This window comes from Tyto alba, unplaced genomic scaffold, assembly GCF_018691265.1.
Source record: "Tyto alba isolate M040663 unplaced genomic scaffold, T.alba_DEE_v4.0 Super-Scaffold_42, whole genome shotgun sequence".
Taxonomy (NCBI): domain Eukaryota; kingdom Metazoa; phylum Chordata; class Aves; order Strigiformes; family Tytonidae; genus Tyto; species Tyto alba.
The window spans coordinates 18,068,013-18,356,370 of NW_024881318.1; the positions used below are offsets into that span (position 1 = coordinate 18,068,013).

At 38.3% G+C, this 288,358-nt stretch overlaps 5 protein-coding genes across 11 annotated transcripts; 1 reads left to right on the forward strand and 4 right to left on the reverse strand.

Moving 5' to 3' along the window:
• The first annotated feature begins 2,507 nt into the window (after positions 1–2,507).
• On the forward strand, positions 2,508–38,253 carry LOC104365979 (oncostatin-M-specific receptor subunit beta). Of its 2 annotated transcripts, none has more exons than XM_042804416.1 (20): positions 2,508–2,645; positions 3,074–3,133; positions 5,252–5,346; positions 9,673–9,769; positions 14,127–14,290; positions 16,924–17,083; positions 20,719–21,000; positions 21,603–21,735; positions 23,099–23,256; positions 25,355–25,491; positions 26,703–26,862; positions 27,386–27,462; positions 27,889–28,105; positions 28,735–28,917; positions 30,115–30,216; positions 30,663–30,842; positions 32,577–32,741; positions 34,306–34,384; positions 34,633–34,705; positions 35,704–38,253. In XM_042804416.1, exons 4-20 carry the CDS (start codon positions 9,697–9,699, stop codon positions 36,151–36,153), a joined length of 2,793 nt encoding a protein of 930 aa, XP_042660350.1. In that variant the 5' UTR covers positions 2,508–2,645; positions 3,074–3,133; positions 5,252–5,346; positions 9,673–9,696; the 3' UTR covers positions 36,154–38,253. The 2 variants fall into 2 exon arrangements, with proteins under 2 accessions (XP_042660350.1, XP_042660349.1); XM_042804415.1 differs by having other exon boundaries at positions 21,606–21,735; positions 27,889–28,111.
• A 1,006-nt stretch (positions 38,254–39,259) lies between these two features.
• On the reverse strand, positions 39,260–128,018 carry RICTOR (RPTOR independent companion of MTOR complex 2). Its single transcript, XM_042804414.1, has 38 exons — positions 127,927–128,018; positions 127,697–127,744; positions 109,728–109,825; positions 101,045–101,109; positions 95,255–95,386; positions 94,180–94,243; positions 89,954–90,080; positions 88,838–89,007; positions 88,541–88,608; positions 87,531–87,598; positions 84,966–85,048; positions 84,224–84,311; positions 79,700–79,790; positions 79,500–79,566; positions 79,318–79,398; positions 77,433–77,533; positions 74,762–74,924; positions 74,263–74,364; positions 71,786–71,832; positions 69,577–69,712; positions 68,798–68,997; positions 67,718–67,844; positions 63,010–63,174; positions 62,475–62,551; positions 62,284–62,362; positions 61,306–61,415; positions 58,317–58,404; positions 57,449–57,541; positions 57,051–57,157; positions 56,148–56,377; positions 54,309–55,338; positions 50,621–50,798; positions 49,274–49,358; positions 47,674–47,907; positions 46,071–46,223; positions 45,222–45,345; positions 44,168–44,306; positions 39,260–44,007 (listed from the first exon to the last, which is right to left on the reverse strand). The coding sequence occupies exons 1-38, from the start codon at positions 127,973–127,975 to the stop codon at positions 43,933–43,935; spliced, it is 5,142 nt and encodes a 1,713-aa protein (XP_042660348.1). The 5' UTR covers positions 127,976–128,018; the 3' UTR covers positions 39,260–43,932.
• Positions 128,019–138,947: 10,929 nt separating this feature from the next.
• Positions 138,948–206,621, reverse strand: FYB1 (FYN binding protein 1). The gene is given in 20 exon segments (XM_032992287.2): positions 138,948–140,730; positions 140,847–140,878; positions 142,000–142,033; positions 146,474–146,620; positions 146,623–146,635; positions 146,947–147,052; positions 148,385–148,493; positions 149,568–149,599; positions 150,277–150,414; positions 150,972–151,041; positions 152,230–152,258; positions 155,191–155,335; positions 157,493–157,649; positions 159,363–159,480; positions 160,945–160,991; positions 161,777–161,796; positions 162,831–162,880; positions 164,728–164,908; positions 181,605–182,739; positions 206,549–206,621. Coding segments are annotated over 20 exon segments (2,589 nt in total). The 5' UTR covers positions 206,552–206,621; the 3' UTR covers positions 138,948–140,707.
• A 4,114-nt stretch (positions 206,622–210,735) lies between these two features.
• C9 (complement C9) lies at positions 210,736–230,866 on the reverse strand. The gene is made up of 12 exons (XM_032992265.1): positions 230,781–230,866; positions 225,449–225,566; positions 224,695–224,842; positions 223,335–223,482; positions 221,530–221,668; positions 220,139–220,357; positions 217,560–217,800; positions 216,050–216,178; positions 213,827–214,005; positions 213,391–213,619; positions 212,691–212,870; positions 210,736–210,829 (listed from the first exon to the last, which is right to left on the reverse strand). The coding sequence occupies exons 1-11, from the start codon at positions 230,864–230,866 to the stop codon at positions 212,710–212,712; spliced, it is 1,797 nt and encodes a 598-aa protein (XP_032848156.1). The 3' UTR covers positions 210,736–210,829; positions 212,691–212,709.
• Positions 230,867–232,892: 2,026 nt separating this feature from the next.
• Positions 232,893–262,999, reverse strand: DAB2 (DAB adaptor protein 2). Of its 6 annotated transcripts, XM_032992242.2 has the most exons (17): positions 258,179–260,369; positions 256,358–256,475; positions 253,710–253,777; positions 248,216–248,341; positions 246,909–247,048; positions 246,114–246,212; positions 245,681–245,812; positions 243,574–243,657; positions 243,303–243,326; positions 242,981–243,028; positions 242,739–242,801; positions 238,726–239,361; positions 237,734–237,884; positions 236,613–237,140; positions 236,002–236,093; positions 235,080–235,147; positions 232,893–234,353 (listed from the first exon to the last, which is right to left on the reverse strand). In XM_032992242.2, the coding sequence occupies exons 4-16, from the start codon at positions 248,307–248,309 to the stop codon at positions 235,085–235,087; spliced, it is 2,154 nt and encodes a 717-aa protein (XP_032848133.1). In that variant the 5' UTR covers positions 248,310–248,341; positions 253,710–253,777; positions 256,358–256,475; positions 258,179–260,369; the 3' UTR covers positions 232,893–234,353; positions 235,080–235,084. The 6 variants fall into 6 exon arrangements, with proteins under 6 accessions (XP_032848133.1, XP_032848131.1, XP_032848130.1 ...); XM_032992240.2 differs by having other exon boundaries at positions 256,358–260,369; XM_032992239.2 differs by lacking the exons at positions 253,710–253,777; positions 256,358–256,475; positions 258,179–260,369 and adding an exon at positions 262,823–262,999.
• Positions 263,000–288,358: the final 25,359 nt, after the last annotated feature.

The following is a 288,358-nucleotide window of genomic DNA, read 5'->3' on the forward strand; positions in this document are numbered from 1 at the left end:
AGTATGTAAGGAGCTTTGGCACCTAGCTTGGGACTTTAAATTCTGTGGACACTAAGACACTCAACACATTGCAGTGTCAATTCTTCTGTGGATTTACCTTTGTTCTCTTCTTCCTGTTTCCGTTTTCTAGCCTCAAATATAAGAAATCTGATAACTTGGTTTTTGAAATGCTTTCTGATCCGGCATGAAAATTACTTATGTACATTATTCAATAACTTGTTAGGATTTTGAGTACTAATTAGTACCTTGAACATTATTTCTAGATAGCAGTGAATTCATATGTTTGTAAGGCCAGAGCATTCAAAGGATGATCCATTACATTGTTCATTCTGGAACTCCTGAATTATGTGGATCAGTATGCAAAAACAGCACCAGAAATTATTGCTGCTACCCAAATGGAGATGCAAGAGAGGGCCAAACACCTATAATCCACAGCAGAGTTGAAATTACTCAGAAAATGTTAAATAGATCAACTGATTTCAACAAGTATCTCCAGTAAAGGCCTAAAAGAAGAAACATTTTTGAACACAGATGAGGGGGCTCAAAGCAGAAAAATTACTTAATATATTATCTTTAAAATAGTATGTGCAAAAATTTTCCACCCCTACACTAAAAGACAAAAAGGAGTGCAATAACACCCACTCAAAATTTAAAAACTGCTAGAACTAAACTCTCTTAATTTATTACCTTTAGTTTTCATTGCATGATGATATGCCATTTTTCCTATCAGATCCCTTAATGTACAACCCCCCTGTTTTATTTCTTGCATATTATTCAAATCCTACTTTCAAATATAGAATTGATAAATTAGTGGCTTTTCTAAGTATACTGTCTAAAAACATTAGAGAAAAAAACTTACTAGTGTATTACAGAGAGTTGTTAATAAGCATAAATTAAAAAAAAAAAGCCAAAATTTTGACATCCAATTTTAGACACCTGTGAATTGAATTTTCAGTAAAACTAAGCAGTTAGATGGCCTCTCTTGTATGTACTCCTCTGAGTTCTGACACAACAGTAAATGTCTGGTTCTAGTGGCTCCAGTGGGCAGAGAAAAATGAGTAAATAGCGACCCTCTGAACAGTCCAGTTTATGTGACTCACACAACATGCACAGGAACTCTGTGAAGGAAATAGATGTAATTCTCTTGAATGAGGTTCTGAATTATAAACTATCCTTTGACTAGAAATAATTTGCAAAAGTATGATGAGAAAATGGAAAAGGTGACTAAAGAAGCAGGGTGTTACTGAACAGAGGGAAGCACAAGCTATCATGGCAATACAGAGACAGGGAACAACTGGCTAGACAACAGTTCAGAAGAAAATGAACAAGGTGCTAAAGTGGATCACAAGAAAAGTGTAAGTCAGCAACACTATGCTGTTACAAAAAAAGACAAACTATACATCAGGAGGTATAAAAAGCAATATAGCCTGAAAGGCAAAACACTTCCAAGTCCACACCCATCCAAGGAAAAGCAACCAACCTTTGAGAATCTGAGACCATCCAAAGGAGAGCAAGAACAGCGTCTTAACAGGTACGTTGCCTTTAACCTACAACTGTAGCTTAGGAAAAAGAAGAGACAGAAGACCTTTTTTACATAAAAGCGCTACAAACTGGAAAAACATTCAACCATGAACACCCTGAAAACGGTTGGTAACAGGTTTAAACAAAACTTTCTCATGGGTACATCTGATGGAAGCAGAGACCCAAGCAGCTTGGGGCACGCTGCAGGTCTCTGAATGCCTTACCCCCCTTACCCAGGCCTGTCAGAACGGACCCACGGCCTAGGGCCAGGGCAACAGACCCGCTGAACTCCTGATCTCCCTTCCTGCCTTGTGGTCCGACGGTTTTGGGAGTGGAGAGTTTGACTCTGTGAGCCATAGCCTTCCCCAGTATGGCTTCTGAGTGGAATTTCATCGGACAGGAGGCGGTGGTGCAGCACCAGGCCGGCTATGGCCTCAGCCCCCCCAGCCCTGCTGCGAGCACCAGGCCACCTCCTCACCCCGCCCGTCCTGGTGGCGAGTGACCTGACCAAGGAGGCACAGGCGCCCTGGGGCCATGGCGCCAGGGGCACAGGCGGCTTGGAGACATCGCTCCCGGGTGCGGTTTCTGACCAGCTCGCCACTGGGAGGGAGTGGGAAGTGTCCGTTTGAGAGAAGTGCCCGTTCTCTGCTCCTCACGCCCCTCTCACGCTAACGCTGCCTGTCCTCCTCTCCCTGCTTGGCCACTCAAGGGTCGGCCCCTGGCCCCGGCCGACCCCAGGCCCTGCAGACCCTCCTCGGTTGGGGGAGCACCGGAGCGGCCCCACTTCCACCGCCTACTCCCTCGACGAGGGGGCAGATGGCGGCGGGCGCCGCGGGGGGAGGGAGGGGAGAGGGGGCAGGGCGGCCCGCGCCCTGCCGTCGGGAGGGCAGCCAAGGGAACGCTCCTTCCCGGAGCGGTGGGGGGGGGGAAATTCCCGAGGCACGGCTCACTCGTCCTCCGCGGGGTGGGAGGAGGCGCCGCCCTGCCCGGGGGAGGGACGGCCGAGCGCGGCCGCGCCGTAGCTTTTCCCGGCACTGACCGAGGCCGGCCGGCGCGTCCCGCAGGTCGCCGGGCGGGAACGTGCCTCCCGCCCCGTCACGGCGGGAGCTGTTCGGCGGCTGCAGGTGAGTTGTGCCGGCCTCTGCCAGCCGCGGGAAGCCCCTTGTTCCCTCAGTAATGCCCCCTTCCCCTCTCCTCCCGCCGGGGGACCCCGGCCGCCCTCGCTGAGAGGAGCCCAGCCTGCTCCGCTGAGCAAAATCCACCGTCTCCACTCCGGCGCCTTGTTTGAAGCGCTTTGCGGAGTCTTTCCTTTGGAGTTTAGTCTTTCTGATCCCTCTTCACCCTTTGCCGGCTCTTTACGCCCCGTTTTCCCGGGCGTCCCTCGGCACGGCGGGTGCGGGAGGGCTGCGGGAGGGAGGGGAGCCGGCGCCTCGGCACCGCCGCCCGCGAACTGCTCCTTCGTCCTCCAGAGACAGATTGCCCTGGCAGCACCATCGCTGTACCGTTGGATTTAAGCTGTTTTATGACCCTTCCAACCTTCTTTGTTTTCAAGATGTCACTGCTTAACTGCAGCGGGGAAGTTGCGGATTTGACCTGAGCAAAAATTACTGAGGTGAGGTGCGTGGCGGGATGAGGATACTGTTCGTGCTAGGTGATTAGGTTTGGTTTTAACATCTGCTGTCCCTACTATTTAGAGAAGGTGTTGACTTGCTTAGAAATGCAAGCCCAAAGCTTTAAATCCATCATTGTAGAGAAAAAAATGTGTTGTTCCTGCTTTCTTTTAAGCAGCTGAAATCTGTTGTTTCATCTCAAATCCGTCAGGGTAAATGAGAAAACATCATAAATTCCAGTGTGGTTTTTGCATTCTTTGGAGTTTGACTGTTTTTTTGGCATAACCTTTTTAGCTCTCTTTTTATCTAAATATTGCATGTCTAAACCAGTTCCTACTCCAGCAGAGTAAACGAGATCCTAGCAGTGTTACAAATAGGTCATGCCTCAAAAACTTGGTAAAATTATTTTTCCTGTTAGTATGAGTCATGCCACAACATTATGTGATTCCTTCCCTACAATTGTTAGCATTTGCTTTCTGATGTGACAGGAGTAGTCTTACACGGTTTGTTCAGTGCTTTATGTTTTTAGACCCCATTTTTTTTCATCATTTAATTGCTTTTTTGTTTGAATTCCAGCCTTCATGGGACCATGAAGTACATAATGTTTTCCTGTTTTGGCAGAGCTCTTTAGAAAATCAACAGCATGCCTCAAAGAGCTTTCTGTTTATCAAAAAATAGGTGATAAAGCTATCCCAAAGTGATTAAATGAGACATGCCTATCGGACCTTAATTATAGAAATGTCTTTCTTCCGCATGTGGCTTCTTAAACTTGTTGCTCACCCATTAGATCACAGAGGCTTATTAGGAGCTTTCAGGGTCTTATGCACAGATGTATTTTGTGTGCTAAGTGCAATTTAAATTATATTTCAAATTGCTTGGCAGAAGAAAGCCTGACTACAAGCACTGAAGAAACAGTTCATCCACTTTGGTATTCAGAATTTTTCAGAATTTAGAATTGTTGCAGATTAAATTTTCTGTAAACATTGTAATGTTTATTTTGAAATGGGATCTATTTAGCTGTAGGGTGCTTTGGCAGATGCTACTTTACCAACACTCAATAGGTTTCTGATGACTTGAAACTGCTCCCTGTTTCAACTAAAGCTGCCTCAGTTGGATGTCAGTTCTACACTGTTGATTTTGCAAGGGGTATACTGGGAATTGCAGGGATCAGGAGAGCATAGGCACACTTTGGTGCAGAGTGTTTGTACAAATCATTGACTTAGGGCATTGTAGCTCATTTTGGCACTTACCTAGTTATCTGCTAACTTAAGCGGGAGAAAAAACACCTCTGGAGGATGACTTAGTCTACCTATGGTCTGGCTTATTTCCTATCAGTGTCTCTTTCTCTTTGGTGTCTATGGAAGGAGTTTTTTAAGTTTTGGTGCTAAACATATCAGTTATCTTAGTGACCTTGTACTACATGGTATGAACTTGAATTATGATTCGTATCCTCGGTCTGTCTGTCTATGAAGTAGAGGGAATTAGAACATAGGATGAAAGATGTGATATAAATCCAAAGTAGTAGTATTACTGCATTTGCCTTGATGATAGTCCTCTCCCATGTCTGGTTTGGGAAAATCTGTTTGATCGATAGTGTCTATGATTTGGTGTCCCTATCTAATATTCTCCTTTAAATGGATAAAGTTTTCTGGATCCTAGCAGCTGAAAATATTTCTTTTCCCATGCCCTGGTTCATTTGAGGATGTGGGTTGTGACTGGCAGCTGTTTTAAATAAGCAAATCAAATGGCACTGGGAAAGGAAAGTTGTATGAAGTATGATTAGAAATATGTGGCTTTAGGAAGATGGATACAAAACAGATTGACTCTGCGGTTGACCATGACTAGATGTTTATAGCAGGGGCTTCCTTTTCTTACATACATGAATATTTCAGGTACTGCAGCAATGTTTGTACCATATAGTTCTAGCTCCCAGCCAATGACTCCTGAATACTATAAGCCTGAACTTGGAAAAGGTTTCAGTTGAGTTTTGGTGCTTTAATACCTCTGAAGAGAAGTTTGATGAAAAGTTTATCTTAGGTATGTTTACCAGATGAATAATGGGAATTTCTTTTTCCTCTCATCCCTACCATCAAAAAATCATTGGCTGGATGGGACTTCAGGGATCATCTAAGCCAAACTTTTGCTTTGAAGGAGAAGCAGTTTATTTAGACTATTCACGAACTACCTACTGAAGGAGATATCATCTCTTCCCAAGGTAATTCTCTTATGTGCTATCTCCATTCCTTGAGCAATTACTCTTTAATTGTCAGGTCTGTAAACAAGTTCTGTTGCTGTCAGCAATTATTGGAATTGCTGCCGGGTCTCCAGAATGGTTCTGTTCTGTTGATGTATTCATCAGTACTGATTAATTTCAAGTTAGGCTGGGGAGTCCTGAATCCATCTGTATCCATTTTGTCACACCGCAGGTTATATTTTTTCCATGAGAAGATTTACAGGTAGGCTATATATTAATGAGTTAAATAAATCTATCAGTGGTTCAGGCTGCAGACTGCCAAGACTAAACAAGTCTGCTATATTTCCCTCACAGATGTTGAATTTTTAAAAGAGGGAAGAATACAGGGTAAAATGAAAAATTTCTTGCTCGGCTAACCTCTATAGCTCTGACAGATAATTTTGTGCCCAAACATCCTCAGCTTATGGCTTATTATCCCCCATTTTGTAGATCATTTCCCAGCATGTCCCAATAACCAGATTCATCACAGAAATTAGAACTGTAACTACTGTTGTAAATGATGGCAAAGAATTAAAGCTTACAGAAGTGATTATTTCCTTCTGTTTGGCACTTAGGGGGCAATATCTAAATTACTGTGTCCAGAACAAAGAAGACTGACAGACTGGACTGAGTCCAGCAGAGGGACACAGGAGGCTTTGGATACTGAAGCATATGTAGAAGTTACTGAAGGAGCTCAGTTTGCTTAGACTTGAGAAAGGTAAGGGCAGCTCTACCTGCAGTCTTCACCTAACTAATGGAAAGTTACTGAGAGGTGTACAGAAAAAGGGCAAGAGGAAATGACTGCAAACTGTAGTAATAAAAATATAAGGAGAAAAATAAGTAGATTAATATAAGGAGGATAAAAGAAGGTATTCTCCTTGTATGAATATAAGGAGAAAAATTAATATATAAATATAAGGAGAAAAAAATCTTCACTGTGAAGGTGGTTAAGCACTGGAACAAGTTGCCCAGAGAAGTTGTAGAATCTCCGTCCTTGCAGTTCTTCAAAACTCAGTTGAACAAACTGCTCTATGATTCTGTGATAGGCTGGAAAAATGCCATTTGCAAAATTATCTTAATGACAAAAGTAACTAGAAAGGAAAAGGTGTTCAAATTATGTTTCTGCAGCCCATATTCAACATCACTGGCATGAGAGCCTCTTTTTCTTCTCTGTATTTCATGGAAACAAAGTACACAGGCATGCCAGGTTAGAGCATGGTGACAAAGTATGACTTCTCTTAAGCTTAAAGAAAAAAGTCAGAAGTGATTCACTCTCATATGAAGAATGGTGGCATACTAGTGTGGTTTTCATATCTTTTCAGACTGGCAAATCTGAATTAAGCTGTTCACTGGAACAGCTTAATTGTCACTTTTCTTGTTGCGTTTGATAGTTGCTCACTATTTTTCAGAGGTAACACTTTGCCTCTTTCAGAGTGATGAACTATTTAGATACTTAAAAACCTTCCCTGGCTTCCCTTTGTTGTCCAATTATTTTCACTTTTGGCAAGGTTGTAGTTAATCTATTATCATAATGGGTTTTTTTAAATGAAATTGATAATGTATTTTGTACAAATGCTTTGATTCTCTTTTAATCTTTGTAACCAAGACACAGATTTTTAAAGTATGATTTTGTAGAAGTACTTAATTATTGATAATGCAGAATAAGTGCTTAACATTAATTGGTAGTAATTACTGTATGTGATTAATTTATTAGTCCTAGACAGAATTTTCCATATAAAGATGATTTAAGTAAAAATATTACTCATATATTAAGGACTGTATTTATTTTTTTCTCAAATAGTAGTTAATTTATTTAAATTCATATTCTATTTTGTTAGAGAATTTCAAAACTTTCCTATGAAAACTGGTTTGATACAGTTGTGATACATATTATCACAATTTATTATACAGTATTAAACTAGATTATTAACTTACTGAATAGTGGAAAACATTGTATCTTTCCAAAATATATTTATATTTGATGGTCATTTGTTATATTACACTGCCCTGTAGTAGTATAGGGTGTTTGTACTCTGCATTAATAAAAGTGATCTAGGCTCTCTAATGAGTGAACTGACAGTGGAACTGAGTGGAGAGAGATAGTTACATTAGTCATTTATTTCAATACAATAGTTGAGAATGGCTCTTACGAGCAGAAGAGAATTTGGATTTGTTTTCCAAAATTTTATTTAATTTAAATTACTTTCTAAAGGAAGTAATTTAAACAAATAGTTTAATATGTCATGACTTCCACAGTACTTTTCCACTGTATTTAGTATTGGATTTAAGTGATACATGACAAATAGGGCAAATAGCTTTGTGTCCAACCCCAAAGGTGTTAACAAAATCAGGAGTCCTGTGGGGCCAGGTTTTCATCATGCTGATGTAATTAAGGCAGAAGTTATGACACTGAACCCGACTGACTATCCTTGTATTGAATTGATCTTAAAGCAGAGTCAACTCCCTTGACTTTAAAGGCAGTTTTATTTTCACTTTTTTTTCTGAAAAAGGGCATGCAAGATTTGGCTTTGTCTCTCCATATTAATTTTGTGTAATTCAAAAGAATAACAATCTACTGAAGAGTTACCAGCAGTTTTAACATAATCTGCCTTGAAAAGGCTTATTTTCGTTTCACTTACCACTCACTGCACTGTAACAGAGCCATTCTGTCGTGTTTATTCCAGACAAAACATGTCAAATTATTTTCCCTTTTAGATATTAAATTTGATCAGGTGATTAAAAAAAAAAAAAAAGTCTAAACGTAAATCTGTAGAGAAGCAGTTTTGCTTAAGTCAGTTCTCAGAACAGTCTGTTAGTTGCATATGAATTAGGTCTAGGTTCTCAAAAATATTTAGATGTTTTATTCATGTTGATTTTTATGTTGTCCAAATACTTTTGAGGATATTGGTATAATGGCAAAAAAGACTGCAGATGCTTTTACAACAGGCAAGACAATGCTCACCTTTTAAATATGGGGATCTCCAAGTGAAATATTTGTGTTCACAAGGAAAAAGTTGGGACACACTGCAGCAATGGTGCTTGTTGTGAGTGTGGAGCCCTGGCTTGCAGTGCTGCATGCAGGACTCTTCTACATTTTCCATGTGATGCTTAGAAACATGAAAAGAAAAAAAGTTGAAACATTTTCTTTTGATCCTTTGGAGAAATTCAGAGCTTCTCAAAACCAATTAGTCTAAGGCAGTGTCATTAAACTTAAGTGACTGTAGCACAGAGTTATTAAATAGGAGGTTTTCTGTTAGGAGGAAATTCTGCAGTGAGTTCCTGGCTCTTCTAGAATCAGTAAATGTTCTGTCCTTGGCTTTAGTGGGGACAGAAGGTCATCATGGTTATCTGTCATGCTAAGCAGTTTCAACTCCTGTTGTGGAAGTAGTGGTAGAAGACTCTCTTTATCAGTACTCTGCACAGCTTCAGAAATGTAAAAAGTGGAAATTAAAAGTTAAAGATAGTGGTATCCATAGTCCTGTTCCTGCTCGAGCTCCTCTACCCTCTGTGCCTGAGTACTTTTAACCATACTGCTGCTGAATGTTTACCTCTGCCTTCTACATGGGGGAATTTGCAGATAATTCATGTCTTCTGAGATGTGACATATGATCAGTCCCTCAGGACTGGGCTGTTCCAGTCAGACAAAGTTTCATCTTGTCACAAGGCGAGTGTAAAAGCTGTAGAAGGAGTCCTAGGTAGTGCTATGTGGTGCTTGAGATGACAGTCCTTCTAGGAATGGAACTTTCTAACACTTCGATATGTGTATTTTAACTCCAGTTGAACTAAAGCCCTCTGTATAGTACCCTGGTGCTGGCAAAGGGCAAGACCATGCTTGCCAATGTCTGCTGGATTCATCAGTCGGGCTCTAGGAGGAGTAGAAACCACAAGGCTTTTTGCACCTTTGATGTTTGCTTTTTTGTTCCTTATTAGCGTGGATATCTTGCTACTTATGCAGGAGGAAAGTCAAAATATATCAGGACAAACATTTGTTTTAATATTCCATAGAAATAAGTAGAGGGAAAACTTTAAAGATGTTGTGCATTTTATTTGTTTAGATTAATTTGAACTTTCTGAGTGTGGTATATTTTCCCATGTGCTGCAGTTAGATCAAAAAAACAAGAGGAGTGGTTCTTGCATTCCTTATCTTCCTTTGTACATTCTTCATGCATTTATCCTAAACTGCCTGGAGTCTGTGTGGTTAGGTTTTTATTTATTCATTATTAAATACAGTAATATTATCTGGACTGTTGTCTGGTATGTGTTTCTTGTAAAGGAAACATAAACAGAAATGTCTTCTTCCCTGCTAAGTTTTGTGCAGGAACAGGTGGATGAATGATGAATTACTTCATGGTTCTGGCAGTACTGCTTCCCCTGAGGATTTGCTATACTACGCACTCACAGCAAGGTAAATGCCTGAACATCTGCTTTTTTATTTGGATGAAATCTACAACAACGGAAGCTTTGGACTTGCTCATTTGTAAGTCTCCTGTTAGTAAGCAACATGTTATATGCTTTTTCAAGTGCTTCTCCTTGGTAAGGTGATAAAGCACCTTGTATAATTACTTTTTGTAACCTCATCATCCAAAATTGCCTGTTGAATTAATAACTTGCAATGATGTGAAACCAGAGTGAATTTGTTTATCTGCTCCCCCCTCTCTCTCATATGTTTTTGATATGTACTCTGTCATCTTCAAATTATTTATTTCCTCTTTGATAACTTCTATGCATTTCTACCTCTTCCTTTCACATTCTGTTTTATGTTTGTCTCGTCTATGAAAACTTTAGCACTTCTGTTGGCTCTTTTTTGATTATGCCACAAGATTCCAGGACCAGATCTTTATTGCTTACACTTCACATATATATCCAATAGAAAGAAAAAGCAAATACTCATATTCAGAGGGAACAAAGTTTAATATAAAGGTAACTTTCCACAAGGCTGTGTGTTTTAAGGTAAAAGTGCAGCTTGCACACTTGCTGCTGGCAGTAGCATTGGGCATGAGTCCATTAAAAGAAAAAAAAGGAATTAATATTTTTTTAACTGACTTTTCTGTGACCACCATTAAGGAGGCAGAATTTACCAGATTCTAGTCTGCATTATAGAAATTGTATTGCCTTAATTCAGTTGGTGAAGGAGGGAGAGGGGTGTTTTTTTTTGTATAAATGTAGCTGTTGTTATACTGAAGGGGGTAATATATCTGTTTCAGACTTCTTTGCCTCTCTTCAATCTTGAAATTCATGTGTTCACGCTCCATTCCCCCAAGGTGCCAGTTCCTCATTTTTGAGACTGGAGTGGCAAAACTTTGTAATGTAGGCAAGTCCAAACAATTACTGCGTTACAGTAACTTGGATACTTGTTTTCACATGCAGTTGTTCAGGAATAAAATTAGTCTCTGTTGTTAATCATAAAGTCTGGAGTTAGCTTTCAAGTTAAAAGAAGTCTTAAGATGCCTTGATTATTTAACTTTGGTAGGAGGGGAAGTTTATAACTGTGAATACTACAAATATTTCTACATGTGTAAATTATACTAAAAAGTCTTTTAAGTCCCACATTGTAACTCAATGGTCTTCAAGATCTTGGGTATATTATTAGCTACATTGTTTCTTCTGTTTGTTGGTACTGTGTATAAGCCCTGACTGGTGATCTAGACCATCTTATGCCAGGCTCTGAGGAAAATAAAATTGTGTGAGGTCTGAAGTGATACATCATCTAACTAAAAGGAGATACAGATGGAGAAAAACCAGAAAGTAATGAGACCTTTGTTTTTTCCTCATATTGATTAAATGTGGCAGGTGAAAATATTCTCCATGGTGAGAGAAGGGATGAGATTTTAGCTTGGACAAAGGAGACATATGTAGAGAAGAGAGGTAAGCTCATAGTAAATGCCATAGACATAGTAGTGACACTTGCAATTAGAATTGGCTAGAGAAGGAGCAGAAGAAAGAAGATATTCAAGGGTTTTTTTTACTGGTGCACCCTGAAAAAGAAAGGGGTTTCTGCCAACTGCCTGGCTTTTCTTTCAGACTTTTTTTTTTTTCCTTTCCCTGGGAGTCTTACTTTGTGCCTGTGAATTTCCTTGAGAGTGTAGCTTGCTCCCTTCCTTTAGGTTTGTTTATTTGTGCTGGGCCTGTCTGTCTCCCCCAGTTGTTTCAGTACTGCAAAAGGAAAACACAAGAATGTCAAGGGCCAGAGCTTTAGATCAGCCACCTATTTACATATGTGAACTGAGGTCCTCTCAGAGGCTTGGTACGTGGTGCTTCAGGTAAAAGAATGATGAACATACAGTTAAGCTTGACCTAAAAATGAGCAGCTGAGATTCCATACTGGAGAGGAACAACATTACAGTCAATTCCTTACCATAAGTGGGATTTTAACAGCCTTTATCTTGTTTTGATGGTGAAAGTCTGTAGAATGTGGGGAAAGGAAGTGTGTCTTGTCTTACCTTCCCAAAATAATGTGAGATACTCTGCTTCCTTCCACAGTTATTTTTATGGCTCACTTTGTTGCTTTGGTTGTTCTGGCTCCTTACTTGGTCAGTCCTTGACAGTGAAGCTAACAATATTTTTGTTTTCCCATAAAATAAGTGATATTTATCCCCAGGCCTTCTACCTTGTTTATTCAGTTACAGACATCTACTAGTTGTCATAGGGGCTCGGATTCCTTATGGTAGTATAGAACTGATGGCCATTATTTTTTCCAAAAACAACCATCAAGCAGCAGGTATGTTTTTTTAAGGACCATGGCGTAGCCATAGCCAAAAATGAAATTTTACTTCACTTGAAAAATTTTTGCATCTACCTTACAGAAGACACTAATACTGTCAGATTCTGTCATCCTTTTCCAGTAATTATATGTTAAGGGTGCAGTGAGAATTGATAGAAGGTACATGTGCATGAGTGTGTGTGTATGTATACTTCTTCCTTAAAACCTTTTTTAGGATACCACAATCCTGGTTCTGAGACTGTGTTTGAACAATGAAACCTTGATTTCTCCCTCCAAGCATATCTGAAGAAGTCTATGCCAGTAGTTTTCTCTAGATTGAAAGCATATGGTTTTCATTTTGCTTTGACTTGCAGTGCCTTTCAAAACGGAATGGATTAAAAATGTACCAACAATTTGTAAAGGATTTGCTAAAAGAGAAACAATCCTCTCAGGAGTTTTTCATAAGTTGTTACTAATGGTACAATATATACTTTCCTTCATTTATTCCTTAATTATAGGCTGGACTTGTATAAACAACTAAGCTGTGTCAGTGTATGTATTCTAATAATTAATAAATATGCTTATAAAGTATTGTTTCCTTTGAGTAGGGATTGTTACAGCTGCTGCTTCTCTTGAGCCTTTAATTTCCTGTAGTTAATGTAAAGTTCTGTATGTAAGGAAACTGCTGCAGAGAAGTTAGTGCAGAACAGGTACTACAGGATAAATTGCAAAACAGTTTGAATATCTGATTACTGCCAGATACCTCTATCAAAATGTAGGTTCTCAAACTAAATTTCCTAAATGCTTGCATTTCTTCCAGTAATTTTGTGTAGAATTCTCATATAATCATTGGGGTCAGTGGGTGAAGCACATCAGAGAGACATGACTGGTGGTGGCAGTTCTGTGAGAAGGAGCTGCTAACGTCTCACAATCCAGCATGTCCCTGAGGACTGTGGCTGTTAGTGGACAGGAATGCCCAGAATGAGTTCTGTTGTATTAAAACACATAGTTATTTCTGTGATGTCTTTTCTGTGTCCTGGTCAGTATAAGCATTCTGACCCTGTTGTTTGTAACAGGCAGAAGCATCTTGGAAAGCAACTGTGGAAAAAAAAAGCCTGGTTACTTGGCCATTTCAATTCCATGGCTTCATTAACAACCAGATCAAGTTTTTTGGTTTTGGTTTGTTTATTCTTCAGGAAGGTGGGAAGATACGGATCAGTGAGCGCCATATTTTGTCTCTTCCAAGAGTTAGGATTTTTGGGAGTGGTGACAGAGCAAACATTGAAAAAGAGGGACCACTTATAAGGTGGTCTGTAGTTTTCAGCAGGCTAGTCATCTTAAGGGGCCTTTCCTTTCCTGACAGCAGAAGAGACTTCAGTCTGACTTTTAAACTTTGTTTTATTTGGGGAATTAACTCCAGACCCACAAAAGGATGGAAATGCCATATTAACTAGGTGTCTAATTCCAGTAGAAGAATCTGCAGCCCTAACTGAAGTACCTAAGCTCTGTGTAGAGCAACCAGGAATGTGCCTAATACTAGACTATCGTCTGAGCTAGCTAGCGGAGGGAAACGCTAAACCTAAGCGGTTCAAATACTTGATTTACATTAACTAATTTAATTTTGATTAGGTCAGAGAGCAAAATTGAACCTAGATTTTCTGCTTTAATGATGACTCAGTGGGGGTTGGGATTTCTTGGAATTCAGTCCCTGTTAATACATTATGTTGTTCTTCTTTATAAGACTATAAAGGGATGGATCAATATTCCCATACAGTAGCTAGAAAATTGAGGGCATAAAGAAGTTAAGTAGCATACCCAATGTCATGATGAGGGACTATTGAGTAGATTCAGGAACCTTATTCTAGTGTGATAATGCCTTAAAATGAAAGATTATCTTTGCTTTTGGTATTAACAGCATGGGTCTTGATTGCTTTTTTTTTTTTTTTTTTTCCTTCAGAACTGTCTGGTATGGAACCTGTCTTACCTCTAACCACTGTAGTTTTGGATCTTCTTTGTAACTTAGCTAAATATTAATATTTTTGTGTCCTTTTTCTGCTCCTAGAGTCCATCGTGTTTCCAGTAACATACCTTAACATTTCCAAGGATTTGGCTCTTCAGCGGCTGCTGGTGGAATGGGATGTTGGCAGATCAGCACATGATGCTGAGCTGGCAATGTCTTTTGAAATACAAGTCCGTCGAACAGATGAAACTACTTCTGTGTGGACGGTAAGTGTATTTTGAAAAGGTATATTAATTATTTACAATATAAAGGAAGCTAAAGGAAAACCAAATGTTCAGATCATATGCAAATAGTTTTGCTATATAAGTTTATGATTTTCAATGTAGTATTTACAAAACTGTACTAGAAATACCTCCGTATTTCACTAGGTGCCAGACTTGATCTAATCTTATGCTGGCTTTGTGCAAGAAAAATATTGGCTCAGATAAAGAAGTCATTTTCCACCTGCGCAGAATGTAGATATGCCTTCCATACCCTTACTGAGGAATTGTGGTGGGCAGACTTAGAAGATCTGATTTTGAAGGCTTCTGTTTCCCTTTCAGTGTGCAGGTTCCCTAAGCAGCCTCCCAGAAACATCCCTACCATTGCTCCTAAAGGCAGTCTTTTTTGTAGCAGGATAACTACCCTTCACTGGGGACTAGCTGAGCATGAGTCATGTTGCTGCAATTCCTTTCACCTTATGAACTAAATGATAGTCTCAGTGTGAGGGAAGTGTTTTAAGCCCCATGCTTGGCCCTGTTGGCAGTTACTTTACATCCATCTTTTCCAGTTAAGGAAGAAGGAGTGCTCTCTCTTTCAGAGTCCCTATCCTGCTAGTTTTCCTTAACACCTAAGCCAGTCAAATTTTGTGAAGAGGTTGAGATCACCCGAGTTATAGGTTTAGGCATGGTCCCAGTGTTTTCCCCAGTTTGTGACTTCAGAATGAGAACTTTTGTCTAAAGAAAATTTCCTCTCCCTTGCATTTGGCAGACTCTTTTGGGAACTAAATGCATGTGTTAGGGATATTATGAGACTGATCTGAGTCAATCTGCCAGTTGAACTATGGAAGAATATGAAATTCACATGTTAATACTTAGTAAAACTGGAAAACTGCTCTAGCTCATTTAAAACTATTTGTGAGAAAGCACATAAAGCAGAGAAGGACTTACTTTTCTGAAAGCAGAAGTCAATAAAATAAGATGGGCACTGTTGAGAATCATAACTTACTCTGATAAGCCAAGCTGGTAGTATTTTTTCTCTGAGTTTGAAGAACCACACCTTCACTGCAGATGATATCTAGGCAGTTCAGAAGATTTTGACCACTTTGATAGGTGGAATAGGGTTTTTAACACCCCATGAATAGATCTAACCTTGAAATAAAGAACTGGGGCCATGTAGCTACAAACAATTAAGTGTTTTCTTGCAGTGTCCTTCCAACAAACTCTTACTAACTTGCTGGAAGAAAGAGTTTTTCGAATCCAAGGATGTAGTCTGTCCTGTTACTCATAATAAACATGACAAGGAAAATAAACAGGGTATTTTGGATGTCATTACCACGCAGGAATGCATTTGCCTCCGTGTTTTTCTGAATAATGTGTACCAGTAAAGAAACTCTGTGAGTCTGCTTATATCAAAGTACAGTCAGTCTATATAACTTTCAAAGTAGTGACTATATTCCTCAGTGCTATATCTAGGAAATTAAATTGTAAACTGATAGCAGAGTTTTTCTCAGAGTGGTGGTGCTGCTGATGGAAAGCAGTAATGGAGAGCAGTTTTCTAGTTGTCAGTGTGAGCCAGGGCTCTGGTACAGCTCATCCTAGCAGAGCAGATCCATATGCTGACCATCTGGTACAGTTGCTTTAAGAAGTGCTGAAATATATGTTCTGTTCTAAAATGTATTCATGATTACAGGTGATTGATAGAATTTCTGAGCCCTTTTTTTCCTGCTTCTTATGGGCTTTCATGCCAGGAGGGATTCACACTTGGGCTACTTTTTTGTCTGTCTGTGTGACTACATGGTGCCCTGGTTAGTTTGAGTTGCTGGCCTGTATAGTGGTGCAGCTTATTTAGTGCCCAGGTGGGCCTTAGTAGGTGCATGCTGAGAGATATTTGTAGGATATCTTGTCTTACAGAGCAGCAGAACATTTTCTATTATTTCCTATTTGTCTTCATAATTCAATATAAAAATGTTTGCCAAATTGCAGAGCATTTGACTCTCATGATTTTTTTAAGTCCTTTTTATATTTTAGGCTGTCCTGTCACCTTCATGAAGCTCTAACAGTTTTTGTTGTATTTTTTCATGTTTCTAGCATGTATATATTACAGCAATCAAACTTTTGGGGGAAATCAGCAGATATTTTCCTATTCTGCCTGTCACTGATGGTAGTACTGTTCTCAGAACTACAATGAGTCATCTACATAAATTGTTACTGGCCAGTGCAGATTCCTGCTACAATTCAGAGCCAGGGATATGTAACCCAGAGAATTAGACAAGGTGTACTTGCAGGCAGCAGCATCTGTGTGTGCTGTTATTCATGAATTAGCAGGCACAAATAACACACTGAAAGTCTCTGAGAGGACATCCATTTAATGAGAAGCAGGGCCTGACTCACAACTATGCTGTCAGAATCAAGTAGTCTTGCCAGCACATCAGTCACTCCACGGCTGCTAGTACAGATTTGTAAGCAGTTACTTAGCTTACTAGTGTGAGATCATGTGTAGCAAGTAGGGATTTCAGAGATTCACTTTTCAAAAGCATTTTCCTCCTCTGAGCTTTTTCTCTCACTGCTTTTGATTGTACTTCCAAAGTGTCTACACATCACTGTTTTCAATACTTTGCCTTACTGACCTTTGTTTGTAGGAGTTTCATAATGTTACACTTGATAAATCAGGAAAGCCTCTTCATTGGATATGGGATTCAGACTTACCTTTGGAGTGTATGGCACATTCAGTGAGGATCAGAAGCAAAGCAGAAGCATCAAAAATCTGGAGTCGATGGAGTCTGTGGGAGACTGTTCTGGGTAAGCAAAAAAAGACTGCAAGATTGGTTTTATTTTTTCCACTACAAAGCTAGATTGTAGTTCACCAGTGACTGTAACAGTGAAGTCCAGTTCAGGAGAGATGGCATCAAATCAAGAATCTATTTTTAATTCTTTCATCTCCAGGCACTAACTAACTCTTTTTTTTTCTGACAATAATAGCAGTGCTTTAGCCATTCTTTTAATTTGCAGACTATCCTCCTAAGCTAGTAGAGCAAAAGTTTTAGAGCTTTTATTGCTCACGCGTTAAAATAATGCAGCGCAGAGTGGCGTAGGATTTTGGCTAGGCCCTGGTGTAGCCTGTCACCAGGTCAGACACAGCCTCAGCCCAGACCTGGGGAGGGGAGAGGAAACCCATAGCTATAGCTACACCATCTGATACATGTGGTGCTTTTGCCTGGGGTTCATAGCTTTGCTTAGTATTGAAGAAGCAGAGAGAGAAGACCAAGTCAGCTCCTTCTGTCACTTGGAATGAACTGCTGTGAATTATATGAGCGTAATCAGGGAGTGAACCAATCATGTAATTAATGATATCACAAAAACCATTACTTTTTTTTTTGGGGGGGGGGGGGGAGGGGGATTACAATTTCTTACTATAACAGTTTGTTTTCCAGAGAATTTGGTTTAAACAAAATATGTAACTGCTTTATTAAAAATGTCTACAATGATTTTTTTAAAGAAACACTATCCTAGTTTGGAAGAGCAAGGGCTTTTAGTTATGGGAGACATCAAAGTTAGTAGAAGCATCACAGGTCTATATACCTGGATTGTGGCACATAAATTGCCTATCTCCCTCACCTTACGTAATGAAAAGTACAATGCAAGGCTCCTTTTATTTTTCACTAACCTCATCTTAGAGATTTTATTTTTTCAATTGAAATTGAATAAGGATCAAAAATACTATTTCTTTTTCACACACTGATCCTGAATTACAGACCTGATTTAGAGCTGTCTGAAAGATAGTGACTCGAGACTTCCTCAGATATTTGGATCAGATTCTTGGGAGTAAATTTTATCTGCAACCTATGCAAAAGCCTGTGAGTGACTTAAGTCCCACTAATTTTTGCATCCAGTGCAACATTGAAAGCCATAGGACTGTCATTCCAACTTGAGTATCCCCTTACTGATTTGATTCATTCAGACTTTAATCCTCTTAGCTGACTTCTGCATGAGCTTCGGAACACGGCAGTTGTCGTGGTTTAACCCCAGACAGCAACTAAGCACCATGCAGCCGCTTGCTCATTCTCCCCTGGTGGGATGGGGAAGAGAATCCGAAGAGTAACATTGAGAAAACTCGTGGGTTGGGATAAAGACAGTTTAATAGGCAAAGCAAAAGCAAGCAATCCAAGCAAAGAAAACCAAGGAATTGATTCACTACTTCCCATCAGCAGGCAGGTGCTCAGCCACCTCCAGGACAGCCAGGCTCAATCATGCATAACAATTACTTAGGAAGACAAATGCCATCACTCCGAATGTTCCCCTCCTTCTTATTATTCCCCCAACTTTTTATGCTGAGCACGATGTCACATGGTATGGAGTATCCCTTTGGTCAGCTGGGGTCAGCTGTCCCAGCTGTGGCCCCTTCCAAATTCTTGTGCACCCCCAGCCTACTCACTGCTGGGGTGGTGTGAGAGGCAGAAAAGGCTTTGGCTCTGTGTAGGCACTGCTCAGCAGCAACTAAACCATCCCTGTGTCATCCAGAATGTTTTCAGCAGAAATCCAAGCCATAGCCCCATGCTAGCTACTATGAAAAAAATTAACTCTACCCCAGCCAAAATAAAAATGTTTGCCACCCTGTATTCCATACAATTTGTGTCATGCTCATGTCCCACACTATCCAATACATTCTCACTACCCACCAGCTGCCTTCCCATCCTTTGATAAAATACACAGCTATTATTCCCTTAGTTTGTGGATCACCCCTGTGAAATGCGTGTAAAATGTCCACAAATATCTACCAAATGTCCATTGAGCTCATTTAGTCCGTGACTTTGGGCTCCATCTGTTATGGTGGTCACTCAGGACAGGAGAGGTGGTGGGTTGTGTGAAGTTATGGGGCACTAAAGCCAGCTCAGGTCGAGTCACTGCTGCGCTTGCACTGCTTTTTATAAGGTTTGTTCTCCACTGATTCAGGTGGTTCCTGCTATAGTAATTCCCATAACATACAACCCAAATAATGCGGAACAACAATTTAAAGGTTTTTCCATTACAGTTTCCACCCCTGGTCCCTTTGGGCCAGGTTATAGGGTTAAAATTGCGGTGAACTTCTCCCCTTGTTCCTAGCCTGGCTAGCAACGAGAGGTTTCTCCTATAGTAATTCCCATAACACACAACTCAAATCCCAGATTGCAACAGTTTAAAGGTATTTCCATTACCATCTCTGCCCTGGGTCCCTTTGGACCAGCCCATGGTGGGGGTTTAACATTGCAGTGAACTCCTCCCTTTGCCCCTGCTCTGGCTTAGACTTATCCCCACGCTGCAGTCCCTTAGGTGTGTACCCAAGTGGAGCCTTATTCATGAGCCCCAGGATCTCCAGGGGCATACCTGCTGTGGCACAGAGTTAGCCACTATCACACTGAGGTACCCCTGTTCCAGCCTGGCCTTCTCCTTGGGCCACGATGCCTCCAGATACGCCTGCTCCAGCGTGGCCTCACCCACAGCCCTGCTCCCTTCAGAAGTAAACCTGCTCCAGCATGGCCTTACCCAAGGCTGCAGTCCCTCCAGGGAGGTACCTGCTGTGTCTTGGGCTCTTATCCATGACCACGCGCTTTGAGGTGCTCCAGCATGACCTCAGGCACAGTCCCTGATGCTTCAGGGTGGGCTTACTGCAGCGTGGACTTAGCCACAGCCACAGATACTTTAAGGTGTACTTTCTCCAGTGCGGACTTATCCCGGGGCCACACTCCCTTCAGAGGTATGCCTGCTGCAGCACGGACATAACCACAGCCACAGATGCTTAGAGATGTGCCTGCTCCGGTGTGCACTTATCCATGGCCACAGGCACTTAGGGGTGTCCTGCTCCCATGTGGACTCATCCACAGGTCACAGTCTTGAGTTCACAGTGGGGCTCCAGCCTGTCCAGTGCAGCAGCACAGAAACAGCAGCGGTGCCCTGGCCGTCTGCCAGCCCAGGCACGTCGCCAGTGCTGCTATCAGGATGCCCCCAGGCACAGCAGAGTAAACCCAAAACACAGCATTGTACCAGCTACTAGGAAGAAGATTACCTCTGTCCCAGCTGAAACAAGGACAACGTTTTTCTAGGCCCCTGTTCATAATCTTCAAGAGCAGGCATTGTGGCTGTAAGAGGCAGGAAGTAGTGTTCATCTTTAAAGGCAGTTCTTGAGTGCACACTACTTCCCCTAAGTGAAAAGCAGTGAGATGGATTTAGTCTCTTGGGTAGTTTGTTGGACTACGTTATATGTTTATGGATTTAAGAGAAATATAGTTATGATTACATGTGAATTTTATCTTTGTATGGGGAAAAACATTAAATAAAAGTCCATGAATGGATAATATAACATTAGAAGATTCTTGTATAAATGCTACAGTTGTGTGTTCTGGTTGAAGGCTGCTGCCATGAGCGAATTTTGAAATGGTTTATTATGTATTAATTTGCAGGCCTGGACACTTCAAATAACAGTAGACCACAAATCTTTCCAAATGAAAAAATTGTAGAGGAAGGCTCTGACATCACTCTTTGTTGCATTGGAAGGAAAGGTCAAGTCATTAAGGAATTCTTTCTAGACCCAGCTGTTCATGGTTTCAACCGCACAAATGGTCAAGTTGGACTTCTCACTGTGAAAAATGTGGCACATCAAAAAGTGCCTCACATCTCTGTCTATTGTAAAGAGTCTTGCAATGATGATCATTGCTATGATGAGGCCGTTTTCATTGTTGGTAGTAAGTTAATGCTTTATTACAGTTCTATTTTCCTGTTGTTTTAAAGTCAAGAATGGCTGGGAGAATAGGGGGAGGAAAAAAGCTTGCTGTAAGTTGTCATTGTCCTGTCATTTCCAGCTGAACTCTGTTTAGTGTCTGACTTCAGATCTGTACACTTGCATATAGAAAGCATTAATGAATAGCATTAAATGTGTTCAGATTAATCTCATTAATTGATCCTAGGACAGGTGACTGCTTTTTAAATATACCTCTCCATTTAGGAGTTCAGCTTCATTGGCTGTGTGCATCTGGTAAAAACTCAGGACAGTATGCGTTTCAAAGGCTAGTCACAATTTTTACAGGTATAAAACAATTCAGATTAAATTAATGTATGAATATAACAAAAAATAATAATATATGGAAGTGTTTGGATTGCAGTTAACTGATGGTGTTACCCTAATTTTCTTTGCAGAGTGGTAATTGAATTATTATAGTTGAAATAGTAACATCTGTAGTGAACCAGACTTTGTACATATCCATTATTTTTAGTTTGTTAATATAGTAAAAATAATGATGACCTTGACTACCATGCTGTTGATGTTTTTTTGTCCATTCTCTCTGAGAAGAACCACCTGATACACCTAGTGATTTTTCCTGCCAAACCCAAGACATGAGAATAGTAACATGTACTTGGAGCCAAGGAAGAGACACCAATCTTTACGGACGTCATTCACCAAAATACACCTTGTCTGAAGAGTAAGTCTCCTTATAGTGACATAAGTCAGGCCTGTGCTGTACTAAACAGTCACATTCTTTCCTTTAAAATTTGTGGAAATGCTTTTTATCCTTGTTGGAATTAGCTGTCTGCCTCTTTCCAGCTCACTGGTTTTCTTATTTAAGGAGGTTTGAGCAGTGCAGAACTGCTCTGAATTAGACTACGTGTAACAAAGTTGCAGGTACATCACACCAGGTTCTGCTCCATAAAGCTTGTTCCAATCATTCCTTTGGGTTAATTTGTTTGGATATCTTTCAGCAGGTCTGAAGACAGCCTGCAATCAGGATATATAGTACCTTAAAAGTATAAAGTAGTTATTGGGTAGCACACACAACAAATAGCTAGGATTTAATCAGCCGGTAGGCTGAGTATTAGTGTGTTCACAATCCGTTGGTGCAGATGCTGAGTCAAACTGATGATTCCCAGCTAAGCGCCAGTTAGCGTGATTAGCGTCCCAAGTTCTTTTTTTTCTGTAGGATTTTATAACTTTACATGCTGGTGTTTTCCTTCTAGAGCGCTTGACCTACTGACAGTCTGATCTCAAAACTCCTACTTCTGTCTATAATTTCAGATTTATTTATTTATTTACTTATTTTGTAAAATCTCTCTGCGGACTTTCTCGCAGCTCTTAGCAGTTCAAGTCAAGGTTACACAGCTGTGTCATATCAGACCTGACCCTTGGTTCCTTGCTAGAGAGGCATTTAAATGGAGAGGAGAGGGGCTTTACAGTAAGGTCTGCAGAGAAAGGGGAACTCATAAAACAGGACAGATATGTCATCATCACAGCAAACTTCAATCAAAATATCTCAGCAGAAGGCAGGTCATCATTGCATATACATTCATGGTCACTGCATCATTCACTTTCATTAAGACACTGTGATTGTGATTTAAAAGGATGCCATGGAAGGTTAGAAGATGCACTTGAAATTTCTGCTTTATTTAAAAGCATAATGGTAGACATGTTAATAGATTAATTCTTGGCAAATAAGCCCCTAGTTTAGAATTTCCATGAGGAAATCGCTAAAAGCAATTTAGCTGTATCTTAAAAGTATAGAGTAAACTTAGCTGTATATTAAAAGCATAAAGTAAACTTTGCTGTATCTTAAAAGGATAAAGTAAACTTAGACTTTGGAGAAAATTTTATCCTAGTTGTAAGAATATCTGTATTCATCCTACTTCATGGTAAGAGAGAGAACTGGGTGGCTTCTTCACTGTCCCCCTCAGCCTTATTTTTTATGACATATTCTAGTTGAGCAACAAAAATTTCAACATCTATGTTGGTTGTACGTTATGGAAAAATGTCTTTTTCTTTTTTTTCCACTTCTCGCCCCTCCTCTTTGATAGGTTTTCCCAAAAACCAGTTCCATGCACAGTAAGTTGTTCTGAGCAGTGTTCATGTTCTTGGGATATAGACCAGCAGAGGATCTGTAATATTACAGTGACTGTGGAAAACCCACTGGGAAAGAAAACTGCCACGGATGTTTTTGATGTAACTCACAGAAGTAAGGCCTTTTCTATGTCTTTGTCGAGGGTTTTTTGTTGCAGGCCTTGTCCTCGTTCTAATCTTAATACTTGAGTGCCCCAGTTTAATCTATGAAGTCCTTGATTTTTATCTTCCCAGTTTTTATTAATTATCTGTCCCTGTACTATAGTTATCTGCTGTCTCTTCAGTTTCAGCTTTGCAAAGCTGTGATAGTGATAGAAAACAGCTTCACTCCAGAGGTCAGATCTGGTTATTGAAATGAACCCTTAATGCTTCAAAATCTGCTGCTTTGCTGAAGCTGGTTCATAGCATAGGGAGCAACATGATACAAGGATATAAAATGGGGAGTTAATGAAAAATACCTGTGTAGGTTACTTGGAAATTAGTCCTTTCTTCAGAATATTATTGCTGATGTTATTGTCTTTCCAAAATAAAGTGGAGATGCACATTTTGAAAAGCCAGTAATTAAAATTACTAAAACTTCTCCAAATAAGATGTGATACAGGTGTAAGAAACTATTGCCAGGAAAGAGATACTAGTGCAAACCTGTCTTGGTGCTACTACGGGGCAGTAACATCTGCTGTGCTACTGTAAGGGAGGAAGAGTAGTTCATCATCAGTGAAATAAAACAGGTTATTCTGTGAGCAGTAACTGATGGCTGTGGTTCATTTTTCCCTATTAGTTGTTGTCCTTTATCACAGTGTGCCCCAGGTCCCATAAGTTCCTACCTACTCCTGCCTCAAAATAGCTGAGTAATTCCTGTGTCTCTAGCAGTATTTCCAGTTCTCCTTCTGTCTTCTAGCCCCACCACATCCACCTCAGTGTTCCCTATGCCCTGTGGCCGTCTCACCTCTTTGAAGAAGCAGGAGGCAGTGTGTGCTTTGCTTAGCTCTGAAGCTGGCAGGCTGATGGTCCCGGAGGCTGTAGGTGCAACTGCAGCATTCTGACAGCACTTCTCTCCTCAGAGGCACCGATTACAGTTTTGCTAGACATGCTTTTTCATACGACATGTAGGAATATATGTTAAATGCTTGTCTGTTAAATTTGTCTCAGGGAAGCATGAGAGTTCTAAAAGTTGATTATTTGATTGTTTGGGGGTAGTAGAAATAGAGCAGAAAGAAAGTGGAGGAGGAAGCTGACAGGTTGTAGTGAAACAACACAGTATTACAAACTAAGTTTTCATAGGAAATCAGGCTGAAATAACTTACATTCAGTGTGCTAAGTACATTAAAATTTTATGACAGATTTCTTTTTCTAGTTCTAATGATTGTTACAAGTTAAAGAAATGGCATAAAATATTTATGATGAGTTAACCTTTTAAATAGTGATTGCTGTAAAGACCTTCATATTTTCTCTGATCCTGGATATATTTTCAGTAGAATTTTCCTTAATTAAAGGATGCCAGCAAGTAGAGGAAAACTGAAGTCCATTGTTTCCAATTCTGCATGTGGTAGCTGAGACTTTCTGTATCAAACACAAGCTCCTTTGAGTCTGGAAGTCCTCAAATTGTAATGCTTGATTCATGAAGTTCTAGGACAATGGCCAAAGCTGTAAACATACCACTCGCATTGCTGTGTCTTATTCCTTACAACTGGACTGATATGAGAGAGTTTGATACCTGCTGCTCTCGCTGAATACTTCTTGCATATCAGTAAAGGATATTCAGAAATCTTTTGAAAGAAGTAGCATAGGCACTGTTAACCAGAGAGTAACTACTGTCAGGATTCAATGTAAGAGTTGTGAATAAAATTTCTGGTGAAGACACTAGATTCTGGAGTGTAGAAATGTAGCAAATGTTACTCACCATGCTGTATCAGGAGCCTCCACCAGGCCCCAGATTAAAGATTTTTACTGCATTTGCAGTAAAAGTCTCTGACTTTTTCTTTTGTTCATGGTGTTCCAAAATATTTCCAAGTCAGGACAAGGTTTTTTTTTTTTTAAATCCTGTGTAGCATTTACATTCTGAAATTAATTTTTACTAATTTGTATCTTTACTTCTAGACTGGCTGAAAAATCTGTATCTCTTCTTTGCTTTTATTGCTCAGCTAAAATACTTTAAAATACTTTTGTATATATTTTCTGTTTTACAAGACCTAACTCAAGTTTTCCATTGGCAGTTTATCCTGCTGCACCTTTCCAGCTGTGGGAAGAATGCACAGATACAGAAATCACATTACATTGGAAACATCGAAACAAAGGAATTGAACTCTTTTGTCAGACTGAAGTGCACCAGCCTGATGGGAAAGTAGAACTGGTACGAAACCCAAATTTCATACTCAAAAACATAGCAAGTATCTCTCTGATGTAAGATTAAAAAATAATTCCCCAGCAACATGAATACACTCTAAAACCATGAGCATGCTGGTATGTCTGTTTGCTGGATTTGTTTGCTCCCAAGCTCTACACTGATGTGGTTCATGTGAGCAGCCATTGCTGGCACTAATTGATACTCTCAACACTTCCTATACTGCTGGTCGAAGTGTACGGTGTGAATGGTCTGCATATGTGGCTCTGTCCTCTGCTGGGTGGGTTCTGAGATTTGTTGAATTACGTGAAAATACTTGTGGGCCTTATCATCTTACACACAAATGGTGGAGAGGTGTGTTGAAGACTTTTTTTGTATTAGTCCAAGAGCTTTCTGTGTAATATTGTCTGTACTTGGTGATAATGTGTCTGGTTTCTAGTGATGGAGCCCCAGAACAGTTTTTCTTCTCATCCTCTTCCATCACTTTGAAGATTATTGGAGTAGACTCCTTGTCTTGTTCCACCTCTTTCACAAGCAGTGCAGCTAACTGACTCTTTGAATGTGTACTGTGGTTTCTCTGAAGCCCTTTTCTTAGGAAGGGAGCTTGCCTTTACCATATTAAAAAGGCATTATGAAGATCAGGATCAAGCTGCATTCTGCCTTAAATATTGCTCAAGAGCTGTTGGATCAAATGGCTGCCCCAGCTGACCATTTCAGGAGACAATTTAGAGGAGAAGCTTAAAAGCATGCTCACTTTTTGACTCCTACCAGAACTTCACCCTGTCTCTTAGGAGGGAGTGGGAGAAAAGGTTGGGGAAAAAATTGAAAGAAAATGTAGCTGTAGATGCTGTGCATAGATCTGGAACAGCATCCTACTTACATGAACTGAGTGAGAGACTCAGACTCTGGATAAGATCTCAGTAGATTCCCTTCTGGATGTAGAGAGTAGTCATTTGACAGATTGTGAGTGACTCCTACTCAGACAGTTACACAGAGATGGCTTTCAGACCTCTTTTTTGATCTTTTGCTCTTGTGCATATATTTTTTTTTCTTTTTTTTCTTTTTTTTTTTACTTGTTACTATTGTTCCGTGATTATCTTTTCCAAGTCAAGCTTAACTGGCTACTGTAGGATCTAGAGGAAGAACTACTCTTTCAGAAAAAAATCTCTTGCTAATGAAGCTGAACTAAGCTCTGACTGTTCTGTTTTTCTGTCTTGCAGCATAATGGCTCACACACGCATCACCATTATGGCAGCATCACCCTGGGTGGACTGCAGCCATACACTGCATACACAGCTAGAGTACACTGCGGGGCAGCTAAGCATTTCTGGAGGTGGAGTGAGTGGAGCGAAGCCCGAACCATCAGAACAAAGGAAGCAAGTATGTCCAGACTATTGAGAAAGGAAGATTGAAGGATGTTCTTCACTTGCCACCTCTGTTTGCTATTTGTTGCTATTCTTCTGCTGTGTAGCTAAAGCAGGCCTGTTGCATGCATAAAAGTACAAGCACACTAAGTGAACCTTAAGAAGGTGGCTTCTTAAACAACTCTTATCCGACCTGCCAGTCTCTGCCATTTCAACCAGTGCAGGCAGTGGGAAATCCAGTGGGAGGACAGACAGACTTAGTTACAGTGTTCAGTGGGGACTGGAGGAACAGTGCAGAGGGGGGAACAAGCACCTGGGAAATGTAAGGAGAGAAAAATTTTCTAGAGAAATGAACCAGACATTCATTCAGAAAAAAGAATGAAGGGAGGAAGAAATTAAAGGATGGTGTTTTGGCAAGATCTGGGAGCGATAGGGAAAAAGAGAGTTTGAGGGTGGAATTTCTTCAAATGGGAGGAAGCAAGTAAACAGTTTACCCTTTCTGCACCGAGAGCATCTTTGTTTTGCTGTATTTAATGCAGCTCCATCAGGGAAACTGGACATCTGGAGAGAAATTACACCTGTTCTGGGAGGGCGGAATGTAACCTTGTTCTGGAAGGTAAGACATCAGTACAAAAAATGAAACAAAACCCTTCATAATGGACTTAGAAACTTCTCCCATGAACTTTAACAAGTTTGTATGCACTTAATAACAATTTGGTATGAATATGTCTTTTAAGAATCTAAGACATATACTGTACATAACATATTTCAGATCATATGTAGCTGTATGATGGTGTGCTGTCCTGGCATTTCAGGCATATTTTTCTGTTTTTCTAAGTATTATAACAAGATAATTCCCATTACTGAGATTTCCACATTTCCATTTCAACCAATGTATGTATGCATGTATGGAAACAAGTGTTTATATTCTTACAGAAATAATATATTCAATTAGTTAGTTAAAGTTCTAAATGCTCCTCTCATATTTTTTTGGCAACATTTACTAAGTAATTGGTGTCTACCCCCATAACTTTTTCCCCAGCAAGCACCAGGTTTTCAAGCAAATGGAAGAAGTATTTCATATGAAGTAACTTGGGAAAAAGTAGAAGGTGGCTCTAAGCCTGAAAGCATCTCCTTTTCATCAGCCTACAATAGCACAAGGATTTCAATTGATAACCATTCCTACAGAATCAGTATCATGGCAAAGAACAATGTTAATTATTCACTTCCTTCAGTATTGATCATCCCTAGAGCTACAGGTAACAATAAGAGTATTTTCAGTTAGATTTCCATTAAGAGAGTTTTGTTTTTATCTATTTAAAGTGAAGTGATAATTTATCATCTTGGAGGAACAAATTAACCTGTCCTGTTAACTCACATGACTGTGTGATAATATCTGGAAATTACTGGGTTTTTGCCTACAGGGTGGTAACTGTATATATACTAAGCTTAAGTGCCTTGATCCATCCCTTACAACAGAAAGTCTGTCTTACACAGAGAGTCTCCTCAGAGCAAAACACATTTAGCCTTAAGCTAGGGCCTCAGACTCGTGGCAGGTGCCATGAAGGTGCTGCCACTGCCTTGCAGGGAATTCTTGTGTGTGATTTAGCCTCTTGTGACTTTCTGTTTATGACTCCAGGTTTCTGCAGTTGAGATCTTTTTATGAATATATAGTAATAATTACTGGATGTTTTTTGAGATGTCAACTTTCAGCATACAAAGAGATCAGCTTTCGGGATGTGAAAGATCCCATTTGCCTGTTAGCGAAGAAACACAACTATTGTATTACAGTTTTAACAGCTTAACACAGAAACTATATTGATCTTCATTTATGAATCTGAGGTCTCATGCAGGAAAATAATAGAGACTCTGTTTTGTTTGTTCCTAGGCACCAAAGAGCTTAAAGAAGAACAGGTTAATGGCACAGATGATGGCATATTTATTTCCTGGGAGCCCAGACATATATATGACAGTTATATTATCGACTGGTGTAACTTTCCGAAACTGCAGCCTTGTGATTTGCAGTGGAAGAGATTTGGGCCCAACACTTCCAGTGCTTTGATCAACTCAGGTGAAAGCCGAACAATTTTTCTTTCTGATGTCTGTGCAGCAATCATTCATGCTGTGGGCATTATTTGAATTTAGAAAACAAATCCTGTGGAATATTGAAGTCTGTGTAGTGCAAGTGTAATTCTTCAAACTCACATGGCATCGTGTTTTGCCTAGCAAATGAATTAGACACCACAAATGTGCCATCACCATTAAGCCTTGGAAGTCAGCATAGCATTTTAGAAAACTCAGCACAGTTTTTTAGAAAAAAACTCTTCTGAGTAGCTTGTAGTAACATCTTGAAGGAGGATGGTGAGGTTAATGAAGGAGTTAAAAATCTTTTAGCAGGAAAGATGCAAAATGGAGCTTTTCCTTATCTGTAACATGGGTCAGAAATTTAGACATGGGCAATTTAACACCCACTGGGCAGTGAGAGGTTTAGTGCTGTAAGTGTGCCACAAATAATGTATCTCAGCACCAGTCCTTGCTTAGGACCAGTTGTATGCTTTTTATCCCAGTGGTGGCTATTAGACCTAAACCCTTTCTGGCTGTGTGAAAGTTGCTCTGATATACTTCCACAGCTGCAAGAATATAGCCTTCCTGGAGTCTCTTGAGCTGGGAGTTTAGTTTGGAATGAAATATGTTTGAACAAAGTTTGACTGAACGCCTTTCAGTATGCAGTAAAGGAACTGCACTTCAATTCATACAAACACATGGGAGCCAGTGTCCTTACTGAAGGAGAGTGTGGTAACACATGGAAAAAATGTTGTCATGTTCTTCAGTGGGTGGTACTTGGTTAATCCGAATGGGAGTGGATGTTAGTGAGGATAACATGGAATCCTGATGCATGGGTATGTGTCCACATTAAACAGTCCAAAGCATGACCTTTGCCTGTGTCAGAATCAGATACTAAAATTATGTTGCTCTTTGATGCGTTCAGAGTCTATTGTACACTCATCTTGAATACTCTTGGGCAACAAAAATATATTACCACCCCCCCACCCCAAATTCTTCTTTCAGACGAATAAATGTGTTAAATTCACAGTATGCACACTAAGAATTGGTTTACCCCGTGTCTGTTTCAGTTGCTTTAATATCACAGCAGCACACAAAGAAGATTTCTAGTGGATTATAGATCTCTGTAGAAAGCAGTTAAATAAAAGCAAAACCAAAAGACAAATCATAACCTATTTTTGTAATCAGTTTCACTGTTTTCTAGCTGCTTTTGTTCCGGGGGTGAGGTACAAATTCCACATCTATGGATCTGTTGTTAATAGAGCCTTCTTACTGGAGAAGAAGACTGGTTATCTCAGGGAGCTACGTAAGTTGGCAACATGTTAAGGGTTTGTGTATTTGTTAAATTCAGCTGTCATGAACAGAAGAATTCCACAGCCTTCCTCCTGCAACCAGCTAAAAATTTATTTACTGTGTTGTTTCTGCATTAGTAGTGAAGCATTTAAAAGTTGTACAACAATGTACATGGCCCTACATTGAGGATATTTGACTAGTGCAGTGACCAGGTAGAGTCCATGTTAATAAGAATAGCTAAACAAAGCTGTGATTAGCAGTCACTGCTTTGTGTATAACATGGACTGCATGAAGGCTTTGTGAAGTTGACAGATTTTGTGGAGTACTTTGCCTTTGTTCAGCTTTTAAATACAAGATACAAACAGAAACAGTACATGGGGATTTAGATATTTTTCAAGTGACAAGATAAAAGTTGTTGAGGAATAATGGCAAGCTTAATGTAAATTTTCTTTCTTACAGCTCCTCTGCTTGACCCTATTGTGGAAAAAGTTGAACTGACTTTCAATGCAGTAACAATATCTTGGGATTCTTATTCCACAAATGAGTTACAGCCTGGTTTTGTAAGAGGCTACCATGTTTATATTTCACCTATACAAGAGGACTGCAGTTTGAAAGGATCCAAAAAACATGTTCTTCCAGGTATCTAAGCTCTGGGATTTAGGAAGCTGTGTTGTTAATATGGGTGAAAGACTTCATGGCTTTTGCTGATATTGCAGTCTCGAAGAAAGTTCAGATTAGGCAGGCAGATTGGTTCATTAGGCAACATATGGATTTCAACACCAGCTACTTTTTATTCTTCTCTAATGCTTGAGATGCTAATGGGTGGAAGCGTGTCCTGGTTTTATACAGATTTATGGCACCCATCCTGTTGTCTGTAGCTCCTTTTAACTCCAGTGTGAGCTTCAGAAAAGATTTTTGCAGTACTATAGGAGAAGTCAAGTTTCTGCCTCTTGTGATCTGAGTTCTGGTTGAATTTCAAAAACATCTGTTTGTGGTCTACTTGGATGAGAATCATAGGAAGCATGTTAGTTTTACTAGGATTTGAGGTATTTTAGAAATAGATGGGATATAATTTATTTCCTTCAGAAATGGAGCACTGTGTAAATTCCCCATTTAAATTCTTTTATAGTGAAAATATTTGTGGTTGTGCTCTACAGTGGAGTTTCTTCAGCAGAACTGAGCTGTGGGGCGGCACAAAGCCACGTTTAAACTTTTATATCTGATCTTCCTACTCTGCACTCAAAACTGCTCCAGATGACTTTGCTCCAATATAATTTTCAGATGTTCCCAACATGTTCAAGGATTTTTTTTTTTTTTTTTTTTTTTTAGCTTGCCTCTTCTTTCAGCTGGGTCATGTCCTGTATGAGATCTTTCTGCTGATTAGACTAGTACCAGGCTGAAAAGCTCAGTTTGAACTGAAGGGTGTATATGTAGAAGTTCCTATCATAACTAAACCTAAAACTAAACTAACCGTAGAAGTACCATAATTCTGCAAGTAATCTCAAGTAGACTTTTAAATGTTTAAATTGATGATTTCCTGCTTCCCTGTCTGAGCTAGCAGACAAAGGGTATGACTAGGAACAGTGGGTCTGGGAGTTGCACAATAGAGAGGCAAAGGAGTTTTTTGAAGGCAGAGATTCCTTGCTTTGGATTATCTTCAGAGAACTTGACCTAAGCTTAAGGGCTACAGAATTCTGGTGAAAAGGAAATGGCAAAACCCAAATAATTCTGTTAAAAAACTTTAGTAAAATGAAATTAAAATAAACAGCTGCAGCTTTTGACAGCAAGTTTTTAGGTGGTCTGCCAGAAGATGGTCAATGCTGTGGACAGTCCAGTTAGAAAGGATGTGAGTTCAGCCCAGTGGCAATGAGTCAGGATGCATCATCCTTCTCAGCAGAAAGTGTGCAAATTACAAAGCAGGCGAGCTGCCCATATTCTGTTATTTCAGTGGTCTAGCAGTCTCAGTTAAGCTGATTTGTAACATTTTGTGGAGACCTTATTGCAGCCTTTCAATACTTAAAGGGGTTTCATAAGAATGATGGAGAGACTATCAGGGAGTGTAGTGATAGGATGAGGGAGGTAGTGGTTTTAAACTGAAAGAGGGGAGATTTAGATTAAAGGAAGAAATTCTCCACTGTGAGGGTGGTGAGGCCCTGGCCCAGGGTGCCCAGAGCAGCTGTGGCTGCCCCCTCCCTGGAAGGGTTCCAGGCCAGGTTGGACGGGGCTTTGAGTGACCTGGGCTGGGGGAAGGTGTCCCTGCCCGTGGCAGGGGGGGTGGAACTGGATGATCTCTCAGGTCCCTTCCAACCCAGACTGTTCTGTGATTCTGTGATTCCATGATTCTGTGATTCTATTTTATCTGTTTCATTTTAGATGATTCAGTGCTATGTAAATACACAATTGAAAACCCAGAAGAAAAGAGATACACTGTGAAACACCTATTGTCAAACACAAAATACAGACTGGTGGTTAAAGCATATACAGGTGGAGGAGAAACTCCCATTGTTAACTTTAGATACATAGATACACCATTTAACTGTGAGTATTTGCTGTGGGAAATTTGTCTTCTAGCAGAGGGATGGATGATTTAAAAGGTTGGGTAATCTTCCTTTCTCAATGGAAAACATTTAATTCAACATAACATGCACTTGAGAAAGAATCCAACTGAGAAACAAAATGCACATACTGACAAGGTGTTTTGATACTTTTAAGTAGCTATGATTTTTTACTTTAGAATTAAAATAATTTTACATCCTTATTTAAGTCTGATATCTTTCTGGGGAATAGCTTGATATATACACATTTACATGACTAGTGAGCCCTGTTTGCTAGAATGCATTGAAGAATTGCATTTGAATTGTACTAGTTTTCTAATACAGAAAAAGCTACAGACTTGTGTGCAAACGGGTAATTTTGGTATGGATTCTTGAACTTCTAATGTTGATTCTTATTCTCATCAGTCTTTAAATCCATTGCCATGTTAACTCCTTCATAATTCAATAAATGTTTGTTGACTTGAGCATTGTAGTTTGCTAACTGGGCAGATTTGATCATCAAAACAGAACAGGAAATCACTTGCCTGTAGTTCTGTTCCCTTGAAAATACCACTCAGCAGTCGTGGTTGTGAAACTTATGATCCAAATCAGAGATGCCTGGTTTTGAAAAACTTGTTGGGGGTGGAGGTGAAGGGGGAGGGCTAGGAAAGGGTGGAGCATTGGCTTATGCAAGGAGACTGCATGCTTTAGGCTAACTAGCAGAACAGTGTCTAACCCCCCACGGTACCCTCACAGAGGCAGTTCTGCCTCTTACACCCATGTTCCAGCCTCCTGTAGCCAGCCTTATCTTCTGCAAGCACAGACATTTGTACAGCCACGCAGAGAGTCAAAATGGGGGCTTAATTAACCCAGAATTGATAAAAGGAGAATGTAACACAGGTCGATTTCCTGCTGTGGTGTGTGGTAGGGACACACAAACTCGCTGGCACAGGGCAAGAGCGCACTGGCCAGGGCAGAGGGAGAGCAAGCACTAACTAGTGCTCCCCCCCATCGTGCTTATTATAGCCTCAACTGTTTGTGAAAAACATAGCCCAAGGCTGCGTATTCTGACTAGAAGGAAATCCTGAGATTCATGTGTCAGCATAAATTCTAGGAGAACATGAACACTTGTGTGATGTCTGTCTTGCTACAGTCCATCCACACTGGAGGTACAGATGTTCTGACAATGTCTTGTGGTAAAAATCTGTTGTCTTTAGGGATTTGAGAGAAAACCTAAAAAAACCCAACCAAACAAACAATTAAGTGAGGTTATTGTTGTCTCAGCTTTTGGAAATTTACCTTGATAGTTAAGATGCCAACATGTGGACAAATTAAAAGCAATCCAGTAGTAATTCAGTTTTGGTAAAGGAAATCAAAGTTCAAAGCTGTATCCCAGAACTTCCAGCCAAACTATCTTGCAACTACAGGCCACACAGTTTTACTACTGAGTGGCAGGTATCCCATGTGGTCTTGATGTTATTTTTTGTTCCTGAAAAGGAACTCAGGCTATATTGACTTAACAGGTGAGAAGATGAAAAACAGATTTTTAATGTATTTTTCTTTCATAGCAAACACGCTGTACCTTCTAATCCTGCTAGTGATAATTCCATCACTAGTAGCTGCTATATGCCTCTGGAAGATGAAGTGGTAAGTTATAATGCATTTTTCTGTTGTAGACAGAGAACGTAACTAGTGTAATTCACAAACCACAGCTGCAGCTTGATGCTTCCAACTTCATTCGTTTTTTCCTTTGGCTGTCCAACTGTGTGAATGTTGTAAATATTTGGCTTGTGGCATTTCTGAGACACCCATCATCTGCTGCTGTGGGTTCTGCTGGTAGAATATGCTTTGATGAGAGAACAAAAACATCATTTGTTTTGCTGTCTTATTTCTAGGGTGAAGGAGTGCTGCTGTCCTGTAATACCTAGTCCTAACAAGAGCAAAGTGCTGTCATTTGGAGAGTTTAAGGTAAGATCTCTGGAAATCCAGTATTTTTGATTTTTCCATTCCTTGATTAGTAAAGTTTTAGAAAAGCATTTTTCTTGTATAGACTGCATTTAAAAATGAGTGACACCCATTGTAAAGAAATTAACATAATTTAATACCATAATTTAGTGGAAGATTCTCCTTTTGATTTTAACGTGACTCTGCAGTGATCAGTTTATATTCTGCAGTCTGTTATTGCAAAAAGCGAAAGTGTAATTGGAGAATAAAGGAAATCTTTAGAATCAGTAGGTGATTCTTCCAGTATTAGTGTTCAAAGCCCATCACTGCCCGGACTTTGCTGCAGTCTGTGGACTGTGTCTGCCCTCTCCTCCTGCCCCACACATCCCTCTGCAGTAGGGCACAGAAGAGATGCACCTGCTGACCCTTGGGAGGATGCAGGGCTCTCTTCCAGGCACTGCTAAGTCTGACTGGGAGCGAAGGATTGGCAAAAGGCCTTCAACTTCTTCTGTAGGCCCTTCAAACAGGGAGCTGCTGCTTCCATGCAGCGTGCAAGATCGTTGCAACACCACAAGCATGTCTTTCCCCTGGCACATGTGGGGCTGCTGCTGTTTTTGCTGCTGGTGTTCACTGAACACTAATGCCAGAGCGAGGAGTCTGTGGAACTGAACAGCTCATGCTGCTGCCTTCCAGCTGCTGGTTGTTCAGACTAAAAACTGCATGCATCAAAAGCCTGGCAAAGTCTCTGAAGTAGAGGGACATGGTTCCATCTTCAAATGTAGTCATACTGAACTTACTTAAAAAACAAATCTCTAAATAAATACTCTGATAAATTCCACATAAAATACAGCTTCTGCTGAACATTCTGTACATATATTTTCTTTCAAATTCTGTTACATTTTTTTTGTTTGGATTTTTCAAATAAATTAAGACAATATTAGAGGTCCTTGAAGTAATCACTCCATTTCCTTTACGCTGGGCTTCTTCCATTGAGTAATTTTTTTGCTTTATGGCTCTTGTAGATCAATTCTGAGAAAGTATTGAAAATAAGTGACTGCATTCCCGACATGCTAGCAGTGGACAGTAATGTTGAAGACCAGAAATTATGTCCATGGAGCCAGCTGTCTTCAGCACCAACAGAAGATAGGACTGATGGTCACAACTCTTCCTGGATTTACCCTAATGGAAATGAAGAGAGAGGCTTTACACTCACACCTACACCTCAGACTCATACTTGGTTTGAAAATTTTGCTTATTCTTCTCATCTTGCAGTTGAATCTGACCCTTATCAAATACCGGAGACACTAGTAGCAAGCAAGCCAGAACTGTCAGTAGTGCTGTATCAGCCACACTACTACTTTGATATTTTTAATGAAGTTGCTGCCTCAACACCCAAAGAAACAGCTGGCAGAAAGACCAGTCCGAGATATGTTTCACAAACAGATGTGCACTGCCAAGGGAGGAGACCTTGATGTACTCTCTGTAAGTCCATCCAGTGTTTGGTTACACAATATAAATAAGAATTTCTGAAACCCTAACAACTTTTTTTGATGAGGGCTTTCACAAGCTCAACCGCCCAACTTCTGTTAACATTACAAAGCTCTTGCTTCAGGACTAGTTTAAAAATACTGACTTGTGCAGAGGAATGATGCATGCTATGGTTTCATCACAAGTTACAGGCATTATGTAAGATTTACAGGCTGTTTTGTGGCCTGTATTATGTAGTAGGTTAGATCACAGCAGTTTCTCATAGCCTGATGTAAAGAACTACTATATTTTGCAGAGATTGAAAATTTATTCAGAAAGTAGAGGAGCAAGTTAAACAAGCAGGTAGGCTATTGTGCTCAAGAAGTGTATTAATGCACTTGAAGTATTCTGTGTGTGCTTACTATGTCCTCTGGCCATCCCTAGCCAGTGTGCATTGTGCATGGACCAGCTTTGGTGTCCGCCTCAGCCCAGTAACACTGGGGAGGGGTGGGGTGGTGTGGCAGGAAGGTTGTATTTTCTCTCTCTCAAAGGATGTAAGGAATCAGAATGGAAGGGTTACCTGCATTCAGTGTGGTGCATTACTGAAAGATTAGGGTAACTTTGGCTTCTCTAGGAATGCTATCCTCTGCACCAAAATCCAGTAATTGTCCTGCTTTTACTTCACCTGCCTTCTAACTACACTTGGTGGGTGAAAGAGCATGGAAAATAGATTTTTATAGTACAGGCCCCTGTTAGTGGGCTGATGCTCCCGTATCTGGTAGCTGGGGGTCCTCACACTTCTGCCTTCTCTGCCTAGAAGAGTGACCCTTTAAAATCCTAAACAAAATCCTTGTAACTAAACAATGAAACCGGGAGAGTTGAGTGGAAAGTAACAGTTATCCCAGGAGGACAAGTGTTTGCAGAGGTGTCATCACAGCACTGTCTCTCCACTTGTGCACATGAACTTGGCTCATTTTGGCATTAACCCCTACACTTATGTAACAAGCCCCGAACAACCAGGTAAGCAGAGACAGTAGTCAGATGTATAGGTGTAAGAATCCTGTTTGTGAAGAACATTACATTCAGGCTGCATATTTAGCTAGACTTTCCAACACTGCTTTTGCATGTATTTTAAAAAAAGTAAATTACAGTAGGCAGCAGCAAATTTGGTCTTCCATTTCGACTTAAAAAAATCGTATATTTGTCATGAAGCAGAATAGGTGGAATTGTATCTGAAAGTCTCACCAGATTAGCCTCCTTAGTCTACAAGGAACCCTTTGGTTTTGCCAAATGATGAAGCTGTCAGGAATCTTTCACAAATAAAAGAACTCTACATAAGAGCACAGAACAGGAAGTTCTCAAAAGGGGAAAAAAATGAAGTGTTTTTTACAATTTCATCTTCAGCTAATTTGTTAAAATGCAGTTACTTGTCTTCCCTCTGTTTAACTAGGTAATCACACTTCCTAAAAACTAGACAGCTGCAGATAGAATGAGTTTTGAAACTGGACCACATCTAGGTTTTGCAGTGTTGCTTGTAGACAGTGTTGTAATGTCCATGAGCTGTGTTGCAACAGGAAAAGCAGTAAGACCTTAGCTGTGACAAGCACTGACTGCAGAGGGAGAAGTCTTCAGGCAGGCCCAAGGTGAGGTACAACCACACAGGTGCCTAATGGTGGTTAGAGGTATCTGGTCAACATACACCGTGGTGTCCATGTGTAGGCTGCACACAGATTTACTTGAGACATAGAAAAACTAATGCAGTATAGTCCTTCGTTTCAGCCATCAGAGAGTGGAGTAAGAAAGCGTGGCTGGTCACATTTAGTTGAACTGCAGTTTGACAGAGAACAGGAGGCTGATTTGATGGAGACATCCCAGAAAAACTCCTTCTCCCTTTACATTATTCTCCTTCGAGTTACAATAAATTTGAAAGTTTGACACCATACATAGCATCTGTACAAATTAGAACATGTCCTTCTCCAAGTGTTTCATCACATTGTATGTACTTGAGTAGTTTAAACATTTTACTGTTGGTAAAAAGGCCAACAAACAGAAGGGAGGTCTTCTGCCACTACTGAAATAAAACCCCCTAGTTGTGCATTTCAAAAGCTTGTCTATTTATTTAAAAGGGTTTGAAAGGTGTCCTAAATGGAGTTACATGTCTAACAAATTCCAATACAGAGGTCAGTGGAAAGCGTCAGGCTACTCTATGAAGCATTTTACATTTCAATGTGCTGCAGTTCCTTATGCTGCAGGACAGCTGTAACGGAAGTGCCAACTCCTGCTTTTGAGAAAGGTGCTGTCACTGGGGCTTGGCTGCAGTAATTCAGCCCAGGGAGCAAAGAGGGGTGGTGTGGGGGCAGTGTAACCAGTTGTGCCTTCCCGATGGTGGGGGGAGACACATGGGTCTGTTGAGAGTTCCTACTTCAGCTACCTTGGTCTTCCCTGGGGAGATCCTCCACTGATGAAACTTCATTATCTAGAAGCAAGGAAACACTTCACCAGGTATCTGATTGCTTGGCAAGGTGATGAGAAGCTACCTCTATCTATAGACCCTTCTGCTTGCTAGCCCTAATGGGTGATGTTTTATCATATCACCTGTGTTTAAAAGCACGCAAACAGAGGATTCCAAGGAGGATAATGCCTTTGTGCCAGTTGAAGGGTACAGTCTGGGCACTAGAACTGAAGATTAGAAAGGTATTTTTGCATAGATGGAAAGGCATGTATAGTTTTTATATATATATTTTTAAGACATCTGTCTTGCATCAGTAGTTGAATGCATTCAAAACTGTAAACTTCTGTCATTTTTCTTGTTGATAATTCAACTTTCACAGCTGCTGTTGAAATGCTAATACTTAAAGCATCTCATAATGGAAAATTATTAATTCTATCAGTATGCTAAATTTTAAAAATAAAAATAGTGTACAACCTATCAAAGAGTCCCCTTCTATGTTCATAAGACATCTTACAAAGCTGTAACGTAAAATATATTTTTGACAAGTGCTTATTTGGAAAGCTTCAGGTTGATACAGTTAATTAGTAACTTACAAATATAAATAAAATTCCAACCCATTTCTAGTGCTGAGAGATACATATGAGACCAGAACAACTATAAGAACTTTAAGTACAGTTTATTAACAATGCATCCCTTTGATAAGATTATGCTTCAGGAGGCTTTTAATGCCCATTGACATGAACTGTACACACTATACAAAAAAACAGGAAAAAACACAAAAAAATCAAGGTGGGCAATACCATTTTGAGACAAGCCTCTGTTTAAATTATACACAGCTCAATGCAATATTCTTACGGAAAATATATAAATACTTTTTCTTTCTATGTTACAGGTATACAATATAAATCAGATTTCAATGTCTGTTCAGTGACCTACAAACACTAGAACCTCCAAATATGTAGCAGCGTATTACTAAAAAAAAGACCACACAGGACAGGAAGAATAAATCTTGAAATTTTCCTTGATCCCCTCCCTCCTCAGAATGATTAATTTAGATAATCTCTTGTAATGCAGTTTCAGGGGTGCTGACAGCCCAGTATTGGAAAAATTTTTCAAATAAATCTACAAAGTGTCTACCCTTTCTCCCCTCAGACATTGCACCTTGTGCTAAAACACCCTATTCAGTGGCAAAATAGCATGTTACACTTTTTGGCATAAATTACATTTCTCAAATAAAATAGTGTATTTTACAAAGCAACTCAAGCAAAATGTGCAATTTCTGCATGCTGTGGCATTGATGTCCACCTACGTTACAAAAATAGTCCAAAGAAAACTGACATTCTTTTCTGAACATACACATCTGTTGAAAATAAAACTATCCAAGAAACCAAAATCAGGAGTTAAAAACCAAGGAGTTGAGGGTTTCTAGCATGTTCCTAGCACGTCTTCTACAGTTCTCATATTTTACTCTCCTCTATTATACCTTTAGTAAGCACATGATAATAGAAGTGTAACTTAAAAAAAAAAAAATTACACGGCCTTCTTTCAAGTGGCTCCGGTGAAGCTCTGAGGTAACAGGACTTCTGCACAGCCCTGCCAGGAAGTGAGCAGGAACCTCAGAGATGTGCCGGAGCCTGGCAAGAATTCTTCCACCGTGACTTCTCAGCTTGAGCTCGCGTTCACTTACAAGGCAACACCAGCTTCCTGCAGTCCAAACAGACTAATACCAAGACCACAACACAGACTAAGAAGCAGCAACAACTCTTTCATCTCTGACTACCCTTTGATTATTCCCATTTCTCCAACAGTGACCTTTCTCTGGCCAGTAAAGGTGCTATAGTTTTTTTCAGTCTCTCACTGCAAATTACAACTCTCATTCAAGACCACTACGTAAATTTCAAAATAAAATGACAAAAAGATGAGCAGAATTCTCACTCCTGTCTTTTTAAATGTTTATAAGGGCAGCTAACCTCACTGGGCCAAGCCACTGTGCTCTAAACTACTGAATACTTTAGCACTTCATTCTGTCTTAGGAAAAAACAAAACCCAGTGAAAGCACATTTAAGGTACGTGTCAGGTCAAATAAGAACTGTCAGATGAGGAAAAGTGACTGTTTCAAGCACAGTGTGCCAGAGGTCCAACACAGAAGTTAGGCACCTCAAAGCCTGACCATCTCTAGCTCCAAGTGATGTCCATGACAACTGGAAGCATTCAGCATCTCTGAATTTCAGACAGCTGAAAAGGTCCCTCTCCAAAAGGACACTCACAGCACCTAGCTTTGTTATCCTTCTCACTCAGTGGAGAGAAACAGGCCTTCAGGAAAGTAACTGGGAGACCTTTAGTTAGGTCTTTGCCCTCTGGAAAGGACTATCCCCTTTCCACTGACTTGTAAAAGGAGACAAAATTAGCCAGCTAAGGTAGTAGACTAAATGCAATGGGTTTCACAGCCAGCCTCTCCTTCCCACAAAGGCTTTCACCCCAGAGCTGAGTATTTTGTGTTAGCATGTTGAATCATTCAGGAGTTTTCTTTGCCACAGCAACCAAACTCTATTCGCATACAGTGTAAGTAAACACTATACGTTTTACCATTCATTCGACAGAACTGCCAATCATTTAGATTGGAAAAATGCAAAATGGGTGGTCTGTCAGCTTCCCTTGTAAACCCTTCCAGGGGAAGTGGAAGGATTATTTATTAAGGGTAATATAAGCACAATTATTTCCTACTGTTTTCTTCTGAAGTTTTATCATGAAGCAAATAAAACCCCAAAATAAGAACTTTGAAAGGGATATTTTTTTTTTAAAAAAAGAGATCTACAGAATTAGAAATTCACAGTTTATAACTAGGCCAATACAAAATTCCTTCAGTAACAGTATCCCTTCATTTGCCAATTAAAATGAAACATTAATGTGAGCATCATGTAAATACGTAAATTAATTCTAGAAATGTTGTATGTTATGTACAGTACAGACTTTACATCTTTAAATCTCTGACACTCATACACTTTAGGAAAAAAAAAATTACTTTGTACAACTGAATTTGCAGCCATAATTTGTACATCAAGTTTCTGTTGTTACGGATCCCCACACAAGCGAGTACTTCAGAACACAAAAGCATTTCAGGATGGAGATTTTTTCAAAAGTATATTGACATTGCTTTTGCTTACCTTTTTATAACTAGAGGCCTTCCTATGGCGCTTTCTACATTAAGTGCTATGGGTTAAGCTGGTAACAAATGAACAAAGGTGGTTTTTTAAATACAGGTGATAAAACTTACTTTAACTGCAGAAAAATAATACGGAGTTGTTTGATGTAACCCCATCTAGTTATTAAAACAAATCTCTTATACTCTAGCCTAACTGAGGTAGTGTTTGAAACTACTGTATAACATATGTTAGCCCCATTTTTGGGAAAACTACATTATTTCCTTTGGAGTTTATACTGCTGTTTGGACTACTGTGATTGACATTTTGGTTTTACAGAAACATTTCTTATGACCAGAGAAGTCCAATAGTTACTGGTGTGGTATGTTTTCAGAGCATTTCAAACATGTCTTGACATATAGATATATTACTTGTGTCACTGACCATAGCTGAATCAGATTCTTTTTGCTCTTTCTTTCAATGGGAACTCATGAAAATATAATCTTAGGAACTAAATTTGACTATGAGCAGCAATTTATAATCTGCTTCACCAGAACCTGATGGTATGCAGTGCACATAACTCAGTGAAGTGACAGCTGCAAAGCAGTGCTTATGTGGCAAGATGAAATTTCCAGTAAGAACAAACAAATTCTGCATTTCACTAGGAATTGTGTTTTACTGTTCACAGGACTACTTACTGAAATCTCCAGTAGCATAGCTAGCAAGAACAGAGTTATGAGCATGAGGATAAATGTCATTTATCTTCACTTAAGTATTAATCTGACAATTATAAAAAATGGCAAAAGTGAATGGATAAAAATATGTTCTACTTAGTACAGTCCAGCTGAATTACCTATATCAAAATCAAAGTGTAATCCCTTCTATTATAGGCATTCTAACAAAGGTGACCATGCTACTGTATATACACATTTGCATATATTTATATTACCTTTGTAAAAAGGCTTCTGAATCTTTAGATTCACGACAAAAGTGACAGGGTTTCTTACTTTAAGCTTGCACTCACTAATTTAGAAACCTCACTAGTAATGTGATTGAGGCAACTATTTCAGTCATTAACAGTCACTGTATCATTTAACATTTGCAACAAGTCTTAAACACCAGTATAAAATTATAAGTACTGCTGCTCCAAAATTTGGTACTTAAGGCTTTTCACTACAGTTATGAGTACTATCTGATGCTTGATCATTCATCCATGGAAAATTCAAAAAAACCTTTGTTTTTATAAAAGGGTGTTTCCATGGAACTTGGAAAAAACTCCTATTATGTCTTCTCACAAAAGCAGCAATGACTAAATGACTTCAAGTTTACTTTACGCAATATTAGTTTACCTGATACAAATCATGCTCTTTGAAGAGTTTTAGTTAAGAGTAAGACCAGCATTCATACTACATGAGCATGAGTTTAGAAACTGCAAACACATGCATATCATTCAGGGAAAACAATCTAATTTCAGCATCTTAAGTTTAAATGATTTATTATTCTTAAAATCAAACTGTAGTGAAAACCCTTAAACTGGTTCAGAAAAGGAACATGTGCGTAAATGTAATGAAATTGGAGAGACTGCTACTAACATGACTTACAACTACAGCAATATTAAAATAACTTAAAGGAAACCTCAGATTCACAGAGGCTTTTCTTTCTGTCTGAAGTTACAAACCCCCAAAGTAGTGTTATAAACAGTACAAAAACCAACACAGAAAGGCTAACATTAATCCCCTGGTGTCCATGATTACAGCATGGCTCCCCATTGCTGGCAATGGAATGCACCCTCATCTCTGATTCCTGGTATCCAGGTTTTAAAAAGCAAGGCATTGTTCTGCTTCTCTGGAACAGACTCAGAAGTCAATCAAAAAAGATGTCTCTGCATGTTGTCCTCTTTTTTAATTTATGGTAGAAAATGAAATGAAAACTTGTGGAGGTGTTCAGTGCTCGGCTCTTGCATATACTGGTAATTACTATTATTAAAACTATGGTAATGTTTAATAACTCCCCAAAGGGCTCAAAAGACTGGGGCAGTAATTTGTTGAGGAAGAAAAAGGTTTCAGTTCAGTCTTCAGGTACCAATAGCTTCTGGAACAGTCTAGAAGATGATGCTCCAAGCTTTTTATCCAGTCAGAGGTTGTCTGAACACTTCAGGAAGTCTATATGCAATGCACTGTGTGAGACAGAGGTCAGGATTCTGCTGATGTATTGATTACTGGCTGTTTTGATGGTGTTGCTAAAATAGCCTCTGCTTCTTCATGCATCTAGAAGACAGATGAAGCATTAATGTTGTTAGAGATTTTACTAGCGAAATAAAATGGTTTCCTTTAAGACGTATCTGAAAGCACCTTTTATTCAGAACATGCAACTTGCACCCAGCTGGCACATTTTGGTGCACTCATCGCCTCTGAACGCTCCACTTACTTGTAAGAACTGTACGTCTTGAAATAGCTCCTGAATGAACCTTCGAGATGGAAGTCGAAATGTACAATGTGCTAACAAGTAGGATACCTCAGAGTAAAGGCATATGTCATCAAACGCTTGGGGATACTTCTCCTTAATTCTGAATAACAGGAAAAAGAAATTTTGTGTCTTGAACAGATTTCCCTCATATTTTTAAAAAACTGTTCAATTAGATTTTGATTGTCATCATTAACAAAGTACGACTCTTCAGTAAGAGACATTATAAATTCTGGATCTGATGAAGCAAGAAAATCAGAACAGACAGCATTATTTTTTACCAAACTAGAAGAAATCTGTATAACGAGATGAAACAGAATATATTACATATACACACACACACACACGGAGAATATACAGAAATTGAAAGTTGTACAGAATTGCAGACACAACCTAGTCTTAAAATAATAACTGTAGAAAAAGAACAGCGTATCAGATAATTGGCATCCACATGTACTACAGTAATAAAAAAATATGGAGAAGCAAACTTAATTACCTGTAAGCATTTCTGAAACTAAATGAGTATTTCTGCATTTTCTATTAGCAGTTTTATGTCAGTTTCCAGTATCAGCAGCCCAGAAACCTACAGGTTTTATTATAACATGGTCCCTAACATGATTTTTTCTATAAATCAATTCCAGTAGTTGTACTCTTGCTCAGAGCAGATTTGTTTGTCAAAAGGCTACTGTCATTTTATTATTCCGCTTATCTGCTATATATTATTTGGCGTAAATAGCAAAAAAGAATTACAATTTATTTTCTAAAGACACATGACATACTGGGTATGTAATGAAGTATCACTGCAGTTGAACTACTGATTTTAGAAAGACTGGGGAAGAGTAAAAAATTAAAGTCAGCAAAAATATTGAAAGAAAAATTCTTTGCTTAACTTTTGTGTTACAGTCAATCGTATCTGACTATGCTTTAAGTCAAAAATAAGGTTAATCACTATCCCAGAGATCTTAGAGAGTACATACAACCAGACATTGCTAAAACATCTGAAATGAATTGAACTTACGTCAGGAGTCCAGTCTCATGGCCCTTAGTTCCTACTGAACTACTCAAATTGATTACTAAGCGTAAGACTTCTTTACGCAGAAGTATTCTGCACACTGGTGTATCATCTGGGATTGATTTTACTCCTGGAAGAACAAATTAGAACAGTATAAACAGAATAGTCTTTGACTGTGCTAATCTTATGCTATGTAAATCTTGTTTTACCATTTCATGAACAAACACACACACACACACACACACATTCATATATATCCATTCTGAACTATCAACAGATATTTCCATTGAAATTAGAACTTTAAAAAAAAGATACTGTTTTCAAGAATTAACATAGAAATATTTTAAAAAGGTAAACCATCATTTCATAAGTGGAAAAACTTGTGCTGTCTTGACCACTAAATCATGTTTCAAACGGGGCGAGTGATTACTTGCTCTGTTTCTATAAGGTGCTGGAGAAGTTATCAACCAGCTACTTCATAAGAAATTATAACTCAAAATGTAAAACTCAAGCCTAAAAAACCCCGTCTTTCTATGTACAGAAATTCATTAATTTTTATATATATTTTTTTAAAAACTAACACCAGTGTGGAAAAAAAGGCAATCAATTTGCCTGTAATGTCAGATACAGAGCTATTTAATAACCTGCACAAATGCTGTATAGCAAAAGGAGAAGAGTTTAAAAATGTTCTCCCATCCGAACATAGCTGCTGTTTTCTCTCTTGGTCTCTGTTTTTTTTAAATAATAACCACTACTTTGTTGCAGTATGTATAAATGAAGTACTGTTTTTCCACAATACCGAAGAAATACTTTAACAGTTATAGTCTCTAATAATCATAAGGTTTTCAAACTTACCTAGTACAAGCTCTGTACTCTTGGTGCTGCTAGCTGAACCATGGGACACTGCATCACTACAGCCTGAAATTCCAGAAAATTTGGAGGAATGCACATCTAAGTGATTGTGTATGGTCTGCCCACACCAGTCAGTATAAGGAATGTCTGAAAAATCTGACATAAACAAGATGTCGCATCTTTGTTATTCACACTTTTCCTCACCTCAGATGCTTATTTCTCAACAATGGTAAGCATGCAAGCACTGATACACTACATATTGTGCATATAAACCAGCTAGAAACTAATGTTGGATTTTGGACAAATAATACTCAAAATGTCTAGAAAAACCACTTTTTTTTTGAATCTTAAAATACTCGGGTGAAAATAACCAACTCTTAAACACTGATTAAAACCTAAAAACTGTCATATCACATGGAGCTCTTATTGATATATCCACACTCTATTTTATGTAACATAATAAAGATGCTTTTGCAGATGCATAGTTTTTTTTTTTGGTTCATACAAATATCACAGGTGTTGCAGAAAGGGCTCTCACTTCATCTGCAGAATGATGTGGCAAGTAGGATTCTTCTGGGAGGTTTCACTATCCACAGCCTTTGCCATTTTGGATTGAAAGAGATGAATATAAAACCCAAGCTTTTAATTGTCGCATAGTTAACAGAACCACAGAAAAACAGGTCTGAAAGGACTCCTGGAGATCACTTTGGTTCAACCCCTTGCTCAAAGAAGGGTACACCTCAAAATGTGATTAGTTAACACTGCAAAGAGTAACTAACGTACAACTGGAATTTCTATTCCTACAGCACATGCTCGTGGCCGTCCATCGTTTGGCTGTGTGTCTCTGACAAGAGCCTGGCTCTGCCATACCTATAATCCTGTTATCCTATTTGAAGTCTACAGTTGGTATTTTAGTTGCTATCCCTTCTCAATACTGAACTCGAGCTTAAACTCAGTGCTCTGGGCCATTCCACCCATTTTGTAGATCATCTCCTCTGCTAACAGTACGGTATGTGCTACTAGCTGAATGTGTAACACTGTTGTAAAACAGTGAGGATTCCTAAGCAGCATCCATTACTGGATTATCTTTTTATTGCAGACATTGCAAAAAGGCATGCAACTGCAAGCTCTGCCGAGCAGGTTAGGTAAAAATAATTATGCATCTCACCTGAATCTCAAAATATGAAGGAAAATTACTAAACCCCAGAAATTACAGTTCAACTTCAACTGGATCCTCTGATTTCTTTGTCTTGTTTTATGGTACAGACTTGCTTTGAAGTCAGAGTCTTCATTCATTTGACAGCAAGCGTCAGTTTTCAGGACATGAATTTTAAGTACTAAAGATTTCAAATTTTGAATTTTGATAAGCTCTTAGAAATATTTGAAAAAACACGCAGGTACCCAGTCATAATAACACCACTAGAAATCAAAAAAGCTGGAAATGACCACAAAAATACCATTGGTTGCACAGTGAGCTTATTGCAGAGAATTAATTTCAAGGTCGATAGTAAGAAAAAAAGACCTTACAGATTAATCATTTTTAAAGGTGAACATAATCCAGCATCTTCATCCTGTTTTATCATACTTCCCCACAAGGAACACTAACCTGTACGACTATATGAAGAGTTTACTTTGTTGTTAGGCTGGTAACCCAGTATTTGAATGCAGACACAGTAAAGGCAGTTCTCATCTGTGTGCTCCTGTAATCCTGTATCCTCTGTATTTTCTAAAAACTGAGAAGCATCTGAACGGCTAGTATTCATTATTTCTGTGAGACTGATCTGCTGTCGAAGCATCTGAAAAGGGCTTTTGACAACATCACTTGGACCTGATGGGAGACCTGTAGATAGAGCAATTAGACATCAGAAAAAGCAAAACCAAGGAACCAATATTATTTCAATTAAATTTCCCCTTTTAAGCATTTTAAGGCTGGGGAAGATGTGTGCATAAAGATGTAGAAACTTTTTTTTAAGTGGTTAAGCTCCCAATATTGTTAGTATTTGGGAAACAGACATCATATTTTAGTCCTGATTTATTATACATAACAAAACATTGCAAAGGACAGAATTCAAGCTCTAAACACACATACTTTACACACATACTGTAAGAAGATATAATGTCAGGATTTAGCACATATCAACACTAGTAACAACGATACCCATGTAATATTAGTATGTTACCGATTTTCACACTAACAAGATTCGTATACCATAGTATATGTCTGAATAACACATGCATCAATGAACACAGAAACACATTTTAAAAAACTGTAACTCAGTGCCTGCAATAGGAAAAAACTAGACTCAACAGTGCAGAAACAAGCTGAAGACACTTTAGTGACATGCTCTATCCTGGGTGGAAAATACCAACAAATTCAATGTAAAGTAACTTTTGTTCAAAATTGTAACTTAGTAAACTAAAGAAACGTCCAGGAAAATCAGCTTTATGTATTACATTAACAACACAAAAGAAAAAAAAAAAAATCAGTAAGGTGTGGTATCTCTTTGGATGTTCCAAGTGCCTGTAATAAAGTTCCAGTTAACTAGAAGGCAAGACAATAGCTATCCATTGACCAGTTTCAATGGTTCTTTTTCAGTTGTCCTACTGGAGAGACATATCAACACCTACAGATTCCTGACTACTCTGGAGTAAGAAGAAACTACATTCCAAAACAAGCCAGGCGTTACAGACCACCTGTAAGTCTCTTGTACCATGTCCCATCACCTCCACTGATCGGCTGTCATGGAAACATTACAGAAAGACAAAATTTACTTTCTAAAATACACACCTAACAACCTTAACTGGTTCCTATAAATTCACATGTAATTAAAGTCAAAATGTAACAGCTCAATATGTGGCATATATGTTTTATGTTAGCTTAGATTTTGTTACTTTCTTTAATGAAATCTCATTACCTGTCTTCAATTAGCATTATCTCAAATCAGAATCAAAGATACAGAGACTTTCCTCCGTCATTTATTACACCAGAATCAAGCTTATGTTGCTTTGAAGAAATACCACATTCACTCAAACTAAGTAAAAACAGTGAATTAATGGCCTGCTATCCTGAATCCAGAACACAGCTCAAAACTTAACAGCCTTAAAATAACCTTTTCTGTAAAGAAAAAAAATCAACAAATAAACCTCACGCCACTCAATGTACAACTAAACAACAGGAAGGTATAGGAGAGGAACAAACACAGTACCGCCTGCATCAGGTGCAAAGACCCTAGCTCCACGGTCATCAAATGGAGGTGTGGTTTTCTTCTGGAAATATGGAGTTTCCTTTACCTGAAACATTCAAGTGAAAATTAAAATCAGCACAGCTGCTAATAATATACAAGGGAAAAAAAGATTCATGAGGAAACAAAATGTTGTCCATTTTTTCTTCAGGAAAAGATCTAACTAGAAGGGGAAATTAGGAATGGGGTCCTGAGTACTAAAGCAAAGCCAATGAGGAAAGCATACAATTGTGAATGAACACTTATTAAGCAAGGCTTATGAACAGAGACTAGATGTTAAAACAGGGGTGACAGGCTGCAAGGAAACCAGGGACTCAGAGGTGGCTATTAATGAGCTGTCCATGATCACTCTACACCACTGGAGATCTTGGGAAGGCAGTGCAAAACCACCCAGGACATCTGAAGAGTTGCCTGTAAGATTCTGTGGAGTCGAGACATGTCTCAACTCTACAAGAAGAGTTGAGAGAGAAGAAATGAGACAACATAAATATGCCACAAAGACTGCAAAGGAGAAATAAAAAGCAGTTATTTGATAAGGAGGAACAGAGGTAGGTAGTTATGATGGAAAATAATGCCTTTGCTCTTGCTTTAGTAATTTTTTGAGATTAGTAAAAAAGTAATTTAGGTTTGAAAGGTAAAGACTAAACAAAAGATAAGGAAGCCCACTGATTTACCTTTGACATAGACCATGTCCTGTTTTTGATAATTAAGTAACAGAATATTAAACCTTGTGATGCATCAGTTTGTTGGATAGGAATGTGTTTTAACCAAGTAGAAAGAGCAAGGCAATTGAGCACTTAAAATAGCTTGTTTTAACTTAAATATGTATTTTTTGTGAGGTTAAGAAAGACAATTTAATTTAATTCTATGACGATATATATACAAATAAACTAATAGTTAATCAAGATCACGGTAGCAGGAAGTTAACTGTGTTATACACATCATTTACAGTTGACCAATGAACACATCAATTAGTTGGCTAAAGAGGTACTAACAAGTGTCAACAGACTATGCTAGTTTTAGTATAAAAGTTAGCTGTCAGCTAAAAATCTTATGACAGCATATTTATTCTACCATTGCTTAACACTCTTCTAATCCAGTCTGTGTCATTATTTGCCTAATAATATGAAACAGACCAGTTATTTTCTGTAAACAGGGTTAGAAAAGAAACTCGTTCTCCAAAATTCCTTGTTTGAAAGTACCACATAAGTTTTTCCTCACTTCTCTAAATCTATTCTGATGAAAATGCAACAGTTGACTACCTTTCAGCATAAAAATGCAAATGAATGCACTAAGTTACTACATACATACCTGAAATATTTCATTGATATCCACTGGGAGAGCAAGGCCAATGTAATCGTCAGAGCTACCATATGTAGCATTAGAAACCATGGAGCGGACTGAAGATGAACGCTGAAGTGTGTTTTGGTTAATAGGACTTAATAAATCTTCTTTATCTAATGAAGCATAACTTAAAGCTTTCATGAACCTGGAACATTGGAATAATAAATCACAATCTTGGTAAATGTCTCATTCTGGCACATTAAAAGAAGGACTGCTGACACAAAGACTATCCTCATCTTCCCACTGTAGAACCAAGAGCTTGTTAGTCTGTCAAATTACAGCTATAGACTCGTTGCTTTTTTCTGTCTCATATTGGATCGGGTGGTTTGGCTGCTCCTCAGGTAAAAATTTTTTCTTTGAAAGTCCTGGGACAGGGACTTGAAAGACAGCAGGATGGAACTTCTGCTGGAGGGTCTGCCAACCCTGCAAACCCACAAATTTTATCCAGTTTACCAGGCTTCTAAGACATACAGCACAGATGTGGTCAGTAAAGATTTAGGCTTTTGAACTGCTAACTGCTTGTTTTGAAATGTACCTATAAACTGAATATAGCTTCACTGGATATTCACAAACTTTGAACTGACCAGGCACATCCCTGCAAATGCAAAGCTTGAGGCTACTAGGTACCAGCAATGCAAGCAAGGAGCATTTTTTTCCTGTACTGTGAAGGAGCCATTTATTTGGTCACCCAAGCATGGAGGAAGAATTTATTCAACATGAATACACAAAGAACAAACCTGAACCTGGGCAATGAGCAGAGCTGTGACAAGCAGTGCAAGGAACAAAGGAATAGGTTGGGACAATGAGTCAAGAGAGAGGAGGCTGTAGGACAAGTTCTCAGTGCTAATCAGAGTCCTGATGATGGAAATTTCATATTTGGCCATCTGTCATTTTACTTATCATTGAAGATAAAAACCTATAAATGTTTTCTGCTAATCAACTTACGTAGGTGGTCTGCTTTCTAGTAAAAAGAAGAGACATAACTCAGGAGCAGTAAATTTTAATTCTATTACTGCAAATTATTATACACTGGGGGGTAAACATTTGTTTTCTTGACTTTCTGCCTTAGAAATAATTTTATATCTTTTTGTTTGTTTGTTTTAGGTGGGCAATTAAAATGTCTTCTTATCCATAACAGTTAACAGATTTATACTGAGATAAAATTAAATTATCAAGGCTTGACCATGTAAGGTTCAAGACATTATGAGAGGGAACATGCAGAACAAGTTATATGACATCAGTAGTTTTCTTGCTACTAATTCTGGCCAATGCTAATGACAGTAGCAGTGGATGTAAAAGAGAAGTCAAGCCATACTTCAAAAAGGATGAAAGGAAATGGCCTCAAGTTGGACCAGGGGAGGTTTAGATTGGGTATTAGGACAAAGTTCTTCACTGAAAGGGTTGTCAAGCACTGGAACAGGCTGCCCAGGGAAGTGGCTGAGTCACCATCCCTGGAGGTATTTAGAAGATGTGTAGACGTGGTGCTTCGGGACATGATTTAGTGGTGGACTTGGCAGTGTTGGGTTAATGGTTGGACTCTATCTTGAAGTTCTCTTCTAACTTAAATGATTCTATGATTCTAAACCATCCATTTGCATTAGTTATTTCAAAATGAAGCATTCTACAATTACTCTCAACGTAAAATTAAAGATAGAAGTATTAATCCAAAACATTTGTCCCTGCTTTTCCTGGAAAAGCTAACAGATATATCATTAGTAGTAATGAAAAACAGTAAGTTTTCATGAAAGTGTGTCTGCAAGTGATAACGCGAGAGCCACAATCAGGATTTGAGACACACACGTTAACATTTTTGGTCTTTAAAGATAAGGGTGGGAAATTTAGCCTCGCAAAGTAATTTATGCAAGGAAATAAGCTTTTCAGCCTTTTGAACGAAAGCAACTAGAAACATCACAAAGATCAGTTGAAAACTGATAGTAACTATGAACACATGTATTTAACAATGAAGCATGAGTCAAATTTTTCTGAAGACTGACAGAAAAATAGACTTCACAGAAAAAAAGGACAGAATATTTATTTCCAATTTATTACTTAGCAGTTAAGGACAATATTTAGCTGGAAGTAGCAACATACTCTGAAATTTAAAGGACCGCAATTATTCAGTGCAGACAACTCAGCTGTAATCAGAAAGAGAAAGACATTCTAGTTACATCATAGTCTTTCCAATCAATTATATTAGTAATGACCACAATCTGACAATCTCTTTTAATATGTACATCCGCAACTTTTTAACTTTCTCAGAGATACAAGCACTCCAGTCATTTCAGTTCAATGTTAAACAGGTCAGCTCAAATCACTAAGCCTAACCAGTAATATAAGAGATCACAAACAGCTTAAAAACAGCAATAGTTAGTACTACACCGCATACAAAGTCTCAGGAGGAAAGTCCACTGCAGCAATGATGCTTTGCACATCAAGAACATGACTGCACGGAACAGTGTGTTAGTACAGCCACAACAGAACCTGTACTGCCATTGAAATGACACTGATTTTTTCCTGCATTAGCACAGGAAGTCAGTGACAGAGCAAGGAAGAGCACTTCTGATTTCCAGGACTGCACTTTAACTACTGAATCATTTTTAATTTAACGATTTCACTCAGTCTAGTTCTAACTTAATTGAACAAAAGGAACAAAACTTTTTTTATGGCATCTTTGCAGAATCATGTGAAAGTATCAACAAATGCATGGACAAAAATGCACAGTAATAAACAGGAACCATATATACACTCAACTGGGTATGAGGAGTACAATTCAGGGACTGGGCATTTATTACTGTTCTGCGCAGTAAGCAGATGACTAATGTACTGGTAGCTTCTCCCCTTTTTCTCATCTGAGAGAGGATATTTATGTAAGAACAGCAATAGAAAGTGTCTTTTCTCTTGCAATAGTAATGGGAAAATACAATGCACTAGCTAAAAGATGATCTGAAAAGAAAAGTTTGGTAGAAGATCTTATAAGAGAGAGTTGTTAAGCACTGACTGTAGATGCTGGAAACAGTGTCAATGTCATGAGCTAGATATCTTATGTAACTATCCAATTAGTCTTCAGAACATCTAATATTATTCAAAAATAAAGAGGTGACTCTGCCATCTAAAAATAAATGCTATGAGTAAAATCTTTGCTCTGTTGTAGTGAAGAAGCCAAAATGACATTCCTATCAGTGGTACCAGTATCTCATCACTGGCCTTAATACCACAGTGAACACGAATATAGCATACTGGCAGGAGTCCCTGTCCTAAAACCTCACCAAGTGACATCAAGAAAATCTTCTGAAATATAGTTCTGACTACATGGGCAGTTGGGTGTCACTGCAACTTTAGTAATGTTAGCAGTGTAATTGCATTTAAATATTAAAAAAGTTGAACAGGAAAGGAAACATTCTCCTTTGACACCAGCAACACTAAAGGCACTAAGCACAACTATGGAAGCTGGACTTCCCTGACAGCACTTACAAAGTTGAGAATTCTATTATTATATTCTCCCAATATTGATACTGCTTTCAGTGAAGTTATGAATCATCATGCAACAACCATCACTTTTAGGTGAAGTTGGAAAATAAAAATTAGAAATACACTTTTCTTATTTAATTGCCCTTACAGCTTTGAAGTAAGAAATAAGCACACAATAATCTCTTACCGGCTTGGGGTTAGCCGAGAATCCAGGCTGCCAGACTTCATGGTGATAGTGTCAGTAAACAGCACGTCCTTTGCCGGTGATGCTAGGGCTTCTGAGTGAGACAGTGAAGGATGCATCCTCTGCTGTTGTAAGCGTTTTAGTGTAGCATAGCCAAAGGCATCCCGAGAACTTGTGTAGCTAAAATTATAGTCAGCAAGACTTTTTATCATAGCAAGAGAAGGAGCTTTAAGAGACTGGGCTCTTCGGGGAAGTGTATGAGAAGACCCTGGCGGTACCAGGGATACAGAGTTAGATTTTGAGAGAGGCAGGTGGTTAGACTGTGGTGTTGAACAGTGACTTGGTTTAACAGTTTTTGTGCTTACCACAGTACTCAAACTTCCGCAGTCAGTATCTACATTTGTAGCATCCACACCTACAGTGTCCCTTGAAGGGCTAGAGCTCATTGAGCTTATGCCGCTTGTTGTGGTATCTGTATTGAAACTTAAGCTACGACTCTTGAAATGTGTTTGTGTAGTACCATCTCCTATCAGCTTTTCTCTGCTTGTGTTTTCCCGGTGAATTTCGTTTCCAAGACATTTTGGCAGCTTCAGATCATTTTCTCCAATACTTGGGGTACTATCTGTATCTTCCATGTGCTTACTTCCAACAAAAGAAGTTTCTAATCGTAAAGTCTGGATTTTAGGAACTCTGAAAACAGGGTTGTATTCTTCCACAGCAGGAAAGTCTATGCTACTGGAAGGTTCTGTTACTGTACGATTTCGCCTCAGTCCTGATTTACTGTCAGATGATGTCAGCTTTCCTCCTTTTGGATCACTGCTACTTCTGTGTTTTTTATTAGGCAGAGTAAGAGAGTTTAGAATGCGATTTTTCACAAGTCTGCTAGAGGAAAAGAAAGGAAAGGGACTACGGTCTTTGTCCTTTGAAGGCCCAGGTCTGTCATAAAATATTTGTTCTGCTTCTTCAGTGATATTTAAGAAGAATGCACTAGTGGAAGTACTACCAAAACGGTCATCCTCCATGATGAACATACCTGAAATTATATGAGACTTTGTCACTGGAAATGGACATTGCTTCGAAGTGTATAAACTATGTTGCAAAAAAGTAAACAATTCTATACAAGTCAAAGTAGGACACCATGTGATTTACTGCAATTTTAATTCAAGGTTTTCTCTGCAGAACTTAGTGTAAATTAAGAATCTGAGCTGAAGGTTTCATTGCTTCAACAGAAAAGCCACACTATCTTATTTCAGTGCAAATATCCAGCTGTAAGGATTACAACTTCTTTCATGAGATCTAAATATCATGTATTTCTGAATTTAAATTCCAAATATCCATAGCAAAATTAAAATTTACCGGATTCTCAAAACATACAAGAATGTAAGTACAGCAATATTCTGTGTGTGTGTGTATACACACAGAATGTATGTATTTATATTCTAGAATATTCCTTTGAGGACAACCAAGTACATGTATCTTTATAGCCAAAGCATGAAGATTTCTGCAGGGTATTGCAGCAAGCTGCCATGACTTGACATAAAAACTAGTAACTTACCCTGATGTTAAAACTTCTTACTTCTACACCAAATGCAAACATAAGACACTGTTCTCTTCCTTCTCACTTGTCTACATTTCTCTGAATGCATGTAATTGTCCCCTTGCTTGCGCTCTTTCTTGCAATAACACCTTTACAACATTTGCCTGAACCTCATCCTGCCAAAAGGTTGGCAAGAAAAACAAAATGCTGTTTTGTGGTATTTTTCTTTCCTTTTATTTTTTCTTTTTCTTTTTTTTTTTTTTCTTTTTCCTGTTGTTGCTTTTTGTTTGTTTGTTGTTACTTACTTGAAGGAGCAGATTCACTTTCACTGTTATGCCTAGAACTGGTAGACTCAGAGTTCAAGCTAAGAGTGCTGGGTATGGAAGAAAGTTCATTGCAGAGCTGCTCCATGTCATCAGGGACCACTGGCCAAGGCTGTCTACGACTGTGTCTCACTGCATCCCAGTTGTGATGCTTCAAAATGTCACACCCTTGTTTAGTTTTGGCTATTAGACCAAGCACGTAGACACAGGTTCTGTATTTAATATATAAATGGAAAAAAAAAGCAACAATAGCATCTAATTTAACTAAATTTATTTACCTTTTAAAAGGAAACAGTTTCAAAACAATTCAACAGAAACTTCACAAAACTGCCAAGTAGCTTTTTGTTCATTTTTATTTGTCAATCAATGAACGCTTAAGTAATAAGAACAATACACTATGCAAAAATAAAACCTAACTACTAAAAGTGCCTAATTACATAAAATAGAAAGTTACCCTTTTTAAAAAAATAATAAAACGACAAACATTAATGCAGTAGCAGTATTAGGCAAAAAGACCATCTATTTATGCTTTTCCAGATTCAAAAAAGATACTGAATGAAAATGATGGAATAATAATTTGATTCCAACAGAGATAAGTAGCAAATATTTTAACTGTTTTTGTTTTGGTTTGTTTTGTTTTGTTTTTTTTTTTAAAGGAGAAAATTAGTACGTCTTTTTTCATAGGTTTCATTTGCTTACTGCATGTTCTTTCAGAATTCCTACACAATTCTGTGATTGTCACCACTTAGTGACAGTCACCGATGATCTTTAATAACTGACTTCCAAGTAAGTGCAAAACTATATTCATGTAAATTAGGTAAGGCTATTTGAAAACCTCTGGCAACTACCATCTGTAAATTCTACGTATAAATCAGTTACACATACCCTCTAACAGAGAGAACCTCACAATGTTGGGCAAGTGCCATTATATCAGGAATTACATTCTCCTCTTGCAGCAAGTTAAGACCCCAATTTGACGATCCAATATTGCCCTGGAATAAAAGTTTGTCAAGTAAGTTTTGATTTTGATGTGATCTGCAGCACTGTCAGTATAAAGCTTTCAACATTTTCAAGCCACATCTCAAAGCAGAGGTTTGGGTGCAGTCAACCATTTTCAACTGGAAGTCTAGTTAAGGTACAGAATACCAAACTGGAAAAAACATACACTTTCTATAACAAAACCTCTAATTAATGATCTTATAGAATTTTGCTCAGTTATTTAAGAATCAAGAGTCATAACAGAACTCAAACAATTGCAGAAAGTTTGTAAATCTATTACTAACCAAGGCCCAAAGGGCTGCTTTCAGCTGCTTAATTCCTTCCCACTTATCCAGCATTGGGGAGCGAACTGTGTAACTTAGATCTGTAACAATACTCTGAAGGAGAAGAAGAAGAAAAAAAAACAAACCCTCAGTTGAAAATTAAAGAGACCTCAGTCAAACAGGTTGTCTTGCGTTATTAAGAAAAGGTAAAGCACTAAAGTGCGCACCCTAAAATGAACAGTGATGGTTCTAGAATAATAAGCATAAATTAACAGCAATGGTAATGCAAGCAGAAAATTTTAATGTAAACACTGATTACATCAAGTTGATTCACATTTTGTAAAGATAACAAATTAATTAGACCAACACACTACAATATATCAACTTTCCCTTGAACTTTTCAACTATTTTATTCAATTCATTATATCATCTTGCAAACCCACGTTAAAAGTGAATTCATTCAAGCAACTATGAACTGGCTTAGGGTTTGTGTTATTAGCTTTTCAAGATATTAAAAGATTTTATTCCCTCATCTCCACATTTTTGTATGCTTAAAAGGATAGGCACAGTTTTATTTATCAATATACAATTCACTTATATACAGACTGAAAAATTATTTCTATTGGTGAGTTGTTTTCCATTGTGAGATTTTGTTAGTCATTTTAAGAAAAATGTTGCAAGGTATTTCTCTCACATTTCAACGTTGAGAAGAAATTTTATGAGACTAAATGGCAAAGACAATATTAACTTTTTGGCCCCATACAACTTAAGACGTTCATAATCAAATTATTTAGCAATGACAATTTAAAAGCCATCTCTTTTAAAATGTGTTTAAAAAGGCTTACAGTATTCTAAAATCTTTCAAGCTATAAACAGTTATTATCCTCACCTGAGACTCCAATAAATGGCAGCCTGTTTTATGGTGCACCAGTTGGCCATAAAGATGAACGGGCAGGTAGACATGTGGTCGCTGTAATCTGGCAGAAAGAGAAATCGTATGCTTTCTCAGAAATTCTGACATTTTCTTTTAAAATAACTTACACTACAGTAAAATGCAATGAGTAACTCTTGAGTTTTTGCAGACAAAGGGTTCTTCGGGAGAATTTAGAAAAGAATAGAATAGTTCAGTCAGAAGGAACCTACAACAATCATGTAGTCCAACTGCCTCACCAACTCAGGGCTGAACAAAAGTTAAAACACTGTTATTAAGGGCACTGTCCAAATCCAAACACATTACAGGCCTGGGTCAACCACCGCCTCTCTAGGAAGCCTGTGCCAGTGTTTGACCACCCTCTCGGTAAAGAAATGCTTCTTGATGTCCAGTCTGAACCTCCTGCAGCTTTGAACAATTCCCACATGTCCTACAACTGGGTACCAGGGAGAAGAGCTCAGCACCTCCCTCTCTACAACCCCTCCCCCCAGGAAGCTGTGGGGAGCAATGAGGTCACCCCCCAGCCTCCTTTTCTCCAAACAGCTGGTGATGCACCAGGTGTCTGATGCACCCCGGGGTGGGCTTTGCCCCCTGGGCTGCCAGGGCACGTGGCTGGCTCACACTGAGCCTGCTGCCCACCAGCACCCCCGGGGCCCCTTTCTGCAGGGCTGCTCTCCAGACACTCCTCTCCCAATTTATACTGGCACCCTGTGTTACTCCATCCCAGGTGCAGAATCCAGCATTTGGACTTCTTAAATTTCATCCCATTAATCACTGTCCAGTGCTCTAATCTATCTAGATCCCTCTGCAAGGCCTCCTGTCCCTCAAGAGAGTCAACAGCACCTCCTAGTTTGGCATCATCAGCAAACTTGCTAATGGTGAATTCAACTCCTGCATCTAGATCGTTGATAAATTTAGTGAACAGAACTGCCCCTAGAATGGAGCCCTGAGGAACACCTCTAGTGACTGGTCCCCAGCCAGATGTAGCCCCATTCACCACAACCCTTTGAGCTCTGCTCTTCAGCCAGTTTTTCACCCAGCACACCGTGAACCTGCTCATCCCACAGCTGGACAACTTGTCCAGAAGGATGCTGTGAGAGACAGTATCAAAAGCCCTACTAAAATTCAGAAGAACTACATTCACCATCTTCCTTCAGCCACTAGGTAGGTGACCTTATCATATAAGGATAGCAAATTAGTTAAATGGGACTTTCAATTTGTGAACCCCTGTTGACTCAGCCTGATGATTGCATTGTTCTTTAAATGCCTTTCAAAAGTACACAGTATGAGCTTTGTAATTTTTCCAGAAACTGAGGTTAGACTAACAGGTCTGTAGTTTCCTGGGTCTTCCCTTGTGCCCTTCTTGTAGATGGGAATAACACTGGCTATCTTCCAGTCAGCAGGCACCTTCGCAGACTCCCAGGACCTTTGGTAGATGATTGAGAGGGGTCCTCCCATAACATCCAATAGCTCCTTCAGTACTCTGGAATGAATCCCATCAGGCCCCAAGGATTTGTGAACATTCAGCTGATACAGCTGGTCCCTTACAATTTCAGTATCCACAGATGGAAAGTCACTGTTCCCACACTTGTGGTCCTCTGACTCAGGGCACTGAGCAGCCCAAAGTCTATCAGTATTATTAAAGACTGAGGCAAAAAAAGCACTGAATGCCTCTGCTTTTTCTTCATCCCCCTTAGTCAGGTGATTATCTGCAACAAGTATTGGTCCAATGCTTTGTTTAACCTCTTCCTGCTATTAACACACCTAAAGCCCTTCTTGTTATCTGACACAACACTGGCCAGTTTCAAATCTAATTGAGTTCTGGCTTTTCGTGTCTTCTCCCTGCATATATGGACCACAGGTCTGTAGTCTTCCTGTGAAGCCTGATCTTGCTTCCAGAGATCACACAATTTCTTTTTCCTCTTGAGCTCCACAAGGAGTTCCCTGTTCAGCCAAGCTGGTCTTCTGCCCCACTTGCTTGACTTATGACACAATGGGATTGACTCCTCCTGTGCTTTTAAAAGGTGATTCTTAAAAACTGATCAGCACTCATGGTCTCCTAAGCCCTCAAAAGCAGATTCCCAGGCCACTCTGCTAAACAGCTCCCTGAAGTCCAGGGTAGCAACTCCCCCATCTTTTTTCTCATTACTCTGAAAATTTAAACTCAACCTTTTCATGGTCACTGTGGCTGAGATAGGCACCTACAATCACACCTCTCATGAGTCCTTCTCTATTCACAAATAGCAAGTCTAGGAGGGCATCTGCCCTAGCTGACTCACTGAGTAATTGTGACAAGAAGTTACCTCCTACAAACTTCAACAATTTCCAAGACCTGCTTGTCAGAGCAATATAGTATTGGCAGTTGATGTCCAGGAAGTTGAAGTCTCCCGTAAGGACAAAGGATACTGATCCAGAAATTTATCCTAATTGTCCACAGAATAACTCATCAGTGCTAACATTCTGGCTGAGCCATCAGTAGTAGATGCTGACTACAACATCTCCTTTGTTTCCCATCCCTAGTCCTCACCCAGAGGCTCTCAAACACACCACCATTAACTGTAAAGGCTGTACAATCAAACCTCTCCTTTACATACAGGGTGACATCTCTACCTCGCCTGCCCTGACTATTCCTCCCCAACTGCCTGTAGCCCTCCATGCCAACAGTCTGATTGTGGGACTCATTCCACCAGGTCTTGCCAATACCAAAGACATAGCTCTGGGAACTGACCAACGCTTCCAGTTCAACCTGTTTGTTTTTCATATTGCATGTGTTGGTATACAAGCGGTGTAGATATACTCCTGAGCTCTCTATGCTCCCAGGAGCACTGTAAATGTTCCTATTAGCATTGCCATCCTGAGGTGATGCCATACTCTCCTTGGCTTAGTTTAAAGTGCTCTCGATCAGTCTCATCAGCTTACTCCCAAAGACACATTTTCCCAAATTTACCTTTGGTTGCTCCGACGAACATAGTTATCACCATCAACAGGTTTGCGGTATGTTGTAAGTGCTTCATTAAGTTGTTCTTCAATCAATTCAACATACTTTAAGTTGTATTCCTAAAAGAAGACAGACAAAGGTTGAGACAATATATTTAGTTATTTATTTTTATAGTACGGTAGTTTATAAAGAAGGTGTAATTGAAATGCTCCTTAAGGGAGACTGAATTTCTTTATGATCTGACGGTGGGGCTCAGCAAAATTACTGTACTTCATGCATACAATGAGTCTGCAGAGTCAATGATTCATTCCATAATTATTTCAGTAAATTTATTAAAAAAAGGAAAACACAAATGTTTCACATCTGACTTTAACCCAAACATGAGATCACCATGCATTTCTGTATTTCTAGGGAAGTGACAGCTTATGAGTTAGTAAAAAAAAAAATGACAATAGGAATGAGACCAAGCATGTAACAATAATGAAAACAAAGTAATGTATGAAGAATTTCATTCTAGTCATGACAACGATGAATTTTTCTTAATGGTCTTATGTTCCCATTTCCTTTCTAATAGCATAAACTACTTCTATCTTCATGAGCTCTAGATTTAACCTGAATTAGCAACACCCAGACATAACAGGTATCTTGAAAAGTAGTATTCCTTATACGCTTCTCTAGCTAAGACCTTACACAACAACCTATTTTAGAAAGCCACTACACTCCTGAAATATTTGCTGAAAGATCAGAATTATATAAAAGGCCTGGGTAAATCAAAAGCATGCACATACAGAGGAGCTATGGAACTCCTAAGTCCCTGTCAACTTTTTTCGGCAAAATCATTAAGTCACTGAGGCAATAAATTTATTTGCATTAGGAACACATGTATATGAATATGCAATACTTTTAAGAATCTTAAACCTTCTAAACCTGCATATTCACACCCTTCTTCATCCTAATATCTAGCACACTTTTTATTCTTTGCATTACCTTTTGCCACTTTTCCATTTGTTTTGTTACATAGCCTCTTTCATTTAGGTATGAAAACCCTTTTGGGATGGACAGAAATCTGTAAAGTAACATCAGACAGTTAGTACTCCACTTAAATCATATAATTTGAATAAAAACAAACACTTATTTTTTCCCACAGAGTAAGGGCAAACAGCATACTCAACAGTTACCTTAGAAGCAGAAGTAAACCCTTGTCTCCAAGATGAGAAAGAGCTGGTTTCATTTGTATAAGGGCATGAAGATTGGCCTAAAATAATTGAAAATGTATAAAGGAGTATCTGAGCACTGTATAATTCTGAAAACTACAACAAGCACAACAGTCCTCCAGTACTGAAGCAACAAGTTTTTCACAAAAGGAAGTATCAAACAACAATAACCTCATCCTAGTATTATCTGTTTTAGGTACCTTCTGTCATCAAATATCTTTTATTTCACAAAAAAGCATAATGTTCAAAATAGCTGAATTAGTCTGAATTAATATTTAAAAGTAGGCATAATCCAGAAGCCTACATTTTCTTAGCATTGATACTGCAGTGTTTTCAGCAAGCGGGTCCATAAACTATTATGAAGTCCATCAGTGAGAATCAAGGAACGAAACCACCAGTAGTTTCCTGCATACTTTTACTTTGCTACTGGAGGAGAGGGTGAGGAACAGGTTTCAGAGTAACATACCAAAAAGAGGTTGAAAATGGAAAGGATGCTCACCTTGTCTTCACATGCCTCATCCAGAATATCAAGTGCCTCTGAAGAAATAGTTTTATTTTTATCATGTAACTGGGTCACCAGTAACTCAATCCCCCAGTTGCTGAAGAACTCTACATTCGCTCTCAATAATACTCGTAAGTGTTTTGTTGCATACAACCTGCAGCTCTGCAAAAGGAAAATGCTTTTTAGAATCAATGAAAAACATCTGTATAGTTAATGATTTATCACTTCTAAAAATACATTTCAACTACCATATTTTACAGCAACTAGCTGTGATGCACACTGTATTAAAACTACAGACTATTAGAGAGCTATTTCTATCTTATCAAATGGGAAATTTGAGTCTGAGTTCACAAGTGATCTGGTCACTGCAAGTCCCCTCGGAAAGCCCTCATCAATTCACTGCAACAGCACCACACAAAGTCATTGGGATTAGGAGGAAAAATACCTTGTAAATGGCCAGTGCAATTTCATATACTTTCACGTATGCAATATTTTGCAAAAAAACCCTTAACAAGCAAATATTAGAACCTCTGAGGAAATTTTAATAACTCTTAAAGTGTTTCCCAAAAGTAACTGATCTTCAAAGCTTCTCAGTAAAGCTTCTAAATAGAAAAATGTTATTTCCTGTAATAAGACAGTTTCCCAACACTTAGTTTACTACTACGGATTTCTCCAAGTGACAACAAAATGAAATAAGTACCCCATCAGTTTCTGTACTGCTGTTCAAAACTTCCTGAATAAACAGCATAAACTGATTAACACCATTTTCTATTAGAAAAAGTACACATCAACTAGAAGCATAGGTTTATTCTATAAGAATTAGCAGTGTTCTGGAGTTAGCACAGAACAACCCTGACAATGTATGCTTAGTAGGGAAGGTATTATCTATATTTCAACAAGCATAACTGGAAAAGACAAAATCAGGTGTCCAAATCTTTCTTCAGGTCTTCAGTCCCTACACCTTCAAGGCTGTGATCGCTGTAACCAAATATGTTGTCTACATGTCAAAATGTAAGTGATCTATGTTGGGATGCATGTGAATATCTGCACTCGAAGAGATAGGTGAACTAGTCCAGGCTGGACAGCGCTAACTAGGTTAAGAATATCTTTTGGATTTTTTTTTTTTCCTCCTGAAATACTTGGTGAGCAGGATGTGAAAGAAAATGAGAGTAGGAAATGTGAATGTGCACAGTTCACTTCAAAAACGTTGTCTCATTTTTTCAACTCATTATGTGCACATTTCTACTTATTCAATATACAGAGGCTTATTTTTTGAAGGTGAAGCAGGAATGACATAACACACGTACCAAGAAAGACTGTGGAACAGTGATTCACAACTCTGGCGTAGGCTGCACAACCATTTTGAAATGGCTTGCATCCTGTTAATGGTATGTCTTGTATGCGTCATAAACAAGTAAAAAATTAAAAAGTTGCCTATTAAAGATGAGAACAAGAGCTATTATGCCAAAATGATCACTTGATCTAGATGTTAAACCTACAGAATAACACAATAATATGAAACCAGAATTCCGTGTCATGTAGTTCAAGTGTCAAAATCTGTCTATAAACAATCATTGTCACTGCTGTAACTACACTGAGTGTGATAGAGGGAACAAAAGATAACAATGTTTGCTTCCTGAAATACTTCCTGAACATGAATTAATCTATCAAGATAGCTAATACAGAATTAGAACAAGTTTTATTTTCTGTTTGGAGAAGGAAAAGATAACAAGGAGCTCATGACTCTCATAGGACAATAAAATGGCAAATAAATTTCACTGTTCATAAATTTGAATCAATAAGCTAAAGTGAAAAAATAATCCCAGCTTTACACACACCAACAGGTTCTGAGGCAGCTCTTTCCACCCAGGGAAAGATCTTGGGGGCTAATACTAATTAGTTCTGTGGAAGCACTAGACAGAAGTTCAGTGGTGACCAAAAGCACTGGAAGTCAACAGAACAAAATGCGTCAGCGTTGTTACTAGGTAAGTCCACTGGGTGTTGACATCTTGGACACTGTACAGTTCTGGTTTCCTTACCATCATCAGAAGGAAAAAAAACAATTAAAAAGGTGTAAAGACAGCAGAACAGAGTTTTAAGTATCTGAAAGCATAGAAAAGGGTCTTTACAACAAGGAATGATTCAACAGACTAAGATGTTGAAACCTCAGACCTGGGGCTGCAATATCATTGCATGCATTTCCAACAGTCCTAACGTCTTCAGGCAGGACGATAACCTTTGTGCAGCAAGGTCACCTGTATGCATTTCCCAGATCAGAGGGCAAATCCTAGCATTCCCTTTGCAGATGAAGCAAAATCCTGGAATCTTTTTACTTTTGATGAGAACCAATTGGAAGGCCGGTGTAGAGGATATCAGAGGAAACAGACATTCCCCTCTTTCCCACAGACATGAACTACATCTAAAACACAGATAAAGCCCTGCACTAAATTTGTCATTAAGGGGCTTTGAGACCCTTTGAAGTGAGGAAGCAAGTCAGAGGTCAGCATGCTCAGCTGATTACATACAGTTCAGCACAGATGCCAGGAGGTATACGGTAAATCTAATCCTTAGCCACCTATGAAGTTAAAACTTTAGGTTATAAACTGCAGAACTTGAGGACACACTGGCTACTCTGCTGGTTCCTCCATGAACTGTCAGAAAGGCAGCTGAGGCAGTATTAATTTGCTTTAGCATGAATGACCAAAGCACAGATGGAAGTAGGGTGAGATGTGCTTTTGCTTCACTGACCTGCAAGGATATTGCTCTGTAAATGTTTTTATTGTATACGGTCACCCCAAAATGCTACTTTCCCGTTCTAATGCTAAGCTGGCTACAGAAATTACTTTTCTTTATTCAGAGACGCTCATTAGCAAATGGCAGAAAAATCTGCTTCACAGCTCTGGGTAGCTTTAAAGGGCATATGAGGCTACAACATCAGTTAAACCAAGGAAAAGAGCATCTTCCGCTTTTGAAATAAACAGAAAAAGCATTTCATTAACAAATGTCTCAAGGAATTAAAAATTCTGAAAGGAAGAAGCCTTATTGGAGATGTTTTTTCTCCCTTACAAAACACAGCTTTTCAGAAATTATGTCCGGTTTCATACATTTTTATTGCTTTTAAGCAGAACTTAGAAGCCAGAGGCAGCATACAGACCCAAAACCACATTTTGTTTTCTGGATTATGAATTAATACAAACCCTTCCAGAGACTTAATATACAGGCTCCACTCATCCTACAAGGTCCTCATGAGAAGTCCTTGAAAAGGGAAGGTGGAAGGGCTTTTAAGTGCCTCACTTGAATTGAACTGCATGTTCATTTCTAACCTTAGGATTCACTTGTCCAAGATAACAGAATGTCATTTCTGGTAATATTTAAAAGTACATTCTCCTTATTGGACAGAAGAGTGACTGGTATAAACTGTGTCAGGTTTCATTTTTTTTCCTACCATGCTTGCTAAATACAAAGGAGTAAATTCTCTTTTGCTGTTGACAATGCTGCTGTTTCAGAATTCCAGAGTGTAAAACAGAAAATGGCAGATACCTTCCCCTAACGTCTAAACAAAGGTACTCCCAAATTACTCCTCAGTCAGTGAAACTGTCCATGCAAAATACCTGTCAGTTCCACAGTCTAAATTGCTCTTAAATGTCAGTTATCTAACAGGAGCTTAGAAGTCTAATAAAGACACAGGCATGTGTTCTCACAGCATATTCATTTGTTTTCTTTCTCAGACTAGGCATACACCAACTTTGGAAAAAGGGTCTCGAAGTCATTATTTCATTGAAAGTTTACTTAAAAATTATTCAGTAAGGAGCTTCACTGTCTTCCTTCAATGAGTCATTCCTTCAACATCAACTATCTTAATTACTTTCAGATTCTACTCTTTACCCTAAAACTCATGATATCTTTGACGGTCTCAGAGAAATATCCTCAATTAATTTCTTTCCCTCTCCTCTTCCAAAATGCAATGAGACATCCAAAGCCAGCATCTACCTTATTCCCTCTTGTATCCACTATTAGAATATATTCTGCCTTGTCCAGGTGACAGAGGAATAGCTCTCCTTGAAGTAATGAAAGTTCTTGTTTGGTTAAATTTCAGCTTACTAACTGTCATTTTTCTGACATTAATGATTGTTACATCTGATTGATTTAAGAAAAACAGCTTCCTCTCTCAAGTCTGTGTAAGCCTGTGTTTTATTTCCACTCACCTTCTGTGATTCAGAAGTACAAATCCCAATGCCCATTTCTGAACCAGACCCTTGTTCCAAGAGCTACAGCTTCTACACAGTTCTACCACAGTAACCTCATTAAGTATCAAAACAGTATCTACCGCTGCAAGGTTAACCTGTTTATTACTGTTAGAAATACACATTTCTGTTTGTGAAAACAATGCCCTCATGATTGATTTAGCATGTCCACTGACCTAGACAATAACATTACACTTGGTTTATGCATTTACAGACTTTAAACCCCCTTCATACATGAAAGAAACCTCATTGAATGACTTAATTTCTTGACAAATGCATCAGAGAGCATGAAGTTTGCAGCATATTCAAAAGCTACATGAGTAGGAGTTTAATTTCTCTGAATACAAAAATAAAAATCTTTCTGGATATAGAATAGCTTAAAAATAAAGTCATACATCTTAAATAACAAAATAAATGCCTACCAGCACAAAACAATGGAAGGTAAATTAAATCAAACTTACATCAGTAGCTGCTGTCAGGATTTTAGAAAGTATGACTCTTGCTAACCCATCTCTGCTGTAATCCAAACTAGAAACAGTCAATTTTAACAAGTGATCCTGGTTCTTTAGAGAACAAAGATTAAGAAGACTGGGGGGACAAGGGGAGGGAAAAGAAAGTAAAAATCAGTATTTGAACCCAAACCCATTTATTTATTCAATGAATAATTTAAACAAGTACTCTGAATTAGACTTTCACTTCTATAAATGCAGATTACAAAGTAAATTCTCATATGAAATGAAGTAACTTTAAACTGTTAGAACTGTTAAAGAGTTAAATGTGGACCAAATAATGCACTAAACTGCACGGGGAAAAAACCCCGAACTATCATTGTTTATAATTGCTCTGTAATATTTTTGTCAGTATACATTAATTAGTGATTATGAGTACAAAAACTGATGTTCATGAAGCTCTGTGCACAATTCCTCATTGTAAAACATTCAGTATATAAAGCTTGCCATAAGGTTAGTCCTACTAACTGTCTAGATTTTATTGTAAATGAAGTTCTCTGAGGCTAGCAAAAAAAGCTGCATTCCAACAATCAATTAAAACAACTTAAATCCAGAATACATCAAAACACCTGAAATTTAACTTCAAGTTTACTACATTTTAAATAAACTGCTATTAGCCACTAGCCAATTTACTCCCAGAGGGAATTACTTGTACATGAACAAAATTTTGAACTTTTTTTTTTGTTTTTGTTTGGATTTTATTTTCTTTTTCTCTTCTTCCCCCCCACTCCTCCCATGTTTTCAGTACAGTGTCATCCTCCCTGATACTGACTTCTGTCAGATAGGTGTGGGAAGGAAAAAGTAAGCTACTTTGTGACACAATCACCCATATCTGTTCAACAATAACAGACTAAAAGACTCCTTCTTAAAAAAAAATACTGAAAATCCCCACAAATAGGGATTTTTACTTGCAAGTAAATCAAAAGAACTTTAAAGTTTTCAGCTTTACAGACGGTGGTCCTCATGAACAGTTAACAATTTCCGTAACTATTATATCCGTAAGTGCAATTCAAACAGAATAAAAATACTCACCACTGAAACACATTACATTTTTCAAGCATTTTCACTCCATGAGGGTGACAAGAGAGAGTACCAAAAAACAGAAAGTAGTGCTGGCTAAGGGTATTTAGTAATCCATTATTTTGAAGACTACGTTCAGGTTTCATTCCTGATGAACAGTTGAGCCAATGTACAATATCTTTAACCAATTCCTCCAGGTAACCTTGTCCATCCTAATAAAACAAAGAGTAATAGCATTTACCAGGAGAACTGGGTCTCTCCTCTTTACTGAAACCCGTCATTTTAATTTCTTAAAATGTACAAACACAATATAGATACAAAATAGAAATGCTGGCTGGCAAGCACAATTCAGACTAAAGAAAGGTTCTTCAAGGCAAATAAAAAGGAATTTAGCTTTTAGACATCTTGGGACCAATACTATCCTTTCCAGGAAAATGATTGTGCAATGACATTTTCCTCTGGCCTAAGGCCTAGAAGTCTTTAGCACACAAGAAGAAAGGAGGTAGAGAAAGGAAAGATACACATAGCAAAAAATTAAAAACTTCCAAACTGTAAGTTGCATTTAATAAAGATGTATTTAATAAAACTTCTACTTAAACAGTCATCTTCTCCTCAGTGTCTCATCTGGACAATTCAAGATTTTAAGTTGTATTTCTGAATTACAGTGATCATTTTAGATTTAACACCCAAAGTCTACACAAGTCTTTGCTTAAAATGAAGGTTTTTCCTCTAAGTGGCATACAGAAGCACTACTCATTCTACTTCCAGTCCTTTAGTTGCAAATTTCTTACCTCTTCTGATTCAAGAAGAAACTCAGTAAACTGACAGCCCACCACAGTGAGCTGCTTAGCCTTGGCATAATCCAGATCCAGGTTGGCATATAGCTTACTGCTAGGCTTGTAAAAATACAGTAATCTCCTTACAAATCTATGGAAGGTAAAAGAGAATTTGGTATTTTTCAGTATGAGAATGGTAGTCTCACAGAACAAAATGATGCTGGTAGGAAAGATGTGTTATCACTAAATTAGCCTATTGGCAATACCTTTTCAGAGGTAATTAAAGGAGTAGCAGGTAGCAGTAATGAGTCTATCCAAACACGATTTCAGAGATGCAGCTGTACTTTGTGTTATAAAAGGTTTTCTATGCCGTAACCTAAAATAAGCCAAGGAACTTAAAAATCTCTGTGTTCTTAAAAGCCATAGCTTCCTTCTCATTCTTGTTTTATTCTGCTGTAATTTATCTTGTGGCAAGTTTCAAAGACTATACTACCTAGACTTACAAAGAGTTAAAAAAGAACCTGTCACATAAGTTCTCTTCAGCTATAATAGTTAACATTACTGTGAAAAATACATTTTTGTGTTGTGCCAGGAAAAGGCCATATTTATTCAGCAACAATATTTTCATTCACCTCACTCAACCACTTCTGAAGCATAATAGTGATTGCAAACACAGACTCTCACTCAGACTTTTCAAAATACGGTGAGCAATATAGCTTGACTTTTGCATTGCAGGAAAAAATCTTCAAAGAGCTTCCCCTTGCCAATTCTTAGTCAAAAAATAAAAACATACTTGTGCTTTAAAATAATACAGAATGTTCTGTCTGAAGGTAGGTATGTCAAACATTAAGAAAACTTCACTAAAGCACTGTGCATTTAGGTAAACAAGTGAGAGTAAGCCACTACCCCCAACTCCAAACAGAGGACCAATTATAAAGGAAATCTGAGGGCTTCTTTAAATTTTGTCATATAAAATGTATTTTATTCTGGGTTATTAGCAATAAATGTATTACAGGTATTAACACACACATTTATGTTTGTGTATATATGTGTATACACACATACAAGTATATACATACATTGCATTAACTGTATCTCTATGAAATGAAGGAATCTGTCAAAAATATCTGGAATTTCACTTTAGCAGTTGTAAGATTATCACAAGAACACTAACAGTAAAAAAATTCAACTGATGGAAGGACAAATAAATGTATTTTACAATTAAAAACCAAAGTGGCTGAAAATTTTTTGTGATCAGCAGTAAAACTAGAGAGATTTGAGGCTTAATTAGTTATAATTAAACAAGAGTAACAGCATTTTAAAGGCATTAAAGCATCTAACCTGCAATCCTACAGAAAGGATCAAACTGTAGAAGTTTTATACTAAGTCAACCCTAGATTTTCTCAGTTTATTTGGAACTGGATTATATAGGCACTGAACAATGCCTGAGTGCAGCACAAAACCAGGAAACAGGAACATTGTCCCAGATAGGTAGGTAGAGGGGTGGGGATGGGTGTCAGAGCAGGACTGCAGAAAAGCAGTTGCTTTTAGAAAAAAAATGTTATAAATCACCAGATTTGGAAAATAATCCTTTACCACAAAATACAGATTGGCAATTAATGATTAGGGTAAGAAAAACAAACAGAAAAATACAAATGCAAAATTAAATTATGGGCATGATTGCAATGGGACTACCTCTTATGCTGGGAACACTATGTAAAAGTAGCCTGACTGCTTTTTAATAAAAACTTAAAAGGGAGCAGCGTGAGCCTTTCAGCATATGTTTTAGCTTTAGGTTTTTGCTCAAACTCATGTAGAAGTAGCTTTCCATGCCTCCAAATACAAAACTACTCTGTAACTACTGAACTGTACAACTGTAGTCAAAATTTGTAAGTACTGACAACAAATACTAATGTATGAAATATCAAAGAGGTAATACGTTAAGGTTTAAAACAAAATAGGGTGTTTACAAAGCTGGTATGGGTCTTGTTAAGGGAATAAATACATATAGTATCTGCGTATAGGAAAGAAACCACTAAAGCTTAAAGACCTGTTTATTTAAAGCAAATATTGCAACCTAATTATCTAAATTTTCATTTTTGCTGCTTATCTATAGATTAAGTTTTAGAAATGTTACATATCCAAGGAATAGTTTATTGCGATATTAAAAACCAGTTTTTCCAAATTTCTTTCTTCAAAGGAAGTCTACATAATTTTTACATACCTGTGCAACTGTTCATCTTTATAGTTCCTTAGATTTACATTTGGCCACTAGAAAAACAGCAAATATAGCATTATATGAAACTTGTACATCAGTCCTTGATTAGTCACTAAAATTTACTCATTTCTATTATAGTTATATTTACCTAATAATTAGAAGTGTTCTTGCATCTAATGTTACCTATAAAACCACCTTATTTTATTGAAAAGCCCACACTTCTTGCTCCAAGAACTGTTCGATTTTTTTCTAGAGCAGGACCGGGAATGTCAGTCAGATGCTGTGTGTACAAGGCCATAATTCTAATGAAAATAGCGAACTATGAAAAGCTAATGAAAAATAAACAATTTTGCTCAGTTTCTTCTCTGAAAATAACAAAAAATGTTGATATGCATAAATAGGGAAATATTTTTTTTGTTGTTTTCACTATTAATCAGATTTCCTTTAAAAATAATAATTATTCTGTTATAGCTCACAAATACTGCTTATTAAAACGGTATTTAAACTCTTCTGTTGATACTTTATAAGATGTTTTAAGAAGGATCGCATGAAGTCGTAATACTTTCTTCTGGACCTATCCTTTCTTCCTATTATATCTTCCTCTGCTCTTACAGCCATCTGTGGCCTCTGTGGTTTGAAATTTATTTTTGTTGCTACTAGTATGTTCTTGGCATGGATGGAAAAAAGCATATCATTCTTCTTTTTTACCTAAGCAATACAATTCTACATTTCCAATCGGTATACTAGTATTAAGATATATCGTACACTAGTTAATGATTAGTAAAACTGACTACACTAGTAACAGCACCAGATAAAGTATTAAGTTCTACTGTCAATGACAAAGTGACAATTCCTCCATCCTAACCACTGCCACTTTTGCTGCTCTTTTAGCAGCTCAGCAAGTGAAAAAGGCAGTAAAGGACCACATGAGAGGCAAATAGTGAGGTAGTTAGAAAGCTGATGTTCCACAGCCGTAAGGGTGTAACAGAGACAAGAGGGATGTGAGTAGCCACATGAGATAGCAAAGCTCAAACACTGGAATCTGGATCCCGTTCATTCCAGAACTGAAGATGGACCACTGATAACATTATCTTAGTTCATGCTTGTGTTGTGCAGTTTAACAGGAATGGAAGTGGTTAGAATTAAACCAGAAAACACACAAACTTCTAATTCTGAAAGACATAAGTCCCTGATTTTGAGACATCAGCAACTGTTTGACAGGACACTAGAAAGTATACTGCTGGGGAGGTCTGAAGTAGCAGGAAAACTGTTCGGTTTGACCTAAATTTCAGGTTAAAACCACCATACACCTTGGCAGTTAACTGCATAAAACTTCCATTGTCAAAGTACTACACAGACTACTTAACAGTAAGATTATGAAATACAGTTTCTTGCTAATATCTTTAATATTAAATCAAAGGTAAAAATATCTATGATTAACAATCATCGTTTTCTATTAATCCAGCATGTTTAGTAAATTTAGTACATTGCAGTAAAAAGCCTGTAAACAGGGAAGTGTGGTGGAGCAAAGCTACTGTCAGATATTTATCTAGGTCTTTAAACCAGACAGATTCTTGCTGTCTCAAGTTTATTAGTCCCTGAAAAAATGCACAGAAATATTTAGTTTCTTTTTTTTTAAAATATGATCTTGATTATGACTGTCACCATTAATAGTTTTTTTTACTTTCATCATCTTTGTAACAACACACTAAAGAAGACAGTAAGAAAATGTTACTTGGGGGTAACAGAAGGATGGCCTTTTTGTACAGAATGAAGGGAGCCATTTTGGTTCAAAGACTATACTGAGTACTCAGCAAGTTTTTTTACTCAAAGTAAGTTTTCTGCTTTAAAAAACAGATAGTCTCTTAAAAGCAGTGCATTAAATATATTTAAGATAATGCCCTCCCTGTCAGAGAGATTTCCTTCGTTTTGTAAAAATAATTTTTTTAATAGTTTTCATGCTAGAGGAGTGTTTGTATTAGTTCAAAACATACAGTGAGACTGCATACTACTGAAGTCCTCATGTGTAGCTCACTCTAAGCATGTGAAGTTTGATCTATAACCTACCTCCAGCCTTAACCTTCAGGTCACGTTATATAAAAAGAAATTTGCTATGAAACTGAATGAGGCAGTAACCCTGTATTGTTTGGACTGAAGTCTAAAATATTAGCAGCTTTAAAGTCATTATAACTAATTCTGTAAAGTCCATTTCTATACAAATAAAGTTGTATAAAATTTAATAAATGCTTCCTGAAAAATTTCTGAATTTAACTGTAGTGTACTTCTAAATATAGTTTAAGGGTTGTATACAAAAAGACTACAGCAGCATTGATTAAACCCATAAAATCCTCATTGTCTGAAATAAAACAGATTATGGGATGTACTATAGAATTAATTAATATTAGTCAAAAGCTCACATGTGAAATAGAGACTTCCTCCCAAACGATTTAATAGAAAGAATATCATGCCCTTTTTAAGCTCACCTTCAGTATGGTCCCTATTAGATTCCAATTCCAGTCAAGGTTCTCTTTATGATTGAGAACTTGACTGTCTCGAAGATTCATTACAAGTGCTTCTTCTGTATCCTGGAACACAGACATGAAAAACTACAGTAAGTTTCCTCACATCTTTTTTTTCAGTCTTGTCACAATATACTTACTGTTCATATAACAATCATTAAAAGGGCTATGCTCCACAGTAATCTGCATTTGAAATTAAATTGCATGATTATAGTACTGCATTAAGAATCCAGTAGTAAGAGATCACAGCTGGTCCTAAAAAGCATTAAAAATTATTGTCATTTCACTCCTCAATTTCTAGGAATGCAATATAGTATCCACAAGTACCTCCAAGGCAAATTAAATTTAAAAAAATACTACGAAGAAATTACATAAATGTTTCTGAATTAGATGAGAGAGTGAAGCTTGGGGGGCAGGATCTAAGTCTCCAATTTGGTTTTGAAAAATCAGTAATGGTTAATACCTTTAAAATAAAGATGTCTTTCTGCACACGGTACTGATCCCTTCTTTGGTGCGTTGAGATTGCTTTTTGAATAATATGATCTAAATGGAGGCTGTAAGGTTTAGGTCCTCTTTTCTTCATCTCATGAAAACGTTTTAAGCAGTTGAGTGCAGCACTTGCTCGTCTAGTAGAAAAAAACCCTCTAATCAGTATTTGGATAACATTTGGCAACTGAAGAGTGCCACTGCTGTATCTTGAGTAAATAAACATAGCTCAAGAGAGAGCTGACCAACAATTACAAAGCAGATAAAAAGAAAATAATTTTCTTGATACAATTTTTCATACATCCATAGGCCTCAGGCTTGTATTGACATTATACAGCAAATTAATCTTTCAGAATTTCTAGTACTGAAGAATGAGCCTTATTGGTATCTTTTCTTCTTCTCTGTAATTGGTGGTGTCTATCGTAGCTCACAGAAGATACTGTAAAGTTGATAAAAGTGTTGTGAGATGTCACAGTAAATCAACATTCTGCGGTGAAGTTGAGAGGGCTAGCCTCACCTTTGGCCAACAAAGTATTTCTTGTATATTTTGTATTTACTTATTTACTTCCCCCAGACAGTGGCAGGAATATCGGTAGCATGTTTCCTGATCTTTATTTCTAAACAGCTCAGCAAAAGCATGTAAGAAATTTTCCAGGAAAAGATACAAAGTAATAGAAATGACAGTTGACAAGGGTAGAAAAAGTTAATTACAAAATAGTGGTAGCAGAAAAAAAAAAAAACAAAAAAAAAAAAAAAAAAAACAAAAAAACCACAACTATCTCCTGAGCAAATAAAACAAGGAAATCTAAAAATGAGGAGGTAAGTCCTCCTTTCTTTCCCATTAACAAAAATTCTCACAGGGTAGAGAAGTGTCTTCATTTTGTATTATCTTCAAACAAACAAATACCTTTGAATTTGGCCACTTCATCTAAATTATGCAAATTTAATCTGTAATAGGGCCTACAGTTTTTCAGAGTATAAAACAATGCAGAGTGTTGACCAAAACAAAGATCCCCAATTATAAAAATACTACTTCCACAAAATTACTTTATTTCAACAAAAATGGGAGTTCTTACTACTCTATCAGTTATGCCCACAAATGCCAAAAAGCAAAAAAACTGCAGATAATCCACAAATGTATCCCTTCTGCTCTTCATCTTTCCTCTCAATCCACAGCTTTGACCAAGTTAAATATCCTGTAATAGCGTTTCAGATATGCCTTTTTTTGAAAAATAACTTTTCAAATAGCAGAATCTTCTATTGACATGTAAGAAACCTTCAAAACTAAAAAGCAGAAGAGCACTACGTTACTTGGAAACACTCTACTAACAGCATTTATCATTTCACAGTAGCAGTCTGGACAGATTCTGTAATTTATCACTGACAACAAAATGAAAGACAAAATAGAAAGTTATAATTATCAGAATACTGATCTGACAAAGCAGATGACGAATGGGCAGAGTAATTAACAAAAACATTTCCTATAATTTACTACTAGAAAAAAACCCCAACACACTCAATTTAAATGATCTTCTACAAAGAAACACATGTAAGAACACTCATTTACTGGAACATAATTTAAAGACAAATCAATCTATCAAATTATTCGACTTCTTCCCTTGGAGGTTTAAGTTGTGTAAAGTACCCAGGGCATGGTATTTTATGAAAGAGCACTTCAGAGTAGTAGATTAGTAGATGTACAGAGAAATTTAAAAAAAAATAATAAAATTAAAAAGCCTATGTTTTTAAAATCTCAAAATTCACGTATATCTAGTTCAAAGAGAAATTAAGAGGCTCTATAAACATTTTCTGAGTCAGATGCCCAAATATACTTCATCAGATTGGCACTATGACTGCCAAACAATTCCGTAGTACTGCTTAATTACATGCCACTGCAGAATGCTGCACTAAATTTAAAGTTTCTGTTCATACATTTTTATACTCAAATGGAACTAAAAGGAAGAGAAAAAATTATCAGTGCAAGCTTTGAACAAAAGCATCAGAAAGTTTTAACATAATCACTAATGTTACAACCACTATTTTCTTCTGAAGAAGAAAATGGTTTAAAAAGAAGCAAACCAAAAAAACTAAAAACCAAAAAAACAGCCCCATGCCAATATTACATTTCTGGCTCTTGCTCATACTAATGATTCACTGATTCGGTATATTACTGTAATGACCTATACATAAACAACAATAGAAGAAAAAATTGGTACAGTCTTTTTTAGTTTTGAAAGCTTAGTTGTATCAAAATGCCAAAAAAGTGTTAAATAATGGAGAGGTCAAACACAAAGAACACATCTCAGATGTTGCTTGTTCAAAGAACGCCTTAGAGATGATTTACGAAAAATTCTGTTCAACAGTACTGCAATATATGCAAAAGTGTTCTGAGATCTACTATCAAACCTTTCTTTCCAAATTTCAAAATTTCTGAACTGTTACTGTAAACACTTTTGGAATGATTCATGGGAAACTATTTCCCTAGTAAGTGTGACAGACATTTCTATATGCATGTGTATGTTTGCTTTCAAATAAAGACAGCAGTGGTTTCAGCCACCAGAAAACTTGCAATGTAGGGTTTCACTCGAATGTAGGGGGAAAAGGAGATGTAAATACTTTTGCCTCTAAGTGTAATTTAGAATTCTTACAGTCTTTTCTCTTTCATGATGTCAAAAGATGCTGCCATATTCATTAGCGTTGGTAAGCAGTGCAGGTGATGGCTGTGAGAATGAGGAAGAATTGTGTTTGCCTAAAAAAAAACAAAAGACCAGTTGGAGTAACTTATTACAACATTTTCAGCCATCTCTTTAGGATCAACATTTGAAGAATCTATCACTTTTCACAAGACTTTCACAAATGCATGAAAACAAAACTACTTTTTGCATAATGTCAGAGTAATAATTACACCTATCATTCTAAATATTTGATCTAACCAATCAATCTGAAATACAACTGAAAATAACTTAATTTTAGATTGTAGAGCCTTCTAATATTTGTTGTTTGGACTGGTGATTTCTAAAGTGGTAATATGAAAAAACATCAAAGCATCAGATATCCTTATGTCATGTGTATAAATATCTAGAATCAGAAATACAAATTAAGCTGATGATTTCTATTAAAAACTTTCTGCACACATAAAAAATCTCATTAATTAACATAACTTCCTAAGTTACTAGACATTTCATTGCTTTTATTTTGGGCAATGTAAGGAGTTCTGCAAATATTTTTGGAAACTAAAGAATAATGAAGATAAACTGCTGCAATCTCTTAAAACTAAGTAAAAATACAAGTATTTGTTCAGTGCTTTGATAAACAGTCACCTTAGACTAATGAGTCATCTCTTTAGAAAAACAGAAAATACCTATGCTTTGCAGCATACTCATGTCAGTAACAGTCACTCCCATTCAAAATTATTCCAGAAACCAGAAAAATAGCATATGTTACTACAGATTCCTCTTTTTAAACTACATAGTTGATTGAACACCCAAGAAGTTCTACCAATTATTTAAAGAAAAATCACTGAAGAGACTAAAGAACAGATTTGTTGTGGTTGTGACCCATGCTGATGATCTGAGAAGCTGTAAATCGCTGTAGTAATAAGAAATCCTGTATCTGAAGACTGTGATCTTGTTTTTTGGAGCGTTAAGCACCACTGAAATGAGTTGATAGTTGAAGATGCAGACTATGTCCGACAACTCACATTCAAATTTTGTAAAACCAAGTTGTACTTCCCAATCTTACAATCTCTTATAGTTTATTTGGAAAAAGACTAAAAAAAAAAAAAAAAAAAAAAAAAACCAAGAAAAATGGTCAAAAAGTGCTCTGCTGCATATGCTATTCTCGTAATCTGGAGAGGTTGTGAAAAATATAAAGAACTTCTTTGCAAGGAAGGTAAATCATATCACTTCATATATGACTAACAGCTCCTCAGGAGGCTGAAAGTTAACACTGGAGTGTATATGAAAACAGTAATATATCTGTAATAAAATAGTTTAAGTTAAGATAGAGAAGCTCTCATAAAAGTTATGTTAGGTGAGGCAAGCAGAATAAAGTTAGGTCCCTTCAGCTTCTCTGTAGCAGGGGCCACGCACAGCAGTGCTGAAAGAACACTCCACCAAGTTGGAGTTGCCTGAATGAGTAACACCAGGTGCTCCAGCCACACCAAGCTGAACATAAAAAAAGTTTCAGCAACAGTCCTCTTCCCAAACACAGTAATTGATGGGTGAGTTTGCAAGACTCCAGCTTAAAAATACAACTGGTTACTGAGGCAAAGAAGTGTACTGGTGAGAGTTTGAGAGCTGAGGATTATCTTTGAAGCAGTGTCCCTAGCACTTTCAGTGATTTCCAAATGGCCTTGCTATTAATTCATACTGTTTTTAATATATGAAGTGCCAAAAGATGTAAATTAACCCATTATTCAGATGAAAAGTTACATGTGCCAAGCTCGTAACACAAATTCAAAGCTGTAATAGGAAATACCTATTTGCAGCTAGCTACTAATACTACTTATACTCAGCAAGAAGTTTTACTTACCATGTGCAAAAGTTCTCCTAAAAGGATAGTTGCTCTAACTGACACATGGTCATCACTACTTGTGATCACTTCAACCAGACCCTTCAAAAAATTGAAATATTAAAACATTTAATGTATAACATTTTAATATTTAGAAGAAAAACAGTACTAAGCATCTATTCAAATGTAACATCATTTGTTACCTCTAGAAGTCCATTGGTAATAAAAGCTGAAAGCACTAAAGCCAAATAATTATCCATGAGGTCAGGCCTAAGGAGAAAAAAGTATGGAAACAGTTTAGAAAGTTAATTTCTTACTGTGTCTGCAATAAAACAACAAATATTTTGTCAACATCACCACAAAACAAAACCAAAAGTTTAAACTAAGTTCATTAAATGTTCACCTTGATCTGGCTCGATGGGGTAATATAGTTTTAGCTTCAGCAGCTACAAAGCCATCAGAAAGTCTCCAGCAGTCCTGAAACCTGCTTGGATCTAAAACAAGAAAATATAGACAGTGGTAATTACTAATATTGTATTTCATAGAGTTATTTTAATAGTTGTCAGTAGGTAAACAGTAGTTCTTGCCAACAAATGTTATTTCAGGTTTCAAATTACAGAAAATTTTGTCAGAAGGAAATTCTAACGAGTCATCTAATCCACACTGCTGAACAACATATGTCCAACTTCAAAGCTAGGACAAAGATTCTATCTAAGTATCAACAAAAACAATGACATTTCTAACTCATAAACACATTAAACTTGTTTAACAGAAAATATCGTAACACCTAAAATTTTAAAATATACATCCATATGTTGCAAAGTATCAAGTATGCAACAAATAATTATTTATTTATAAACATGGAACAAGGATTAAGCTTATATAATCAACTGCATAACAAAACATTTATAATCAGAGTTTAGAGAAGAGAATTGCTGGAACATTAAAGGCTTAAACTTGCTCCTTCTGGGATCATACTTTTTCACTGTGAGACAAAACAGAGGATACTCTTGAGTTTACAAAGGAATAATTCTGAAGACAGAAGACTAACTCTGCTAAATGTAACAACATGAAAAAGCATACGATTGTCATGGGGAAATTTAGCAGTGGAAATAGCTAGCAGATACACAATATATAGAAAATACTCCGTTTAACAACTTTTCTGTAACATTCACCAACACTTTACAGATGCTTAGAATTGTTGGAAAATGGGTAATAAAATTTGAGGACAATCTTAAAGAATTTAAGCAATTGGCTAAATGCCTGCAATATGTCCACTGTACAATGGTCCTTGAGCTAGGTAAGTGTGATAACCACCTCCTGGAGAAGGTGCAAATTGAGAGACTCCCAATCAGAAGCCCCTGTCGCTGAAGATTAAGGCCCTCTGAAAATGATGAACTAGCTGAAGCTAGGCAAGAGATAAGAAAGTGCAGACATAAACCAAAGACAGACCAAGTCCTTACCATATAAAGAAGAAAGATTCCAAAGTGCAAAGTTCAAGAAAGATTCCTCTCCCAAAGACCACCAGAGACTGCTACAGACCACCATCACGCCCTATGGAAGCCACTCAGAGACCCAAACTGCATGTGTAATAACTATGTAAATATGATAATGAGTTATACGAAATCAAATTAATATGTATAATCATTCCAGGAAATCTGATGCACATATACGTAAGAGTGATATAAGCTTTGGCTATTTTAATATACAGTGGACATGTTAGGTGGAATGACTCCCTCATGTACCCAGTTGAATGAAGTAATGCTGCTCATTAATGCTAAATCTGGCATTAAGGAATTTTCATTCCTTATTTCATTGACAAAATCATAGAATACCAGATTGGAAGGGACTTCAAGGACCATCTGGTCCAACCTTTCTTGGCAAAAGCATGGTCTAGACAAGATGGCCCAGCGCCCTGTCCAGTGGAATCCTAAATGTGTCCAATGTTGGGAAATCCACCACTTCCCTGGGGGCTTTATTCCAGCTACTGATTGTTCTCACTGTGAAAAATTTTCCACTTGTGTCCAGTCGGAATCTTCCCAGGAGTAACTTGTACCCACTACTCCTTACCTTTTCCATGTGACTCCTTGTCAAAAGGAGAGTCTTCATCTTTTGTAGCGACCCTTTAAATACTGGAACATGGTGATAAGACCATCCCGAAGCCTTCTCTTCTCAAGGCTGAACAAATCCAACTCTCAGCCTTTCCCCATACGGCAGGCTTCCCAGTCCCTTGATCAGCTTTTTGTGTCCCTCCTCTGGACCCTCCCCAGCCTGTCCACAACATTTTACATATCAGGGACCCAACCTGAACACAGTATTGCAGGTGTGGCCTGACAAGCACCGAGTAGAGTGGGATAATGACTTCTTTATCTCTACTGATAATGCTCTTATTGATGCACCCTAGCATCCTGCTGGCCTCCTTTGCAGCAGCAGCACGCTGGTCACTCCCACTGACCTGTTTGTTCATCAGGACCTCCAGGGCCCTTTCCACAGAGCTGTTCTTCAGCTGGGTAGATCCTAGTCTGTGCTGCACTACTGGATTACGTTTTCCCAGATGCAAGACCTTATACTCGTCCTTGTTAAACCTCATAAGGTTCTTGTTAGTCACTCTTCTAGCCTAGCCAGGTCTTCCTGCAGGGTGGCTCTCCCTTCCAAAGTGACCACTCAGTCTGGTATCATCATCAAACTTCATCAGGATACACTTGATCCCATCATCCAGATCACTCATGATTAAACAGCACTGGGCCCAATATCGATCCCTGGGGGACACCACTAGTGACAGGTTTCCAATTTTAAAAAGAGGTATTTACCACCACCCCCTGGTTCCAGCCTGTCAGCCAGTTCCCCACCCTCTGCACAGACCACTTGTCTAGACCATAATGCATCAGTTTCTCTAAGAGGAGGCTACGGGCAACCATATCAAATGCCCTGGAGAAATCCAGGTAGAAATTGTCCACCACTCATCCCACATCAACTTAGCAGGTTACTTTGTCATAGAAGGCAATCAATTTTGTCAAGAACTATTTGCTCTTAGTGAATCTGCGCTAGCTTTTTCCAAATATTTGCTTCATTTGATTTGTCACAGCTCCCAGGAGGAATGGTTCCATAACATTTCCAGGAATTGAAGTAAGACTGATTTACCTACAATTTCCTGGATCCTTCTTTAAGCCCCTCTTGTAGATGGGGGTGACATCATCCTTCTCTTCTAGTCTTCTGGGATGTCCCCTGACCTCCACAACTTCTCAAAGATTATGGACAGTGGCCTCAGAGTGGGGTCAGCTCTTAACACCCTTGGGTGAATAATGTCAAGGCTCATTTGTAGGGGTTAAGCTCCTGTAATACTTTGCACAACAATTTTTTCTTCATTGACAGCGTTTGCATCAACCTGGATTTTTGTTCCCACGGCCTGGGGTCCAACAGTGCTCGTAAAGATTGAGGTGAAGCAAGTGTTGAGAACCTCTGTCTTTTCAGCGCTGTTGGTGACAGATTCACCTCTCCTGTTTAACAGTGGGCCAATAGTTTCCTGCTGTTTCTGCTTGTTTACGTACCTGAAAAACCCTTTCGCATAGTTTTTGACATCTCTGGTCAATCTCAATTCAAGCTGAGCTTTTGGTTTTCAAACTGCATCTCTCTGTGCCCTGGCAAGGCCCTTGTAGTTGTCAACAGGTATTTGTCCACTTTTCCATCTCTGGTATGCTCCTCTTCTGGTTTTGAGCAGACTCAGAAGTTTATAGTTAAGACAAGGGGTGGGAGGGGTGTCTCTTGATCTGACTACTTACCCTATCTTTAAAGGGAATGAACATCTTTGTGCTTCCAAGAGAGTGTTCTTGAAAAGCTCCCAGCACTCGCTACCTCCTTTATCCTCCAAGGTAGCTTCCCATGGAGTCTCCCAACTGACCTTTGAGCAAGCTGAAGTTTGCTCTTCTAAAATCTAAAACCTTTGTCTTAGTACTAGCCTTCAGTGTTCTCAGCAGGATTGCAAACTCCAGAATACTGTGATCACTGCAGCCAAGACTATCACTAACGAAGATATTACAAAGCAGGTTTTCTTGGTTTGTGAGTAGCAAGTCTAGCAGTGCCTCATTCCTGGTTGGCACATCTAATGTTTCTATGAGGAAGCAGCCCTCTACAGATTCCAGGAACCTGATGGATGACATGTAAGCTGCTGTCTTGTTCTTCCAACAAATGTCTGGGTAGTTGAAGTCACCCATAAGAACCTGGTTCTGTTGACCCGAAGCTTGCTTGTCACCCAAATATTGCTTCGTTGGCCTTACTGTCTTGGTTTGGAGGTTACTAGCAGATGCCTACTCTAAGATCCCTCCTTGGATACGACCCCTCTGATCTTGACCCAGAGGCATATGATAGGGCTTTCACAATTGCCAGAGCTGAATTCCATATATTCAAGGCTCTCCTTAACATATAGCATGACTCCTCCACCTCTTCTTCCCTACCTGTTTTTATGAAACAGCCTCCAGTCATGTGAGTTGTCCCAGCGTGTTTCAGTTATTGCTATGATATTATAACTTTCTGATTAGGCATGGAGCTCCAGTTCCTTCTGTTTGTTCCAAAGGCTGCATGCATCGGTATACATACACAAGAGGTGGTTGGTCTTCCGGTTCACATCTTGGGAGGCAGCTAAGGAACATTTATTCTTCTACATTACTACTGCTTCTAACACTTCAAAGTCTAATCTGTAGTAATGTGCTTACAGAGTCTTTTGTATAAATGCTCCTTTATGCTCCACTGCTATCTCTCATCAAACTTACAACATGTAACACTTGATAGAGAATTTTAAATGGGACTTCAAAGCACTCAATGAATTCAGTGATGAAACAGTTAATATTGACATAATTTTGACAGTGAAGGGTTCAAATTGTAAAGAGTTTAACAGACAGAATTCTTATGTGAACTGGTTTTAAATACTTACCTACACTGAGAAGTGCCTCAATAAATTCTTCTGCAGTAACAGGGAGAGGAAGGCGAAATATATCATATAGAACTTCAAGCAGACCTCGCTACCAAAAAAGAAAACACAACAGGAATTTTATAGATTTACAAAAATTGTCCTTTTGTTCACTATTAATATTGAACTTAAGATTTGTATAGAGTGCTAAAATTGTTGTATTTGTTTCAGTGTTTCTTTTTTTGATACCATGCTTATTTTCACAAACTGAAATAATCTGGAGAAGAGAAGGGAAGGGACTTGTTTAGTTTAGAACTGTGCCTTACTGTCACTGAATTCTACAGAAGCTCAGGCTACTTGGAATACAGTTTTTTAGAATAGTTTCTGCTGCCACCATCAACTTCTTGTTTTAATAGGTAATTGGGAAGAAACATCTTTATTTATGTTGGATTCAACTCTGATTATTATGCTTTAAAATTGTAACTGCAGCTACTGTGAACTTGCTTTGACTTGTGACCAGAGTAAAAATTAATTTATGTACTTTTCTCACCTCTATTCCCTCCTCTCAGACATACAGGGTGTGCTTCATTCTCACAGGAGTTTTATAATGGAATTACAGACATGAACATGGGAGTCAAATAAACTCGAGGGTAGTGGTCTCATAACTGGAGTCTGTTTAAGCCACTAAATTGTTAAAATGTTAAGAATATGTTAATTAAAATATTCAATCTTATTCCTACATCAGTACTAAATATTTACCACCTACCCGTATTTCCATATTTGGTATACAGAGTACCCCAATAAGAGACTGAATCCCAGAATTTCCAGGTTTGCACAGGCTGATAATACCTAGAAAACATTAAATACAAATTAATATCCCTTCATCAAACCAAAAAAAAAAGCATTAGACACACTGTTAAACCTGACTTCCAGTTTGAGTACAAGCACAGATGGCAAAAATTACTAACCATAAACATTTTCATCTTTATAGTGTCAGTTCCTTTCCAGTCAATAATATTTAACAAAATTTTCTAAATACAAAATTGTTTCCTCATTAACAACTATAGTTACTTTTGCCCCTTCTACTGTGAGCAGTATTTTCCAATTATCTGCAAAACCCACATTTACATGGAAGAAATGGCAGAAAGAACAGACAAAATTGTCAATTAATAACGAATCTTAAACCCAAAAGATTTGCATCATCTTGGCATATCTGAGAATTTTCTCCATCAAAAGCTGTATCTTAACACATTATTTAGTTTCTTTTAATCTCAGATCAATTCTAAACAGCAAGTTTAAACATACTTGGAATAACATTCTCTGTGCACTGCTTCAGACCACCTTTTCCCAAATAACCAGTGTTCATCTCCAGAAGTTTCAACATAGTAGATTTAACTTTGCATAAAATCTCTCTTATAATTTGTTCCTTTCACACTGTGGTTTTACTCAGTTTAATATTTCAACACTAACAGGGAAAGTCTTCAAATTGTTCCTACATGTTACAGAATACCACCTAAAGCTTACACTGATTTTTCAGCCTCAATTTGTATACAGTCTATTCATTAAAAGTGTGGCTGCAAAGACAGTAACCTTGCTTATTTCTTTGACCTCTTCTCTTCATAGTTCACATAATAAATTAAAACTTACATAAACATGCTATCCAGAAAACCAACAAGTTTCTCCAAAATGCAACTTTAAATTACAAAAAGAATCCAGGTTCGCATACCTTTTTGTCTTACGTATCATAAACCCGAACTGTTATTCTTTAAAAACTACTAACAAATGAGAAATATCACCTACATATCTATTTATTTTAACTAATACAAATTCAGCTTTAATGACATGTGCTTTATACAAACTTGAAGGAAGTCTTCAATTTCAAAACTTCCATGTCACCAAAACTTAAGACACACATGTGGTCACAGCCACAGTAGAGGCATTTAAATATGTTTCACAGTGCACCTCAGAGGCCTTTTCCAATAGCGGCCACATCCCAGTTGCAATGCAGGAATAGATTTGGGTGCACACAGTCATTGCTGCACGCCCCTATTTTATCTCTAATGACATGATCACACATGAGAATAAAGGACATAGTAACCATCAGCTCTGAAGAATAACCCAGTCTGGAAAATAAGGATAGCAGAACAGTAGAACACAGCAGATAGTACAAGACAGACAAAAAAAAAACACCCCAAAAGCCAAAAGAAAAGCCAGGAACACCCTCAAGCCTAGTTCAGCTACATGTACTTTGGAAAGACTGACAGTGTAAAGACATTTTTGTAACAGAAAAATCTAGTGTGTTAGTCTCCAACATAACAAGTAATATAAAAAAGGATGAACGTGTAACAGTGATAGTGCCATAGCCAGTAACATATTCCAAGACAACTGCTTCTTCAGTCACTTGACCTTTTAGGCGTATGCTATTAGTTCTAAGTGAGTAAAGGAAGATGAAGCAACACTCTTATCAGAAACTGCTTCCTAGAAGCTTCAAAGTTGTCACAGACTTCCCAAGCTTCCTCCCCTAACAAGTGAGAACACGTGAGAAACTTTTGAAGGATACCTTGATATTAAATTAAGCTTAGCAATCTTTTTCAGAACATTAAAAATAAACCAGATAGTGTCACAATGAAAAAGACTTTCGACATAGTCTAAATCTTTCAATACAGACTGTCAAAATCCTACTCAGAATTTTGGTACATGGTCATATCACCTCATTTCGTTTATTTGCAAGACGCTGTCTTGACTGAAAGAATGAGCAGTCCCTGAGGCAGTATCTTCATGTTAGATCTTATAATATTGCAGAGAAATGATTTATAAAAATTTAAAAAGCCTGCTTTTTGATTTAGAAGTGTCTTCTACATGAAAAGTCACAAATTATGTCCATCTGCAATTTCTCTTCAGCTATGGCACCTGGTGAAATTAAGTGCTAGTGAAACTATTCTGTTGGTATCTCTTCACATAGACAAAAACATTTCTTATTTACAGTGCCAGAACCATCTCAAAGGCAAATTCTTATGATCTGATATTATTATCAATATCCTCTCACCAATCAAACGTCAATAAGTGCCATCAAGGTACAACTTATATGGTATTCTATTGGGGGGGGGAGGGGAAGCAGTGTGTCTTGTTAGTAGTTTGTCAAAAATCTATGTATGCATCCTCCAATTTTATGATATCAAAACACATCGTAGTAACACTGTAGGAAGAAGTACTGATAGAAATTAGACACAAACAAGACCAATTCTGTGTTTAAACAAACCACTCCTACACTATTAAGTAAATTTCCCCTTCCAATCATCCAGCTTCAAAAAAACAAACAAAAAAATCTTACCTGCCCATGATCGAAATGCTGCCACTATTCCCATTTTACTAGCTAGGAAACGTGCTTCTCTGTCCTCTCTGTCATTAAAACAACAAATGTCACAATACAGTTAATAACTATAAGATGGGCAGTGTTACTAACATAGCAAGTAAAAAGTAGTTAACTGAGATTTTAGATGGGGGGACAAAATCCAGAGCAAGAGAAATCTTTTACGTATGCATACATGTATTTATGCAATGTGTAAACACACACAAAGATCAGAATTTTTAAGTATTGTTACTTTTCCTTTTTCAGGGGAATTTCCATGGTAGGAAGATAATATCACAAAGTAAACACCTATATGTGGTCAGATGAATCACTCTGCGCCTCAACTGACAGTAAGTCTACAGCAGCAACCTAAAGACTTGGACCTTATTCAGTTACCCAAACCCAAGTATCTCATGCCATTTGGTAATGAAAAACCCAAGTAATTCAAGTTGGAAGCAATCTCAGGAGGTGTCTAGTCCAAACTCCTGCACAAAACAGTTGTCAGCTATGAGACCAGACCCAAGTTATACTCAAAGCTTTATCCAGTTGGGTCTTAGAAACTCTCAAGGATGAAGGCTGCAGGATCTCTTCAGACAGCCTGTTCCAACATTTGACTGACACTTGAATCACAGGAAATTTCATCCCCCTCCCACCCTTATATCAAGTTGGAACCTCTCTTGTTTCAATTTTTCTCTGTTGCTTCTTGTCCTCCCACCTTTCACCACCATGACGGGTCCTGACAGTAACTTCTTGATAACATCTTCATAGGTATTAGAAAAGCTGCTATTTGGGGGAGGATGTCTCCCAACCTTCTCTTCTCCAAACTAAACAAGCCCTTTCAAAATCTTAAACGCTTAACAGTATTCTAGGAAGTTGCATTCAAACCTACTATATTCAAGTAGTTGGTACTAGAGCATTGCTTTTATTTTCACTTTGGAAAGAGAAATACCATGAACACAACTGGTAGCACAAGTAGCAGCACTAACACTTACTTGAGTTGTCCTTCTGCTGTGTCTGGATTATGCCTGTAGTGAAAATCTGTGTAAGGAGCTAAAATTCGCTAAACAAAAGAAAGACATGCATTACTTTCACATGAGAATACAGTTAAATGGGTCTTGCCCTTTTCTCAGTCCCACTCCAACCTGTCATGTTATTCCTGCTTTACAAATCATTATGCTCTTGGCCTAAATTTTTGTATTTTAAACATTTTGTTTTTGATGAAAATTAAACAGTTTCATTAGTAATACAATGTTTGATTTCTATCACTGAACAAGTAAAACTGAACCCACCTCTAATTCTACATCTGCTCGCACATACTGTCGGGTCTTTGGATGATTAATTAGGTGCAAAACTGTAGTTATCAGAGCCTCATTTATTCGGCTTAGCTGACAATCAATCACGTTTTTCAAGATGGTACTTAAACCACCCCGAAGAGCCACCACCTCTGGATTCTGCAGTGCTAAATAAAGAAAAAACATGTCACTCTGGCCAGTGATCGGAAAGGAAATATTTAACAGCTTCCAATATGACAAACTTGTGATCTCTTTAGTACTTATATCTTCTTTCTGAACACTGCCGAAGTACACATAAAGCTTTTAATGGAACTGACTGACATTAGCAATTGATTAAGATTTTGAATTAATTTATTATGACTGGTCATTCACCATTGTGCAGCAATTTCCCAACTTATTTCCAACCAAGTTTTCATCTAGTAGTTTCTGGATTTCCCCACAAAAATGTTTTGTGCTTCACCGGACTGACAAGGATGAAGCATTTATACTCCAATATAAAGATAACTTATTACTCTAAACCAGAAGGTTGGATCTTGAGAACATTGCTTAAGTTATTTCTCATTGATTTTGAAAAAAACTTTAAAAATCAGCACCCACATATAAGTATAGGGAGTTAGTATAAACCACTCTCCAGATACCCTTCACACAGACACAAATACTGACTTTCGGAAACCAGCTAACCACAGTACCCACTGTAGAAATTTTTAAAGGAATATGTCTTGTAGTTCTCTGAACTCCTGTACATTCATCAGCATCTCATGTATCGAATCCTCCCTACTCCCAATTCATTAGTCTTAGCAACTTCAGCAGGGAAACGTTTTTAAGGTAAATCAAAAATTGGCAAGTCTTAAGGGAAAGAATAGCACCTGAAATGCTCAGGTACTTCATTTAAGAGATTTTGATTTGAAATTAAAGTAATTTTGTTTGATATGAAACACATGACTAAAATCCATGAAACTGACATTAAGAACATTGAACATCTAATTCATTATTAAACAAATACCATTAATTATTTTAATACAATCTATTTACTACAAACCCACAGAAGAGAATCTCTTAGAAAACTGATGACAAGAATGTCAAGTTTCCTTAATTAGATTTCAGTTATCTTACCTAGTTCACAGATAATGGCTATACACGCTCGAACCATTCTGTCTCTTTCTTGAAGACCATCGTTTCCAACTGCTATCAAAGAATTAGTAATAGAACTGGGGAACAATGAGGCATTCACAGTGATCATCTGCCAAAAATGAAAGAAAAAGGCCTCTGGTTTCTTCATATTATTTCTCTAAATATATTCACAGATTCACCAGTATTCTGTTTCCTAGATCCAACCAGACAGACCACTCCATCTATTACTTGGTTGTATCTGGCAAATCCTCAGAACTATTTCTTTTGTTCTTGAAATTCTTCATTTGTTAATTTATGTTGCCATTCTCTTCCTGCTTCAGTTTTTTTATTTTTATATTACTTTATAACAACAAAAAGGTTAAAAAACCCCATGAGTGTTGCAGAGAGAACTATGGATACCTTTTTCATACATTTTTCAAATAATTTTTTTATCAACAAAGAATGCTGTCCAATGACAGAGTAGATTATAAACTCTTCTAGAAGATTCATTCATACTACAGCAGATTCTTCAATACCCATTCAACTGTTTAATTAGCCAAGACTAAAATCTCCTGATTTGTAGAGAGATTGCCGACTACAAGAAAGGACAGTCAGACAAAGCTGCTATAGTATTTGGAAGGCAACTGTCAGTAACACCCCCATATCCTCTTGCACTGTACTTAATTTTCCTAGAACTGCAGTGTAATTCAAGTTCACCAGAAGTTATATAGCTATGGAACAAAAACCACCCCCCACACCTTAAACAAATTAAACTGAAAAGTAAAGATGAAAACAAGACCTGTGCCCATTAATCAAGTCATTCTTCAATTAAAAGAAAAGAGTTTGCAATAAATTTGAGACAGACTAGAACAGATTTTAATAGCTAATGTTTATTTACACTACTGAAAAGGTCCTGTACTATGGAAATCCTCTGCTGCTAGTTTAGGACAATCAGAATTTACGCCAGATTAAGGAGCAAGACCCTATGCACACATTAAAGGCAAAAAATCCCACTGCAAAACAACTACGAGGACTCTTTGCCCTACATCAAATGAGGCTTTGGACTACAAAGGCCAAGCAGCTTTTTGTTCACATTTTCTCGTATTTTGTGAAAATTAATTATATATATCCTCTGTACTATGGAACATCACTAAATAGATGTATTACTAAGGAGGAAGTAGGTTTTTTGTCTGTCTGCTTAAAAGGGAACAATGTAATATGTTACAGCCAACTCAACCATGTCACATTTTTTTCTGCTAATAAATAAAAGTGACATCTAAAAATACTCAATAGTGAAACACCTAAAAAGTCAAGGCCAGTTTTCCAAGCTTTTGTTTAATATCCTTCTTGTTTCCAACAAAAGCAGGCTTATCTTCATTATTTTTCCAAAACTGTTTTGTCCTATATTAATTTTACAACTCACTTAGACATCTTATAGATATTTGTTCAAAAAGGATTAATTGTTTTACCAAAGTATGTTAATATGAGAAAACAATAACCATTATGATAAATATATTGGAACACTTTAACAAGTTTATTTTTAAGACATGTTTTTGAGAAACTTCTTGTCATATATAATGTTGTCACCCACAAAACAGGAAGCTTTCAGATAGGACCTTAAAGAAAAAACAAACTCTTCCCCACCCACATGGTCTTTCACTTTTACAATGTCATGAAGTAACAAGAATTAGCAATAGGATGGGTGTACCAATCCACTCTACAAAATTGTAAGCATTTTTCCTACCAATATTGACATGGACTTAGTGAGAAGACACAAACAGGCTCCTAAAACTGTTTTGTTTCATTGTTTTCTTCGGTTTCAAGACATGAGAAGGAGAGGTTTCTTCCTTTTAATATTACATTCCAAGTACATTAGTAGAATAAATACAAACTTTTGCATTTGCTTTCATTCTACTCTAGGTATTAAAATGCAGTTCTAAAGACCAAGGGCAGGTAATGCAAGGCTACTTATAGGCAGCTATGATGAAATAAGTACCAAAGACTCTGAATTTGTTCTTTAAAAAAGAGGAAGAAAGAAGGTGGTTCATGTTGCACCTAACCCAACTTCTGCTTTGCAAATAAAACATTCTGCCTATTACATTATAAAAAACTGGTCTTAACTGATTTGTATTAGATGGAAAAACACTTTCTGAAGAAACTTTATGCCATCCTTTTCATGACTGAAGACACTACTAAATTGCAAAGCTTACTAGGAAATGTAGAGCTGATTCTGGTCAAAAGAGAGAGTAAGCACACAAAGCCTTTAAACTTTTAAAACTTGGTTTCTGTTTTTTTTTTTAAAGTTGTTTTTCTTTTCCCTTACTATACTACTTTAGCCTGCACATTTTTAAAAATAAGTTTATCATTAAGTGCTTTTTATAAATTCATGTAAGACAGGATTCATATTTTATGTTTTATTCTTCTACTCTATGAAAAGGAAGACAGGAAAGCGAGACAATGTTTTTAAAGTTATGTATCTATGCTATGCTTACATAGGCATTTTTCTATCAAAGATCAGGTTAAAGACCTGCATCCAGACTTTGAAACTGAAAACAGTAATTCTGTTGTGATGTTGAAACCTAGTTCAGCTCTTGCATGGCTCACAGTAAATATCTCCTGCACAAATGAATTAACTCAGTTTTATCTGACATTCATTCTCCTCTTCTAGACTTTTACAGAATCTTTCAGGAATCTTGGTATCAAACCACTGAGTCAGATATTGAGGGACATGAAAAGAGATGGGAAAAGGGCAAGAGCAGGGTAACAAATAGTGTGAAAAGACAGAATGTGCCATTCAGGACATTTGTGTCAGTATTCCTTGCAAGAGAGTTTCTCAAGTACTGACTGCTCTGTGCCAATGCACACTTAACTGATGTAGCCCAGAGGGGACGTGAAAAAAGTGTTAACTTTACTGGTAGCCAGGCTGGGTGGCTTTTTGTCTGACATTGTCTTTTAAAATAATAGGATGTTATAGGTAGCAAAAGAAGTTAGGAAACATTTTTCATCGAGACAGTTCTCAGCATCAAAGAACCATCTGTACCCCTGTACAGTGTGTACACTTCACGCATGTATATCCCATGCACAGAACCCTTGTAGAATGATGGGAAGAAAAAAAAGCACTGGTGGTCACCTGTACACTGAGGCCCTTTTTTTTAAAGTAGGTTAGCAAAGAAGTTTTATAAATTGCAACTTCCTCAAGGAACCATTCCTTTACTGTTCTCTGTGTGTGTTTGGGTTTGGGGGTTGTAATGGCGTTGAAGCTTTACAATTCTTTTTGATGCAATTGTTAATCAAGCATATTGTCTATTCTGTAAGACAGAAACCAAGTGAGCTCATTATAAGAAAACAACTTGCCTATCAAACTTTCCTATTTTCAACCTAAATATGTATGTATATATAAAATTACATGTTAACACGATACAGATTAAACACACACAGTGCTCCCACATCATCATTCTTCCAAATACTTCAAACTCTACTTGAATCTTTGGTAGTTCTTCCTACGATGCTCAATAGAAGAATATAAGCACAATAAAGAGTACTGAAGACCATTACAAAAGCAGAATACTATGTTGCCTGAAAAAAAAATATCTTCAGTAGCTGTATATGCCAATTTCTCTATGATGAACTTGAAAATGCAGCTACCACAGCTTCAAACATCTCATATCCATAGATATACAGTACAGTAACCATCACAGACTAGCTATGTTTTTTGTGTATCTGAGAAAAGAACTATGGATACCATCACTCTCTATGGATAAAATAATAAGGCCAGAAGCATTCGTTCAACTGATTATTCCAGCCATGACATGACAATTTGCCTCATTTCTCAAATGGCAGAAAATCTCCCATCCTGGATTCGCAGATGCTTAAACACACTATACAATGAAGTTAAATCATTAAATGAAACTTAATAATATGGTTCTTACACCCTTGCACTCATCATTTGATTAAGATTTTCCCAAATCTTGTCCAGTATCTCTGTCAAAGGAAAATTAGCAGGATTTTTCTAGCCCACTTGAGATTTTCAATGATAAGAGATTAAAATCAATGCAAAAGAGAGAAGGCAGGATAGTGCTAATACTTATTTTATCACCTATAATTTCTTCTCACATGGTAAAGCAAGGTAAGGTATTAGAGACTCTGAAAAAAGATGCTGATGGAGAAAACTAGGAGTCAGTACAACTGACTGGCATAGCTGAGAAGACCATATATAGTTAGATTTTTACCTTTCTGACTAATCGAAGTGCTTGTGTTCTTTCTACTTCATTACTCTGCTGTATGTCAATGCACCTAAAAAAGTTCACACATATTTTGTTTATAAAAACACTTTCAGCTTAACTGTTAACATCTCATGTTAATAATTATGCAACTGAATAAACAGAAGAATATTATGACATTGTTTAAAAATTCTGCCTTTCAGCAAGCATACTCATGATTGGCCGATTAGCTTCAGTTTATATTTTTTCTGTTATCTTCATTACAGTTAAATCGCTAGAATGTTCTCAAATATACAATGGCAAGGCATAACAGATTCAACAAGTATTTTCTGAGCTAGATGAATCTGTCATTTTGAATGAGACTAAACACAGCATTTGTAATGTTTCACATCAACATGCTTTGTTTGTGTTCTAGATCAGAAAAGTCCTTTTGTTCCAACAAAGCTGAACAGCACACTAAAACTATGTGTCCATATTTATAAACAGAAACACACACATCTATATTAGTATATTAAATCCAACAAGATTCCAACAAAGGAAGCACTATAAATGCTAATATTTACATCAACTCATCATGCTGATCTTATTATCTCATTGTTAGTTTGCCCTCTGGTATCCTTTTGTTGTGTCATGGGTTATACTTGGATTACAAATCCTTGGGCATGAACTACTTTTTAGTCCTGATGTTGTACTAGAGGCTCTGAAGCACTATGAAAATACAAGGAATCAGAACAACTCCCATAAAAGATCTTCGGACATGAAAATTACTGATGCTTCAACCTTCTAATAACATCACATATTAATTTATGATTAACAGCATTTATAACCAAGAAACACAGATGGTTTTTAGATTTTTCATAGTAAATCATATATTAGGACAGCATTTTAGTTGGATTAGTTGGCGTTGTGTAGTATCCCTCTATTTTTAAAGGACATTATTCATATTGAAGAAAATGGCTTTTGTAAAACTACATATCAAGAATGTAAGAAGGTATGAAAATACCTTTTCTCACCTGCCTCAACCATGAAAATGCAAGTGATCTAAAACTGTACAATTTACAACAAGAAGGAAGAGAAAAATTACCTGGCTATTAAGTAATCCACTTTCAACTTGAGCACCTTCTGGAGAATACCGGAGTCTCGAATGAGATAGCGAAGGGCTCTCAATCCTGCTGCTCGCACCTCTTTTGCTTCATTTAGTAAAGCTAACCTCAGACTACAGTGAAGAAAACAAGGAGGACAAACAATTATTTAGCAGCAGGTAGTCTTCACCATCTGACATGACCTACTTATTTAAAATACAAAGTTACAAAGTCTGATTTCTAAAACGTTCTGCAGTAGTTTTTTGTCTTTGAGACAGGCATCTGTACAGCCTAGAAGGCAAACCTTAACACTGCCAAGAGATGTAGACAATACATTAATCTGAAAAAGCCACAAACCAATTTCCTCCACCCCCCCAAGAAGAACTTGTGCATCTGTGAAATGATACATAACCAAGACCTGGATATGACTTGTTATTTGACAAAGCAACTGAGCACCACATTAGTCCAAGGAAATTAACAGGTAGAAAGCATTTCCTTCTCTGCTAGACTGCCAACCCTTAAGCATTAAGTCCTCAAAACAATGTCTTAACATCTAACAGACAAATTCACGCCTTAAGTAATTACATGAACCACTCGCTAAAGTTTTTATGGCACTACAGTATGTTTACATGAAATATGATGGAGTCATAACTTAAGCAGCCCCCCACAGGACAGACTACTACAGATTTAATTTTAACATATACCAAACATTATTTCTCTTTAGATACAGTTTGAATGGATTCTGCTCACACCGAGGTGAGCTTTCCTAAACACAACCATCATCATAATGTAATTACCTAAATTTGCTATCTACATAAAAATAAATAAGATACTGAAGGCCTCCAGAGATGGAGTTTTAAAGTATTAAATGACACGCTTTCTTTCTGAAGGCCCTTAAAAGATTTGCCCCTTTTCCTTGACTACACAGGGGGAGAAAACCCCTCAACCTTCCACAGACATAGTTAAGAAGGATTCTTTCAGTGGACACTTAAGAACGTAAATACTTCAGCCAGCAAGACTAAATTTCTACCTATACAAATGGCTTATTTTTTCCGTATATTCTAGGGTCATGATGCATGATAATTAGCTACTCTAAGGCCAAAAATCTTCTGAATCTTTCTGGAGATTAATCGGCCTGTGTAAAAGTCACTATAACAGAAGCCTACTTCCAGATGATATCTAGACAAAGTAAAAAGGCTGCAATAGTATATGCAAGTAAAGATGAACTGATTATTACTTTCAGCACCAAGTAGGGAATTCCTTTACGAAGATCATCTCTGTTGTAATATGAAATATCATTCTTCACATAAAACAAGTGCCATTAATTGACTTTATTTAAGCTGATTTAAGCAAATAAGAAAGATTCTCAATACTGTGAGGCTAAGAAAAAGATCTTCTAAAAAAATCTGTATTAGAAGAGATACTTATTTCTGAAGTCATTCAAGAAAAGCAGACAAGTAACTCTTCAATTGTGCTGAGTAGATAATAGCTGTTCTTTAGATCATGAATCATGTTTTGTTTCTAGTTTTGCAGCTTTTCAGAGTTTGAAGACTGAGGGATGAGCACACAAGACTCAGTTCTATTCAATCATACTTTTCTGTTTGGACTTTTATCTCAATTTACAATTGGTTTGGATATGCCAGTTTAAGACTCATCAGCAAAGTTTCCTTTTAGGGCAGAAGTTTACTCATGCAAACAGTGTTACTACCTATGACATTTCTTACTAAGACATCCAGATTCAGTATTTGGCTTTTTTTTTTTTCCCCTCATCAAGTAAGGTACATTAACTTTATATTTGAGAGGAAAATGTTTTTTGAATGGCAGACCAAAACAATCTTTAGACAATAGTTTCTCAAAAGTGATCAGTGCTTTGAAAGCTTGTTGTACAACTCGCAATAGGAGGACATTCTTAATTTGCAGACAGAAGTTAATTTAAGAATTGGCAACAGTGAAACCACTACAAAGGACAACATTATCATGAGATTCAACATCCAAAAGCAGAAGGTACCAAAAAGGGATGTGTCACCACATTTATATGCCAAGAATGTAATGAAAATATATAGCTAGCCAGACAGATACAGACCTAAAATAAAGGCCATGAAAATCCATAAAGGTCCCATGAAAGCAATGGCATATAGAAGTGTTCAAAGCTGAATGAAAAAATATCTCTATTAAGAACAAAAACTGAAAAAAAAAAAAAAAAACAAAACACCAAAAAACCCTCAACAGTCAATGACTGAAGATATGCTACAGCAAGCAGATAAAAAATAATGTAGGAAAACCTACATGCGTACATCTGTATGTGTCTACATGCTTTGACTTCAGCTGTACCACAAGGAGAAAACTTGAAAAATTACATCGGACCTACTGGATAACCCCAAAGGGGAAGGAATGAGGCAAATAAGAGACCAACAGAGGTATGACAGAAACAAGCATTTTCTTCATACTATGTCAATGCTTTAAAGATTTGTGTGAAGATTCCTATCCTAAAGCCTTTCTTATACAAAATATGAGTTAGACTAATATGTTATAATGACGGAAGAACTGGAGGAAGCCTATTGTAAGTATTGTCAGCGGCTCACCAAGCTTCACATCTAAATGTTTGGAAAGAACTTTAACATGAACCACCTGCATATGCTTGCTAGGGCCGTATAAAACAGCAGTGGGCAAGATGGAGAAAAGGTGATAAACAGGTCTATACAAAAAGTGTTCCAAAGAGCATCCAGAGGAGTGTTCATGATCTTAAAGGAAAATTACCTTAAAATAAACCAGGTTACCCACGTGAAGAATCCAGTAGAGTTTACACAAACCATATTGGACTTACCTTTTGAAAGACTTGAAAGGAGTTATTACAATAGTGTACAAAAAAGCATAAAGCGTTGCTGAAGATTGTATTAAGGGATGTGAAGAGATTATAGTGATGAAAAGCAGTTTCACAAATTAAACTCTGAAAAGATTAATTCAAAGAGCACAGGTGAATGGAAGCTTTTTATCCTGACAATTTTTTGTCCTGATTTATATTCGGGTTCACTTTCTCCTTTTGTAGGCAGTATTTAGTATACAATTCTTTATTTAGAGGAAGCAGGGAAGAGATGGAAGGGCACAGAGGACAATGTAGTTTATATTAATAAGAATAGGATGGGGTTGTGAGAAACTTAAAGGGAACTTAAGAATTCTCTATATGAATAGTTAAAAAGATGGTGAAGAAAATTCTACATTATCAGATGTGACTTCATGCATATCAAGACAAAAACTGTGTAATAAGACCATACCACATGATTCTAAAATAGCCATCAGATCAAGAAAAATATTTTGATATGCACATTCCATGTGCATCTGTGGCTGAAAGTGCCAAAAAGACATCATGATTGTGTAAGAGAAAAAGTAAGAGCAATACTACTTGACCCAGGATTTAAGTCTTATTGCAGAAATGAAAATAACTTCCTAAGACAGTACAATACTAAGGCTGATAAACATGAAGACTGGTAAAAAGTCTGGAAGAACTAACAAAGGATGGAATAAGAAAGGATATTCATTATCTATCACAGGATCATTCTCGTACCTTTTTCTAAAGCATCGCATTGACTCACTACAGAAAGATAACCATAGTTTTGACAAAATATGTTTGATCCAGCCAGGAAATTATGACTATTATGAATCTTACTTTACGGCCAAAGCCTCTGAGCACATTACTAAAAGACCACAAAAGTTTGAGGCCCACCAACATTCCCTCTTCATGGCTCAAGCTTTCCTCTCATCTGTCAATGGTATGGTGCCCTGGGAAATGTAAAGATGCATCTACACTGGAAATGACAACAAAATCTGTCACTATTACCTCCATCTGGTGGCAGGAATAAACTATGATCAGGCGCCTGGAATAACAAAATTCTAAAAAGTGAATGAGTTCTAAATAACCAGATCTCTAACTTGAGAATAATTACAATTATTGCAGACTGGAACTGTCTTTGCTTTGGGTGAATATTCTATCAAGGTTACTGACCCTACAACCTAGATCTTTATAGGAAATCTGTAGTTTTTCTTGAAATCATTGATTCCCTTAGTTTAAGGCTTTAAGGTTAGCCATTCATGCTTCACAAATGCAGAAAACTCAAAGTATTTCTTGTATACAAATAACTTTTTATGTTTTTGAAGTTAACCAAGCTTGTTCTGTAGAACAAAAAGGTTTCCCTATGGAAATCTACAATAACATTGGGAATATCAGCAGAGCAAATTGGAAATAACATGCAAGTTCTACAAAGGAATATGTGTGCTTAGCCTACATGAAGGTTATTTCCAAAATTAAAGCGTTCAGTATTAGCAAATTACTCAGAATAGATGTATGCTGTCTAGCAAAATAATCTGCAAACATATATACTACCACAGAAAGGCTATAATTCAGTAGAGCAAAATTTTTAGGTTTGCCTGAAAAATCTGTATTTTCTGAAAACAATCCAGCCTATAGATATTTTTGAGGAACCACCAAACAGCACGATTATGGTTGTTAAAATGTGAGTATTTGAGTGGTATCCCTGAGTTTGAAAATTATCAGAATAACATCAGAATAACATACATATATGCATAAAAAGAATTGCTTCTCCTGTACATACACAAAAGAACCACTGGACTGACGAAAGTAACAACACTAATCAAGACAGTATTCCTGATGTATGTCTTTTTATTTTTTTGAGAAGTCATTTTTGGAATTTTTTCTAACAAAGGGGCTGGTTTTTTTCATATGTCTGCTGAGAACACCATTTTTCTCTCTTCCTTATCCATATCCATAATTGTGTTTGGATTAGCAAATCCTTCTGCAAACTTCTTCCTATAAAACCACAACTTAGTATCTGCGTAACGTTTTAAGACTTGTATTTAAAAATAATTGGTAAGGGACTCTGAATTTTTAAATTCTACTCTGATGCTTAGTCCCATCAGGAAGAACTATAATAGATTACATAAATAAAATCAAAAGATGATAACTTATTAAAGCTTACAGAAAAATAGGCATTCACAGAAATACACTGATTTTTTTTATTTTCTTTTAGTTCTAGCAAGGAAAATCAGTTCTATTTAAGAAAGCAACTTAGAATATTTCCACAAGAAACTACAAAAGTTTTCCCAACATTTTACTTGAAGAGTGACTAGCTCTTCTAAGCCTGTTTTCTTACATCAGATAACTAAACTGAAAGAACACAAAATCATATTAAATACTAGATCTTAGTTGTTTCTGCCACCAATGTTGAGCCTCAGGACAAATTTACCAATGTCTGTATAAAAAACCACAGAAGCTCTGGAAATAGAATGTAGTTACTTTTGGCTCCGAGAAATGGTAACAAAATGCAGGAAAATTCCACTAGAAAATATATACACAGGACATTTTAGTAGCAGGGAAAACAATGTTACAAAGATATACACACACCAAATTGACATAAAATGTTTATCTGTAAACCCTGATTCTACATCAAGTGTATGCTCTAAATTCTGTAGGTGCACATTTTTACTAAAAGTGATTTCTGAAAGTACTGAGATATTTAAAGGTATTTTTACATCTAGGAGGAAAATAATAAGGAAATTCATACTTCTAACTTGAAGGTTTTTCCCCTTCTCTTTGCCTGAGAGTGAATAATGTCTTTCTGATTTCATTCATTAAAGTATTTGTAAGGTGTATGTTTGCATTATGAAATTTCAAACACATTAAAAATACAAAATACTACTTCAAAAGTACAAATAAAGTTTATTTAATTGCACCTAGAACAAAGTACCCTAGTATTGCTCTAGTGCTCCTTATTACTTACCATATTATGATGCTGTCATATGTAAATCCTAGCTTTTCTTCAGCATGACCAGCATTACAAAGAAGCTGAAAATAAAAGAAAACATCTATTATTTATAACTCTTTAAAATGACTATGTAAAACTAGATTTCTGGAAATGCTTTCAAAGAAACCTGAGGAATTTAATTCACAGCAAGGAGAACTGTACCAACTTCAGACTTCTCTGAGAATTTCTGCTGTCAGTATTCTGTTCCTATATACTGCCAGACACACACAAATCTGTGGCCTCTCAGAAAGCTTGAACAATTGTGTAAGCTGCCTACTGGTCAGTTTTTAAACTCCATATTGCTAGTTGGGCAATTCGTAGCCCAAGCAGAGATGAAAAAGACTGAAGTCGAAGCACATCTGCATTCAAAAAAGAGGGCTCAGGTGAGGGTTTTGAAGCACAGATTGACACTTGGTCCACTGTCACGTTTTGCCACAGCAGCACAGCTGTAGGAAAAAAATAATAAAATCAGTAGGCATTGCCAGTGGTCCATCTCCCATCACTGACATTTGGCCTGGCCTGCCATTGATTCCATAGAACTTGTACCTCTGAAAAATCAGTGCAAGGGTTGAATGTATGCACACAAAAATACACCTATAAACTGTAGCAAATTCTGAACATTTCAGCCATATCTAACCACTTTGAACACAAGACTGAAGATTTACAAATATAGTTTTTATGTCCAAAAACAACTTCAAAAGGACCGGTCTAGTGTGTGCAAATGTTTTAGCCACCTGAGGAAAGGAAAAATTCTGCAGAGAACAGGATAAGTTCTTCTTACAAGAGCAGCAAAGAAATTCCCAGTAATCTCATTTACTACTCCTAGCTAAAATAAAACACTTTTTTATCACGTCCAAATCCCAAAGCGCTTCTCCAAGCACTTCCAAAAACTCAAGTGACTAATACTGATTGCAACAGCTTTGCACTTTGTCCTCTGTTTTCAAAACAGGCATGTGTTCAGTTCTAAGCCAGCACAGTATTAACAGTTTCTTCTCAGTGAGGAATTCAGGAAGTGTTTGTGCTAACTAGTCAGTACCCCTACTCTGAAAGTATTGAAATATATCAAACCCTGTGCCATGTTCTTTATATGTATTTACTGCTAACAGCAAGAAGTATATAATAAACTAAATGAATAGTTAAATTAACACCACTGTAAATTGAAATATTTAACATGTTCCATGCTCCAGTTCTACTGCTTACCTCCACCTGAAAAACCAACATACTGCACATAAACTTGGCTTTGAAGTAAATCCATTTTATTAACACAGCAGTTTAAATTCAAACAATACTTAGATTTATGCTCAACAAGTACATATTCTTCCAAACATCACATTACATTTTAAGAAATTATTTTTCATATTGTGAGAAATATGCATAGTGGTAATATTGAAATCTAATGTTGTTAATGAGACAGATTATTAAATTGGCCTGGCTCAACACCACGTTGGATTTTGCATTTTTTTTAAACGTGGCTATAACCAAATATAATTATAAAACATAAGGAAATTATATAACCTTTCCCCCCCCACCTTTCCAATTTAAGCGATAAAACTAGACAATTGGTGCGTTAACTGGTTATGACAGTATGTCACTTCCTAGCATCAATCTATTTTTATGCCATGTCGCTGAACTGCCTAAGGCCTCCACTGCTGCTTTAGCATTTCCATTGACATCTTATGAACTGTAAAAATTGGCTGGCAGAGTGTAAGCAAAACAGTGTGAGAAGATAGCGAGTGAAAATAGCTCACTGTTCAGTTTCAGACCAGTACATCAATAGTTGTTTAGGCTAATCATTTACGTATCTAAACCTCTGCCCATCATTCCACCCCAGCCACAAATGAGAAATCCTAATTTAACATGCCAGCTTATCCTCAACAGTTTTTTTTTCCTACCTTAAAAAAACACAGAATTATAACTGATGTGGGGAAAAAACATTTTTGAGAAAACTGCTATTGTGTGCACCAGTGCATTTCTGAAGCAAGACTCCTATCATTGCACATACCACTGGTTTGCATCAGTCCCAAGATGAAACTAAAGCAGGTAACATCTTCCACCACCTAACCTGCTGCAATTACTAAAGAGCATTCAGTTCACTGGACCAGCTCTGATCTAGTTGTCAGTAACCACTCTTACCAAATACTTTTGTGGTTATTAGCTCCTCAACACCATTTCCCTCTGTGTATGTGCCCCCACTGCGTACACTCTTACTGATGTAGAAAGAAACCTGACCTTATCCTGAAACTCAAACATAGTCATGTAACCTGACGATAGTTCTAACTTTCATAAAGTTTAAACTGCTGTGTGGATATAAATTTCTGAACGAGATGATAATTAATGAAGTGTTTGATGGTGTCAGTGTGTATGTGAAATATTTCTCACATAGAATGAACAGATAAAATTGGCTAAGAAAAGTAAAGTACAAAACTAGCTACTTTAGCTATTAGTTTACCCTCATTCTAGTGGGCCATCACTATTCATGTATTTGTTTTCTTTGTAATTTACACATGGTACTGTGCTTACAAGGATTTTCAGCTAGAAAAGAATTTAAAAGATGGACAGCAAGACTGGAATTCAAAATGTTTCAGTGATTTGAAAGAAGTGCCCAAACTCAATAAGAACATTAAATAAAAGGAACAGCGTATCATATCCTTCAGGATATCACACATTGGAGACAAAAACTGAACGAGTCCAGCAGAGAAATACAGGATGTCCAAAAAACATCCAGAATGTTAAATATAAAAACAAATTTTGAAAGGAAAGTAAGATCTGTACCTTAGAGCAAAATACAAACTAAATGAGTTAATGTGATGTCATTTCAGGAAAAAAAAAAAAAAAAAAAAGGAAATTTTACTTTTGGAAATACTAATAGGACTGCATTATGTTTGAGATTAAGAGACCTTTTTTTCCACTTCATAGGCTGCTCAAAAACTGCACGAAGGGCAAAATTTTGGCCATCACATTTTAAGAGCAAACTGGAAAAAATGTAGCAGAAAAATGTACAAAGCAGCTAGAAAATACATACACGAAGGCTGAAACATTAGGTTTATTTAGTCCAAGAAAAATAAACCTGGCAAAATTAAGGTTGGACTGATACATGTTTCAAAAGAGAAAAAAAAGTCATGGAAGCTGCTATAAAGATGATGCTGTTCAGCTGGTCTCAATGCTTTAGGTATTTGCTCAGTTATAAATGTCTGGTCTTAAATACGCCATAGGTAGAACTGTCACTTCCTTAGCATTTCACCTTCAAACAACATTGAGCAGGTCAGTGATTCTGGCCCAAAGGCAGTGATTTTTGTAGATGGCTAAATTCCTAACAAAGCCAAGTAACTGTCATATGTTTGACTGTAACATTTAACAATTAACACGTATATTATTTAGTATAAGTTTGTAGGCAAGCAGTACCAAAAACCTAAGATCTGCTTTTGGTTATACATCGCTATATTCCACTAAAATGGCAATGGATTATCATGTCATGTAAATGCCTGGAATCATGCAAATACACTTTATATTTTTCATTCTTATATATATCTTCTATATAAAATGTATATGTGTTTATATATACACAATTTTATTATTTTATATATACACACACACACACATACAAACACAGAGTACACTTTGCTTGTTAAGACTGACAAGTCAACTATAAAATCCTGAATTTTTTATATAATGGTCAAAGAATGGGAATAGCATAGACTCTCTGAGGGTATGACTTAATATTTGGACAAAATGGCACTTAGAGTAGGCCAGACAGTGACTAACTTAAAGTGAAGGGTTTTTTCATGTTTACTGTCAGCTATGAGTTTTTCATGCTACTTAGATGAGTCACAGAAATATGAGTAACACATGAACATGTCTTGGAAACAGTAGCTCAAAACAACAAAACCACAGGAGGTCAACAGCATACACAAGCTGAATGCATACTGAGACCATTCAAACTTACATTGAACAGAACAGACACAGCAATTACTAGGTAAAAATACGGTATTATTGTAGGCATCCAAAATTTAATTGTTATACTGTAATTTTGGAAATACAGTTTGAAACATCACCGGTAATATTTACGAGGAGACTACTTCGTAGATCCTAGTCTTAAGAGAAGCCCCTACTGAAATTGTGAACTCTGGATTTAGACCCATTAGCTCTCCAGGTTTGTTCCACAGCTGAATGTCCCTAAGTATATGTTCTGTTCCTGTCTGCTATGCACTTCATCATCAGATTTCAAGTGTTGCTGACAGTGGTTTAACTACTTGGATGAATGTTACAGCCAGTCAATAATACACTCATATTCTAAGATACTTGGGTTTTGCAAGGACAGCTGAGACTCTAAAATGATGGACTATGAATCAGAGGTGGAATCTGTGAAAGTCCCTGTAGCCTCAAACACAATTAATATCCTAGTGAAATTCAGCAGCATGGTCAAAAGGTAACAGATATATATAGAGCAGAATAGTAAAACCTCATTAAATAATGACAGAATTAACTTTGAGAAGATTGAAAATACAGTTTTCTGTATCACTGATGCTATTTAACTGTTAATTTTAAGCTAAAATTAATTTTCATTCTGTCCTTAAAGAAGCACCTTTCATTCTGAATGAAAAATAGAAATCCCTATAACAACATCTGTGGATCTTTTTTCTTCTCACTATTTAAAAACACTTTTAGGTTTAAAAAAAGTATAAAAGATCTCTCAGAAGCTAACGGTGGGATAAACCTTCTATAAGAAAGGATTCTAAATAAATACTTCAAAGCCAGAAGATATTTTCCACTAGGTAAATGCAATCATACAGTTCCTTCTGGTTTTCAGTGATTTATCACTTATTGCTTCTTGCAGGGGTGGGGAAAACCCCAAAGAAATAATCATAATGTCTTGGTATTAATCAGCAGAAGTTAGGAAACTTCAAGGTGCTTGCCTTATGTGTTTGGCCATATAAATCAAAGATGGGTAATACTACTCAGCTTACTAAAGCCAAAGGCACATAAGGAACTTGTGAACAACCGGCTGTGACAACCGGAAGTGTCACTGACCACTTACTAGAGGCCAAATCCAAAACCAGTTTTCAGGAGTCAACTTCAAGCTATCTTAAGTAGTGATACAGGTGGTTTGAAAGGAACAAGATTCCTTTTGTTTAATACAGATTAGGCAGTACTTCATAAACACTTCTGCCCACAAAACTGCAGCTTCACTTATTAGATGATGAGTAGCTGATGAGGAGAAAAGTTTCTGAACTGCTGCAGTTCAGAACTGCACATACCTTTCCATAGCCTGAGTATCACTAGACTGGGAATGCTGATTTCTTGGAGTAGAAAACTTACAGCACCTGTTGGGCAAGAACAATCCATGTTCTGCAGCCAAAGAACCAAGAACATAAACATGCAGGTTTTTACTAAGTACTAGCTAAAACCTGATAAATGAAATCTAAGTTTTTGTAAAATATCGTGTATACAGCATACTTTGCACAGTAAGTATGGATGTTGTAGGGGCTTGAACATCACAAGTAAACACATCTCTTGAAGGGAGAGAAATTATAGAGGGAGTTACCTCTGTCAGGCATGTAAGCTTCATACAAAATATCTGCCTTACAGTATCATTCTTGCAGATGAAGTAACAAATTGTGTTGACTGCTGACCATCATTATTTTAAATACTTTAAATAAAATTTAACTTCTGCATAAAATCCTGGAGTCTATTTCACTACTTTTTAAAGGGTGATTCCTTCTCCTGAAATAAAGGGCGTGGGGGGAACAAACCCCACTTTAAAAATCTAGTCCTCTTTCAAGGAAAGAAACCTGAACCTAACATACCTCAGATATCCTTAAATTAAGACAAAACTCAATGTCCACCATGACCTCTGTCAGGAAAGTCTATATAAAATCACTTGTTTCCACATGAACACAAACATTTAGCTTTCCCGGAACAAAAAAATTGAACAGTGTTTCTTCCAAGTGTGAGATTTGAGCAGTGTCTGATGAAAAAAATCTGGGGCAGTGGGGAGCAACTGCTTAGACTGATGCTGACATTTTCTTTTAAGTATAACAACATTCCTAGCAGGGGAGTTAAAATAATACAGAAAAACTTTAAAATTTATCAGAAATATGCTATAAAAAGATTTTCAAAAGTCTTTTCCCTGTTCATAGGGCAAATATCCTAAATAAGTAGCAGCCTTTCAAAAATGGACTATAAAATGCAAGAGTTTACAATCATCTTCAATATAATTCCAAAACAGGATACAAACATCCTCAGCTCTCAGCATATCCCCACGTTCCTATCTCACAAAGGGGACACTGAAACTGTATCAATTCACGGTAGAAGACCAGAGTGCAGAAAAGAAAGAAAACCATCTCTCCCAGGCTCCAGGCTTTCACTCTTAACTACTAGAACAGAAAAACACAGAATTGTTCCAACTACAAGGCAAACAATTCAATACAGTTTGCAGTTTTAACTCGATTTCCATAACTACACTTAAAGTTCACACAAAAATAGGAAGAGTTTTCAAAACCAAATGTACAAGTTATATATTTATAATGTAGATATTCCAGGGAGATGAAAAGACCAAGTGCTACGGATTAAATACAGTAGGATGATTCCCTTATACAGCGTCACTGACTCAAGATCAAAACCAGGTTATGAACTAGTCTGTCTTCAAAAGGCATATTTAGGAAGTTGCTTTTCAGAAATTCATAATTTCTTGCCAATCTTAAATCCAATTTATTAAATCCTTCCTTGTGTCTTTGTAAGTATTTCCCATTTTTAACACCAGGTTAAGTATAAAGAACAAATTCTTCAAATGTTCAATTATGCAATCATCCAATTTCTCAAAACGATCTTTTAAAAAGATTTTTCTATTCAACCTGTAAATACAGTATGCATAGTTACTAATTAACTACATTTAGAGTTGCTTAACATCTGATTTTCAGTAGCATAATCAACACTGGTTTAAAACCTACAGTTTCAAATATTGACTTTTCACTAGGAATCAGGCATCCGTAAACCTAATCCAGTTCTTTAATCTTAAAGCAACTAGAGAATTTGAAAGCACTCACATTTAAAAATTTTCAGATTACCACAAAAAGGAAACACAGCTACACATCGGCCTTTTCTATCAGAATAAAGGGCTTTCTTACAACACAGTTTGGAATTTCAGTAAGAACAGCAGCATTTTTTCAGTGGTGGATGCCTGTCGGACACAATAAGGCAATGACCCAAAGAAAAGATTTCAGTACAATTAAGTTCACTTCCTCAGTGAATACTACATCTCTAGATGTGCTCCGAACCAATTGAGAAAATGAAGCATTTATAGATTTGTTATTAATACACGAGAAGATAAATTTATTTGCTGTTGTGATTTTGTTCCCAGCACTCACCCTTCTGCTAGCTGAATTTCATACACTACCACTGAAGCGCTGTTCAATACTACAAGGTGTGCTTGTAGCTGCCAAGATGCTTGATTACTTCAAAGACTATGATGTATGTTTGTCCTCCTCATATCAACTGGTCCCCCAGACCTGCCCTTGAGCATTCATTCTTTCACTTGACATTGTCTCAAAACTGTCAAGTAGCCTACTGGTTATCTTACTCACTGATTTGTTATCAGCTCATCTGCAAGAACAATAATTTAAACTTAACTTTACCTACAAAATTCTCCACTACCACCTCGACTCTTGGCTGCTGCTGACTGCAGGATCCATCCTCTGTCACAGAAACTTGGTTTTCATCTTCAGGCATGCTGCCCTATCCGTGGCACTCTATCAGAAAGGTGTACAACTTACCAGCTCCCTCTGAGTCTCAGTCCATCCATTCATGTAACACTCACACTGAAGGTCCAATGTCTCCTAGCTCACTGACTGCAATGCACTTTTCCCTTCCCTTGACAAATGGAACACTAGTCCAACCACAAGCATTCAGCATGCTATAACACCCTTTTCCTAACTTCCTGCCCACATCTCATTAGTCCTCTCTGCTCCTCTCCATACGGTCCTCATCTACGCCAAAAATCGTACCTGATCTCCTTCTGAAGGCCTTTCATGGTCTCTTTCTTCAGCCTATACTCTCACTCTGCTGTAAGTTTTTGCTTCTTGACTCCTGTCAGCTCACAGTGATAGCTTCCAACATATCAGTCATACTTTCAGGCAGTAAACTGTAACATTCCCATTATTTGAAAGCATAGATTTGGAAAAAGCACCTCAACAACCAGCAATACAGACCATTTCTAGAAAACACCCCTTTATATCTTTTCACTATGAAAACTACAGTGAAAGTTGACCATTGCTATTCTATTAGTGTCCAAACCACTGCATATCATGCTCACTGATACAGTCCTCCCCCTCCCCACACTTTGTCAGCTGACATATAGAATGACAGTTTACATACAGGAAGCAATCTTTAGCTCTATTTGTGCAATTTAACCCATTAATTGGGAGATATTTCAGGCTTCTAAGCACTAAAATACTACAAAAATTCAGCCAGCAGAACATGTAGACAAACTTCAGCATAATTCTGCATTCACATATTTGCTTACCCATATTTGCTCCTTTCCTCTCCCACAGCATGTAGATTTCAAGTACTGTTCCATGAATCTCCTAGGTAATGTCTGATAGAGTACATACAAAATATTCCGTCTGTATGATCACTTGTTCTATGACATCATTTGAGCTCTTACCTTAGTAAAATTATTCAAGTGACCTAGTTTTCTCATATTTGAAACACCTTGTAATTTGGCCACATTTTGGAGAATCTCTCTCATATTATCACAGGGTTCTGCAAAAGAAAACATGTTATTAGCAGATACAGTTAAAAAAAAAAATCAAAAATCTAAACATACATTCAACATGCAGTTTCCTAAACATAACAGGTACTCTCCTGGTCTTAACTAAGGATGCACATCATTTTTACCTCAAGCAGTATCAATCTGATTTATGCTTAGAACCAAAACCAGACATACCCAAGTTATCTAGAACAAATGCTAAAGCCCAGGGAGGAGAGAGACTCCTATTTTAAAGCAGGTTTTAATCACTATCTTAGGTTTACAATTGCCAAAGAAATCCATTTAGTGTCTGAAACTCCGACCCTAACATCGCATAATTGAACAGCTTTATTCTTAATCCCCTCGTAATTTAAAGACAAGAATTAAACTTGGAGACTGAAGTAAAAAGACACCATGTTACTGCCATACACATGACTTCTTTTTTCCCCCTATAGACAAAGGGTCAGTGGGATTTTGGGAAGACAGGAATCTTTTCTTACCTCTGTATTAATTGCTGTCCAAAATCACCCTAAACTTACTAGAAGGTGAGGACCTTCCAGTGACATGGGAAGTGAACTACAAGGTAAACAGAGGGACTAGGAACCTTATCTCCTTTCTTCCTACATACCTACCATCCCAACAAAAAACCCTGAAAACCCCACAAACCAGGATTCAGACACTGATGACGCTGAATTCTGCTGGCAAATGGAAAAGAACTACCAAACACTGTAAGAAGAGACAATACTGCCCTCCCTTTGGGAATAAGGTTGGAAGCTGAGACAGAGTAGGACAAGCAGCACAGAGTGGGGCTGGACACAGCTCTGCATGCAGAGCTACTGTAACAGAAACTGCAGTAAGCTCTGTACATAGTGGTATTGCGGCAGGACAGTTTTCCAAGGGAGATGTTTGACTGCAGGATTCTTGTGCTGTCTTGGATTAGACACTCTGTGATAGACACTACAACAATACTATCAACAGCACTGTAGTTTGAAATAAATGAAATACCGAGGCTATGCTGGAGATGTCAACTGTTAGAAAGTATTACGTTGCCAAAAAGGGAAAAACTGCATTACATAAAATGAAGCCTTCAGAAAAAGCCTGAGGAGTCCAAACACCAGACATCTGGAAGGCAGCAAAGAAAAGGGTTTCATGTGTGGTGCCCCACACTAACTTAGTAAAAGAAACTTGCTTCCTGCCACAATATTAACATCTACAGATGAATTTTGGGCCTATATACACTTTTACTTCCCTGTTCAGCCTGAAAGGATATTTGTATATTTTGTTATATAAAGGAAATTGAAAGTGTCAGACATGCAAAGAAAGCACCTTCTTCAGCACCTCTCTACATACTAAACTGAGTTTTTTATCACCAACTGTAGTTTAAAAACTTAAAGCAACAAATTTGAAAAAGCAGAACTAGCAATCTCATCAGGATATATCTAGAATTTACCTGGAAAGACAAGACCCTGCACCTGCACTACCAAGACTACACAAGACTGTATTTAAAGATTAAGACACATACAGGTAGGCACCTGAATTAAGGTGTGTAAACCTGTAAGCCCACTGTTGTCAATGGAGATCTCATCCATCTGGTAATGAAGTCAAAAACAATTAACCTGACTAGCTGCAAAATGCCTACTCACCGGTAAGGCGAATCAACTGTACTGTCTACAGTGCTTATAATGAAACTTTAACATGTGTACAGACATGCCACACCACCTAATTGTGATTTTTTACAGACAAAGGATCAGTGTGATTTTAGGTAGACAAGACAGGCTCCTAAATGTGGGCATCAATTTCAATCATCACCAGCTTGATGTGAAATATCCATTTCCACAAACCTAAGTCGCAGCAATAAGCAAAGTCAGCTGTTGGATATGCAGCCACAAGTACAGTTACCTTGCCTTGCAGAACAGTATGCATAGTGAAACCAAAGGTCCAATAAGTTCCAATTTAAATTCAAAGTAGTGCATTCATCTCTGAACCCACCTTCAACCCAGCCACAAAAAAGATAAATAGTCTTTGATACGACCACAGAAAATCTTACTAGATCTATCTCAAGTTTAGGATTTCTCTGTAGTTTACTTTTCCAGGGCTTAACTCAGTTTGAGAGGTTTGAAACAGCACAAGCCCTAGAAACAAGAGAAACACTGAAAACAAGTAGGTTGGGATAGTTATGGCACTACAAATAGTTTTCATCATAGCCCCTAATTTCAAGGGAACATAATACGAGCGGAAAATAACTTCCTTATTTTGGCTTCTCTGAAAATACAGTTTGGCCAATTTCTGTGCTTTGGCCTGCCCTGGGTAACGGGTGGGAATTTCCCTGGCTCACACCACTTTTAGACCTGCAACATACCCCCATTACGCCACATGAAAGATCGCAGGAAAGCAGCCTTACAGCTCTCCATAATGTTCTACTTTAATTCCCTGGAGAACAAGCAGCAATAATAATTTTCCAAAATGACTGGAAATATGCTTGTAAGTTTTAATTTTGAAAGTGCACATGGCTACATACTCAAGGTAAACCTCTATCAAAACTAAGCTCACCATATGGACAGGAAAAACCGCAAGACTAGCCGAGGAAAACTCTTGTACATCACTGACAATGAACATTTCTATTCAGTTACTTGACAGAGTGGGCACTAACTCAGAAGTGAGCTAGGTGTGCTGTGCAGAAAGGCAAACAATTTGGATGTGAAGAAATGAGGACATGATGATGCTACAACTTCCCATGTTAACAATTCTGTAACAATGGCAGGCCTTTGTAATGAGACTGCCTAATTAAACTGTGCATGAAACTCAGCTTACTCTGTGTGTGTATGAAAACCAGCAACTTTTCCTCACATTGTCTTTTTTCCACTGAGAAAAACTCTATATAAAGACAGAAAAGTTTGAGGAAAAACACCTTTCTAGTGCCTAGCAGAGCAGCCATGTATTTCCCAAAAGCTTCACTAGCAGATAAGTAAATTGAAGCAAAGTACGGACTCCAGTATAAGACCTACAACACCGTAAGAAAACTGAGAACATCTTGATAATATGAATACAGCAAGTGAGCTGGCTCACACTTCGATTATATCAACAACACTACTGTTGTAGAAAAAAACAAGATAGTAAAGAACTAAATATCTTCTAATAGCATACTACCTCAGAAGCAACTAAGATTACAGAAGCCTTATCAGTTCAAGTCTTCTTTTAAGCTTCCAAAAACCACCTTCTTGCAAAAAAATAACTTCCAAAAAAAATAAAAAAATAATTGTGAGATATTAACTTAAAGCAAAGACTGGATATCCTGTTCTTCCTCTTCTGGAAATGCATCATATATTAGAAAGTAGTAAGAAAATTACTCAAGCGTGAATCATTTTCATTACAACTACAGACAGTAGGGAAGGTAGGCAGGCCTAACAGAACTTCACATGCAGCAGATGTAAAAGAATTTAAACAAAGTAACATGACTTCACAAATAGAAACATAGTCTCTTGGTAGTCTGTCCCTTACATTAAAATGGGCTCAAAAACAGACTAAATACATTCTGGAGTCTACTGACTAAGCCATGCGGCTTTCCTGTAATCAAAGATCAGATCTAGCACTGCATACCTTCCTGTCACAAAATCTCATGCAACAGCTCTGAAGAACATGGATTAATGCAGAAATAGAAAAAACACGGCACAAAATCAGAGACTGATCTCCCAGAAGAAAAAGACAGCCTTAACATTTCATTGTCAAGCTTAACAGCTTATGTTGGTATTGACAATGACTTCTGTTTTTTGTGGTTTTTTAAAAGACCCCAGTTCAGACCACTGCTGCAGACATTTCTTAGCTGTGATTAACCATTACTCTAGCTCTTATCAAGTTCTTGCATTTCTATCTGAAAAAAAAAAAAAAAGAGAAGCTACTTGTTATAGTTTTAAGACTCCTCAGAAGTCTATTTTTTCCTGACTTACCTCATTTATTACTGAGATGTTGACTCATATTAGGAAAAATTTCTTTACCAAAAGGGTTGTCAAGCATTGAAACAGGCTGCCCAGGGAAGTGGTTAAATCACTATCCCTGGAGATATTTAAAAGATGTGTAGATGTGGCACTTAGTGACATGGTTTAGTGGGGGACTTGGTAATATTATGTTTACAGGTGGACTTGACGATCTTAAGGGTCTTCTCCAACATAAATGATTTTATGATCTCGAGCTGGCCCATAGCAACAACCAAGTATTTTCACATTCTTTCCCATGGGGCTTCTGAGGGTGGAGTTGTGCAAAATTACTAAGCTGATCTTACAATTTTCTTCTGCCAAAAGATGCACAACCCCTTCTCTTCCTTTCCTTCCCTCCACCTTGTCCCACTATATGATACACCCTATCCTTTACACTGTTCCAGCACCCATCAACTTCACATTAAAATAATTCTTCTAACTCTGCAGAAAATACTTGTCATTCTTTTCGTTATGTTCGTTTTCTGCTGACTTACTGAGTCAAACTAAATACTGAAGTCTCAGAAAAATCCATACAGAGGTGTCTGTGACACTGTGCCATTCACAGGTACAGTGGTAGAAGTAGGATTTAGCCTTTCCAGAAGAGACCATTAGAAAAAAGTCAGACTACCTTTTTTTTTTTACCTGCACTTTTCTGTGTATCTGTCTTCTTTCAGACAGCAAGTATCTTGAAGTAGCAGATATCTTTGTTCTGTGTACTTCTGTTACACCAGTTTCTCACCCACAACTGTGTGCACTGAGTAACACTGAGTACATACAAAGATAGTATTCAGCACAGAGTGAAAATGGTGTGTTTAAAACCCTAGCCTCAAGAATTCCGCTGTTCTCTATGCCTTAAAGTAATTCACAAATGCAGGTATATTAAAAATCTTCAAAGTTGTGTTGTTGTTTGTTTTTTAAACGCTCATGACCTTTTAGGCTTGACTCATTTTTTCACTCCTTCAAGACTACGGCATTGCTTTTCCCCAGTGAGAATCATGATGCATTCTGACAGATCCCATTCTCCAGAGAGAAAGAATACCACAGCACTCCAGCTATACAAAACAGCTAGCACTCCATCTAATGCAGAGACGAAACACAACCTGCAACAGCTATATTAGCACAAGTGATGACTTCTTTCCCCTGACAGATTTGTCAGTATTGTTTGACCACATTCAGTACCTAGCAGCATGCCAGTTCACTATCCTGTTATGCACATGTGAATAAAGAGCAAACAAAAAGAATGGTATGTGTCAACAGACAAATAATTCAGAAACTTGGAAGTCAGGCATAATGAGTTAAACTGAGGAGTATATATTTTATATGCATCACTTGGTAGATACTAGGACAGCAGCTGTACATAGTAACCAATGTATGTACAGTAAGTAAATTCTCACGAGAGACTGCACTAGCAACTGCTACACACCTACTAGAATCATAGTGCCAAAAAGTGAAATAAGAGATTAAATATGCTTAAGACTTCTCTTAAAGAAGGAAGTTGTACTTCACTACAGTTAAGCATTTCATCTTTGACTTAGAACACAGGAGATACCTTTCTCTTAATGAAGGAAAGAATCACAATACAAATGGGTGATCCTGGTGAACTTACTATACATCTCTACATTTATTACAGATTTTCAAATTTTAAGTGTTATGCAACTTTATACTGCAAATCTGTTCTTAGTGGCTTGTTAAACTACATGCTGCCAAAATGAAGGAAGTTGAGTGAAACACAAGACAACCAGAAACATTAGTGCACAGTTCTTCATTTCCACTGAAATAGTCACGAGTTATCAGATATTAAAAGTAACGAGACATCACAAATCAGTTACCTAAAGATGTCTATGTAAGCCTAGATGACAGGTAATCAGTCTGCTAAAGCACTTTGTATCAATACTTTTAATAATGAAATGAAACACCAATGAGAAGGTGTCCTGCCATTATCAACTTGCTGGAATAAAAAAAATCAGGACAATTACGTAATCGCTCGCAACATGAAGTATTCTTCATTTACATCTAATTCAAAAAGTGGAAACTGCACAGAAGAAAAACAACCACATTCCGAGAACAATGGAAGAAGAGAAAGTTACATAAAAAAAGCAAACTGCAAAACAGAGATCGCTCCTGAATAATTTATACTGACACATCAACTCCACTTTGTCAGATTTGAAAAAAGCGCATGAACAGTTTACATTCAGCCTATGATTTTCAAAACATAGTTATATATGTTTAGACTGAAAATATGTCTCCATTTATAAGGTAAAAATTTAGATATAATTGTTTGTACTATTAAGTTTATGTACTTTTATGTTGAAAAATGTACTGAATACTAAGCCAGACACAATTGTAACAGTGATCATAGAGGATGTCTACCACACTAGAATCAGTAAGGTGCAAAATACTTTATACTAGTATAGTGTCATATGCAAGTTTTGCCAAATCTCAAATTTTACATGAAAAAACTCACAATGTGTAACAAATCTTAACAATTAAGAGCATCCCCTTGAAAACTACAGGTGACCAAAACCAGTGATTTCTGTAGAACACACCCAGAGATTTTAGTTTGATTCCTATAGCTTCCATAGGTGAATGACACAAAGTACTTTGTTTTGAATACAACAAAGAAGTTCCAGTAACTCATGTTCATGAAAACAGAAATAAAATTAAAACTAAGAACTCCGATTATTTTCAGTCTTGCTGCTTAAGAAAGCTATGAATAGATAAAAGTGCTCACCACCTCCTTCATGGTAATCAGCAAAGAAAGTAAAAGAACTGTTCTTCCTAATCAATCAGGTAGAAATTTACCTTCATATTTATAAAAATGTGTGTTAACTAGAAAGCAGGGGAAAAAACAACATATCCAAGGTAGGACCCAGAAATCACTAGAAACTCAGATAGAAAGGAAGTAGTATACCAGGTTTACACTTAGGAGACTAATCCTTCTTATTTAGCTCTATACATCTAGACTTGGACATACATACTTCTGTAAGTAAACAGGAAACTAAAAGTTTAAATGCCTACTGTGACTGTATAGATTTCTCTTTTGCAGATGTGCATAAAATATTGTAAATCAAACTTTTTTTTTTTAATATTCCTAAATCTGGATAAAGGCGGCAGGAAATACACATTCTGGTATTGCAGTCAGTATGAAGCAGTGACAGAAGTTCAAAAATGGACCACTTTCTAAATTACTGTCTTATAATATTATTTCTAACCAAGGCAATGAGGTCATCTCTGAAGCCATCCTTACATCCTCATCCTTTGAATTTTATTCATTATTCCCATTGTGTGACCTTGTATGACAAATTTGTAGACAGTGTTGTTTTACTGCTAAAACTTCACAGCTGAAATGTTAACAGCTTTTCTAGCATCTAAAGCTACAGTATTACTACTTAGAAGCACAGAACAAAGCTGAAGACTGGCCACATAAATGATTTTGGATAGCTAGAAACAAACTTAAAATACCTTTAAACTTCGAACACAGAAAGGGAAAACTGAAGGACCATTCCAAAGGATAGCTAGTTACACTACTGTTCTGAAAATTAATTACATAAATCTTTTAATAAACAGACTATTCTTTAAATGCTTTACAGCAGTACACAGACTACTGTCCTGCATAAGTTTCCTCCAGAATCAATTATGAAAATATTAAAGTTACAACTACATAAGGTACCAAGGCAGGTTTAAAAAACTGTTGTTCTATAAATAACTTGTCTATTCATAGAGACCAAACACTTGATTTAGTCCTCCATTTAAATTTACAGTTAGGTCCTCAGCTCTCAGAAAGATAATGCCAAGCATCTTAGCAATCATTCTTGGTATATACTGTCTTTGTGTATTACATATTTATCATTCCCCCCTCCTCTCCCCTCCCCATGAAAAACACAATGCCATCCTTCTACAATATTAGATATACAACTGTAACGATTGCACACCATGATGACTATGAAACCAAACTGAGATTATACCTAATCTCCTAACAATACTTCTCTCATGGCCACTTCACAGTAAAACAGAAACATAAATTATTCCAGAACACAGTTAAACTCTAGAACTTGCTTTAAAACTTTCAAAAGTTTACATGTTTAAAAAAAAAAAAAAAAGGGAAAGAAAAAAAGAAGACAAAAAGAACACAAATGTAGGCACAAAACACTGGGGGCTGGGGAATACTCTACAGCCACGTGACTGCGTTTGTTTGCCTTGTTCTACTCTCCCCTCTGCACCAACCAGCAGCTACTGTCAAAGACAGGATACAAGGTTGGAGTGACACAAAATAACTGTTCTTATGCTCAAAAGCCACTAAAAGACTGGAGGATAAGCCTTCCTCAGATTCATTACATTGGCTGTGTTGGTATACAGATTATATTAATACTTTCCAGAACATCAACTATGAATTTGAATGGTGAATGAGTTTACTGTAATGGTTTAGAAAATTATCTTAAATTCCTCCAACTCCTTTTCTTCTCTTCTGCCATCAATTCTAGAAACAGGAAATTCAGGACAGTCACAAATTTTAGTTGCTTTAACAAAAGATATACTATGGCTGCTTCACATCACGCAGCTACTGTTTGTTGAGTGTATCAGGCAAATATCCTTTCAAACTACTCAAAAGAATTCTGTCCATGTACTTCTCTGAATATTATCAAACTGACAAACAAGTTTAATAATATCATCACTGCCATTAGAAGAAAATTTGTGAAAGGGAGAAATACGATCACATCTAAGAATATCTTACCAATTAACATTCTGATTCTTCTCTGCATCATTTTAATTTGTTCAAGAACGCAAAACTGTAAATGTTTTCCAGTTACATGACCCTTTATTAATAAACTCCAAGCTGTCAGGAGGTAGCCACTCTCTCCCAAAATACTCTGTTATATAGGGTGTCACGTAAGAAGAAAAGGCCTAGCAACGTTAGCAGATGTAGGATCACCTAGTTTGCCAATGAAGACATGAAGGGCAATTTAGCAAGACACGGAAAGAGCAAAGTAATGACATCCTCAAATTAATTCACAAGCAGCACTAACTACAGCAAGAAACCTTTAAACTGTGGCAAATATACCCTTAAAACACTATAACCAGAACACTTCAAAATAGCGTAGACACTGACGATGCTTGGGAACTCCAGTCCCTTTGATGAGGGACAGGACAGATCTCATCCATCATAGCCATGACTGTTCAAGATTTTTACTCTTTTTCCTGATAAGGTAATTTTCAGAGAAGGGACAGGAAGCATCATATATACAAATTTCACAAGATCTAAGTACAATTCTTTAAACAACAAAGACACCTAATTCATTGGTCAATTTCAACTTAGAAAAAGATCTATCCCACTGAAGTAACAGGCTAACCTAAAAAACCCACCGCATTTATCAAACTAGCAGATTTTTTTTCCATTTCTTTTTTCGTATTTCATGAAAAAACTCTAGTAAGTCTACCCATAAGAATCACATATGGTTTGCATAAAGAAGATGAACACATTCTAAATTCTCTAGATATGAGGTTGCTAAAGTTGAATTCTGACTTCACTGATGCTCAGAAGGTAACAAAGGAAAAAGATTACTTACAGATTTAATCAATTTTTTTAAAAAAACAGCAGTTTTCAGGCAACAGGTATTCTTGATAGTCCTCTATTTTTATGAGGGAATTATTTTTAAAAACAGATTTTTTTTTTATTTATAGTCTGTGTGCACTTCAAACAGGAAACCAATCTTTTATGCAGCTGAAAAAAATCAAAATCCCCCCATATAGTTTTACATGAAAAATTAATGAAATGTTCTGTTACTCTTTTATAATTATGTATTTCTCCATAAATCAAGGTCATATTATTTTGCTTTAAATACCTTACCTCCAGTATCAAACAAGTACCTCCTACTAATCATTCCGTAGTCTTAAATCAAGAGCTCTAGTTCATTTCACAACAAATAAAATTTAAGCAAATGAGGCATAGACATGTACCTTTCACTTTAATCCAGCAAGTGCTAATTGACAGTAGACATTTCAAATACAGGTGAATAACTGTCCTAGTTGATTTTACCATTTTGCCAGCCTTTTGGTCTTAGACTCACAAGGTTACTCAAAGTATCAATGAAACAGCATGGAATTTTGTTAACTACCCATTTCTCCAACATAAACGAAATTCAAAGTCTTTGTGCTTTTCATTTTACATCTCAGGCAATTAAGCATACTTAATTTCTACTAAATAAATAAAGAACTTTGAAAGTGGCTACCTGAAATGTCTGAGGATCTGCTAGCTGAATAAATGGTCAGATGTAGCCATAACCATAGCAATAAGTAGCACCTCGACTAAAACGAACTTAGAGAAGTCTAGATAGTGAAGAACAAAACCAGTAGATTTAGAAAGAAAATCTCCCCTTTAGGAAAACTTTCATAAAGGCTCTATTGCTCGGACTAATTTGTTAATGAACATAGTTGATTCCAGGGATAATGCTGTTCAGGTAGAACTTGGGAGAAAAGACTTCCTCATAACATTTAGTTACTCAAACCCATTCAGGCCACTGTTGAGATGCAGCATGCTACACTGACAAATATAACAGAAGTCTAGGAACATGAGTTCTACAGAGCTATCAGGTATGTGCTAAGAACAAAATCCAGTCACATGACTAAGAAATTACAACAGCAAGTAGTACAGTTCTTTTTTGTAGCTTTTGCTCTTTGCAGAGTTTTTTATTGAGTTTTGGGGGGGGGGGGGGGGGGGGGGGGTTTTTACTCCATTTTCTCACTTTTGCATCTTTCCCAGTATTCCTCCTCTTCATCAGATATGAGGATTTGGTGAATATACTCTTCACTAATCATGCTCTGAAGTTTTGCAAACTCCTGCTTTTTTTTCCCGATGCATTCAACTCAAATTTTGCACCACAACACATAGTTGGCAAATGAAAAAAATAACTTCCGCAGTATACAAGAATATATTAATACTACAGATTTATAAACTAGGAGAAAGCAAAACACATTTATTGTGAGAGTGAAAGTTACAAGTGCTCCAATTCAAACAATTTGTGAAATATCAGTCAAAACTTGTGTAGCAGTGTTATGGCACCTTCCCTTCTGTATCAGAACTCATCACAGGAGTGCTGCTAAGTATGCAAATTCACCTGCATAATGGTATAAGCATCTGCCTACCTGCATGCAGTTAAAAACACTTCCAATGAAAAGCAAACCTCATTTTATCTAATCTTTCGTGTAGTTATCAAAGCCTCAAGTCACATGGTTATGTTTTACTGAGAAGCTAACTGGTTTTAAGGTAGATGACTCATGTCATTTATTATTTTGAAGAAGTCTCAGGCAGAAGTCTCAATTAGTACGAAAGTTAAAAAGCTTATCAGATTTTTCAGTATATTCTCCAAAACTAGTGAGCATCAATTGTCAGGTTATCCCTTAGTCCTCCTGTATATCACTCTTTTCTGAAGTGTTTGGGTTTATATAGATATAAACAGTTGGAAAACAGAAGTATTTCACTATGACTATTTTACTTCTTCCCACTTTAAAAAAGAAAACTCTACCTGATGCAGAGCATCTCTATGTTATCAGGGGAAAACTTACAAGACTGCTAGGTAATCAGTAAACTATGCATGAAGGTCACGTGATTGGGCAAGTGATGTATTTCTTTCTGTGAAGGCTATCCTCAACAGAGCTTCCTTATTTACTGTAATTATGATGAGGGGTGTGTTTCTTTACACAGCATCTACACTGGATAGGCTCTGATTAAAAAAAGAAAAAAAAAAAAAAAAACAAAAAAAAACAACAAAACTGAAACTAAGCACTGCATTTATCTCAAATGGGAGTGGGGTGGAGAGGAGATAGAGGGGAAGTAAGGAAAAAACCTGAAGAATCTTTCTGACAGACTAAAACATTTGTATCAAGAAGGCAGAAACCAGAGATTTTGGTACCTCAGCAGTTTCTAAGATTGAAATGATGGAGAGGAGGGGAAGGCAGAATAGTATAATGTTGTGGAAACACAGTATTGCTTAAAGATGCAAGAAGTTAGCTGTATCAATCCAAATCACAGAACAATCTCTTTTGTCAAATATAAACAGAAACCACAAGATATTACAGCAATCATTTTATTCTCTGCCCTTCGGAAGAAGTGCTGATGTTTGTTGACCAATCTGAATCACATCAGCAAAAACATAAAAAAAACACTCAGAAAAACAAATTTAGAGATGCTGTGCACAAAAACTTTAAAGACAGATGTGAATGCAGATCTTCAAAGATATGGTAGTGCCCAGCTCCTACAGATACCTGAATAAGCAAATCATAAGGTTTTAATGTTGCCTTTTGTTACTATTTTTCCTTCATTAAAAATGTTGTTACAGTTTTCAAGAAATCGAAAGTGAAAATACTGTAAGCACACACCATTTTAGTAGTTCTGAAATGTCTTAAGACTGTAAAAGCAATAATACCTTAGGAAGCAAAGCCAAAGGTACACAAGTGTTATTAATCTAACCAGGACAGTGCACTGTACAATTCCAAAACAACGGTCAACTAAAACACAAGTGCAGACAGGAAAGCTAAATGTATGCCTTAATTTTGGAGTGCATATAGTTAGCACCTCTCTCATTTTTAAAACCTGCCAGAAGGTTACATGCTGACCAAAAAGTTAGCAAGCCACTATCTTTGATCACATCCCCTTTCATCTCCCTACATAAGAAAACCCCATTATGCAAGAATAATGCAGCAGGAAATCTCTCAGACAGCAAGACAAGTAAGATCTCTTTCCAGCTGCTTTTCAAGTTGCCCCTTTGTATCTCACAAGAACTGGGGAAAAAAAAGTTACTAATTACCTTCTTGCTCCTATTATGGCTTCTGTTACAGATTCACAAACAAGGGAAGAAAAAAAAACAGGTAATGCTCTCTGTGACTTGCCCTTACACAAGCATCTTGCTGTAGTTACCCACTGCAACAATGGCATATTGCAAAGTGAGGGTGAAAGGTGCCCACATGTTTTGTTTATTTGGGTATTTGTAAAATACCATTTCTGTGGTGCAGTGGAACCCCACTTCTCCATGTTTTCAAGCCATGTATTGAAAGAGTATGCAAAGAACTTGAAAGGCCTTCCGTAACAGTCTTGCCATTAGTGTAGAAGAACTGCCTTTGAGCCACTGAGAAATACACACCAGCTACCACCTCTGTTGTGCTGCAAGCACTCCAAAAGGGTTTTTTCTCTCACCCACTACCCAAGTTCTTGGTATCAGACAGGTGTGCAGCATCCCTCCCTGCTTCTTTCACACTAACGAAAGAAGCTGGAAACAAACCTCAAGCTGAATTTGGAAACAAAATTCATCCAGCCTTCTTCTGACTATCCCGCAAATAACCGTTAAAAATGCCCAACATTTTTGTGGGCTGTAAACTGCAAATAACATCCCAAGACGTTTGCCCAGCATACGATGCATTACAATTTGCCACGTGGGCACATGGAATCAAATATAAACATGGCCTAAAGTGATGCAAGCACAGTAAGAAAAGTAATACAGTTCAGATCTCGTGAAGTTAAATGGAACTTCCGTATCTTTTATTTTTACTTACATGATAGAAGAAAATGATAGATAATGGAGGTAAAAAAGGAAAAGAGTGTTTCTTCAGATAACCATAGAAAATTTTGTGAAACTCACTCACAGGGAGAAAAAAAAGCCAGTTTTCTCAGCTATTTTAGTCATATCTGTCTCATGTTGGAGGTAGAAGATTCAACATTTACAAAACAGAACTGGCTGTACAAGAAAAGCTGATAAATCAAAGTAGTATCTCATAATGCACATTTATGAATAATAAATAAAAGTACTGCTGTTGGAGATAGCTATATTTCAGTTAATTAAAGAGTACAGTATCAGAAAGTGAAGACTGTTAGCCTCAGAGGAGGAAATGAAAACATACAGACAGGAACAGCACTCGACCATCAGCAGCTGGCACACTTCTATCTCTCCAAAGCTTCAGTAAGCAAACAAGCTCCACAAAGCTCCTAATAGTCACTGCAAGCTCAGAGCTACAGGAAGCCAACAAAATTGGGATCCCTTGAAGGAAGGACATTTAAAGGTGCCTGACTAACAGATAAGGCACTGTGAGACATGGCTCTCAATTCGGCAAGTTCTAAACTACTTGGGCCTTCACAACCCAAAAGCAACAGGTGAAACGCCAACAAACGAAGAGGTGTTGGTCACCCAACAGGATAAGGCAATTCAGTTACAGAGGTGAGCAAAGAACTTAACAGCAAACAAAGCGTGGATTATACAAGCCTTTTACAGTGCTCAGAGCTTTGGGAGGTATATAAGCTTCTGCAATTCGGTGTGGAATACCTGTAAAACAGTCAGAAACAGAGATTACTTATGCTAAAAGCATATAATATTTGTATTGCAGCTACACACCCAACCATGACCGGACTCAATGCGTTAATTCCTACCAAATGCACTAACCTGTTTGATAACTTCTTAAGGCCAGAAAAGACAGTTGGAGTTATAAGCTTGATTTCAGTAGTCTAATTAAACCAATATGCCTCATCCCTTTGCTAATTTCTTCGAGATGACTGCAGTGGGAATTGCACTGGTGGCAATTCTGTCCATATTTTCTTTTTATGTTCTGTGCTGAGCAGGTAGCATAACACTAGTCCAGAACCTGAGCATCTCGAATCCCAATTATTAATTGCAATTTTGTAATCAACAGAAGACATGACATATGATCTTAAGTAGACAAAAGCAATGAGTCTAACCTGTGTCTGCACAGTGTTTTCTTACTATACCAACATTACGCCCAACAATACTTGTTCTGGGGACAATTTTTCCAGAGTTGATCATCTTTTCAGCAAACTGATTTCCTTAAGAAAATTACTGTCCCAAAAGAAGACTTATCAGAATTCTTTTAAAAGATGGGGTACAGCCAGGACTGAGTGGCCCAGAAATTTAAAGGAACAAAACAACCAAAAAAAACCCCCAGAAACAGCAAACCACAGACTTTACATCATCATCTATAACCAGGCTAATCTTGTACAAAGAGAATTCACACAAACACACGAAATGCACCATCATATAAAATGCCTTTCATAAACATTATTATATATAATTTTTAAAAAGGCACAGAACCAAGATGCTCCAAAGAGTAAAACCCTGCTCTACCAGCCATGGCAAAAATACTGAGAGAACATAGTGTGTTCTGGGAAAATATGGGCAACCCTCAAACTACAGCAGCAGAGAAAAGAGCAAACAAAAAGCATGCAGAGAAAGGTAGATCAGTCCTACAAGCAGCAAAGTACTCCCTGAGCCTTACTGCACAGAAAGTGAGGAAGCAGGAGGACCCAAAACAGCACAAACACAGCTAGCCCTCCCCACATCTATTATTAGTTCTGAAATACTTAATAACAGCACTGGCCTCTTGCACGGCAACAGTATGTTAGTATATGGTCCACAGGTATGGACCAGTGAAGGTCTGACTTGTATGCTAAGTCATGTTCATCCAGACATCACTAATAGGAACCTGTTTAAAACAATGAAAAACCAATATAATTTCACATGTTTGTAATAAAGAGTCCACTGTAACTAGAAGCATATGACTGAGGCACTGTTTACAGTAATTCTCTACTTTGTCCAAATCAGATATTTCACATTATTCAACACAAAGTTCAGTTGTCCAGGGAAACAAAAAACATTTGAATATTTTTTTAAGTTACTGAAAACGTGAGCCCTGTGGAAAACTATGTGATCCACCCAACAGATCAAATCAAAACAGTGTATTATTAGTACAGAATTAGGGTAACAATTTAAAATATTTAAACTAATTGCTTATATAACTATTGTAACAGCTGGAAAAACAAACATTCATTGTGTTCAGTGTGGAAATCAAGTTATCACCTAGCTTAGCCAGTATCTTGTTGAGATTTTTTACTTTTATTTTCTCTTTAAAATGAAGTTAATACCTACTATGGATAGCTACATGATTACTGATATGTCCACTGTAATTTTTCTGGCAAAAAAACAAAACTCCCTTTTTTTATTTATAAGGGGTTTACAATTAAATTTAAAGCAGCTTCTTATTCAACTGCTACCACCACAATGCTTTTTGGTTTGTTTTGTCTATTTTTTTTTTTAAACAGGGGCTATATAGAGTCACAGAGCAAAATATATTTTTTTCATTGTATTAAAAATTGCTTTTGCATCTTACCAGAGAGTCTCTTTTACAATATGATACATGTGTAGTAGTTGTACTGCTACTGCTACAGATCTCATGGAATCAGCAGGTGGCTGAAATCACCTCATGGCAAAAAACAGTGTCATGATAGTCACCTATCAAATTTTCAGTAAAAGATTTCAAACAGAGCACATCTAAAAATTACCACTTCAGCATTTAAATTCTGTGTATTGTTCTTTCACGTGAAAACACTTTGGCATGCTACACAACATAAAATAGTCCCCAAACCCCTTCAATAAAACACTGATTCTGTGAATTTCATAAACAGGTAACACTACTTATAGTAATAATTGTGTCATGTGTTTGAACTGTTAAGGCTTTTGTCCCAACATAGCGTTGGCTTGTTTTAATTTTAAAGACAGCGTCTCACTAAAGCAGTCATGTCCATTTGGAGATAGGGCAGGAGGAGACATAAGATCCTGTTTCTTTAAACTGAAAAAACCTCAGTGCTTTTCCCAGGAACTAAAATACATTTGTAAATACGGTATGTATACACAGAGATAACTTCCAGCCCATGATAAAACTGCTTAATAAAAAATTCTAAACACAGACCATACTAGGGGAAAAAAGAATTAGAGGTGGAATTGTTGATACAGTCTCTTACTACGCTGAAAACTTTATTGATGCTGCTAATACTTGTACTTCCTCTACATTTCAGAGTCCACTTTTATCTCATTGATTCTGTCATTTCCCTGCCTACCTCCTCATAAAATTAATCTATTCAGGATAGCAGCAGTCCTGGATCTCCCAAAGCAGAACAGTTATACCACAAGCATCAATTTTATTCTCTCATTCAGACCAAGATCTTATGCCCCAGGGAAGATCACTGCTTCTAGTGGGCCAGTTTGCTTTCTGCATTTTATCTGGCTCTTTGAGAGAATTTAATCCTCACCTTACCCCTCAGCAATACAAGATGAAGTACACATTTGCGTAGGGAACAAGTACGTATTTGTCTGAGACAAAAGTAGTTAGAGTGTAGCAGATGTTATTGTTGCTTCCTTCCTCTTATCCTCCCACTCTGCGCCCCCCATACATCTGAGAGCAGTAGAGGACGTTTGGATCAATTTAGCAAGCAAACGGGAGACGAGTGCCTTCTGGTCCGCAGCGAGAGGCTCACGGCAAGCACCGTGGCCGGCCGGCCTGGGGCAGGCAGGGCAAGGGATGGAGGCAGGACCGGCCGCCACCGCCGCGCTGCTCCCCTGAAGCGCCCGGCCCGACCCGACCCGCCCGAGCGGAGCCCCGGCCGGAGGGAGCCCCGGCGGCCGCTGGGCGGGCAGCCCCACCGCCGGCCGAGCGCTGCGAACAGTCCCGCCGACAAGCAGCGACCTCCTCCAAAAAGATCCCAGAAGAGGCCGAAGAGCCTCTGCCCATCCGCAGTGCCCCCCCTCAGCCCTGCGGCGGGAGAGGCCGTCCAGCCCCGCGGCCCCGGCACGACAGCGCCGTGCCCAAGCTGGCCCGCAGCCGGCGGGGCTGAGGAGAGGCTTCCACCTACGGGCAGCTCCGCTCACTACAGGACGCCGAGCAGCCCACCGGCGGCGGGCACCAGCACCCCGCTCCCTCTTCGCCTCCCACCTCTCCCCACCCGCCACACGCCGCCCACCGAGCCCCCGCGCCCGCCCCGGAGCATCAGGCCGCTCGCCGCCGGCCGCTTCCCCCCCGCCTCCGCCGCGGGCGAGCAGCGAGGGACGGGCGGCGACCCCCGCCCCGCCGGCCCCCGGCCCGTACCTCGGCTGAGATCGAGGGGGACGTTCTCCTCGCCGCTGTCGTTGCGACCTGCGGGGACGGGGGAAGGGGTGGGGGGGGGAGGGGGAGAGAAGCGCGTTAGGCTGGCGGGGAGGAAGGAGCCGGAGGAGAAGAAAGGGAGGACAGGCACGGAGAGGGCGTCCGGGCACCGGCGTGGTGCGAGAGCCGGCACGGGAACAGCCTGCCGCCGCGGCCTGCCCGGGGCCCCTTACCTCGGATGCGGAGGTGCCTCAACGAGCGGGCACGGAGGCTCACCGCCATGTTTACGGCCCCGCAGTCACAACACCGGAAACCTCGCCCGCTCTCGCGAGGAGAAGCCCGCGGAGCCGCCGCCGCGGACAGCCCCTCCCTCCGCCGGCGGGAGGAGACCGCAGCGGCTGGGGCGGGGCGGGGCGGCGCTGGGGCCTGGCTCCGTCACGGTGGCTCCGAGGGGGAGCGGGAGGGATGCAGCTCCCCGAGCTTCCCCGGGGCGGTGGCGGAGGGCTCCGGCGGCTGGGGGCGGAGGGGTGAGCGCCCGCCATACCGCCCCCCCGTACCGCCCCGAGCCGCTGGAAGCTGCGGCTGAGGGAGGAGCCGCAGTTCCCTCAGAGCCGCGCGGTCCCGAGGGCCGCGCCCGCCGCCGCGCTTCGCTGCGGGGCTTCTCCGCAGGCGGCTCGGCCCCGAGGGGACAAAGCTGAGGGGAAAAGAGGGTGGCGGGAACGAAGGGGGCGGCTGAGGGGCTTCCTCGCCGCGCCGGGGAGCGCAGCAGAATGCCTCCTTTTCCTGAAGAGCGAGGCTGCCCTGCTGGGAACTGCCTTCCTACTTAACTGCTCTGTCACCACATCTGAAGGTTTTAGTCTGTCAAGTGGTTTTGTATTTTATGAGGCTTGACTGCTTAGTTTTCCTTTTTCAAGCTGCACTTGCGTTGTGATGAGATGGTAATTCACGTGGATGCGGAATGACCACTGGCTTTGCACACCGGAAGTTTTCTGCATTTTGCTTTTTAATAAGGAATTGAAAAACAGGGAAAAATAGCATTTCATTGCTTTCTTGACATACACTCAGTGGGTTCCTGCAGTCTCGAGTATTAATCTATGTCTTACCTTGATATTTGTTAAACTTACCTAATAAGTGTATATATAAAAACAAAACCTTTGAAGTCCCAATACAAGAAGCAATATGCTTTTATGTACTTCATCTTGTCCTTTTTAGGCAAAAGTTTAAATAAGCAGGCAACACCTTGCATTGTTCTGACACCAGGCAGCTGTATACAAGGCAAGTTATTGCACCCAGACTTCCCAAATTCTCGGGTACAAGACCCCAAATAGTAACCGATCTGAAGTGAGAAGTGAAAAATGTCTTCACAAACTCAGCTGTTTTCCAGCTTTGTAGTCCACCGTTTTCCACTCAGTTTTCCCTCTTGTCTCTTGAGGTCTTTCAGTTCAGATCCTGTATTACTCATAAAAGTCTGGTTTTACTAAGTATTCATGAACATTACGTTTCATCTCAAAAATTGTAAATTAGTTTTTACACTGATTAGTGCACTTCTAAAACATTAATACTGATTTTGGAGGTTAAAAATAATTACTTGTAAGGACAGTACACAAAAACTTTCTGGCATACCAGTTCATGACATACATATAAGAATCTCGGTTTAACTGGATTATGTCAAATATATTTAACTTATAATACCATTTTCAACAACTTCCCTATTTCAATTTTTGCTTATTAAATATGAAGCTAATGTTATTGAGGAACCCCAGGTTCTCAAAATTAGAGTATAAACAATAAAATCTCATCCATGCATAACACACTATCAAAGCATATCAAACTTCCTTAAGTAGTGTCATCAGTATGCCTCAGGGCTCTCCTTTACAATTTCATGTCCAGGGAACCCTTGACTTCCTGAAGATGCCAAATTAATTGCTGCTTGTGGTAGTAATAATGCATCCTGTTTACTACAAGTTCTGCTAGGAATAATTCATTTCACATAAGCTTTGAAGCACCAGTAAGTGTTGGTCCCTTAGTAAATTTCTTATTGGATTTGAACTTGTCATCTACATTTAAAATGCTTTGGACCATCATGCTAAATGCTACTGCCATACAGCACTTCTTTCCTTACAGATACAAACTCAAGAGAGACATGACACAGTTTTAAAAAAAACAGAATATCATCTTCCAACAAGGCAGAGTAAGAAAGAAGTAATGTTTAAACTTCAGTGTGCTCTTCTTCATCTTTGTACCTGCAGACGCCCTTTAATAATCAAAATAATTCACTTAACTCACTGGGTTCCAGTTTTTTCTTTTTTTTTTCCCCCCTAGATGAATTATGCAGACATAATTGAGGTTGTCTCTGATAATGACACACAAAATAATGCCATATTGTCAGTTATAAGTGGTAACCCGCAAGGCTATGTTGAAGGTAGTTTGGAATATAATTAGTATTTGCCACAACTTGGGAAAACAAAACAATACAAAACAAAACATTAGATTTTTAAGTTTTTGGTATGGTGAAATGGAAAACACCAAGTATGCATTAGCCTTAACTACCACTTAGATACATGTGAGCTCCCCAGGGGAAAAACAAATCAAAAAAAGTTAAAAATGCTGCAAAGTGAGTCTGGCCCTTAAAATGTCATGGTCATCACTGGTATGAAAAGTCCTCACCCTGTGAGAGTAGAGTACATTTTTGATCTATTTTTGGACCTTTTCCCATGTTTTTCCATTAAATGTTGGGAAAGAATCACAAAAGTTTGATTAAAAAGTTTTAAAGGTTCCTTACCTGCCAAATTTTCTACACATTTTTATCAGTCACTATTGCTTCTGAGTATGCAGGAAGGGAGAAAAGTGGAGGGGGGGGAAGAGAAAAAAAGCTCTTTTGTCCATTTGGAGAGGGGAAATTAATAGCAAAGAGAAAATTAATTTCAGTGGTCTCATGGCTTGTCTGTGTCACAAATTACAGTTGATCCTGCATAAGGTAGCTTCTTCAGTTTATTATTTTTGTCTGTCAGTGTCTAAATTACAATAAATCAAACCACTATAAATCAAATTAAAGATGTTTTAATGGCCAAATGGGGAATCAGACTAGTTCAATTTTACTTCTTAGTTTATAATTTTATATGAATATAACTTGTATATATAAATAAGTAAATCTCCTGAAGCCAGGGACACAGTGTGAAAACAGAGTTTCCTGGGAGCTGCTGGCGTGCTTCCTTTCCCACCTGAAAAGCACAACATATGAGAAGATAACAACAAATCTCCAGTGTCACCTGGAGGTTTGCAGAGGCAGGTTAATCTTGAAACCATGTTAAAATGTTTGTACATGCTCGGTGGTGGATAGGGGCTTCTAAAGCTAGAGCTATATTTTTGCACATACATGTAAGGGCTCATGAAGAAACTGCTTTGTTCCATCATTTTCCAATCAGAAAGCTGTCCCTTTTGCCTCCTTACATGTGGGATTTTGCCAGTGACAGCTTTTTGATATGCCAAGTAGGATTTTGCAATATGCTGTAGAGGATACTACTATGTGAATTAGAAATCCTGAAGATTTAAAATCTAGTATGAAGATCAAGGAGAAGAGCTTTCCAATTGTTTGGAGTGAAATGAAGAAATATAGGTATGAGGGACAAGCTAGAGGCAGAGACTAAATTGTTTAAACTCCGTGGAAATGAATAAGGATGTGCAATTTACACCATTTGCAGCCTGCCCTCCATTTCCATGTAGGAGAAAAAACATAAACTTGAATGAGGCTATGCAGATACGAGCTTAACCTACTCGGTTCAACTGAGCTATAGTGATTTGTAGTTGTTGAGCATCTGTAACACTCCTCCTTAATCTGCCATATCATAAAATTGCCTTTAAACAGAATGACAGTAGGACAAACAGGAAGAAGAGAAAATACGGTGAATGAGATCAAAAGGTTACAAAAAAAAAATCATTCCTTCTTTTGATATTGCTATACTGTTAGAAAGAATTTTTGTAATCACTCTGTTTAAACTTTTTCTTCACACGAAGCCCATCAAACTGCTTAGGAACAGATAATACAGGAGCTCTATTTTCTGCAGCCAAGAAATATTGGCAGTGGAGGTATAAAAAAGGAAGGTATAAAGAAACCTTCACTGATTGAATGAAGTATCTCAGAAGTTGGTCAGTGGCCAAATACGACAGATGAACAGGTCTGCACCAAAGATGACCAGATATTGGTTTGTCCATTTGATATTGCAAGAATCACTTGACCTGGTTTTTCTTATGTAAAAAAATCTCAGACTGTAAAAATATCTGGTTCAGCAGCAGCTCGGAGTCAGGTCAAGAATAAGTGCTGATGGGAATTTGGTTTAGAAGTTCTACAGTTTGAGACATTCAAATCCAGCTCATCAGCACATTTTTAGCAGCTGGACAAATGCATAGTATCGAGTTATTGGCAGCTCTGTCCTACCAGCGGTCACTCTGAAGTAACACCCAGGTACTGGGGCAGACCTGCACACTGCGTGGCCCATGGGCAGCCACACACTGATATTCTCAGACCTCCGAGTGCTACACAGTGGGTGTAAAGTGGTAAGAGCCTGCGCAATGCATCTCCATCCAGTGATACAGAGCAGTCTGTGGGAGGGTGCAGCTGCAGCTCTGGGCTTGTGTGCCTGTTTTGCAATAGAAGGTGCTAGGACCTGCAAGGGGGAGGGTGGTGCTGCAGGATTTAAAAGTGGAATGAGTCTTCAGAGGATGTGGGAATGGAAACGAGGGGGAAAAGGTGACCCGACTAGCTGCAGCTTAATTTGCATAAATCGAAGTCCTTCAATGAGATGTTCTTGAGAATTGTGCTCTGTGTCTCTATAATACAGCAACAAGCAGAAATAGGAAAGCTCCTTCTTCCAGCATATAAAATCAGCTGCCACCTGGGAACAGTGTCTCTTTGCCCTGGACCCTACCAGGGGATCTGAGAAAATGTGAATGTGACCAGAGCTCTGTTGAAAACCTAGCAGAATTTCAGATATCAGGACAGAGAGAGGGTTTGAAACACAAGGGCAATATATAAGCACGGGTATTGCATTTTACACACATCTGCTCCCTTGGGATTCCAGCTGACTGATGAGATCGGTTTGGGGATGGCACTGGTGTCATGGAGGTCCTGTAAATATACACTGGGCTGTCTTTGGAGAGCCTTGCACTGGTCCTAAGCCAAAACTGTCTAGTTCATCCAATGTGACCATCAAGGTGCAGTGCCCAGGGATGTTCCTGGCACTGTTTTAAGTGACTAGTATGGATGCAGAATAGTGCTTAGGCTGAGTTTGGTTGTAGGTGGGTTGACAAGCTGCTCAGACTGGGACAGTGCAGAGAGTAAGTCAAGCAAAGAGGACCCTAGTGTGTAAACACTAGGTTTAGGTGGATGCTGAGTATTTTTTTGTTGAACTTTTGAGCCACGTGTTAGTGTTTTGGTTTGTCCCTTTTGATCTCGTGCTCACCAAGCGGCATGGAGAAAAAGCAAGGGGCAATTTGCAGTTTGCTTCCCAGGGAGGCTATTTGCACTTGGTTTGCTTTTTGGGGTGTAATTTCTCTCCTGGCTGATGTGGTATATCCAAATACATTCCAATGCTAGCATTTTCAAATGCAATCCAATAGGTCTATTTATATATATATATATAAATATATATATATTTATGGAAAATTAGTTATATAGGTAATATTTTAAGTAACAGTAATACAGTTTGCAAAAGCAACATGATTTGGGTAAAGAAAAATAATTTCGTAACAGAAATTTTAACTCAGCAAATATTTTTTTCTGGAATTGCTGATTTTGGAAAACAGCATAATCTAAGATAATTCATTAATATAGTATCCTTAAATCCAACTAGGAATAAGAACTATTAATAAAAATCCCAACTGATTGCAACTGGGTAAAATGTTAGTATTTCTTCACTATCCAGTGATGGAAGAAATTAAAAAATGAACATAGAGTGCATGGCAGAAAATTATGCAAGAACAGCAGTAAGTGCCATACTAAAACAACAACCAGCTGCAAAATAACAGAATGTCAAGTGATGCAACAAGTCTTCCTGATGAACTGGGCAGGTTGCTAACTAGATTGTAATTAGTGCAACCTCATATTTAGGCACCCATTCATGTAAGATTTTTCACATCATTCTGCACTGCATATCCTATTGAGGCTGTGAAAAGCAATAGGTGTTAAGTTTGGGTATGGTTGGCACATTAATCAGACCTCAGGAAAAAAACCTTAGAAAGATAGAGCTGTTAAGTGTTTCAATTCAAAATTCAAATAAACCCCAGTAATAGTGCTTAAGTTGTACTTAAGGGTAATTTATCATCTGTATGGCAACACAAACTGTTTTTTGTAAGTATTCCTGTTTTTTTAAAAAAACTGAAGAAGCCCATTAACATTTTCTTTGAGCACTGGCTGACAAAAACTGGCTAACGTTTTAGTAGTTATGCTGTTATACATCACAGTATTCATACTGAAATATTTGGTTATCTGAGATGCTCATCAGTCAGTGGATATCATCAGAACAGGCTTCAGTCTCTTATATGGCCATTAGCAAGTAGTTTGCTATGAATATAGGAGCAGAAAAAAGGATGGGATAGAAAAGATTTTTTTTTTTTATGTAAACTTGAAATAGTAAGATTTACTTATATATAGCATCCTAACTTAAGTTCTGAAACACACCTCCCCCCACCCCCCAAATACTGAGGTCAGAAGGACGGTATGTTTGGCCTGATTTTAAATGCTATGGGATAAGCAGAATAGAGCACAAAATACAATAATTGTAAGTCTTCTCAGTGGTTAGTGAGTCATAAAACCTCTTCTGGTGTCACCCACAGAATTAGGAGTCTTGCACAAAAGATGAACATTTAAACAGAGCAGCTTTTAAAAATGGGATAAAAATGAAAGTGCCAGGAGCAAGAATGCAGAAGTAGGGGAACAGTTTAAAAGGATGAAAAGAAAAAGGAACAAGAAAGCAGAAAACCAAAGGACAGAAAGCCATGGTCAGAGGATCAAGGAAAAGAGGAATAATTATAGGGAACAGGAAGTAATCGAGAAAGAAAGCAGAACGTCTCAGGTGGTAAAAAGAGGTAATGACAAAAAAATAAAGATGTTTTTGGAGCAACACAGAAGAAGAAACTGGGCGTACCTGTGTGAGCTGGAAGGTGTGTGATGGCATCATTCCAGGCAGGAGAACATGAAAGAAGGGAAGATGTGGGAGAAGGGAAGAGAGCTTGGCAGGGTATCCCTTCTGTCAGTGAGAATAGGGAACAGGAGCCCGGGATTCTGTGTCTATGTTTTGTGTACATTTTCCACCCAAAGTACACCCACAGGCAAATGAAGGATCAGGCAGCTTTTTGTTCTAAGAACTTGAAAATCAGGAATTAGGCCAAAAAAGAATTAAAAGGCAGGAAAAAAATCCAGTGCTGATTTTTCTCCGTCTGTCTCATAATGATTGAGCTGTAGGATTTGGCAATATTACTGCAGTAATGCAAATTGTATAATGTTCCTTAAAACCCTTGGTATCCATCTAGTTCACATTTTATTTACATTCATGTTGGCAGTTTGCATGCTTCTTTTCTGCCTAACTGAACATTGTAAGTTTAAGCAATATTTGTATGTGTGTTAAGAAAGAAACATACTGTTTCCCATATTCTTTTCAACAAGGCCCACAACATAAAAAGCCTTGAGCAAGAAACTCTATACATTTAATAAGAGCTTAATCTTCTCTCTCAAAGTGCTTTAGAAGGATGTGAATAAAGATAATTTAACAAATTCTACATAAGTTCAGGAACTAGCTAGCTAGAATGAAACACAGAGAAAAAAGGCTTTGTGAGATTATTGGAATTTTGCCCCACCCAGCCAAAGAAGGGGACCTGGGACTACCATGCTGCTGCTCTGTACAAGGCTATCACAACTTGCAGTGGCATTCTGCAGTACTGTGGCTAACTGGTGTGGCACAGCGATCTCTTCCAGCTGGCTAGGGTGTTGGAAACTGCTTAGGGTGACCCTTTATGCTGCACTACTACCTTCTTTTTTAGCCAGGCTGAGTAGTCAAGCTGGAGGGCTATGCTGCTATCCGGGATGAATGGCTTGTGACAAATAAGTTAATTCTTTCTGAACTGGTTTGGGTGGCTCAGACTGGCATATCCCAGACCATATACACATAAGGGTTTAATTCTGGTAAAAGCCATAGACCTGACTCAAAACGATGCCAACAAACTTGCTGTCAACATGGGAGTTGGGAGACAGCAAATGATGTAAATGGAGGTAATAGTGTAGACCATTCAATTCTAGAATCTGTCCCCAGTTTTTATCGTTTCAGAATATAATATGAACTCTTATTTAAATTAAATTTTAATCTGTATCACCTATCTGCCCCCTTTTCATTACTGTAAACATGGTATATTTAAAATACACATTTTGGATGCTAATACTTTTTAAACACAACGTGTTTTCTCTCTTCTCTTTGTGTTTAACCACAAGTATAGGCAAAGAAGAGGGAGAGAAAATAGTGAGAGTCCTAATCTAGGGAAGTCCTAAAAATACAATTAATTTAGCTTTAGCAGTTTGGGTTTATATCCAGGATTAATGGATATGTGCCACAAATTGTTCTCTGTTTTTGCTTTCCTTTCATACATTAAAAATAGGGATAAAATATTTTCCTGTCTCACAAGATAAATCCATTACTATTCATGGGAATCTGAGATATTGTGATGAATGCCATGAGAAACTAATAGTTCTGTGCACAGCACAGGCTTGGGAAGATTTGCAATAAATCAAGGAGTGCCCAGAAACTGAATGAACAGGGCTGAACAACTGCCTTTTCAGTTAACTCTCATCCAGCCTATGCACTAAATGAGGCAGGGATCCTGTTGAAAAAAATACTGAGCCATCAGGTAATTATAGACTGTGCACGCACTTAAAGATGCATTCACACAAGGAGACAGAACCGAGGCTGTGCAAATACAAACTCATTTCTTGCACTTCCCAGCACTTGAGTGCTTCACTCTGTAGTGAAGCTACATGCAAAAGCCTTTCCATGTAGGATGATCTGGGACTGCTGTACAGAGTACATAAGGTGTGGGGGACCTCAGCTGGACTGAGGCCCTGGGAAGGAATGGCTTCGACCTTGAAAGGATTCCAGTCTACCCCTGAGAGAGCAAACAAGAACAAGAGGAGCTGCAAGATAAGCAAGCTTATTGACCGCAGTAAGAAAGCATAACAACTCTGAACCAGTAAGAAAAGAGACACATCGGAAGAACTGATAACCCTGTACTTGGAACTAGTTCTAGGTGGATAGAGACACTAGAAAACTTGGGAGGCTGAACTTTTGAACTTTTCATCTTACTACACTTGCGTGATTAGCTTATGCATATTAACTTCTCCGCCCTGGCAAGAGCCAGGGTTCATTTCCATGAACATGCGATGTATGAACACATACATGAAGGGGTGTGTTGGTAGGCGGTCCAGAAAGTCTGTACACCCTGTAGTAAAACTATAAAGGAACAAAGGAGGAAAGCAATAAAGGCTTTTTGGAGGATTTTTTGCTTTTGGCTTTTAGGTTTTTGTGTTAACTTGCTTTAAAGAAGAATCTGTCTTGTAGTTTTGTCCGTCTCGACTGCGACAATAAGCATATCCTTTTATGGGTCCACTGGTTTCCTCAGAAGTTACCTTACTTGACATAAAAGATAGACAGACACACACGTGTCCACACACACATGCTTACAACTGGAGGTGTCATGAAGTAATGTAGCGGGTAAGGGCTAATCTAATTCACACAGTGAGTCTTGGCTCCTCCACTGAATTTCCTTCCCCTTCCTAAAACACTGATCTTCAAAGTTGAGGTAGATTATGTAACAAGATGGCACATAGAGGAGGGTTTTGTTACCACCATGGGAGGAGTAGCCAAGGAATCTGCAATTATGTGGATCGAGAATATAAACCTCTTACACAGGAATGCACAGGAGATCAGCTGCATTCCTGCAGTCCAGAGCCTGTGGTAACCGCAGAGAAATGCTCTAAAGCTCTAGGATTAGAGTAGTCTTTTTTGCCCTCACAGTTTTGGTTTTGCTTAGCTTGTTTACTGGGAGTATAAAAGTACAACATATATAGAAATCAGCTCTATTTACCTTAACTGGAGTGTTCATGATGAAGTCTAATTTTTCTGTCAATATTTTGATGTTTTCACTGCTGAATATTTTAGCAGGCACAGCCAAATACTCCAGGATTATAGATTGAGTTTGGAGAGGGAAAAGTATCAAGAGAACAGCTTTCCTTTTCTTTCATTATGACTTTTAAAAGATAATAGAATAAATTACAGGTGAGAAACCCTTAAAATACAGACTTTCTGAAACTTCCTAAGTGTAGATTTTCCTGTCTGGAAGATTTTCTGCTTACATTTCACTTTCTGGTTAGTAATTACTGACAAACAAATGCCTCATTGTAGTTGTGCTGCCTTTGCAGCAATAATAAAGTTGATTTTCTCTCTGTCAGCTGCTCAGTGATTATTTTGATAAGTTTTTATTCAGCTACTTCTGTTTCACATTGTCAGAAGATGATGTACCCACAGTTCTTGTCGGAAAGCACACTTTTATTCAGAAGAAAGGAAAATAAAGCATCCTGTGAACAGTATTGGTAAAGTAATTAAAAGAAAAAGCATACAATACCACTAATTTTTCAGTGTCTAGTACCTTGTAAATACATTTCAAAATCACATTATAGTTGATCTGTCCAAACAAGGGACAGATTTTTAGCTTAAAGTATCTTATGATTATTTCTTTTGGTGATTTAATGTATAATAAAACCAATTCAGCCAGTATCATCAGTAAGGAAGCACAGTACCTACAACAGATCAGGGCTAAGAACATGGAAAACATATGACCGAAAAATCTCACAAAGAATAAAATTCTCTTCTTTTTCTGCGGGAGGAAAGAGGTTTGTGTTCTACCGAAGTCCTTTAATACAAGATAAACTATATTCAAAAGGAAAGTTCCTTTGTTGGTCTTACTGCAACACATGAAGTTCTACTATCAGTTAAAACTAAAACAAAATTGGGCATATATGTTAGAATTTGACACAAATTCTTTCTGAGAAAACCTACTGTGTAAAACTTGAAACTATTTATCCTATTGTTAACTGACAAGTGGTTGTGCATTTCTAAACGTTTGCATTCCCTCTCATTTCTTTGGCATATCACTAATTTGATGCAGATACCCTCTCGAATGCCCCTGAAAAATAAGTAAACCACCAGCAGCAACATAGCCAAATAGCCAGACACATTTATTGTGTTTAATATACAAGGTCATGTCTTAAATTTGGGTGTTGGTGTTGATGTTTAGACATAAAATTGGTATTTGTATGCCTGGATGCTGGCTGAATAGCAAATATAGAACAGGAAACTCAAGTTTGCATATAGCATATACTTTTCAGTGTATTATCAGTGATTTTAAATATAGTATAAAATAGCTTATAGGCTATCATCTCTACAGTTAATTTTATGTTTGATATCCCCATAACATTATACCTCCTTAAAGATTTACTGTATTTTGAACCATCAGTGAAAGGCACTTGTGTAAGATGAAATCTCAGCTCTGCCGAAGGTAAGACCAAAAATTAGTGACTTCAACAGAGTCAAAATGTTTTCATGTTCATAAGCTAAACTTGCCAGCTTGTTGCATTGCTCTGGTTTGTACAGTGTACCTTACTTCCCTTGAGGATTATAGGAGACTTGATAATCAAGAGGAGTTGCTCACACTGGTCCAGCCACATTGGTTGTTGCAGGTTTTTGATTATCTTGTACTATAGCAAAAGCATCACACATTACAAATACGTGTTTCATTTTCTGCACATGCTCACCCTCTTTACTGGGAGCTTGCTGTAAATGTTATTTAGTTTACAGTAAGTTCTGATATGTAAGTGCAAAGTGATATTATTACGATTCATGTGTTCATTTTACTTTGATTTGCTACTTGCTCATTCAAAGAACAGCACTACCAATGATCTTTTGGAATAAACGTTGTTTCTACAATGGATAGGAATGGAAATGTTTAATTCCTATACTCTCATTTAGCCAAGTCTAGTTCAAAATACAGTACTTAGAAGGAAAATATATTATCGAAACGGTGTAATAAATCTACATGTATATTTAGTCTAGAAGTGATTTCCAACCAGTTTATCATCAGTTTATAAGTCCATTCTAATGCCTAAATTACTATAGTGACAACAACATATCTTCAAAATAAACAGAAATTAATTCTTAACCTAAATGTTCTGAATATATTTTCAGCAACACAATACTATAAAATAGATTCATCTTGTATCTCAGAGTGCTGTATGTAATACATATAACATTGTTACTATTTTACTATTAATGTTTTTCAAAAAGTACATGCAAAATGGTCAAATAAATTTTAGAAAACAGTATTCTATCGGTACAATATAGAAAAAGAAATTTCAGCGATAACGGTACATGGCTGTACATGTCAGTGTAGCTAATGCTATTGCAGTTGGAATGGCAGGTCAGCAATATATTGTCTTCTCTGATGCCCACTTTTGATTTCCTGTTTTCACAACAGGATGTTATCACTAAAGGAAGCATTTCTTTTCAGGCTACTGTCCTCCCCAGAGTGGCAGTCTCTGGTATTTAAAAGAGCAGAGCCAGAGTAAAACCTGTTCCCAGGGTTTGTTGTCCTCTGTATAGACCTGAACTGGCCTCTTTGAGTGTAACTAATTGGACTGTGACAAATGTGGAAAGGAAGTGGAAAATTATAATTTTAACTTTAGCTCATATTCTCTGAAATTTAATTGCTCAGATAAATGGTAATAGGAATGTTATACAAAGCAAGCCGTGACAAAATCCTGAAATCTTAAAAAAGGTTAATTGTACATTTAGAAGAGTGTAACCAATTAACTTGTAATCAGCTTTAGTGACTTTTCTTGCTTTCACAATTAGGAAATCCGAAAAAGATTTTGATCTTCAATGAAGCTCTTACTTGCTCTTACTTGCATAGAATTCTGTATCAGTCATTATCATAGATGCAATCTGAAATGGAAATAAAATGCAAAAATACTACTATCGTGTAGTACTTTGACTTAAGGTTAAAAGTTATTTGGTGTAATTAAATATAGTCGTTGTATTGTTTTAAATGCTCAACATACCGTCGCCGATATCATCATAAATCTCTCCATCACTGTAAGTTAAAAAAAAAAAAAGTATTAAAAAATTGAGACATCAGATATATATAACTATTTGCATGCAGATACAAAATAGTATAGCAGTATGGTACAGACATGCTATCACATCATTAGTTTGCTAATTAGGAAAGTGCAACCTTTCTGGTAACAAGAAAGTGTTGAGCAAGACAGTTTGGTCAAAGGATTTTCAGTGGAGGGTTGAGCTGAATACATTTCTTTCTGACACGAAAGGCTTGATTTATTAAAAGACTGGTTTTTTTGAATAAGTTTTTAAATAACTATTCTAACAGACTCATAGGGATATTTCCATAAAAACAAAATACCTACTGATTTTTTTAAATGAAAACCAGAAAAGATGGGAAAAAAAAATCAGTATGCATTTGAACTCCTTATTTGTTTCTGTACCTGGCAATGCCATAATGGTTTTGGAGAAGCAGCTTTTTAGATAATGAATTTAGGTAATGTCTATAAATGATACATGTTCCATGAATAGGAATTTTCAAAATCATTCAGTTACATGAACAGGCCCATGGAAGCCAATAAAACTATAAGTTAAACATGTAAAAGTGTTTGCAGGCCTTAATTCTAAAAGCGACATCTGATTTGATATTTTAAGGGTCTAACATAAAGCCCATTGAAGGAAATGGAAAGGCTTTGTCTGAGGAGGGTTTTGGTTTAGAACCTAAATGCTGAACTCCATGCAATTATTTGGAGCAGTGCTGAGCCAAATCTGCTCAGTCCTAGTAAAACAGAAATAAAAATAAACGCAAAAAAAAATGGGTCCATTTTAGTTAAACATTTGAAAATGGCATCAATACACTTAATCACATTAATGTGCAGTTCAGTAAGATTCTAGTACCGATACTGCTTAATTTATGTGAATTTTCATGATTTAAAACAGAGTTTATTGTGAAGCAATGAGGAATGGGGCGCTGGGAAATTTCCAGTATGGATGTATGTGACTAATTCTTGAGAAATCTAAACTCCATAAAAATAACTCAATTTGCAGGCCTAGAATGACATACTAAAATAATTACATTTCACTTTTATTTAACAAACAGTTTAAACCAAAAATGAGCGTTGTAACAAATTTTTCAAAAGATCACTTTGTACTTACTTCTCAACTAAATTGCTTCTCAGAACATAGCCATCTGTGAAATTGAAAGATATCCGTATTTCAGTTAAATTTAAATATTCATGTTATTTCTTCTGTTGCTAGCACTAGTGAAATGCAGTTTTTCTGTTTTAAATATTTCAGATGGAAAGACATAATAGATGGATAATGATGTACAATTAATATATGCTTGAGGAAAATTTTGCTATGTCAGGTTTTAGTTTTAATTATTCTTAGTTGCTTGTTTAGTATAACGTGATGCCTTAGATATGGAATCAGAATACTGCAGTAACTCCAGGACCAGTTAGATGTGTACTGTGCCCAGTACTTTCCATAATCATAAAATGTAATTTGTCTTGTTTCGTTGCAGTAGTTTCAGTTGCGTACAAAACTAGTGCAGAAAGGAGAAAACAGTAATACAGGTTATGCAAGATTAGGTTTTCATCTTGTATTTTAGTTCCCTGGTTGCATGAGAGGGGTGTAAAACAATATCTGTTAACACAAAATACAGTACAGTTCACAAACTGCAACACAAAAACGTGCTATAATAATAACCATATAATAATATCTATAATAATAAAAAACAGAAATATGTATAGTTTCCTACAAGGACAAAAATGTTGTTCAAGATGTATGCACCAATTAATTTACATTAATTGAAATGGTTTAAAATTTTTTAACTGTATCATATTGATAAGAACTCTTTATATAGATAATGGAAATACCTGAGAAACACTACTCACTGGTGAATTATTGTGTTACTCTGTTGTATTACTAATGAAATCAGATAAAACCACACATGTTCATCAATATATTCAATCTCTTGAAAAAATTGTTTTCTTTGGTGAAAGATATCTACTGAAATACTTGTCAATTGGTATGACATATAAAAGCAAAAAGAAAGCTGTAACAATAATTACATATTTATAGGTAAACATTAGCATGGTGATACAAAGTTAGGACAATTCTAAAGGAGAAATGTGGTCTTGTGGTATATTTGAAATTACTATATAAGTTTCCTTCTTTTATTCATTAAGAGGTTTAAGTGGTCACACTAAAATGACAGGTTTTTAGTAATTAATACACAAATCATGGGTTTTAGAATCAATTTATTAGCTTGACTTACAAAGTTCCTTGAATTCTTGAAGCTGCTACTGCACCATGTACTTAGGGGAACCATTATATAGTACAGAAAGTACCTGTTTTCTGCTAGTATTTCTGGTGGCAATCCTTCAGGTCAGTCTAGCTGAATCCCCAGATCTTACTGTTTTACCTTAAGGAATTATTTCCTCCTTCACATTAATTTTTCTTTTCTGATACACAAGACATGAAAGTATCTTTCCTTTTTTTAAATACACAGTAATGTCCAGCTAAAGAATCTCATATTTTGTGTTAAGCCTTTTTCACATCCAAGCCCTAATTTTATTGCGTTTTTCAGGATCTGTAACTTTGCTAGTAGGGGGAAACCTTCCCTTGTAATCTGGCATTAGACACAATGAGCTACTACTGTTCCAAAAAGCTGCTGAATTATCACAGTCTTCAACTGGCCAAAGATTTGATATATAAAAATGTCCTGTGATTCCTGTATGGAATATTGGAAAAGTCGTCTGACAAGACTCATGTTGCAAATAGTCCTGCAAATAGTAATAAGTAACTAATGCTCATATGCAACATTTCTTCATAAAGAAACATCTACATAATTCATTTTAACTCGGTGTATTTCCATCTTAAAATAGGTAGATACCAGATATTGCTACTAATCTCAAATGTAAATAAGTTTTTTTCTAGAATATACTGTATATAAATTAGCGATTTGCTCTGTGAAGTCCATAGTACATTAAAAACACTGCATTTTTAAAGAAAACTTCTGTCTTGTTCTAGAGCTCAATGTTGCCTCAAAAGACATTAATTTCGTGTGATAATATTTTATTTGACACTAATCTGCTTTAGCTTCTGTGTGAGACTTAACAGTTACATAAATTAAAAAATAGTTCTATGCATTTAATATTTGATTGCATCTATGTATGATAAAATTTGCTTAATTTGCCTGGTTTTATATCTTCAGGGTCATAAAGATTGGATACTTACATAAATTCTATTATAACTTTTGCCTACTAAAAATGTTAAACTGCAGGTAATCTTCAAGAGTCAAAGAACCCAGTGCTGCAGATTTTCAGTCACCTGTGCATTCTTTCAGGCTGATTGCAAGTTGTTACACAGAGGGAAAACTCTGTCTCTTCAGGATAATCTTAGTCTGGTTGTCTTTCATATAAAGGCATGGAAGTTGATTTTTTTTTTAAGACATCTTTACATCTTTTTTATATTCTTTTTAAGCAGACTCCAGTAATTTCCAGGACTCCTGAAGTCTCCTGGGCATAATTTAAAATCATTTGTTTGATCTAATCTTCTCTGTTTCTTCTTTTAATTTTTTCATGTGAAATACATGAAAGCAAAATTTATTTGCTTACAGTCATGGTGTACAAACACAGTGTGCTTGCAAGCCAGACATGCATGTGATGGTCTTTCTACCCCAGCAAAGCATAATCTAGGTTCTTCTGACAGTCCCTAGCCCCTAAATATATGGAAGATACAGCCCTTGCTGATCTCATGCTCTTTAAAATTTACTAATCCAAAGTTTCAGTTTCTAACTAATATATTCATTTTTTTGTGGCTTCTATAATAGGAAACAAGGCAGCAGGTCAGCACACTCCAGCTCGATTACTTAGCACCACTGATAGCTATGACACGTCAGGCCAGCTGCTCTCTGACAGTGTGAAGGAAGCTTGGAGGGGACACAAAGTTTCAGGCACTGAGGTCCATTTATATCCTAATATTTAAGCAAAATACATGATAGTGAATTGAAGGTTTTTGTGTATTTCCAAAGGTACATGGGTCAGACCAAGGCAACAGTAAGAAGGAATTTGAGAAGGTAAGTGAGAATTAATTCCTTGATTCACTTTTGAAATTTCAAATAATTTCATAACAATTAAAATACATTCCTAAGATCATCAGGTCTTGCTTAAAAAGGTGGGAAGACAGTATAACATTGCAGTTTTGTTTAACTGCTGGTAGAGGCATTAAGCAATGGAAGTACTTGATAAATCAATGATCAAATGAAAGAATTAATGTGCAAGAAAGTAACAAATACATCTTTAATTGTTGATTTTCAGTCTATCTGGTCTTCTAAAGGTAAAATCATAGCTGTAAAATATGAAGAACTAGAGCAACTAGAGCAAACAACCAAAACTGTCATGCATTTAAGTAAAGTTAGATTCAAACTTCACTAATTAATGTGAAAATTGACAGATATCTATTCAGAGGTTTTCAGGGAGGATATTTTTATTTGTTTTGCTCTTTTATGCATAGCAAAGCAGTATCTCCTGTCACTATTTGAAAGGCTTTGAAGACTATGTGAGGAGAACAGCCAACATGAGCTACTTTCTACTTTGTTATTAGCTTGATTCAAAAAATGCAGCCTTGAAGGCTGCTCTTTGGGAAGTGGCTGAACTAGTGCAATCTATATTTTGAAAAACATGTGTTATGCAAGAAGTTCTTCCTCACCCTGCAGGTCTGCCAGGAAGAAGGCTATACTCCAGACTGTAACAGTTGAGTACAGAGGGGAAAAAAATAGAGGGAAAGTGACTGAAACCCCATCAGAGGTTTATGGCATTGGACTGTCTTCTACATAGGTCAGAGGTAAAAAGTAGAGGTGAGTGGAAGGATGCTGCTACTTTGAGCATAGTCTGTTCTTACACAAAGGGAGTTTTCATTAGGAGATTTGAAAAGAATTGTAACAGAAGCACATTAAAAAATTGAAACCAAGAGTAGATTGTCCAGACTTCTCAAAAAATTTAGAAACTTCTGCCAATGCATACACTAGCCAAGGGTTTCAAAGAAACACTGAAAGGCCTCACACACAAGCAGGCGTGCCAACGAGGACATATGCCTTGAGTCAGCTAGGGGCTGGGGGGAAAACTCCCAAGCAGTTTACCCACCCCCCAGCCTACTGAAAAAATTAAACGCCATCTCTGGCAATCCAAAATAAGAATACTGTTATTGATTTTCCCTTGGCTGCAAACAGTGGGCAAGTGCTTCCCAGAGGTGCAGCAAGGATTTTACTTTCACTGGATTCTGTGGGGTATCAATAGCTATACTCTTTTGGCAAATAGAGGGAGACAGAAGCAACAAAAACATCTGCTAATCTTAGTTGATGCAAAGCAAGATTTACATAACTAACTTGTCCCTCTTCTCACATTTGGTAACTCTTGTCTATTGGAGTTTTAATTTTTTAAGGCATGCTGCTTTTAAAACACAGTAATAAAATAGCAACAATCTACCTCTTGTCAACCGTGAGGCAAGGAAAAAGACAAGTACAAGGCTCTGCTTTAATATGACAGGGAAGAGGGTTTTTTACATGTCTTGACTTAATCATTCTCTGTCAATCTGCTTTGTACTACAGATTTTTAATAAAACTTACATTTTCCTTCTTCATTCCTGCACAGGACCTTGGTATCATTTGTACTTTCTATAATTTCGAGACACTCCCCTGGTTTAATTTGTAAATCTTTAGATCCCCATCTTCTCTGGGGCAAATCCTTGACTGTGGTGGTAGAATAAAGAACTTAATTTCACCTTCAAACTGCAAACATAAAATAAAGAGATGCTGGTTAAAACCCAACAATGTAAAGCGTATGATCATGCATTTTTAAAACCAACATATTCCCATTTATTGCTAGATTTTTGAAAATCAGGCAAATAATAGTTTATGCTACGTCGTATGTACCCATGCTTGCCATTTGGACTTACAAATGCTCAGTTTACTGTTTTTACAACTAGTAATACTTTACCTTTCAAGGGTAAAATAATGGATTATTTAGAAATTAGGGGATACAAATCAGAGGACACCATACAGATATTTTAGTCTTTGTATTTTATGTGAACAAAACTTACTTTAAACTTTTTTCTGAACTCTTTCTCTTCTCTTTCCATCTTTTTAAGCTTTTGTGCATTTTTTTCATCTGATACATGTTTTCCGTGGCTTGCTGATTTTGATGAACTAAAACAAGGAGTTACAGATAAAAATAAAATTAGCAATACATCTGAGGTATTGACAACCTTTTGATAATTTTAGTGAAAATGCATTTGCCTTCATGTGTCTTTAGTATGTTTTATTGATCTGCAAAACTAATATGGATAATACAATACAGATTTGATTCAAAAAGTTGAGGTTTTCTTTCTTGCTTTTCTCTTGTAATGATTTCTGGTATTAATATATCTATCACATAAGTGAATATGGAAAATCATTCGAAGTATCTAGCTGCTACAGCAATGAGAACTTTACATCTACCAAAATACTGTAGGTAAATGATACCCATCACTTTAGAATCTCTAGGCAAGGAGCAATTTTTGTGAAGTCTGATCTTTGGGCAACAGGCTGAATAACACATGTCCCACCATGGAGGCAGCTGGAATTTCTTAGCCTTTCGTACAGTATCTGTGTTAGTCCTATGTGCCATGCATATGCATTACATGACCCATGTCAAGTTCTGTTGTTTTTTCCACATCCCTGATACTGTTGACTCGTGCCAATGAGCGCAGAAGGGTTTCGTGCACTAATTGTCCTTCCTGATGCTGTAGCTGGGAATTTAAATTCTGACTCTACTTTTTGATTCTTTCCCAATCTCTAGGAGTTGCAGATTACAGTTTCACTTTTAATGGATGTATGTGCATATGTGAACTAACCTAGATTTATGCTAGGAGGGGCATGTCTTTTCCTTTGGATACACAGTTCAAAGAGCTCTCTCTGTTTTAATGCCTCCAGACTAGATTGTTGTAGTGCACTCTGTAGCTCCACCTGAGTGGAGTTAGTAACAACAGAATGTGACATGTTGCAGTAATCTTCACAGATGCATCTGTGCACATAGCACATCTGTGCTCCAGAGATGGCCTTAACTTCCTGGCCCAGGGTTAAAAGGTTTCCAGGTTGAACTTGACACCTCCAGATCTGTTTCATACTTATAACACAGAGCACTATCTCCTTTTCTCTTAAAATACTGCAGGAGCTGCGATCAAGTACTTATACTAACAGTCCCCAAATTTTGACAGGAAGAGGACTGCATGCAGAGAATCTACAGTGAAATACCTTTAGGCCATGCATTAGTTTCTACCTCTTGTCCGTTGGGGACTGAATTTGTGGAAATTCAAAGCATGCTTATTTATGCTATAGTCTAATTATTATTTCAATCTGAAATGGGGACAGGAAGCATTCAACTGCCTTTGTCAACAGTAAGGTTACGAGAACTACAAAACCTGACAACACCAAATAAAGCATACATTAGTAGAAATCTGCCTCTAGTATATGCTTTGAAAATGTTTTACAGTGTATTACACATTTCTAATCAGGGGAGTAATTCCCATTTTCACTTGCTTGAGTTCAGACGGTGGTGGAGGGAAGTCTGAAGAATCTACGTCGTCATAAACATCATTGTCTTCACAATCTGAAAAAAAATACCGTTTAAAAGAATTGAAAATTATTATGTGATCCTTGAGTAGTGAATACATTGTGTTACAATCTATAGTAGTGTAGCTAAGTTGGCAAGAATTTATGGCAAGTACTGTAGCTGTTTGCTGTCTGCCCTAACTGTGGACTCTCTGTTTTGCACAATCTACTGTGCAAAAACAAACACCACCCAACCTTTTCAGAATAAGACTCTTTATTAATATTAATAGGTATTCACTAATATTTTAATCTTCTTAAGCTGAAGCAAGTTTTAGCACATGTTGGCTAATGCAATAGCCTTTAATCTTCACTTTAATTAGTCCATTCCCACTGTGTTGCATCAAAGTATAATTTTGGAGTTTGATTTTAATGTACATTCAGGCACTTCTATAGAACTCTGGTCAATGCAATGTTGCTTAGAAGTGGATGTGAATCACATGTCTGTTAGTTTTTAGGCCATCTTGCAATGCCAAAGCAGTGAAAAAAATTCTTACCCCAAGAATATACTTTGAATCACATTCAGCATATTTGTAGAGAGGAAGCAATTGTTCAACTTGTCAATCAATGGCTAGAAATGTCACAGTAGGAGTTAAAAGGTTTAGAACGCAGTTCAGGCAATGGCCTCAAAAGTTGTAAGAACTTCCTTTTTATTCCATGGCTGAGCTGATATTTATGAGTATACATTATCTTACAAAGACACTGCAAGTGATAAAAATGACAACAAGCATCTTTTTATACTTTTGAAGTTTTGCATTAAGTACTTCTTTCCAAGTGTGTCTGTTTATACTTAATGTCAAGTAAAATGAACTAGTGGAAATTTCACATAGAAAAATAATGACTTAAAAAATACATTAAATTATTTTCTAGAGAGCTTGCAATGTATCTGTATCTCCTTGTCTGTAGCCAAATCAGTCACAATATTTGAAATTTGTTTGCTGAAACTGGGTAAGCAATGGGAAATCCTGTTTCCTTCCTTGCATGTATTTTTGTGACTAGCATGACACAGAGTAATGTATACAGAAAAAAAGGATCAGGAATCAATATGGAGACTGAACAATAAGCCATTAATTACCTTTTCTAAACTGCGTTGTTGAAGAAGACATGCTGGGAAAAAAAAGATGCTCGTTAAGTATTGTATCACATTATTAGGCTTTTGCATCATTTAAATAATTTTTAAAACTTGCAACACAAGGGCGACAAGTAATCTCGACATTTTGAAACTTCACTGACACCAGAAATACTTACGGACTAAATATATTTTTAACACTGAATCAAAATAAACTAGCTCAGAACTGAATGAGAGAAGGTGGTGGTAAAAACACCAGTTGCTGATCTAACCTCTAGGCAAGATGGGCAGAAGACAATCTTTGCATTTTACTGCTTTGTATATTATTCCTAAAGTTTGGATTAATAGGACTAGATTTACCAGTTCATCTCAGATACATGTACTGGTGAGCCAAGGACATTTTAACTGAGGATACAGCAAACTTACATCACCAGAGTGGTACAAAGAATATGGAGTATTTTGGTGCTCTTAACCAAAAAATTTTTTTTGTATGTTTTAATTACCAGACTTATGCAACAAATACAGCTTGTTAAGACAATAATTCTATTATGCAGGTGCAAAGAAAGGAGATCAGTGTTTTTGCAGAAAAGTATCATCCTGAGCTGCAATTTGATGCATGATTCATTAGGCTGCTCTAAGAACTTGTTAGTAGCATGTGATCAATGCTTTATTAGAATTAGTTAATGTGCACTGTGATTTCCTGGCAGACTCTTACAACAAATCTCCATTATCTTCTGACCCATTGACTTTGGTTGTTTTTTCTCGTATACTTTTCTTTTTGTCATCTCTGACCTTTAGCCTCTTCAAGATTCCCCAGGACCAGATATTCTTATCTTCATCCTGCGATACAGACCTTTGGAGTATGCATGCAATTATCACAATGTAAAACGTAACATTATTTTTAAAAGGTCCAGTTTAAATTCTCCATTGATGCACCTAATTCTCATTAATGCCGTCAATGTATATACCACAAGGTAAGGACACTTACCTGAATACTAAACACCAAAATGCTAAATTAGAAATATGTATGTTAGGTCATTTACAGATATTGAGATACATTTGTAGCTATAGATATTAATCTAGAGGCTTACTGTTTTCATTTTGTAACTCATCAAGCTAGCATTTCAGTTTGTTATTTTCATTTCAGAGCTATTCTGTCCCATTGGGGATTTGGGGATTTTCATGATTGCAGCTGCTTTTGCTGACATACCAAAATTGATCGCAGAACAAAACTTCTCCAAAACACCAAAGAACCCATCTTTTTTAGCTTAATGAATCCACCCTGATGTACACCCACTTGCTGCTTATCCTAATACTTGCTAATTATTAAGTCTAAATCAAAAATACTAAAAACTATAATGAAAACACTCTGTTAAAGAAGCAAATTATTTAAATGATATAAAAACATACCTAGTTACAGCAGCTTCTTCATCAATCCCATCATAAATCTCTTGATCGGAAGGAGGAGGTGGGAACATCTCTTTAACAGATCAAACAGTGAATTAATGCATTTATATTTAATGCTGCTGAATATGGTATTCATTACTGGCCTCTTAAGTATATCAGATGTACATGAAGTTTGTGTAATATATTTGCAAATGGAATCTTTCTGTAAACCAGCACAGCCTATTTATTAAAACAGTGATTTAGATTTATCCCAGTTGGTTATGCCATCCACAGCATTTAAGCGTAGCACTGCTAATCACAGGAGCATGAATACCGAAAACAAATGCATTTATCCTGTGTTCAATGAAATTCTAAATGGCTGATTTTGACCCAGTCATTATGATGACTGATGAGTTTTAAATTTTTGTGTGTGACTCAAGTGATGATTGAAGATGTCAGACCAACACTCTCAGCAAGTGGCCGCTTGTGTTCATCCACAGAAGTCAGAGGCAAGTGCAATGTAAGCTCCCCATTTTGGTCTCAGTTCAGACCTTCGAGCCCCACCTCCTTCAGTTCAGGGTTAGCTCAGTTTTCATGTCAAATTCTAGCCACTGGTCAGAGTAATCACTGAAATCTTTACTTAGCTGGCACCAGATTCTTTCAGCTCTGCCAGAGGCTGCTTCTGCCATGACTAGTATCTAAACTCTAAGCTGAGAATATGAGCTGTGCTCTTGTGATCAACAAAGAATGCTACATAAATATGTGTGCTACCAAAGGGGAAACTGGGTATGAATGTGTGTTCTCTATAGTGTGAAACTGCTGCACTCATACTGGTTAGGACTGCAGCATATCACTGAAACTGAAGTTCTCCTTAACTCTATCAGCAAAATGAAGCTTTAATTGGTAGGATTACTGGCTATTTCAGAACTGGATTTCTCCTGCACAAAACCTCTTGCTCATGTTAATATTTTGCAAATTATATCTGTGCTCTTTTGTGGGATGATTTACCTTCACCATAAAAAAAAAAAAAAAAAAATAGAAAAAGTTTTGTCTTCTGACATGCTTCTGATTCACAGTATGACAAAACTTCTGTCTTTTCCAAGTTCCCATAGGTGGAAAGAAAGCTAATTTGACCACTATACTTCCTTGTTTATTGCCTGTTACCTAACATTTAACATGCTTGTGGATGATTACTGCATTATTTGGAAGCTGCAGAAATCTGGATTTGAAGGTAAGCAGTACACAGAAACACATCCCCTAAAAAAGTATATGTAGAACTTACTTCCAGCTCCACTTCGATCACCACTCTCACTGGAAAAGCAAATGAGAAACATTTTAGAGGAATCCAGTCATATTTGGAAAAAGAAACCACCATGATCACCCATCACTTTTGTAGTTAGTAGTTTTAAACCTTTTGGCTTTGGCACTTACCCACATTGCCAGCTGAGCACCACAAATTCTTCACTGCAAGCTCAGGCACATGCTTGTCTGTTCTATATGGGTGACAACTAAATATGCCAGGGTTTGGGGTTTTTTTCTCTCTCTTTTCACCACTCTCACACTGTTTTTTACAGACACATAGTAGGAGCATTCTCAGTAATACTAAAGAAAATGCATATTCTATTTCATAAGAGAACTAGCCCTTAGATAAGGAGAGATTAACTTTTATTCAAATCAGGTAAGAGGGAAAAATGCTCTTGCTTTTATTTTTTTTTTCCCATGGAAATAATTAATTACAAATCAGAAAAGAGTATTCTAAAATATCATTTGCAATAATTCAAAGGGGAATAAGAGAGAGAGTGATCAATAACATGCTTAGTTAATGTAAAAAACCTCGACAGTATTTTATAAGTAAAGCTGTGGGGAAAATTCTCTATTTGCATGTATCAATGCAGATATTTCAAGCCAATGAAGGTGCACATTTTCATATGAGCAGAACATTCAGTCTTAATTATTAATAATTGTTAGCAACTGTTACCAGTTTCCAATAAAGTCTCATTTTCGAGGAAATGCAAATTGATGTCTACAGCTATGATTCTCTATGTTTAGAAATTTTTTTTATTTCTGTTGATATCTTTTAGCTGAAGTACAATATATGACTTAGCATCATAGGATAATTCATGTTGGAAGGGATTTCAGGAGGTCATGTAGTCAAACGATGGGAATAAAAATATAATCTGACTGAACACTAGAGAGTATATCCACACCCTTTGGATTCATCCCTTATAAGGGTATTTTCTTGAGTTGAAATGGTAAGAAAATTAATTTATTGCTCAAATAACTTTAATTTGGGGATACTTTAAACCTCTAACTACATGTTTCTAACATTTCAAGAATTCCATATTAGCCCAGTGTTCTAACAGTAACTGAAAAAAACCTGATAGGTTCACAGTAGCTGAGGTTATTTCCAGTTCAGAGCCTTACTTAAATTTACACATCAAAGCAAGATATTTTTTAAGATTTTGTGCCAAGAAATTCTGAAATACAACAGCCCTAGTCACTTATTAATTTTGGAATATTAACAATGCAACTGATAATGAGATAATACTGCTTGGTCAAGAGGCTTTTTTTAGTATCGTGTTCTTACAGTGGTTTCAAAACATGTTGATGTATGTCAGGCCTTTCAACAATTCATGCTCATGAACTGAAGAGAATGCTATTAATCACTAGAGAAGATAAAAGTGTCAAAATACAGCTTAAAGGATTTAATGAATCTGAGCCATTTATTCATCCTTCCAAGTTCCTTACACTGTTATTTTAGCGTGCAACAGTGTCAGTATTCTTTTTTGCTGTTAAATTCAACAAATTTTCTAAATTCCTTTAATTTAGGTAGCTAATTCTAATGCTTGTCATAGTGAAAATGATTGGCCAAAGATACATCTGCAATGAAGTACCTAATGCTCAGAATACCTAAAGCCTAGAACAACTAAAGCAGTTCTTCTGGCGCGGTTATAATGCTATGAGACAAATGTTCTGGGAGGAAAACTGATATTGAGCAACCTGGAAAAATATCAGATGCAAAACTATAGTCATTACTTAAAGAATGCCAGCCTGAAGGCAGATCTTTCCAAGTGCTGTTTCTGGAGCTCATGGGGATGTTGTAGCAGCTGAGGACCAGATGCACTCTGCAACCAGCCAGCTGTGGCCCCTTTATTCCAGCCACACCTCTAAGTTAGGACGCTGGGAAGCAGTAAAAGCAGGTGTAATGGCTGAGCATTTCAATATGGTTCTCCTACACACTGAAATCATTTACACCCGTATGCAGATATCTTATCTGAATCCCAGGGTATGTGTCTCTGCACATCAGGACATGTAATGGAGAATGAGCACTGGTTTGTTGCATCACATGACAGAAGCAGACTTTTATGTGAGGTCGGGTATCAGAGGTACCACTGTCATGTTGGGGCATGTGATCACTAGGATAGCTTCTTGCCAGCAAGTTTGATACTTTGCTGGAGATGGCATTTCTCTAGCTGCAGATCTATTTGACGTGAAAAATATGGCACACTGAAGTACAGAATCTGCAAGGTAGCACTTCATTGCAAATACACATGAGACTGTGCCAGAGAAGCTTCTGATGAAGTCAAAAAAGTATAGTTCATACCCATCTCATGAGATTTTAAGAGACCTTATTTTTGGGATTAGACACATTAGCCACACTCTTTTCTAAAGGGCCATCCTAGTCATGCTCCCAGAAGTCCCTTCATTTCAAAAGGAAAGAGGTAGTAAGAATCATAGTTAGACTCATAGTAAGACTCATGAAAGTAATGAGGGTGGTGAGGAGTTCTCCGGTGCAGTGAATGTTTCCCTTGCTTTTAGAGTCTTTTATTCATGTATGTTAGAAATGGCAGTATGTAACTTCCAAAGACAGAACAGGAAAAGAGAGGGAGTGAAGAGACTTGCACTTCTGCAGATGATTTGTAATCCTGCATGTTTTGCATTTTATTCTCTTTTGGACTGCAATGCTGTAGGTCCTTTTCCAATAGTATGGATTCCTAGAATCATAGAATTGTATAACTATTTTTATTGGAAAAGACGTTAAGATCATTCACTCCTGAGTATGAGTGCTTATAGATACTGGATTACAGAATCCATTCTTGTTCCTCTGACTACTTCAGTTTGAGTAGCTTGGTTACATGTAAATGGCTGTTCTTTTGTGACAAGAGTCTGCTTTGTTGTAAAACTTCCCCTTTCTAGGCAGACTGGGGTCATTGGTTCATTTTCATGCATTCCTTATACATACCTGCTAATACTGTCCTGCTCTCCAACATCATCATACACTTCTTGTTCACTCTCCAGATGTTTGACAGGAGTTCTGGTAGATGTTTGTTGCTTTCTTCTTAAAGAATCATAATCAATCTCCACCATAGTTGTTTTAATGTATCCATCTAAATGAATGAAACCGTGTAATTAGGCAGAGATAATTTTAAGGCTCATGGTAAAGGGATGAGTTTAACAAAAGGTTCAGAATCAGTGATTGAATTGTTTTGTAGGATCTTTGAAAACTTTCAAAGAAATATCTCATTACAAGCAGCCTCAGCTTGAGTCTCCATCTGTCTACAGAAATACAAATCTCAGATCTCCCCCTCAAACCCGCCTCAGCTGGTGTCAAGTTAACTTCGGCTTTATTTGCTTCTCAGCTACATCAGATGAATTTTCTGTGCAGACTCCAGAAATCATGGGGCAAGCTGCCTTTCTCAGCTAACCTTGGGACCACTGCAGTTTCCTGGCATTTTTTAGGGCAGTCTGTGACATAAAGGTTCTGACAGGTCATCAGGAAGGAGAGACACTTTGCACTGGTTTTGCTTCAGGTTAATAGACATGCTGCAGCTGCATTGCTATCCTCTTGTCCCTAGATTTTCACTAAACAGATCTGGTTATACCCCTGGGTGCAATGGCTCAGGAGAAACTTGCAGCAGAGCAGTTGTCCTGAGATTGGAAACTCTGTCTCTGCTGAGGGGAATTTTAGACAGGCATACTGCCTGTACAGAAGAGAGCATGAATGGATTTTCTTGCAGGTGAAAAATGCTGATGCATTTATTGAAAAAGGAAAATCCCCCACTCCGCTGCTTCTGAGTGAACCCAGTTTTTAGTGTGTTTCCCCTCAAATCTATAACACATTGATTTTTTTCTTTTATTTAAATGATCAGAACTGATTTTCCTCTGTTGCTTGGTCTTATTTGCAGGCCACCACTGTCCTGTGAAAATGGAAGGCTGAAGCATTGGTGAAACAAATTGGTCTGTACCATTGACACTGGTCAGTGAGAAGCCTTGTACAGCTCGCAGTTCTGATGAGGCAAGAATCAGTGTATGAAAAGTAAATTAATTTAAGGTTAATTAATTGACTGCACATGCGCAAGAAAATACCCTTCTCCAGGCCTCACCAAGATTTGTTTTCCTATGTACAAAATGATGCATGCAAAACACTTACTGACAAAACTTCAAAGTCACAGAAAAGCTGATATTGGAACTTACTTCTTGAGATCATCTTGACCAATCCCCCTGCCCAAGCAGGATCCACTACAGCAGGTTGTCCAGGACCATGTCCTGTCAGGTCTGGAAATTCTCCATGGATGGAGACTCCATCACCTCTTTGGGCAACTTGTTCCCTTGCTTGGTCACCTTCCCAGTAAAAAAATGTTTCCTGATGTTCAGACAGAATTTCATGTGTTTCAGTCAGTGCCCATTGCCTCTGGCACTCTCACTGGGCACCACTGTAAAGAGCTTGGCTCTGTCTTCTTCACACCCTCCTGTCAGATATTTACAAACAATTATAAAATCCTCACTTCACCAGGCTGAACAGTCCCAGGTCTCTCAGCTTCTCTTTGGATAAGACACATTCCAGTTCCTTAATGTCTTTTTACATCCAGTACTGTGAAGTGCTCAGCTGGTATTGGCCAGTTCTACATGTGTGAACTGTCTTACTGAACTTATTGTCATGTTAGTCTCCTTAAAAATCAAGCAAGTGCTTTTAATAATTTTCATGGATTTTATGGATCAGTCTTCTAATGTGTTTGTGATAACCCAGGAGCTAGATCATCAACCCCTTGTCATACTCATAGATCCACTGATGGTATTTATACAATTAGAGAAACATCTTGTATTTCAGACAAAATGAAATCCATAAATCAGTTATAAACTTTCCATAGGAATAGGAACAAGACAAACACTTAAAATAGGACCGTATATTATCTGTTTCTGTTTTAAGAACACCTATGTTATTTTTAATACAAAGACTTGAAAAACTGCGATCCTTGTTACTTGCATGGAGCCAAGTTCTGATGCTATTTGAAGGCTGACTTGGAATTACCTCTCAGTAGATCCCTGAGGATCCCAACATATTCCTAACTTCTTCTAATGCCTTTAGATGTTGCCAATGACTTCCTACTATGAACTAAGCCTCACATGCCAGCTAAGGACAGGAGGGTGAGTTGTGGTAGTTATTTAATTTGGTGGCCAGTGACTCAGACTTGTTAAAGTGTAATGCTCACGTTTGCTGTCATACAGTGAAACATTCAGGAGCACAGTGAAGAAACAGAACTCACAACATCCTTTTATCCTGCCCAGCCACTTTCCTTCTGGGTTGTCTCTGAGGCGAATTATTTCAATCTCATCCCCTTGTTTGAAAGTCAACTCATTCTTCCCGCCCTTGTGGTCAACACAAGCTCGTGCCTGATGAAGGACTTGGATGGGTCCCGTTAACTGCAGAGATGAAGCAACAAAAGAAATCACAGATGTGGGAAATTGGTGTTCTTTCCCAAACATTCATATAGAGGGGAAAATAACTGTAATGATGATTATTTGTTTCATTGATGTTTAAGATAGACTAGGCAAATAAACAGAAAGGCACCACTCCTGTCCCCAGCTACCCAGTTTAAATTAATAACAGAAATTAAAAGAGAAGGCAACAGCATAGCAGTACAGCAGCTGAAGAAGTGACTGGCAACATCACAGAAATATGAAAACTAAAACCAAAAGGCCAACCTGTGGATCCTTTCACAGGCTCCCAAAACAGACACATATTTAATTCCAGTGGACAGCTCCATGTAGTTCCAGCAGAACTACTCACACGAATAAATGTTCATTAACAGAAATAAGTCTACCATATAATGTTTTGTGTTTACAGTTCTACTCTATAAATGATCTTATAAGTACTTACCAGAGATTATCACACTGTTTACAGGAATTCAAGATTCTCTTTGTGAAATCTTTAATATATGTTATGGAGAAACCACTTTGGATTTTAGTAACTGTGGCTTTCATACGTGATCTTTCAGAGGCATGTGTTTTTTGACAATTATAGACTAGCTCAGGAATATCTATCCTATATAGGTGGCAAAGAAATGGGAAAGAAAATACACACTAATATATATGTGTTTGCAGTTAAGAATAATAACGTATTTTATTGGCCTCAAGAGAGCGGTCTGTAGTCTGAAATCATTCAGTGCACTAATGCCCACACTTCACAGGAGTGGTCTGAAAAATAGACTTGGGGCCTGACAAACACCAGCTAACCCACTATTATTAACTATTAGTATTTTCCTTTAATATTTGCTCCTCAACTCATGTCAGTCTCCACAGCAGACCTAGGCCACGATGTGAGAGAATCACCATGGCTTTACTGTGGACAGAGCATAATAGGAAGAAAAACAAAGCTACCCACTATGTGTAATGACACCGAAAGAAGCACAGTGGAGCATTGTGAACAGGCATTAGTTAACAGAAAATGACTGGCAGATTTGTAAACTGTGGTAGCATGCTGACTACCAACTATATACAAATTATATATACTGGAAAGAACTGTCTCATCATTTAGCCCCTAGACTTTGACAGTGACTGTAGCTTCCCTGCATGTGCACTATTCCCTTCCTCCCCGTTTAGACTGGAAGTCCCTGTAGATCCCTTTAGACCAAGGCAAGGGCAATGTGTTGCAATATAATGTCAAACTCTGTTAAGGGCTGGGTACTTTATATCTGACTCCAGTGAAGCAAAAAACCACTAAGTATATGGGATCCAATTCCTGCTTTTATTAAGGACTTTTGATGCTATATTAGCAATGTAAATGCTTTTTAAACAGAAAAGTGAAAGGAAATGTTTTTAAGGATTTTTATATATATATATATATATATATATATATATATATATATATATATATAAAAAGAATGTCAGAAGGAAATTTAACAAAAACTATATAATCACTGAAAAAGCCATTTTTGTCCTCAGTACAGAGCCTGAAGTCAAGCATATACCAAACATAAAAGGGTAGCTTAAGCCTTTAGTCATAATTTATCCAGGTGTTTGAACTACCAACCATGACAAATAGTTTTGTAGCCAGATGAAAAGTGTATTTTGAACTCAACAATACTAAATAATACTTCTTACGTGTTTGGCCAGATTACAAAGCAAAAATCTTACTTTGAACTTCTTCCTTATTTCCTGCTCTTTCTTTTCTTTTTCCTTTTGTTCTTTCTTCTCTTGGTCCATTCTTCTCTTTTCTTCCTTGTCCCACTTCTTCTCTTTTCCCCTTGATGATCTGAAAGTGCATTTCCAGGATTGAATATAGCAGTGAAGCAAATCTCACTAGAGCTTTCTTACCCAAGGTTAACAAAGAACTACATGTGATGGAAAAAGACTACTCTCAGTGAAATTAAAGCTACAGAGTCTAAACCCTAGTGTGGTTGCAACAGACAGATTAAGCAGCGGTCTCTCTTATATTACATATATAATTTAAAATAGCTGTCCTCAGGAGGACAGCACACCAGAAAAGCTTCTCTGGAGGTAAAAGACTGGCAGTACATGTGCACGTCCAAACATCTTTAAGCTAATTTTGGCAAGCAAACCTGGAAACTGGTAGAAGTCTAGGTGTTGTGGCAGTGGCTGCAGCTGTTAAATATTTACCCAAGCTGTTAGAGGTTGATGCAGCCTCAACTGAAGCCTGGACTGAAAACTGGACTGCAGTTTTAAACCTAATTGGAACCTATTCCAGCATTCTACACAAATGACAGTCAGTCTTCTGCACTGCATTATAAGTGTTCCTAACACATCAGGTTACATTGCCTGCTGTGCTTCATGTACTGGATGGTACCGAGATCTGAGCCCTGGAATGTAATTAGGACTTCAGCTACAGCTCTGCCATTTGCTGCCAATGGTTTGGCTGGAAGGCTGTGATTTACAAACCCTATGGAACAAGCTGAGTGAGGCTCCCTCCTCTTCCTTTTTTGGTACTTTTGATAAACTGATATGCTCAAATTATATTAAAAAAGATAAAAATAAAGACTGAATGAGTATCGCTTGTTTTGGTTATATAGTTTCAAAGCTATTTATTTTCAAAGGGAATTCAACAATACATTTTTGTTGAATGTCATTCTACATCTGAAATGAGGTATTTTTGTGCAGGAACTTTAGACTGTTATGTATTTCAAGGGAATAAGAGCTTTTCTTTAGCTATTATCATATGCTGAATTCTATACATTTGGACATTAGCAGGGCAAAAGACTCCTCAAAATAAAGGGCTGAATGCAAAAGAATGAGCAGAGCTCATATTCTTGCTCTGTAGTTACGCTAGGGGACTCAGGCCATGATATCTGTAAATCCAGACTCAGAGCTATGAGTTCCAAGTATTTTTATATAGAAAGTGAGAAAAAAAATCACAACAAAAGATCTGGGAGCATAGTACCTAGGGGCTGATCTTGTTTTTCCTCTCAGGCTGTAATTCCAGTGATTCAGACATGTTCATTAGATAAGAAATCAGACTTCTGTTATCCTGATCACAGTAACCACAAGATTTTATTGCAGGAGTTTTTCCAGCCCAAGGCATAGCAGATTTAAGTAGGAAAGAGCCTGTGAGCAACCTGACTTTCTCTAGGTGAAATGAATGAACACAATGACGCCTGTCAGGGACTGCAGTGGAATCACACTTTCATGCCAGATGAAGCATCTTTGTTAACAAGCTTTTAGTAATAAAGCTACAAGAGGTTATAGAATTTAAAATCACTACCTGATGTCATTTATGTCTTCATACATCTCTCCATCACTTTCTTGGCCCTATAAGAAAAATTAAGTTTTCAATGGCCTAGATATATTTGGAAAGACATGAAGAAACGGAACTTGCTATGTAAGCTTCATACAAAGTATGTAAAGACATTTACAGCAAAATGTAAATACAAATTAATTTAAAATTCCCAAACCAAGTTATGACATTATTCAAACCCACTATTCTTTTTTTCTGACTTTATTTTTACAGTACCACAACTATAAAGTCCTGGATTGCTACAATCACACTAGCACATTGCTTAATCCAAAGTGGATGTTTTAATTGCAGTGTTAGTCCCGGAAAGCCTTTATCTGTGTTGATTGTACTGTCATGATGAAGGTGCCAGGGTTAGCAGTAGTTAAACTGGAATGCTAGGGATCTAAATGGGACTCATATTAGTGTTGCAGAGACTCTTCTAGTCCTAATACAGCCAGGTACTTAAAGACACTGATAGAAACTTGTGCTTAACTGAAACAAATATTTTATTACTAGAATAGAACAGGGCCCTTGTCTCTGGAAAATTTATGTGAAATGAAATGTCAGTGGAAATAAAAGGGGTGGCTTTGCTTTTTTTAAAATCAATTTTTGGTGTCTAGCCAACTTTGATAATTAGTTCCAGTTTGCTCCGCTTACCCAGTTTTATGTCTGTCCTTCACAATAAGTAAGTGCTTCTACAATTTACTGTCAATATACTGGATTCATTCTTCAGTTAATTTTCTAATGTGTTGAAAGGATTTTTCTAAATTTGTAAGTTTGTGCTAAAAAGGACAGGTTTATCATGGAAAATAACACTTACCCCCTCTGTATTTCCATGACCTGTGTGATAAAAAATAAAAACAGTATTTGTTTTTTGCTGTACAGAAAACAATTCATTCTAGTGTTAACTATTTACAAACTGCTAATAATACTACTGATATTAACTAGAAATACGTGCAGCCTTCTGGCTTTTAATGAGGGTATGAATGCAAAAATCAAGAGTTTTTCCAGAATGCTTTTGTAGTACACTGTAAACTAGAAATAGGTACAAAATAGCATATTTCATCATGTATTTTTAAAAGTGGAAGATTTGTTTTAAAGATTCTTTAGTGACATTGATGAACTTACCTATGCTATTTGTTTACAAAATTGCCTATTTATACAAGAAAATCATTGTTAAAGACTTAATAAATGGAAACAGACCTCAAAGAACTTGCTTGCACCAGCCCAACAGCTGTATAAGGAGGCCAAAAGCTCTTTTGCTAAGCCAGCCTCTACCCTGGGCTGCAGGAGAAGAAACTCATTCTTCCTCCTTACTCTGCAGGTAAGTAGTTAAGAAAGGAGCTTGGGCTCACTTCGAGCTCCACAGCCCACATTGCTGTATGGCAGGGTTGGCTAGCACACTAAACAATGCATACTGTGCCTGGCACAAACTGAGTCCCCCGAGGAGAGATCAGAAGGCAGATTGAAATTCTTTGTGTCACAATCTGCTTCCCTGCCTGCTCCTGGTACAACATAGCGACTCACTGCCTCTTATTGAAGGCAGACCACAAAGCGTCATTAAAAGCACAACTCTGAAAGAGCAGCATTCATTTTGGTTCAGATTTGAAAATCTGGTCATTTACAGTCCCATCATATTTCTAACCAAAAACAGGGGGGTAGATGGGAGAAGTTTAAAGCAGTTCCTGAGTCTGTCATATTAATTGTAGAACCATTAGTGTTATGAGACAACCGTCTTCACCCATAAAAGTGCAGAACTAGCATAATTAGTTACACAAGTCACTCATGAATGTAGTATACTTTTTCTTATTTTATAAATAAAATATGCTTACAGCTTCTTATAGCTGCCATTAATTAAAATGTATGCATCTTACCCTGTGAAACGAATTCAACATCGTCATAATTTTCTTCATTGTCTGGACTTCTGTAAATATGAAAAAGTGGATATGTGAAACCTATAAGGATGGGTTTATGATTACACTTTCATTCTCCATTGTTCTGGTGCTTTTTTTCAGTTATTTTACATAGTGGCTGAACAGTCTGTTGAGCCCTGTATGCCACTTAAGTACCCATGAGATTCCCTAAATTGTTGTCCTGACTGTGACTTGTTTTTTCATATGGGGACATTCTGATCCTGAGTATAAAAGGAGAAAATGAGCCAAAGACGTTCAGATACCATTGACATGAGTGTGGTATGAAAAATATAATAGGCAGATGGGCTGACTGAATGTAAAGAATCTGTTGGGCTTTTTAACCATCTTCACAGCTGCAGGCTTCTTACACAGTGCACAAGCAGAACGACAGACTTTTGCTTAATGTTAAATACAGCTCTGGGGCTAGCTCCTTCACTTGTAGGGCTTAAGGGCTAAACGAGGGACAAGAGGTGTAAGGTTAGGCCAGGTAAAAGGTCTCTGTTGTTGTTAGATTTAAAAGTGCTGGCGAATCGAGAGAAGCTAGAAATTCAGAATGTGATTAATAATAACATCAGGGACTCTTAACTTTGTAATACCTTATAACAGTTGAAAGAAAACTGGGGTTAACAGTCATCATCAGAGAAATGTAATCAAAGACAGGACTTGAAAGGAGAATGTTATGTTTTAAAATTGTTTTGAAGGAGAAAGCACCAAGATAGAGTGAAAGAAAAGTCGACCACAATCAGGGACGCATTTTCAGCAGAGGGAAGATTTCAGAGTGCACGCAGGCACGGGAGGGCAGAAGGGCAATCCGGAGAAGGACCCTGAAGGCAAAGAGGACACGCCTGGCTCCCAAGCATTCGGCCGTGAGGGCGCGCAGGAGAGCTGCAGGGGGGGCTGCGGAGCGGCTGCCGCCGCCCGCCCGGCGCTCCGGCCGCTAGATGGGGCGGGACGGCGGCTCCCCGGGCGGGTGGAGGGGGGGGGGACGGCGGCTCCCCACGGCCGCGCCGGCGGGGCGGGCCGGTCCCGCAGCCCCCTCCCTGCAGCAGCAGCAAGAGCAGCGCTAGGCTGACGCTGTCTCACCATTCGTACCGAAATACAGCAGGCGCGCTGACACACACCCCTCACACGCCTCGTATATTCTCCCGGTCGGACGTTTGCTGCTATTTACAGTAACTGCTGGGCGCAGAGCAGCGCGTTATTCAGGCTCAGCTCGTTTCTGGTCAGTTTTGACACTAGACCGAAGTGCTCGCAACTCTCTGTCGGTGGGAGGTTCCCCTTTTGTATGCAGCTCTTCAAAGACGGATAAAGAAAGGAGCCCCGTATGCGACAGAGGCTTCTCAGGGTTATCACAAGAGGCCACGACACGGCTCCTGGCGCAGTTTCACAGCCGACGCTGAGCTCAGGATCTCCAACTTGCAAAGCTGCTTCCTGAGGTATCGACTGATAGACCTGACCCTCCTGCTCCTCTTCCCCCAGAAAAATGAAGGGGGAGGTTTCAGTTATTGATACAACTGATTTTCTATCAGTGTGTGAAGTCTTTGAACCCTTCTGGAGTAAAAAAATCCAGCGGGGTGTCTGTTCCCTCCCCTTACCAAAAAACCGCACAAAACAGGGCAGAAAAAAAGTGTTGCTATAGGTGAGGCAATTTAGGGAAACAACTAAATAGATGCAGGTTTCAAGCTAATAAAAACTAATTCCAGAAAGGACAGGGGGAGGATAGAACAAGGAGAGTGGTGTGGGACCTCATTTCCCCAGGAACCTGGGAAGCCTGCTGCCTTAATCTGCTGCTGCATGAGCAAAGTAATAGGAAGAAAAAGGTGAGAAAATAGAGACCTTGGGGGTTATGTTCACTTACATTGTTTCAGTGTTGGGCTTGACATTTCTGGGAGGCAGGCTGGGAGCTGCTGGGAACTGCAGGGACGGGTGAGAGGCTGGTGGAGGAGGTGGCAGCTGTGCAGCAGAGTGTGGTGGAGGTACAGGTGGGGAGAGTGCTGCTGAGGAGGGTGCTATCTGTTTCAAACCTTCATTTTTAGAGCCTGAAAAAAAAAAAAAAAAGCAGAACAGACTGAATTTCTCAAGCAAACAGCTGAGGAAGGAACCTCACTGTTTACATGAAGTACTAGAATAAAATATTACTGCACATACTCTAGAGCAAATATATTTTGTTGAACCTGGTTCTTAGATATATTTGTTGCCTTATCTTACCAGTATAGAGACGTTCTACCTAGAAGAATGTACTGCCTATAGAAGGCCTTGTTCATGTCTTTGCAAGACGTGAACAAGACACAAAAACATTTGTTCATCCAGTCTGTAAGCTCTTGTGCTCTAAAACTAAATTATAATTTAATTCTACAATTTTCTTGAAAAGACCACTGAAGAGTTTCACATGAGCACTGATGCAGTCTTGCTGGAGTTTTCTTTGCTCAGAGTTTCAAGGGAAGGGATGAGGGATGAAAATGTATTTTGACATTGATTAAGAGGTATACAGGTCTCTGTACATCTTCAAATATGTTTAGAATGTAAGTTGTAAAAGGCTGGACTTAATTTTCTAGCAAGCCCATACTAGAAAAGTGGCAGTTTGAGAAGCTGCGCAGAAGCTACACTCTCAACAAACAGGTGCAGCCTTGAAAACAAGATGATGCAGTGCACCAGGCACAAAAGTTCTAATTACATGAGTGGGCTGGTGTGTGTATGTGCTGCACTGAATTCATTCTCAGTGTACAAGCCACAACCAAACCATAGTAACCATGGTTTTGAGAGTTCATGTTGAGAGAAGTTATTCAATACAACCAAATGAAATCACTGTTTGTATGACATGATACTAAACCTAGAATTTTGTTTCAAGTATCATGAATGAATTAAAAGCTACCCAGAGAGAATTGTCCCCAGCTGTAAGGAGGGAAGTCCAACAAAATCTAAGGAAGAGGAGAACAGAAGGAAAAAGCAAATTCACAGTTCAGTTAAAGCCAATTATAATCAAAAAGAACACCCTTGTCATCTGGAGATTTTTTCCAAGTTCACACCTGTATAATGGAGACTGAATTCTTGTGGCTTAAACACAGAACAGAAATATGTAATAATGCTTAATATCAAGACGGAAAGACTGGAAGAGTTCTTTTCAGTTGCTTGGGAGTCTGCAATTCTGTCCTTGGGATAGACAAGAGAAGGGGAATCGATAACTATTAGAAGGACCTATTGTGTGATATATGGAAATCAAAGCAAAATTTCCAAGCCTTGACAGTTTTTCTGCTTACTAACAAAGAACTCAAAATTTTCTGGATAAATTTGGCTTCATAACTGCTTGGAGCAACTTGTCAACATATATGTCAACAACAGTGGCTTTGAAACATGGTAAGTATCTCCATTATTTAAACAGCAAAGTACTAAAAGTCCCAACACTGCTGATTACAAAGGTGAATTCTTCAGTGTTTTTGTTAAGGAGAATTCATCTTGCAAAAACAGACCCTTACAATTCAAGATACGTCAAGATTAAAGTTGTATGGTATCACATATCTTTTTAACCTTTTTATTCAAAAGTACATCCCAAAAGTCAAGTGAAATAATCCTTTTACTTAGTACTGAGGAAACTACAGCACGGTTAATGCATGCCAGCTGGAGAGAGCCCAAAAGCAGAAGAATTAAAATGACTATAGGTCTAGAAAACATGAATTCCTGGAGATACTGAACAAATAGTGGTTGCTTAGGAAAGCATGGCAAGACTGAAGGAGAACAAAATGCATACTTAAGTCTCTGGCAAAGAAGAAAGACTTCCCCCCCAGCCCCCCTTCATTTCCATGATGGAGAAGGCAAGAAGTAGTGTGTTTAAAGGCCAGCAACATTTGTTAGGAGGCACATTCTGACAGTGAAGGTGGCATTTCCATGGCTTGAGGTCCATGCTGAAGACGTATCCGTGTTGAAGAAGTACAGTTATTCTTACCTGACACGGAGGCAAGGATCAAACAATTTCTTTATGTCCCTTTCAATTCAATGCTGACATCCTCTGTCATCCTATATTTTACAAGATATCACATTTAAAATACTTGCCTTAAGCCCAGCAGCTAGAGATCTACTAAAATATCATCTTGGCTAAAACTTGTCTTCCAGAAAGATATCCCACTTGTTTGAAGATGAGAGAAAGAATGTACCACTAGAGTTTGTTTTGTTAAGTTTGCTCACTGTTAAAATCTGCATCTTACTGTTTTCTAAGTTTATCAGGCTTCAGGTTCTATTACATTTATTTCTACCTTTGATTACTAGATCAAAAGCCTTTTTATAACCACTGTTTTCTACCCATAAGGTATTTATACCACTGAACTTGAACAATATCTCAGATTTCTTTTTGATAACTTTAAACACCCAACCTTTTTAATCTCCTCTTAAGGTCTTTTTTTTTTTTTTTTTTTTTTAATCTAGCGATTAATTTGTAGCTATTTCTGTAATCTCTCCAATCTTTCCAACATTGTAAAAGCTCTGTCAGTGGAATTCTACACAGTATGCACTTGTCTGCCACATTCAGTGATTAAAATTACAAGTCATTCTTTATCTGGCCATATCTTTACTGACTGCATCTAGAGGGTTTCAGTATTTTCTCCAGTTGTCATCACTCCTCCTGTTTTGGAAGTGCAGACAGCTGAATATCAAACTAAAGCCCATTAGGAAAAAGCTTTTATTCAAAAACTCTGTAAATATATGAAGATTTCTTAAGGGTAAGACTCCAAGAATTCAGGGTTACAGGCTGACAACCATTATGCATTAAACTTTTCTGTAACATCATTGTCCTTTATTATGGTGAGATTTTTCTGCAAGGCTTTACACTACCTTGTTTTGCAGGTATGGTTTACATTTCTTCATTCTACACATATATCTACATTTGACTAAAGACAAACTTTGTTTAAATGAGCCAAGATTACATGTGTTTGCACTGTTGTTGTAACAGTCTCCAAAGACTGTGTGTCTGTATTTAACTCTTCACAGTCTTTGTTCATCCACAGACTTTATCAGCTGTGATCTCTTACTGTTCTAAAAATCCCAATAAAGATGAACAGCATTAACAATCTACTCACGTATTTGCTGTTGAATTCTTTTAAGCAGATTCTAATGAAAGAAAGGCAGAAAGGTTTTTTTCATAATAGCCATGTTAATTGGTATTATTTAAACTCTCAAGTTTTTCTAACAAGGAATCCTATATCAGTTTTGCTGTCATATATATGTTGACCTAATACAGTGTTCTGTATATGCAAAACATGCATACATGCACTGTGTCATCATACAGTGTTATTTCATTGTGATTAGTTTGTTGGACTAAGGTAAAAATTCTGCCCAAGTCTCTGTGCATGGTACTTCTTTCATCTGATGTTTCTTGAGAGCCAAACTGAGGCAATAGGAATCTGAGCCACCGCATGCATTTCAGATTAAGTGCTTATTTTTAAGTATAAGGGCTGAACAACCTTTCCCTTTTAATTTATGTACATTGGTGGAATCTAACAATAACTAAATCATCATCATCATATTAATGAAAACACTACTTTTTTATTTTCTGACTATTGGAACTGACTCTTACCTGCCTTTAGAGTTATAATTACCTACACTTATGACTGAGACTGATGTGGGTGTAAAATGCTTTAACTCTAATAATGAAAATAATGGGGTGAGTTAGGTAGGACTATGACACTCAGCATGTAATTTTTACTCCAGTTCCATCCTTTTGTGTCTCTCAGAATTTTCGTAGTCTGAGGATATGGAAGGCTCTGTTCAGGTAGTGAAACTGAGGTCAGCTCTGGACACTCAGAACAAGAAATCAAATTGAAACTACATCCTGGCTTGACATGCACCCAAGGCACTTTCATCACAGGAAGCAGTGTTAAGGACCATCGCTGTGTGGTAGCTTTGATTACTAACACCTCTGTTTCCAAATAGCCTCTTCTCTTTTCTTGAAACTCTCAGCTTTTTCACATGGTGTGCTGCACTGAAGGAACAGATGCAGAAACTGAAGCTCTTCACAAAGAAATGAAAGAAGAGGTGAAAAGGTACGAGTTCCTCAAAGCCTGTGCAGCTGTATAGCATCTAAGAGAAACTTGCCATAGAGACTGTCCATAGAAAGTTGCAAATATCCTATTACACTGCTGCTTGTGGTATTCAACTTCCTTAAAAACACCCAGAGCTTTAGCACTTACAGCAGAACTGTGCACAGAACACTGCAAACGCTTCTGTGTTCTTGGGGAACCTTCTCAAACAACTTCCATACGTGCAGTGACCAAAAGGTCACTTACATTCTTGAAGAAAGTTTATTTATCAGGAAGTTCAGGACACTGAAGTTGTCTTAATGTAAAACTTGTGATTTGACCCTTGCCATTTCTGTCTTGTTCAGGGAAATACTGATACCTCTTTGATAGCTAACGTAACACCTAGAGAAAGATCTCATCTTCCCTTCATGTCCAGATATTCTATCTTTGACAACTTCAGGAGAAATCAACCTGTTTCAACTTGTGTATAATCAGCTTGTGTGTAACAATATGCTATACTTTCCATGCCTCTCCCATGTGAACTCAAAGAGAAACTAGTAAAAAACCCAAAATAAGTCCAGCTTTTTGGAACCCATGTACTCTATGTAGTCAAAAGGAAGTTTCAGGGCAGGATGAGAAAACCTCTCACCTTGCAAAAATCTTCAGTGATGTCTTGATACGCTGTATTACTCTGTCCTGAGATGCTAATACCAGAAATATGTGTCAAACTGAAGGGAAATCAAAGCAGTGCTTGGCGTCCTTATTGGAGTAATACATGCAACAAGCAGTACTTGATGGGATGGGAATCTTATGCGAACCAGTACTTTGGCCAGAGCCAGTTCTCCCCAGTCCTTTTCCAAATTGTAAAATAAATTGGACTCATGTGCAAGGTTGATATGAGCTCCAGTACTGACAAAGCTGAAATGACATGTCTCTATTCATCCCGTGCCTAAATATCAGGATATCTCAATGCTCACATGAGAGATTGGCATGTAGATGAACAGTATCTAATTATCAACCTGAAGAGAACAGAACAGAAGCAGTCGATGAAAAAATCCCATTTTTAGCATTCACACCTGCAGTTCAGCATTCATTGGCTGAAGATACAAACCCTGATAATCAGCTCAACCTGTATTGCAATAGAATGTTATTACTTGGCACAAAGCTTTTAACTGACAACAATGACAAATAATGATTTTGATAATCTCCCATGAAGTAGGAAACTATCCTATCCTGGCAAAAAGTGGTCTGCTTTCAGCTATTCTTATATTTTTCTCACACCTTGGCTGGACTGCAGCAATGATGTATACCTACTTTCAAAGTCAATAGTGCTTTTGATTATGCCATCCATTGCCTTGACCCAGAAATTTCTAGTCCAAGTTTGCATACTAAACAAAACTGTAACTCAGCAGCAATGCATATCTTACTACCTTCCATTTCAATTTCACTCTGATTGCACCTACTTCACCATAAATACATAGCAATAGATATACGTAAGAAGATCCCTTCCATAACAATGCAGTCTCTTCCACATACAGGGGAAAAACAGTTTCTTCACTTCATATCCTGAAAAACAGACCATCCCCCCTCTTTCTTTGGCCTAAAGTATGGCCTTTGGCAAGACCTTACTCCTTTTGACCCCTGATGCAGTGAACAACTGATGAGGTGTCAACTGGTTCTGCTTTTATTAATGTAAAGAAAAACTGACAATGATTAGGCACAGCAAGGAGACTCCAAACATTCTGCAGGAAAAAAATGCCTGGAATTATAAATTTCTTAAGGAATTTCTTTAGTTTGTATAAAAAGGGACTTCAGGGTTTTTCAAGAAGTTACATGGTCAAAAGTTTTTCTTTTTGAAAGAAGCAGCCTTTTGTAAAACAAGATGCTTTTGAGCTACTCTGCAAATGCAACGTCGGGTTTCAGTTTTACTGATAAACACTCCACCATTTCTACATGCAAGATATGGTAAACTTTCTGGGTTTTACAGAGGGTTTGCTAAGAACCTGCAACAACATCTGCAGCAGCTGATCACCCACTTCCTACTTTATTCATGATGTGCAGAAAGCTGTTCTCTGCTCCACTTCCCTAACCTGCATATTCATTTAGATACAAGCCATGGTTTCAGGTTTCACAATTATGCTGCTTTGGAGCTGCTCAAAATAAGCAGGTAAATCAACATTACTGAAGCTCACTGCTTTTGATTATGCTGTTGTTAGACAAACTGTAACAGAGATTATTGGAGACACTGCTCACACCTTGAAAACAAAGACCACAGGAAGTTTTAGGCTATTGCCCTCCCTGACTCTAGATCCCACTTTAAGAAATGCCTGAATACAATCTTTTCTCTTTTCTTTTCATCTTTTCTTGTCTTTTCTTTTCATCTTTTCTTGTCTTTTCTTTTCATCTTTTCTTTTCATCTTTTCATCTTTTCTTTTCTTTTCTTTTCTTTCTTTTCTTTTCTTTTCTTTTCTTTTCTTTTCTTTTCTTTTCTTTTCTTTTCTTTCTTTTCTTTTCTTTTCTTTTCTTTTCTTTTCTTTTCTTTTCTTTTCTTTTCTTTTCTTTTCTTTTCTTTTCTTTTCTTTTCTTTTCTTTTCTTTTCTTTTCTTTTCTTTTCTTTTCTTTTCTTTTCTTTTCTTTCTTTTCTTTTCTTTTCTTTTCTTTTCTTTTCTTTTCTTTTCTTTTCTTTTCTTTTCTTTTCTTTTCTTTTCTTTTCTTTTCTTTTCTTTTCTTTTCTTTTCTTTTCTTTTCTTTTCTTTTCTTTTCTTTTCTTTTCTTTTCTTTTCTTTTCTTTTCTTTTCTTTTCTTTTCTTTTCTTTTCTTCTCTTTTCTTCTCTTTTCTTCTCTTTTCTTTCGTTTCTCTTTTCTTTCGTTTCTCTTTTCTTTTATTTCTCCCTTCCCTTCCCTTCCCTTCCCTTCCCTTCCCTTCCCTTCCCTTCCCTTCCCTTCCCTTCCCTTCCCTTCCCTTCCCTTCCCTTCCCTTCCCTTCCCTTCCCTTCCCTTCCCTTCCCTTCCCTTCCCTTCCCTTCCCTTCCCTTCCCTTCCCTTCCCTTCCCTTCCCTTCCCTTCCCTTCCCTTCCCTTCCCTTCCCTTCCCTTCCCTTCCCTTCCCTTCCCTTCCCTTCCCTTCCCTTCCCTTCCCTTCCCTTCCCTTCCCTTCCCTTCCCTTCCCTTCCCTTCCCTTCCCTTCCCTTCCCTTCCCTTCCCTTCCCTTCCCTTCCCTTCCCTTCCCTTCCCTTCCCTTCCCTTCCCTTCCCTTCCCTTCCCTTCCCTTCCCTTCCCTTCCCTTCCCTTCCCTTCCCTTCCCTTCCCTTCCCTTCCCTTCCCTTCCCTTCCCTTCCCTTCCCTTCCCTTCCCTTCCCTTCCCTTCCCTTCCCTTCCCTTCCCTTCTTCCATTTTCTTTTTCTTTTTTTCTTTTATTTTCTCATATCTCCTGATTCTACTTCCACTTAGATGGTAAAGCTGCTTTTTCGGCTTTGTACAAAGGAAATCACCTCCAAAACACAGGGAATTTCGGAGGAAGGGAAAAGGGGAAAATGGAGACCCAGTACACTTTGCTCATATATCATGAAAAACGTGATCAGAGCAGATGGAGAATTTGTCCTTTTTTAAGCAGATCTCATTGACCTTACTTGGGAAATTTTGTTTCCAGAGCAGATGAACAGACCACCTCAAGAGTATTTCACATAACACTTAGCACCTATTCAGTGCCCTATATTCTGAAAATGACATAGAAAAGACATAATAAGTCCCAGTCCACATACCTGGTAGATGTTTTTCCCATTCTATGTGAGAATGTAGAGACAAACGGATGAAGGATAAACAACACCCAGAAATGAGCATCTAAATCTACATTTAAGGTTGAAAGCTGAAAAACATTAAGCATGCACATAATCTTACTCCCAAAAGAAAACCCACAAGATTAATGCAAAGTACTTTGTATGTAAAGACTCACAGGACTGAGCCTTATGCTGATTAAATATGAGGATAGATATTCAGAATGATTTTTCTGGACAGTGTTGATAAGGAAAGTGATTTTAAACTACAGATGTGTAATCATAGTCAGAAGTCTATCCTTATCCAAAGGGGAACACAAAATTAATTCCCAGTTGAACTATGGGTGAAACTTTTCATTGTCTGATAAAAAGACTTAATGATGACTTCTTTCTTAAAATGAGAAATATTTATAAACCTGAACCATTTAATTTTATATCGAATGGTATAATTTCATACACAAGAAAAAAGAAGTATTCAGAGACAAAGGACATGTAAGATAGCAATAGTTTAAAATAAATCTTTGGTAAATCATTTATACTGGAAAGAGAAAGCAAAAGCAAATGTGTACAACAATGCAAAGGCAAGCAAAAGAAAATGTACTGGAAGAAATTTACTTAAAATGTGATTCTTTATTTCCCAGACCAACAAATTGATGAAGGTGTTTGACAATTTCATAAACCTATTGTTCAGTCTGAAAAATCATTATATCACACATGACATGCAATTCTAGTTAAAAATTAATCAAAGGAGTATAAACACTGATATATAAAACATCAGTTGTGTAAAAAATTCCAATGCAACAAAGCCCTGCATTCAAGGAGTGGGTGTTTGCACATCTTCAGGTTATGCAAAAAAGTAACATCATTGTTCCAAATGCACACATTTTAGGAGGGTTCAGTTTTGAGTGGAAACCAATGACCTCAGAAATATTTATTAATAAAATTAACCTTTTAGGATTAAATTAATTGTTAGTATACTGTTTCAAACTCCTTAACTTCTTTACTATGAAATGCTTAGTATGTTGTTTGTCTCTGTTAGTTTTGAATATTTACTTTAGTGTTTAATAATTAAGATCAAACATTTCAGTAATGACTGGCTGTTTCCTATAATGAACTATTTGGATGACTAATTGACTATTGAACTATTGGATGATATAGAATTATTGACTAATGAACTATTTGGATGACTAAACTTAATTAGTCAACTTATTAACTTGTGTGTTGTTACCCATGTAATGCAACCAAATGATGAAGATTTGTTAAAAACATTTTTTCCTGTGAACTAAAATAGGTCTAGGAAATACAAAAAAAGGGAATACTTCCTGTGTATATTGTCTCAAATTCAAACATTATACATTCTGCATAGGTTTAAGATCTGTGAGCTACAAAGGAAATAATATTTAAACAATATAGAGAAATTAAGACTTCCCAGCTCAAAGAGAAATTTCAGTATATATCAGACTTCAAATATATGAGAAGTATATGCTAAACATTCCTGTAATTATGAGTAAACAGACTACAAAGCACTTTTTTGAGCTAAACACAAGACCTTTAGGGTTCAAGATGCATCCTCCAATAATGGTACCAACAGCACATCTAGAATGTCAACACCACAATATTTTTTGCATATCTGGGAAAAAATATGTTTTTTCCAGCTTTACGGTAAAGCTGTCAATGAAGCAAAGTGATATGCTGAAGACACTTCATTGCTACAACTAGTTGCAAGGTAGATTTTCAACAAAATATTTATCAGCTTAAAGAATGGGAAACTTTCAGCCAGTTCATATCATTCTTATTGAGCTCTAAAGTAAAATTATTAATATAATTTGTATTCACATTATTTTCTGGGACATGGACAGGTTTCAGAATACTTGCAGCTTTGGTACAGCATAGTTGTGTACTGTGACCCATGTAGTGCAGCTGAATGATGAAGGTTCATCAAAACTGTTTATTTGTGTGAATCAAAATAAGTATAGGAAGTAATAAGATTTCAAAAAATAAAACAAGAAAACATAATTAAGCAGAGAGAATTACTCAATTCCATCAAGTGGCCTCCAAATAATTCAGACTGCATGTCAACAGGTATTTGGAATTGCTAATAAGTGATCGTTTAGGCTTACTCAAAAGAATTAACAGTTTCATTCACACAGATTTTTTTCAGAGTCCTAAATTCTGCATGTTAGATTCTGAAGTCTCTTCTCAGGAATGATTATAGCTGACTCAATCAGATTTAGCATAGTCAACTGCAGGAATGACTCTAGAATTCATATGTGGCCTATAGCAAGTGAATACATGAGAAAAATACATTTCTGTGCCACGATACTATGTTACAAACAACCCATATCTTACTGTCAATTTTACTAGAATCAGAGAATCTGGAAGGGAACAAGTGTGCCACATAAGGCCTAACAAACAATTTTGGAGATATTTAGGGAAAGACCTATGAATGTGCCAGTTGTGGAAACTATAACAATTCACAACTAAGAACTGTTCTCTGTTGGTTTATTAATGGATACATTTTATTAATTTCTAACTAAAAATATACATTAAGCTATTTGAAAGATATTGTAGACTGTTGTAGCTAAGGAGATGATCAAGGACAATGAATTTAAGTGCTAATTTTCAGTGGTTTTTGTGTACTTTTTCTTCCTAACACACAACAACAGCAATTTGTACCCACAGCAATCTTCTGCAGGGAGATACTAAATGTTGGTTTCTCTCAAGACTTATTTTATCTGTAACTTGGATTAGATTTAACTATTTCCCTAGGCAGATAAATAACTTGTCTCATTCATATTTCTATCAGGATGGTTGTATTAATTTTTAAATTGCAGTGATTTATCTTCTTCAGTGCTGTAAACTATACTAGCAGTTTAATCTGTAGTCTTGTCCACATATTGTAGCAGAATTATATGGCAAATCCTTGACCAATTAAAGGTAATGCTTCAAAAATTTCAGTGTGGCAGGTTTTCCTCCATAGCATTTATGTTCTTTGCTGTGGAGGCTCTTTAAAAGTCTGAAAAATTTTCTCTTTGACTGAGGCAGACTGAAAGTACGTGTCCACTCTTTGCTTATTGAAAAATTTCATTTTACATGCATATTCTATAATTATGGTGCATGTAATTATAGCTGGAGAATGAAGATGTGAGCAAAAAGACTGAGGGAAATTTAATTCAACTGGTCTTTTGTAATATACAGGTTGAACTATTGAAAGATGACCAAAGAAATAACATTGAAATTAGAAAGGAATCCAAATCTCTCTTTTGAAACTCACATTATACCAATCCCATAAGTGAGACAGCTCATTTAGAGTTAGACCCACACAGGTGATATCATTGCACCTGTACAAAACTATGTACATTGTGTGGGATTTCATATGCTGTGGTCTGATTTTCATGATAAATGGACAACTTTGACTATATTTCACCCGAGGATTGTTCTTCAGTTCTAGGAACTTCAAAAATTGATCCTCCTGTTCCTTAGAGGTGTAAAATATTTCAGAATAATGCTACCGAAAGAAGAATCTTTTGGATTTTCTCATTCAGAGGAGAGAGAGGAATGTCCTTAGAGGAAAGCTGAAGAACTTTTACATTAATTTCCACTAAAAACCACATGCAAATATTTGTCCAGATTTTGTAGTTGCTTTCAAGCAGATACAGGAAGATTAAGTTCTTGGCAGATCTGTGTGATCATAATTTTAACTTCACTTCTATAGTTTTCAGGTAAATATGTGGGAGACCAATAATAATAGACATTAATATCATGAAATCTAATGAAAGAGTAGGTAAAAAACCTTGAAGGTCTTCAGATTCCCACAAATAGTCTGACCAGTACATTTTTGATATTGCTTAAAATTCAACTTTTTAGCTATGTATAGCAAACACCAGGCATTATGTTGCACATAATTATCATGCTATTCTGAAATTATCATTTTGACACTTTCTTGAGCTGTACAGGGTTTTATGATGTGCTATAGTTCACCTGTGCAGAGGCATCACACACAGCAACACCCACCCCATCTTGAACAGTGTTGTTTGATATCCTCACCTACTTTTAGTTTAATCTGCCTTAGAAATAGATTATTTGGCTCAAGTTACAATTCTTTTTATCCCCTTACATCTTAATATCAAACTGTTGCAGAACTTTATCCAATCTAGCACTGAGGTAAAGAAAAACAACCTACATTACCTTTTAAGTCCAGATTCTGCAGTAAACAGCTGTGACATCCTGTGACAAGAAAATCCCCTGTTCTTTATAATTTTGGAAGCTGCACATCTTGCCATCAAGTAAGAACAATAGCTGACTGGTTCTAAGGGGCTTTGCAAAGCCAACACATTTACTGTCCTCAGGAGTGGTGCTTGATTGTTCATTACTTTGCCAACAGAGTGTTGTGATAACTTTGACAATGCACCTCAAGTTTGAATTCCTCCTTTTTCACTGGTTCTCATACCCAACTCATATAGCTGTGCCACTGTGTGGGTACACAGTCTATCACAGAACAGAACCTCAACAAGGACTGCAGACACAACCATAACCCAAATTATAAATTGTAAGAATCTTCTTACATGTGTTCTTTTCTCCTAGATTCAGCACAGTTTCCCTTCATTTCTCTAGTACAGCTTAAAATACTGTCCCTAGCTGAAGCCTCAGTGTTGACCGTTCATGAGTCATTCAGAGGTGCTTAGAGCACTAGGTACTCTGAGCCTTCAACTGACTTTATGTGGGTGCCCGTCTGTATGTGCACGATCCCACTGAGGTCAGCCCAGGTGCAGTTGTCCTCTGAGAGCAACAATATGGTGGTGGCCTCACATGGTAAATTGTCAACAAAATGACTTTGCTTCTCTTCTTTTTTTCTAACAAATCCCTGTTTGCACTTCAGGTGTTTATTATAAAACATTATCATTAGTATTATTTCCTGAATCTAGAAAGCACATGCATCTCATTGATTCTGAGCTGACATAAACATGATCTGCTCTCAGGGAAAATTGCTATAATGGGACATAACACAGGAATTTACCAGAGTGCCCTCTATTCACAGGTCCAGACAGGAGTTTCTTAAAGCCTGCTTTCACTGGAAAATAGTAATGCATCGATAGTCAAACTTTCCTCAGCAAGACACTTGTATCTACAGTAGTTTTTTCCAAGAGAAGTTTTTCAGGACCAGGTGAAAATTTCTAATCCAAAGCAAGGCCAACATCAAACCAGCATCCATTAGTAATCATGCAGGCATAGTGGAAAGATTAAATTCTTCTCCCACTCATGATTAAGACTGCTGCATCTAAGGTAAGTCCTTCAGCCTCCAACCTTTAAAATTATTTCATGCCCAGTGAATACTTTATTATGAAAAAACACTAAAGCCGCTTTCATAGGAAAGAATAGCAAGCAAAGAAAACGCGGTGAATTGATACTTCTGAAAAAGCTGAGTTCAGACTCCTGGTTTAAATCAGGCAATGCAAGGTTTTCTGCATCCCAGGCACATGCCCCTGACACGAGTATAAAAACTGCCATGTGTGGAGTTTGTTTCATCTCTTCTCTCCTCACAAAGCCTGATTTTTGCTCTAGTACAGATCAACCCCCCCCAAAGATTAGATCTCAGAAAGAGATGTTGGGTGGGAAAACCATTTCCATTTGCTTTTTCTTCTTTTTACTCAGCACCTGAATCACAGCAGCAAATCAAGCAAGCTGCTGTTTATCAGGACAAAGTAATGAGCCGGAAGAATTTGTGCTGTGGGGGTGGTATTTTCCTGACATGACTTTGATTCTTGAAATGACAGTAAAAAAAAAAAAAAAAAAAAAAAAATCAGTTTAACTGCCTTTCCAAAGCAGGTAGTTTTTGTCATTCGAGTTTAATGTGCCAAGAAACCCAGCAGTGAATAACTTTGTTGAGCTGAAAATGCATTTGTTCAGGGTTGATGCTAGAATACCTGGTCTGTCCTTGAGAACTGTTCTATAAAGAGTTCTGGCCACAAAGAAACGATCTGCATTAATTAAAGCCAAACAGAACATCAAGGTCTACATGCCAACTCTACAACAAAAGGCTGAAATTCAGGGCCACTATGAACATCTTCGTATTGATGTGGTTTCTAAATCTTTCAGTCTTGACCTGATCCAAAGACTGTGAAGTGGAGAAGACCATGTCTGACCCTTCAGCTGTGCTTAGTTGGGTATATATTTTGCAACATGTTTGGAGAACAGCCTGTGCCACCACACTGGGTAGCTCCGTCCTTAGCTCATGTTCCCAGTGCAACTCATCCAGGACGGTGGCTGCAGTAGTTCTGGTTAGTGACAACTGGACATCTTCCTTCTAGCAAAAGTTCTGGTATTATCCTTACAGTATTCATTTTAAATGTATATGATATATATTTCTAACCCTCAGTTTTAAAAAGAGGATGAAAAATTGCTTTGTGTCTGTAACTGTATGAAAACCAGAAAAAAAAAATTAACAACAAACAAATAAATAAAATAATTCTTCCATTAACTACTTAAAAATAAACAAAAAAAATATCTATTTTAATATATTTTTGAAAAATTAATTACAGTTTTAGATGTTTATATCCTTCTTCAGGACTTCTCAGAGTTCTAGCTAACAAAGTTCTTATTGTTTTTATTTAATCAAATGTTTGCTGGTGTCATTTGCTGAAAATGCCTTTCCATTTTGAGGCTGCTCTAGGCACTCGAGTAAAGCTGGTCGTGCTGAACAGTGCTCTGTGGAGAAGGCGCAGCTGCTCAGACTGTTGCATATGGGCATATTTCTTTTAAAGAGATATACAGATTTATTTCATTTAAGGATCTGGCCCTGATCATGGATTTGTGAGAACATTTCTGTAACTGAACGGTGACTAAGGAAAATCAGAATGTAGCATCTGATAAGAAAGTACATTTGATGTTACTGATATGATCCTAAGTTTTGAGTGGAATTAATATATAGTTACATGTAAACTCTGTGTTTTAGTGTGTTTTTTTTTTGTCTTTAGAAAAAGTTAGGTCTGAGATTTTTCATCTGGTCATAACTCTTTTAATGTCTTCTGTCTTAGGAAGACCAGTCTTATGTGCATTCAAAAGAGCTGAAGCACAAGCCATACTGTATTATAAATATGGAAGCCACAAGGACAAGTTTTCTATTAATTAAATTACATGAATGTACCTGATGTACTGCACATGCACAGTGTGGAGTTATTCAGAGCATCTGTCGTCAGCTACATTAGTCATCTAATGCTCTGAATCACATTATTGGGCATCTCTCCCACTGACTACACTGAAAATTTAAGAGTCTAAGTTTGATATGTTTAATTAAATCTAAGAGAGATGATTAAGGCAGACTAACATAGGTGAAATGCCCCTCATCAGAAATTACTTGGCTGTGTGTATCACCTGACACAATTAGTTGCAGGACATAACTGGTTAAAATTACTTGAGCTAAAAAAGCATATATGAGGATTGAGTATATTCTTTGCTTCCGGAGCTCAATGCACACAGCAGTGCATTTAGAAAAAAACAACAACAACAACAACAACAACAACAAAAAACTACAACACACCCTCTCCCCCCAAACATAAATATTTAACACAATAATTAATTTTTATTTCTGTCCTTGTTTCTCTCATGCACCAAGATCAAGCACAGTTTTCCTCTGGACTCATACAACTTTAAACTTTGATTTTAAAATGCAATCAGAATTTCCTATGCAATCATAGATCCTAGCACCTGGAACTACAAGAAAAAAGAGAAAGCTTCCTTCAGCTACTATAAAACTTGTAATAGAAATGTGTTATTTGACATCACCCATTCCAACTGGAGTGACTGACTTTAACTTTTTAGAATTGCCAGTGCCTAAAATCTTTGGAGGAACATCTTAATCCAAAAGTTTGAAATACAGGTGATTTAGGGGACAATTAAGATACACAGAACCTCTGCAAAACTGATCTCTCCTTCAAGGAGGTGACAGTGGATCTGTGGGCCTACCTTTAACTTTATGAATTTACATTTTTACAAGAGATTTTCAAGGGCATATTTTGAGTGCCTCAGAAACAGCTTATGTTGTTGTTGCAACTTGTTTTATGTGGTGAAAAGAACCTGTTGAAGCATAACCATTTGTGTGAGTGGAGTCACAGCAATTTATTTTTCTCACAGGGATTTGTGTCCTCCCAGATATTTCAAATGTATTTGCAGAAGCTCTCATCACATACAAGACCATGTCAAATTTACAGAAACCTAGTGACAAGCCTTAATATTCATGCCCTGATTATGCCCATCAGAAGTTCAGAGGCTTGGTTCTTCAGAAAAATAGTGAGGCAGAGCCTCAAGTTCTACTAAATGCCACACTGCAGAAGTCATGCAAACCTAACAGAAAGCACTAAGTCCAGGACATGCTTTTGGAGTCTGGATTCAGATCTGTGTGTAAAATTGATGCAACTCCATGTGGGAACAATTGGTTATGTAATTTAAACTTTCTAAATAAACTTTAAAATACAGCAACTTACAGGGTCACGTTGTGATTAGTCATTGTGAAAGGCAAAAGAGAAAAAAAAAAAAGTGTGGTTACTACAGGTTCTAGTATATAATTTTGGTGGCCCTCAAGCTGTGCCCAGGAAGTTACTGTCGAGAGCAGGACACACAACATCAGCGTCTCATTTATAGGAAGTCAGGACCTAAATGTCTGTTGAGAAAAACACTTAAACTCCCTGACACAAGTTACGGGTACATCTAAGTAGTTTTGAAAAATAAATAAAACCAATACAGAAAACATTCATCCTACACTTTATCGCTGAGGGAGAATAAAATTGTACTTTCTGTCCTGTACAGAAGAGACACAAGCATAGGTTAAAGCTTTAAGGGGTTGTCTGATGCACAGGCCTTGTGTTATTTCTGAACAGAAAAGGGGATTCCACCTGAAATGAATCAGGTACTAAATGCATAAAAAAGCCAATACCCAGGAAAGCAAGAACAAAGAGAACTCACTGTCTTTTGAGCTGCTCTGCCGGAACCTTTCCAGGTCCACGCTGGGAGGTCTGCAGGGCTTCTGTGGGGGCTGGCCCAGCTTGAACAGAGGGGGCAAGGCTTTCCGCCTGGGGGTTCCTGAGCTCCCGTCCCCGTCCTCTTTTTCTTGTGATCCACCTGATGGCCTTCCTGCACCAAGTGCTGTGTTCGTCTTATGAAACTTAGGAGAGCTCGATTCTTCCTGGATGATTTTGTTGATAAAGAGGTTCTTGGCAGCACTCATTCCCTTTTCTTCAGACTTTTCCTCCATGGTTTTGGCGGTGCCTTGAGATGTGCTGGACCAGTGGCCAGTAGGCTTCAGAGTCGTGTTAGAAAAATGACTGCCTGCGGCTTCTGCAGCACACTTACTATTTTCATCCATTTCCTTTGCTGCTTTAAATGAGTGAATATTTGGTCTAAGTCCTTTCGGAAGAAAAACATTTTTATTAGAAACATCTTCGTTGTGGGAGACCTCATGATTTAGAGATGGTTTCTGTGCAAGAGTTGGTTTAGACAAAGGAGGTTTAGGCTCATTTTCTTGTGTTGCAGACATGAACTTTTCCTTAATTCCAGTTACTTTTGAAGATGCTGGTTTTTCCTCACTCTCCTGTGGTGCAAAATTTGGATTTGGTTTTGTTCCCAGAGGGTTTTTTTCTTTCTCGCAAGGAGAAAAGTTAAGGAACTTGTTCCCTGCAGATTTTTGATACAGAGGCTTTGGCTCTTCTTTTGCCACATCACTGGTTTTAGGGGGGGGTTTAGTGCATACAGCTTTTCCATCATTTTCTCTGTTGGTTGCATGAAGCTGAACTCCAAACTTTTGTGCCACTGGTTTCAAATATGGGGGCTTTGGATCCTTCTCTGTTTTATCATCAACTGAAGGCTTGACCCCCAGAGGAGGCTTAGGATGAGTTGGTTTGTGAAAAGTACTGGGTCCTGAAGGAGGAGTTGCATTTCCTTGAGTTGCAAATTTCTCAAGTGCTGCTTTCCTCGTCTGTAATCCTGTATGGATAGGTTGTCCTGGGACTTTGAAGGGTCTGTTGTTACCAGAAACATCCTCTGTGGGATTGCTACCCGTGTTAAATTTCGCCATGAGGGACTTCACATTTGCCTTGCCATCCTATAAGTGTAAAGAAGAGAAAAAGAAAGAACAGCAATGAGAAAGTCCCCGTTGCAGTGTTCACACATACTGTACTTTAAAGAGTTTCCTGGTCTGAGGCTTGTAGTACTGCTGATTGGCTGTGGAGATATTGTAGTACATCTTCCTGTAGGGTTAGAGAAGCTAAACATTTTGTTATATCCTTGCTGTGGTTATACAATCTTTTAAAGTTTTCAGTGCAGATACTGTCTTTAGAGTGGTGATGCACTCCTTTTGGGCATACTATAATTTCTATTTATTTCTGGAACTGGGAACTGAACACATAATAAATATAAGAAAATACATACTACTTTAAAATTAATGTATCCCTAAAAATATGAGTGTCCTGCAGTGAGAAGCATAGACTGTACTAGAACCTGGATTATGTAGTAGATTAGCATTATTCCTGCCAACTCTTTGCAGAACTGCAAGTTCCTTTGTGAAAACAGAAATTCTTCTGTTTTGGGGTGTTTTTCTTTCCCTTCTCAGCAGTTTTCTTCCCTACTACTCCCCCGCCTTCAGTTTGCCCTTGTTTGCCTTCTCCATTTGTATCTGAAAAAAAAATGTGCACATGTGGATGGAAAATGAAAATATGTGGAGTAAAATAGGAAGAAATGACAATGAATACACCCAGATACTGTCAAAGATACTTAAATTCTTAAGGGGGAGGGAAAAAAAAAATTGAACAATTCCAAGTGGATAAAACACAGCTTCATTCAAAAATGTTTTAACTGGTCAGCCCTATTCAAGACTAGTCTTTAACATGAGCTGAGAGAAAAAACTCAATGCATTTGAATCCAGTACAATCAAAATGCAGTGCAGTGAAGGATGGGGGTGAAGGGGAGTTAGATGGTCCCACTGTGCTGGGCTGGGGCCACTTTTGGGTTCCAGGAGACCTCTGCAGCAGGGAGTCCTTGCCCATCCAACACTGGCAACAGCGGTGCAGCTACAGAGGATATGCTAGTGTATCTGATTCACAACTTGTTTAAGTTGGATCTTTATTTTGTGCAGAAGTTAAAATGTAAGACTGATAGTATAAAGCAGGGTTGTTATACCTAGGAAGGGCTCTGAATCTTTTGTTTGGAAAAAAAGGAGTATCGCTACAAAGCACAATAAATAGGTGCCTGAAAAGCTAATTTAGAAAGAGGTTGAAGAATGAACTGTGTCTTCACTCTCTACAATTCATTAGGTGTTCAGTAATCTTTTTACTTCATTAACAAAAGGTTCTAAATTGGGGTTTTGCTCATTTTGCCTTCTGTTTGATTGTATCACATTACATGTATTGCCTGTTGTGTGGAAATAGTTTTACATGTGACTTCTGCAACTTAACTTCCCTAGTCTTTTAGTATCACCAGGAAATTCAGTCTTTCCAAACTGTTTGTATTATACTACAAAGTTAGTTAAAATAAAGGCAGATGAAACAAGATAGACATATATGAAACTATCCTCAGAGCACCATATTGTTATCTCTTTTGAACATATAGGGAAGAGAGGAAGTACACATTTACTATGGAGATTATCAGTTTTGTGCTATCTTCTGCTGGTTGGTGCATATGAAGTCACACACACTGCAGAGATACGTATGTTTATCACTAATCATTCACAATTTCTCCCACAATAACTCACAAAGCACTGATTTTACCCACTTAATCAGAAAGTTAAGCTAATTGCAACGCCAAAGAGAGTAACAAAGCCTTTTGCCTCTGATCTGTTTTGACTTTCTACTAATACCTGCTTTTTTTTTTTTTTTTTTTTAACTTCTGTAACAAAATCTAATCAGAGATACTATAACTTTACCTCAGTGTCTGAAGTCTTCAGAACTTATAAATTACAATCTTATCTGCTGTTTGGCCAACTCAGCAGCTCATTTATTTTAAAAGTTAAAGCAATAAGTTGATCTACCTCTTCCATTTGAAATTTAAGAAAACATACTGTATCAAACTACAGTATTGTCAAAGTTCTAGACAAGAGACATTCAGCATGTAGACCTTTTGGGAGCTGGAAATGTGACTTTGAAGAAACTTTTCTTGTTATGAAGTATATGGCTTCTGGTAAATTTTCTACATCTTTGCAATAGCAAGATCAATTACATTCACACATGCTTTCAAATGCACTGAACCATTCACTACTGCCATGTTAGGTCTATTAATGGATTTCCTTTAACAAATTTCTTCCCAGTACTTTGAACAAACCTTGACCTAATGCAGAATTACAAGCTCTTAAACAGTAAAAAGCTCCTGGACATGTGGAAGGATTTACAATCAGCACTGTAGCATCTCTCATTTACTTACAGTGAGTATTAAGTGGTAAATGTAACACTAAGAATCAGAAGAGTTTAAGAAACTTCATGAAATCTTTCTGCTTCTTTTTAATGTATGTCACTAGTTCCTTCTTTCATAAGCTACGTTATACTAGAAGCCATATTGTGGATTCTAATGCAGAAACTGACTGGCCAGGTAGATAAATGGGGAACTGGGAAAAAGAGAGAATCTTTTATTTGTGGCCCTGTTCATAGAGTAATCCCCGCAGTTTCTGTGCTTCCTTTCCCAGAATCGACAGCAGTCACCTATTCCATTAGCATATACAATAGGTTGTAAATCATGAAATGGGAACTTGAAAAGATTCTGAAGTGAGATTAAGTTCACTCTACCCTTCCCCTCCAAAGTGCAAAGTGCCTGTGGGACAGAGGAGTCTCATACAAGAAGTATTTGGGTTATTTCCTCAACTCTCTCTTTGCGCTCTATTGAGAAACTCAGAGTAAAATATTTTGGCTTTTCAGCTTCTGATCTGAACTGGAAGAGGCACATAAGGTGCATACTAATAGTTGCTTTGATATGAGATGGTTGCATTATTCAAATGTGTTTGCTCAAATCTAGAAAAACAACCTGATTTTAGTTCCCATGCCAGAGATTCATGAAGGAGCTTTGTATTAGTAGTGCTTTCCCAGCCTCCCACTGCATTCAGCAGAGACTCACACAGATACCGAGGTACACTTGTGCAGAATACTTCCACAGCTAGATCTTAATTACACCCCAGTGTAAACAAGTGCAATTCCTCATTATTTACAACATAACTCCACATTTCTGTACAGAAATACAGTGTAATGAGAACACAGAAATAAGAAGCTTCCAGCTGTATTCTTCCTGAATTTACTGTGAATATTTTAGTTACAACTAGCAGCCTGATCAGAAAACATTCAGTTTTGTTTTGTTTTGTTTTGTTTTGTTTTGATTTGTTTGTTTGTTTGTTTGTTTGGCATACACATGCTCTCATTATTTACTTTCCAGTCTTGATGAGGCCAAAAAATCATTTCACTTCAACTTCTCCTTGTGGTTGCTCTTTCTTCAAACAGCAACACTGGATCAATGAAAGAAATAGCAGATGTTTGAACATACAATCCTTAAATAAGCGAATTAAATATATGTAACTGTTGACTGTACAAGGAGTTGTACAGTTCTTCAAAATACATGCAGATCTGATTTATAATGGAAAACCCCCCATCTTTTCACTTCTCACCTGCCACTTTCTCCTTTCTATTCACAAATGATATGGTCTAAACAGGCCTTTTAAAAACTCATAATCTTTTAACAGAATCAGATCTTGATGAGTTTGATAGAAACTGATGAAAAAAAAATGTAAAGCTATCTCTTTAAGAAGAAAAGTGTGTATACTCGTGAATTCTGTGACAGTGAAATAATCAGAGTAGCTGATAACTAGTAAGGGAATTGAGCTTAAATCATGAACAGGATATAAGGAATAGGACCTGGACAGAACAGGCAAGAAAAATGACATATAAAAGTTATAGAAAAATACAGATCTGAAAAGTATTTGGCAACTTTATAAAGACCTGATTTATCTTCTACTGAAATTAATGGATTTGAGGGAGTTTAGCTGCTTGCACAAGATGCTAGTGCCATTCTGAATTCATGATAAATTAGCTCTTATTTCCTTTTCCAGACAAAAAGGCTTCAGAAATATCAATATGCAATTTTGCTGTTTCCAGAAGAGCTAAACCATTTCCAAGTTGCTTTTCTTCCCCTTGAGTCTAATTATATTAAAGAATACTCTCTCTAATAGTGGATGCAGCATTTGGAAAGTGGAGTTAAGATATTGCAATGGTCTGTACATATGAATATGGGTAGTGGAAGTATGAAAAGAAGGCAGAAATACAGCATCTGCCCAAAGAGAAAGACTTGTTAATACAATGGTTGGTATACAAGAGAAATGAGCCCTCATCAATAATGAAGAAGTAAGCTATTCTGCTGTCTTGGGGGTTTCTGAAAGGCAGACCTCTAGGATGGAGAGACTGGACAGAAATCTGAGGGATTCCCTGGTGAGAGGCTGAGCATCATTTCAAACATCCCTCCAGCACCAGCAAGGCAAACTCAGCACATTTGTGAGGACATGCAGTTGTCAAAATTAGACAAGACAGTGTTTCAACACTATATTCTGCATCTTCCATTGTGCATTCCTCTGCACCTTTGTTGTCCCTCTCTTGTAACTTTTTCTCATCTTTTACATAATCATAATACCAACTACATCATACTGCAGGAATATGAAAGGAGGATATACTTCATCCACTCCAGGGCCTTTGAGTCCAGGACTAGTGAAGGCATAGGGCTTGACTAGAACAGCCAGATGGCATCCCAGATTGGTCCCAAACTATTGCTGTCACAGCCAAAGCATCTGTACATGCATGGTCATCTCTTCATCCTATGTCCTGATAAGTTCAACATAAAGTTTCACTTCTGTTTTCCTGCTTCTTTTTGGTACGTTTCTGCATCAAAATCAGAAAAACTATCAACCATTGGCAACTCAGTCTGTAACACAGAAGCCTACCAGCTTCAATTTTCCACGAAGAAGTTCTATCCAATAAAACCAGACAAACTAATATCCCTTCCTGAAAAATTATTACGATTTTTTTAACATGGCTTTACATAAGGCCATAGTTTCTTAACAATTCGGGCTTTTAAAATTAAATAATTTGGGCTTCTAAAACTACTTTTCTCATATGTTAATCAACAGCTTTCAGAATAATGTAAATTTTCTAGCAAGTCTGCCCAGGATCGAAATAGAGAGATCCCTCTTCACTCAGAACCCTATTTATGTATAGTGTATACAGTGACTATCTTATGAACATATTTGACTTGACTCTGGTTATTCTACTATTCCACTAAAGATAATGTAACACCTCCAAGTCTCAAGAAAGAAAAACTTGGGTTCCTGACACTGAAAAGTTCCTACCCTTATTTCTAGAATTTCAAGATTTCACATGATTTTAACAGAAATTTTACATACTTTTAAGACATTGAGTACCATTCTGAATCTGGAAAGAAAGGCTGGAAAGAAAAATATTTTCAGTGAACCACTACAAACAAAATACATAAACTGATATCTCAGTTCAGAGTATGGTATATTAAAAAGTACCCCACCCACAAACCAACCAGCCACAAATAATGCAAAGGGAATTATTACTAGAAAATAATTGCCGTTAAGTGATATAATTTCTGTCATTCAAAATGTAAAGGCCACTTAAATTAGGACTGCTCTTAATAACATTTCAGGGAACGAAACACAAAACTTTGAGAGAGAAAAGTCCATTTTGTCAGCCCGGCGTCTTTTTAGTTCCACAACTAATTGCAAGTAAAATCTATACTTAAAATTTCCAGTTATATGAAGTTATATATAATAATTTGTACTGATTCTATTTCTCCTGGAACTTTGAATGTCTATTTCTAAGACAAACATGCAACAATTTACCTGTATTCCCCAAAGCTCTCCAGTATTTTTGATACAGGCAGAAAAACTGTCTTCCTCAGTGAGACAATCCCCGGTTGTATTACCTTAACAGCCTGGTCTATTTGCTAAGAGGAGTTCTGCTTCTCAGTGAGGGCTTGCATAAGAATGTTGCGTGTGGGTTTCATTATCATGATCAGTAGAGAAAACTGCTCTCCTCAGGATATTAGGCAAGAAGCAGTGGGGGAAAAGGGAACTAAAATATGTTTAGACTGTTTGGCTGCTGCCATCAGCAGTATTCACCATGTGATATCTAAAGGTATTGCATTTATCCCATATCGCAGAGTCCTGTGAAGCTATATTGGTGCATACAAACTAGAGTCTTTACGGAATAATGGCTAATGAAATATGTGTGGTAATTACAAGCATAAAGATAAGAGTGGACCAAAAATTTTGGGTCATCAAGTCTAGTCCTCTGCTATCATCAAAAATCACTGCATACATTCCCATTCATTAGGTGTCAGCTAATGTGTCTGCTTGCTCCCAACTTTGACAGTAGGACTTCAAGAGATTCTGCTGGCCAGTTTTTTAGAGCTTTTGCTATGTAGAGTTTTTTTGTTGTTTTTTTTTTTTTTTTTTTTTTTTTTGTTGTTGTTGTTGTTTGTTGTTTTTTTTTTTTTTTTTTTTAAACTGTGATCATACATTTCTTCTGCCCTTCTGCCTGTGAGTTCATTACACAAATCAAAGACTTTGAAGGATGATATAGGGGAGGAAAACTGATATTGAGAAAATAAGCTTCACAAGAAATTCTAAACCTGTGTTTGTGCTGAATGAAAGCCTAAACCATGAAGGCAGAACCTACTAAATACAGCTCAGTGAATTTGCTGGAACTCTGCACGGGGATGAAATTGCAGAAGCAAAATTACGTCTTTGAGCTTCATGAAGGATTGTTTGACTCTTCCTCATTGTTTATCACTTCTCCTTCTGCACAACTTTCTCAGTATTTTTCAAAACGTTTTTGGGTGTCAAATAAAGCATTGGAAGTGCTTGGTATTCCCAGCTTAATTGCACAAAGACTTCCATCTTAGCTAGTTCAGAAGCTTATTAGAATGCTGGATGGAATTTATGTGAGTTAAAAACACTGTCACATGGTTTGTATTTTCCACTTGACATTGGTAACTAATTTTTTTATTATACAATGCAATGTTCTTTTCCCAGGGGAAGAAATGCAATTCTTTATGCTATTCATTCTCTTAAACACTGTAGTTTATTTATAAAATCATATCTATTTGTGAAAATAAACAATCATCACCAATGATGAAGCATATATTGTTAATATTAAGGCAATTTAGACTTTGTGACTGTTGCTATTCTGTCTGACTGCTTTAAGGTGCTAACTGTAGTGATATAGTCATTCTGCATGGTGAACACCACCGCAAGGATTTGCACACAGTATCAATGATAGAAAAAATCATGCAATGATCAAAGAATGAGCTTTGCAACTCTGAATGCTAGACAGTTCCTGATATCTTCTCTTTCATCCAATGCTGACAAATAAATATATCTCTAAGTGATAGAATGCTGTTGAGAATATAAATTGCAACAAACACAATAAAAATAAATGTTTATGCTATGAAATTGTTGTGAAATTTGCCCATATGCAACATCTACCAGATGCTTCATTTTACATTTGGAGGTACAACAGCTTTCTGGATCCTCTCTGTTTTTTCCACTGCTATGAAGGATGTTTGTGAGTGATTTGGGGAATTTGGCTATTTTTAGGTGAAGAAAGAATCCAAAGGAATTAATATTTTAAGGAACAGGACCCACAAGCCTGAAAGTAGTTTATAGATATTTTGCCAGATTTATTTTTCACAAAAAACAGCAGCAGCAGCAGCAGCCGCAACGAAATCACAAGATTATATTCAAGCAAGACAAGGATATTGACAGTGATAATGTCTTCTCATGTATAAGGATACCATTCCAGACTCTGTGTAGACAAAAAACAGCATCTAAATCCCAGCATAGCAATGGCATGTTACTGTTCCCATCTGCAACTTTCATGACTGCAGCCTTCAGTATTTTTTTTTTTTTTTATCACAACACTTATTCAATTTTCTGTTTCCATGTACCTTTGGGAAAAGCATCTGCTTAGAAATTAAATTTGCCAAAAATAGAGGAAAGAAGAAAGGAAAGAAAAAACCTCGCCGAGTTTCTCTGCCATAAGTGCTAATCCATCTTTTTAAGGTATCTTTCATTTACTGATGACCTGTGCTCTGAAATGGTTTGAAAGGTTGGGTACTCCCATCTGAACACCTCTGGCTTTCCAATTCAGTGCTCACAAAGAATATTATAGTCTGGGTCTTGTTACCTCCACAGCTGTGTCAGTACCATTGTTGGAGATGGTATAAACTGAACTGACATGACACAAAATAAAATTTTTTTTTTCTTTCCACATTTTTTTTTTTTAACCTGCTTCATTCACTGATCTTAGACTATTACATGGTCCCAAAACCTGTGAGATAGCATAACAGAACTAGTGATGAGTGAAAGTTGAAGAAGAAAAAGACAGAAATGATTGGTCAAGACATGTAATCCTTATACCCTGTATATATAGGGAGAAAAAAAAATACATAGGAGAGCGCCTTTGGACAGATGCATTAATATCATTAAAGCACGTTTGACAATCTCCTTCCTAAGTCATAGGAGTGTTGCTCTGTATATCTGTAATATACATCACATGCAAATATGTGTAGTGATCAGCAAGAGAAAGTCAACGTTAGCGCCGTTTTTCAGCGAAACTTCTCTCCCTGCCTCCTCTTCTCAGGGGGTTTTGCCGCCTAGTGGCAGACGAGGAGCAGCAGCAGAAATTACCTATTTTTCCATTAATTATCTCTTTGTACATACTTGTATCGAGGGAGTTACAGTCTAACTGCTTTCATGCTGCTTATGCGAGGATCATGTTTCAAGCACATGAACCTTGTCAGAGGGCAAGGCAAAGAGTTATCAGTCCTTCTTAACAACGCTGTGCCACTCCCCAGAATCAGAAAGTCCTGAGGAAAAGTGCCACTGTGCCACCATGAAGATCCTGTTACTGCATCACTTTGGAAAGTACCTGATTTTCAGTTAAAACCTGATATTCGTGAGCACTGGAAGGAGCTTCTCCCTGCAATTGCTACAGCATGCTATGAGAACAAACATTCTATGTTATCTTTGTGTCCGCAGACAGGGCTAGACTTCCTGAAAAATGTGCTGTTGCATTTCCATTGGGTTGCCATTTGAAGGTGGTTTTAATATTTCTGACAGAAGTTTAATGTGGCCATGAGTGAATTAGCAACATTTTCTCATGTCTACATGCACTGTCAGGTTTATGTGAATAACTGGGCTTTCTGGATTCTGTTCGTGGACGACTGGCATACAGAATTCCCTGAAAGCTCTTTACGTCAATGCTGTGGCTCTTTTAAATTGTCATAATGCAACCCCTATAATCTTATGACTGTTGACTAGTATTACTATATTTATATTTATATTTGTCTGAACAAGGAGTGCAGAAATCTGTTTCCACTATTTACAGTTTTCTATACTAGAGAAAGGTAGAATTGATAAATTCAAGAAAGAAGTCAAATGATGCTTCCAGTCTCCTTACCCTGAGTATGCTTTGTGAAGGATGTATTTTTGTCATGAAGGAAAGCCCAGCGTAGTCCAGAGCAACACAGTCAGGTACATGTTAAGCTCCTGGTTTTCTGCTTATTTGTACGCACTGTAATAAATCACTCCTTCCAGAGCACAGTCCTATCCATGGACATCTAAAGCTGATGCAAAGCACCTGCTGTACAAAACAATCTTACATGCCAGAAGCCAAGACTTTCTTTTTTTTTGTGACTTGACCTTAGAAGCACTCTGTTGGCTCAAATCTTAAGCAATTCTTCTTTGAATACAAAGCTTGTATTCAGGTATTAACTTCCATATGCCACCAAATTACTTATCTTTACTGCCCTGCACTCCCACCTCCATGCTCTGCCCCTGGGCTGTACCTCAGCATCCCTGCCATATCACAGGCTCTTCCCTGCCCCTTTTGCTACAGAACTCACACAGGGGGCTCAGAATTAAGTGGCTTTTGAATTAGGCTTTTTTTTTTTGCCCTGCAAGCTGTGCATTTTATGCTGATGTCAGTGCTCCTGGGTTCTGTCTGCCTGCATTCAGCAGCAGGAGTTTAGGGGGAATTGAAAGCAGTGCAGCAGCAGAAAATGCTCCAGACAGACTAAATGGGAACACCAAGCCTTTGCTAAGCCCTGTACAGGCACCAGAAAATCCTCTTGAAAGCAGAGAGTTCACCATGGTGGTCAAGAGCCCTGATACATACAGACACAGCTCCATGAAGCACAGGCTGGGAGGATTCAGAGAGCTTGCCACATCTGCTTACATCCAACAGCTCATGCCTCATTGAGGACCACAGCTGATCACCAGTGGTAGCTTGATGAGATGATTTAGTGAGCTAAATTACAGGTGATGTGTATGTAGATGTGATGGCTGAGTTTGCAGCAACCAGCTCCTGGCCTGAGGCAGTGGGGGATGTGGAGACGACCTGGTGTCTGTCTTGGTAAGGCAGGCAGGCAAGCAAGCAAGCAAGCAAGCAAGGAGGCTGGGAAGCAGGATGGCAAGCAAGTGGGCTGGCTGGCTGGCTGGTAAGTTGCTAGAAGCTATGTAAGAGGGGAAATCTGTAGACACTGGTATGAGAGAGAGGATTGAGGAGCATGGCAGGGCTAACAGGAGTAGGGCACAAGCAGTCTGTGTGGGGAAGGCAGCTGTCGCAGCCAGTGAGGGTGGACAGCCTTTTGCCTGCCCTCGTGATGCTGTGCTCCCTCAGCCCCTCTACCCTGTGCTTCCCAGCACTGGCCATACCCATGCCCTGCCTTCCCCTGTCACCAGCTCACGGGGCTCTGACTTGCTCTGTGCTTCCCTGCTGGGGCTCAGCCTGTCATGGAGGGGCCCAGGGCTGGCTGGAGCCAGCACAAGCCTGAGAGCATGGGGGTGGCCGTTTTAGCAGATGTTGTCAGCAGTGCCCAGGGAGAGAAGAGAGGGAGCCAGCACTGGGGGAGGGGGAGAGGGGGTGGAAAGAGAAGGTGGAAACAACTTTCTCAAGGAAGAAGTGGCTTCAGTTTCCTTCCCATATACCCTCATGTAAATGGTTGGGCAGGGGATTATCCACTTGGCTTGGCTTCTCCCTCGGCATGCCGCCCCAGCTGCTGGTACCAGGAGGAAGAGGAAGTGGAAAAGCAAGAGGAACAGATGGCTTTAGCAAAACATCCCTGACTTCCCTTTTGCCTCAACACATCCTTCCCTGCCTCTGCCTGGGAAGCAAAAAAATGTGCAAGAATATGCAAATACCTCACCAGGAGTTGTGTAAATGCTGTGGGAGGGAGAGAGGCATCTCTCTGGACACCCCGTGCTTTTGCACTCAACAACCCTCTTCCTTGACCTCTCATATGTTAAATTCCCACCAAGTCTTCAATTCTCACCTGCTTTTAGTACAGAGAAGCAAAACAGAAACCCATTTCCTAAAAAGCATCCCAGCTCCAGGTGAGGTCCTGCTCTCACCATTTGCCCTTCTGCAAGTACTCTGTGGCAGCTTAAGGGGCACAGAGGACTTGCAGCTAATGTCTGTGCCTCATGAGCTTTCTCTGAGAAGTGGGTAACAAAGGGCCTTTCCCCTTCAAAATCTTGTTAATGGCATATGATTTCTTACCAACAGCTCTTCAGTCTTTCATTTTAAAAAGTGGAAGATTAGACCTACATTTGGTATCTATGGCGCAAATCATACCAGAGGTGGTCAGGTTGCTTTTACTTTATAAAGTTGTTTACTTAAAAAAATAAAAATTCCAAAAACAGATTTCCATGGTCAATTTTGATAAGTCAAGCAATCCCTGATAGTGTTAAGACAAAAATGAATTTTTATGAAATGCAACTGATATCTTTATGTGTTCTCAAGAAAGTACCTGTCACAAGTAGGGCCAAATTTGAAAACATCTGAAATAGAGAAAGTGAAGGCTCAAGTGAAATTCCCAGTTACCATTAATCTTTTTACCATTCTGCCTCTGCACCCTTTCATGGTGCTTCTGTGATAATTGGTATTATATAGTATAACTGCAGTGAATAATTTTATAGCCTTTTCTCATGGTCTCAAATTTTAACTTCTTAGTTACCATATATGCAGTATTAAAAGTATTTTTATATTCTAAAAACTGAAGGGGGAATGGGCAAGATAAAAAAAAAAAAATAATAAAAAAAAAAACAAACCACAAAAAAACAAACCAAACAAACAAAAAAATCCAAAACAGTGCTTTAGAGTTTAACCTGATTTATATAGTAGACATTTTATCTATGTTGCAATAAAACCTTCTTGGCTTATTTTGTCAAGACAGTTCTCCCAGGCAGTCACACAGCTAAAGAGTGTGTATTTTTGTTTGTGTATTATAAACAGGTTTCAGAAAATAGATTATTACTTTCTCATGCAAGTGCTGTTGACTCACTGAAGAGTTGGATAGGGGAAAAACTCTGTCTTTCCAGGCTGGAGCTCCTATTCTGCTCCTGTGCCAGGAATAACACAAGGAGTGTCCAACAAGGAGCTACATTGTAGAGCTCACCAAAAGCTATGTTTATCTGGGTGAGACACAATGTAACTCTGATCTGTGATACCATTCTGTGCTCTTTTTTTTGTCACTAGTGTAGTACTTTTCACTGGGGAGTATTTACAAAAAAAAAAAAAAAAAATCTCTCTGTGACATCCTTAATCTTTTAATGGCAAACGTCTCAACAGATGAGAAATGCACACTACAGGAACTAATTTTAGCCAGGCTTCACAATTCCAAGTACAGTTACTCGATCATCAGATATTTTTTTATATCTCTTATGAAATTTTTTCAGTTTCTTGTCCTTTGCATTGAGAAATTCTTGAAAAATACTGCTGATGCCAGTAGATCCAGCTGATTTGCAAAGGCCAGAAAGGGAAATGTACTAAGCACTTTCATGGATTTTGTCCTTCAGCAGCATTTAATGACCCCTCTATAGATTCTCTGTGCTCAGAATTCATAAGCAATGCAAACTCATACAGAGCAGCTGATGAAAAATAATGTGTACTATTAGCAGTTTGTTAACTACTTCAAAATGATATGTAGCACTAAGGGTTGGACCAGATGATCTTTCAAGGTCCCTTCCAATCTGTGGTGTTCTGTGATTCTGTGACAGCAGTGACCTTCAGTTTTGCTTGCAGTTTGTTCAATTGAAATGCTACCTCCTCCCCACCTGAACCACAGTGTAAAGTTCCTCCATGAAAGTAATTAGTGTGCTTATATCATGGCTGAAGAGAGCTTTCACACAAGTAGTTACTACGCATCAGCTGATTAGCTGTAACTTGCTGGACGCTGCAGCTGGACCACCAGCTACCTGTTTCCCAGTCTGTTCCATGAGTTCAGTTAGTGTAGACACTCTGAGTGCTGGCTGAGAGTGAAGGATCCAGGTCAAAGCAGAGTGAAAGAGGACTCTGTGACAGGATGCGGTTAGGATTATTTTTTTGTGGGGCTGAAGCTGTTATAAGGAGGTAGGGAACAGATTGGGGTCCCAGTTTATGTTTAGTGTCAGGTAGGAGGATGGGGATGTAGAATAAGGGTCTGGGTTGTGGAAGGGAAGATCTATGATAGAAGAGTAGGGAAAGGAAGACAAGATCACATTTCATGCCCAGCTACTGCCGTTGTGTAGAGTTTAGGAATCCTCTGTGTAGGCCTCACATACATTCTTTATTGCTGCAGACCCGTTCTACTTATTTGTAAATCATTGTTCATCTGGTTGCCACACATCCTATGCACGGTTTCTGTGACTCCTCCTGTAAGTCAACAGTTTAACCACATCAATGGAAAATTCACAACAGAAAAAACGAGCTTATGCTGTCATGGTGTTCAGTCACCCCGACCAGTTGTACCTTCTGAAAAAGTAATATGTCCTTAGTGTCGGTGTGGGGCATGGGACACCTAACAATTACACTTTTAAACTGTTTCCCCAAAAGACTAGAAGCCTGCGTAATGTCCTCTACTGTTTTCCCTGCAGTCTGTAATGGTGCCTCACCCACCTCGCTTCAGGTTTGCTGCTATGGATGTTGAAGACTGTTCTATATCATGTGTCACTGAAAAAATACAGATTAAAAATATTCAGGGAAAGGAAATAAAATGAGAAAAAAGAAAAGGAACCAGGACATGGAAAAAGAGGTTCTTTTCAATCCAGACCATTTCACTGCTTGAGGTTACAGGACATAAAATTTGTACCAGCCGTATAAAGAAGCACAGGATTAGAGTAACTGCATGGAAGGAGTGCTTGGGTGAGGAATCCCTAAACTACTGTTGCAGTGGAGGAGAAGGAAGGTAGGAACACACCCTTTGAACGTAGCTTCAGGATAGCTTGGTTGATTAGAGAGGAACAAGCAAAGCACAGAGTAATTTCTGTGCTACAGGTGGGTAGAATCCCTTTTGTTCCCATCTCCCAGCCACTATCGTACTGCAAGGCCCCCCATAGGACCCTTTTGTTCTTTTTTGTACTTTTCTTGCTGGACCATCTGACCAGTTGTAGAACTGGTCAGACCTCAGAATTGATTTGATGTAAGCTATCTCACATTCTCTGGTGTGAATTTTCTCATGTGAGCAGCACATTTTTAAAGATTGTCAGACAGGAAATCAGGCATCTGGAAAAATGTTCAATCCAGAATGTTAAATTTTAATTAAAAAGAAATGCAACCCTTTATAAGATTTCTTGGTTTACTACAATTCCTGACGTCAGGACAAAGATAATGATGTGGCCTAAGTAAGAAAAAAAAGCATGCTCCCACAACATAAACATGTCAAAGCACAAAATAACTTCAGAAATGTTCCCATGTTTTAATCAAATAAAACAAAGTTTAAAAATGAAAACCCAATTTAATCCAATCATCTTTAAGAAGAATGTTTCAAGAAAATTTTTCCTAAGCCTTTCTGCCTAGGATTTGCATAATGCCTAACATAGTTTATATGGCTGGACCTTTTGGACTTTAAAAAAAGTTTATTTTGACTATTAATAAATTCTGATCCCTGATCCTTATCAGGTGATACATCATGCTGGCCACAAAATCTGCTGGCTTATTAACCTGTTCTATAAACCCATAAACAAATGAAATGGAAAGTTAGGTTAAATAAGAGTGTGTCTGACAATCAGCAGAAAACCATGATCACTTTTCCATCTTCTGAGAGACCTTTTGGTAAAGTCAGCTTAGACAGAGAGTGTACACAAACACTTGCTGGTGCACTAACAGTTTCTTCTTTCAAAAAGAGTACTTATTCCTTCCTGCCCTACTCACCTGTCTTTTTGTGAGACCCCTCTCTCTTCTGCTAACCTCACTTTTCCTCTTTTTGTCCCACACTTGGAATGTATTACCTGGGAAACTTGAGAGATAAGTAGGCTGTGTGTCCCCTTGTCCATTATACACCTGCCCTTTAACCAGTTGGATCTCACCTTTCAGCTGTTGAGCAGAAGAGAACCCTAGTTCATGCAGCACTTTCTCTGTACAATTACTGTCTGTGTATGTTTTCTGTAGTGTCACTCCTGGGTGCTTGTACGATGGTGACCTCCAGTGGAGGAGGCACTCCCATTACCAGTCCTAGCCTCACATGGTAATTTAGGGAGGGAGGGACCTCTGGAAGTCATTTTGTCCATCTGTCTGGTCAAAGCAGGAAATGCTTAGAGCATTCTTCAGATGGATTTTGACTATGGTCAAGGATGGAGAATCTGCAGCCCCTCTAGGCTTTCCCAGTATTTGATTTCCCTCACTGTTAAAAAAAGAAAAAAAAGTAAAAATTAAAAACCCAATCTAATTGACATATTCATTTTTTTTGCATGTTGTTTCCAATGCCTCTTGTTTCCATTGTTTCTCATTCTATCCCTGTGCATCTCTGAGATGAGTCTGACACCATCCCATTAAATATTTGAAGACAGCAATAAAGTCTCTGCTTTGCCTTCTTAGCTCCAGGCTGAATAGGCCCGGTTGTCTCAGCTTCTTGACTGTCATGCGTCCTAGTTCCCTGATCACATACTGTGAGCACAATGAATTGGGTTGTTGTTGTTATGTCTGCTCAGTGCCTGCCTGCTGCCTGGCCTCAGAGTCAGGGAAATTATGGCTGCTTTCTTAACTTTAATCCTGCAAATTTAGTTGCTTACCGAGTCTATTATTGCAGGCATTTGAATCTGCTGTTTACAGGGTATGTGTGAATGAGAAAGGGAAATTCAGCAGGAACTCTTTCAGTTTTGCTGTCTCCTCACAAAAGCTACATGCCATGACAGATAAGAGGCACCAGCCTTTCTGCTCCGCAGTGTAAAGTGTAAGGGGAAAATCAGATTTTCCTTTCCTTTTTCATTTTTTTTTTTTTTTTGGTTGTGCATGACCACACTCAAAAATTTGTTGCTGAGCACTGGCTGGATTGAAAGGTAAGGCCAGTCTCCTGGGCATCTGTTAAAGGATGAGCCATTGTCTAGATCATCAATTGCACAGGATACTTTTATTGTGGAGGGTAAGACAGCTACTGACTGTGGTGGAAAGAAGAGCAGCAGGAAGCAAAAAAAGCACCAGTGGTTGACTGAGGTCCATATATTGACTGTTCATTCTTGTGGGCTAGTGCATAAATTTGAGCCCTAGCAACTGCTCTTAGTGGATGACGAAAGAGATTTTATGGAAAACTCCTGTCATATAAGAAAACATTCAGATCAATGGAAACCTAGTGGTGGAATAATGAATCAATTAGACTGAGGTCCAAAAAAGGATAAGGTGGGACCAATCGTAGAGAGAGGACCATTGGGAGATAAAATGTAGGGCCTCTAAATGCTTTAAGAGAGAAAAGGAATTGCCAAAAAGATTTGGGAAATTGTTAAAAAAAATTACTAAGAGATGGAACAGATCAATAGTTGTGGTTGAATTGTTGTTTTGAGAGGCTTTGTACAGGAGAAGTAAGTGAAAGCCTTGGGACATGATTTCCAAATATTTTTCTTCTCCAAGGACAATAAGAAGACCAATCTCCCTATGACTCATCTCCAGAATCTAAAGGGTCATGGTATTGTAGAAGTTGTGACACTTCTCTAAAACTTTGTTACACAAGTGACTGATAGGAAGAAAAGCTGTTAGAGATGTGTCAGCAGAAGTCAAAGAAACACCCAGTCATAGCTGTAAATCCAAGTTGCACAAGATCTTCTGATCCTCATTTCATTCTGTGAAAAATTAAGCCCCTCAAATGGTTAAAAAATATTTTGTCAATATTTATGGAATGAATTTGGCAAATTCCTTATGTGCACCATTTTTAAGCATGTATAATAAATTGTTCTCATTAATTTTCCATACCTTTCAGTGATGATATTACAAGTTGGGGGCCATTGTTCACAACTTCAGTGCAAGAACACAGGTGAGGCTTACTTTTTGTACATTCCTGTGTAATTTTTCTATTCTTAATTTTCTCTGTACTCCAACTTTTGCATTGAGGGTTGATACTGAAGGCAGCTGCTATTTTTGTTAATTTCAGATTTTTCTCTTAAGAGTCTTGAACGCTGATGGGGAGTTACTTTTATTCTTTTTTTAATTTGGTGGATTCTTTTAGTTAGAATACAAAAGAGTATGAATGTTCTCTTTGTAAGAAAAAATAGCTAAAAAAGATGATTTTTTATTGAAATGAACTTACAAATCCCATTAGGTTCTTAATCCCCAACTGTTGATTCAAGTATAGATGACTTACTGATAAATATCAAAACTTTGCACTTACAACAAAAAAACAAAAAAAAAATACACCTTTAGGTATTCTTGTGTTACCTGTCTTAAACTATCAGGAGACATTCACAGTACACTTACCTGAGACAGGTCTGGAATAAATGACCACAAAAAGGTTTCATATCAATCTAAATGTTCAAATGAATCTGTTTTCAAAAGAAGGATATTAAGACAAATACTTCTAATTCCTATCTTTTGAGTGTGACTGTGGAGAAATGAAGTATCTTTAATAAATGGTGACCAAACAGTTTCAAGGGGTGGAATACTATTCTTGAAAGCAAAGTGGTTTGGGTTCTGTTTTTGTTTTGTTTTGTTTTGTTTTTCAATTCTTTCAAACACCTTTGGAGCTTTTAAGAAAGCGGATAGCTAGGCAACACTGGAGAATGGAAGCTGGGAGGCCTGCATTAACTTGCGTAACTTACACTGACACATAAAATCCAACATCTTTTGTGTTATAGTTCAGGTGGCAAAGATTGGGGTAATTTTGTGTCTTTGAATTAATTAATTAAATAAATAAATGGTATGTTCTGTATCAACTTAACATTTACATATGTTTGTGAATGTGATTTATATTTGTCTAATGTACATATCTAACACATTTTCCTATCTAACCTTTTTTTTCCTCTCACCTCAGGAATAGGAAAAACTCTAGATCATATGAAGGTTCAGCAAAGGTATTGTTGTTCTGAATATTAGGGTTCTACCTACAAGTTGACATTTTTTCCAAGTTGCAAAGTACAGCGTTTAGGAGGATTAGAGTTCATTCCATTGCTCTTAAGTAGCCAAGATGTTGCCTGACTTCAGTGTGAATGGGCTGAGAACAGACATGGCTGGATGTATCAAGTCCTGGTTTGCCAATGGTTTTCCTTAATAATGTCATGGGGCTCTCATTAATGTGTTGTAATAATATCATGGAGCTCTCACGTTGGCAGAAAGGCACCGGGATAACTAGGATACCAGAGCCTGGGATGTTCTGAGAGCAGTTTGGCCTTCTGTGCCAGCCTAGAAGCATCACCGGCCATAATGTGTGCGCAGAGCATAACTGTTATTGAGTACTGTAGACAATTCACTACTGTTTGACGAGCTTTACCATTACAGTATTTTTGCTGGTGTCTTACACAGAGAGCAGAAAAACATTTTAGGATTTCACTGGGACAGATGTTCATTTAGAACATTTTCGAAAGTAGCCTAAAGATCATGAAAAAAATTCTCTCTCTCAGTGTTTCTCTACTTATGCTCCACATGGGCTTGACAGACAGAAAATTGTGCCTGACTCACAAAGAAAATAGTGTCCTGAATATTTTATTATTCTTAGCTCTGGAGTTGTGTTTTGTACAAATCAATTTCAAAATTGGCTGTATTCCCAGTTATGCAAGACACCAAGACCTGCTGGTCATCTGTGGCTATCTGAAGTCCAATCACCTCAGTGATCTCTGCAGGAAGGTAGAGATTTCTTCACACAGAGTTCCTTGTGAGACTGGTCCTTCTGAGTGTGGTTAGACCTTCAGCCTGTCATATAATCAACTCTTACCGACTATCGTGTTCCTGTGCAGAATCAGTAGGGCTCCAATAAGACATAAATGTTGGCTGTAAAATATTGAACTGAAAGACAAGGACTTTTTTTTTTTTTTTTGTCTGTTGAAACTAATGATCTTAAAATGTACTGTGGAGGCCTTATATCCCTCATATCCCTGTTTTTTCCCATGCTGGAGGACAATTAGGGGCATCCTTATGCTTGGACATACGGAGTCCTATCCTTTTAAAAATGGTCAGCTCCTCTTTCATTTACTTGTACGTAGGTTTCAGAAAACACAGTCCAAGGTGTGTGAAGCCCACAGCTCTCCTGAGAGTTCCCTAAACAACAGATCAAAGGTGATTAATGATTGATAGTAGAACTTCCCTTCTCTGTTTTGATGGTGATTTGTTTTATGTAAAAGATGTGAGGATTCTTCAGTTCAGAGAAAGGTAAAACATCTCTAGCCTGGTAATTACAGCACTTACTTAGAAGTGGGTAGACTTAGTTTCAATGCACTGCACCAAACATTAGTTAGGTTTTTTTATGACATGACCAGAGGTACCTCTTTCCAACATGTCTGTTTTGATCATCAAACCGTTAGTATGAAGGTGATGTGGCAGTCCTTTCCAAATGGGCCTGCTGAATCTGATGAGATGGAGAAAATTACCTCATTTGTGAGCCTGATGGAATGGGGCAGAATCTCTCTTAAATGGGGAATCATATACTGATAGAATGCTACAATTTTAAAATCTAATTAGATCATTGCAGGACATAGGCTGCACTAGACCACTAGACACTGTGTTCTTAAACACACAAAGTTTTATGCTGCTCCTCATGGAGGGTATCCAAACCCTTTGCTATCTAACTTATAATGGTTTTTTGGGTTCTTTTTTTTTTTTTTTTTTTTTTTTCCAGTCTAGGCCTTCCCTACAATACAAGGAGGAAGATGAAGAGACATTCTTAGAAACCAGCATCTTAGCTGAGCCACCTAACTTGGGCAAGTGAGTTAGCACTGGGGAAGTTTATAAGAAAAAGCAAGTACAACTGACTGAAGGTTGATATGCTATTCCACACTGTGCTAGATGTAGAAACCTATCCTCTTTAGAGGAATTTCTCCATTCCATATGTTTCATGAAGATGTTGGCCCAAGTCCTGGTCAATGTTATATCTCCAGTTTATGGAGATTTTGATCTGTTATAACTCCTTGGGTACCTCTGAATAGCTTTGCATTGTGCAGTGTGGACATTCCCTTAAGGCATGCAGAGTTAGCTGGTGTATAAATATAAACTTTGAAAATTCTTCATAAGTGGCGGATCTAGGTGCTTAAATGATGGGCATAAGAGCTGAAGGAGGCACCTTTCAGCATTAGATTAAAAGACTTGGTTGACAAGTGAAATGTTCAAAATGCTAATAGTTAAATTGTACACAAAAATATCACAGTAGGCAATCTTAGTGAGCATATCAAGAAACAAACATCCCTACATCTGAGATAAACCTTAATATATTTCCAACTCCTCCTTGTCACTTTATATGCCTGAATCCTAAGGACAAGAGCCTTTTTCCACTTTTGGCTGTGCATACTTAGGCCCTCCCTTTCAAAAGAACGACCCAAAGAAGCACTTTTTTCATTAAAGAATAGATGGAGAGGGGTACGAGACCAGTCCTAGCAGTTAGGTGTATGGGTTTCAGTGTCAGCTCCCAGAATTGCTATATAATGGACAAAGTAACCACTTGTAAATAGGAATAAGGTTTTTATTACCATCCGTTAAATAGATCACTTCACTAAATGGCCTCGTTGTGTGGCAAAATTTGGTCCCAAAGGATTAATGTATTTTGACTGTCCTGGAAGAAGACAAAAGCTTTTCCAAGGTGAGTGCTACAGAACTACAGCACTGAGCCCTGACTGTGTTATTTCAAGGCAAGTTATGGTACAATAACTGTTCTCCAGGAATTGCCTATATGGAAACCTTTTGCCTATAGTCATATAAGGTGAATGGCAAGAGTCTTCCACAATGTAAGTGTGAAGTTAGTAACGCTGATGAGGCAACATGAATGCCTTCCAAACTGAGATACCTGGAAAATGTGCTGCACCTCACTTTTTAACTACTGCTGTAGCTCCATCTGGATGTTATGATTAAATAGATCCCAGCAGTCATCTCTGCTTTTCTTGATTTTCTTTAAATTCTTTTATTTTTTTCTGTTTTCTTTTTTGTAACAAATGGTAGATCCAAATAGATCAACCACATTTCATGGTTGGCCATATCTGCATCAGAAGATTTATCTGAAATCTCATGTCTCAAAAGTTCTTTTGCTTCTTACAGTATATCTGAGAATTACCAGTATCACTGCAAGAAGACAGGCATGTTAAGGTCTATTTCCCCAGATCAGAAAACAACACGTCTTGGCTTGAAGTCAAAGGAAAATGCAACCTTTTTTCTTCGTTTTCATCAGCTTCAATCTCACATGAAGCTACCCCTGCCTGCAGATATTATTGTAGTTCTAGTATTTTATAATCTGATATTATGTCTAAGGGTTTTGATTTAAACTTGGCTCTATTTTGATGGTCAAAATTAAATAGTGAATTCTATGTTTTGGTCCTCATTTAGATCTCAGGATTTTGCAGATCTAGCTGTGCTCCTTCCATTTCTTCCTCTATGCACTAAAATCAGAGGCAGCCTGAGGCAGATTATGCCAAATCTCATGTTCAAAAGGTTCATTGGCTTTTTTGGTAGGAGTAAGTTTGTCTTCTCAACCACTTCAACCCCTGTCTACTGTAAAACTGTCAGAAAACAAACCTTCCTACATTACTCCTCACTCAACCTTCTTCAGTTGCTTGTTTTGCTCTCCTCTTTTTTTTTTTTTTTTTTTTTTTTTTTTTTTTTGTGTCTTCTCTATTGCTATAATATTAATTTTCACCTGTGCCTCATCAAAGAAAAGACCAAAGAATGTGATTTGCTTCCTTGGTGAGGCTTCTGGGTTACCTGTGATGCAAAGATTAAAGCACTCCTTTCCCCATAATGCTGTACAACATTGTCAAGGAAATAAAATAGGCATATGAATTCGTGGTTTGCATTGCTTTGAATTGTCACTCATATTTGGATCCAGAGAAGACAACCTGGAGCTTTGAAAAGATTTAAACAAAAAAGTGAAACTGCTAATTGTTGCTTATTATCAAACTGCATTTGGCAACAGGAGAAGTCCTGTGTTCAACATATTTGCATATTTATATACTGTTTCTAAACAAACACTTTTGTGAAATCACCTAGATATTTGAGTCATGCCAGAAAAGTAACTGTGTGTTTAACTACCCTAATGTAGGGTTTTGCAAATACAAAGGCTATATATATATTTGGGCTTCTAAAGGACTAGCTCAAGTTAAAAAATCTGCAGCAACCAGAAATCAACAGGCAACAGCACAGCAAGATGCTAGTTTAGGAGTACTGTTGGCCATGTTCAGATCTTATTTATCCATATGTAAATCCAGAGTAGGTCGAGTGATTTGAATTGAATTCTTGCCATAAACAAACATAGAATTTTACCCTTTAGTATTTGATTTTACACAGTGAGATTCATTACAACAGAAATAAACAGAATAAGAAATTTCTGTTTTAGATTTTAAATATAAAAATTGTTACTTATGTAAACACTTCGAAGCCATTGCTTCAGATTCAGGAAGAATTTTATCATTGTGTAAAACAGAGACAAACTCAACCAAAATCCTCCAAACTTTGTAAAGCACTGTTAAATGTGAAATGTATTCTGCATTCAATCCTATTTCACATTGCTATTTTTCAAGTGCTGCTTGCAATGGACAAAGTTAAGATCTTTTTCTCCATGAAGATACTGAATTTTATAGCTTGGGTTTCTCTCTAAGTTTCATGAGGTACCTTTTCTCTCTTGAATGAAGTGACAGCTTCAAATAAAGAATACCTCTTTAGTAATACTACCTTCAGGGAGGGGTTGTTTTGTTTAGGCACATGTACCATGATAAAAGTATGCAACCTACTCCAGGAGTTCTAAAGTATTTCCCAGAGTAAAGATGGCCTGAAAAGCTATTCAGATTTCACACTTTTTAACATTTATCTGTAAAATCACTTCTCTTGAAATTATTGATTTGATTTATTAATAAAATACTTATAAAAACAGATGTATATAGAAAGTTTGGAATTTTAAGAAAACTGTATTTTTAAGGAAACAAATTCTACAGAGCAATAAAAAAACCTCCCAACTATACTGAAGATTTACACATAAATGCATAAACCTTCCATGGGTTTTTTTCCACTTTTTTTTTCTGTTGTTGTTGTTGCAAAGTACTTCTGAATCAAAATAAGATGGTGCAATTGCTTTCTGGAAAGCTAATTAAAAGTCTTGACTCATTCCCATTTCTTGCTTGGTGTCACATTGACACTTGGCTGCAAAATTTCTCTAGATACAGGATCTAATTTGTTGGCTTAGCCTTAAAAGAAGCTGTTTTCTCTTAATTTTGAATGTCAGAGTCTGTAAGGCACATGTGAAACAGTTCACATGATGAAAGAGCTAAAACTGAAAATTAAAGTTTCTTCATGCCCTCAAAGGCAGGAAGTCAGCTGCAAGGAACTGCATTGAAAACTATTAGAAATATGTCTAAAGTTTTACAGTCACACCCACTGCAGTTTTAGTACTAAATCTTATGCATCCATGTAATAAAAAGAAAATGAATAGAGCTCTGTACTTACCATAGTTTCTGGGTCTCTGCCTCCACAAGTCTGCTAAAGAGTATGTACTGTAGTAGATAGAGTCAAAAATGTTCTTTGTCCTTCACTGTGCACTTCCTTTTTTGAAAGTGCATGTGGTCTATCCAGCCTTCACAGGAAAAGATACCAGCAAAATCCTTGTTTTGCATATTATCAGTGACCTAACAGAATTTTTAACATCATTTGTTTGAGATACACTGTACCACTGTGAAGGACAAATGACAGTGAATAAGTGTTCATTATTTTTACAACCTCCAAGATTATAATGAAAAACAGGTCTATGTTGATGAAAAAATCATATAGTTATGCTTTTACTAATCTCTAACTGAATTAAAAAGGCAAATATATTTTGGTTTTGTCTTTCATACCTGGGGTTCCCAAGTTCTTGTGTATTCAGGCTTCACTACCAACCTTGTGCATGTCTCCTTCTGGCTCAGATTTTCATGGATGCTTAAACTCTGAAGTAATTTTCTTCCTCTAATAAGCTGAACTATATTTCTGTCAATTAACCTTTGACTATTCAGCTTTTCATACCTGATATTATCAGGAAAATTGAGTTGTCATGGTCTGACAAGATATTAAAGTTCGGCACTGCCGCAGAATTCCTATGCACCAAAATTGAAGGAAGAAAGGGCATGTGGCCATAAACCTCACTGAGATGGGACTAGTAAAAAATTTAAAATAGAGGGCTTAATGAGAAGAGATGAAGGAAGGAAGAAGAGACAAACATGCTAAATGCAGGGGAGGGGAGGCCCTGATATATTTTGGGTGATGTCCAACTACTAAATAAAAAAATCAGCTGAGTTTTCAGTAATCAAGCTTCTCTGTATGAAGTAGTGCAGGACAAATAAAAATACTAAAGTAACAGAAAATACCATGTCTATGTCACAAGAAAAATTTAAACTGCTTTCTGTGATGAAATCAGGATTTCCTCATAATCTCAATTTTAGAGCACTGAAATGATTGCTGCATTGCTGTAAATCCCAGCCTTGTGGTTTTCAATTAAATTTTCAGTGCAATATGTCAATATTATCTTTTATATAGTTAATAGAAAATACCAATACAGATCCCTATAGTGGCAATTAGCAAATATATTACCTATTTTCTAAAAAGCAGAAAACTACTAGGACAGTTACAGCTATATTTGGTTGAGCACAACACCATGCAACTCCAAGAACAGACTTGAAAAAAACAATTTGAAAGAGAAAATAGTAGTTATATATAGCTATATTTAAGTTTCATTAAAGATGGATTATGTTTGAATGATATAATATCTGCTTTACAATTTGTAACTGGCATTTTAGACAAAGATAATACAATTAACTCATCTATCTAGATTTAAGCAGAGTATTTCATATAATGTCCTTTGCTGAATTTTAAGTGATGAGATTTGGGAGAGGATGTGATCTGTCAGAAAGACTGCAGGCTAGATAAGGAGCTGGCTAAAGCAACATTGGTTTAGAAGTGGAAGGGGAATTCCTGAATTTATCTGGGATTATTAGCAGTGTTCTGCAGGCATAGGTCATGGGATTGACTGAACCTGCTCATTTTGCAGGTCCAGGAGTCTGGTCCAAGAGCTGGGCCTAAACCAATGTTATCTGAAGATGTACTAAACTGAATGGTTCTACTAATACTGGGGAGAATCAGGTCATTGCACAGGAAGAATGAGAGGGCTTTGTGTATTGGAGTGATAGAAGTCAGCCAAAGTTTAGTGATAAAGTCATATACCTAGGGCTAAGAACAAGGAGTTTTGCTTTGAGCCAAGGAAACAGTAAATATGAGTCACTAACATGACGTGCACTTGTGAAAAGTGCATGTGATTTGAGTGCACAGTAGGCAAATGTTTTTTAGGAGATACAGGAAAAGAATTTGTGCAGAACACTGATGAGAGCTCATTTAGAATATTGTGTGCAGGTCTAGTCAGCTATGTTGAGTGACCATGAATTTAAACTGACACAGGTACAGGTGAAATCTTCTAGTATGAGTAGAAGGACTTTTTGGCTTCTCAAAGGACACTAAAAGAGCTTACCTTGTCTAACTTAAGAAAGTGGAGATGAAAAAGGCTATGACAAGGTCTGTAACTATCAAGGAAGAATGATTATTTATACAAAAAGAAATAAAGGATTGAAATCAAATGCATATAAATAGGTTGTGAGTACATCTAAAGTGAGAATTAGACAAAATTTTATATTAATTTATATTAATTCACATTCAATAATGATCTTCTAAAGATGATAGAGGAGGAATAAGATCAGTAAAGCTTCCATATGCTACATGAGCAATTTATGAAAGAGACTTAATGACAGGATAGGGAGGATTCTGATGTTAGGAAAAAAAATCTGTTTGTCAGATAGAGCACATTAGCTGTACTGGAAAGATGCTTCATCAGCATGTCTGGTCACACTGAGGGTTAAATCTCAGACTATGGTAGTATGGTAGGTTTCCCTTGGCCTATCTTTTTTTTGTTGTTGTTGTTGTGTTTTGTTTTGTTTTTTAAATCTGGAACATTATATATAATACTCTGCTTAAATCTAGAGAGATAAAGTTAGTGGTATTACATAGATCTAGTTAATTGTACTACCTTTGCCTAAAATGCCAGTTAAACTTTCTAAAGCAGATATTAAGTTATTCAGATGTAATCCATCTTTAATGAAACATCTGCATGTGCAGCTCTTGAGGAATTGCTCTGTCTGATAGGGATTTCCTTATATCTGATAGCTTTTCTCTTGATTAAGATTCCTGTTATTCCCACAGTAAGGCAGTAACATCAGAGCTTCTACCAAGAGCAGCTTTGTTCCAGCTACACAGTACAAAGTATACAAGTGTTAGGTTTGAGGCTTTCGGAAATGTCCCAGGAAGACTTCAGGGATGCTAGGTGCATGTGTGCTCCATCCATTGAGAAAATCTTGTGTTTGCACTTAGGAACATTAGTTAGTGGAGGCCTATTTCCACTTCTGTGGTGTGAAGGGTGGCAGGAACCAGTGAAAGGCCTTTTATGGTCTGCCTCTGTGGCACAGGGTGTGATTCAATTTCTTTGGTCATCAGTACACTTTCACTTTTTGAATGCTCTTCTACCATAGGGACCTGGGAAACAGCTCTGTCTCCTGCTTTCTTTTATGATGTTTGGTCTTTGGTATTCAAAGTCTTCAGGGTCACTTGTGGTGGGCAAAAGGCAGGTAAAGAAGTTTCCAGGGGACTCTTCCAGACCTGGACTGCAAGTAAGCAAGGAACTGATCTCATTGATCTGATGGCTTTTACCATTTCTATGTTTCCAAACCACTCAACCCTCATATACCTTTGCTGTTAATTTTTTTAAAAGAAAACTCTTTTCTTGTATCTTGCTTCCATGTAGATATTGTGGTGTCTAGCCGAATAGCTGAGTTGACATTAATACCTTTTGCTCAACAGGGACACTAATTTCTTTTCATTTTCTAAATTTATCTGCCTTTTTTTTCATGAAACTTCTTTAAGAACTATCCTTCCTTCTCACACCAAACAAATATTCCAGTATTTGTCTGATAGATTGAAAAGTCACTGAGGAAAACTGCTGGGTAAGTGCAATGACAGTACAATTGCCTCAGCTTTGGTCCTGTTGGAAGTTTTTCGAAAAATATGGTTGGTAATATAACAGCTCTTCTATCCCTCTGAAATGTACTTCTGATTTCGTAAAATCTTTAACACATTGACATAGATAGACAAGATACAATGTCAGGCTATTCAGCAAATGTTGGGAGGAGCAAGAGTAGTAACTCTAGTAAAGGTGAAAATCTTCCTAAGCATACTGGTGATTCAGGGCATGAATTAGATCTAAGATATGGGGTTGGAAATAAATCCACAGGGGTGTTTTTCTGAAGATAATTACTCTCCCAGGTGTTTTACTAACAATACACCATCAATTAGCTGATGTTGTATATATTATTCTGATAATCATGCTGGATTTGAAATCTTGAAAATTAGTTTGAAAACATATTACAAAGAATTATGAAAACCACATTGACAAGGAGACACCGTTATGCCATTGACTAACAAGGATGGGTAATTCAGGCTCTAATGATGGCCACAGACATATAAAAGAGAGACCACACTCACTTCATCAGCTCATCTTTGTTAAGATGTTTATTGGTGTATTACTTTGTTTTGGTTAGCAATAATTTAAACTGCAGGTGCTTTTAAATCATGGCATTCCATTGCTCTTGGGTAGCTAGCTAGCTGGCCAGCAGAAACTGCGATTTGTAGAACTGGCTTGTAATCCATTATTGTTTTCTAAAAAAGGAGAAAAAATAGTAAAGAAGTGATAGAAGATAATAGCTATGACATATATATTGGTTAAAATTTAAGTGAAATAGAACTCTCATGGCTCACCAAGAACATGATTTCACCATGTCTCAACTATGACTATAATGTAAAATAATTCTAATGAAGAATGAATCAAAACACATGCTTTGATTTTCAGAAGCCTTAAGTATTTGACTTCTACAGGAAGACCGAGTACTCGGCATGTCTGATAGATCAGGAGCCAAAGTTAGGTTAATTTTTTAAAAAGCGGTTTTACTAAACCATACTAGATGAAACATATCTGAATATGTATATTACATGAATAATCTTCATGGTATTTCCTGTAATGGCTGAATAGAAACATGTCAATGATGCAGTGCAGGAATAAAATTAAGGTGCCTAAAAGATTTTTTTAAAATAAGACCAACTTCACTGGATGAAGCAAAGGCTAACTTGGTATCCTGTTTTTAACAAGAGAGCAATAGAACCAACCTAGGGAATATGCAGGAGTAGAAATAATTCCCCAGAAAATTTACTTTCCCATCCTGCCAAAATTGATGCTTCATAGACTTTTTGAGAAAGCATGATTATATCTACATTTTTGAGAACCTTCCATTACTTTGTGTTGAGGTTTTTAAAATGTATATTTATTTTTGGCATGCCCACTGTGTGAAGGGCCAGTCTTAAGATTGTTTTGAATCTCCTACTTCTTATAATTGTCTTCCTCATGTTATTCTTGATTTTCCATCTCTGTATCATCTTCTCTCAATTTTCTCTCTTCCACCTGTGGAATAACTTATGGGATAAATACTTTTGATACTCTGAAGATGTGGTGCTGTAGGAAGCAGTTTGTAATTTCCTGATGTAAGGCTAGATGGCCCATGAGTGCTGTTATGTCTTGCTGGCCATGCTTTCTTCAGGGAGTTTCACAAGTAGAATATTAGATGTAGCTGAACTCTACTGAAGCTGAGAGAGGGCAGGCGTAGAAGAAATCTTCTGATACATATTTTTGGTGCAGGTAGAGGTCATGTTGCAAGACTTGCCGTCAAGGTGTTTCCCTATCTTGCCTCCTGTTTTCTTCTTGTGGCCACCCAAAAGAGAAGGAACTTATGGTAACTTGTTAAGCATAAACCCCAAACACTTCCTCCTCGGCCTGAAAACTCTTATTGTCACATCCAGGTTGCATGCAAGCTACTTGTTCTCAGCAGTTGAAGAAAGTTGAAACCACCCTGCCATTTTATGGACTAGAGCATCCATCCTCAAAACCCTGCTTTTTTTTTTTTTTTTTTTTTTTCCTTTGCAATATTATATTAATAATAATGATAATTAAAAAACCCGACAAAACCATGTAGCTAGACATTCTCTTAAACTACTTTTTTTTCCAAGCTGTAAGTTTCAAAACCATCGTAACTGTAGCTTTGTTGGATTTAAACATTCTATTTATCAAGTAAGAGAATTCAGACTCCCTAACTATCTTTATATTTTGTTTCTGGAAAACATGTCTCTTTCCCTTTTCTTAAGATGTAAGTTTTTTTATAGAGAGTCTGACTGGAGATGAAATCTGGATTTTAAGAGCTGGATTTTTAGTCTGTTCTTATCCAGAGTTCCATTTCAGTCTTGAGTTCTATGATATAGTATTACTTGTCAATACATTCAAATACATATCTAATCATTCACAAATATGAGCTACAAGGTGGCTGTTTTTAAAAGCTGTCAAGTCACAGATTTAAATGAATCATGTGAGTGGACTTACACATCACTTTAACTGTATCACGGAAATGCCCCAAATATCGGCTCACTATTTATTCTAAAGAGCAATAACACATTAGTACTTAGAGAGGCTGCTTACTTGTTTTTGAGCAGCATAACTATCTTGCTTCTTCACAGGGCCTTTTTTCAATGCTTTCTCCCTGGCATGGTCTGCCACCTGGTTCTGGTGTAGGATTATTACACTGGCGAGTTCGAATGCTTTCTCCATTGATGCAGGTAGACCAGGCGCTCCAACAGCTCCAGCCTCCATCAGTGACAACTGGTATTAAGACACCATACTAGGATTAGTCCAGCATCATTCTGTATTTTTTACAGTTGCAGAACTGCATTCATCTCCCTCTTCCCCTTTGTGGCCAAATCTAATATTAAGTTAGCACAGTAATTATGAAATGTGATCATGTGTTAGCAAACACAGGACTTTTGCAGGAAACTGAGGACAAAATGGCTTATGACGTGGTGAGGTTGCTTTTGCCTGAAATCAGTTTACCATTACTGCACCATGCTTCAATAATACTTATGTTTAGTTAAATGAACTTGGAGTATTGTTCCAAGACACAACAATGCATGGGGGACAATGAACACTAATTTAGTGTGCCCTCTTTATGGAAGGAACCCAGTAACTTACACGAACTTCTATACCATATACCCATGAGATTTGACAGCAGTAGGTATAAGGAAGTACTATGACATCCTTTTGCCCTTATGAATGTTCATTTTGTCAGGATTTTGTTCACAATAACAAATATTCTCATTTTAACCTGTCTGGAGTATTTACTAACCTTTAATTAATGTGGATTTGGGAATCTGACAAGCAATTCCCTTAAAGTAGCTTGAGCACATGCATATACAGGATCCATCTACCAGCACAAGTGTGCCTCCGTTTCTGCAGGGTTCACATTTACACACACTGTATTCAGTAATGTAGTCTTCAATTGCTCTTTCCAAATTTTGTTTCTTTAAATATGCATCTCTCATCTTAACTGGAACAAGTGTATGTATTGGAGAAGGCTGTAGAAGAAAAAAAGCACACGTATAACAGACTTTTCTGAAGTTCTGAATCCTCTTGATATACTCATCACTAGAGTAAGCATCTGAAGAAGCTGTCAAGATGAAGAAAATACCTGAAAGTTCATCGTAAACTTGGAGTCTCACCTCCATCTTAGAACAAAAGCTTTCAAATATTAGGAGCCACAGCTTTGAAGAAGTTACACTTACCCGTTGCTGTATCACTACTGGAGCATCAACCAAAGACTTAGCCCACTGTATGTAATCCTCTACATCAACCATTTTGGATCCTTGCAGCAACTTTTCTTTTATTTTAACTGAAAAGTCAATCTTCCCTCCATCAACCAAGGAAATTACATCATCAATGATAGCATCATCCTTAAGTTCCACTGCAGAAAGAAAGAAGAGAGGCTGAAGCAGAAAGTTTAATGTCCACATGTCTTGGAAAGCAGTTGTCCTTTTAGCACAACAGTCTATCTCTATAAAATGACTGTAGAAAGAACCCTTTGCTCACTGGTTGTGGTAGAATTCAGTCTTTCTTTGCTAATTTGTCTTATGTGGGAAGAAATCTTCTATTTTGCAATGAAATTATAAAACCCTATCTGAAAGGAAAAGAAGAGGTAAGGCAAAATGGGAGACATTATGGATATGATAGCCATTTGATAACATGCCAAACATAATATGAATAATGCTATTGTGTCACCTGAGCTGAACCAGAAAATCACAGGAATTAGTATTTTAGGAGCTTTTGCTTCATAACTAAAACACAAGAACAGAGCACTGTAAATAATTGCCTCTTCTGTGCTCAGTAGTAAATTTCCCTGCCGTTTACAATTTTTAAGTCATGTGATAAAAAACTTGTCTCCAGACACACAAAGGAACAAAAACATTGACAGGCAGGGGAACACAAGTAGCTTAATAAGAGAAAGGGAGCCTTGCTTTGACATGTCCCAGGCCTGTGCCGGCAGAGCCATTAGCCCCGCAGGATGGGGCAGAGGATGAGTCAACAGGAAGATGAATCAATGGAAAGACTCTCTGGATGGAAAGAAGGGCATTTTGGGATTGTGTAAACTTAAATGCTTTAAGTACATTTAGGGGAGTGCCATTAAAGAGGTAAGGGGAGACCAAGGTGGCTTTGGGAGGAGTAAGCATGGGAAAATAAAGGGATAAAGGCAACAAAGGGGACTGATTGCATATAGAAAGGTGGCTGATCCGTAAACTTGTCTGCTGTGTGCTCTCTTTTATCTTTTTACTATGTCCTGGCTTACCATTAAATTCCATTCCTAATTATTTTCCTGGGTGAGGGGACTGTGTTCCACATGCATGCATGAGTATGGAGAACTGAATGCCAGCGCTTAGAGTTGGATGATGGCTGACAAAAACCCACTGTTTGTGGTGTCAATAACTGGAGTGAGTTATGATACATATGTCAGTGCATGATCGCTGGCAAATATCAAGCCAGACTAGCAGGTGAATAGGACTGGAATAGTTGGAATAGGATTGGATAGTTGGCTTGGGAGCCAGCTATCAAAGTGGCTGTTGGTCTGGCCTAGATATGTACATGCCTCTAGGGTGAGACAACTGGTGATGCTGGCTACTGGAGTGACCAGGTGTTCTAGGACTGGAGACATCCCAATGTCCTGGGATTGTCTGAGACCTGTTTGCATGTAAGTGTGTGTCTGTGTAAGACAACTGGAGATAAGAGGATTCAAGGGCCAGTTGCTGGGTAGACTGAACACCTAAGGCCGGTTACTGGAGGCATCCATGGTGCATGTGGGAGTGTGTGTGTTGCTGTGCATCAGGTGATCTGTACCAGCAATGGGAGTGGAGCTGTGGGCCTTTGGATGTTGTATATCCAGGTGCCTGTAAGGGAGGGAGACTAAGAATCCAGTTACTTGTTCAGTTGAATGTCTAAGGTCAGCTGCTGGAGGTATCTGTATTGGCTGTATATGTGTATTGAGGAAGGGCTGAAATACCTGAGGGTTGTGCTGCCAGGGAAGAACATCTTCTCTAGATGACCCTGCTTGAGAAGGGGATTTGGACAAGATGGCCTCCAGAGGACCCTTCCAACCTCAACCATTCTGTGATTCTGTGATATTTCCCACTGACATACTCTCACTCTGATCAGATGGAGATTAAGCTATTGGTGCCATTTGTGTTTGCTTGAGTGCTGTACTTTCATTTGTATTGATTTGTGTGACCAGAAATGTGTCTGTATGTGTTATACAAGTGTGTTTGTGTGTGTGTCTACTGGGAACACATGCTCAGCCTGGCTTTGTCTGGGAGCATGGAAGTGTGGCAGCCTCACCTCTACTGGTCTACCAGATTTGTCCTTTCACTAATAGCAATAACTATATTGATTATCAACGAGGAAGTAATTGGTATCACCTTTCCTCAAACAAAAGATATAATGTAAAATAAGGATATACTTACAGTTGTCCTTCACATGAATTTTTTCACATTTACCACCATCAATATTAACATTGACATGTAGGTCTTTATATGCGACATTGGCATCTAAGTGATAGCCCAGACATTTTTTCACATCTTCTATGGTGATACCTGGAAGTGGAAATAATTAGGTGGTTAGAGTGATTGAATGACTATAAATAATTTGATATTATTATTGGAGAAAAAATTTCAGGGCTACTGGAAATGTTTATGGCTTTCTTCTTCCCATTTATCTTCTGTTTTTGTCTCTTCCATGAAATGAATGTGGGGATGATTGCATTTGAAATGCCTGCACAGAGGCAGGTGAGATCTGTAGTGATTAGGAAAATACCAAAACCTTCCAAAATCTGGTTTCTAATTAACTTGATCTGGCTGAAAGCAAATGTCCCTCTAGGGGTCACTCTTTCCATACATTCCACTGGAATTTTGTCCTTCTCAGCTGCTTACCATTTGCTCTTTTTTCGTGCTAAATAATTCAGTCCTCCCAATCTCTTGCTCTCAACCTCAAACATGTTTCTTCACTCCTTTTTGCCATAAAGTTAATTAAGGCCACTAATATTTTACAAGTACTCCATTCCCCAAAACTCTAATCCTCCTCTATTTGCTACTGCCTCTACCACCTTCTTTCTGGTTATTAAACTCAAACATATTGTCTGGAACTTCATTTTTGTGTTCACAGAAAATTTTACTTAACATTGGTACTTCTAAAAAAAAATAATCCATCATCACAATCTCTACATGCTGAACAGAGTAAAAGTGGGATATGTAAGTGTCGTCTTTGCCCCATGGTCCTTTGCATAGTCTGAACATCTGATAGTAATGTTGTTGTTGGCACTGCATGTAGCAGGTACTTATTTTCTGATCTCCAAAGTCATAATGAAAATCGCCTTTTCTAACTTTATTCCAGAGTGATCACGTTAATCCATTACAAAGTCACATATATCTGAACTACACCTGAGGAAGGATTGTTACTTTCCTACCTTAGCCAGGGCAAGTAAAATTCCAGTGTGAATGTTAAAGTTTATAAAAACAATTTCAACACACTCAAGTGCACCATGTGAATTCTAGGAAATCCTTCAATTTATTCCTTATTTTTTGCCACCACCATACTCTTAGAGCTATTGTACCACAAGAAGTTACCAACTATCAAATTGGTTTTAAGGTTTAGGCAGATTTTCTAGACACTGGGGATCTCTTGAAAATCACTTCACACCAATTAATGTTGTTAAACATTAGAAGAGGTTTGTTTAAGATTTTTTTTTTTCTCAGTTACATACTTAAAATACAGAGTTCAAATAATTGTGGAAGTTACAAAGACTGACTCTCATCTCAGTAGAACTCATGTAATTCTGTAATGTCACTGGTGTGCCACAAGCAGCACACACTGAACTGTGTTGTTCTCAGTAGTGCTCCATATAAACAAATATCTCTTTGCATGACTGGAGACTTGGTGATGATCTGCATACCATAGCAAGGGCAACACAATGCATACCTATTTGAGACATAGCGTAATTATCCAGCACATACACAAGCTCATATTTTCCTCCTACAGTTCCAGAGACAGCATAGTGCGTTCCATAATCTTCTAGGAATTTGAAATATTCTCCCTTATCATATTGAGCAGGCAGAAAGTTTAGATCATCAAGGAAACTATCTGTGAGACGGACATCACGACTCCGCATTTGGAATCTCCCCAGCTGAATCTTTCCTTTTACATGCAGAAAGGTTTGGTTCTGAATGCAGGGAGAAGAAAGCAGACAAGAGTGCCATTCTGGTATGCAGCACAGCAGGAAAATCTGTTCTATTTTACTTATAAAGAAACTGCAGCATTTTTAAACATGGCATTCGATCTAGCATCCTGGAACAGGAACAAACTTGTTTAATTCAAATTAAAACTTCTCCAATTTAAACTGAGGAAGCAGCAAAAGATTTAGATCATTTCAGTTCTTCCAGTTTTACAGAACTTTCCTCTACTAATTTCAGCAAGCCCTTTGTGTTGTTTGATAACAAGGTCTTCTCTTAAGTACAATATCTTCCAAAGGTGCCTTTCTGACTTTCATAACATTGAAAAGTAATTCCATACAGCTTGCTACATAATTGAAGCTGCCCACTGAAATCAGATGGAGTTTTGTCTTTGTTTATAGTCAGAGTAGAACTAGATTGTCTCTTTTTTTACATCACTTCTCTGTTATTCTCAGACTGTCAGAAGGAAGGGCACAGATTCAATTAAAAACAAAAATTCCAAAATAACATCATAAAATTAAAATTAATCAGGAAAAAATCCCTTTGAAGTATTTGACCCATATATATATTCTAACTCTAGGTTTAGTGACTGATATTTTAGTGAATTACATTGTAGATGGTTTTATATCATAATCTAAACTAGGATTTATCTGCTGCCCATTAACACATGACATCTTGTGAAATAGTTGCACTTAAGATGCTAAGCAAACACATGCCTTCCAAATTCCATTATTATATGCAGTACTTATGTCACTCCCTTAACAGTAGTGCCTAATAGGAGGTAGATAAAAGTGATTTAGCAACTATCACATTAGTTGGCACAAATTAAAGGCTCTTAAACTGCTGTATCAGATGCTGCTTAGGATGGACAGAAATCTTCAGGCATCAAAAACTCTGTGAGAAAGTTTGTGTAGGTGCAAATATTCCTGCCATGCAGCATGTAAAAAAACAATTACTCTCTTGGTGTCCCTGGGCTGCTCCTGACTAACATACAGGTGAGCCCTCAAGAGTTCTCAACCAGGGACTGCTGTTCCACCTACCTGCAGCAATATGAGTTTATAGTGATAGACCTCTGACAGTGACAGATCACAGCTCTTTTTCTGAACTGATCTCTGATCAAGAATTTGAGGCCAAAACACCTATCACAAGACACTAGACTATGAGCAGCCTATAATATATCCTGAGATACAGAACTTGACCTTTTGTAACTGTGGATGTGAAAGCTTTGAGATTTAAATGAACCATTTCTATCCCAAAAAAACACATACTAATACAAAGTCAATGCTGTATGTCAACTTCTCTTTAGAGTATAGACCTTTCTCTTCAGCATTATTTCAATTAATTAGTTGTAAAAGTTATCTGAGTTTTCCCTTATATCCATTTGATCTCCAGAACTTTGAAGGAGTCCTAGGCAGCAATGCTGACAGCAAACTTGAAAGATTGAATTAGTTGAGGCAGATCTATTCACCCTTGAATATGGTCCATTTCAGTACTACGGAGTTGATGTACCTTGTACATGACAGCGTGTTGTAATCACAGACTTCGGTTACCTTTCTTTACCTTTGGTAAAGAAGGCTACTTCTTTACAAGTAAATAAAATGGGATAGGGCCTTTCCTCTGTCTCAAAAGGGCAGGTAGAGTGATATGTTTTGTGTGCAACTCCAAAGTAGGATTGCTTCCTCCAGACTGCCTACTGGCAACATTCTCTTCAAACATGTTGCAGGAGACAACAGGATGGGCATCATTTATGAGAGCATGAGAGCTGGCACAGACCAAAGTCATGGCAGTGTGCTATTAAAACTACTAGCTTAGTAGTAGTAGTAAAACTACTACTTATCGTGCGCCAGTGTTAATGCCCACGCCTCTTAGACCAGGCTAGTTTATTACTAGACATATCTAAATGGCTGAGACCTGATGTTTCAGTTGTTATTCCATATGACTATTTTTTGTTTACCTAGTGTAGGCCTACTCAGTGGCAATTTTTATCCAAGGATTTGTCCCAATTTGCCCCCAGTGCACTAGATCAGAGTTGCTTTCTAATCAAGATGAGATCAGAGATTTTTGACCCTTTCTAACACCAAGCCTTTTTTGAAGATGAGGGTGGTTGATAGTCAAGGATAAGACATGGGACACGTGAAGTTACATTTGATTACCCTTTGGCCATGTCTGAAATCTTAAGCCTAGTATTGCCAGTATTTCATTTCTGCAATGACAGAAAAGTAGCAGGTAACTAGAATACTTAGATGAATATTGAATTATTTTAACACTGTGTAAATTTTACTGTTTGTAAAGTACTGACATTAAACCCTTTAGCTTGATTAAACTTACCCTTTCTGTGGAGCTTTTCAGGATAGAACTTAAACTTGAATTCTTGTTATAGTGATACTTGAAATTTCCTTCTGAACCATTTTTGTTACTTCCTTCGGTAGGTGTGTATTTCAGAGACAGGTCAACTTTAAAGTGTTTTTGTTTTTCCATGTAAACCTCTCGTAACATTTTTACACGATCATGGTAGAACACAGACGTAAAAGTTTTGTCTGCTTTTGTCTTAGAAAAGATAATGAAAAGGTTGTATGAGAAAACAAAACAGGTATTAACAGAAAAATTTACATAGCACTTTAAAATGTTTTGTCTTACTTAGCTTATCAATACATTTTCTTACAGCTCTTTTTTCTTTTAAAAATAATGAAAAAAAGAAATATCCCCCCTTCCCCAAGCCACCTCATCTGAATCAGCTCAGTGGTTCAAAACTAAACAGAAAACTGCAGTGTCATTGTTTCAGTGAGTGTTATATTGGCATGTCACACTGTCAAAATAATTTATGTGTTAACAGTTCCTTTATATTTAAAGACTAGTAGTATCCAGTTCCTTCCTAGAATGCAGACAAGATTGGGTAATAGATCCCAACATCTGAAATGAGTCAAAATTCTGATTTTGATTTCTTATAGCAGACAATAGCTAATTCAGAATAACTATTTCAGTATTGTCTATTTTTATATACTTTAGAAGAACATAGATTTTTACTAGCTGAAAATGTTTATGCATCAAAATCAAATATAAACAATGACCTCTGCATCAGATTTACTAGTTTTGGGCAGGATCTGGTTTAAATTGTCATTGTTTTATGAAGTTCTTACAGTGATAGGCCAGCATTTGATAAGCAAAACTGCTTTGATTTCTGGAATGCATCAGACATTGATGTCTCTCAGATCATCAACATTTTTGGTGTTCAAACCTCACTGGAAGTCATAGTCTGAATCTCAAAAGCCTGTTATATTTTTTTGTGAGTGGGACAGAGAAAGTCATCACTGATTAGAAAACCCAAGCAGGACTAGCATATCATAGTATTATTCCTGCCTTTTCATCAGTGCCTTTTGTGTGTCCTTGAAAATGTAGCTTGGATGCTGCCCTACCCAGTAAACATTAGGTATGATATTCCTTTCTGTACATATCCTGTTCATCTCATCCACTCATATTGCAAACATTCCAGAAAGATAGTTTTATTTATTAGGCACAGGTGCAGCAACAAACAGTGTTGGCACAACTGAGCTTAACTGCTCAATTAAATGATAACAAAGCCTGTTTCTCTCAGGAATTTATCAAAAGATAAAAAGCTGCTGCTGCCTGATTCAAGAAACATGATGAACCTTAGAAGAGGATGTCAGGACTCATCATTGAATTAAACACAACCCAGTTTGTGCAGAAGGACTTAAACTTACATCATAAGTGAGAACACCCACATTCCATGGCTTGCGGTAATATGTCCGTGTATTTCCATCACGCACCCTTTCACAAAGACCATTGAAAAAGTCATTGTCAAATGGGCTGGTCATTGGCTGCATCCCTAAAACATTGATTCTACAAGAGAAATACACAAAAGGTTAGACTTCAAACAAAAAGGAGGTACCAGCACTCATAGCCTGTAGACAGTGATATTATGACTGGAAAAGTCAGTGTCTGTAAGAGATAGAGACTATAGCTGTAGAACTGAGTCTTGCTTCATCCACAGAGTCTTGCCTCATCCCTTGTGGTTCTCTCATCTGTGTAATGGTGATAATGTCACATCTTTTGTAAAGCACATTAAGGGCCATGTATGAGAAATAAAAAAATAACAGATGGATATAAAATGTTACACACAGTGAAAACCTCAGGAATAAAAGGAGGTAAAAACCATTTCTTCTTGATCAATGTATCTGTGAGGAAGCATTCCTTGCAGGTTTAAAAGAGACATCTTAACAGTTACTTTTAACCTGTTTTTTCATAATTTACACTAGTTTGTTTGCTGGTAGGAACTTCAGTATTGAGTGTATACAAGGTCCATCAAATCTGTAGAAGGAATATACAACTACTCCTAGCATTGTCTTTTCTCCAAGGGTATGACCTGGTAGACATAAAAATCCCTGGAGCAAATGATAGGAAATTTGAACCACTACAAATCCAGAGAAGCTGGCATATTGGCTGTATAGCTCTATGCATCTACATACCAATGTACAAGAGACACTTCCAAAAAAACCTGCTCCTTAGAGGATTCTATATAATTTTTTTACCTTTCTATGTCTGTTTCATAGATGTGAATATATTCAGTATTTCCAGTATTTATGTCTGATACATGTCCATATACCTTTCTGAGTGTAGAAAATGGTTATCAATTCAAAGTTGCCAGTGTCACTACTGCACAATGTTTTCTCATTGAATATTTTAGTAATGAATTATAATAGAAATAATAAAGAAGCTGCTTCTAAAAATGTCTAAATACCTTGCTTATTTCACCATGCTACAAGGCCAACATTTTCGCTCTTATACAGTAATATTATTATCAAATTTAAATTAAAAGGATGAATCCTTTTCATTTAAACACAGGGTGGTGCTGTAGTATACTTTTATTTTCATTTGTTCCAGTTTGGACAGCTGCCTTCTGATTTGATTTGTAGATAAACAATATGTCACACTTTCTTTTTGTTTGAAAAGAAAGAAATCCTGCAGGGTATGATAATAGAAAGATTACTTTTTGACTTAAGACTTAACAATTAAGATCTAGGAAGTGGAGAATGTAATACCGGAAAAAAGCTGCAGGCAGAGTGTCAGAATATTGTTGGAATAAGGCATCCCATTGTATAAATAATCAAGATACATGTCTAAAGGGAGAAAATGTATGTTAGTAAAGTAATTGGCAATGACTGATTCATTATGAAATATCATTTGAAGCATATCTATATATCTGAAAGCTTTACATTTAAATAATAAGTATTGTAAGTATATTCATGTATCTTCTAGATATGATTCTGTGTATTAAAATAATGATTGATTTACATTGCCTATATAAATATTTTATCCTCCTCAAGTAGACAAAATAAAACAGTAGTTAAGTGTTCCAAAAGCTACATAGAATTTCTGAATACAAATGCAAACATGATGCAAATTCCACTTTTGGGGATGTCAGTGTGCCCCAGTGTTTTCAGCTGTCTTTGGAAATAGTCCCAGACTCTTCATAAGGCTCGATACTACTTTTTCCTTTGTTACGTACCCTTGCCCTGCGGTCCTGCCAACTTCAGACACATCAATATTATGGTTACGGCATGGTGATCGTGGATCAGATTCACAGTTATCTTCATCAGAAAAGTCTCCACAGTCATTATCAACATTACACACAAGTCGTTGCTTTATACATCGACCTAATCAAAGAATAAAATAATGAATAAAGGTGTTTTGTTTTTTTTTTTTTTTTTTCCCCAAGGTGGACTTTAAATGAAACCCTTGGCTACTCATTACTGAGATCTTTCTCTTTTTATATTTCTATTATTGTTGTGAAGAAATGAAGTCCTATACCATGCCTCCTTCAAATGAAGAAAAATCCATACTACTATATTTACTTATGAGTATGCTAGGATAGATAAGAACAGTAAGTGACAGGTGAGCTGCTCTTATTTGCAGAAAGTGGTTCTGTTCTGTGATTGTTTCTATGTTAATCTTTGATTATTAGTGGTTTCTGTGTTTTGTTATTTTTTTTTAATTTAGTTTTATTTTTTGTATTAAGAGAATACAGGAAAATATTAATTCAATATCAACAAAGAATTATTTCTAAGTTGCGTAAATTATTGCTGTTTGGACTATATTATTTGGACATTGTAGTGTCCAAATATTTTTATTCCTCTATTTGCACTTTACAGTATTTAAGATAAAGACAATATTGACAATGACTTGGGACTCAAAATTCACTTACCCTCTTTATTTTTATGTTTTTGTTAGTATTATTACCATTAAATTTTCCTATTTATTTTGATTTATGATGAATATTGAACATTACATTCATTCATATGCCACACATGCATCACTTTACAAATCTACACCTTACTTTGAATCTAGAGGTATTCTGGTCTCCAGCTAGCATCTATCATACCACTTTGGCCGGTGGTATCCCTATCCATTTTGTTAAAATTCCTTCAGTCCTAGTTTTTCCTAATGATTTTTCATAATATATAGTGATTCTGTAGCATGTAGAGCAGTTATGCCAGAAGAAAGGATGCTCCTAGTATGGTCAACTTTTAACCATAGAGTAGAAATTACAGGAGAGGAATTTAAACTAGATGCAAATTATAATGGGAGATGAGAGGAACACACCCCTTCTCAAGCATTGTTCATGATATGGTTTTGGTGTTGTGGCTTTGCAACCCACCTGTCTACACAATGGGGACTCTCTTTAAAACCTACCAATAAGGCACTGCTTCAGGAAATCATCCCCAACTAGAAGAGCACTGAAGCATATCTTTCTTTTTGTGTAGGTGAATTATCTTCAATGGAAACAGATTTAACTTCTTTACAGAACTAAATAAATGTGATTTCCTGAGTTATTGCATAACTCGGTATGACACAAAATCAAAACCTACCAGAATTGCATTGAAAGTCAGTACCACAGTCTGGTTCTGGTTCTTCAGGACAGACTTGGCTGGTTTTACAGCTCTGTGTATCTCCTAAGGTCTCCAGGCATGCTGTTCCACCAAACTGTCCGAATCTTTCAATACGTCTGGAGCGAAACTTGAAGGATAAATAACACTATCAGCATTGCTTAGAGAGAAGACAGAACTACCAGAATGGAAGAATTTCCAGCTGAACTTAGAACTTTTCAAAATGAAACATCTTTAGTGAAATTTTTGGTTGAAAATCCAGAGGCACATCTCATAGTGTAGAAAAAGTGTACAGGAACACTGAATTAATAAGAATGTTTTAGCAAGTATGTAGAGGTGATTATTTTTCACATGCCTTAAAGCCTTACATTTTTTTTTTGAAGTCTCATAAGAAGAACTCCCCCAAGAAAAAAAAAAATCTGCTTTTGAAAAAACTTTTTTATTTAAAAAGGAAATATGTGTTAAAAACTAATGTCTTAATAGAAACATCCACGTGGCCAAAATAGACAATTTCTATCAACAAAATATTTCAAATGAGAACACTTGACCAGTTTTGTACATCTGTATGTAGTCTTCTTACTCTTATGGCTTCAGATCTGAAATGATTATGGGTTTCATTAAATCATGAACATACAATATTAAGCATTTCAATCTGATATTTTCCCATAACCAGAGTCAGACAGATAATGTCCCTTTGGTTGTGGCTTTGGAACAAAGACTTCCAACTATAGCTTACCCTTTGATAGGTGCATGGGTCGCAGGGCCCCCACGTGCTCCAGCTGCTCAGTTTACAATCTATTGGAGATGGAGCATTCAGTTCTCTTGTTCCCCTGTGAAAAGGTTTTTCTGAAGAGCTGTCAAACAAAACATTCCAGTACAGTCCTAGACAGTACACTAAAATCAGATTATATTTAAATCATAGACCAATATTTTGGAAGCATCTTTAAGCTGTTTTCTGCTTCGCTTTCATAGCAGTACTTGGTACTTAGCTGTATAAACAGCTGCCTAATCTTAAATTCCTTGGTGGTTTTAAATTACATTAAAAAAAATACTTTGAAGACTTAATAAGCCATGTCTTTTTTCCTTTTTTAGATCTTTGTGCATACTCATGCCCTTCTGGTGGGTCATGTAATTGAAGAAAATCAAACAACAATACACCAAGAACATCTGCAGTTCCCTTATTCAGACAGTGGCTGTGTTCCCCATACTTAAAGCTGAAGACAAAGGCACAGCAGGGCCTCTCAAATAAAAATAGCCCTTTAATACATGTCTTTGTGATTTTTTAGCTTATTAACTTTAATAAGGTTGCCCTTAAGCCTAGATAAGAGTTTAAATGCTTTCCTGAGTTGAAAGAAGGTTCATAAAAGTATTATTTGCTAATAGGCTAACTTACATAGTTGGAAAAATCAGGCAAGTGTTTAGCTATCTACGTATGCTTCAGCTTGCCAAGTTGAATACTTTGCCAGTTTGACCTATATTTTCTAGAGTGACTCTTCATTTTGGTGCCCAGCTGTAAATATCATGAAACTCCTGCCTCTCAATAAGTGGAAGACGGTCACTTCACAGAAATTGAGTTTCTTCACAGTTAGACATTAAAAATTGATGGTCTGTATGATGGCTTATTAATTTTAAAAAACAAGGCCAATAGTTTATTGGTGACCTTATCTTCACAGGTAACAATGCTGGAAAGCAGAGGAATAGAGGAGCATTGAAGTCTAACTTGCCCAGTTTGCTCTCTGTAATTTATTCCAATTTGGCTTTACATGCTGAGTATTCATCCACTGCAAAACAATTCTCTCTCTGCACCTCTCTAGGTTAATGCTGTTGCCTTTACTCTACAATTGGACCTTCTCTGATGAGCCCAGCTCTTTAGTAGATCTGCAGCTCCTGCAGTGTGATGTACGGGATTCTGTTGCAGGCATGGCCTTGCCCTCCACTCTTTGACCCCCCTTCCCTTGTACAAATATGTCAGGAGACCAAACAAATATAACCTGATTCCACAAGCTTTTGAAATCTGTAGTTTGGACAAGGAAGATATACCAGTTAGTTCAGCTTTCTGATGCCATTTATTGTACATTCAGATGACATACATAGTAAGTTGCTGTTGAGAAGCTAAACCGACATATGTCTCTTTCCAGTTATTGAATCTTAAACAGCTCATGGATCACAAGGCTGTTGTGCAACCTTTTATGCACTCAGCTGACCCTGACTGGCTCTGATGCCTCAGACTTTCTGCTGTCACAAACACCAGCAGTAAACACACCACAGCTGCTGCTGGAAGTGTCTCATGCACTCCCACTGTCTTGCCTGCTGCTCCTAAACAACTCTTCCCAGAAGTCTTCTGACTGCAAGCTAGAGCCTGTTTTAAATGGATTCATGGCTGAGGGTGCTGCTTTTAACAGGTGGGATTCTGGAAAAAAAAAGAAACAGCTAAAAGCACAAATATGCCCCATATCTATGGACAGCAGAAGTGAGATGAGGAATTAAAATTCTCTCCATACAACAGGGACCTCCCAAACTCTTGGTAGGGAAGTATGAAGCTTTGCTGTGTGCCTGGCACCAGGAACTGGGGTAACTCATAGAGGATGCAGATCCAATCTTGTGAAAATTCCATTTTACACAGAATTCCCTTTCACTAGTTCTCTGATGGACTGAGCACCTAAATCAATAACCCACCAGTTGGCAGATGAAAGTGCTGGGAGCTTGGGAGACAGCACTGAATACCTGCCTTGTTCTTACATTTCTCCTCGAGCATCCTTTAATGATCACTGTCAGGAATAGGGCAGTGGATCAGCTGTCTCTGCTCTGACCCAGAAAGACTGTGATTGGATTCATCATGGTACTTTTAATCTCAACTTTTTCATCTACTTTCATATGCCCGTGTAGGGGCCAGCTTGCTTTCTCCAGTGCTGTTGAGGTTTACAGATCCCAAAATGTTCTGCAAATATTGGCTAAGCATGCATGCTTACATACATCAGAATAATACTGATACAGATTTTTAAAAATTATAATTCCAATTGAAGCTGTGCTGCAGTCATGCTTACCCTGTGTTACATTAATATTTATAACTCAAAAATAAGAATGAAAAACTATCTCTTAGAAACTTCTATAGCAAAAGCTAAGTCCTAGAAAGTAGTTATATAGAAGATGGAGGAGCCATGCAAAAGTTGCTTCAGGAGAAATGCCACCGAATATAAAAAAAAAAACACTTTACCATAACAACAATTAAACATTGGAATAAGTTACCCCGGGGAAATGGGAGAATGTCACTCACTAGAAATATTTGGGGCTGTTTGACAGCATCCCTGGATAACCTAATCTAAGGCTCTACTTTGAATAGAACATTGTACAAGGTCTCCAGAGGTCCTTTCCAACCTAGACTTTCCAATGTATTCTACAGTTCTGTGAAACTCTAGAAAGTTGTGATGTATTTGAAATTTGATGTAGCCCTCCAGCCTCTTCAAAACCAATTCCTTTGCCTGTAATTACCTCATCTTAGAAATACTTCATCAATACTACCATTTACTGTAACTTCATAATAAGCAGGGAATGCTTTGAAAAGTTGCTGTGCAGTATGCTATTAGATATTTTTCTACCACTCAGCATGACAGTAACATGAACAGAGGGAAGAAATAAAAGACTGATTGTCTGGCAAATGGATGAAAATCAGCTTGCTCCTTCCTGTATCTACAAAGATGGCTGCATATATGACCTTTTCATCTCCTTACTGATGTAGAACTGTAAACTTCTGAGTAACATCATCTATTCTGTCATCTTGGGTTGAAGATTGACATGTTGGCCTTAAAGATAGGAGGAGTGGGAACCCTTAGATGCTAGACCTTAAAGATATATTGAGGCACATAATAGGATTTCTAAAGGCAGATGGATATCTAATTGCTAGTAATTATCAGGTATTTAGATACAGTAGAAGTTTATATTGAAATGCATTTCTGAACTTTTAATTTATTACCTTAAAAATGCAGACAAAATCCCTTGCAGGCAGTAAGAATGAACCATACAGAGCAGTGCCTAGGGTGAGTGCCTAAAGGAGCGATTGGACTGAAGATAATACAGATCCTAAAGAGTCTCCCAAAGGTTCCTATAAGTCATTTTTTGAGTCTAAAAAAACAAAATCCCAGGCAGGAAAGGCTGAGTTGAACTTTTCAATGCAATCAACTCTCTGCAAACCAGATTTGATGGTAGTCTTTGAGCTGACTTTCAGGTAGCACAGGTTTTCACATCATCCCAACTGAGCAACTTCTGCAAGAATATTCACCAAGTGATGTACACACCCCCCGGGTGCTCTCTGGGTTGGTGTACAAAGTTCACATGATTTGCTGCAGATCCAACTTTATGGTTCTGGATTTACTTGAGGTTAGAGAAGGGGAAAAGTCAGAAAAAGTTCATTGCAAACTCTGAAACACCAACAATGCATCCACTATTCATATTGATCTGGAAATTCAAATGAAGTGAAGATGGAAAGAGCATTTTCAATGGAAGAACATTTTCAATTTTTCCATTAGCAAGAGAATTTTATTCAACATAATTGTTTAGAAAAAACAAAGATATTAAGAAAATTGGCAAGCTTGTCACCTCCACATTAAACATGGGGAGAAGGTTACTGAAAAACCATGCTGAAACAGGAGATATTAAGTCATACAATTTAAATAGGAGAGGAGGTAAAAGCAGCTCAGCTACTGAAGAATGTCACTGAAGGTGTCAGTTGGGAGCAAGAACTCCAGAGACAAGTATGGAAATCAAAATACTTTCTCTGCTATCCATTACTGATGGGGGTTAAAGAACAGAAGAGTACTCTTAGGAAAGGAAAAGCCTTTTTGCAGCCAGTACACAAAATTACTCTCACTTTGTCTTGTATTGCACAATACACTCTGTATACCTTTAGGCCACATAGCTTTGATGATTTGTTATTGGTCCATATTTCAAAATACAGAGCTGTTCAGTTAATCATTTATAAAACTGATGAACTGGGGGAAAAAGTCTTGGTTTGACAATTAGAACTGACCAAGGGAGAAGGCATAGCTCTCTAATTTGGAGACATAGCATCAACATAAAGGCATAATTTTGCCAACGGTAGTTGATAGCTCCATAGTCTTTGGTACAACATGAAGTAAAGCTGCTAGCCCACGTTGCCTGCTATGGACTCTGTAATAATTTTATCTTCTGGCTGGACTGTCTCTAACTGAATATATTAAACCTGTGCTTTAATTGGTTCTGAATGCCAAAATAATAACAACCATCAAAACATAAGGAACAAGGGAAGCAGCAGTCTTTATAGTTTTGAAGGCTGACTCTTCAGAGTTTCTTCAGGTATTTCAAGTAGTAATAGCAGCAGCCACCCTCAGGACTAGACACATGTGCAAGAGGCAATACTTGCTTGTTCACATAGCATTCACATGTCATCACAAAATGCTTCACATACTGCAATTTAAGGCTTAAAGCAGATGGATCCCAGTTTATTCTTAATGTACATATACCTGTTACAAGACTCACATTATTTCTCAACTTACTACTGACCATTCTCACAAATGACTTCTAGACTAAGCAGCTCTATTTCTGGTAGTGTAGCTCTCCAGTTGTTTTCATGTGATGTTTTTCTAGGGACTAAGTCTTTAGTTCTCCTTCTAGTGATACTTACAGTGAAAAAACAAAGGATATATTTCCAAGTAATTGGAAATAGGCAGTCTAGGAGACTTTAAATAGGAATAGATATACCCATCAGCATAAAATTGTGCGTCTTCAGAAAGAAACAGATTGAGATTAGTTTATAATTTCACACTCAGCATGCAATAGAAAACAGTTGCCTGAGCTCCACCTCCCTGCAAGAACACGGCTTCAACTGCTGTAAATCACCTTTATTGTGCTACATACATCCAAAATAAATGTATAAAACATTTCTATTTGACTACTTGAAGTATAACAAGAAGTAGTTTCCTTTTTCAGTGGATATATATGCAAGCTACAATTAGAAACATCCACCCTGGAGGTTTATCCTCTGTGTTAGAGAAACAAAGCAGTATAGGCATCTACAGAAGACCAAGGACACTCACCTTCTGCTTTCCCCCCAAAGTGGGGCAGCTACCTCTAAATTGCATAGTATGGATACAAGCTGCAGGACGACATGCATGCTTCTCATTTTGTAGCTGAATAGACAAAATTTGCTGTGACTGAATTTGTAATTTCTTTATTTGTTCTTTTTGCTACTTATTACCAAGAAAACAAACACAAAGTAGTGATTACTGACGAATGCCAGTTACTGGCCAAAACAACCTTAACAGTAAGTGCTTTAAAGTCCACTTTTCTGAAAATTCCACTTTTTCTTGTGTAAAGACTGGGAAATATTGTAGTTTCAAGATTAAAAACAAACTGGTTTTGTTTACCAGTACTTTTTAAATATGGGAAAGACATATTGTATTTAATTAGAGGACAGTTAACTGCCTTGTAAAAAGCAGTCATAACAGTGACTCATGTAAGGAACAACTAGTTCCTAAAGCAGAGCTGTTTACAAGAGCAAGTTCAACATCTCACATCTTTGGAATCCTCATTTGGAATATTGGAGGAATAAAGTCTCAAGATTTCTTTTTCTTCATTCCCCAGCCAACATAAAAGAACAACACACAATTTTTTGTGGTTTAGAAGGACCCTAAAACTCTTCTAGCTTTCTGTCGGTTACCAAAACCCAAGCCACAAGCTAGCTCTTTAGAAGGGCATTCTTATTCAGTAGTTTGTCATAATCCAGATTTAAGGCATCGTGTGTTGGATGCAGTCATAAGACAGAAGTAACACATAAATAAAATGCTGTTTAACAGTTAAGAATTAAGTATCTGGATGCAAGCTTAAAATACTCATCCCATATAAGGATATTACAAATTACCATGGATAAGTAAAAAAAATGTTTAATTTTTTCTGTTTTCCCCTTTTTGTAGCAGGGAGAGGGGGGAGTGTGGAATAAGGCAGGCAAGTTTTTTTCCTAGTCCATCATTAATTTAGAATAATTTAATTTAGAGGAACTTAAATCTGACACAGCCTCAGTCCAGTTTGATGAGTCCAGTTGCACTAAACTCATTTGTTGAATAATAATGCAAGACACAGACACTTGTAATATTGTATTGTTCCATCATACCTGCTTCAATTGATGCTATAAACACCACCACAGTTCATGGTTATTTATGACAGATTAAATCAGAGTAAACAGACATTCAGACTAAGCTCGTAGACCAGAAAGCTTATTCGGCCAGTTTGTAAGAGGTCCTGCTAACCAGCTCCTAGTGATGATCCTGATGGATATTTCAAAATTCCAGCATAGTTGGACTGTTAATTTTAGCTTGATCAGCAAATGGTCATTTAGGTATTTAACATGGTGGTGAAACATGATGCTGGTAAACATTTTCCTTCACTCAAGCACCAGCCAATTTTTTTTTTTTTTATTTCTAATTGTATCTTTGAGTACTAAATTACATGTTGCCATGCAGCCCCAAAAAAAAGAGTAAAAAAAAAAAAAAAAAAATCAGTGATTCTCTTAAGCACCATAAGACCTATATTTCAAGATGGGTACCAACGTTGTTTCAGTGAGTTCTTTTCAATCCCTTAATCGTACAAATCAAATAGTATTAAAAACAAGCAAGCAAGCACCCATTCTATTTGAACGACAGTTGCAGCTCTGTCTAAATACTAAATGCTAGTCTAAAACAGTAACTTTCTAATGGATTTATTCTTTTTAGCAATCTTTATTAAAAGAATCGTAAAATTTGTTCTGAACAAGAACTAAGTGTTTTAATTTAGTTTCCCTACAATCAGTTTAACCCTTCTGCAAAGTTGCAATAGACAAGTTGAATTAATGAAACTTCTGAATGCAACGCAATTTAAATACCCAGGTTCCATGGTCCTCCAGAAGGAAAAAAGAAGGCATCTTTAGTAGCAGCAAACTCAGGCTGAGCAGCTAATGGGACAAGCTTCTAGTGACAGTTTACTAAATCAGCTGGGATTTTTTATTGTGGAACAGCATTTATTGAACTGACCTGATGGAAGAAGCTACAGACCTTGCCATCAGACAGCTATAGTAAGAACCTGTGAGAAACAATTCTTAGCGTGCTCTGAACTCCTAGTGTCAACTAGACTGCAAGATTGAGTTACGGAGGACAGAATCAACAACCACACTGATGTTTGTTTGGTATGAAGAGTTGCTTCTGTTTAATGTCATTAGGTAACATCACTTGAGATACTACAGTTTTGTATAACAGTGTAACATCTATAAGTTTCTCCATTTCCAGTTTGAGACAAATACTTAAATTCATAGCTTTTTTGCATTACAGAAAGTGCAAGAGAGGTTTATATACAAGACTAATTGCATGACAGGCTGAGTTGGGTACTAAGTCTGTATTCAAGTGGACTTTCTTTACTCTCCAGCAACTGCACAGGCATTTGATTTAACAATATTATTTCAAGTTTATACTTAGTATTAACATAGAAACCTCTGACATCTGCTGCCACCACTGACCACAAATGTAGACGTTACAATGAGTTATAACCAACTGACTTAAAGATCTGTTAGTAAAGATGTTCTTTAGAAAATGCAGTTTTCAAGAGATGAAGAATTACCTCACATTAGTGGCACAGAGGTGATGTATCTGTTCACAAGGACTCTAGGTGTTGAGTGAAGCCATGATTGTCTTTTTGCTTTCTAACATACTGGAAACATGCCACACTACACAACGTGACAACTTAAACTGAGCAACAACAGGGATGTTCACTGATAATATATGCAAGAAGCCTATCTGCTTGTTCCACTTGTTTACCAAGCCCTCTTAACAGCAAAGCAATCCTAGTAGATTTCCCTCCCTGAAAAGAAACATATTAGCACCAAGAGAAAAGTTAGTGTCTGTCTACCTCAGTGTTCTGCAAGAAGTGTTTCAGCTTATCTGACCCTACAGTGTAGACCTTTAGTACTCAGGACCCCAGCAGCTCTGTTAGTCCTAATGTGTAATCCCCTTATTCCACATTTATGACAGAATGATACTTTTACAATTAAAGTTAAATAGACAAGTGCTGAAGTTTTTTTTCCCCTTACTATACAGTTTACATGTTTGTGGCTCAGAGACCAAACCATATGTTCAGTCATCAATTAGAATTGAGTAGTATCCACTTAACTTTACAACTGTCTGCTGTTTTGATAACAGGCAACTGAGCCAGTTGTTTAAGGTGTGAAGTTTTAACTACTAATTCAGTTCCCTTATCTGAAGGCAACACTTCTTCCTCAGGTACATTCAGTTCCTGTATTTTAGGACAGTAATTGCTACAGAAAGAGGAATTGTCGTGACTGGGTTTACATGTGATTTAGTGTTGCTAAGCTTTTTTATGGAAGATTGCAAAGAACTAAAGTAAAGTTAACATCCACTGATTTGAATTTGGGTCTCCAGCATGAGTCCAACTCTGTTTGATTTGCCCTGAATTATCATATTCACAGCATGTTCTTTGTGGGGCTCGTGCTTCAATCCACCTGGACGTGTTTTAGATTACAGACATCATGGAACGGCAGCAAGATTGGCAGACAGCAAAGTGAAACATGTAGAAAAATCATGTTGAGAAGAGGTCCAGTTATTCCATTTATCCTTTTCCAGTTATGCCTATTATGATGAAAAGGACTTAGGGTTAGGACATTTATAAATTATAGTTTTATTGGTTAAACTAGCTAAGAACTACTGAGGACAAAACTGAAGCAATAAACAGCATCACTTGTCTTCTGTTAGAAGCCAGACAGGATTTCAGGTGAAGACTTAGAGGTGTGGCAGAGATTTGCTAGATTTGCTAGTTTGACAGTTCGTATTCTCTAATCAATAGTACAAAAGTTGGAGTTACATTAGTTTCTAGTAACAAAAGCTCCCATAACAGCCCTTATTCTGTTTTTACTCCAATTCATCCAGAGCACAAACCTCCAATTATTTAAGGGATTAAGCTTCAGAAAACTATATGGGGCACTGTGTACTAGCACTATCCTAAAGAGATATCTGAAAGAGTTTAATGATCCCCTGTGAGTTTTGCAGCAAATATTTACTCATTAACTTTCCTCAAGGAAAGGAAATCTAGATCTATTGTGGCCTTGAGAGTTAAATCCATAGAAGAATAAAATCTTTATTTCTAAGAACATGAAGCTATCTAAGTTTAACCAGAATGAAGCTATGCACAAGTCTGAGTAGAGGTACTCTAGAAGAAGTATTCTTCTAGGGACTGTTTGCCATATTTCAGAGGAGTATTAGAGTTAAGCTAGTATAGCTTTTAGCCAGCTCTTTACCAAAGGTTTTTCTGAATCAGTTTCAGAGAATGGTAGGTAGTCTTATCGGTGGAATACTTACCCGATCTATGAAAATAGGTTGCCAAAAGGATCTCCAAAAGGATCAGAAGGTGGTTTCTGAGATTCTTTCTATGGAAAGAGAGATCATAGGCTGTTAGTGGATTTACAGGTTTCATGGGGCTTACTCTGCATGGCTGTATCAGCTACTTCCAGTTCCAAACACCTTCTGGAAAGAATGCCACAGTGTCCCTGCTAAATACACATTAACTGTACTCCTTTAACAAGGCAAAGGGCCCTAAAGCTGTGTTAGCAGTTATGCTACTCTGAAACAGGGTATTTTTCAGAAAAGCCATGTGTGCTTACTGAACACTGTTTTGGAGCTGAGCCAGTGTAGTCACGATGAGATCCATTTTAACCACATGCTAGATGTCTTAAGTCAGCATTCTGGAACTGATCCAGAGTTTCCACCAAGGGCTTCAAGTGCCATGTCCCAAATAGAGTGATGTGGTTAAGCCACTTTCTCCCCCAGGGGATACTGAACATGGGAACCTCCAATTTGTTCAGTTAGAGAGCTGCTCAGCCTACTCCACAGAAAGGTAAGCATAACCTAAGTGAAAAACTTCTGTGGCTACATTATTTTAGAGTCTTTTGTAGAAGATCCCAATACTGAAGAACTTCCAGATAGGGCTTGCAGCTTGGGCAACTGGTTATGGACCCAAGACAAATGGAATCATACTTTGTTAGCCTTCTTGCAACAAATGTCCTCTGTTACATTAAATATTAGCCTCAGACATGCAAGAAGTTTTGTTCCATGGACTCTAAAACTAGAACTAAGCCAGTGCTCAAACACAGGCACCTATGTTGTTAAAGAGAAAGCAAGTTTGTGGTTTTGCTCTTAGGGTTTTTGTTTGTTTTGTTGATGCTGGCATTTTTTTCCTTGGTTGGTTGATTTTTTTTTTTATTATTATTTTTTTACTACTTACAGATGAGGCACTGGAAAGGTCTGTTTTAGCTTGACTTTCAAACAGGTCATCAGCTGGTAGAACACTTTGTCGGGGAACAGGCTTAGGTGGTTCTAAGGAAGAGACATACTGCTATAATTACTTAACAGATTTAACAAGTACTCAGCTCTGTCTGTGTAGCAACACTAAAGCTCATCTAGATACACAAAAAACCCCACATGGAAGCTACTGTGAGTCACCTCACAGCTTTATCTTCTGTTTGTCCCTCACTACACTTAAGCTAGATGGGACCTCTAACTGTACAGACCTAGTTTACCTTATTCTAGTTAAGCCGTTTAGGCACTGGGTGTCAGTGTTTGGTCACTGACATTGATCGATTGTGTAACATTATTAGGAGAGACAGCCCTTCAACCCTGTTTCAGTAACCATTAAATCAAATTTTCAGTTCTATTAAAAAAGACTAGTGATCAGCCACCCCAATCCCTGAGCAGCTATCCAAGCAGAAGGAAGAAAAAAGGTTTTACCAGTTGTTTTGTCAGACAGCTTGCTAGCTTCTACATTATTACTATCTGTACTATCTTGAGGAATGCCTACTTTACTACTAAAATAATTGCTGAAAACTCCAGAAGCACCTGAAAGGCTTTGCTGTTCTCCTCTCCTTGCTGGTACTGCAGGTGGCTTTGTCAGCTGGAAGTCTTTGAACATTTCCTTGACATCCTTCATCTCTTTATCACCAAGTGGATCCAGAGCAACAAAAGCATCGCTCTCTTTCTTGGATAGCTCCTTCTGAGGTACAGTTCTAGGTGGTGGCTGAGGTGGTCTAGTTGTTATTGAAGTGGAGGGCAGTACAGATGATGTCTGAGCAGGTAGTGTTGAAGATGGGAACACACTACTCTGGAAAGGACTTGCAACACAGGAGGGGTTTGCCCATGAACTAGATCGGACTTGTGCCGGCTGTGCCCAGAGGGCAGAAGACTGAGGGGCTGCTGGACCAAAAGATGCAGTCTGGTTCCAGATTGGCACTGCCTGAGGACCAAAGGCAAGTGGTTGGGTAAATCCTTTAGACTGAACAGGCATCACAGACCCACAAAAGACTGATGCAGCCTGAGTGAAGGCAGGTGTCTCCGCACTCCATTGTGATGAAGTTACTGGCAAGCCACCTGGGGGGGAAATTATTGTTACACAACACTTTAAGTGATCTGAAGACTTCAAGTAGGAGTATAAAAATTCCACTGAGGGTACCAGCAAAACATTTTTCATGTACTGCTTGCAAAAATCTGTTGATTTACACTTTAAAAAAAAAAAAAAAAAAAAAAAAAAAAATCAAGCTATTTCAGGGGGAAGGGGGAAGGGCGTTAACTTTTTTTATTTTTCTTCATTTCAGTCCTGGAAGAACAGAATTGAGGTTGATATAACAGAAGGAGGAACATACTTAGTCCTAGCGTAGAAGTGACAGATGCATTTGCCACATAGTTATTTCTGTGTAAATTATTAAGACTCTGAAGCAGCGTTACCCTAGCCTCCCAAGTTGTGCTTGGCTCATTGGAACCTTGTGTACTTGAAGCAGCAGTCTGCTATCAAAGTTTAAGCAGAAAACCCTGGTCCAGTTAAGAATGCAGAATTTAGGTTTCTACCTATGAACTTCACTGTTTAGGACAGACAGCACATGGATTAAAGGGCATGGCACCACATGATAATTCTGGTATTAGCAGAAATCTTAGACTGGAACAATACCTTAACTTTGTGAACTAACCTAGACCAGCCAGTTCAGGTGCTGTGGTATGACTTGTTTTGAAGAGGTTCAGTGGACTAGTTGGCACAGTTCCTGTTTGTGCCACCAACGTCAAACCAATGGTCTCTGTAGTCGGCACAAAGAAGTCTGAACTAAAGTAATTCGATGCAGTCTAGAAAGGAAAAAAAAATGCTTTGTGAGATAGCATGGCAAAACACATGCTAGCATGAATAAGACTCCCTGTCTATAACTACAAGCTTTTATTTAATCTAGAATAGAGCAGAGCGCTTTTATGTATCCTTTAAAGACTAAGTATAAGAGTTTCAAACTTCACAATTTTGTTCGTGCCTACTGAGATGTGTGGCATGAAGTAGGTATAATACAGAGTAGTCACAAGATAACAGCAGAATAATAAAACTTAAATAAAGCGACTGAATTATTTGCTATTATATGAGCTTCCTTCTGCCCCCCACCCCTCTAAATATTCCTGTTCAGTCTGCAGTGACCCCTGCAGTTGTGGCAAAGTCAGCAGTTTTGCATCATTTGAGTGCAAGACAAATGCAGCCAACCCAGAGACACTCTGTGTCTAATCAAGCAAGTCACTGAGATTGCCTTCAGTAAGCAAGTAATGCGAAACTGCATGGGTTTCTGTAAGCTAATACTAGTACCTCATTGTTATGAAACCACAGGTCGATGGGAATACAGCTATCATAACAGGTTCTGGCATTATATCACACATCAATATACATAGCAGCATACTTACCAGACCTTTACAGAAGTATGGCAGCATTAGGGAAGAGAGTATATAATTTAGTGACAATAGCTACTACAAAGCATTCAAGAATGTGAGAATGTGCCATGGCTGTGGAGAGGTTAGAGAAATCATGGCAGGAAGAAGAGAAATAGATGTGAAGTTATTTAGCCAGCTACACAGTATGAAGAAAGAAAAGCTTCTTTCACCCATCTCCTTTAAGAGCATGCATATCATAATTAATTACTTGAACATTGTTCACCTTGACAGACCTCCTTCCTCTTCCTGGCTTGGTACTTTGTGGTGGTGGGCTAATTGTTATAGACTCACATGACATGAGCTGGACATTGCTTTCAGAATCCAGCTTTACTCCATTTTGCAGGGACACTTCTTTGGAAGGACCTTCCACAGACAGGTTTGATGGGGCTTTAAGAAAGCCATTCTGTTCTCTCTCTGGTACCCCATTTGGAGTTCTTGTTGTAGGCGACTTACTCTCAAGTGGCCACTGCCTTATTAGTGCTTCTTGTTTGACAGTTCTATTAGAAATCTGGTCAAACTGTTTATCAAAGTAGTCAATATCACCATTTGAAGCACCATTACCCACCGATGTCAAGTTATTCAGACTTTCCTTCTTCTGATCAGCAGATTTTAGAGAATCAAGCGAAGGCGGTGCAGATTGGTCTGGTTGTGCAAAAGGATCATCACTGAAAGGGTCTGGATTAGGTGTGGGAAAGAAGCTGAGATTGGTAGTGAAGGAACTCTCAGGCAAGAAGTGTGGCTGTGGTTTTTGTTGTGGAAGAGAGGTTGTGATGCCATTCAAGAAGAGATCCTCTTTTGTAAAAGTCTGCTTGGTCTCAATTTCAGAATTTAGATCCACTAACAGAATCTCTTTAGCTTCCTATTTGTTCAAAAAGAAAAATAAAAGTTATGTAGTACTTGCTGAATAATAGAAAAGCTCACGGAAAACTGCTACAAAATGAGAGATCCTAATATCCAATATATCATACAAATAAGTATTCATTGTGACACTGAAGTTGCACTAAAGCTTCATTTTATAAGTCATTAATGCAAGCACTGATGGCTGTGGTGAAATAACAGCTACTTAGTTTCTGAAACTTAATGTTAAAACTATCTGTTTTAATATCCCTTAGTAAAATATCAGATGTTTGTTCTACAGCTCAGAAACCATAAAGTCATTAAGCATTAATTGCAGCTAGGCTTTCACTTGAGTCCAGAACCCCTGTTTAATTTCTAGCCCTTTGTTTTGAAAAGTTGTGAAATCACACTGCCTTAGTGTGACTTCAAGTTGCAGTCTCAGCTTCAGAGTAAGCTTGGAGAGGTATTTTCCAGTGGAAGATGTTAACATGACATTTCTACACCAAACAGGCAATAGAAGTGTAAGACTTGGTCACCAGCTGGATTGACAGCATGAATTGTATCATTTACAGTGACAGGATAAACTGGTAGTATTTTGGGGGTCATAGTGAGCTATTACAAAATTTATGCACACTTCTGTGGAGTTAGGCCACATCTTGAGCTAGGGCTACTCATCCAAAATGGCCAGAAGTCCACTCTGAGGGACTTAAGGATTCTCGAGGCCCTGTATAGTGAAATAAGAGCAGCCTCATGTTCACAAGCCCTTATCTGCATGGGTGACTTCAACCACCCTGATATCTGTTGGAGGGACAAACAGGGCATAAGCAATTCAGGAGGTTCCTGGAATGCACTAATGATAACTTCCTTCTCCAAATGATAGAGGAGCCAACAAGGAGATGTGCTATGCTGGACCTTGTTCTCACCATCAAGGAGGGTCTGGTAGGGAGTATGAAGCTCAAAGGCAGCCTTGGCTGCAGTGACCATGAAATGGTGGAGCTCAGGATCCTTCAGACATCAAAGAGGATGCACAGCAAGCTTACTACCCTCAACTTCAGGAGAACAGACTTTGGCCTCTTCAGGGATCTGCTTGGCAGAGTAACATAGGACAAAGCCTTGGAGGGAAGAGGGGCCCAGTAAAGCTTGCTGATATTCCCGACAAAGAGGAAGGCAGGTAAGAACACCAGGATACCTGCATGGATGAACAAGATGTTCCTAGACAAGCTCAAACATAAAAGAAGCCTACAGAGGGTGGAAGCAGGGACAGGTATCCTGAAAGGAATTCAGAGAGACTGTCCGAGCAGCCAGAGATGAGGTTAGGAAGGCCAAAGCCCTGACAGAATTTAGTCTGGCCAGGGGCATCAAGGGCAACAAAAAAAAGATTTTATAGGTATGTCATTGATAGAAGGAAGACTAGGTAAAACATGGGCTCTCTCTGGAAGGAAACAGGAGACTTGGTCACCCGAGTTATGGAGAAGGCTGAGGCACTCAATGACTTTTTTGCCTCAGTCTTCACCAGAAAGGTCTCTAGCCACATCATTCAAGATGTAGAAGGTAAAGACAGGGACTGGGAGGATGAAGAACTGTTCACTATAGGAGATGATCTGGTTCGATATCATCTAAAGGAACCTGAAGGTGCACAAGTCCATGAAACCTGATGAGAAATATCTGTGGGTCCTGTGGGAACTGGTAGATGAAGTGGTTAAGCTACTATCCATTATATCTGAGAAATTGTGCCAGACCGGCAAAGTCCCCTCTGACTGTAAAAGGGAAAGAACAACCCCCATTTTTAAAAAGGGGAAAAAAGAAGACCTTGGGAACTACAGGCCAGTCAGTCTTGTCTATGTGCCCAGGAAGATAATGGAGTGGATCCACCTGGAAAATATGCGAGGGCAAACGGAAAATAAGGAGGTGATTGATGACAGCCAACTTAGTTTCACTAAAGGCAAATCATGTCTGATGAATTTTGTGGCCTTCTACGACAGGGGTTACAGCTTTGGTGGATAAGGGAAAAACACTGATGTATTCTACAAGAACTTGTGCAGAGCATTTGACACTACCACACAACATCCTTGTCTCTAAATTGGAGACATGGACTTGACTGATGGAACACTCTGAATAAGGAATTGGCTGGATGACCACACTCAATGAGTTGTGGTCAACAGCTCAATCTCCAAGTGGAGATCAGTGACAAGTGGTATTCCTCAGGAGTTGGTATTGAGACCAGTGGTGTTTAATATCTTTGTTGATGACATGGACAGTGGGATTGAGCACACCCTCAGCAAGTTTTCCAATGACACCAAGATGTGTGGTGCAGTTGAATGCTGGAGGGAAGGGATGCCATCCAAGGAGGGACCTGGACAGGCTTGAGAGGTAGGCCCATATGAAACTGATGAAGTTCAGCAAAGGCCACGTACAAGGTCCTGCACATGGGTCAAGGAAATTCCAAGCAAATACAGGATGGATGATGAGTGGATTGAGAACAACGTAGCAGAGAAGGACTTGGGGATATTAGTAGATGGAAAACTGACCATGACCCAACAATGTGTGCTTACAGCTCAGAAAAACATCTCCTGTGCTGCATCAAGAGAAGTGTGGCCAGCAGGTTGAGGGAGGTGATTCTGCCCCTCTACTCCACTCTTGTGAGACCCCACCTGCAGTGCTGTGTCCAGCTCTGGGGCCTCCATCATGAGAATGACAAGGACTTGCTCTAGCAGGTCCAGAGGAGGCCACGAAGATGATCAGGGAGCTGGAGCACCTCCCTTATGATGACAGGCTGAGAGAGTTGGGGTTGTTCAGCCTGGAGAAGAGAAGGCTCCATGGAGACCTTCCAGTACTAAAAGGGAGCTACAGAAAAAGTGGGGAGAGACTCTTTGTCAGGAGGTGTAGGGATAAGACGAGGAGGAACTGTTTGAAACTGAAAGAGGGTAAATTTAGATTAGATGTAAGGAACAAGTCCTTCACTGTGAGGGTGGTGATGCACTGGCACAGGTTGCCCAAAGCAACTGTGGCTGCCCCCTCCCTGGAAGGGTTCAAGGCCAGGTTGGATGGGACTTTGAGTAATTCGGTCTAGTGGAAGGTGTCCCTGCCCATGGCAGGGGTGTCAGAACTAGGCGATCTTTGGGTTTCCAACCTAAACACATTCTATGATTGTATGACTATCAATACAGGATTATCTCTCATGGTCTCAAGTGAGCTTTGCTGGGTAAGAATGACATTAGCTACTCTAGTTAATAAATATATACTGTTATACCCTTGAGACACTAGTGCACTGATGATGGCTAGACAGATGTTTCAGTGAAACCAGAAACCAGGATTAATAAAGTAATACCAGATCTTATTATGAGGACTAAATTTGGTCTCAAAGCAAAATCTAAGACAGCTAAGCTAAATTCTACTTACTGTGGAATTGCTCATGTCAGGAGGTGTTGACATATCCCCAAATAAGTCCATCTGGTCAACTCCCTTGAAGTGGGGAATATTGAAACAATGGATATCTGTTAGAGTTCTTGCAAGAGCAAGAATCAAGTATTATGCAGATCTACTGTAAATACATCTATAAATACTGCATTTTCCACTCAGTGTGGAGACTGTCAGTTATGAACTTCTTAATAAGATCAGCATAAAGTTTAAATTTAACCTACCAGTTTCACTTTGCCAGCTTGATCAGCAGGTAGTCCTTCGGTACAACTCTGTAATAGATATATAACAATATCAGCAGTAATTGGAATATCAAAACTTGCCTTAAGCAAGAGACTTGCAGGCTTCAAAGAGTATGTGACAGAAAAAAAGTAGTATGAGGGAGGTCACTACTCAGTATTAGTTCTGTAGGACCCTTTTACTCCTATTTCAATATAATTTAGTATCTGATACTGCCTCCATAATGCTGGCAGTGTAAACAAAGTCAAAGCTAGTTGTGTTGCAGCAGCATACCTAAACAAGTGAGGCTGAGTTGGAGTCACTTACCTCAATCTTGCTTGCTTCTTCACTCTAAAGAAGAAAAGAAGGCTTTCAGTACCTAGATATCGCGTAGAATATCCAAAACCTTTCAATTTGGAAAACTACTAGATCTAGAAGATAAACAAATGGCTGGTACAACTACCAAGCAACAGCTGTAACTGATCCTGGATTTAGTCAGGCCTTAGTGTTAAGTATTACAAGACCCCAAAAGCCAAGCCAACACTGAAGCACACTTTAGTTCTGTGCAGACTAATGCAGTTTCTGTAATTTTACTCACCTTTTTCTTGTTGTCTTCTTCCTTCTTCTTCATATTATATATTAGTTGGAAGAGGTCCTTAAGATCAACAACCAGAGGCTCAGCCTGAAAAAGGATGTAGATTTTAGGTCATGTACTATTTCGCCCCAGACTTCTACTGAAGCAAGCTGTGCAGCAAGCCAAGGTTTCCTAAGTGGTGCAAGAGTAAGGTTGAGATAACAGGGAAAGCAAGAATTTCAAGGGCTATTTGGTCTCCATACAACAGAGCTTACGAAGAATTCAATGGTAATGGGGCACAACCAGATTAGAACTGTTGTTAACTCCACTGGGAAAGTGGCTCTATTTTTTCTAAGCCTGCTATGTTTTTGCTAAAAAGCTTGTGGTGCAAGATTTTATAAACACATGTCAAGTCCTAATCATATTTTCTCAAAAGCACAAAGCTTATCCAAGGTCTGTGGTAGTCTCATGGGGGGAAAAACATTTTGTATTCATCTGTTTTCTACCAACTCCAACAATGAACATAGAGAAAGCTTCTATAGCTAACACCACCTTTATTTTAAACAGCTTGCAAATAGTTATTCAGCAAAGCAAGCATAAGGCAAGATTGTCATCACCTCAGATGTGCAGAGCAGACACCAACTTTAAGGGGTATCTGTACCAGGATGAAAATTTAGTGTGAATTAGAATGGCACTGCATTCCCTGCCTACCCATTAACAGGAATGTTTTGAGTGGTTGCTGAGATGGTGGCAGGTTCAACTATACCTATTTGGAACTTTTGCTTGGGGCATATAACTGCTGTGTCAGTGCCTAGGGTAGGACAAGTCCCCCTGTTCAGTCACTACCTTTGGCTCAAGCAGAGAATCCATCAATCAGATCTCACTGTTTATGTCTGAGCATCGTATTCTCTTAATCAAGGGTTTTAGACATGCAACTGCAGGAAAAGACTTTTCAGGAGTTACCAACTTTGACAAACAATAGAGCTGCAGAAGTTCTAACTTCTCAGCTAGGCAAGTCTGTGTTAAAAGCAACTAGCAGTAAGTAAAGAGCTGTCTACAGCTTGCATAATCTTATAAACTGGCAAGCAGCACCCTATGGTGAAAAGCTCTGAGACAGATTCCATTCCAGAGCACACACAGAAGGCTTTTGTACTTAATCTACAATTCCACTAAAGCAAATACAACACAAGACTCCAATAAACTAATAAAACAAGTTTAGGCGAGGGTGTTACAGCAGTTACTGAAGTAGTAACATGCTCCAACAAGGAGCCCCTCAGTCCTATCTGTAGTGGATCCAAAGCTGCCAACAGGTTCTCCAGAAAGGCAGGGAGGAATGTGTGTGAAGAAATTACTATCTTTGAAATCTTGGCTCATCAAGACATTATAATGGCTATTATAAAAACATTAGAATGACAAGCTAATAAATGATAAGTATCTAACTTGATTTCAGGTCGTTTAGGAAGCTTCATAATGCTCAGCGGTAATTCCAAGTATCTTGTTTCCAATAGTGCTTATGTACAGATTCTCTTCAGGGACACAAACCCTGTGTACAAGATTTCTACATGAGGGAAACCCATCACAGAAGGATCAGAATCTCTCCCAGAAGTAACTTTAGGAGGACCAGACCTGCTGTTCACTGGCCCCAGAAACACTACTGTAATTGCATAAGTCTGGTTTCACTGCTGCACAAGACAAAGTATCATGAGATCTGGACTATTGGAATTCTAACATTATTCCTGTTAATTTTGAGTGAAGCTCTGACTGTGACTCAAGAATTAGCATTCTCACTGACAGTAACAGGCCGCTGTACAGGAAAGCTCACAATAATGACTCTGTTCATCTATCCCACTAACGACTTCCATGGTGCATGGACATGTTAAGCAAGGTTAATCATAGTAAGCAAGGCCACCTGAGTGTTTTTATTCTGGCCTACAGAGAAACTGAACAAGATAAAAGCCATTGGCAGTACAGTCTATTCCTACTGCCCTTCTCTAGAAGAGTCTATCCATGTGTGCTGGTATTCCCTTATACCTCATAGGGCAACCAGCAAAACATTACACCCTTATCACGTATTAAGTGTTTACACAATAACATTACTCATAACAAGCGGAAAAGGGTGTCTGATCCATACCTGTTGTGCTGTTTTTATGGCAAAAAATTGGTGCTGGCCTTCTCCTCCACATATATAGCCAAAGGCACGATTGTCTGTTACATCCCGAGCAATAAAGGAGATTTTGTTTACTGGATGCTCATGCTCGATGACCTAGAATTGGGAAAAAAGATCTATTCGTTTAAATTTCTGGAGACATAACAGCTGCTGGTATTCTCTGTAGTTAGAATGATTGAGACTGTTAGAAGGCTTCAGTTTAAGACTCAGATTTATTGGCCTTTGACTAACCACAATAGGATGTAGCTATCTTTCTGGCAGGAGAAACACATTTCACAAGCCAGTTTTTATATGTGGAAGTAGTAGCATGATGCCATTAATAAATCTAGTTCAGATCAGTCTAACTTCCAGGCACCTCACTTTAAGAATCACATTAAGAGAATAAGTCATATCTTACCCCAGTTTTCTCATCTGTTATCTTGATACCAGAGAGGGAGATGTTCACCCAGATCCTCTGTTTGTGTTGACCCTGGGAACGGGCTGCCGCTGCAATTCCCTAAAGACGAACATCAAAGTATCGATGAAACTTCTGTTAGATTGAGCTTTAACTTGTTTCCTTACATTCTTCATGAGCCTGTGGCTGTGACTGTACTAGTGCTAATCTAGTTATTCCTATACAACTGTACAGTTAAAGCAGCATTCCTCTTGCAATATATGCCTGACTAGGTTTGAAGTGATACCTCAGAACTAGATTGTGTTTCCTCTGTAAATGTTTTAGAGCTTTAAAACTTATCTTAGTTTAAAGCAGCATCTTTACCAGCTTTCCTGGCCTGATTGAAGCTATGGGGGTGTTTTGCACTTCGGAAGTAATAATTTTTGTTGCAGATCTCATTCATTCTTTGTCTTATCTTTATCTCTTGGTGTCATTATTGCCACAGAATGTCAACTTGTGCTTTGACATCAGTGTTAAATTGTAAAGATTTCACCCCTACACAATCAAAACCCAAGCTCACTATTTGTGATCAAGTACATACTATTAGCATCCACACTGCATGCCTGTAATAGACCCAAAGGGTGGTTCCCAAGCTATTAGAGAAGTACTGTCTTGAGCAAGGGTTTACAGCTTTAGAAGTACCATCCATCTAGGATAGTGCTGTTGCTACGTTATCATTAAGCTGTATTTGAAGTTGTGCCAAAGTGATTCTGAAGGCTACCCAGAAGCTGTTTCTTACATGCCAGGTCAAGCCCTTACCTTCAGCTTCATCATTGAATCCTGACTCATTTTGTCTCCTCTTGCCTCTGGGACATCATCAATGCCAATGAGTTTAGCTTTGTACCTTACACCATCACCTTTGAATCTGGTCAAGAGAGATTCATCTGTCTTTTCTTGCCCTGGAGGCAGAAAAAAAGATTTAGTTAGGTTTTCTGGGTTTGTTTGCTGATTTGGTTTGGTTTTGTGTGTGTGTTGTTTTTTGTTTATTAAAATATAAATGTCTATGTTGTAGATTTGAGGTATTTTTAAAAAATATACCATATAATCACATATTAAAACTGTTCCTTGAGTATAGATAACAACCCCTAGTCCTCCCAGTACTGTGCACTGCAAGAAAGTTAATCCTTTAAGGTCACAATGCTCTTGCAGGATCTGGCCTCGGTTCAGAGAGTGGAGCCCAGTTCTTAATATTTGTGGACCTCAGAACAATTGTTTGCCACATAAAAGACTGAAGTATTTATAGGCAACAGTTAAGTAGATATAAGAACTAAGCAAAAATACCAAACAGAAGTGATACTTCGCATGGTCATACAGGATGTTCAACAACTCTTTCAGATGTTAGCCCCTATCTCTGCACTAGTCAGAGATCTTTGTGTGCAAGAATATCCTAGTTCCTATGCTAGAACTTTATCAGCACTGTCATTTCTAAAGCAAGTCCTGGTACCCCTGTCCCTGTAATCACTTGAGATTTTACCTAATTTGCTATTTCTGCTGTTTGTACTACTTCTCAGAACTGCTTGCTCCTCTTCTCTGCACACTCAACATATTCTAAGTGTGTATCTAGGTATGTATTTCTGCATAAGATAATATTTACATAACTTAATCTATAAAAAATTATATATTATCTGATCTACAATAATTCTCATGTTTTCTTGCTTCTCTGGACTAGTATCTGTATCTGTGTCCAACATCTCTCCCTCTGGAGGAAGGAGAGGAAGCAAGTTCAGATTCAGACTGACAGCTACCATTAGATGGTCCTGGGTCTGGTCACCTCCTCAGGAGGCTTTAACTTCTCTAGGATTCTGGAGACTTGTCAGGCTCAGCAAACAAGTCATTTAACAAGTAGGACTGAGAGCATTAGAACTTAGAGATAAATAAAGTCTTTCAAGCTAAAAACTTACCTTCTGATTATATTTATTTTACTAGTTCATTTACTCACTCTTCCAGTCAGCTTGAAACCTCAGAGTTATTTTCGCTATGCTGTGAGAATGATCTTAGTTTTAGGCAAATGCAAAAGATTATAGACACTGACTAGAGGAGGTGTTCAAGAGGTAAGCATTTCTTACCTTTCTTTTTTTCCTTCTTTGAAGGTTGTGCTTTTGGTGGAGCCTGTTGCTCAGGCTGCCTGTTGACAGTAGTAGTTTCAGCTTCAGTAGACATGATGAGATTGTGGTCACCTGTGCTTGCTGTAGCTTTAAAAAATCCAAACAACAATCAGTAGGCAGACATAATATTTAATAATGAGAATATTTCTTCTCCAAGGTAAGACCTGTTCAGGTTTCTTCTGCTGAACACTGAAGCCTGCTAATTCCTGAAAGTTTTAATAGCAATCACATAGTGACCTGACTCACTGACTATTCATCTCAGGCTATAGACAGCATGAAGTTATGTCCACTAGGTAATGAACTCTCACCTCAGTAATACCAAATCAGAAGACCACATTGACCTACATGCACAGGCTGTACTTCCAGTGACCTGTTTTAATCTGTCAATCTTTAGCTTTTTAACCTTTAAAGCTGTTTATAGAACCTCAGATATTTTGCTTTATTCTTCTTCAGCACTGTCAGCTGCATCCCTGTAACAGGATAGGACAGAATGCAAGAAACATTTGCTAGGATCTGTTCCAAACACCCATGGAGATGACACCAGAACATCCAAAACCAGCCATTAGATCTTATTCATGTTTCTATAACCACTGCAAGTCTGAGTTTATACCACCCAATAGGTAAAAGCAAATAAATTCCTTAGCCTGCAGACAGACTGCTCCAGGAAAAAACACAACAAAACCAAACCCCGTACCCTTGTATTAAAAATAATCAAGTAACCTTAGCTTTTTTTAAAGAAAATAAAACAAACAAAAACAGCAAAACAAAACAAAAACAAACAAGAAACTACAAAACAAAAAAAAAAAAAAAAACAAAAACAAAAACAAAACAAACTAACCCAAACCCTGCAAGTTATCAGATGCTATGGACTAGTATGACAACTATTCTATGAGACCCTTCTACCTCTGAAATACAAGGTACATTAAAAAAAAATCTGCAGTCACTATGTTTTGTTCTTACATAGCTGAAGCATTGAGTTGCACTTACAAAATAGAGAGACTCATATTGTCTTTGTGAAGTTCTGAAGACCATCTATACCCAGCAAGAAAGAACTGGACATTCACATCTGCTACAGAAACTGTTCTATTACTCTTTTGACTGGGTTATTGCAGTGACTTTAGTTAGTCTCTTGACTTTTAGGGTGACAAATGGAGCCAAGAGATTGTTTAGATGATTAAGTAACTGGGCTACTCTTTAGTAGTATTTTTTCCTATATCCAGGCAAGCAGCCACAGACCAAGCCACCTCTTTTATCCAGCACACCATGTGAGACACATTCTGTACTGAGATACAAGCGCCGAAGCATTACATATCCTCTAGCCTTAGAAGCTTGTAATTCTCAATAGCCTGTTCCTCATTTGCCTTAGTTACAGCTAATGCCTTATCCATTACTTAGAAGTTACCTTCAGGGTTTTGCTCTCACTTCTGCCTTTCCCTCTACCCTCAATTCATTACTAAATGAGTAAGTACAGACTGACTCATCCAGCTTGCCACTAAGAGTAATGGATGCCAGTGCCTAACTGGTTCTTAGCCTAGGAAGAGTACCAATTCCTATGTCTTTATAAGGAATTTCACCCTGAAGGCCTCCATTTTCATTTAGTCAGGAAGGAGGCTTTCAGGGAACTAGCTGTTAATATAAGCAAAGTTAGACCTAGCTGCATACCAGATTGTTTGTGAATTACGTTTAATACTGCTCAAGGAAATCAGATAGAAGTGGTCATATAGGAAAGATCTCCAGCACGTATACCTGTTCTCTGTAAGAAACTTATTTAGCCACAGGAAGGGAACATTTGATGCAAGAGAACATAAATGTTGCTGTGAAAATTTCAAGTGGTTCTGGATAGAAATAGATGTTAGAAGAAGAGTTGATATAGCAAACCATGCTTGTTTAAGAAATGTTGTCACTGAAGAGTAGCTTGTGTGCCCATTCTGACAAAGGAACAAGGGGGAAACTATTACAGCCAGCAGGGATTTTTCAGGCTACTAGCAGTGTTAAAAAGGAGTGTGCCTATTTAAAAATCACACATTAAGCCAGTAAAATGAAGCCAACTGAATTCTACTCTAAAACTAGACTAACTTGCTTGATGGTATAGTTTTGGGCAGAGATAGTCTTTTAGACTTCAGCGTAATGAGCCTCTTCCTAGTCCTTCAGAAATAGAGAGGAGGACAGACAGAGTTAAGGCTGAATCATTAGTTAACCACTCACCCCCATCTGTAAGGTTACTGTTTAGACAACACAAGGAAAAGGCCTGAAGAAGAACAGAACTAAGATATGGTCCATAGGAGCTGAGTCATAGATTTAGGACATTCTGCCCAGCTCCATGCTGCAAATAAGAAATAACAACCTTAAGGCACTGAGTCCTGCCTCTCAGTGGTCCTGCTTCCCCAGTTTAAATCGTGGAGCTACACCCACCTTTGGTGTTATACAACCACAGTAATTATCTCACTAAAGTAAAGAGGCAATAAGATGCAAAAAATCTAGGGAAGAGCAAATATGCACAAGCAAGACCTCACTTTGGCAACTGTAAAGTGGTAGAAAACCAGGTGGTTAGTTGTCATCTTTAAACTCAAGTCATCCCTCCACTGTTGCCATCTGACTCCATCCTATGGAAGCCAGACCACTTATTTGCATAGAGTCAGACAATATAAAACCCTAAGGTGGAGGAAGATGGGGAAGGATACACCAAAGTCTGCCTGAAGCCTTGCAAATACCCTGTCTTACTGTGGAAAAGCTCATTCTCAGTGTCAACAATGGCATTTGAGAAGGTTAGTGAGAGTTTTCTGGCCAGTTTACAGGACATACTCTCCTATCTGAGATCTGGCACAGCTCATCTCACCTGGTGAGAGTTTATGTACATGGCAGTTATTTATCATACCTTTGGAGTACTTTGAGAATCATATCTCTGGAGCAAGAGAATTAGTGAAAATAAGAATGCAAGGATAGAAAAGATTGCCTTAATACACATTCATATTTTACCTACTCCCTGACATCTTAATTAAGCCACAAGACTAACATAAAATTGTCTCAGTCTTTACCTTAAAATTTCACTGGAGTGGGGAGAAACATTATGTAGATCAAACTAGCAGTAGGCTAGTCTGCTTGCAGTACAGGAGTCTCAGGCAACTAAATTTGGATTCTACGTTTTAGACCCAAGTTAAGTGTAACAAAGACATTGCACAGCTTTAAGTTTGGCTTATTTTAATGGAAAGTGCTAGTGTGTTCTACATGCAAGTAACTAAGGAAGTAAACTTTTGTTGTAGTTCTTGCTCTTACTTGGAAGGCTTCCTTTCAGAGTACTCCGTCCCTTAGTATTTCCTTAATCAGACTGCAGGATTAAGGCAACAAGAGACAAAAATTATTTTATTACACTTGAATTCTGAGTTCACCTGAAAAAAAGCCAGCCAGCAGTATGTCATTATTAGAGATGCATGTGCTTTTATACAAGGACAGGCATGCTTTCAGTTATACTGGCATAGTGAAGAACAAGATCATTCCCACAGCAACTGTCAGGCTTAAGTGATGCCTTTTGAATCTTCTCCATGTAGTTATGTCCACCACTATCATCACAGCCTAATTACTTGCTATGCAATTTTAGGGCCCATTTTAACTACTGTGTTAAAAGCATTATTTCAAAAGTCTTAGACTGCAGATTTATAGATGATGCTACCCTGGGAGAAGTGCCCCACACTCTTGCCTGTATCACTCATTACAAACCACATTTTGCTCACCTACTCAATTTACTCCAGAAAGGGTTTATGAAGACACCACTAATAGTGTCTTCCTCCTTTCCTATAGGTGTTATTCTGTGAAGCACAAGTACAGATCACTCTTTAGGGAAAGGCTATTTCAGGCCCTCCACACACAGGCCCTGAAGTATGAGCCATTACCTACTACCTCAAGGCAGGCAACTCTCCTTTCAGCATTTTACTAACGTGCACACATCTAACCTCAGGAAGTCAGTCTTAAGATTTTGACCATACTGTGCTCTTGGTGTCTTCTCTGAACTCCCTACAAGGAGACCTGGAGGTAGTGAAGAGTCAACCTTGAAATACCAGACTTGAAGCACATGCCAAACAATTTTGTGAGCAACATTTAGTTTCCCTTAGAACATGCTTTGACAGTTATTCTTTATTTGAGCAAGGGGTGGCAACATGATGGCTCCCCTCAATGATTATATTTTGGTTCTGTGCACAAAGGATTGAGAATCTTCATATGGCTATAGTCTGTCATGAGATTTTAAGCCTGGACAATAATCCTCACTCAGACAGTTTTTTTTCCCCTCAGCAATCAAAGATAATTGCCTCAGTGTTGATGAAAGTGTCTGGAAAGGTTAGGGACACTGGAAAAGTCAGAGGCAAGGCAGATAAACTACACATCTGCTCAGCAGTCTAATACTTTGTCCTTTTCACAGCCTGTGCTCCTTCTTTGTCCCTTGATACTACAAGTGCATGATTCAGCTTAAAGAGTTATTGTATGTAAATATTAACCTCAAATTAGCATCTGAGAGGCCAGGAGAGGACAAGAGAAGCTTTTACTGCCAAGTGCAATATAACCTGTTAGGATGAAGTAGTAAGCGGAAGCACAGCAACAGCTGAAGTGCTGAACAAGCTTCCAAGGCATGTTGTTCCCTCCCCTGTGCCTTCTTGAAGAGTTAGTCAAGTTCTTGTTAGAAGGTTGTATTAGGACCTGCACAATGTATCCTTAGAAATATCTCTAGCTATCGAGTTCTTGACAGAAGAGCTTTTTCAGAAGACTGGTAAACAAGCTATCCACATGAGTGAGTTCAAGACTTCAGTATTGTGGGCTGAGGAAATAGACTAAAGGTTAAATAGCAATACATTCAATGACTAGTAAGAGACAAAGCTGTAAACCCAGATATATTTACTAATAATGGACTATCTTGACTAGCAACATGCTACCCACCTAATAAGTATAATAGTGCATTTGTGTGAGCCTCTGTATGACTGACTGACATTTGCAGCTAACAAATCCCTATGTGCATTACTGACTATCACGTTTTCTGCCTAGCTCCTGCTGCAATTGTAGTGCCCCAAGCAGCCTTGAGAAGCACTAGGCATGCATTAATAGATCAGAAACATGAATGTGCTATTCAGAATTTTGTCTTTTAAAAAGGATCATTCATGCTGAGGAGTCAAATAACATATCATCTTAAGTGTTGTTTCATTACTAGAACACTCATTGCTCTAGCATCTGACAGTTGTCTAAGAGTTCAAGTTGAATAAACCTTCTGTAACATGACAAGATTACTATGATTTAGATGGAAAAATTCCAGCTGCTTGTTCTGATGCAAGCACTACCATTAGTTTTTCCTCTATTAAAACAATAAAATTAAGAACTAGCATAGCCAGTAACTAATATATATGAAAGATAGTAGCCTTGCCTATAGGCAGGTTATACACGATATGTATTGTTCACACTTATACATAAGAAGTACCTGTTTAAAGACAAGTGGAAGAGTTCATAAACAGCTTGGGAGATGCTCACCTCCATTTTATGCCATGTCTGGAATGCAAGATCAACATTACTTGTCAGCAAGATGACTTATATTACTAAGTAACCCAGGCCCCTGTGGTTAGTCTTGTAAGAGACAACTGAAAAGTATGTTGACCTACCTTGACTAACAAGTAAAGCTATCTGCCATTTTCACAATCAGTAAGGTCTAGATTAGTGATGCCCCCATCACTCAGTTTCTCCTGTTATTCCTTGATAGCAGGGAAACCAAGACCATTGTTCTCAGCCTAAGTTCCAAAAGCCTGTTTAAACTGTCCCATGTAGCCAGTAGGTAGAAACAGGATTTATGGTTAAGAAATTGTTTGGCATCATGGCCTCAGTTAAGCCAGGCACTTGACCTGTTGGCTCAATATTTCTATTTTAACAGGATTTTACTTTAGGGAACTTCTTTCATGCAACTTGCTTTAAGCCCTGTTCAGTGTTCTGTCCCCTCGCCTAAGATAGCTCAATCCTTTGCTGAGGTGTTAAGGCAGACTTATGCCAAGGGCTTCTTTTGCCAACACAAATACCCTTTTGGAATAAGCTACAACTGTACTTATATACTGCATTATATGGCACATAGTCCAGCTGTCTATCATACACAACCAGTAATGAGAAACAGGGAAGCATGACATTCATCTACTTAATGAGATAGAAGTGTGGTAATGGACATATCAGGGAATACCTCCTTCATGCTGATCCCTCTGACCAGTACCAACTGCAAAGTAGATAAAGACCTTAGTACTCTAAGTAGTCATATCAGCTACAAATGTGGGCATGTACCACTGCTAGTGCAGGATCATGCCTGTGAAACTACCCAGACATCTTACTAGTTCAGTCAATTTGCCAACTGCTATTTCATCTGTTGATCAGAACAGTCTGTTCTCATCATATAGTGCATTGGTCTCCTCCAAGCTGTTTGTTTTTTAGCAAGAACACAGAAATTCAAACTAAGTTCCTGAAAGCGTTTGCTCCACTCTTGAATCATGGCCAGGTGAACATCACTAAGTTAACAGCTTGAACTGAACAGGTCACTCAGTTCAAGTGGTGCAACTGGACCAGTACTTTTTTCCATTGTACTACAGATTTGAGTACACAGTTTCTGATGAGATAGTTACTTCCCAACCCAGTTCCACAGTCACTCTATTTTGACTTTTTCTTCCACTTGCCATGGGAATAGATACAGCTGTCACAAGAGTATTATAACAGAAAGCTCAGGAGAAGTCATGACCAGTTTAAACAAGCTGTTAAGTATTGCCCTCTGCTTTCTTTGAAAGAAGAAACTGAAATGCTTTTCATGCTATCTGGTTACTTGAAGACTTAAGCTGAGGGGAACTTGCACTGTCATAGCCTGTTTGTTAGAGCTATTCTTCAGCCAGGAACATCAGTGTCTGAAGTTAGTCAATCTCAAATTATAAGTTGTTCCAGGAACAACACAGTATATTGCAACAAGTCTTGGTAGCAAACTTTCCAATCTCTGTTCAGCATTTAGCATTCCAACCTATTAGTTAATTTCTTATATTAATAAACCCTTTCACTCAGTACCAACAATACCAGCATCTGAACTCCAGATTCTTCTTTTAGAAAGCAATTGATAGATATCCCAGTACACTTTCTTGATAGAGAACTGTTCAGTTGGTAGCACAGGCTTATTACTACATTATATACTTAGATTATCCACAAGAAGTTTTTCATATCAGTCTTCCAGAACAGATAGCATGCTAAGAGGCCACCCCTTTATACCACTCTCTCCAGTTTTGAGTGAAGCCTCATAAACCAGTGGCTCCTGAGCCAGAGTTTAGTTGCCTGTTCTAGCTGTTGCTCAGGAAAGCATCACCTGCCTACTCACAGGTAGTGCATATCACTTGATCTTTTGTCAATCCTACTTTGAATCTCACTGGGTATACCAAACCACCTGGAAGCAAAGCAGCAGTTAATCAAGGCAACTAATGTTTACTCAGATGAAAACTAGTTTGAACCAGAAAACAGCTCAAACACTTCATTTCCAATTGTAATCCTATCTCCCTCCTGCCTAGAAGGGTTGTTTCTGATCTTCTTGCTAGTTAGTATAGCAAAGGACTCTTGCCAATAACCATGCTTTTTACCTCCTTCCTTAGAGCAGGAGCTTGACACATACTGAAGCTGTTATCATAGGTTATTTCATCTGCATGTTGTTAACTGTCCAGTGCTGTCAGTTATCCCCCTTCACAGCTTGAGTGTGTACATGTTGTATTGAGAGATATTGTGTATGTTCTGTATAGCCTACGCTGAACTGTAAGTGTTCTCCACCTGTTCACTAATGTATCTGTATGAGCAACAGGATTTTGCTATGTTATTCTTCCATTCACCCAACCTAAAACCATGTAGTCATGGCCAGAGTCAGGTAGTGCAGTTTGTTTACCAAGACTGATGATCCCATGAATAGTCAAAAACCTGCCCTTAAAGATTAATTTCAGCAGTCCCACTTAGCCCCCAGCTACTGTACCTCTTGTTACATAAACTGTTGTAGCAGTCATTGTCACAAAAGCCACTGCATACTGTCTCCTCTAACAGATGCAAGTCAGGTTCATGATGTGTAATTAGAAGACTTACCTTATGTGGGCAGGATCTTCCACAGCAATTTTAGCCCTTGGGTGTTATGAAGCATACTGCTTAATACAAGGGTTACTCTTGCCTTCAAGGTTAGTCATTACCAAAGGCCCCAGATCCCCTTGTATATGCAGCAAAAAAGACAATGAATAACTAAGACACAAGAAGATGGTACAGAAAGATCTATAGCAGAGATAAAGTATTAACTAGGATTTTCAGAGCTCCATTGCAGCTCCTTCAGCTAGCCAAGTTTCACAGATAACTGTTGTGCAGTAAGTTTCCCTGTTGGTAATTGTAATTACACATATTTGTGATGTACATATGAGGAAGTCTATGTTATTGCTCCTAAATCCAGACTCTAAAGTAATCCTGACCAGGCGCTCTCTAATTTTTCATCTCCATGATGGTCTTGATATCATATTATGGGGATGCTTTCATCTGTCAGAAGCATTTAATCAGCCTTCCATCCTGCTCTAGATTTTACCTTCCATCAGTCAGGCTAGCAGCTGTTTGCAGATAGAACTAATTTGCTAGTAGCTTGAATAGCAGATCTTACTCATACAGTGACCTTTGTGCTCTCCCTTAAAGGGCAAACCCCCCTATTCTGAGAGACCATAGAAGATGCCTAAAATAAAAATACAGGTTGCAATATTAACACTCCATCCTTAGCGTTCCCAACTTGTCCTGTCCCTTCCTAGGAAGGTCTCATCCATACACATTTTAGCCATAGAGCAGGTGTATGAGAGTTCTCACAGGAAGAGACTTGCTGCTCTGTCACACATCAGCATTAAGAGCTGAGTACACTGCTGGAGGAGCTAGTACCTAGTTGACATTCTCATGAAGCCTCCTGACTTAAGTTAAAGGTCTATTATCCTGTCTCAGACATACTTGTTCTGTTCAAGAGGTAATCATCATCAAGTATGTCACCTCTCATCTTATTGCTTAAGGATACAATACGAACTGACACGACAGCAGGAAATTCAGCTTGCAGGCCAATAGTCTGTATTTAACTGGCCCTGTAATGGCTGAGCTTTGAGATAAGGTGACATGCATTAACTATGAAGCTTTATAAAATATATCCCACAGATAGTTTGGATGTAAAGGTCTACAGGGCATTTCAGCTGAGACTTCATCCTCAAACACTCCATAGCATATGCAAGACACATCCTCCCAGAAGAGGGGAAACTAGAATGGTCTATGTCCTCAACCAGAACTGACAAGAGTTAGATGGGAGAAGATGCTTTGTTCAGCACTCAGCTGCCCAGCTTGTATAAACAGGCTAATCCTGCTGAAACTGGTACCTCTTGTTTATTGCCTGGGCCTGTCACTATGCTTCATCCAGCTTCTTTATAACCCTGAGACCCTTGAACCCAGATACAGCCTCAAAATCAGGTTTCTAAAGTCAGTTTGTTTTGTCAGTTATGGTACTTAGACACCTTATTCTATTTGATCCTACTAATACAACAAAGTTGTATTTCTGTAGAGCCCAAGCTGAGGTAGAAGTAGTAGCTTATGGCTTATACTTTGTTGTGTTTCACAGTAGAAGCTGATTAGTACCCCTTTGACCCCTTCCTGGGCATTAAAATCTTGATTCTACTAAAAATCCCTTAGTCTATATGTAAAATCTCTTTTTTTTTTTTTCTCCAAAATCCTTGCAGATTGCAAGTTGCCTCCATGCTATCTCTTCATCATATCTTTTGACAGAATCTAGCCAGCAAACAGCATTTACACCATCAGTACTGTTTCCAGAACTAGCTGGCTTTCTCTGGATGTGGAATTTATTGCTTCATTGTCCAAGCAAATTCATGCTTCTGTAGTACTCACGTATTGCTAGCCTTGCTGAATAAAGTCCACACACATTCAGAAGAACTGGGTTAACCTAACAGGTCACACAAATGTCCTAGGAGTGTGAAGTTCACCAGGAGAAAAGAGCATCAATAGGAGAGAAAAATCTGTAGGTTTGGCAACAATACTCAGTGGCTACAAAGTAAATGAAAGTATATAATATGCTGTATCTCAAACTATGTTTTTTACTCTAGACATCCTGTCCAGACACCAGCCCTTGATTTCCCCTTCCTTGACACTAAGTACATAGATTTTTGTCTCTGTGGAAAAGCAAATACAAGAGTTCCTTTTGCCACCATTTGTATATATTAATCACCCATTTAGAGTGCTTCTTACTGTATCTTCCTGTAAGGTAAAGGCCTTAAGCAAGAAGTATATACATAGCAGCTACTAGAATGTATAACCATCTCTACCTTCACAAAAGGAAGCTGATGCCAAATTTTTAGCATTTGGCCCATCCTTTCAACTGATAGTGCTGATCCAATCAAAGCCAATAGCTTTGTTTGAAATAAGAGCACAGGAGAGAAGTATCATAAATCACAGAACTCTCAAACTAGTGTTTATCATTCTCCCAGTCTCCTGACTACAGTGACAAGCACCCAAGACCCTGTTAAATTTCTCTCAGCAGACCCATCTCTTGATTTAAGACTTGGAGCACCTGGGATTCGGTCCACTTTACCCTGAGCCTTCCTATACTCCATGTCATGAGGTTTGCTAGTTAAGCCTCTGTTCTGATGGTTTACCTGACATTCATTTAGCACTCACATCCTCCTTACCATTTCTACCACTTGCTGCTTCTCCTCCTCCTAATGCAAACTCTATTTAGTTACTATTGACAGAAATTTCTGCTTTAGGCTTGAGCACATCCTCAGATCACTCAGGGATTTTTGGAAACCCCGTTATGCCTCAAAAACCATTGTGTTGGATGCAACTGCAATGTTTCTTTGAACAGACATGGTGGATGACTCCCTAAGACCAATCTCCTCCTCAGCTGAAGAGATTTTCTTTGAATTCTGATTCACCTGCCTCACCCACCTCCTGGAAGGTCATAATGGAAGCTCATCTGAAGACCTGCTAGCATTATAACTGCCTAACAGGTCATTATCATATACAAGTACAGATTTTCAATTTACCAGTGACTGGGAAGTCTTCACAGGCAGGTAAAATATATAGTTTCATAATTACTTTTATCCAGTTCAATCTGCATATCTATTTTGCATATCCACACATGCCTTCCCATCCTTAAGCATACGTATGCCCATTCCTTAGTGAAAAGGTGGAAAAATCTAGGCCTATGTGCTCTCAGATTTGGTCTGTTTTTCAGCCTTGTTTATGGAAGTTAGAGAAGACTGAGGCAAAACTGTAGCCTTTTAAGGCAATCTACCTTCATTAAGACTAAGACAATAACTCATTCCCCCACTCCTAATCAAGTTAATCCTACCTTACCAGTGAATTTTCATGCTTCCCTAGTAAGTGCTCAAGTAACCAGCCTCAGCTTATCTGAAAAATCTAGATGTGTTGGCAACACCTGCATTTAACTTTCTGCTCAGAGCACAGGCACTAACCCAGCATAAGTATCATCATATGATGATCATTAGACTGTAAGTGTCACCCACTGGGAAATCAGTTTCTCTGACAAGGTAGAAGATTCATTCCATTAACCCTGGACATCTTTAACTATGACCATTTACCACAGACACAAGTAGCATCCTGAGGTGCACCAGCAGACAGAGGGGTCTCCAGCAAGGATGCTCCATCCAAAACAAAACCCCACCCCGAATCGAAATATACTAACCCTTTCCTCCTCCCTGCTACTAGAAAGATTCTTTCGTATCAATTATTCATGTGAAATTTGGTGTTTATATACTTTGGTTTTTTTTTTTTTTTTTTTCCAGATTCCCTTCTCTCCACACATGAAAATTAAAATACACATTTATTTTCCTTTGCTCTCTAGCTTTCTCAGGGCGCTGGCCCTGTCAGAGCCCAGAGCAGGATGCAGGCGGCTTCCCCCCACCCCGTCTCAGCCAGGACACGCTGCTCGCAGCGCGGATCGGCAGCGCCGCAGCAGCCCCCGCCGCCTCCGCGGCGCTGCCCAGACCCCCTCTGCGGCGACGGGGCCGCCCCAAGACCGCCCGGCAACCCCTCCGACTCCTTCCTCCCGCAGGGAGATGAGAGCATCCGAGCCCCAGACCCACCGCGGCCGGAGGGCCCCGAGACCCGGCCAAGCCGGAGCAGCACCCCACCCCCCACCTCGGCTTCCCAAGCCCTAGCCCCGCCGCGGCCGCAGCACCCCTCCTCCGCCACCGCCCTGCTGCAGCCAGAGCACCCCACGCACCTCCAGGCCCCGAATCCCGCCGCAGCAGGAGCACTCCCCTCCGCCCCGGGCCCCGCCGCGGCCGGAGCATCCCCCCCACCTCCGGGCCCTGAAGCGTGGCGCCGCTGCAGCAACCCCCGATCTCTCAGCGCCCCGAGACCCGGCGCGGCAGGAGGACGCCCCCCCCCCCCCCCCCCCCGACGCAGCTGGAGCATCCCCCTGCCCCAGTGCCCCGAGTCCCGCCGCGTCCGGATCACACCCCCCGAGCCCCCGCCGCCCCGGACCCCGGCCTCTCCTCATCACCCCCCCTTTCCCGGCGCCCCGAGCACCCTCCTCTCCCCCGAGCCCCAGCTCCACCCCGCCACAGCACTCCCCTCTCCCCCAGCGCCCCGATCATCCCATCAACCCCCGATGCCCCGAGCCAAGGCCGAAGCACCCTCCTCTGCCCCGGCGCCCCTAGCCCCGCCGCGACCGGAGCACCCCATCCATCTCCGGTGCCCCGAACCCTGGCCCGGCTGCAGCAACCCCCGCTCTCTCGGCGCCCCGAGACCCGGCGCGGCCGGAGGACGCCCTCCTCCCTCACCCCCCCCCCCGCCCCCCCCTCCCCGCCGCTGGAGCATCGTCCTGCCCCAGTGCCCCCATCCCCAGCACGGCCGCAGCGCACCCGCTCTCCCGCAGCGCCCCGACCCCCGGCCAGAGCAATCCACCCACCCACGGGCCCCGAGACCCGCTGCAGCCGGAGCACCCCCTCCCCCAGCACCCCGAGCCTGAGCCCCTGCCCCGCCGCAGCAGCAACCCGCCCCCCCCAACCCCCCCGCCTCCACCGTCACCCCGAGCCCCATCCTAGCAGCAGCTCCCCCCTCTTCCCCAGCGCCCTGAGCACCCCGCTCTGTCCGGAGACCCGCTGCGGCCGGAGCATCCCACCCACCTTCGGCGCCCCGGGCTCTGGCCCGGCCGCGCCGCAGCACTCTCCCTTCCCCCGGGACGGCCGCAGCACCCTCCCAAGCCCCGGTCCCGGCACAGCACCCCCCTCTACCCCGCCGCGGACAGAGCATCCCACCCACCCCCGAGCCCTGGCCCCGCCACGGCCGCAGCACAGCTCCTCTCCCGGCGCCCCGAGCACCTTAATCTCCTGCGGCGTCTCGGCCGCCGCCGCCCTCCCCTCCCCCCCCCCCCCCCCGCGGCCGGAGCGCAGCCCCCCTTCCCTCGCTGGCCCGAGTCCCGGCCCCGCCGCAGCACCCCACACACCCCCGGCTGCCTGACCGCCTCCATCTGCCCCGAGCCCCAGTCCCACCGTAGCACTTCCCCGGCGCCCCAAGCCCCGGCGCGGCCGGAGGACCCCCCGCAGCCGCGGCATCCCCCCGTGCGACTGGAGTGCAGCCCCCTCTCCACCGTCGCCCCAAGCCCCAGCCCCGCCGTGACCGGAGGAGCGCCCCTTCCCGGCACCCCGAGTCTCGGCCCCGCCGCATCATCCCACCCACCCCCGGCCCCTCAAGCACTTCCCCTCTCCCCCTAGCCCCGGTCCCGCCACAGCACCCCCCCACTCCCCCGGTGTCCCGGGTCCCACCGCGACCGGAGCATCCCACCTATCCCAGGCACCCCAGACCCCGAGCCCCGCCACGGCCGCAGCACACCCCATCCCCCGGCGTCCCAAGCACCCCCTTCTCCCCCCGCCGCAGCACAGCCGTCTCGCCGGGCGCCCCGAGCCTAGGCCCCGCCACGGACGGAGCACCCCTCCTCCCCCGGCGCCCCCAGCATCCCACCCCCCAGCCGGGCCCCGCCGCGGCCGGAGCGCGCCCCCACCCATCCCCGAGGCCCTGATCCCGCCACGGCCGCAGCACCACCCCCCCCCCCCCCCCCCCCGAGCGTCCCGAGCCCCAGCCCCGCCGCAGCACCCTGCCCCAGTGCCCCTCGCCCCACCGCGGCGGCAGCGCTACACCCCCCCCCCCCCCCCCACTTCACCCCCTCCCGCCGCCGCAGCACCCCTCTCTGCCCCGGCGCCCCAAGCCCCTCCGCGGTCGGAGAGCAGCCCCCTCCAGTGTCCCAAGCCCCGGCCCCACCGCAGCCTCCGACCCCACCACCGCCCCCACTCCCGAGCCGCAACCCCCGAACCCCCGGCACCCCGAGCCCCGCCGCGGCCGGAGCGCACGCCCACCTCCCCCGGTAGCCTCCACCGGAGACACCGACTTGTGACGTCCTCGGACGAAAAGCGCCCACGACGCCCCCTTCCCCGCACACCGTCCCCCCTTCCCCGCGGTGGGCTCTGCAGGAACCGAGACACCGCCTCCTCCCCTCGCAAAGCTACTTACAGGCTAGATCCGTGCTGCTCCGTGCATGATCCGATGGCTGCAGCCGGCCGTCTGGCTGGGACCGGGGGCCCTGTTAAATATGCAGTTGTACTCTCGCCTTCAGATTAGTTAGCCACTCACAGCGAGAGATATGGTTTTAATCAGATGCTGGCAGCTGAGGACTACCCAGGAATGTGCTATGATGTTTTTGCTGCTTGGTTTTGGCTACTCCCCCTCAACGTGTCGGTGCTCACAAGCTTAGCTTAACCCCTTGTGAGCCGCCGCTGCGGGTGGGGGGGGAGCTGGGGCCCGGGACAGCCCCCTCGCAGGAGGGGGTCGGAGGCCCACGGAGGACAAGCACGGAGGGAGTGGGGTATGAGACGGGGGGACGCTGGGGGGGCACGGAAACGTGGCGCCCGCTCTTTGTGGGGCACAGGTATTTATCCCCCCTTAGGCAGCAATGAGCCCGAAACGCTCTTCTAGAAAATGGGTCTTTTCGTGTATCTGTATAAATGTGCGTGTGGTGACGGTGTCAAAAAATCCAAGTCCAAACCCACAGCTTTTTTTTTTTTTTTTTCTGTTCCCAAAACCGCCAAAACCAAAATACTACTCACTTTCCACACACCATTCTCACCTGCTCCCCCGCCCCCCCCCAAAAAAAAAAAAAAAAAAAAAAAAAAAATCTGTGGCTAGCTGAACCAAAATATTGGGTCAGTGCAATTCAGTTTCTGGGTCACATCCAGACCTGACCTTTGTAGTTCTAATTCATCTTTATTCAAACATCTATCGTGTTTTGTTTCCCAGTGCAGTACAGCTGTTTTCCAACTTGTATGAAAGAGCCTCTGATAAAAAAACTCACATTTTTGTCCTTGTAGCAGAACTTTTTTTTTTTTTTTTCCTCAAGGCCGTAAACTTAACATAACATTTATTTTCTCAAAACAGTACAAAATATTTCTGTTCAAAACTGTGACATTGCCATCTGCAGCAATACCAAATTTTGAAAGGTGAAAAAAGAGCAACACTTTTCCTGCAGTTTTAATACATTTGACAGATATTTCTAAGTGTTTTTGAAGAAGGAAATATTTAATATAAAATTATTTTACTACTGGGGATTTCAGGGTTCAAAACTGGTGGATGCATTTTGTCATTATCCACATCCAAAGCTACCAAATGCTACAGTACTTACCTTGATGTGGTGTGGTACTCTTTTCTTATGAATAGCAAAAGTGGTAGGTGCCCTGTGCCTGAAGTGACTAAAAGCTGATAGTTGTCTCACTTGCCTGTACCTGTCTTTCATTTCCCAAGTGCTAATTTTAACCAAAAAGGACACAAGGGACACATTTCTATACACTAGCATAGTGTTCACGGAAGGAAGTGCATGCCACATAAGTGAGAAGGCATTTGCTACAATTAACAGGTTGCTGGCTACCCACATGTCGGTATTTGCAGGATTAGATCTGAATTCCTTGGGACACTGTTGTATTCATGTTTAACAATGTTGGGTTTGTACAGCTTGCCCTGCACTGTACATTGTTTTGAACACCTTGTGCTAGACACCTACCAGCAGGACTGGAACTTCTCGGTCCTGGGGCACTATGTATTTTAAAGAATAATACTTTGCTCAGCGTGCTTTGTGGGAGTTACACAGACTGCCTAACATGAAGGATGACATTGTGGCTAGTTTAAACACTGTGAAGTAACAAAGCAACTTCTATAAAGCAGCCCAGCCTGGTGCTGGCATAAACAGGATTGCCATTTGTGCTTTGCCCACCACAAACTCCAGGCACATTTCACTGAAATACCTTGACTAGTTGCACTAATAATTACAAACATGTTTTATACTATTAGTTGTTGAATTTGGAAGAAGTGAAAGTGCTTTTCATTTGCCAATACAGAGCAGTTTAAGAACCCTTTTGAGGTGCAATGAAATTACATCTGCTAGAGAAATGACAAGAGGTCCTTCACTACCTACCAGCATTTGGGCCATCACTAATAATCTCATGGAAAACTTTTTTATTGATAAATGGTTAATAACTAACTGGAAAAAAATTTACAGATTTCTTTGAGAATAAAAAATGTCTCAAGCTTTGAAGGACTTCACTACCTATTTTGTAATTCAGCTTAGAACGGCTTCCCTGATATCCCACATCCTTGAAGCAAATGCTAAAATCCAGAGCTGTTATATTAAATGTATGTTAATTAAACGATTGCCTTCTGAACGTAGGAGGAATCCAGGCAGAAAGCCCTCAGAAGTTCAGTTATTTTGTCTATACTGTGCTGCAGGATTTAAAGGGTATGCTTTACACTTTATGAAAAGTGAAAGGATTTTTATTTCTCTACAGTAAAACCAGAACCAAATGGACAATGGCTGCTATGACTTTAAGCCTGACTATTAAAAGATTATAGTAGAGAGAGAGTGCTAGGTTTTCCAGGATGGTTATTTTTCTCTTGTATTTGTTCTGTCTGATATTACTATTGCTGGCATAAGTTCAGTCCCTACTGAAGGTGTTGGGTTTTTTTAAGTTAACCAGTTATTTTACAGAACAGTGTCAGCCTCAGCACTTCTCAAACACAAGCCATTTTTCAGTAGATCTAAAATTATCTTGACATTGCAGCTGGAAACCTTCACCTCAGAGAGTTTTTTACCGCTTTTCCGGATGTTAACTCTGCCCAAACCACACTCTGTCATTACCATCACTGGGATCCCAGTCTGGGTGGAAACTGGGTTAGCAGTGTGAAGTAAAAACACCAAAATGCAGAGATCTTAGAAATTCATCAATTTTCATGAATGTCTTGAAAGTGGTATCAACAACACTTTGTGAAAAATCTGCTTGCAGCAAAGCAATGTGGTAGCTAATCCTGCAATGGCTTGCTCAGGAATGCATGGTTTATTATTAAAGTAATCTTTTAAGATTTTATTGGAATTTACTTCCACAATGCTGTCTGTCACAGCCTTTGTGGGCTTTACTATGTGTGTGTCATCTTGTCCATAATTAAACTTATCACTGAGAGACCTGGGACATTTTTTTCCCCTAAACCCCCCACTTTGAATGCTGGAATTTCATTTGAACTTTAAATACTGCCTTGGAATTTGCCATAAGGTAAACTGTCTGCTCTTGTATGCTTCCCTGTGCTGCTACAGATGTTTCACACACACAATAAGTGACTGAATGTAAGAGGACTTGCAAATTTGTGTCTTAGTGTTAAAAAAAAAATACTGACAGGAATGAAGTAGTTGTTCAGATATTCAGATTGTCCCTAGGGAATTTTTACTTTGAAATATATGCAAATAAAAATTAATGGAAAACTGGCCTTCACTGAAAAGTACAAGCTTCACTGCTGTCAACTGGAGAAGACAAAGTATCTCAAAGGAAACATGAAGGAAGAATTTGTACTTCAGCCTTTGGACTTCTCAGCCAAGTTTCTCATGTGACTTGGACTTGCTGACCACTTATTTTTATAAATTCAGTTAAAGTCCACAGAATATCTGAAGCAAAAAGCATCCTTGTTATTTTAAAATCTTAAATGATAATCTATAGTTCACTTTAGTGTAGCTCTAGGCATATCTCTGGGAAATGCAGTCCACATATTAACAGCCTCAATAACAAAATGCTGGATCATCAACAGACCTCAAAATTGACTTGGAAATAGTTTGTCCTGGAATCAAGAATAGATTTGAATAATTATTTAATTGAAGGCTCGTTTATTGAGGCCCAAGTTTGGGCATCTCAGACTTAGACTGACACAAAGATTTAAATTGGTAATATGCTCAGCCATTTCGAAGTGATTGAATCAGAGAAGTGTAAGAGCTATTGTCTCCCAGCTGAGGTACAATAGCTCTCAATCTGTGTCTTAACAGCTGCAATGCGAGGTAAACCCAATTATTTTAGATTACCTTCAGTGGTATTTGCTAACAATTAAAGCTAACCTCTCTCAGATGATGACTGCTACTATATGGCTGAGAAAGGATGACTTCTCATAGTACATTACTCTCTACCATGCTCAGGCAGGGATACCTCAGGAGCATATGGTGAATTTTAAGACTGGAAGCTTATGCCTTGCCATTATAGCATTGCAGCTCTCCAGACCTGAGGTTCTATCCCTCTAATATGGTTACCAGCACAGTGTAGGCTTCCAAAACAAGAGACATCATGGAGTCATTTAGCAGTTTTTCATATCTCCTCTCATCTGCAGCCATAGTTCACCTCAAACCTTTCTGTGGATGCATGCCAGCATGGAAGGTAGGCATGCTTTTATGTCATGCAACATGGTCAGGGTGTGCACCTTACATAGTATCTCTGTTCCTAGCATATATGTGCTTGGCTCAATGACCGTCAGATTTTATTTGAAGCAGAAGTGACATTTTCATCACTGAAACCCAGTGATTGGTCACTAGTATGATCAACCAGGACCATGAATTCATCTCAGCAAAAATTATGCTGGTAGGCAATATCATCTCATTTGAAAGGGGACACTGCTCTCACCCATGTTAAATAAATAAACACAGTATTTTGTTTGGCAGCTGTCAAGATGAAGAAAGGTCAATACCCAAGTCACATTCTGTGACTGTGAGGCTACTCTGTACATAGTGGGAGGCAACTGCTTTCTGTTTTAAAGGAAGTGGGACCAGTACGTGTGACCTGGATGACAGTGCATGTGCACATACATTCCTGCATATGGGAAGGCATTTTGGCCACAGTGTACTTCTTCCCTGGAGAGGTGCTATGTCCAAAAGAGAGGGAGAATTTCAGATGCATCCTTCCTGGCAGTGTTTCACGTTGTCTGGATGGAACTCCTTCTGTTTGTGCATGCTATATATTCTGTCTCTGTTTTTTGAGTCCACAGCTGGTGCCTGGCTTTTGGGCTTCATAATATTTAGCATCCAAACATGTGAGCCACTTCTGGGGTCTGGCCCATTATTCTTGCCCTGTACAGATTGTTAACTGGAGTTTGAGAGTTGATCTGCTTAGCTGTGTTTGCAATTTCTGCTAAAAATGACTTGATTTTTAAGCATCTAAATAGTTTTATAAACATAGTTTTACTACTTTCAGTTAATTGAAACATGTCTTTGGCATGTTGCACAATTACCTGTGTATATGTGTCAACATGAAAACTTGTCCTTAACCCTTGTGATATGTGAAGTAACATAAATTACACTTGGTACACAATTTAGATCTAAGCAAATCCAGAAGAATGTATTAAAGCCCGCATAATCTTAATTGATGTAACATAATCAGGTGTAAACATCCTTGCCAATATAGGTTCTTTTGCATTTTTGAAGCTTGCCTCTGTAGTTACAAAGTAGATATATTGAGCAGAAGGGAATCTGAGATAATATAACTTTATTTGAAATTCTAAGAATTAAGCCTCACCTTTAAATTTGGCTAAGTAAATGGTCACATAACTAAGGAGCCCAAACAAGTATAAACTGGTGACCGAAAGGTGTCAGGTACATCAACATGAAATTGTGACATTAACTTTCTGTTTAGCTCAGAAATAGTCAAGGCCAAGAAACAGCACCGTTGGATCTGTTATCCAAAAGAAGAAACACACATGGTTCTTTCTTCCATTGTCTGTAAAGAAGCTACTTTGGTTACAGCCTTTCTGTATTGTACTTTCTGTATATACTTTCAGAAATCTTCCTCATAAGGTGTTTACTATGTAGGTTAAGAGATTCTGATTCATCTAGTGCATCCTACAGCAGTATACTTCTCTGAAAGGCCAGCCCTGGCATTTAGATGTCAATAGTCAGAAGATGGTAAAAATACTTTCAAAAAACATTTTTGGATGAAAATATGAAATGCAGTCCTGATTTAAACAGTTTTGTTCATCTGATCATCTTCTTTCTCTTAGCCCCTGTACCTTGTCCCTCTAAGCTAGAAACATATAGTGGAATACATTTTGGGTATTTTTTTGTGGAGTTCCAGTTCCATCTGAACATAGAACATAACACTGGTATTTTGTGTTCACAGAGTCCTTCATAAGTAAATTGTTTTTATTGCCTGAACTTAGATAGAGTGGAGTTCAAAGTCATAGTTTATGCTACAGAGTAACTTCACAGTCAAAGTGGTATTAGACCTCAGGTCTCCTATGCTGAAGTTAATCTACTTGAGCAAGTAACTCATCTTAACTGTGCCCTGGATAAATTGTGCTCTTCCATACTCTTAACCCTATTAACACCCTTGAGGTAACAGAGGTGATAACTTGTAGAAAAGTAATAATACATTCATGGTATTTAGATGTTGGCTATGTGATACATGCTCTAGGGAGAAGAATTAATCGTTTTTGTGCCCTTTACCTTTCATTATTTTCTTCTCACTTTGGTTATTTCTCAGAACTATTTATTCTCAGGTTATTTCTTAGAGCTATTCTTGCTCTTTTCACGTAAGTTGACATGTATACCTTTGTTTATTGTCTGGTTCTCTCTTCCCTAATACTCTGGAACTAGCTCTCCAGCTAAGATGGTTCTTCATCCAGATTTTCTAGCATAGTTTCTTCTTGTATGAATTCCTTGCCTTCTTGATAACCTTGCTGTCTTATTGGCAACTCCTGTTTTTGCATCTTACTTTTCTACCTTGTAAATAGCACAGCATGAGGAATGCAGTGAAATTGTTGCCTCTTCTTTTTTGTTCTTTATTTTGTCAGTCTATGGCATCAGCTCATCAAATGTGAGCTTTGTACAAGCCTTTATGAGCACACACATCTCCACATCAATGACAGGCGCACATTGGAGACCACCTGCATTGATTCATCTTTTCCTATGTATGTGCCATTTCATTTATTCTAAAATTTACAAAATTTGGCTAATAATGTTTTGTTCAAATTGCCTTTTTATTCAAGGCTCAACTTTGTGATGCTTTGCCTATGAGGGAAAAACAGTGACCTTTGTTCCTCTCATTGATATTAATTTTATGGGAGCCAACCTGGGCCCTGAAGACGCAGGTTTGATTCTACTGGGTACAGAAGGCAAGAAACAGAATATTTCAATATGATCACTGTCAGATATGCAGGTTCCACAGCCTTATTTCACTAGGTCACACCATTTTCCCCATCTTGTAGGCTGAAAATATGAAAATAACAGATCTCTAATGACTTTTATTTAGGGTACTGAGCTTTAACAGCCTAAGATGATTCCTGTTTCATCTGAAATGTTTTCATCTTAGACACCTGAGGTCTTGGAGCTTTAACACTCACTTTGTGGCTTTGACCATGTCAGTTTACCTTTGCTTTACTCAGACTGGTAAGAAAGTTGGGGCAAAGACATTTTCTTAGTTTGAACTAAATAAAATTTGTAGGATACTTGTAAGATCAGCATCACGATGTGACTCTTACTTCTCAGACTTTGTTAATTCCTCCAAACTTCCTGTTTGCTAAATGTTTTTTCAGAAAAAGCTTCCTCTTGATGGTTTTCAGAGTTTGATATTTTTACAAGTCAAATTAGACCTTGAGCTTCCCTTTGTCATAAGTGATGTAAAACACCTTTAAAAGACATTTGCAGTGTCATAAAATTACTATGATTTGACAAATCTGAGAACATTCAAATTTAATTGCTTCTCCCCAGCTGCAGCATACCAAGCATCCTGGAAGATAAGAACACAATGTTGTTATTAGGAGATAAATGGTTTGTAAAATGGATTTAGGATTTTCCTAGTAAATGCAAGTTACTAGACTCCTGCTTTATGAAATAAATTTGGATTTTTGATAAACAGTGTAAAATATTAGAGAAACATGGAGCAAATTCATCTACATAAATCTGACTATAAAATGTATGAGGTTTAGCACAATTTACTTCTGCTTGGGAAAATGATTACTGCATATACTGTAGCTCATGCTGAGGAAGTGATGCTGTAGATCATAAGCTACTATATCAACGATCTCACTACGGCTCATGGCACTAAATACTTAGAAGACAGATTTGTTTTCTATAACTTGGCCTACAGTTAAATAGAAAGATCATGGTAGACTTATTTTCTGTACTAATAGCCACAGAATTCCTTGCAAAATGTTTGCTGGCAAGAAGTCTCACTTTCCTTAACCCCCTTTCTATACTTGCTTCAATTGGAGCTGACAGAGGTTATATTTTTTAAGAGGGGGCATCTATCCAAGTTCTGTCACATCCCATCATGCATCAGTAAATAAAACTGATTTGCTAGTATGAGAGGCCCTCTCTTTCTTTAGGTCACCTTTGTTTAAAATATAAATTACTGAAATAGCCCAGGACTGTTCCCTGTGTTGTAAGTGTTTGGTAAAAATGTGTCTTCATTTTATTTTAGTTTTCCATTAGGAATGTTCCTTTATGGGTTACTATAGCAATGCAAGCTGCTATTGAGTCTGAAAACATTAATGATGACTTGGAAGTTGACACCCTGCAAAAACATTTCAGTCATTCTAAGACTTCCAACAGCACTGCCATAATATGCAACTCCTACTGAGAACAGCAGGATTCAAAGTTTTTTAAGAAAATAGTCTATATACTAGACAGCAAAACTGCAATGAAGGGAAAATAATATACTCTAATTTTGCAACAAACCAAAATTCCCATTTCAGCATATTCGGATGCCATATTTGTTATATTTTGGGAGGTCTGTCAGGCCACTTGTAAAGCAACATTTGCCTGCCAAGTCCAAATTGGCCCTACATTTCTCTGGAATCAAAATTTTGTTGCTATTGTTGTTGTTGCCTTTCTTTTGCAAATTAAATAGAAATATGTACTAGGTTACATGTGACCGTGGATATCATTTATCATGTAGAAAGCACAGAAACAAACCAACCACCAACCCAACCAGATGCTCATAGGATGTTTTGAGAGGGCAAAATCCAAATTTGGGCTTCACTCCAAATTTGGGAGCTTTAAAATAGAAAAGGAAAATCACATGTTTGTGTCTCAAACACATTTTTCTGATTGGTTTTCACAAATACAGTTTATAACATAGGCTGAAAAATGCTGCCTTCAATTGCTGCTTGCAGGCAAGGACACTTCAATGTAATACCAAAACTTGTATCTATATTTAGTATACACTAATGCATGGATCCTTTGGGGAGCAACAGAGTACTACTTAACAAAGCTGAGACAAAAGGCAAATAATTTTAGGGACTCATGGTTATGTAATTTTCCTAATGGAATATATTCAGGCTTATTTTACAGTTTATTTTAGGTATCTAGCACAAGTGGAAATTTATTTAACAATTGTCAAATCAAAAAGACACAACCCAAGACATACTCACAAAATGTTCGTGTCCCAGGAGTATTGCTTCTGCAGAGGCTAAAGATACTGATGGTGGGTTGGATCTTTCCTGCCGTCTTCCTGTGGCAGATTGGAGTCTTTGTGGCTTTTGGTCTTTTTCACCATAGGTCATAGGCTTGTTACAGGGTGTTGGGAAGTATTTTGTGGTTTGTGGGGATCTTTCTGGACTAAAGAACTCTTTTACATTGTTGTCTGTGACTGTAGGAGACTGGACTTAAGGTCCTCTCCAGCACCATGATTCCAGAAACTTTGTTTTAATTTGCAACAGAATTCATCTCAAGGGTGGATTGTGTTCCCCTGCTGTGGCTGCTATGTGTGGACTCTTGTAAATACAGCAGCCATTAATTTTCTGAGTATTTCTGGTGTTACGCTGCCCTTTCACAAGACTCCATCTAGGGGCTGTGCCACTCCAGCCTTTGAAAATCCCTAAATCTGAAAGGTATAAACAGTTTAGCCTTGGTTATGGGCCAAAAAATTGGACTATTTCAGATTTTAGATAACTCTATTTTTTAATCCCTTTTCAGGGACAAACTCATAATACTTAAAATACTTAAATTCCAAAAATAAACAAATAGAAAAAATTTGTAAACAAGTAAGTGTTTGTCTTTAGCTGATTTCTTACATTGAGCTGTCATCTGACATCAGACCATCTGAGCCAAGTACAAACACCTGTAGTCCCTGTTCACAAGATCTCACAAAGCCAATAGACCTGTGAATCAGAGCATGGGAGGTGAGGAAGGGCACAGACAGTTTACTGCAACAGTGTCCAGTGCAGAACACACCTTTTTTTAGTGACAGGACAGATATTTTTAAGCATGTCCATCTTCTACAAGGATGGAACTTCTCCATAATTCAGAGAAACCTGATAATCAGAATTTGAAAATTCACAGGAAGTTAACTTGGAGTCTACTGATATAGTCTCTATAAGGAACATTGTTTAAATACACAGGCTGACACAGGGGTGATAATGCACACTAATGTTCATAGTGGTTGTTAGAAGGGACACTGTAGGAATGGCTCTGTTGCCTGGCTGATCTGAGCTATGCATTCAGCTGATCATATTAGTCCCTATTTTGAACCTATATAGCCTGCGCTGGAGGGAAATTTTCCCCTATTGCCCATACACACCTTGCTGTGTACTGCTCCAAAGGAGGTAGCAATTGTACACTGTAATGCACTGTCTTCACCTTTCCCATGTTTTTGCCTACTCTTTCCAACCTTCTCTAAGTATGTCCTTAAATGTTTCACAATACATTCAAACAATCTGGATAAAAGATAGCACTAGCTCTTAGAAGTTATCTGGATATTTGCCACTTAAATCTTTAGAGGCTATAGTGACCACATGGTCTGGTTTGAGCTTAGAAAATACTTCCCATGTCAGCTTTCATGCTTCACATGTGTATTATCCTTAGCAAAAAGCACCAGTAGAAAAAGATGCTTTAAAACACAATTTTAAAAATATTGCAATGTTTTTAATTTTTTGTGTTGGTTGAGAGTTCTTCTCCTGTTGTCTGGAAAATTAATATAGCTTTTATAGGAAAACAGTAACCAGAGAATAAAATGGTATGTGTGCATCTACTTCCTTCTAGAAACAGAGTACTCTCTGAAAGACACTTGATGAAAGCTAGCAGGTGTCACTAGTGCAGTTGTGTATTGGTGTGTTAGACATTTTTCTGTACATTTTCAGCATATAGAGAATATAGTTTGGGATTCAGTGGGGATGTTGCACAGACACAGCCTCTGTACTTATTCACATTTCTAGCTGTTTACCAGTGACAGACACGGTGCTGGTGGTGTTGCAATTCCAAACTTCTGTGACACCAAATACAAAAATATTACAGCCTGGCAACACCCCAGGGCCTAGTCCTGTTCCCCCACTGGTGTCACCCTGCATGGCTCAGGACAGATGCAGAGTGCAGGGATCAATAATGAAAGAAATCCATCAGCGACAGCCACCAGAAATCTGTTAGGCTGCTGCATGCAGCAGTCAGAGCTGTAAATTTTTTCTCCCATCCTGAGAAGCTGTGTTCAAGGTCAGCTTTGACAGGCACAGCTGTGTAACCTTGGATCAAGCTTCTGTGAAAGAGTCGATAGTCAGAAGTCTCTGCCGTGGCTCTCAGCTTGGGAGCCGTGTTCAGGATCAGGCCCTTGCTCTCAGTTCTTGCCTGAGCTATGCTGTAGGTGTGCTGGGCTGGCCCTTAGGCTCTCCTGATCCTCACTTTGCCCTGACAGTCTGATTTTTTGGCTTGATTTCAGACCTGCCTCATCCCTACAGACATGTCCAGCAGTCAGTGGGCTGTGGCTGAGCCTGGCTGCTGCCACTGGACCTGCTCTGTTCATCATGTTTGGCCCTGATATTGTATTTCCCTGACAAAATGTAGGGATTTGTAAAAGTGTTATGATATTTGGATTTACATATGTGGATGATGATTTTTTTTAGAATTAGTTTCACTAACAATTCTACAGCTCCCATCACAACTGCCTAGCTACCTACTTAACATTTTATTTTGGTAGGGATTAGAGAGTTTAGCAAAGATTGGGACTTCTTGTTGTGGGTAGAATAAAATGTTTCAAAAAGCCCTGTCATTTTGCTGGCATTCATCAACACCAAAGTACCTCTATATCCTGACAACAGGTCCTTAACTGTACAGCTAAGTGTGGGAAAATCCAACAGTAGCACTCCCAACATCTCAATATGTAAAACTGAATAACACACAGGCAGGCAGAATATGTGATACAAATTATGGACAACAAAAATGGTATACTAATGTTGTTCAGATAGGAAAGAAAACTTTCAGTCAGTATAAGGCCAACAGCAAAGGGAAAAATAAAAGAATTAGAAGGCATAGAGAAGGCTAAAATCCACAACATTTATGAATAAATTTGAAAAGCCATGTGAATGTGATGAGAGAGGACAATACAAAACATGGGTTGTCAGAGTTGCTGCTGAGTGGCACAATAACATAATTGTACCTCTGCAAACTAGAGAGTTATAAGCTGCATGCATGTCATAGTATAGCTACATGAATTCAAAATGGACCTGTCTTTGAATTCACCTGACATTTAAATTTAACAAAAGTTGCAGCTTGCATACATATTTAATTTGGAAAGTTTGTGGTGGCCTAGGATACTGGGGCAAGCTGAAAACTGAACCTGAACTATACTGCAGGTGTGCTGGGACAGCACACTGACTCAGCTGGAGAAAGGTCCTCCTTGAAAGCTGTTGTTGTTGCTGTCAGCCATAGTCTGTATGTCAAATACTGTGAAGGGTCTCAGTCTGATTCCTGGTAGATGCTCCCCAAATTTATATCATAATTAGTACTAATGAGCTGTAGTTCCAGAAGAGATGACACCACAGGAGGACGATGATGACAGCATAGCTCTCCCTGGCAAGGGGTGGTGTGCACTTGCAGGTTGTGCTAAAGGAGCTGCATACATCTGCTCTGTAGGTAATACACTCTTTGCTGTTTGCTGTTATCATCTTGGTACATATAGAAGCATGAAGTCTAAGCAAAAAATTGTGTTTCAGAGAGTATTGGAAGACTTAATTTTATTTGTTGCCTTCCTGCATGAGGTGACAAAACCAACCAGTTCCCTTCTAGCTTTCTGAAAAGAACATCCAAGTTCAATTCAGTGAAAATATCCTGGAACTCAATTACCAACCCCTGGAAACAGGAATTTGTAACTGAAATGGGGAACTGGGAACAGAAGTTGACAGTGGCTCCTCTTTTTTATATATACAGCACAAAGTACAGAGGTATAAAGAGTAAGAGAGGGAGGTGTGTTATCTACACAGATTGTAGTGTTGCACAGTGGAACTGTCTTATCAGCAGCCCATCTCTTGAAACCTTGCCTACTTCCACTTGGGTGTCAGGGTGGGAAATCAAGATCCTTCACTACATGGAGTGGATGATTTCACAGCTGCTCTAGCCCATGTCAGAAGTAAAGGGAAAAGAGGAACAGGGAGTAAAGTGGCCTTCCATTTACTACCTCTACTTATTTATTTCCAGTCCACTGACTCGAGAGAAGCATTTCCGCTCCTCCACTGCTGTCCAAGTCTCTAATAACTCCACCAAGGGTACAAGACAAACTATGGGGCCCCATGGCTTGTGTGCATGGAGAAGTGAAAGTTAAGTAAGACTCTGTACGTTGACTTTCTGCTAAATCAGTACATAGTCATGATGAGTGATATACTTAAATTCTTTTCAAAACCAACACCAGAAAAGTATTGCAATACCACAAAGTATTGGGAAACCATTAAACTAGGTACAATTAGGATGAGGGGAGGCTGTGGGTAGGGGAAAGGAGGAGGTTTTTTCCATTATTTCACTTATTCCACATTATTTCCATGTTCTCAAATAATCTGATTTTGTTGTGGGACCAGAATTCGCTATGTGGGACTCCACTATCTGTTTCTCTGGTTTCTGGGGCCCCCACCCAAACCTCCTCAGTACACCTCCTTCCTTGTCCTACCCCTTCTTCTGGGGACCATGGATGGTATGTGTGTGGCAGGATTTCTATCTGGGGGAGCTGGAAGACCTCTACCAGATAAAGTAATGGAGATGTGTTATTCCCTGCTAGACATTTCCCACCACATTACTAGAGTGGTGGAGCCACATTCAAGGTCCCACTTGAATGTTTCCCTGCTCCAGTGAGAACAGACATCAGAATTCAGTCCAAGCTAGTTAGGTCCCACTCCTACTTTTGTAGCTTTATGAATGTGACCAGCCTTGGAAAGTGCAGCATGACTCACGCACCGCTTCCAGGACTGAGACTAAAGTTGGTTCATGGAGAAGTGAAAATTAAGTAAGATAGATATGACACAGGGATATTTTCATTAACAGTTCGGTGTTACAGCTGTGGCAATATGGGCAATTGCGTGTTCCAGACTCTGAACATTTTTCTTTTCTTTCAAGGAGTTAGACAATATTGATTGTAGACTGGCTATTTTCAGTGTGTTGTAACTCCTGATTCTGCTGTTTTTCAGTTTCTTAAAAGGCATATTCCTAACAGGAAAAAGGGTGTAAAGAACGTAACTATATACTTGGAAACTCATATTACTTGAAGTGATGTGAATAAGTGCAAGTATGCATGTGTTTATACGTATGTAGAGAACTACAGTGCACCTACACAGATAACAAAGACAAATTAGGATAGATATACAAGGAAGATGTATTTGATAGTAAGTAGAATTTAAGTAAGAATCACTGATCTCAGAAAGAATCTTGTATTAATGTAGTATGAAAGCAATCCTTCTAATGTATATAATTAGTGACTGAAATTCAGTAGCTAATGAGATGAAGTAGATTAACTTTTTTGATAATAAACCAAGACAAATTATAATCAGTGTATTTATTTTAGTAGCATCAGTACTTGCATTTATGACTTTTAATTTAGAATTTTATACTAATTTGTTAATTGTATTATTCATCTTATGCATCATCTATCAGGGTGATCTTTTATTTGTATGGCAATGAAGATCTAATCTGTATTCAGTTAATAATATATACAGAGAAGTAATGGACATACTCCAAGGAAATCCTGCTATAATCTGATGTAATTGGAAAACAATGAAGAAGTTGCATAAATGGATCTCATAAAAATGAATCAGTATATGCTATGGCACTAAAGGAAAAAAACCCTACAGATTAAAAGTAAATAAGGTTTGGACAGATGTGGTTATCCATGTGTCTAAATATGGTAGCTGTCAGGGAAAAAAAAATCTCCACTTCTCTGCCAGCACACTGCTGACCCTCCATGTTTAAGCAGAAATTATACTTACAGAGTTCTGTGTCTACAGCTTCTGTTGTTCAGAGACAGGATTTAACTCTTTAAGTGTCTCCCTAAAAATCTTTGCAATTAAAGATCAAAGAAAAATTGGCACAGTTATTGGTAAAGGAAGGGTTAAAGCTATTTGCAAACTGGGAAGAGGGGGATCTTTTGCATTCTGTGGCAGGTCTGACTCAGCTGGAGGGTGTGCCTAAATTAATTGTATTCCCTAGATTAAGGGTGGGCCCCTTTATCCATGATGGGCACAGTAAAACAGCATTACCACAATACCTACTTACCTGTGGCTAGTTCTGGACACTGTGTGCCTGTGGGAGCTCCTGGACCCTTCTGCACAGCTGATGGAGCTTTGCAATAGGTGTTACTAAGATAAGAAGGCTGCAAATCTTTGGGTTTTCTTGGCAAGTTGGAGATCTTTTGGAGATTTCCTGGTTTCTCTCTGTATAGGATGATAAATCCAGCTGCTTAGACTAGATATTTCAGCAAATCCACCTTCTTTTGCAGGGAGGGCTCTGTGGATACAATATAAAGGGCTTCTGTCTTAAGTAGCAGAGCTGTAGGGATATGCCTGCCTCACGGGCTCCAGTTTGCAAAATTTAGGCTTAATGTCCCTGTGTCAGGGAACGCTGCAGATGCTCTGCAGTTACAAGTGTCAGTGCCCATGCAGCACCCCTCTGTGGGCAATGATGGGTAGGAAAATGTCTCATGTAAAGGCAGCACATTGGGTAATGGCAGCTGCACCCTGTCCTACATGTCCCTGCTCATGTCAAAGCTATGTCAAAAAAGACAGTAATTTAGTATTTTTAAGACTGTCATTACTTCTACTGTATAAGGAGGCAGGTATCGTATGGCACAGATGGCATTCTCCTTGTGGGCATCTCTGAAGTACTATCAAAGATTTATCTGCAAGAGCTGTGAAAGCTGGGATTGTGCCAGTCATCAATTGAGTGATGTTCAAAATCGGATAAGAGAAAGTCTTTGTGAGATAATTGTAGAAATAAATGCTGGTGAATGTAACTGAGTGGATCAGATAATACTTGAGATTATTCCAAAACTTTCATTTATGTGTCTTTACAGCTAGCTAAAATGTGTCATCTAGGGTGTAGTGTACTAATGGAACAGATAATTCTGTGTTTATCATGAATCTGGGTTAATTAGACTACTACACACATTTACATAGCTTACTAAAAGACAATATGATAAGACTCCGTTTTGCAGCTCAATATTTACTGATGCTAAAGGCTTTTTGTATGAGAAGGTGTTGACAAGTACAGCTGAAGGAATAGTGTGGAGTCCAGTTTGCTCCCTGCATGCAGGAATAGTCAGATTCAGCCATTCTGTATCTGGCTGTAGCTCTCCTTGACTTCAGCCAGAACACCCACCACTTGTCCAGGGCAGAAATTCTGTCAGTCAAAATGTTATTTGTGCGGCTGTAATGATATAATTTTTTGTGCATTGTTTTTCTATATTGCATCAAATTAATATGCCTCTGAATATGAGAAATTGCTTATTGTGAATTCATGTGGATCACGAGAGATACTGCACTCTGTCATCCTGGAAACTGCTGGTGGATTTGTTTCTCTTTAATCTTTATAAACTCTTCAATGTGAATGGAGTTAATTCACACTGAAACCACAGAACAGAGCTTCTATTTGACTGCTAGAAAACTGTAGGTATATTTATTATTCAGTAAGGCTTTAAAAGCAAACACAGGTACTTATAGACCAACTCTAAGCATGTACATTGGCTCAAGGAAGTTGAATATAAATATGGTAGAGTCAGAGGGCAAAAGTGATGAGCTTCCACAGGTAGCTGAGGAGTATTTACAGTCAGAGACAAACTCCATTCCCAGGCATGTAGGCTTCTCAGTATTTAAAACCGTGTGTCTCTTGTCATAAAATATATGGGAAATTCTTAGTAATACAGCACTCTGTGGTGTAGAAAAGAGATAACTGAGGAGATATGCTAGTCGTCTATAAAATCACAAAACGTATGGGAGGAGTGGAAAGGGCTCACTCTTTCTTAAGGTAGGAGAACCAGAGAATTTCAAGTAAGGTTGATAGGAAGTAGGCTCAGACAAGAGCATTTGGTTCTTTATACCACAGGGCTCCTTACCAAAGGATGGTGTGGTAGCTAGGAGGTTGTCTGGGCTCAAGGGATATCTGGACAAGTTCAAGATGGAAGAATCCCATAAGATTTACTAAGTATGTGGAAATTACACTCAGCTCATGAAGATCCTAAGGTGAAAATTATGGGAACCTAAGAGAGTAATAATGGGAAATACTATACACTTGCCTTTCTTTTATGCTTTTCCTTATCAATCTACTTATGTCTACTATTGGAGATAAGCTAGCAAGACCTTTGGGCTCATTCAGAACTGTGATTCTTATCATGATGACAATGATGGGGTAAGTGGTTTGTGGAGTGGCCAGTATAGTGGTAAAAAGAATTCTGGGAGTCTTAAAAGTTATTTAGAGCACCTTAAAATAGAAATAAAAATATAATGAATCATAATTTTTCCTCTACTTGTAAAATATAGATAAATATAAAACAATCTGTGATTTCTGAAACTATTGGAAGTAAAGAAGAAAGTGTTGGTTTAGTTTTTATTTTTATTTTTATTTTTATTTTTATTTTTATTTTTATTTTTATTTTTATTTTTATTTTTATTTTTATTTTTATTTTTATTTTTATTTTTATTTTTATTTTTATTTTTATTTTTATTTTTTTTATTTTTATTTTTATTTTTATTTTTATTTTATTTTATTTTGATTTTGAATTTTATTTTTTTATTTGAGGAGGCAGTTGGTGAGGGCATCTTTGCATGGTTTATGAAGATAATCTGAAACTTTAAGGTGTTCATTTTGTTTTGAAAGCTATTTTAGTTTTGCATATGAAAAATGCAGTGCTGTCTCTAGAAGTGGGTGATAGCAGACAGCAGAACTGATGCAGCTTTGGTGTTTACTGCCGAACAAGTGAAAGAGGAAGAAATTTTACTAAGAGTATTCAAAGACCCTTTCCAAAAAGAGAGATATGGCAGAAAATATAGGAGAACCAACTGAAGACATGATTTCTCATTTCAAGTATTTAAAAAAAATAAGCAAGAAATGATGAGAGCAAAATAAGAAATAAAGACAATTCTGGACCATTGGTGTGAACAGTAAAAAGGTACAAACTCTGCAAGCCAGTCTTCTTAAATTCATATCAAATTACCCCAATTTGTCATTTAAAAACTGAATTGACAGGATATGAAAGGTCTGGGCTTGAGTAAAGACAGAGTCATCTGTTGTTTTCAGGTGTACCTGTGTGTTTCCTAGAAAGCATTGTGTTAAATTGCTGTAGTTCAATGGGAAGGACTAAAAGACATCCAGGGCTTAAACAATAAAAATATTCAAAGCCATGTCATGGTGCAAAAATGATAGACTTGAAGGTGAACAGAAAAGGTCCCAGAGACAGATCCAGGAGGAAGCCTTTACACTGCTGCAGATGATGGAGCTAAAATGAGGACATGCAAAACAGAGCAAACCAAGAGCCTTTGAGTTGCAAGGGAGAAATCAGCTGTTGTGAGATTATCATAGGGAAATTGAAGTGCAGCTCTAACCATCTGTGCACATGACAAAGATATTTTCATCATGTGGGTAGGTATGTACCACAAAGAAAAGACACAGGCTGCTGTGTAGCTGTTTGCCCTTCTTGCTAAAGAGGAATAGAATGGAAAAAAAAACAAAACAAAACAAAACAAAACAAAACAAAACCAAAAACAAGACCAGTAAGAAATGGTATACATGAAGGAAGAAGCAAATACATTTTGCAGAGTAGAAATACATTGGAAACCACGTAAGCCTTGGCTTACATTTTGCTTCCCCTTTTGTCACAGTTTCCCATCATTCTTCTCTTACTCCTCTAATTTTATTGTTTACACAGCTTTTCTGCTTCCTTCTATGTCCCTTCAGGTTGTGCAAGCACTTAATTTATGCACTACTCATTTCCTTTCTTAGATATTTAAAGATAGTATTTTTTATAGTAGTATCTGTAGTAAAGGAAGTAAAAATATTTAATGGAGAAACACAAACTATGTTGCAAAAGTCACCTCTTTGTCTGTGGAAGATGGAAGGTGGATTGTATGTGCTTCTCTTTTACAAATGCCCGTGCTGATAAACTTGTTATTGAGATATCGCAGTAAGAAGTAACAGGGAAATGACAGCACTGTGGGATAACCTGAAATGGAAGAATTATTGCTGGGCATGACCTGTATTGGAGCAGTTAGCAAATAAGATGCATTGCACACCTTCTGTGTGATACAATGATAAATTCTTCCTGTGAAAAATGTATTTAACTGAGTCTCCATTGTTGACCTTTTCTGTCATCCCAATCACTGCATCAGAGAAATCTTCTCAGAGTGCATTGACTAGCTCAACAAACAACACAGTAGTTATGAGAGGACTCCACCTTTTTCCCTTTGCTGAAGATGTCTTTGCATAAAACCTATCTATTTGCTCTTTTCCTTCTTACTGTGTATCATCTGCAGCAGTTCTGTCAGGAAAAAACATTTGGCAAAGTGGATTGAATTTAGACAGGATTAAAATGACATTTAATTGCAGTCTGAGTCCTCTCTGTATCTCACATTCTCATCCAAAAAGTGATGTTATAGTGCTGAAAAATTGTATTTTCAATAATAAGTGCAAATAAATATTAACATGCTGCCACTTGTTGAGTCCTCTAGAGAGCAGTTCTCCCTAAAAAGGGAAAGGAATGAGTCCAAAGTGAGAAATGTGTCATTGCCTTAACACAGATGTTTATTGCACATGTGCAGAAATGGAGGGGGTGGGAATGGAAGGGAAAGAAATTGCTGAACTAATCCAAGAATAGCTTGTCCAATATCAGAGGAAGATGATAACATGAGACAGATTTCTCACATTTCCTTATTTGCTATTGTGCAAAAATAGCCAAGTGTGATAATTGCTTTCGTACTGACCTCACAGCGAAATTCCTTCCAAAAAAATTCCATTCACTCTCCATTCCACATAGTGTTTGGGAAATAGATATTGTTTGGATCCAAGATCTCTGGGTTGTGTTCAAAATGCCCTAGGCTTTTACTTAATTAATGCAGTTGTTTTCCAAGGAAGTGAGGTCCATGTGGGTATTTAGGCAATGGAATATTTATATGAGAGGTAGAAGCAGTGTATTGAAATTCAAATTTAGCTCCACAACGTAAATATTACAAAGTAAACAAATTTAACTAAGGGTGATATTTCTTTAATATATCCATGGGACAAATTATGGGACAAATTCTTTGCTGAGTCACTGTGCAACATAATACACATTTAAAATCAAAGCAAATTACAAGATGGAATGAAAAACTCTGTGGATACTAAATCTCAGATTTGATTCAGACTGTGGTATTATATGACAAGCAGTCTACCTAAGCTTAATTCTGCCTTTGTAAAGTAGGAATGACCTGACGCAGATACAGAAAGAGTATTTAATGGACTGTCCACTCAGTACTCAGCACTTCCAGCAGTAATTCTCTTTTGTTTTGTAAGAATTTTAATCAATTTTCTGTAAATTCCATTAATTCTTCATAATTTTATTTTTGGTTTGGAACATTAAGTGACTGTGTGAATTCTCTGTGTTTGGAATAAACCAGAAACAAACCAAAAATGGTTTGAGGACCACAGTAGAGAAGTTTATATCCAACACTATGATGCATAAAATTTGGCATAAAGACTCTCTTTCTGCCTTCAGTGCCATGGGATTTAAAGGAAATAGCTTTAATGGGCAGCTGCAAACAATTACTAAACTTTTTAATGGAACTATAAAATGTTGTGAATCTGCTCTGCTTCTTAAAAAGTGCTGATATTTATTCTTTGGAAATAATCCCTTCCCTCTTCTTATAAGTAAATCCTATGTACCCGATACTGCTCAAAGACCAAAGACCACTGTTTCTGCCAGGCTGGGGATTCCAGAAGCCACTGTTACATTCAGATTTTGTCTTAGACGCAAAGGAAAAAGTAAAGCAAGAAACTGTTCCTCCATATGTTTTCATTTCTGTTCTCCAAAACACATTTCCTATTTTTCCCCATTTGCTTCAGTGTTCAGAATTTCAAAGCAGTGGAAACTGGCTGCTGGAGTGGGAAGGAGGGAGAGTTGTGTACTTTCAGTAGGAAAATTTCTTTTCGTACAAACAACATGGTCCTTTCCACCTGAAAGGAACTGATTGAGAAACACTGTCTCTAGAAGGTCTTCTGATCACTGGGCTGGGGAATCCATGGTTAGGACTCAATTCACAGAACAATTTGCTGAAAACATTTAACCCCTTACAAAAGTTTGTAAGACCCAGGATTTGGGAAACAGATCAGGGAACAACAAATCAAAACAAAATAGAAAGGTCAGCATAAACTGTCAAGAGATAAAAGTGTTTTGGGGGAACATGAACAGCGGTAGTCTAATTCCTCACAGAGCCATTAATGACTTCGTGAAAGAGAAGGGAGGAACTCACTGCATTCCAGACATGTCTGTAAATATTACACTAGTCTATTTATTACTCAGTGGCCTAAAGTCACATTATATAGACTATTGAAGGTCAGCAATTATAAAGACTCCTAGTCACTTGTTAACTATTTGCTTTTCTTTCATTGCTACAGTAAAAGAGTAACTTAGACTACTGATTAAGCCATGTTAGGCACAAGGGTCTCATAGACCAGAAAAGACCGTGCCACTAGGGACAGCAGATTGCAAAATGTAGACAGAGGAGGGAATGGGAAATAGAAGAAATAAGGCAGGTTCTTGGTGATTCCTCTTTCTCCTCCCAAATCTCCCCCTACAGCTGACCTAGAAAACTTCCCAACTTCTTCTAGGTGCACATCTTTTGTAGACTTTCTCTTTCCTCTCTCCCATAGACAGTTTTCAAAACTTCTAGGTTTTACTTCACTGCAGAAACAAAGCTATTCGAACATATATCAAACCCTCATCTTTTTCATGAAGTTTAGATCTTTATAATGTATCTAGTAACACAACACAAAATGATTGTCCAGCATATCACATGAATACTGACGTATGGGACTAAAAGTCACCAAATGCATGAACACGCAGAGCACCAGAAATCCTTAGATAGTATTTTGTGCTTCAGCTAATGTGGGTTCACCATTACATGGTGATCAATAATGAAGGCCTCTGTATCCTCTTACAAAAATGAATGTAATGATAAGTAAAAATACTTGAGGATGGTAAGGCAAGAAGGAGCAGGTCTCGGGGATTCATTACATGCTATTTTGTGACAAAACAGATCATATATGCAACTTATATGATTATTTTAATAGAAAATCATCTTCTGACATCTGCTTTATGTCACAGTCCCTTTGTTTTCTGCTGGTGGAAAATAATGACCATCCACCAGAGTTACTTGAGACACCTAAAAGCTCTTCTCTAGTTAAGATCAAGGAAGATACAGGTATCTCTCCATCAGTTTGTGTCATCATGTTATTAGCTAATTGTCTGTTTGCATGGGTAAATGACCAGCTTGTGGTAACTATTGTCCTGAGTTCCTATTGTTCTGAAAATCTATGCCCCTTCTTTTAGTTCCAGTATCCAATTAGAGTTCAAGAATGTGCTCATAGAAGAGAATATAACTTAATTACAAGAGTGAAAAAGCTTACTTAAGATAATTGTTTTTTTATGGGCCCCATTCTCCCTGATCGGTTGTGGCACAGCAGTTTCCTTTCAGTCAGAATATATGGCATAAATCTATCTGTCTGGATATATTTGTGGTCTCTTTGATACACAATCACTTTCAGAAATCTCTGGGATGGATCAAGCATGTCCGTGCTGCAGGAGTGCAAAACTGTGTCTTAAAGGCACAATCTGCCCCTGAGAACTTGGTGTTACAACATTACTCACTGAGGCAGTCTGTATTTGGATAAATATTTTTATTATTTCTAGAAGAACTGCTTATGCATACAAGGGTGACTTATAAAGGGCTTTAGGCGTGAGGAAATAGTAAGTTCTTATTCTACACAGCCACCTTTGATAAGATAATATTATAAAGAGCTATATCACATCTATAATATAACAGATAACATAATGTATAGAAAAGGAAAGCATCATCAGTTTTAGAAATGAAATCATCACCTTTGTCTCAATATTTATTTTCCATAAATGTCTCAGCTTTTCCCAGTCCTATTCATACAGCAGCAGGAGTCTATTATCTCATAATAAATAATGGTGAATCCCATGGACATTGTCTCTTAATTTTCATTCATCATGTTCACAGAATGTAGATATTATTTATAATAAATTCTGTGAGAAAACTCTTTAACAAAGAACAAAAAAAAGCCAAAGCCTTTTTTTTTTTTTTTTCACTTTAACTACACTCAAGCATAAGAAGTGTTCTAATTTATGAATATTTTTCAAGCATATGCATACTTTCCTTTTTATTAAATATAAAAAAGAGAAAATAGATTCTGGCCAGACTTATGTACATCAAATCAGATTTACACCTTTTAAATTGAAATTTACTTTATAAAAATGAACAATTATTTATTTTCATTTTAGAGATTGTACAATGCAAAAAGGTCTTATATGAAGTCTACATGCAGGCATTGCATAAAATAATTTCTAAAATAATATCTATATCAGTTTCTTACAATATTTCAACTCCTTTGTGTGGAGATATAACACTGGGCTGCTAAACTGAAGAGTAATTAATCAGTCTAAAATAAGTTACTCCTGTGTGTTCTCACTGTACTTCTCATCTCACTAAACTGAAGTTGTTTGAAACATTCAATTTCTATGTGTAGCCTATCTCTCTGTCTAGAGATGATTCAGATTTAGAAAGACCAAATGAAATTGGTGTTATATTTCCATTGGCAGGCATGGTTGGTAGACAAAAATCAAATCTGGGGTTGCAATTCATGTTTTGCAAAAGATCCATTGTCTGAATCAGGGCACATCCACCCACAGTATGGAATAGTGCAGAGGTTGAGGAAACAGCTGTCCTCAACCAGGGACAGAATAGCAGTCCCAGGATGACATTCAGAAAACGTGAATTGATCTGAAAACCCTGGTGCTTCTGGGCTCTTCCAGGGTTCCTGACGAATTTGTCTCCCCAGTACTCTTCTGTGTAAATTTGCTGATTCTCCTGGAAGTGGTCTGAATATTTCTAACACATCTGAAACATGTGAAGTGATTTTTTCAATAAGTGACTTGGGGCTAAAATCCTCTAGAAGAACTGAATGCCACTTTAGTTCAGGGTATAGTTAACTTGTGCTGGGTTGCAGCAAAGAGACTCCCTTTACTTGGAAATGCCTTGGGATTCCCATCCCCCAAGTTAGATGCCTACGGGTTCTTCAGGTTATTTTCAGAAAAGGAAAGAAGGTTGTTGTTTTTTTTTTTTTTTTTTTTTTTTTTTTTTTTTTGTTTTGTTTTTTTTTTTTTTTTTTTTTTTTCCTTAGAAAAACATCTCCAGAATAAGAGGTAGGATCAGCTATTCCTCCTGTAACTAGACAGGGCTTTCACCCAGATCCTAGATCCTAGATATCCAGATACCAGGTCCTCTGCTTGGCAAGCATCAAAGTCACCTATCCTTGCACGAATGTGTTTTGAGTGGAACACAATGGACTACTTAGTGGAGAGAAAGGAAGAAACCAGGTTTAATCTCTTCCAATGAAGCTCTTCCTTTTGCCACAGAAAAATGAAGTTTCAGGGAGGAGTGGAGACACTTGAGTGTCTGGTTTGGCAAAGAGGATATCTATCTGCTGTGGAAAACATGGATTTGATATTTCCCAGGTTCAGAGAAGGAATCTGGGGCCAGACTCCTGCCTGAGTGCTCTAATCACAGAGCTTTGGGTTGAAAGTGGATCTCTGTTCCATCTCCTCCTGGCCATGTTTTATGCAGACTCTGATTTTCTGGTGTGTTCAGATCATGCTTAGGTTAGGGTCGGTGTATGAAAGAAATCTATGCTCAGAGGGAAGATAAGTGCTGAATGACTCAGACTAGTTGATATAAATGTTTCTAGGCATGCTGCAAAGCAGAACTTAAACTGCCTGGAGTGCATCAGCTTGAAAAACTAGGTCAATTACAGTTTTTACGTGGTTCTTCATTTGTCAGCAACTAAGTATGGATTTAGAGGAAACCAGTTTTGGCACTGGAGCATCTCTCTACACAGGAGATAGTGCAAAGCAGATTTCTTGCACGCTAGCTAATGGCTCTACTCTGACTCCCCAGACAGATACAACTGGCACATTGTAAGCTGCTTCAAACTTACCACACAGAGCAGCCGTGGTCTCTCTGGGGTTTCCCAAATAGGTCAGTCTTCATGGGCACAGCAGAATGTACGCAGCAAGTCCCACCTTTTGGAAGACACTTGCAAAGCCACAGAAAAGGAAAGGGGAACCCAGGCTTTTTAGAGTTGTTGACAAGTATGACTGATTCCTGCCTAACTTCTTTTACTGCTGTCCTTGTCTGGGGAGATCAGGCTCATGTCATTGGTCTGGTGAGTTCACAGAAAGTCTGGTACCTCATGGAAGA

Excerpts from the sequence above, each read along its gene's own strand:
- LOC104365979 (XM_042804415.1), top strand. The coding sequence starts at position 9,697 with ATGATGAATTACTTCATGGTTCTGGCAGTACTGCTTCCCCTGAGGATT. Across the intron at positions 23,257-25,354 it reads TTTTGATGTAACTCACAGAA|TTTATCCTGCTGCACCTTTC; the intron begins GTAAGGCCTTTT and ends TTCCATTGGCAG. Across the intron at positions 30,843-32,576 it reads CAAAAAACATGTTCTTCCAG|ATGATTCAGTGCTATGTAAA; the intron begins GTATCTAAGCTC and ends GTTTCATTTTAG.
- RICTOR (XM_042804414.1), bottom strand. The coding sequence starts at position 127,975 with ATGGCGGTGAGCCTCCGTGCCCGCTCGTTGAGGCACCTCCGCATCCGA. Across the intron at positions 89,008-89,953 it reads AGCCATTATCTGTGAACTAG|CACTGCAGAATCCAGAGGTG; the intron begins GTAAGATAACTG and ends TTCTTTATTTAG. Across the intron at positions 45,346-46,070 it reads GAGTACAGAGCTTGTACTAG|GAGTAAAATCAATCCCAGAT; the intron begins GTAAGTTTGAAA and ends TTGTTCTTCCAG.
- C9 (XM_032992265.1), bottom strand. The coding sequence starts at position 230,866 with ATGAGAAGCATGCATGTCGTCCTGCAGCTTGTATCCATACTATGCAAT. Across the intron at positions 216,179-217,559 it reads TTACGCTATGTCTCAAATAG|GTATCACCATAGAAGATGTG; the intron begins GTATGCATTGTG and ends TTCCACTTCCAG. Across the intron at positions 212,871-213,390 it reads CAAATCCACATTAATTAAAG|TTGTCACTGATGGAGGCTGG; the intron begins GTTAGTAAATAC and ends TCTTAATACCAG.
- DAB2 (XM_032992239.2), bottom strand. The coding sequence starts at position 248,309 with ATGTCTACTGAAGCTGAAACTACTACTGTCAACAGGCAGCCTGAGCAA. Across the intron at positions 247,049-248,215 it reads AAAGAAGGAAAAAAAGAAAG|GGCAAGAAAAGACAGATGAA; the intron begins GTAAGAAATGCT and ends TTCTGCCTCCAG. Across the intron at positions 239,362-242,738 it reads CTGACATGAGCAATTCCACA|GAAGCTAAAGAGATTCTGTT; the intron begins GTAAGTAGAATT and ends TTGAACAAATAG.